The sequence below is a fragment of the Haemorhous mexicanus genome, chromosome 22, assembly GCF_027477595.1.
Source record: "Haemorhous mexicanus isolate bHaeMex1 chromosome 22, bHaeMex1.pri, whole genome shotgun sequence".
Lineage (NCBI taxonomy): Eukaryota > Metazoa > Chordata > Aves > Passeriformes > Fringillidae > Haemorhous > Haemorhous mexicanus.
In genome coordinates this window covers 9715927-9998756 of record NC_082362.1, presented here as the reverse complement: position 1 = coordinate 9998756, position 282830 = coordinate 9715927, and the positions used below count along the sequence as shown (strand labels likewise).

The 282830-nt window shown below is 47.7% G+C and overlaps 10 protein-coding genes and 3 long non-coding RNA genes across 28 annotated transcripts; 3 read left to right on the top strand and 10 right to left on the bottom strand.

Moving 5' to 3' along the window:
* Positions 1-65795: 65795 nt before the first annotated feature.
* Positions 65796-72200, bottom strand: MRM1 (mitochondrial rRNA methyltransferase 1). Of its 5 annotated transcripts, none has more exons than XM_059865975.1 (5): positions 71475-72190; positions 70595-70688; positions 69968-70088; positions 66494-66613; positions 65796-66368 (listed from the first exon to the last, which is right to left on the bottom strand). In XM_059865975.1, exons 1-5 carry the CDS (start codon positions 72119-72121, stop codon positions 66319-66321), a joined length of 1032 nt encoding a protein of 343 aa, XP_059721958.1. In that variant the 5' UTR covers positions 72122-72190; the 3' UTR covers positions 65796-66318. The 5 variants fall into 5 exon arrangements, 4 of the variants coding, with proteins under 4 accessions (XP_059721958.1, XP_059721959.1, XP_059721961.1 ...); XR_009489174.1 differs by lacking the exon at positions 65796-66368 and adding an exon at positions 68391-68563 and having other exon boundaries at positions 71475-72197; XM_059865976.1 differs by lacking the exon at positions 66494-66613 and having other exon boundaries at positions 71475-72196.
* On the bottom strand, positions 71185-71411 carry LOC132337409 (uncharacterized). The gene is made up of 2 exons (XR_009489175.1): positions 71377-71411; positions 71185-71338 (listed from the first exon to the last, which is right to left on the bottom strand). It is a non-coding gene; the product is annotated as an uncharacterized LOC132337409 (long non-coding RNA).
* Positions 72201-73160: 960 nt separating the features above from the next.
* Positions 73161-98364, bottom strand: DHRS11 (dehydrogenase/reductase 11). Of its 3 annotated transcripts, none has more exons than XM_059866054.1 (7): positions 98218-98364; positions 87225-87434; positions 81483-81577; positions 79883-80012; positions 78193-78309; positions 77561-77626; positions 73161-75735 (listed from the first exon to the last, which is right to left on the bottom strand). In XM_059866054.1, the coding sequence occupies exons 1-7, from the start codon at positions 98347-98349 to the stop codon at positions 75694-75696; spliced, it is 792 nt and encodes a 263-aa protein (XP_059722037.1). In that variant the 5' UTR covers positions 98350-98364; the 3' UTR covers positions 73161-75693. The 3 variants fall into 3 exon arrangements, with proteins under 3 accessions (XP_059722037.1, XP_059722039.1, XP_059722038.1); XM_059866056.1 differs by having other exon boundaries at positions 78193-78285; XM_059866055.1 differs by having other exon boundaries at positions 87225-87431.
* A 790-nt stretch (positions 98365-99154) lies between these two features.
* GGNBP2 (gametogenetin binding protein 2) lies at positions 99155-116381 on the bottom strand. Of its 2 annotated transcripts, none has more exons than XM_059865762.1 (14): positions 116290-116381; positions 115437-115564; positions 111644-111724; positions 109712-109965; positions 108992-109090; positions 106391-106504; positions 104616-104825; positions 103473-103647; positions 102383-102577; positions 101734-101884; positions 101367-101492; positions 101134-101285; positions 100501-100749; positions 99155-99815 (listed from the first exon to the last, which is right to left on the bottom strand). In XM_059865762.1, the coding sequence occupies exons 2-14, from the start codon at positions 115527-115529 to the stop codon at positions 99612-99614; spliced, it is 2103 nt and encodes a 700-aa protein (XP_059721745.1). In that variant the 5' UTR covers positions 115530-115564; positions 116290-116381; the 3' UTR covers positions 99155-99611. The 2 variants fall into 2 exon arrangements, with proteins under 2 accessions (XP_059721745.1, XP_059721747.1); XM_059865764.1 differs by having other exon boundaries at positions 104622-104825.
* A 999-nt stretch (positions 116382-117380) lies between these two features.
* Positions 117381-122636, bottom strand: PIGW (phosphatidylinositol glycan anchor biosynthesis class W). 4 transcript variants are annotated; one of them, XM_059865641.1, is made up of 4 exons: positions 122477-122636; positions 121879-121965; positions 117930-121698; positions 117381-117632 (listed from the first exon to the last, which is right to left on the bottom strand). In XM_059865641.1, the coding sequence occupies exons 2-3, from the start codon at positions 121949-121951 to the stop codon at positions 120431-120433; spliced, it is 1341 nt and encodes a 446-aa protein (XP_059721624.1). In that variant the 5' UTR covers positions 121952-121965; positions 122477-122636; the 3' UTR covers positions 117381-117632; positions 117930-120430. The 4 variants fall into 4 exon arrangements, with proteins under 4 accessions (XP_059721624.1, XP_059721623.1, XP_059721622.1 ...); XM_059865640.1 differs by lacking the exon at positions 122477-122636 and adding an exon at positions 122280-122470; XM_059865639.1 differs by having other exon boundaries at positions 117930-121965; positions 122477-122634.
* A 68-nt stretch (positions 122637-122704) lies between these two features.
* On the top strand, positions 122705-140506 carry MYO19 (myosin XIX). The gene is made up of 25 exons (XM_059865636.1): positions 122705-122755; positions 123756-123845; positions 125397-125541; positions 125830-125978; positions 126212-126325; positions 127052-127184; positions 127401-127470; positions 127848-127950; positions 128163-128259; positions 128708-128784; positions 129146-129236; positions 130545-130716; positions 130913-130986; positions 131080-131201; positions 132843-132956; positions 133331-133507; positions 134351-134497; positions 134723-134830; positions 135381-135451; positions 135809-135918; positions 137666-137829; positions 138402-138531; positions 138686-138771; positions 139074-139358; positions 139755-140506. Exons 2-25 carry the CDS (start codon positions 123834-123836, stop codon positions 139881-139883), a joined length of 2880 nt encoding a protein of 959 aa, XP_059721619.1. The 5' UTR covers positions 122705-122755; positions 123756-123833; the 3' UTR covers positions 139884-140506.
* Positions 127529-128281, bottom strand: LOC132337261 (uncharacterized). Its single transcript, XR_009489119.1, has 2 exons — positions 128145-128281; positions 127529-127674 (listed from the first exon to the last, which is right to left on the bottom strand). It is a non-coding gene; the product is annotated as an uncharacterized LOC132337261 (long non-coding RNA).
* Positions 140507-140565: 59 nt separating the features above from the next.
* ZNHIT3 (zinc finger HIT-type containing 3) lies at positions 140566-142207 on the bottom strand. Its single transcript, XM_059865637.1, has 4 exons — positions 142100-142207; positions 141964-141995; positions 141747-141896; positions 140566-141014 (listed from the first exon to the last, which is right to left on the bottom strand). Exons 1-4 carry the CDS (start codon positions 142177-142179, stop codon positions 140821-140823), a joined length of 456 nt encoding a protein of 151 aa, XP_059721620.1. The 5' UTR covers positions 142180-142207; the 3' UTR covers positions 140566-140820.
* An 865-nt stretch (positions 142208-143072) lies between these two features.
* LOC132337439 (lysophosphatidic acid receptor 1-like) lies at positions 143073-144769 on the bottom strand. Its single transcript, XM_059866030.1, has one exon. It carries the CDS (start codon positions 144691-144693, stop codon positions 143725-143727), a length of 969 nt encoding a protein of 322 aa, XP_059722013.1. The 5' UTR covers positions 144694-144769; the 3' UTR covers positions 143073-143724.
* A 5766-nt stretch (positions 144770-150535) lies between these two features.
* Positions 150536-165752, top strand: CA4 (carbonic anhydrase 4). The gene is made up of 8 exons (XM_059866147.1): positions 150536-150671; positions 158885-158935; positions 159332-159502; positions 161330-161490; positions 161629-161721; positions 162011-162077; positions 162175-162338; positions 164141-165752. Exons 1-8 carry the CDS (start codon positions 150614-150616, stop codon positions 164327-164329), a joined length of 954 nt encoding a protein of 317 aa, XP_059722130.1. The 5' UTR covers positions 150536-150613; the 3' UTR covers positions 164330-165752.
* An 11025-nt stretch (positions 165753-176777) lies between these two features.
* On the bottom strand, positions 176778-240821 carry USP32 (ubiquitin specific peptidase 32). Of its 6 annotated transcripts, none has more exons than XM_059865595.1 (34): positions 240749-240821; positions 220549-220676; positions 216829-216934; positions 216205-216323; positions 213136-213295; positions 205800-205931; positions 204432-204539; positions 203563-203678; positions 202471-202533; positions 200869-200952; positions 198517-198578; positions 198304-198406; positions 196816-197008; positions 195508-195683; positions 194670-194810; positions 192833-192992; positions 190497-190651; positions 189400-189481; positions 188835-188909; positions 188191-188329; positions 187831-187936; positions 187253-187426; positions 186581-186755; positions 185817-185968; positions 185123-185279; positions 184722-184933; positions 184231-184415; positions 183789-183875; positions 182745-182865; positions 181889-182080; positions 181042-181333; positions 180209-180618; positions 179819-179911; positions 176778-179154 (listed from the first exon to the last, which is right to left on the bottom strand). In XM_059865595.1, exons 1-34 carry the CDS (start codon positions 240804-240806, stop codon positions 178981-178983), a joined length of 4890 nt encoding a protein of 1629 aa, XP_059721578.1. In that variant the 5' UTR covers positions 240807-240821; the 3' UTR covers positions 176778-178980. The 6 variants fall into 6 exon arrangements, with proteins under 6 accessions (XP_059721578.1, XP_059721577.1, XP_059721580.1 ...); XM_059865594.1 differs by lacking the exon at positions 240749-240821 and adding an exon at positions 239869-239990; XM_059865597.1 differs by lacking the exon at positions 240749-240821 and adding an exon at positions 239869-239990 and having other exon boundaries at positions 185123-185234.
* On the top strand, positions 240199-250113 carry LOC132337241 (uncharacterized). Its single transcript, XR_009489114.1, has 3 exons — positions 240199-240473; positions 246736-246865; positions 249915-250113. It is a non-coding gene; the product is annotated as an uncharacterized LOC132337241 (long non-coding RNA).
* A 12911-nt stretch (positions 250114-263024) lies between these two features.
* On the bottom strand, positions 263025-282391 carry APPBP2 (amyloid beta precursor protein binding protein 2). Its single transcript, XM_059866353.1, has 13 exons — positions 282227-282391; positions 273427-273515; positions 272579-272730; positions 271926-272049; positions 267702-267870; positions 266955-267044; positions 266445-266512; positions 266262-266367; positions 265843-265967; positions 265663-265748; positions 265142-265332; positions 264580-264745; positions 263025-264392 (listed from the first exon to the last, which is right to left on the bottom strand). The coding sequence occupies exons 1-13, from the start codon at positions 282365-282367 to the stop codon at positions 264139-264141; spliced, it is 1761 nt and encodes a 586-aa protein (XP_059722336.1). The 5' UTR covers positions 282368-282391; the 3' UTR covers positions 263025-264138.
* Between the last annotated feature and the right edge of the window lie 439 nt (positions 282392-282830).

The window sequence follows — 282830 nt, the reverse complement described above, 5'->3', positions numbered from 1 at the left end:
CTCCCCTGCCCTCAGTCTGCTCCACAAAGCTGTTGATGCTTTTCCAAGCACAGTCCTTCAGCCTCCAAGGCACAGCCACCTTTCCACCCTAATTTTAAATATTAAGATGTACAGCAGCATGTATGATTAACAGTTTGCTTTCACATCTTCTGAGCTCTAGCAGAAGCTGCAAAGAAGAGGATGTGTTTGGAGTCACCATGACCCAACACGAGCACCAGGAGCTCCAGCACAGCCCCCATCCACTGTGCCAGTCAATAAAGTAAATTATTGGGGTTTTTCTTATAGCAGAATCAGCCTGCTTTATTGTGTACATTAGGCAAGAGAGGGGAGCAAAGGGGGAGAAATATCCAGAGAATAATCTCCCTTTCAGGTGAGCAGCTGACCAGAAATCAGGCTCGAGGCCAGCACACAGTTGCCCTGAGCAGACAAGGCCCTCACTCACACTTTGAGCCTCTGGCCATCACATGAGAAGTGCTCAGTTTTGGGGCTGGCTGGAGGAAGGAGTGCACATAACCTTCTATGAGGACAGCTCATGCAAAGCATCACCTCCCTTCCCTCTGACAATCATGTTCATAATGGTTTTTCTCTGTTAAAACACAGACCTGAAACTTTCTTTTAAGAATAAACCTGAGTTTCACACTCAGCTCTAGATCTTTGAGTTAAACACTGCTTGGTCCTTCTATGAATACATGCAGTTAGAAGGTTGAAAATTAAGTATTCAGCACAAGCTCCTCAGCAAGTCTCTAGTAAACAAAGGGGAAGTTTAAGTTGGAATTATGCCACTTGGTTAATAACAAGCAGTTATGATGAGATGATTCAATAGCTTGGGTGAAATGAAGGTCCCAGAGATAGTATTGCCTCCATTTATTTACATACCTCGTGTTCACACACACACATGCACTGTTTGCTGATTATCTTGGAAAAGCAAAGGTTGAGATCCAAGCTTCTCCTGCTCTCCCTGCTGCAGTGTGAACACAGGCTTTGTAAATTGAGAGTACATCAACTAGCAAAGCACTCTGAGGCACCCAAGGGTGCTGGTGTTCTTATTTGGGGAGCAATTCCATGAAAAAGCGTCCCTGGAGCACAGCATCCTCTAACAGGGACATGCAGACAATTACAGGAGTCTCTGACAGAGCAGTTGACAGGTGTTTGCTGCCAGCATGAAGCTGAGTCTAACAGAAGTAATTAGCCACCAGCTTTTCAAATTTATATTCTCCTTCTGAAGCAACAAAACTGATTTATTTATTTTTAAGTTAGCCTGGTGAATGATGGCGATTTAGGAAAACTGATTGAAGGGGGTTTTGTACAGTCATACAATGTACAGCTTTCACTCTCTTTTCTCTCCCTGAGTGCAGCCCAAAAGAAAGAGATCTGGTGCAAGTTTTGGAGGTGAGAAGAAGCAAAATGTAGATGGTATTGAGAAAAGGTGATAAAGATAGTTCAGAGGAAAAGATGCATGCAGGGAATGAGGATGAAACTTCCAGTTCATGGCAAGAGGAGCTTGGCAGCTACAAACTCCTCCTGTTCACTCACAGCTCACTCACTCGTGCTGCCTCCAAGATGCTGAACAAAAACTTCTCAGCAAGGAGTGAATTTTCTTAAAATCCACCTGAGACTCCCCGTGAGTGAGGGGGCAATAACTGGGCCAGCAGACAGCACACCTGCAGATGAAGAATTCTGCTAGAAAAGGCATAGCTCTACTTTTATCACCTTTGAATTTAACCCAGGAATTACTGGATGTAGTCATTAAGACCGGCAATCTTACTTATAAGACATTTTTCAGAAAGACAAAATGACCTGCATGGACAACATAATTGCATTTTGGTTAGCATAAGTTAGCAATTTTGGTACAGACGCATTAAAAAGAAAATGGAGTTCTCTGCCCCTCAAAAAAAAAAGTAGATGTTGTTTAGAACTGCACTTTTACTAGGTAGGGGGGAGAAACTGGCTAAAATATTGAAATTTAAGGGAAAAAAATAATCATGGGTTTATGTTCCCGGGCTCCTGTGAATATTTTCAGCATATTTCACCATATCATTGCACGGTGGGCTCTGTTCCTGCTGCCAGAATGGATGTTCCATCATTTCTATAGTGGGCCTGTGTGACATTCATTAAGTGCAGCTACAAAGGGAGAGGGTTAAACACGCGGCCTCTTTTCTCTGATTTGGTCATACATCAGCAGGCGCTGCAGGTTAAACGCCCAGGATCCTGCAGCAGATGGATCGGGAGAGGCACGGAGGCAGATACTTCACCCCACACTACTTAACCCAGGGAAATGAGTCTCGGAGTCGGTGTCATGGTAAAATATGGAAGCTCACTCAGATAATGTGCAGTTGAAAATTTTTTTTCCCGAGCCTTTACAAGCGACTGCACGTTAAGATCCCGCACACCCCCTTCTGCAAACTGCCAGCTCCCTCCTCTACAGAGCCTATTTTTGAGTGTAATTTGTCTTTATTGACTATCAAATAAGAATTTCAACCCATAGTGCAATCAGTGGTAGAAGCCCCAAATATTTCTTCTTCACCTCTAGCTTCACCCCAAGACAAACTGCACATCTAGGTTTATTTTTCCTTACCCAAAAGTCCTTTTGAAATATTAGAGTGGACACTTACTTTAAAGATACCACCCCACTGTGCTTTATCTGAGTCTGAAGATCAGGTCACACACTTGCCTGTTTCAGGAGAGCTCTGGGAGCCCCCCCAGTGCCAAGTGCTGCACCAAGTGGGTTTCCTGCCCTGTCCCCTAAAAGCTGTGCACCTCATCTGAGACTCTTCTGCACTTCTGTCTCATTCCTGACTGCTGTACTTCCAGGTGTTGGTTTCTATTTCTAACTCTCAGTCATTTGTCAGCTAAAGGCAATGCACAGTGTTCAGCTGTGCAGTGTTTCAGTATTCTGGATTAGCTCAGATCCAGAATGTGTTGCTAAGAAGTTTTTCAAGAATGCAATTCCAGCACCTTTTGGGAAATGCACTATTTAAAGCCCTGTCACCAGGATGCTGCCATTGTGGCACGTTTGCAATGCATCTGCAAGGCAAGAGCCAAAAGATGTAACAGTCCTGCAGGTCACAGGTCTCATCTGAGTTTTTTCAGTAATGGCTGAAGTGATTTCATTCCTCTTTAAAACTGAATCAAAAGTTTTACTATCCCAGTTCACATACAGCGAGGAGGAACAGGGTAAGGGTAAAGACACAGTGCTGAGAGATCAAGAACAAAGCACTCCGTGCTGCCCGCCTTAGTTTACTCCATCCCCCACCCCCCAAAAAAGAGTAAAAGTCAGAATTCAACTAATCAATGCAAAGAGACACAGGTAACACTCCAAAGTGTTGGTACATGGGCACACCCGCACACAGGATCATAAGGCAGTGCCAATAATTCACATTCTGACATGGACAAACAACTATTGAGCTGTGACCACAGTCCTTACTTTCCCTTAATCCTAATTGAAAATCCAGAGCCCTGCAACATCTATTGTGTTTTTTAATATCTCAGAAATAATTGCTAATCAAAGCCTCATGCGGCGGGGCCGGTAGGAAGTGGATCCATGTCCTCAACACAAAATTTTCATGTGAGCTGGAGGAGTGGGAAGATGCAGGGACACCTAATTTCCACCTTACAATCCAGCTCCATCTGATGAAAAAGATTGCCCAGCAGTCAAAAATCAAAGTCACACTGTCCTGGGGAGAGCCGGAACGGTGACAGGTCCGAGCATGCCGGGAGAGCAGGCATGCAGGCAAGTGAAAATTTGGTCTCCACTAGGTGTGGAAAGTCAATGTTATTTGTTTTTAAAGTTATTTTAGCAAACATGTAGCTTTTGTTCTCTTATCAAGACTGATTGGACACAGGGGGGTTCCGCTATCTTATTAACCTTACCAAGTCTTTGCCATTTTATCTTATTTTTAAAAATTATTTCTGTTCATTAGTGCCAACTCCACCAGAAGAAATCCAGTTGGTTTCCCCCAGTCTGTGGTGGTTGCAGCAGTGCATGATTTGTTCCCTTCTGACAGAGGAAAGAAATCTATACAGAAAGAAAATAATTTAGCTGCAACTCTTTATCGCTAAAATATTTAACATCTAAAAGCATTTTTAAAGCTAACGCAGTACACACATAATTAACAGCTTGCCTCGCTAATTAGGTGACTCCTTGCTAATGAGGTAGCAATAAGCTGAGCAGCAGTCACAGAATGTGCAGACAAGGTCTTCCCAGGCAGTTTGCGACTTCTGTCAAAACAACCAGCAACACTTTTCCTTCCCAAAGAGCTTTTTCCTCCCCCGAAGCGGCCGCAGCCCGGGATGTGCTGAACGGGGCGCTAACAGCCCCAGGCTGGGGTGTCCCTGCCCCATCCCTGGCTCAGCGCCATCCCAACAACCGCGCTTCTCAGCCCGGGGAGCTCCCGGCTCCGGGGAGCTCTGCGGATCCGGGCAGCATCCCCAGGTGTGCCCGCAGAGGCTGGACCACATTTACAGCGCCTCTGCCATGCAGCCCTTGCCTCTCCCACAAGGACAGCTCCCAGCCAGCTTTTCTCCCAAAGGGAGGACAAAGCCTGGATGTTTAGGTGTCATCACACACTGGACAGTGCAGGACTCCAGTGGAACAGGACAGGTGACACATTGGAAGAGAAAGCTCAGGCACACACAAACCACAGCTTCTGGTCCCTCTCATGTTGGGGTTCAGCCTTACAAGCTGCTCCTTGATTCCAGATCCAGTGCATGGATGGGGGATGGAAGCAAGGGAGCTGTCCAGGAATCCTCTCCCAGCTCTGTTCAATCATTATTATCATTTAACTATACCACAGCAGCTCTGGTGCACAGAGGCACTCCAGGGAAAAGCAATGTTTATTGTCTGATCCAAATTGAAAACACAGAGATAAAGACCAGAAAAGATGCCTCCAAAGATCGACCTTTTCCATGCTCTTGCTGTCCAAGTGCCTCCCTGCCTTCCAGAAAGGTTCCTTCACACCCCTAGCACAACAGCTTGATCCTTCCCAGAGCCCAGCCCCTGTGGTGGTGGAGGGAGCCGTTACTGCATCGAGCAGGAGCTGCAGCTGCTCCGCTTAGAGGAGCAGTTCCAGAGAGCAGCAACAATTCTCATCAGCGCCTCAAAGCATCTCACACTCACAAGAGCTGAGCTCAAGTCAATATCCAGTCTCTTGGAAATAATTGTGTTGAATAGAGAGACAGCTGATGGCGACAGTTGGTTGTTTCTTAGTGAAACAGATCTGGGAAAATTCAGATAAACTTTGTGTCTGGGGTTTAAAATAAATGAAGGAAATAGATAGATGCAGGCCAGGACAGTAGGAGTGCAAGGGGGGGAAAGGCAACCACATGCTCTTCTCTCAGGGAGAGCAGGGTTCCTTGCTGCCACTGACAGCTGCAATTTTAACAAGCTTTGTAGCATTTAGCTCTCATACATATATTTTCCGGCCAAGGCTGCAAATCTTACATTGCTACTTAAGCTGAAGATAATTCCAGTACCAAAGTGATCTTGAAATAACATGTTTTAAGATAGAAATGCTGCCTCAACTGTCAAAGGTGCTGCTCACAGTAAAATTAGAGTGAGCAAGGGCAGGAGCTGGACCATTTGTGCCTTCTACTGCCAATAGCATGTTTGTGTCAAGGTAACTGATTTCCATGGAGTGCCCAATACAGAATCAATAAAATCAACCTTCAGTGGTGTTGAACTTTGCATTGTGTAACGACAATAGCTCAAATTGAATTTTAATTCTTTTAATTATAATGGAGCTCAGAGGCCACATCACGAGAGGATTTGGTTCATCAAGGAAAAAGAAGCCACAACAGCAGCTGGCAAAAGATGTCAACATTAGATATTTGCACAAGTGTACAGAGGCATTCTGGACTTTATCCTTGACAGAATAGCCAAAACCTGTCTCTTGGCTAAAAAGCAAGGCTACACTTTCTTTTCCAGGGGTTCTTCACAAGTAATAGCTGTTTTTATAAAGAAAAAAATATAAACCCTTAAACTCCATTTATACCATCCTTAAAAAAAAAAATAGACAAGGGCGGGAGGGAAGGAAAGGTTAAGGGATTAAACTTTGCAGATGCTTTGCACAGCCTGGCTAAAGCTCTGGAAAGACCATCTCAACCTTTGATCCCTTTGGGGAAAGAAGCAGTTATTTGAGCAGGCTTTTTAGGAACACATGCTGGGGACATCTGTGTCAGCAGACCCTAATCAAGGCAGACCCATAGCGCTGGAGCAATTTGTGTTCCAGGATTCAGACAAGAATATGAAATTCCTGATGGGATAACTAGCTACCTGTAGGGGCATGGATGAGTTTCCTGGATAGATTGTGAATGAGTGACAGTTTAATCCAGGTTTTTTCCATGTCTGTTTTTTACAGGGTTTTTTTTCCTTCTTTAAATCTAGGAGCCTTTAAAAGCGATAGATGTCCAGGGCATTACCCAGAAGTTCACCAGCTTCAGGAGGAAAATTACTGTTTTGTTCTCAGTATTTCCATCTCCCCCCTCTCCCAACTTGAAGTAACTTTAACAGAATTTCTCTATGTTTGCACATGAGTGGTCCAACACGGGGTTAGAAATAAGAAAGAAGAGCATGGGGTTAAAAAAAAGTTTAAAAAGCTCCACAGATGACCAAACACACCCTTAGTTTTCTTGCCCTTACTCCCCAAATTACCCACACAGCAAAAAAATGGGAGCGTGCAGTCCAGTTGTTTCAATAGCACAGACTAACACAGGCCTGTGGCACGAGGATAAATTTTGCCCTGAATTAACAAGAGCAAGAGTAACTGGAGTCTCAGAGAGCACTGTCAATATTTGCTCCACTTGTCATTGACAGAAAGCACAAATCCTGTGGCCAGAGCCTGAGCACATTTCCAAGCCCTGAGCCAAGCAGGCACTGCTCAGGGTGCTAATGAGATCAGCACCCTCAGAGACCTGCCCAGGACAGCCCCAGGGGTGGGACCTGCTGGGTGAGCAGGGCACAAAATCCCACTGCTGTCATGGGAAGTGCCATGACTAAAGTGACACCAAGCAGCAGCAGCATCTATTCTGTGTTAGAGGGAAATGCTTCATGAGGACAGGTATTCTCCTGAGAGCACCTCTGTGGTATGAGAAACATTTAGCATCTTGCTGGTTACAGCCTTACAGGAACCTTCATAAATTATCCTAAACCCTTGGTAGATTGTTTTTTACTTCCCCTTGACTCCTGCCTGAGACACTGGCACTGACAAGGAGTTCCCAGGCCCTGTGCTTCTGAAAGCAGTCATAGCATGCTGATGACATTTTCTGAGCTGTGTTTATTAGAGTATGCACTGCATTCTGAAAGGCTTTCCTTTCCTGGATGCACAGACAGCAGTATTTCCTTGGCACATTACTGAGCTTCTCCTTCCTCCCCCTCTAGCAGGAAATAACAGTGGGAAACTCTTCCAGCAGGATGCAATACCAGAGGCATGAGTTTAAGGTGGCCACAGTGATGAACAGGTGGCAGCCTGCTTCTCTGGCAGGGAAGTTCCTTCTGATTTACTAAACTCACACAGCAAACTCAATGAGCTGTGGCAACACTGCCAGCCCAGGCTGGGTCACCATTTCAGCTGCCCTCCTCAGCCTTTGCAGCAGGCTGGGATAGAAAAGAACCAGATTTCCTCGTGCATCCCCTCACACCCACACCTGGAACAAAGCTGAGCTGCTGCCTGCTCTGCTATCCCTGCATTTCTCAGGGCTGCAGGGGGCTGTCCCAGCCAGACGAGGCATCTGCAGTCTGGAGACCATCCCTGTGCAGAAACACCACTTGAACCCCGGATGAGCAGTCCCATTTCGTTAGAGCAATCCAGCTGCACCTAATTCAAACAGCAATGAGCTTGCTGTCTGCTTTCTTTCATTACTTCTTCCTGAATCCTTCTGCTCCACTCTACATCAAGGGGGGAGGGCAAAAAAAAATCATTTCTTTCCTCCAGAGCTAATTCCCATACACTGCAATGAGAGAAATGCAATGTTCTGAGCAATAAAAGCTGGAAAGTGGAATTATTTTCTGCACCATTCAGATGGAAATGAAGCCTAGCCTCAATTCTGCCACCCACCTGGAGCCATGGTATGATCCTATAGATCTTTGGATCAATACTGCATCATAGCTACAAAACTAGAAGAGGGAAAAAGAAGAGGCACAAAATCAAGGAGTGTAAATTTTAACTAAATTAGTTCAGTAAGAGTTCCCCCCTTCACTGCCACTCTTTGGAATAAAGTACAGCAGTCAGCTGGGGGACAGAGGGCGGCCAGAGCGTTTTGCTTCCGTCAAAGCCAGCTGGTGTTTAATTCTGAGAGCCATTATCCCTCACCCCAAATAAATGCACGAGATTATGTTGCATATTTTCTGTTTGGCTGTGTGTGGAGAGAACAAGAGAGCGCGATACACCCCGTATTATTTCTTAATGACTCACTAAATTGCAGCATCTCCGCGGGAGGAGTGGTTCGAGCCGCCTCCCTGGCTCCCATCCACCCAGGCACTTTGTTCCAGGCTACCAGATGAGTTTCTGCCCACACAGCAGAGAGATGAGGAACGACAGGGGGTTGTGTTTGTTTGCTTGTAATTTAGGGCTGCCTTACATCACAGCACGTAGCTGAACACGCCATCGGCAGGGAGAGAGGATGCTCAGAGGATGCTGTTTTCCCAACTGCCCGCTTCCCCGGCTCTCCAGGGACAGCTCATTTGTGCCTGAGGGACTGTTATTTCACGGGCTCCGGGACATGGGCTCCAGGGAAGCACTGCTTCCACAGAAACCACCTGAGTGATAAAAGGAGTCAAATCTTGTTCCATGGATTTATTTTGAAGTCAGAGGTATTCTATCTAGAAACTCCACCGTGTTCCTCTTCTCCAGAGGAGACTCCGGCTCCTACCCTAGAGCTGGCCCTGACACAGAGAGCACCCTGCTGCAGAGGGCACACATCCAGGCACATTTCCAGAGGCCAGAGGAGGAGGAACAAACCATCACAGCCATAAAACCCCTTCACTTTTTACCAGGCAGAAACACAAGAAGCCAAACACAGCCTGCTCTGGATGCAGGAACACCACACTGCTACAGCCACGTCCTCGCCCACCTCCGCCACATCCCAGCCCCACAGAAGAAAGCAGGAATGTCTTACCTCTCCTGGGAGATGAGCCACACGTGGGAGCCAAGGCAGCCCATCCCCAGGGTCTGGGCTGGTGCATCAAAGAACAAGTTGTAGGGGCCTGATGTTGTGTCCTAGCTCATATCTGGGACCAGTGTGGTGAACAGGGCTGTGTTTATCACCTTGCAAATCACTGATGTCCTTCAACAGCAGTGCAGTTCTTCTCTGCAGGTTGCTTCCTTCTTTTTCTTGTTTAGTCAGGAGTTTTACAAGACCTGATCCTTTCCTCAAGTCCCAGGTCCTGAAGTCCACTGAATTCAACTGCCTTTTGCCTTAAAAAACACAAAGAAGTCCTTAATCTTCCTACTTGATGGGAAATGAGATGAGATAAAGATCCCTGACATCCACACTGCACTCCAAAAGAGCCCACAAGTTGGTTTTTTTTGCTCTCAGTAATTCCTGAGTTATTCCATGGCTGTGAATGCCCAAAATTACTAACAGTGTAACACTGAGCCCAAATCCTTCACAGCTGCACCCAGGCTGTTCCTGCAGTGATCAGCCCTGACCCTCAGTGGGACACTCACAGGCAGATCCCTGTCCAAAACACAACAAAGTTCATTCTCCTGGATTTCCTTCCAGGTTCCCAATCCAGGGCAATGTTTATAACCCTGGGTTTATTTCTGTGGTGTCCCCAAACACTTCAGCTAATAGAGATGAACCTTTTGGTACCAGTTTATCGTTTCTCCTTTGTGCCAGTATTTAATGCCTTCTTTCATCCACTTCAGTAATGAATCATCTGGTTTTGCATGATTAGGGTTATGAGCAGTTTGGTTCTTGTACAGTGGAACATTAGGGCAGGAGAGAGATGCCCATAGGACAGAGATAAGGATTCATAAAAGGGAGACTGGGCTGATTCAAGAGAAATGAGAAATGCATTTAAAATTGCATTCGTGAAGAGCAACAGAATAAAAATACTTGATGAATATTTGAAGTGGCCAAATATTAGAAGTGTGTGTGTATATATATTCACAAAACCAAAGGCACTGGTTTTAATGTCCAGCCAATCTGTCATTTGCATCACTGCTGGGATATATCTGAGTTTATCTGAATTTAGGGGATGAGTCTGTGAGGTGATTCAGTTACCTGGCTTGACTGACAGAAAAACCCAGACACATCCACAGGTGTCTTGAACACTTCCTTGGGCACTCTGGTCCAAAGCTCTGCTGTGCTTTCCATGACAATCTTTCTCCTGATACCCAATCTAAGCCTCTCTGGTGCAAGTTCAGCCATTTCCTGTCACCCTCTCTCCTCTCTGGGAGGAAGAACTGAGCCCCCTCACCACAACCTCCTTTCAGGAAGTGCAAAGAGCTCAAAGGGCCTCCTAAAACCTCCTTTTCTCCAGGCTGAATCGCCCTGGCTCCTTCAGCCCTCCTCCTTGTGCTCCAGCCCCTCCACGAGGCTTCCTCCACCCACAGACAAGAGCAGCATCCTCATTACCAAAAGCATGTGAAGCTTCTGCCAGCTCAGAACATCTCACAAACACTTTTAATTAATTTTTCCAGCATGCAGGATGAGTAAACAGACTATTGTTGATGCTGTCAGCTGTCTGATATAAGTCCCAGACCTCTTTCAGTTTCACTCAGAAATACTTTGACCTCTGTCAAAAACTCATTGACAATAAGGTCTCTCCAAGTAAATGTTTGCAGCAGCAACAAAGGAGGAGGTAATAGTCTGCCTGCTCTGCATACAGGAGGCACAATACTGCCTCGGATTTTTATGGTAATTTCTTCAGATACAGTATCAAGCTTTGGCGACTTCTTAACTGCTGAATTACAGTCCTGTTTCTGCCAAGGAATCCTGAAATCTGGGTTCCAGGCAGAAAAACTCCTTTGGTAGATTTTGTACCGTGCAAAAACCCCAGATATTTTATTTATTTACGACCACTACGCACATAGGAAAGGGTGGCCAGCAGTCTGTGAAATTATTGTTTGCATCTAAATGTAGTTAGCACAGCTGAGGACTTAATACTTGGCTAATGCCTGCGATCCTTATTAACATAAATATTGTCCCAGTCAGGCGGGGTGGAAGTCATACACGAGATAAGATCTTGTCTGTTGCTGGTGATATGATCTCAACACTAGTCAATTAAAACTGCTGGAGTATTTTGTAATCATTGTCATATCAAATTACTGCACTGATGCATACGTTAACTAGGAAAAGTTATTACATTGCCACGTGGGGCGAGAGAAGGGCTGCAGGAATCCTGCAGTGCTGGTAGTTTATGGAGACATAAAAATTACAGTGGACAGTGTTACAGTTATTGCAAGGACCACTGTAATTGTATAATAATTCTGTTTACACTTGTCCATCCTATTTTTCTTGTAGAAAGTTATATATGAAATGATTCTATGGGACTGTTCAAGGGACTAAGATATAAACCTTTGGAGATTGTTTTTCCTCACTCTCTCCAATGGCACTTTACAATGTGCTCTCCTTTGCAGAGCCTGACTTTGGTAGTCAATATAACATATTCCTATAAGACTGTCAGTAGGATTGGTGGGGTAATTTGCAGAGGTTTTGTGGATCTGCAAATTGAGAATCAGCCCTTGGAGGATTAAGGTTTCAAATTTAATTTTACGCTAATTCTAGGCATTTTTTTAAAAAACAACAAGCTTGGCTTTACTGCCTCATATACAAGGTTATTTACTTCTCCTTGGGCAGTTTTTATGGTTTGGGGAGGATCCCAAGCTAATGTAACACTGCCCTGACTGCTCAGAGCTGCAGCAGCGAGGCCCTGGCTGACAATTCCACCGTGGAGTTCACCTGGAGCAAAACCAGCCCCTGGTGTGGAGGTGCTGAGGCCCAATCCTGCTCCTCACTTGCAGGAGAACGTGAGAGCAGGCAGAAGGGGTGTGGGTCACATGGAATTATCCCCTCCAAAAAGATCTGCCATTCCTGTCAATCAATTCCTTGGTTTTCTCATGCCACTAGTACCAGTAGTTTATTAATTGGAATTATCTCCATGAAAACCCAGCTACTGTCAGGGCCCTGCTGGGAGAAACACTGCAAACACAAAGTTAGAGCAAGTTCTTGCCCCAAAAATCTCCACTCTGAAATCTCTGCGGTGTCAAGCACCATGACCATAAGCAGTACAGAGAATATTGTTTTCTGAAATAAATTGCAGATTGTTATTTTATTTAAGAGGAGGAAAAAAAAATAAATTGGACAGCACTTGTAGAAACAAGCAAGGTTTCACCTAGTGATAAAGGTAGTTATGCTCCAGTAATGAGGAGAAAGGGAACTTGCTATCAAGAATTAATGAGATCACAAAGAACAGGCAGGGGAAGTGAACGTTTTTAAAATGTCCCTGCTGAACACCAGGAATAATAGAGTGAGAAAAAATGGAGTAGATCCCTGTGGTAAAAACTATTAGAGGCGGCGAATTATAAAACTATTAACCAGAATGTAACTCCCAATTAAAAGATGATTTAACACTGGAATCTGATGGATGAATTTTGATTAAATGGAGAACTATTAGGAGCCCTGGGAAATGGACTTCTCCTGCCAGTTCTAAAAGTTAAAAGGCAGTTTGATATAAAAATTTATAAATTAAGGTTAATTACTTTAAATAACATGGCTGGAAGCAATAAAAAGAAATTTATAATATTCTCTGGAGTTTTAGGAAAATAATATAGATATCCGCACCTCTCAATGGAAAATCGAATTAGCATCCCCAAGTACAGGTTGACAAAGACAAAGGCAAAATAAACTGGCTGACAAAGAGGCTGAAGGACTCCTGGCCTTTGGTCTGCCAGGAAACTGTGTCCAGTGCCACAGTGACTCCGTTCCCAGGATTTTTTGTGAGGTGGAAATGCTCTTCTTCCCGTCAGCCTCTGAACCCCGAGCTGAGCAGGCTGCAAATCAAAGGATGGATGCTGGAGACGTCCACAGGGGCAGGCTGATCCTCCTGCCCTTGAAGAAAGGTTTGGCTCTAGGAGCTGGCAGGGAAAAGTGGATATCAGGTAACCAGATCTGGGCTAGCAGTGGGAGGCAGTAGCCTAAAGCAAGGTCAAAGAGTGCTTCTCTTCAGGGCTCATCGTTGTTACTTACCAGCCTTTAAATACTGAGAGGAGGGAGCCAGGCTAGGTGAGAACGGGCTGGTCCCAGGAGCTGGTGTGGGTTATTCAGAAATGTGGGGCTGGAGTTTGAGCCCTGCCCAGCTCCCAGAGACCCCCAGGGTCTGCCCCAGCTCTCCACTGAAGGACAGGGAGCTCAGCTGCAGGGGGGTTATGTTACATTACAGCTGTTCTTGTGCAACATCCTTTAATGTAGAGAGAGTGTTTGGATAAGGGACTTAGTTCAGCTGGAATCTCCTTTATCCTTTCAAGTGGATCCCATGGAGGAGGTGGGGACTGAGGAGGAAAAGCATGTGCCCATGTCACTCCACATTAACTGCCTGGGCTGGATCGTTCCCTGGGGAAATGCAGCAGAAGGCAGCAGAAGAGGAGAAGGCTTCTCCTGTAACAGCCTCCTGGGGCTTTTACACACCCGTTGCCAAAGGGGGTCATGGACAAGGCAGAAAGCCTGAAAGGTTTCCACAGATCCCAAGGGATCCCCTGAAAACTGGAATACAGAGCTATTCTTCACTAATGGAAATGTCCCCTTGTCCCCTGCTCTGCTCTGACCCAGCTGTCAGGGATGTTCCTCTGAGCATTGCAGCCAGGACAAGAGAGCCCTCCCCAAATCCCCAGAGGTCAGGTCACACCAGCTTCCCTCAGCCAGGATGCTGAGGAAGCTCCCTGCTCCTTTCCAGCGTCCACACCCTGTGTCCATGAAGATTCCCGCAGGAAGTGTGCAGTGTGCTGCTCCTGGCTCACTGCCTACCCAAAGGAAGGGGCGGATCTCTGCAGGCTGACCTGGGAGTCTGGAGCAGACCCCCACGAGCTGTGCCCCTCTCTCCATCAGCACCCAGCCCTGAGGAAGCCGAGCTGGAGGAAGCATCTCTGCACCCCATGTTCTGCTGGCCATCCAAAGGGATGTGTGCCCTGCCTGCTCAGAGCCTGGCTCCTCTCTGTGCCTTCTGAGTGGCTGTGTGCCCACCAAACTGTGGCTGTGTGCCCACCAAACTGTCCCTTCCCCAGCTCTGCTCTCCCTCTGCCCAGTGTACCTGAGTTCCTCCATTTACAAACACACTGTTCCAGGCTCCTCCTGTCACCTTCCTCCCCCAGTGCCCCCCCAGAAGTAATTTTGTGCCCATCCACTTGGATCTGAACCCAGAATACCCTCCCCAACACAACACAGCCCACCGCGCTCTCTGAGTCACCACTGTTCCACACCATGATCAGAAACCTCGCTGCCGAGTGAGCAATTTTTTCTATTTTTGGTTCCTTTGAGTGTTGACCCTTGAAATTTCCAGCTCCTCCCCACCCCCTTGCCCACTCCCAGCCTCAGAGTCACCCCGTGCCCCCCGTTCTTTGTCTTGCAGGCTGGCCTGCCCCAGCCAGGGTAGTGCAGAGCTGCTCCTTTAAGGCTCAGTGCCTGTAAGTGATTACTCTTGGCTATCACTTTTTCTATATCAGACATGTCATGGTGAAGAATCTTCAACCTTGACTCTTACAGCTGCCCTAATTATAGGACATATTTTTGGTGCTGTGTCTTTATTCCTCTCCGTGCTGGCACTCTGACCCCGGTGCTTCCTCCGTCGCGCTTGTGTTAACAAGGTTGTCCATTCTCCAGTTTCCTCACTCTGATTTGTAACTGGAAATTACCATATCTGGCTTTCACTCACTGACAACCGTCACTTTAAATAGGCCTTTTAAAGTTAATACCATGTCCATTCTAAAGTGGAGTATTACTTTTCAGTGATGTTAAATGAGCAATTTAAGGAGCTATAGGCTTTTCTTATAAGAAAAATTAAATTTTATCTGCCACTTAATTTATGTACAGGGCTAACCCTAAACAAATCTGTCATAAGCTGCTGCCATCTCTAAAAAAAAAAAAATAATACAAGAATAACTCTAGTTAATGGTAGTAAAATACCAAAGAAATATATGGATTATTCATAAAAACACATCTAGCTCACACTTTTTAGAGCCTCAGGTACATGGTGCAGCAGGCATATACTCCTTTTTGAGTCTCATCCAATAGATTTAGAGGATCCACGGCCAACAGGGACAATGTGGCTGGGAAATGTTTGATCCGTCATATCAGTAAACAAAACCATTCCCATTGTCTCAGGGAAGGATATTTAGACTAAGAAATATTTTTGCTGGGATGAATGGATTCCAGCTCATGCTGGAGAGGGCTTTGTCCCATTCCTTCAGCTCCACAGATGATCTGTGCAGAACCTGACCAGCTTTTTGTCAAAAAAGACTTCACAGCCTGCTGGAAGGAAGGGGATAATGACTCCCTGCTGGAGCCAGGGGAGCAGGAGCTCCGTGGTTATCCCTCACCCTGCCATGCCATGCTCCCTGCCCACACTCTCCCGAGCAATGCCAGGTACCCCAGCTCTTCTGAAAGTCTCTGTTTCCACCCCTCTGCCTTCCAGCTCTGCCTGAAATCTCCCACTTCTCACTGCACTGTGAGAGAAACTTCCCTCCTGTTTGGCAAACGATTTGGGAGCAAACCTCCCTTCCTGGAGAGAACCCCTCTCTCCGGGCAGCTCAAGCAGCTCCAAGCTGCCTGAGATTTCTGTGTTCATGTGGGATCAACATGCTGGGCCTGATGTTTTTCCCTTGGCTTCTGAAAGGTCAGAATGGCAGTATATTGAATCTCTAAACACACTGATCACACAGCTCTGCTAGCTCACTAGAATCCATTAATATCCAAGATACTGGGAGCAAAAGGGAAAAAACCTTCCTCCATGAACTTAAATCAATTAGCTGGGACTAAAAAATGTAGATTCTTGTGGAGGAATAAAAAATGGAAAACACCAGGCCTCATTATCCTGTCCCTGAAGTGCCAGAGGGTAAAATTATCTTTCATGATGATGTTCTGCATTGATTAGTCAAACATGTAGGAAATCATATTAAAGATTTGACACCTGATGTGGGATCAGAAGAGCTGTGTGCTCCAACAGCACATGCAAATGTTATGGTATGTGCTTTGGCCAAAGGAAAGGAAGACAAGAGTGTGAAAAAAGAAAACTTGGAAAATTCCCTGTGGAAGAATCTCATAGATTTTAATGCTCTGTTCAAGAAAAAAAAAAAAATCTCCTTGCATAGAAAGTCCTTCAAGAAGGTGTATAATAATTTCCAGATCACTTCCTCTCTGCTGATTCCTAATTATCCTGTGGAGCCCTGTACCACAGAAGCTGACTGGATGCACTGAGCTTCAGCAGGAAGGGTAAATTCCAGCCAGCTGTATGCAAAAATCAGGCACTCTCAAAGAGACACACTAGCAACGTTTGCTGCAGATTCACTAAAATGCCCTGAAAAGGGAGATGGAAATCTAGAGGTGGATTGAACAGACAAACCTCACTCAACTGCAGAGAAGGCACAGTGCCTTGCACCACCTGGGACATCAGGAAGGGGGAAAACCACAACTTTCAGCTCTTTTACTGTCACTACCATGGTGAGTGACCTTGGCTGACTCCAGACCACAGACACAGCTACAGGGATCTGCTGCTTAATATTGGAGCCTTGCAAAGCACAGCCTGCCCAGAGTGGCTTTTCCAATGGCTGGTGAGGATCAAATGTGCATCTCCATGATCAAAATGCTGCCTGCCTTCAAAACCAGAAGAACCATTACAGGAAAACATTGTATAAAATCATTATAGGCCTATGCTCTTATCAGACACCCCTAATCAGCAGCTCTGGGATCTTCCAGCACTTCAGGGCTCATTTCTATGCCAGTGTTAAGTCAATTCCATGGCATGGATAACCTAAATTATTTGGCAGATTAGGTTGCAGGAAGCATAGCAAACATTACTCAGAGCATTTTTAAAACTGCTGTACAAAGTGCACTACAGTGATAAAATAGAGCAATGCCTAATTAATATGCACAAAAAAGCCCCATAGTTAAGCAGTTTTAACCCCTTCCTCACCATGATTCTTAAGGAGGATGTGAACAGAACACACCCAACCATGGAAGGTCTGTGCTGCCCTCAGCAAGGTTCTCACCCATGCATTCCCAGTTCTCCCTGTTGTTCCATCAAAATGGATTTATTTTCTTCCCTGGCTTTCCTTCCCTCTCATCCTCTGTGTTTACACCCAGCAGTGACCACCACAATCCCCTGTGCTGACGTGGGGCACGGGGCAGAGCAGATTTCAGGATGCTTTATGAGCCCACACAGCTGTATTCAGACTGGAATATTTGAACTCCAAACCAAGCAATTGAACTCACATACAAATTGCTGCTGACAGTGTAACTAAATAAAAGACCTACTTTTCTAATCCCTGAGGCCAGTACAAGAAACCGTGGTGAAGAAATGGGTATTTTTCATCCATCTGGCTGCAGTGGCCACCATTAAATTTGAACATAAAGCTCAAAAGAGCCATGTAGTGTCACCAAAAATCCTGGAGTGGACTGTCAGATGGTAATAAATCACTTGGAAATGACCTTACTGGTGAATCATAAACTGATTTCAGAGCAAAATTTTTAAGAAAAGTCACTGAGTTCTTGGGGGGGGGGAGGAAAGTTTTGAATTTTCCATTTTCTCCACTCTTTTCTCTCAGTCAAGAGCACCCCACCCCATCCCACCAACAAATTAATCAGCTTTGAGTTCCCAGTTTAAAATTTCCAGGGGAACATCAGCCTGGCATGTCCTGTTGAAACCCCTGATTCCTGATGATGTTTGTGTCACCCTGGAGCCAGGGGTGACCTAACAGCGTGAGAAAAGCAGGTGAAATCTACAGAAGATCATTTTATGGCCCAAAGTTACAGAGAACCACTGACAAGAAGCCAATACAGCTGATGCACTTGCCTGGACTATGTAGACAAATGGACCACACAATATAGTCCCACTGGCAGCTCGGTGAGTAGTGAGGTAGCAGGAGGCAAGAGCAGTATCCATATATTCACAGGTATCTCTAATGTACACAAAAATATATAATCAGCATCAGCAGTCTTCATTAGAGTGCAACCAAGAATTATGGAGATCCTAACCTTGCAAGCCAAATAAATTATTGCCAGGGGATTATTATGTATTCTAACAATATCTAATGTACCTCTTTGTCTCTCATAAATTACAGGGCATCCTCTGGCTCCTAGAACACTCTCTGTCTCATGCACAGCCACTACAGAGCCTTTTTTTGCCCCTAAACACACACAATAGGATCTCTAATCAGCATGGGCTCGGATAGGGATTTTAATAGGCGAGAAAAACGTAATCACATGTTCAGTGGCCTGGTGTAACTGTTTCAATACCAAAGCAAATGGGCACAATTGGAATGTGCTGCTAAAGGGGAAGATCATTTGGAATGTGTGTGTGTGTCAGTGTCCTCGTTGGCATTAGCAATTTTGTACAGATTGTCTCCACAAAGTGTCTCCACGCCGTGCAGGCTGCAGTGGAGTCTCCACAATTGACTTTCTGCCTTTCAGTCAAAAATTGCCAAAAACACCTGCTCTACATTGACTTCTCCAACGTGCACTCAACAGTGATTCATCAAACTCAGCTCACTCCAGCACCCACATGAAAAATATCCCTTGCATTTTGACACCTTCCACTCACAACCAATTGCAGATGACACCTGGCAAAGCCCCGGTGCTGTGTGTGCATCAGCACAGGCTAAACTTGCCCTCAGGTGATCTCAGAATTAGCAGAACTCCATGCATTTGTCCTTCTTTGATGAGCACTTTGTCCTCATCCAGGCACTGGAATTGGCTGTCTATTGTTTTCCAGCAGATTTATCCAGACATTGGATACCCACTCCAAGGCTGTGATAAACCAAAAGGCACCACAGAGGAAGAAAGCTCTGTACCCCAGAACCAGCTCTTTCATTGTCCATTTCTGCTGGGAGAGACATGAAAAATGTTTGGTTTTGCACTGCATTCAAATTGCAAACAGGGCCAAAATTACTTTTAAACATCCGATTCCATTTACAAGACCACAAGGACAATTGTTTTGCATTATTCTCTCAGTCCCTTGTGCTTCAGGTTCCTTTTACCACTCAAACTGTCACATATTCACACATTCACATCCACCTTTAATATGAAAAGTCCAAGAAGGATATTGTGTACAATCCTTCCTGGGCTGCATCTTTAATATATATTAACAAGGTGACGGATGCCCTGAGCAGACTGGTCAGGGAAAGAAAACGAAGGCAAGAAATATTCTCAGGGTGTTATTGATTAACTGTTTTTCAGAACAGAGGGAATCATTTTTAACTGGTTTAAACTATGATGGACTCAAGTGGAAAATGCAAGCAGAGTTAGCAAGGAGTATAATTGACTGGGCATGGAACTAAGTAACCTCTCAGCACGCTGGAAGTGGTGGAGCGAGGGGGGTTACAGCTGGGGCTGCTCAGAACCCTGGAGCCCTTTCTTCCCAAAGTGAACTCTGCCAGCAGCCACAGACGACGACAACAAGTAAAGGGAGGGGAAAAAAAAGGAAGGGGAGAAAAAAAAAGGGTCCAGCCACTCAGTTACATGATCTAAATTCTAATCAAACATCATTTAAAGCATGTTTTATTTCAGCCTCTGGAGAGATAGTCCCTCCTGACTCCTCACCATGGCAACCGGTGTCTCATTTCAGAAGTGTCATGCCACATTATCATCTTGCCGGCTCACACACTCCTGCCTGACAAGTTCTCTCTGCCCCTTGTGACAACCGTTCCAGGCTTATGCTGTTTATTTTTGGTGTCAGGCTGGCCCTGGCAGATTGAAAGGCAACCTCAACCCCTTGAACAACAAGCACCACACCCCACTTGGCGATAAGAGATGATTTGAGAAGATATTTGCTTACATGTGTATAAGCAATTTGCCGCACGGCGCGGCCCCGTGTGCCTGCGCGAGCGCTAGCACGGCCGCGGGCGTGCAAAGGGGAAGGCGACGGACGAGCAGGAGGCTGCCTGAGAAAGAAAACAATTCACTTCAGATCCCAGGTAGCAGCTCTCATCATCACATCCTGGGATTTACACGGAGCAACACGAAACACGGGCCAAAGAGGCGTCCCAGGGATGGTCTCGTACGAGGCAGGGATGCAAAGCCAGACATTGTCTCTGCAAAACGCCCTCGCTGCGTCACCACGGAGCGCGGAGAGCGACCCGCCAAAGGCACTGCACGGAGGACTGGGACAAAACCTGCTAGGAATTGCCAAAGGAGCATCCTAGAGACACACTCTGGGCCTGATTCATCTCTGCCTAGCACAACTCTCTGAACCTCTGCAGCGATTTGTCTGAGCTCTCCTGGCAGAGACGGCCAGGCTGTGACTCCTACCTACAGAGCTGCTGGGAAAGGCTAATTCCAAACGATGGTTCCTAAGACAGCACTGGACAGTGACCCTGGTAACAGTGGCCACACCAGGGCCACAGGGAGGACATCAAGAGCAGGGCTCATAATGACCTCTAGTGTTTGGGGCAAAGCTGGGATCAGCCATGCCTCAGGAGTTGTTCTCACCTCTTCAAAGCTGGGGAGGAAGGAGCCCACGATGGAAATGAACATGGAGAAGGCCAGAGGAGGAATGGTCTGAAGCGTGGCACAGCACTGCAAAACAAGGTGGAACAGTGTTTAAAAAATAGCTGTAAGAGTTTCCAAACTGAGACAGCCCAAAGCAGAGATTCTCCAGCACACACACGTCATCAGGGATTTCAGCAAGCAGCACACACAGTTTGTGAGCAGCATCTTGCCTCTGCCAAAGTCTGTAATGTTCACCCAGCACGTAACCCAAAGAGGAATGGCAGCTAGAGCAGGGGATAAAAATTCTCATGAAAAAGTGAGACATGCTGGGATCAAATAACTCTACTCAACAGTTGTGCTTTTAATTTAATTTCCAGGCACATGTCCTATGTGCTGCTCTGGTTTTAGGAAAGAGAACCAAGTGTGGTTTACCATGAAGTTTATGTGGGTCACAACATAAAACTTGACCCAGTTATCTCAGAGAAAGAATCACAGACTGGGCAAAATCACACAATTAACTCAGAGGCAATCTTTGATCAAATAAAGACCTAATTGCAAATCAGCTTTCATTAAAAACAAATAAACAAAGCAACATGTTCATTTAATTTTTAATCCATTTTCTGGTAACTGTACCAGTGAAACACAGAGACTTACAAAAGCAAGGGATCTGTAAACAAAACAGGATCATCCCAAGATACACTAGTGGCATTTTACAGAGTTTGGAAGAGTAGAGCTTGTAGATTTTTAAAATCATAAAAGGAGAATTAACATTGATTATGGAGCAGCAATGAAATGCCAGAGTTGCATGTTCCATAAAAAGCTATAAAACTAGTAAATGCTACAGGAGGATTCTCCAGACAAGAGAAAAGGAAAACAAGGGGAATATTCCACGATATCCTGGCTTGGAAGGGACCCACAAGCATTGCCAAGTTCAACTCCTCACCCTGCTGAGGACCACTCCAAAAAAACCAGGGTGCAAAAAGAGGATACCATCACGTCCTTGATGTTTGTTTCTAGTAAATTTCTTGTTTATTTCTTGCCTTCCCACACAGGGACTAAACAAGAAATACTGTGGGCCACTGAATATGGGAATTAGAGTGAGAGAAATCCCTTCTCTAGCCTGCTCTGTGCATGGCTGTAGCTGTTTTTAAATCATAGTGTACACAGCATGGCAGATACCGACAGAGACAGAGACTGGCTTTTCCAGGAAATAGGGCTTTCCAGCTTTATCCTTCCAGAGCAGTGTTTAAAATAAATAAATAAATAAATAAATAAATAAATAAAACCTTGGACCAACATCACTGGTGAAAAATACAAAATGAAAATACGAGTGTTGCTGCTAGGGACTCTCCTCGGTTCCAAATTCCAGGTTTACAGCAAGGCTATAATTTTGCAAACTAGTAAGATGAAGTTGGTGGCCAAAGAAGGTGGTGGGGAGAACGGCAATAGAGCCTGAGCTGTGGGGAGAGGAGGAAGGAAAATGCTGATATTTACTTACTGCAGATGCAGTGCCTATAAAACCTTCCCCGGCGGCAGCAGCCCGAGGTGCCAGGCAGACAGCGACAGCAGCACGCTTGGATGAAGTTGTGCATTGTTTTGTGAGAGCAGCAGCACCGAGATTAATAACAACCACTGCATTTTTGGTGCAAGTTACAGGAACATCCAAGGCCGATGGTGCTGGGCCTGGCATGGTGAATGTGGCACTTGTGCCGCTGCTACCTGAGTGTCACCCTGGGCTGTTTGTTGGTTTTTTCCCTAAAGGGAATGACTTTCTGGGGTGCTGCCTGACCAGCACCACATGTGGCTGTTCCTGGCAGACAAAGGAACTCTCCCTCACCAATAAAACCTCCCCGTGAGTGGGCAAGGGGCACTTGTGGAGACGCGTTTAGTGCGGGACTCTGCCTGGCAAAACCCCCGGGGATTGCTGAGGAGAACACCCGCTGTACATCACAAACTCCTCGCGGGGATCAGACCCTGGAGATGTCCCGCACCTTTCGGGTGTGCGGGAAGCGGGAGGTCAAAGCCTCGCCGTCCGGGACCTCGCGCGTTAATTGCTGTTTGTGTTTGTTTAATGAGGTGTGGAGCAGCCTCTAGTGGCGGCCGGCGGCCACTTCGGCTCAGCCAGCATGGCGGGCGCTCGGCTGAGGGGATGGCGGCCGCTCTGCTCGGGGACCTTCACCTTCCCCTCCTGCCCACCGAGCCGCCACTCTCCCGCCTTCCTGCCACCCCCTCAGACCCATCGCCTTCCCCACAAGATCCATCACCTTCCTCACAGCGCCATCACCTTCCCCTCAGACACATCACCTTCCCACAGAGCCTCCACCTTCCCCTCAGACCCATCACCTTCCCAGAGACCCTCCACTTTCCCACCTTCATCTTCCCCACAGACCCACCACCTCCCTCACAGACCCACCTTCATCTTTCCCACAGACCCACCACCTTCCCCACACACCCGTTCCCTTCCCACCTTTCTCACAGACTCTCCACTTTTCCTCCTTCTCCACATCCCTGCTTTCCCCACAGACCCTCCATCTTTCCGCCTTCCCCACAGACACACGGCCTTCCCCACACACTTGTTCCCTTCCCGCCGTTCCCACAGACTCTTCACTTTCCCGCCTTCCTCATTTTCACACCTTCTCCATAGATCCATTATCTTCCCACCCTCACCACAGACCTTCCACATTCCCATCTTCCCCATGAACTCATCACCTTCTTACCTTCCCCACAGACTCTGCACTTTCCCGCCTTCCCCGCCATCTTCCCGTCCTCCTCCCCGCACTGCAAAGTCCAACACACCACATCTCCTGGTGGCTCTTCGACGTGCACTTACCTACTTCTGTAATGCTTGGAGTTTATTTCGTTAAGGGGGTATGTGTGTGTCAGAAATCTCTCATGGAAACTTGTTGCAGAAACACAGAAACTTGCCTGTGCGGTGTTTGCGTTGAACTCCTGCTCGCTGCTTCCCCACCCAAGCCTCAGACCCTGGCTGGGTTTGTTCCCTTCCTCTTGTCCTTGTGTTTCCCTCAGTTAAGTTCACCTCAATATTCACTTTGTCCTGAAGTTCTCTGGCATCACACTTTCTCCAGGCACAAGCAAATGCATCCTTACTCGGTGGCAAGAACCCATCAGCCACTTCCATGTCCCTCACCCATCACTTTTACTCCAAATTACACTTTCCCACTGTTATATCCAACCTTTCCTGCCACAGCAGAAGTTATATCTTCTGGCTTTTCCCTGGCCTGTGATTTGCATTAATTCCTCAGAAAGCTGCTGTCAGTTTTGTTCTCCCTTTATTGGCACGGATCCCAATTTTTTAAAATCCTTGATGGTTTTCCTTAATTAAGCTCATAATTTCTCTTAAGTATTTCTCCATTGGAACTCCAGATTAAAACACACTTTGGCATCCTGGCCATGCAAGGCACCTTCTTCTGAGCCACCAGCTTTCCTTTCTGGAAAGCTTCCTTGGACTTGACACTTGTAGGATTTCTCCATTACTGGTCTTCAAAGAGGTTCTCATTTCCCTCAACAGATTTTTCATATGTTTTGCTGACTTGGCTCAAAATCCTGAAGGGGGTTTGACATGGACCACATGCTTTCAGGGTCTTTTAACACTCTTAATTTCTCCGTCACCTCTGCCCAGTTTCCTTCAATATTTCTTCTTTATGCAAAAGGATATTTATCTTTTCACTTTGGCATCTGCCCTGCCACCTGCCTTTGTGAACATGAAGGCAAAACTGTCAGGGTCTTTTTTTTTATGTTCTTTTCCTTACACAATGTCTATCAATAACTCTCAGCAGCTTTTAGAGTCTTCCCAGTGCTGATCTATTATTCCTTTGGCCCATGCTACATTTCTTATTATTTATTATAACCATTTTCACCATTTTCCCTTCATTTCCCATGACGGCTCATCTCGTCACTTCTTTTGCTCCTTGCTTCATTCTGAATTTGCAGTTCCAGGACCACAGGTTGGCAATCCTTGCTCCTCCTAGCAGGCAGGTCTGCAGATCTCCCAGGCAGGCAACCAGCCATGCTAGATGGGAGAATTCAAAGGCAAAATTCAGGCAGTTTTGGTTCCACACATATATGGCACATGAGAGGGAAGGCAGCAAAGACCTTGTGCAGAGTGGGAAACACAGAATCACAGAATGGTTTGGTTTGGAAGGGATCTTAAAGCCCATCTCATCCCACCCCCTGCCATGGCACTATTCTTCCACTATCCCAGAGTGCTCCAAGCCCTGTCCAGCCTGGCCTTGGACACTTCCAGGGATCCAGGGGCAGCCACAGCTGCTCTGGGCCATTTTATACCAAGTGCATATATCACATAGATAACACCATACATTGCCTCTTGGAAACTTACTCTTGTATATTTCCCCTTTCCTTCTATTTTATTCTGATTTTCTTCCAACTTGCCGCTTCTTTTTCCCTCAAGAAAAATTTCTCAGTTCCCTTTCCTGAAACTCAGTTTATTTTGTGTGATAGCAGTCACTGACTGTGGTTGCTACCTCTAGTCAGCATAAAGTACCAGCCAGAATGAAACCATAACTGTGAGTTTTAGTTTAAATTCGATGTACACTGTAAGGGTTCTAAAAATCTGTGAACCTCTGTAACTAATGCTCCCATCCCTCTCAGCAGAGCTACACAAGGCAAAGGTTTGCCTCTGTGAATTTGCAATTAGATACCAAGAGTATAAATCACTTCTTTTCCCAAGAAGCAAATTGCCCTAGCCTATGTAAACAAAATCCCTCACCAAAGGCTATTTCAGATTTTTTTTCTACCTGCAACTTTCAGTGAAATCTTCTTTGGAAACCCTCTTTTTTTTTTTTTTTCCTCCCCCTGTTATCCTCAGCTGAATTTCCTTGCAGCTTATCTCTAGTTTTTAATAGCTGTGACCACCTTAACTCCTACAAAAGTAAGTGCTGAAAAGCCACAGCCCTGAGGGTCAAATAGAAATGTTCTTTATTTATAGGGAGCACATTTAACTGTCACACAGTTCCTGCCCATTTTTTGTGTCACCATTATTAATAGTTTTCTCCAGCCACCCTTGCCTCTGTATGTGCTTGGCGTTTGAGGATGAGCAGCACCACCTTGGACACTTTGTGGGACAAGGAAACCAATAAAAAGACATTCATGAAAATGACCATACCCAGGGAGATAAAATATCATTATGTGAAATGGATTTGCTGGCAGTCCTCACCAAATTCACCACCTATTAAATTATAGAAACCATTATTCCTTTATAGAAGAAAGTCTGAAACTTTCCCTCAAAGATATGTTTTATTGTTTTAAGTGGGGCTTGAACGCATTTTTTTTCCTTGTGATAAATTCCCACACATGAATTTTCCTAGCAATACAACAGGTCCTTGTCTTACTAATAATTCTATTGATCAAACAGGGCAGCACTTCCCTTTTCTGCCAGCACAGTGCACTCCCAGGAATACTTTCTGCAGGTGTCCCACGGGAAGCCTTGCTGCCAATTCCCAGCGGATGCTGGCACAGACACACATCCAGGAGGTGAACGTGGAGGGGAAACACGAGAAAGGCTGATCCCCTTTGATCACCAAGCATGGAAAAACTGGATGCACCTCTGCAAACAATATTTTTTCCTCCCCCCCCCACCCCTTCCTTTTAAAACTTTGAAACACCTGCAGTGGGAAACAAAAGGTTAATTAAAAAGAACCCCAGTCTTTGCACTAAACTGATTGCTGGGACTCCTGCCAGCCTGGGAAGGTTAAAGAGCTCAAGCATGCGTGGGCTGCAGGGGGAATGGCTAAAATTTACAGCCAGCTCCCTGGAAAGTCACAGTTCAGCTGTTCTCCCGGAGCAGGTGCTCATGGGAGCGGGCCTGTCCCTTTCAAAGCGTGAAGATTGATGAAGCCTTCGCTCTCACCAACTGTAAATATACAACCAGCCTTGTCAGAGCAGGTTTGTAACATCACTTGCTGACAGCAAGAAATTTTTTTTAACCTCCTAAACACACACACACGCCTACCCCACACAGGCTCACATGCACGCACAAAAGTACTAAAAAAAGGGATTTTCCCAGGAAACAGATGAAAGACAATAAATAAAATGGTGGGAAAGGCACTTTGGTTTTCCCTGTTCAGAGAAGCAATAGATAGAGGACATATGTGGGGTGATTTCATCCCGTCCTTCAGAAAACAGGCAACATCTTCCTCAAACTGCACAGTTTGTGGGCAAGTGTTGTGAGGCAGCTCTGGAACTTCTGGAGAGCTGAAATCAGTGGGGTCATGATGGAGGACAAGCAATCACAGAGATGATATAGCCCAAATCACCATTTTACTCTGCCCAGGTGCCTGCAGGATGGGGTACAGAAAGGAATTACCTATTCCTTACAGATAGGAATTATTCCTTACAGATAGACATTCCTCATTCCCGATTAAGTTCTGCACACTCGTGCTTAGACTGGGATTTTCCAGGAGGGGAGTCCCACACAGAAAGAGCACAGCAAGCCCATGATGCAGAGGGTTCTCAGCCCTGGGGTCTCCCTTTCTGCTCTTACCATCATGCAGATAATGCAAACACTCCTCTCCTATAATTAGTGGTTTCATTCCCTGAAGGCGCCACGGCAGAGGCGAGTCCTCAGAGAGCGTTTTCACCCAGAGAAGATTGTCCTTCCTGATTAGCTTGGGATGGGTGTTCTGTGCCTGGATAATTGGGTAAAGGGCTGAACAACACCCTGCAGGCACAGCTGCCTCCCAGGACTGAGGGGAGATGTGATGTGTGAGGGAGTAATCCACAGCAGAGACAGACCAGCAGGACAGAGGCTGCTGCTTCTTCAGAGAGGAAATTATTTCCACTAATAACTTTGAAGAGTTGCAGACAAATCCAGCAGGAAAGAATAGTATTGGCAAGGCCTCCCTAAAGCCTCTGGAAACCAGACAGACTGAATTCACTCCTGACTTCAGTGACTGAATTCCTTGGATGATTGGAAGCAGAATTAATATTCCAGTATGAGTTTCTTTACTGTACCACTCCAGGCTTCATTTTTAGCATTGCAGTCGGTTTAACTAAAAAAATTCCTCAGCATCCTTTACTCAATTCTTTCCCAAGGAAATTCCATCTGTGTTACCGATTCTCAAAGGCAAAATGTCAGGGTAATAGAAAACCTTCAGCCTAATTTCTTAAATTTCTTAGGTTTGATATTTCCAGTGCAGTGTGGAGGGATTAAATTGGTGATTTTAGAAAACGTCAATACATTTCAAACACCCCAAAATTTTACTGTGGAAAATAATCAGGTTTTGCTTGGTGGAGTTTTGGGGTTTGGTTTTGCTTCACTGCTTTGTTTTACTACTTTCTCCTGCTTATTTTTAATAGATTAGTAAAGACTGCCCTGTAGGCAAAACCTGGCCTTGGATAATTTCCTGAAATTTCCAAAAGCCCTTTGATTATCTCAATCTACAAGGGGAACAAATTTCCCCACACTCAACAAAGCCCCAGCAGTCCTCACTTGCACACAGACTTGTCCAGCACAAAATTCATTTGCATTTCCTCCAAGACACTTCCAGGATGAACACACCTACGACAAAATCACGCAGCGGAGTGTTTGCAAACTGTCACACTCTCCCTTCTGCTCTCCCTTCTCTCCAGCTCCTTGACTGACGTGGCTGTTTGAATTGCTAACACTCAGTGATGAGGACTGTCACTGTCACCTCGGCTGTGTTTACCCAGTGCTGGTCACAGCGGGGTTCCCTCCCCAGCACAGCGCCTCACACCATGGCACATGCTAATAAAGAGGAAGAGAAAAAAGGTACTTCCCTCTTTGCAGCAGCAGCAATGTAACAGCCCTGATGAATAGGCCAGCCACTGGGAATGCTTCCAGAAGCTGTAAGGAGAAAAAGAAGTAATTTATTGCGAGTGCTACAAATACATCATATACCTGTGAATACAGGTGACCATCACTTGCTCAAACAGCTGGCGCTGTCCTTGGAGGGAAAGGCCTGAAGGTCTCTCTCTACCACAGCGAGCAGCCAACAGCAAAGTCCTCCTGAGCTTCAGGAAGAGCAGGCGTTGATGTGTGCGTGCCTTACGCTCCTTGGCAGGCCTGAAAAGCCTGAAATATGATTACATTTCCTCAGTAAAATTACATTTGGGTCTTCCCTGAGATCCAAAATGGTTAAAGCAATTTTTCCATCAGCTTCGTTATTACCCTTCAGACAGCATTGGCACTCACCTCCAGTTTTATTTTGCTTATCCCTTCATTAAACTCTGCCTGCTGATGTTTCAAATCCATGGTCATTTACCTGCTCTGGCCCATCTCTCTCAGCTCCAGATCTCCTTGTCTCCCTCTGGAGGGGGGCAGTGAGGGAAGGGGGGCACCCACCCCCTTCACACATGTCTGAAACCCCCCATCCCACCAGGGCTGCTCCACAGGGTCCCTGCTCTTCTTCACACCTCTGAGATGGAGCTGTCATTACCTGCTCCAGCCTGGACCTGGCTGCCCCACTCTCAGAGCTCCTCTGAGTTTCCAAGGGGTTTTCAGCCAGCCACATTCCCAGGAGCCTAAATTAATCAAGCTTTTTAAAACCCTACTAAGGACTGCTCCAGTTTTCATCCACTAAGGATCAGAACAAACAATTTGCTGGTTTTTACTCCCTTTTGCCAAAAAGTTGCAAGGAGACCAGCCTTGTCTCCCATCCCCCTCACCCTGTAGCTCCCTGTTCAGAAGTGGCTCAGGAAAGAGGAGGAAAATGAACCCAAATCACTGCTCAGCTCCTGTTCTCCCAGCCTGCCCATCCCACCCAGTGAAACACACGGCATTAAAACTTCTGCAGCTGAGAGGATCTGATTATTTTTATGGAAATTTGCTCCAAGTTCAGAAGTGGATCAATGACAATTTCTTGAGCTGGCTCCATTTTGAGTACCAGAATTGACTTTTGGAGAAGCTGCTTGATTTCCCAGCTTCCCCCCACCAGAAAAGAGATTATTGCATAGGCATGTGATGTAATTCAGCTCCAAATAGGGTCTGGGCCTATTAGACCCCAATATAAAACTCACCCAGGCTCCAAGGAAAACAGCAGAGCTCCCTTCTATTCCCCTCCTTGTCACTCTCAGGCCAGACAGAGATGGGAGTGAATCCACCTGCTAATATTCCATACAGCACACAGATATAAATGGCAGCTCAGGACGTGGCACAGGAGAGACTCATTTTGGGCAATTTAGTTCAACTGCTCCTTTTCCGAGTTCCCCAGCTTGCCCTGTTTCTATTACCCAGCCGTGCCACTTCTCTGCTGCTTTTATCTTGTCTTGCTGTCTGCCTGTCTCTCTGCTCATTCTTTCTTTTTCCATTTGAAACTACTTTTCTTCAACTTCTATTTCTTTTGCTGGAGTACAAATCCCTCTGTTTTCCTCTCACCCATCACCTGCCAGGTCTCTGCATCTTCTTGTGACCACATGGGCAGCAACTCACCAACTTTTTGGCACTGACCCCCTCCCCAGCAGGACCAAGTGACTGTCACAAACACAGCCCTTTTATTGCTTCATTTAACACCTAAAAATCATCCTGGGGGCACCAGAGGTAACAAAGATTGAAGCTCTCAATGCAAATTCCTGGCTCCAGGTTAGCACAGTGCAGGGCTTTCTGCAAGGCCTCCATAAAGAGGCTTTTAATTTGGCACTAATAGGGAGGTTATTGTATGTTAAATAAATACTAATTGATTATTTAATATATATGCATTGAGGGTTAACTGCTATGTAATGAGCTCCTCTCCATTAGCAGGGCTGCTGAACATCAATTAATATGGGTTTTATAATCAATTGATATTTAACATGCCCTGTTTAGACTTAATGGGCCAGCATTTCCAAAGTGGACAATGCCAAGAGTTGTTTCTTTTAAAAATTAAGAAATATTTGTCAGAAGATTTACAACAGGGTGAGAAGTTATGAATCTACTGAAAGCTCAGCGAGTCAGCTCTGCAGAACTGGATGCAGCAGGGTCAGTCTGTCCAGCCCTGAGAGCTGCACAGAGCAGAAACCTCTGGAAATGGGAGAGGGAAGGCACAATCCCTTAACTTCTGTGGAACCTGGACTTGTTTTTCTACAGAGGATTTCCCAGAAAGTGCTCTGGCCCATTTCAAAGCTTTATACCATGGCATGAGCTGGGCCTGGCCCCCCTGTGATCTCAGCTTTGCTGTCCAGTTGCACTGACACACCCTGGAAATGGGATGTGCAATCCCCCTTTTGGAAACCACTGCAAGATGAACATGAGGGAGAAGGCTTCCAAGGATGACCTGGGGATTTAGACACTCAGCTTCCATTTATTTTAATAAGCATCATGTCTCTAAGTGTCCCAACTGCCTTTTAAAGCATCTCATGGCAAAGACTTTTTTTCCCCTCTGCCTCTCCTTCCCAAGCACACACAGATAAATCATGTGCAAGCTGTTTGTGGTATACACCCGGGAGAAAACAAAGAAGATTCTAATGAAAAGAGTGATCATAATGCATTTACAGCCATTATCTAACACTATTTCTTACTCAATCTCCTTACTGGCAGCTTTCACACAGCTTCACGATACAGCAGAGTTTAGCTTAGCTTGCCAAAAATTCAGGCTGGAAGAGAACATTCAAGGAAGTACATTAGACACAGAAGCCTCAGTTCCCACCTGAGAGCATCTTTTTCAGGTTTGTTCTCTCTGGTCCCCAGCTAGAGCCCAGCACCCCAGCAGCTAAATGCTCCCTGTAAATATTACAGTATTCCTCATCAGCAGGGCTGGGGCTTGAGCAGCACCCAGGCAGGGTCAGGATGCAGATAATAAAGATTGGGAAAAGAACAAAGAGGAGCATGTGGCCAGATCAGGGTTTGAAGTCTACAGGCTGATTTATGTCATCTGAGGATCTGGCCCAGTTAGATCTAATTTTAACATCCTTGACAAATTCCCTTTAACGGCAAACTGTCGAAAGGGAATCTTCTCTCCGCCCCTGGTCCTTCCATCTCCTGGAGCTGTTCCCTGTGACAACACTGGTCTCCAGCAGTAATTGGCAGTATCATTCTATTATCACTTGTTCTTAAGGCCTGAGGATTTCGTCCCTTGCAATTTTCCTGCTGTACAAATTCCTGTCTATTAGTCCAAGACACGTGCATGTTGGTGCATTTATTCCCTGCGTGCGCCTGAGGATGCAGACAGGACTGAAACCCAAAAGGGCCCTTGTCTTACCAAAAATTAAAGGAAGCAAGAGAGCTAATCACTGATGACACATCACTGGGGGTTGCAGGAGGAGGTACCTCTGGTGTCTCCAGCAAAACAGTGACAATTCTGCTTAGAAGCATTTAAAATGGATGATGATCCTAATGAACTTAATAGCATCACTATCCAAGGACAGCATCAAGTCATTGCCATCCTGCATTTTGCAGAAATAGCTTCCCTTTAAACAGTGTGCCCCTGCTTTGAACAGTAATGGTTTTTAAAAGTGTCTTAGCACACAAAGGCAAAATCTTTTTTGAAACAGGGTGGAATTGGTTGGTGATTATCACTGAAAAGCTGGCAGCCACCAGCTAACCTTCTAACAATGAAATATGGGAATTTACCTTCATGCTTCAGTGCTTGCTATTCAGCTGTCTACCAGGGTCTAAATCAATGATTCTACACCCTCCACTCAAGGTTTCTCTTTCAAATGCTGCAGATATGACCTTAAGTTCATCATCTAAACAATGCAGTTCACGTTTAATTTCATTAATCTAAGATCTTCCATAAAATTGCAATATGGCACCATACCTTTCAAGTACCTTCATTAAAATCCATGTTATTTCTAAATCCTATGCATATCTATGAGGTCATACGGTGTTTTATTAAAATGGATTTTGAAAGGCTCAGCTCTTTTATCACCAATTGTCATAAGGTAGTTTACAATAAAAAAAAATTTAAAACCCAAAATCCTTCCAATCTCTTAGGCAATGAGCAGATTTGAACATTTCTGCAAATTACTGCCTAATTTTTTAGCCTTTTTTCCAAGGATTTGGAGAGGGGAAAAAAGGAAATTATTGAAGACTCCTTGTTTGTGTATTTTCTGCTGTTTACTATGTCTACTGCACCACCCTCTTGATACAAGCACGTGGGGAGGCAGCCTGGGGAGTGCAGAGGTCCCAAGGATGCTGCTCTGAGACATTTCACAACTCAAACTGTAAATTCAGTCCCTGCCCACACACTGAGGTGAGCCAGCAAAGTGGTCCTGCCTTCCCTCCCTCCACCTGGAGCATCCCAGACTCTGCCAGGCTGGGTGGGAACAGCTCAGGGATACAGGAAACAATCCCAACTTCCCAGGCTTGCTGCACTTCTGGTTTTCAGCAGTAAATTCTGCAAGTGTGGAGCCTACCAAAGCCACAGGAAAACTCTGTGTGCATGGGCTCTGTTTAGACCTCACACATGAAACAATTGCAAGTGAGGCTGAGTTGGAGCAACCATTGCTCCCTCCTTAGTTAAACCTGAGTTCAGCACTCACCCTATTGAGCTCTTCTAGAAAAACCCACCCCTCCTGCTAATGCCAAACAAAAATCTGGCAAAATCTAATGCAAACGTTGGAGCACTGGGATTCTTCACCAAGATAAGGAGCACATCAATGACAACATCTGTCCAGAGATAATGTTCCATCTCTTAAGCAAAATATTAAGCACCCTGAAGAGATAAAGCTGTCCAGTGGTTCTGCTCTCACCCTCTGCACTGCTCTGCCAAGCCTTCAGACAGAGGTGCTGCTGTTGGGGTGTCATTTGAGACAAACCTTCCCCAGGAAATATTGCAGGATGACTTCACCCGATACCAGAATCAGCCAGACAGAAACTTTCCACCAGTTCTGGGTATTAGAAAGCTCCTTGTGCTGAGCGCTCAGAGAGCCCTTCCTCTGCTCCAGCGCCCCGAGCGCCAGGTAACAGAGTTTTAATCACGTACCCTGATTACGTATTCATGAGTCATGCATATGCATTAAGCTATTTTACATAGTTACACCCTTAGCAGAAGTCCTAATATGGTTCTTTAGGGTGGGTTTTCCCGCCCGGTGTCCTTTTTAGGTCCGGTGTCCTTGTTCCTCACCCCCTGCTTTTCAGTGAGCACAATATCATCATTATTGTGCACAGCTCCTGCTTTGCCAGCCTTGCAGAGCCGGGCTGGCCTCCTGCTTGCGTTTTGCATGGCTTCTGTTGGCCTGACTTCCATCCTTTATCTGTTTCTGCAAGGCTGTGCTGTTCTCCTGCCCTTATCAGAGTCAGACGCTGCTCTGTTCTGTCCTTATCACTCCCAGGGAGCCATCCCCGGCTGCAGAGCCACGCTCACGGTGTAACATTACTCTGAAGAAGCAATTACAGCGAGCAGAGCCAGGAACTAAAGACAGGTCACCTAAATGAACTGAGGGAAAAGTACATGAGAAAACAAGAAAATGTCTTCATCACTTTTCAGGCTTCAAATTGGAAAAACAGGGATCAATACAGCAGAACTTCATTTAATGGTGTGAAAAACAATCCACCCCAAGACAGGCAGGAATCACTTATTGCAAAACAAACAGGCCAATTAGGGCTGGGCAGGGCACTGTGGGACACCAGCACTGGGGCCATTCCTGCAGCCCTGGCTGCTGACAGTGCCCACAAGGGATGGAGACACCAGGGAGAGCTGCTCCGAGGCCTCAAAGCAAAATATCCCCCAAAACAGGCAGTGTGGCTGCATTTTGTTGATTTTCTCCCCTCATTTTTACATCCATGCTGCTTCCCACTCAGTTTGGTGATGGCTGAAACACTGAGCAGCTCTGGCTGATGCAAGCACTGACACCTGGACTGGGAGATGGGAGCAGAGCTTCTCCCTGATACCCAGTCCAAACCCCTGTCTGTGTGAAGCCATTCCCTCCTGTCCTCTCACTCCAGGCTCTTGTAAAGCCTCTCTCCATCTTTTTTGTCAGCTCCTTCAGGTGCTGAAAAGTCACCATTAGGTCACCCTGAAGCATTGATGGCTTTAAAACCTCTGGTGTCAGAGTCCAGAGCCCTCAGTCCACTCCTGCAGAGACTGTTTCTGCACTGGCAAGTTTTCCTCCTCTTTGGAGAAGCAGCAGCTCTGCTCTCAGGATACCTGAACACAGACATCTGCCACGGGAGCATTTTATTGCTTTTCCTGTCATTGCCACTGCCAGGCCCTGGAGCAGATTAAACAGATTAATAGAAATGATGTAGAGGGAGTGTAAAACCCACCAGGCTCCACCGTGGGCCAAGTGAAACGGGGAAAGGAGGGAGGAGCTGACATTTGCAGGAGTAACCTCATGTTATTAAAACAAATTTGGCATGAGGGGAAAATATGTTTGCTTTGCACTTCCTAATGGCTACAGGAGCATATTCAAAATCAGATATTTGTAAGGCACTAAGTTAGTGGGCTTTCAGTGTTTTCTCCTTCCCTTTGTCAGTCAAACATGGTCCCTGAGTTGCTGTGTCACAGGGCTGCTGCTTTTGAAGTACACGAGAATGCAGAGTGGACATCAGCTCTAAATCTTAAAATCTAACTGGGAATTTATATTTGTCTTCAGGAAAATAATCAGCCCCAAAACTCTGGATGCATTTCCAGAAAACTGCCACACACTGCAATTTTTCTCTCTTTTTTCCCCTTTCTGACGAAACATTGGTTGTATTTTCTCCTTTTATTTATTGGAGTGCTAAATGGATTATTTCAGCAATAAATCAGGCCCTTTCATTACACTTTTAAGGTGTTGTCACTGTTATGAAGTACAGTGTGCCATCAAAATTAAGCTCAGATTGCATTACCACCTATTTTATAGGTAGAGAATTACTTGATGGATTTTTTTTCCAGCAGTCTAAGCACTTTGTGTCCTCCCTTCCAAGCCCAACTGTCTCCCTAGTTCCACAGGCATTTTCCTTCACAAGCTTTGAAATTCTCATGCACATTCTCTCCCAAACACCTTAGGTTTAAAGCAGAGGGATGATATTTCTTTTAGGCCAGACTATCCATGTAAAGCACAGGGAAGTCAGGGGTGGGAAGGACCTGTCTGAGCCCCCACTAAAAACCTGGAGCAAAGCAGCTCTTCTGTGAAACCCTCCAGCTGGAAGGAGCTGCTCCATTAGAACCACTGGAATCTGCGATTCAAGTTTTACAAAAGGTGTGCTGAATGGCACCTTTATGATATTATATTTAATATATAGGATGTAACTGCTGTCAGACATAAAGAAAGGGATCCCTGAAGCACCCAGGATGCTGCTCCATGGCCACGTTGTGCTGGGAACAGGCTGAGCTGCACAGGCCAGAGCAGGTGGGCAGGATTTTGGGTCACACAGGTTAAATTCACACCACTGACCCCAGCCCCCTTCCCCCACTGCTGCCATCCAGCTGGGGGCACTTCAGAGAAGAATTTCCTCCAAAGTTTCAAAGCAAGAAACTTTTCAGCATTCCTCCTCCATGCCTTGCCTTTAAATTGACACTAACATTTTTGCCAGGAGGTTTAGAATCCAGAATGTCCCAAAAGAAATTAATAAAGAATGTCTCACCTGAAAATTATACAACCCTCTCCAACCTCCACTGTGCCCGTTCCTTCTGCACCCCCCTGACGTACACTGGGAGCAATCCAAAGAAATTAGTGACATTACCCTCTGGTAGCCTGGTGACACTTATGTTCCAATCTTCAGAAAAGTGACTGCAAATCTGCCTGGTGCTGCAGAAGTAATTTTAGAAAACTAGCTGCTGCACATTATGGGCGATACTTTGTGAGCTGTGTGTGTCAGTGACCCACTGCTGCATCCTCTGGCAGAGCTGCAGAGCACTTCATCCATCTTCCCTTTCTGGCAAGACAAAATCTTATGTATTATTTAAACCTTCCCCTTTTTTTCTCCCCCTTCCTCTGGTTGTCCAGCTCAGGGCCAATGTCCTGCAGCTCTGTGCAGGGCCTGGGGTCAGGGAGCTGGCTCTGAGCTCCCTCTGAGTGAGGTGTTGTGGCTTTGCAGGCTGCAGAACTTGGCACCTGCCAGGAAAAAGAGCAATAATTTCCTTTTAGTGCTTCAGGCTGACTCTCCCCAAGTGCCAGAGGATGACGTGAGTGCTGGGAGGAGGTGGGGAAGGGCCGGGCACCAAAAATCCCAACTACTCCCAACTCCAAAGTTTTCTTCTTCATTAAAGGCAGAGCGGAGGACCAAGCTGCTCAAGGAGTTAAATGTATTAAGCAATTTACAATTAATATAGAACTCATTCCAGAGATATCTACTAGAGAGTACAACAGGGCAATTAACCCACTAATACACTAGGCTATTACATCGCTATGTCTCTTATTTTAGCCTGAGGTGATTTGAAACGCATTGGATTAAAGGATATTACAGGAGATAGCATGAAAAATAGCTTAATGTAATGAGCCATCCCGTGATGTCTGCTATTAAAGATGATTTGCAGTTGAAAACTACAACATACAGTAGTTCAGCCATTTAGAAACATGAGTGTATTTAACCCTTTTCTGGCCTGTGCGTCCCTTACTCGAGTCGGTGCAAGAGTTTCTCCCTCTCCTCCCCCTCACTTCAAATGCCTTTATCTGAGGATTATCAAATGCACCTTATTAAAGTACAATAGTATCTTTGGGAGATTGGTGCCTGAGGTTGATAGAAAACCAGTAATCTGCTAATAACTTTTAAAAATAGATCCCCGAGAGAGTAAATAGGCTATTGGGCTGGAGACACGTCCCCGAAATGGGAACTTGTAACAAATTTCTCTGCTAGCCTTAGGCCTGTCATATCAGTTCCAAACGGTGACCCAGGCACAACTGGGAAACAAAAGCACCTTATCTTAAAATCTATAACTGCACAGAAGCAGCAGCACCCAGGGAGGGGAGGGCGAGCAGCTGGAAAAGTTCCTGCCTCTGGAGCAGCCCTGCCATGGAGTCTGCTGGCTTCAGTTCCCAGGAAAAATCACAGTGCTGGGAAAGCAGTTTCCACCTGGACAGTGTGCATTTCTCTTCCTCTCATTTCTGTGCCTTCCTCTCCGACTGGAATCGAGGGGAAATCATTGAATTTGTGCTGTCAGGCGTGATGGGTTTTGTCTGTGAGACAGGTGAGGCTCTGCATACCCCAGGCACAGGCTCTCTCTCTAACAACCCCATTTACACAGAAATAGAGGTGAACAAAACTGGCACTTATTTTCCCACCAGAAAAAAGGAAGGGTTGTTTCCACATCTTTCCTGTGAAAAAGTTTTTCTTCTGCAAACAAGAAAGAAAAAAATTCCTATGCACCCCATTAAAGACATCCCAGGGGGACCTGGGGAAGAACTGTACATATAAAAATATTATGAAAAGATTAATTTTCTGGGCAGATTTGCAGTGAGGCATTACAAAGCTGGGTTATCTCACCTGCCTCAACAGAAACAATCCTGCAGGCACTTCTCACCTTCCCTACCTGCAATCTCCTTCCCCATCCCATTTTGCCACAAGGCCCTGCAGATCTGTGGCAAATATTGCATCTCCCCTTTTTCTTTTGCGATGTCCTCCAGCCTTCTCAGAGCAGCACTTTCTCCCTGAAACCCAAATAAAAGCACTTGGTTGTAAAAAATAGTATTTTTTAGAAGGATCAAGTGAGGATTTTCACATTTACATAAAAACAATTAGCAGTGCAAAACAGCCTGAAGTGATTACACCTCTCTTGGAGAAAGCACTGAGGTGCTCTTCACACAAGGGATAACTGCAGGGGATGGGTGCTATCAATCCTGCTCCTTCTCTAGAAAAACATGTGAAGAATGGGGAAAAGAAGGGGAAAACAAAAATAAACAAACGAACCAACAAAAAGCACTTTCAGGCTGAGATTCTCCTGGACCTGAGCTGACACATTGCTGCACCAAAATGCAAAGAGAAGACAAGAAAAGAATCCATTCCCCAGCTGACCTCCCTCTGTATCCAACATTTTAAGCAGAGGGTGGTGCTTCCCACAAACCTTTCTGCAGGGGGAGGCGGTGCTGGGGCCCTCTTCTAATCAAAGAACTTGTCACTGTCACTTTGGTGTCAGCAGGTGCCAGGAGCAGCACCCAGCCCCGGTGCCTGTGCAGCTCCTTAGGAGCGCTGGCTGCCACCCCCCCGCTCCCAGGTGCCACACAAACCTGTCATTTCTCCTTCCCATCCCGGGCAGGGAGTGATGTGGGGGAAAGGGAGAGGATGACCAGGCCGTTCTGACCTTTTCTCCTTCAATTTGGCTGCCGTGCTGGGCGAGGAGGAGGTGACAATCACACTGCGTGGAACCGACAGACTCATCTGGGTGTCACGGGCTGACGGCGGCAGTGGCAGTGTCACCCGGCACGGGGACACCGTGTCACTCTGGTGGGAGCAGCTCTGAGCCTTCCCACTGCACCCCACTCCTGGCCAGGGCAGGATTATTTAATTGTCAGCACGTTCATCTAAAGTCTTGCTGCTCTGTGTGTTGGGATCGGTGTTTGCTGGCAGAGCTCCTCCTGGAGGGGTAAAACTGAGATCTCTGCACCACTTTGTAACTCAAACTGAGGATCTGAGATGGGGAAACTGAGGCACAGGCAGCTGATGGAGATCTCCCAGTGCCATGCCCTGCTCCCTCCAAGGCTGCCACGGGATGGACAGTGGACACCCAGGGACAACCCCTGCTCTGCAATGCCCACCCTGTGCCACCCCCAGAGCTACTCCAGCTGTGCCCACCCCACAGAGGGAAGAGGAGAGGTGGCAGTGACCCCACAGAGCTGTCCCCAGCTCCTCCTGGTTCCTCCTGGAGGGGAGCAGGGCCCAGAGCACTCAGCCACTTCCACAAAGGGCCAGCCCAAGGCACTGCCAGCATGGTGATCAGCAGAGCAATTAATTAGTACAAATTCCAGCAGTAAAAATGGCCAGACAGGAGCATTCAGAGCCAGGACTGGCATCTCTTCCCCAGAGCTTCCAAACTCTTCTCTGCCTCCAGGGCAGGGTCCTGGGATGCCCCTCAGTACCCTTGGTGTGTCTGATGCTGAGCACAGATTTTGGCCCCAGGAGCCCAGGGGGCTGAGCCTGCTGCAGGCAGAGCTCTGGAGCTGCCCTGGCACAGCTCAGCCCTGGCACCACAAACCCACCAGGCCTGCCCAAAGCCTCTGCTCTGCCCTTGGATGGGCACTGGCAGTTCCCATCCCAGCAGGCAGCTCCTCCAGCTGGCAAACACACCAGGGTTTGGGAAGGGATGGTGACCAGAGCCACCACATCACAGGGGATTTTTACATTTTCCAAGTCTCCAAGTATCAAACCCCAGCTGGACACACAACAAAGAGCAGCCATGGCATCCCTGGAGCTCCAGGTGAGAGATGCAGGACTGAATACTCCTGGCTGGCATGAGGCAAACCAGCTGACTGGAGAAGTGCAGGAAGGCAAAGGAGGAGAGGGGAGAGGAGTGAGGGAGGAGGTTTTGTACAGAGAACTCCCTTTTTGGAGGGATGTTAGTTGGTAACAGCAAGAGCAGGGATTTTTGCACTCCTATAAATCATTATTACTGGATGTCCCTGAGGGGATGAGAAGAATGAATCAGTTACACACACACACACACAGTGCCAAACTTTTAGATGGAGGAAGAAAAAAAGAGAAAGAAGAGATGGGAAAAAAGAGAAAAGGGGAGAGGAGAGAGGGGAAAAAGGGGGGACATAAAAAGGAAAATAAAATATTAAAGATGGTGAGAAAAAGGTCAGAAAAAAGAGGAAATAGGGAAAACAGAAGAGGAAAATAGAAATAAGAGAGATAAAGAAGAGAAAAAAGTGAAAGAGAAGGAGACAAAGGCAGGAAAAAAAGGGAGGAAAAGGGAGAGAGAACAAAAGCCAAAGGAGAAGGAGGAAAAGAACGGGAAGAATGAGAAGAAGGGAATGAATGAACTTTGGAATAAATCTATAATTCCTTTCACTTATATCATGAATTGAACATTAAAAAAAAAAAAAAAGGGGAAAAAAAAAAAAAAAAAAGGAAAGGAGGAAGGGAAAATATTCCGCCTAGCATGCAGATTATCATTTGAAAAGATTCTGTTGCCATGTTTTTGTCCCTGGGTGATGAAAATGAAATTGTCTGATGTGTGCGCCGTGTTAGATTTACCTTTGCAGGGTTCACCCACAATCAGTAGAGAGGGGTCATGCCACAATATGTCATCTCACAGCTCCATCACACCAACTCCAATTTATACGAGGAGGTATTATGCATTTCAAAGGAACCCCCTGCGCGTGGCTCTTGTTACTGATCTATATCACAGCTCAGCTGAGGGAAGATTAGTTCTGCTGCAAGGGCAGCCAGACTTATTTGTTTATGATTATATTCTCCTTAAAGACGCACCATTCCTTTTTTTTTTTTTTATGTCTAATTTAAAGTGTGCATTAAAGGGGCTGGGGAGGGGGTGGGATGTAAAAGGTGAGAGAATTCTGCACTCTCCCACAAGGAAACCTAATAGTCTTAGTCTCCCATGCATCCTGCTCATTAAAAAAAAAAAAAAAATCTCCATTTAAATGCAAATTTGAGTTTTAGCTGGGGACTCCCCCAAAAGCTTCTCTCGGAAGCACCAGGGAAATAGGATTCAGAACCTAAAATGGCTGACAGCAGTGGAACGCCGGTGGAAAACGCTTCCCATCATCCGAATCCCCTGGTCCTCCTGGCCGCCGGTGCCCCCGGGCGCTGCTCGGGCAGGGCTGGGCCAGCAGCGCTGCCATCGCCCTCCCGTTCCACCTGGGCCAAACGCCACCGAAACGCCCGATGTCAGCCTGGCAACTCCGGCTCGCTGCCGCTTCCATCAGCTCTTTCCAACTCCGGCTCGCTGCCGCTTCCATCAGCGCCTTCCCCCCGAGCCGCCGGGGCCGTCCCCGGGAAAGGCTTGCGAGGATGTGCGCGGCTGCTCCCTCCCTCATCCCCAGCGTGCCTCGGATTTGGGGGCACCCAGGATGTCACCGAGAAGCTGGCACTGACTCCATCTGTCCCCGGGCTCGGCGGGAGCCCTGTAACCCTGCTGGCATTAAAAAATCAGCGAATTCCAGGAAGTTTTTCCCCATTTGTTTGTGGTGGGGAAAGATGCAGAGGGAAAGGATGGTGGTACCCACGTGCCTGCCTGCTCTGGGGGGATGCCCAAAGCTGCCAGGCACCCCTGGAAGAAAAATAACGACAAAAACAGAACCAGGGTTTTCTAAACCAAATGAAAAAGGGGTGTGGGATGAGAGAGGTGTCCTTTCTCAGAGTGGGAGGGTGTTTTCCTCCCCAGCAGGGTTTGTGCTGAGCTCTGGTGCACAGACATTTGTGCTGCTCATTGCTGCTTCCACTCCCCTGCCCCGACTGAGGAATTGCTGGTCATGATACACAGGCCCAGTCCCAGCCAGGAAATAAATGGGGACAGCAGGAGCAGAGACACCGAGCAGCTGCTCTGCCCCCATCTCTCAGCACCTCCAGCCCTGGGGATGAGCAGATCCTCTGGGATTCTCCAGGAGCAGAGATGGGCTCACACCTCCAGCTTTTCTCAGTGTTTTGCCAAAGAATTTTGCAAAATTGATACAGAATCAGAACCACTGGCTTCCAATTCTCATCAGCCTTGTCCAGCAGAAGTGGGAGGATGGCAGTGACCCATCTCCCTTTGCAGTGCTGGTGGCACACAGGGACAACACACAAACAGGTAATGGAGGTAGAAGAAAATGAGCGTGTTAATTAGGGCTGAATTAGCTCATATTCCATTGGAAATGTGTCCTGTATTTGTGTGGCATTTCTCCTGACCCCAGGTGTAAACACCTGGTGGGACAGGGTGGCTGTGGTACCCACAGGGATCCCACCCCACAATGCTGCTGGTCCTGCAGCAGGTCCCTCTCACCCTCAGGGTCTGATCCTGCTGAGGAACACCCTGGAAAAGCTCTGGCACCACCAAACCCCTCTGCACTGCCACAAACAGCCACGCTGGGCAAGGAGCTCCCAGCTGCTGCAAGTGTTAAATATTTCCTGCCTGAGTGCAAAATCCTCACAGTGCAGCTCCTGGAGCCTCTTCCTGTGCCAGATCCTGGCAGAGAAGGAGAACCCGAGATGCCAAGGGCCTGGCACTGCCATGGCATCACCTCCCACCAGCCAGGTCAGGAACTGAGAGCCTGGGGCAGGCAACCAGGTGCCCATCCCTGGTTTTCCAGCAGCTCCTCCTGGGAAAGGAGCCAACCTTCCCTCTCCCTGCCATTTCCTCCCTTGTTCTTCGTAAAAACCACACTCATTTCACTACTTTGAAAGCACATAATATGATGGGTGAAAACAATTAAATGAAATAGACTGGTAATACCCATGGGAAAACATTTTTAGATATGATATTACAATCTTGTTTCAAAATTGGATTTTGCCAAGAGGAAATACAGTTTATTATAAAACACATTTTCTTTTAATTTAATTATATAATCTTTGGCTTCAGAGAAGGGATGCTTAAATCAGACCCATTTAATTTTCAAGTGTATTCACCCATCACCTAGGGCAAATTGGTTTAAATTAGTAGGTGACTATATAAGTTCTAGATATGTGTCAGACAAAAATTTATCTGCAAACTCCATATAAAAGACTATCTACCCCAGCAGCACAGCAGCAGAAATCACCTGGGATGAGCACACGAGCACCTGAAGAGCAGCATTTGCTCTGATTTCAATGACACCCACTACAAAACCCCATCCAGGATTATTTTTTATCTTTGTTAATGTTTTGCCAGGCCAGTCCATCACCCTGCACGCCTGCAGCGTGCCAATAAAACCTGATGGCCTGCAGTTAGGTTCCACCAGGTGCATTAAATTCCCATAAGGAGAGCAGGTCCTGCTGAGTCTCCCAGGGCCCTTCCCTGGCAGAGATTGCACTTCCAGCCTAATGACAGCCCTGGCTTGTTCCAGCTGCCCTGCCTGGGCTCTGCTCCATCCCTCACCCAGCCCAGAACTGGCCCAGATCCCCTCCCATCCCACTCCTCCTGCTCGCCCAGGCCCAGCTTGAGCTGGTTTGGAAGTGGTTTCAGAGCAAAGCCCTCCAAACCCAGCAGCTCCCCAGGGTTTGCTGCTGCTCAGGAGGATCACCCTGAAAGGCAAGAGAGGAAATCCCTCAGCCAAGGGGAAATGCTGCAGTGCAGGCAGGGCTGGGCAGAAATTCCACACTGATGGTAAATAATCACCTGTGGGCTGTGGAAGGTGCTGGGCAGGGAACCAAACTCCAGCCGTGCTGCCTGGGGGAGGATGAGCTGCCAGCACAGCCCCAGCACCAGCCCAGCTCATCCCCCATCCCTGTGCTTTGGGGCTGCTCCACAGGGGGATCACCCTCCAGAACCCATCCCTGTGCTCTGGGGCTGCTCCCATGGGGGATCACCCTCCAGAACCCATCCCCCCATCCCTGTGCTCTGGGGCTGCTCCACAGGGGGATCACCCTCCAGAATCCATCCCTGTGCTCTGGGGCTGCTCCACAGGGGGATCACCCTCCAGAATCCATCCCTGTGCTCTGGGGCTGCTCCCACAGGGGGATCACCCTCCAGAATCCATCCCTGTGCTCTGGGGCTGCTCCCACAGGGGGATCACCCTCCAGAATCCATCCCTGTGCTTTGGGGCTGCTCCACAGGGGGATCACCCTCCAGAATCCATCCCTGTGCTTTGGGGCTGCTCCACAGGGGGATCACCCTCCAGAATCCATCCCTGTGCTTTGGGGCTGCTCCACAGGGGGATCACCCTCCAGAATCCATCCCTGTGCTTTGGGGCTGCTCCACAGGGGGATCACCCTCCAGAATCCATCCCTGTGCTTTGGGGCTGCTCCACAGGGGGATCACCCTCCAGAACCCATCCCTGTGCTTTGGGGCTGCTCCCACAGGGGGATCACCCTCCAGAACCCATCCCTGTGCTCTGGGGCTGCTCCACAGGGGGATCACCCTCCAGAATCCATCCCCCATCCCTGTGCTTTGGGGCTGCTCCACAGGGGGATCACCCTCCAGAATTCTCCAGCAGTCCCTCTCCAGGTCCAGCAGAGCCCCCAGCCAGGCTCATCCCCATCAGCCACCCAACATATCCCCAGGTCTGTGCCCTCCCTGTGACAGCATCAGGCACAGTGACCTCACCTCAAACAAACCACAAAAAGCAGAGTTTCTGCCCTTGCACCTGGGCCAGGAGCTCAGCCAGCAGCAGAAGGCAGAAAATGAAAGCAATACCAAAACTGAGTTTAGTTGGTAAATTCTCTCAGGGCTGTTTTAACAAACAACAACAAAATCTACGTGACAATTCTGATGCCAGGCAGTGAGCCTGTGAAAGCCAAAGCCAGTGAAGGCTCCTGCTGCCACAGCACATTTATAAAAATAAAAATATAAATATAAATATATACAGGCACCAGTGTGGGGAAATTCTGGACAGGTGAGTTGAAAGTGTTGGCAAATTCTTACTAAACTCCACCAAAACGTTATTTGCCAAAATAGTTAATTTAAACCACAGTCAGAAACCCAGAATTCCAGGCAGCATCTCCACCCTTCATTCCATGGACTGCAAGTCTGGTGAGGAGCTGCTGGAGCACTGGGGGCTGCCCAGGGCAGTGGAGGAGTCCCCATTCCCAGGGGGGTTTAAAGGGTAGATGTGGCACCTGGGACGTGGTTCAATGTGGGGGGAATGGTTGGATTTAATGGTTTTAAACATTTTCCAACCTAAATGATTCTGGATTTTTCATGCAGGTGTAGTGGTGAACGTGGGGGTGGTGCTGGGTTGATGGTTGGATGTGATGATCTCAAAGGTCTTTCCCAACCTTCACAATTCCATGATTCTATGGGTATTCCCTGAGTAAATAGGAATATTTCAACAGGTGTTGGACACCCTCTTCCTTCTGGCTCTTTGATGCTCTCCCCCTTGGCCACCCAGTTTGGGGAGGTGCCCAATGCCTCCTTCAGGACCAAACCCCAACCCCACCTGGCCCTGCCAGCCCCAGAGTGCAGATGCACTCCAAGTGGGATGCAAACATATGATCTCAGCCATGTCTGGCAAATAAACATTACAAGGGGCTGTTTCAAATCTTTGTAGTAGCAAATCTCAGCACTTAACTAGTAATGCAATAAGTCCTATCAAGAGCAGGCTGAAAGGTGGAATAAATTTCCTGGAGAACAATGAGGGTGATGTATGCATATGACCAAGGCACAATAAAACTGTAGAATGGGAGGAAAAAAATGCATACAGTCAATACAATAAAATCAGCACAAATATAGGTTGTGTAAGCAAATAAATCTAACAATCCTAATATTTTACAGCACGCTCACACGCAGAACATTTTTCCCCCCCTCCCCAGAAATCTTAGGGTGAAAAAAAAAAAAAAAAATTAGACTGTTTTGCATCTGAGTGTATTGTAAAGGCACCAGCGGCTGTCTGCACAAATTACCATTCATCTAGGCGTTGTTGTGGAAATTTTCAAGGGATTTGCAGTAATTATATGACAAAATGCTTGCAAATCTCACTCATTGCTGAATAGAAACACACGGGTCAAAGATTGAACACTCTCAGCTTGGTAATTTGTAAATGTCAATCAGACGGGGGCCACGGGAGGCACACAGGCGTAAGCACTGAAAGGCACAGCGACGCCGTGGCAACCAGAAAAAGCCTTTTCAATCCACATTATAAAAGGCACGGGATAGTTTTACTTTCCAGCTTTTTTTTTTCCTCCCCTCCCTTCTCTCTCTTTTTTTTTTTTTTTTTAAACAAACTGATCACCTTGCGCCCAGAGGAGGAGGAGGAAAAGGGGGGAGGAGGGAGGTAAAGAAAGGAAGGAAAAACAGTTTAAATAAAACTGGTGAGATTAAATTAACTGATACATACATTCGCAGAGGTAGATCGTTTGCTCTGTAATAAATATGGACTGCTATCTCCCCTCCTCGCAGACAGCAAGGAAAGCAAAATAAAATTAAAAGATATAACAATAAAAATTATAAATGCATTGCGGGCCCGCAGACCAAGAGCCTGTAATGAAGCTGCTGCGAGGTGGGAAGCTCCTTATCTCTGGGGATCATAAACAGGGAGAGGCAGCAGGTGAGGGGGCCCAAATCCCCCTCCCAAACTGCAGGGACACGGGGAAAAGTCAACCCCGTCCTTTCCCCTCCTCCCGAGAGTGGAACTCGGGATGAAATCGGCCCCAGCAGCACAGGAGGGGCAGTCCCGGCCTCTCCCTCTCCCGGGGATGCACCAAAGGCAGATTTGCCTCTGGGGAGGGAGAAGCATCTCCTCCTGTCCTCAGGGGCTGGTCCTGACACAAGGACAGCCCCGGCTCGGGGGTTCAGGAACTGGGGGGTTTGGGTGTAAGATTTAGTGCCATGCAAGATTTGGGAACTGGGGGATTTGGGTGTAAGATTTAGGGCAATGTAACATTTGGGAATTGGGGGATTTGGGTGTAAGATTTAGTGCCATGCAAGATTTGGGAATTGGGGAATTTGGGTGTAAGATTTAGTGCCATGCAACATTTGGGAATTGGGGAGTTCAGGAATTGGGGGATTTGGGTGTAAGATTTAGTGCAATGCAACGTTTGGGAATTGGGGAATTTGGGTGTAAGATTTAGTGCAATGCAACTTTTGGGAATTGGGGGATTGGGTGTAAGATTTACTGCAATGCAACATTTGGGAATTAGGGAATTTGGGTGTAAGATTTAGTGCCATGCAACATTTGGGAATTGGGGAGTTCAGGAATTGGGGAATTTGGGTGTAAGATTTAGTGCCATGCAACATTTGGGAATTGGGGAATTTGGGTGTAAGATTTAGTGCCATGCAACTTTTGGGAACTGGGGGATTTGGGTGTAAAATTTAGTGCCATGCAACGTTTGGGAATTGGGGAATTCAGGAATTGGGGGATTTGGGTGTAAGATTTACTGCAATGCAAGATTTGGGAATTGGGGGATTTGGGAATTGGGGGATTCAGGAATTGGGGGATTTGGGTGTAAGATTTGGTGCAATGCAACATTTGGGAATTGGGGAATTTGGGTGTAAGATTTGGTGCAATGCAATGTTTGGGAATTGGGGAATTCAGGAGTTTGGGATTTTGGGAATTCCTGTGCCACCTGCCCTCGAGGGCACACAGCTTTTCTACCCCTTGCCCTCTATTTCAGTACCAGCCAAAAAGACATTTTTGTTTAAATCCAGACACGTTTGGGGTCCCTGAGGTTGCTTCCCTTTGCTTTGTTGGGTTTTTTATCACAGAAGATGCTGCTGGTTTTGTCTCTCTCAGATATTCCAGCTCCAGGAGCCCCATGGCAGCAGAGCTGCCACCATCCCAAAGAGCCCCTGAGCCCTTCCCAGGGGTGTCCCAAACTTTCCCCTTCCCCTCCTCCCCCTGCTGTGACACCAGGACCAGCCCAGGCTCCTCATCACCCCCAATTTGGGTAAATTCAGCAAATTTTGGGCGAGTTCCAGGCACACAAGGAAGCACCCCAGGCAGGAAGGTGCAGAGAGGATTTTCCATGTGCCCACAGCAAGGGGACATCCTGGGCTGGGGAGGATGTGACACCAAGACCCCTGAGAGCCCCCAAAACACTGAAATGGGGCTTTGGTACAGGAACAGAAAGGTGACAGCAAACAAAGCACAAGGCTGGTGCAGAAATGGGAGAAACCCCAGGGAATCTGTCAGTGCCAGGGCCAGGCTGCTGGAATTCAGCTCTCACCCCCCTCTCCATCCTTTCCCTCCATCCCAGCTTCACCTCACACTGTCTGAGCTCAGCCTGGAGCTGCTTCCTCGTTCCAGGGGGGTTTTGAGAATCCCAGACTGGTCTGGGTTTGGAGGGACCTTAAAACTCATGGCCAGGAGCACCTTGCACAGGTGACCCAGAGCTCCCTCAGCCTGGGCTCCAGGCTCTCATGGCACTGGCAATGCCACCAGCCCCACCCTCCACGGGATTTAATGAATCTGAGAAAAATGATGAAGTACCATAAAGCCACAGGTCTCATAAAAAGTATAATAAAATTGAGAAAAGCTATTAAGTTATAAATACAACCAATACATGCAGCATCACTCAGATGGCAGAAACTGGCCATAAAATAAAGTCATTTTAAGCCATTATTCCACAAGTTACCAAGTGTCTTAATTCAGCAGTCAAATGTCCCTTTATGGCAGCCAGTCCCATTGTCTGTACAAAGCTTTACAGCTTCCACCTTCCTGGACAGCTAAAAATGCTCCTGCCCTTATAGGAAATGTAGGACAAAGGATTTAGGGCCAGATTCCCAGGGAGAAGCTGTGCAGATCACTTGGTGATTTCTCCTATTTAACCAACTCCCAAAACACCTGGCAGAGGCAGAAAAAACCTTTGGAGCTATGGCAGGATACAGCAGAAAGAGGGAGACAGGGAAATAGAGGGACTCCTGCAGCCAAAATCCTGGTTTTTACAGAAATCAGTGGTGAGATTTCAATTCTGAGTCGTGGTGCTGCAGCATCAGGCTCCAAGTAAATACTTCTTCTTTTAAGTTTTTCTAAACACACCTAGTGTCCATTGAAAACCAAGTAAGAGTTGTATTCATTTCTTAAAAATAGATAATATATAAAAATAAATAAAAATGTAAATATATGCACCAAGGATTTACAGTGCAGGTGTATTTAATTTTCCTCCCTCAATTTAAATCTTTGCTTGTCACCCTCCCAACTGCTGTAGAACAATTTCCTCTCTTTATTTCCTCTAAGGGTCCTGTACATTATGAATATTCATTGAGATAATTAAGCACCCTGTTCACAGCTTGTTGTGTTTACTGTTTGTGCAATAAAACCCAAACAGGTTAATGATGATCTTTAATGTGGGAATTTAATATTATTTCACCTCTGTATCTGTGAAAAGTTTAACTTCCCCTTTAAGCCCCATCAATTTAGGGAAAATAAGTAACCACCATAAAAAGCCACTGCAGGCTCAGAGGTACAAACTCCTGGGGTTCTGTCTGCTGAATTTCCCATTTTGGTTCAGCCCCTCTGAGGTGTGGGCTTTTATTTTTGTCAGAATTATTCACATTATTCACAGTGATTTCAGTGCAGCGGGTCAGTGGAAAGCACAAACACCTTTGGGATGCAGCAGCCATTGGGAAAATACATTTATCAGGGATCCTGGTGGGGAGAAGTGGAATCTGTGGGTGCAGAGGCCAGGGCAGCACCCACAGGAGCCACCCAAGGCAGGGCTGGCACTCACTAATTAACCCCTAATCAGCCCCATTAGCTGTGCAGAGCAGGAGCCAGGGCCCTGCAGCCAGAGCAGCACAAATCAGGGGGGTTTATGAGGATTACTCACATTAATTTCATCCTTTATAGGCAATAAACCTCGGCTGGTTCATTAGTGGCCACTGCTCAGTTTGGAGGAGTTTGTCAGGGTGCAGGGGAGGGCAGGAGGGGAGCAGGGCTGGGGCCAGCTGGGCACAGGGACATGGCCAGCACAGCCCTGGCACTGTGCTGGTGGCCCCCTCGCTGCTCACAGCCTCCTACACCCCCCAGAAATTGTTTGATACTTTTAGGAAGGGAGTGCTGGCCTGGGTAATCCTCTCCTTTCAGCCCAGAGATGCCACTGCTCCCTGAGGGTCTGCACCATGGCCACCCCACAGCCAAGACAAACCTCATTGCATTTACCCTCAGCTGGTGCAGCCCAAGCAGGCAGGAAGAGCAGGCACTGTTAGACCAGACAGAAATTACAGAGCAAAAGATCCAGCTGCAAAAATGATACAAAAGGGGCCAAGGTGGGAAATAAAATAGAGAGGGGAGAGCCCTGCCCAGGACTGAGCAGCACCAGCCTGGCTGGAGCCTCTCCCTTGCACACTGGAGAAATGTTATCCTCAGAACTAGCTGAAGCTTTATTTAATGCAATAAAAGCTCATTTTGGATGGGAATCATGAAGGAGATGAGTGCTAGGAAATGCCAGGTGATGCACAGCTCAGCCCCCTGAACCAGGGAGCTCCCAAACACCTGCAGAGCTCCAGGGGGCTGATGCCTCTCTGCCAGAGATAAACAATTAAGAAAATGTCTAATTTAGCCCTGAAATTAACAGGGGGCTCAGTATTTACACCAGCTAAGCAGCTCTTCCTCCACTGTTCCTTCAGGTTTTCACACAGTTCTTTGCCTTTTTCAAACCACTGCAAGGAAATGAGAAACTGAAGCCAAAGCAAGCCCAGAGCAGGAGAAAAGCAGAGGTGTTGCCTCCCTCACAGGGCTCTACAAGGCATCTCCTATTAATAGAATTTTAATAAAGTGGAGGAATTCAGGGCAAGGAGAGCAGCTGGAGCCGGGGTCTCAGAGGTATCCCTCCAGTAAAATGGCTTTTGGCAGGAAAGAAGAGGAGGAAAAAAAAGGGGAAAGGCAGTGGAACAAAATCAGGGGAGCAGAGCCCACCCCTGGCAGCACCAAACCTGGAATTCCCTTCAGGAGGCTCCGAGCTGAGGGCAGGAAATCAAGTGCAGGAATTAATCTGCATTTCAGGTATTTATAACCCTCAGCAATCCCCACCTGGAGCCTGGGGGGAGTGAGGTTCCCAGGGAAAACTGCCCACTCTGGTGACTGGGAGCAGCTAAGCTTCCTCAGGAGCTCTCAGGGATGGATCCAGGCACCAATCCCTTTAGCAATCATTTGTTTCTCTGCAGTTTTATTTAACTTTGCAGTGGTTCCAGCACACACACCCCCAGCAGCAGCCAGGGCAGATCTTCACAAGTTCCCTGGAATATTTCTCTCTGTATAATACACAGAATATTTCTCCATCTGTGAAACTCACTAACCCCACTTCCAGCAGGAAGCAGGGAAAGGGAGGAAAATGGAGTCAACCAGCTCCACGTGGAGCTGCATTTTGGGGCAGTTTGGGCTGGAATTGGGGTGTTTGGGGCTGCTGGAACATCTCCTCCCACCCAGCTCTGGGTGGGCTCCAAGCAGAAATTCAGAGATCCAGAATTTGGGGGTGAAAAGGAGGAGAAGCCCCACCAGGAAGGCAGCTCCCCCGTGCCATGAGAATGCCAAATCTGCTGTTTGTCCTTCTGAGGGGCTGCTCCCACTAAATGAGTGAGGAAAAGCTGGGGTGGGGCTGGGTGACAGGGACCAGGGCTGCTTGCAAGGACGGTGACACCAGGGCTGTGCCATCCCCTGGGTTCTCTGCCCCTTCCCTGTCTGCTCACAGGGCTCCAAAAGGAGAAACTCCCAGCACCATTCCCAAACTCTGCACCAATGCCAGGTGTTGGTTCTGTGAGTTCCCATTTTGGGAATAAAGCATTCTCTATGTGGCAAATAATGGCATCTACTTACAAACAGCTGTTGCTGCACAAATAAAAACAGTTCTAAAAGGAAGAAATCCAGTATAAAATCAAATTACTTTTTTCATTTAGCAGTTGAGCTGCAATCAGGAAGAACAATCCATTTCAGGCAGTAACACTTTTCTGCTTTTAAACACCAGCCAGCAGTGTCACTGTCACCCACCCCCAAAAAATAACCCTGCAATGACCCGAGGAGGCATTTCCTCATTTCCTCAGCACTGGGGTGTGCCAGGACTGCCCTGCTCCCCGTGCCCCTCTCAGAGGGATGTGATGTGCCAGGGATGTGCCAGGGATGTGCCAGGGATGTGCCAGGGGTGTGCCAGGGATGTGCCAGGGATGTGCCAGGGGTGTGCCAGGACAGCCCTGCTCCCTGTGCCCCTCTCAGAGGGATGTGATGTGCCAGGGATGTGCCAGGGATGTGCCAGGGGTGTGCCAGGGGTGTGCCAGGGGTGTGCCAGGGGTGTGCCAGGACTGCCCTGCTCCCCGTGCCCCTCTCAGAGGGATGTGATGTGCCAGGGGTGTGCCAGGGGTGTGCCAGGGGTGTGCCAGGACTGCCCTGCTCCCCGTGCCCCTCTCAGAGGGATGTGATGTGCCAGGGATGTGCCAGGGGTGTGCCAGGGGTGTGCCAGGACTGCCCTGCTCCCCGTGCCCCTCTCAGAGGGATGTGATGTGCCAGGGATGTGCCAGGGGTGTGCCAGGGGTGTGCCAGGACTGCCCTGCTCCCCGTGCCCCTCTCAGAGGGATGTGATGTGCCAGGGGTGTGCCAGGGATGTGCCAGGGGTGTGCCAGGACAGCCCTGCTCCCCGTGCCCCTCTCAGAGGGATGTGATGTGCCAGGGATGTGCCAGGGATGTGCCAGGGATGTGCCAGGGGTGTGCCAGGGATGCGCCAGGGGTGTGCCAGGGGTGTGCCAGGGATGTGCCAGGGATGTGCCAGGGGTCTGCCAGGACTGCCCTGCTCCCCGTGCCCCTCTCAGAGGGATGTGATGTGCCAGGGATGTGCCAGGGGTGTGCCAGGACTGCCCTGCTCCCCGTGCCCCATCCCTGCCCGCAGAGATGGGCACAGCTGGGCCATTTTGGACTCTCCAAACTCCTGGGGCTCCCCCAGCCCAGCATCCCAGAGCTGCTGCCACCCCTGCCCAGGGATGGACACTCCCTGCCCGCCCCCCACAGCCACAAACCCCCAAAGCAAAGCGACTTTCCCCCCCTGCTCCCCACTCCAACCCTGCCACCCCCTGCCCTTGGCACTCAGCCTTTCCCCTCCTGCTTCTCCCATCATTTTGTCCTTCCAGGAGCAGCCCCTTCCACGGATCCACCCCCCATGCCCAATATCAGAGCTCCATCTAGCGCTGCTCAGCCCCTCCAGGGCCAGGGGGAAGGAGGGGGGAAAAGGGAAAAAAAAAAAAATTAAATATATTAAAGGTGTTAATAAGCGACTTATTTAAACGGAGTATCACATATTGAACATTAATCACCTTGCAGTAAAAGTGTAATTAAGGAGTCACTCTGCCTTCTGGGGAAGGCTCGCTTGGAAGCCGAGAGAAAATGGTCTCTTTATTAACACAAATTATTTTATTTGGCTAAAGGTAATAATTCTAAGTGAGGTCAACGGGCCCCGCGCACACGGCAGCGATGCCGGGCCCGGCCAGCGTTTCCATGGCGACTGAGCCAAGTTCATCCTCCGCGGTAATGGCTTTGCTCTCCCACCTCCGCCGGGATTGCTCCTGGGCAAAAGCACAGCCCGGGCTCCCCCAGGGGCTGCATCCTCCGGGAGAGCCCCCCGAGCCCTCCTGGGGCTTTGGGGACACCTGTGGAGGGTGCTGCCACTGTCCCCCGCCATGGCACGGAGCTCCAGGAGCAGGAGCAGCGTTTGGGATTGGCTCCTGGTGGGTTTGGGACATCTGTGGGACAGTGGTGAGGTGGCTCTGGGGGCTGTAAAACCCCAGCCCCACACGGCCAGGCTGGGGGGATTTTCCCCCATCACCTTCCCCCGGGGCTTTGCGTGGCTTCACCTCTCCAGGAGAGCTGCCCACGCTGCAAAGCCGCCAGGAAAGCCGCCCAGGGATGGAGTTTCCTGCCCAGAACCCTGCTGGCTTTAGCTCCGTGCCCTCAGCATCCTCACGGCACCGAAACTCCAGAGCCGTTCCCTGCCAGCGCTTCCAGGGGGAGCCAGCAGCAAATGTAAAAACCTCCGAGGTCACCAAACCAAACTCCAGCACTGGTGGGAACCAGGGGGGGCTGGGCTGCGGCCCCCTTGGTCCCAGGCTGTGCTGGGAGAGCTGGGGTGTTACTGTGGCTGCCAGGGAGGATGGGCTGAGCTCAGCAGGGATTTCTCTGCCTCCCGAGCCTCGTCCCCGTTCACAGGCAGCCTTGGATGGGGAGTACAGCGGGAGCACCTCACTGCCATTCCCACCTTTCAGTGCAGAACGACACGAGTGGAAATCTGGGAGGCACCGGGGCTGGCCGTGGATGCTCCTCCTGCTCCTCCTCCTCCTCCTCCTCCTCCTCCTCTCTCTGCTCTCCCAGGCTCCGTGGGGACAATTCCACCGCCCAAATGTGCTCTGATCCTCCTGCAGAAATAAACCCAACACCCCCCATGGTCCCACATCCCTCCTGGCCAGGGCTGCTGCCACAAACAGCCTGTCCCCAACTGCTGGCCAGGCCCACGGAACTTATTAACACCTAGTCAAGATTAATCAAGCAGGGAAAGCTAAAGCAGGGCCCTAATTAGTTGCTGATGATAACTGTATTTGTCATCCTCTCCCCAATTAGTCTACTGTACGTTTTGGAGTTTAATTGCACCTTGTTCTTCATTTAAATGTCATCATGTGCATATATTCTCCTCCTTCTTTAGCAAATTTGAGAAAAATTTGACATTAAATATAGATTATCTTTAGATTTTCATAATTAACACAACTGAACTGCCATGAGCCCAAATACATCTCCTCTGCCATAAATCTGGCCTCTCTTGGGTGGGTGCTCCAGGGGCTGTGGGTGTGGGATGCCCCCCTGGCACTGGGGGCATGTGTGGGTGGCACTGGTGGCCAAGCCCATGGCCTCGAGGTCCCCCTCAGAGGGAAGGGATGGAGCAGTCTTTGGGATTTTCTCTCTCTGGGGTTTCTTTTCCTGCTTGTCACAGCTGATAACGTTTGGGAGTGTGCTGAGCAGGCCCTGGGTCAGATGGAGCCCGGGGAAGGACGAGGGTGAGGAGACTGTCCCTTGTCCCCCAGCCCAGGGACAGCCCTGCCCAGGCAGCCCCTGAGCCCTCCCCTGCCTCAGCAGGGCCAGCACAGGGAGCTGTGGCTGTCCCCAGGTCCCTCCCTGAGCAGGGCCAGCACAGGGAGCTGTGGCTGTCCCCAGGTCCCTGGGAGCTCTGGCTGTCCCCATGTCCCTACCCGAGCAGGGCCAGCACAGGGACTTGTGGCTGTCCCCAGGGCCAGGGAGCTCTGGCTGTCCCCATGTCCCTGGGAGCTCTGGCTGTCCCCATGTCCCTGGGAGCTCTGGCTGACCCCATGTCCCTCCCTGAGCAGAGCCAGCACAGGGAGCTGTGGCTGTCCCCAGGTCCCTGGGAGCTCTGGCTGTCCCCATGTCCCTCCCTGAGCAGGGCCAGCTCAGGGAGCTGTGGCTGTCCCCAGGCCCAGGGAGCTGTGGCTGTCCCCAGGCCCTCCCCAGTGCCCCTGATCCAGATGAGCAGATATTCAATATATTCAATATATGGATGGACAAGGGAGAGCTGCAGGGAGTGACCTGTGCCTCTGCATCCAGCGCCTTTAACCCTTCAGCTGCTGCCCACAGCCCACACAGGACCCTGTGCCACCCAGCAGAGCTGTCCCCAGAGCTGGGGACACCCAGCCACCTCAGCCCCTGCCACCCTGGCTGCCAGGGAAGCTCGGGGGCAGCAAACCCTGGGGAATGGTCGATCCTGAGCCATTCCCTGCTGTCACCAGGGGGCCTGGAGCTCCTCTCCTGACTCACCTGATGCTGCCCAGCCCCAGCCAGGCCCTGCTGTGCCCCCTGAGCCCCCAGCCCAGCCAGGGCCAGACTCATTCTGAGCCAGACTCATTCTGCACAGCCCCCCTGTGCTCCTGCTGGCCAGGGCCAGAGCTGGCACCAGCAGCAGCCCCCCTGCCCACCCTCCTGAGCACCCAGCCAGCTGATGTGGCCGACAGCTCTGCCCACAGCAGGGCTGGCACTGAAAACACCCGAGGAGGGGAAGGGGAAAAGCAGTGCAGGAGCTGCACAGTCCTACCTGTCCCTCAGGAGGAGGCTCAGCACACAGAGCAGCCCCAGCACCCATAAAGAGCCAGGACAGCCCCTCTGCTCTCCTCTGCTCCAGGGTGTCCAGCACAGAAATGCAGCACTCACTCCCCGGGAGGAGCTGCTGCTGTGTGAGGTGGAGAGAAAGGAAAAGTGGAGGGAAAAATTTAAAAAAAAAAGAAAAAAAATCAAGGAGTAGTCAAAAAGTGTATTAGAAGCAAATTTGGAGGGAAATCAATGGCATGTAATTAGGTTTGATTTTTTCTGCCTGCTCTGTGTGCTGGGGTGGTGTGGGGTCCCCCTGTGAGCACGGGGATTAGCACAGAACAGGTCCTGGAGCACCAGCCCGTGGCCACCACGGTGTGACAGCTCCATCCCTGCAGGCAGGGCAGCAACGTGGAAACACAGGCAGGGGAACCAGCCAGGCATTTGCTTCTGCAGTGTCCTACCTGCTGCCCCTGCCCAGGCACAACCCACCCTGGCAGGGCAGGGACTGTCCCCAGAGCTTCTCCTCCTTCCACGGGGGACCCAGACAAGCCCTGCCTGGTGGGAATGTCCCTAAACCTGAGGAAGGGACTCCCCTGTGCCCACGGCAGGGATGCTCCTCCCTCCCTGCATCACCCAACATGGGTGGTGGGCAGTGGGGAGAGAGGAGAGAGAGCTCTTGTCCCAGCCCACCCTGCCCTGCACCTGCCTGCAAATCCTGGCCTTGCTTCTCCTGCCCTGGACGGAGAGATCCACCAGGTGCTGGGAAAGCAGAGCCCAGCCCTGCCCACAGGGATGCTCCAGGGACACTCCTGGGGAAAACACAGCCAAAGCTGAGGCAGGAGTGGACAAAGCCACGCCGATGGTGAACTCAGCCCTTCCCACAGCCAGCAGTGGGAGCAAAAGCTGCTTTTATGTTCTTTGATGTTGTTACTGCACCTGTTTCCTGAGGAGCCTTCCCACAGCTGGAGAGTCCAGCTCCACGTCCCAGTTTCCAGCCAAGCTTGGGAACAGGCCCAGTCTGAAAGGAAAGAGGGAGGGAAGCACTCAGGGGTCTGTAGGGCCCCGTGGGAGCATTCACAGGCACACACAGAGCTTTGGGTGCCTCAGATTTAAAACAGATTTCTTTACAAACAGATTTCTTTATAAACAGATTTCTTTATAAACAGATTTCTTTATAAACAGATTTCTTTATATGTTCATCCCTCCCTGCAGTTTCCCCTGTTGAGTTTCCAGCCGTCTCTCCTTGCCTTCCAAAGTTGTTTGGGCTTTTTTTTTTTCCCCTTTAACCTTGAAAATTAACCTAAAACACAGGGTGCTGTACACATGACTTGCTCAGATAAATTGCATCCTTAATTATGAGCACCCTGGGCTCCGCTGTGCTCCAGGCCACGCTGCCCCAGCGGACACCCCCTCCTGATGAGTGGTTATTGAACACGGGAACAACAATCAACACTAATTAAATACTCAGCTGTTGAGAGGAGACAATGTTTATCAAAAGCTGCGAGAGGAGGGGAGCCCATCCTCTGTTTGCTATAATTAGTTGGCCACGCTCCCCAGGCGCTCTCGGAAATCGAACTCGGCTTTGTTCACATCTGCCTGGCACGGGCACACAGAGGCCAGCGTGGCCCTGTCCCCGTGTGTCCCCCCAGGGTGACAGCCCACCCTCCTCAGCCCCTGGCTGGGATGTTCCAGGGGAGCCCTGCTGCCTGCAGGGATGCCAGGCTGGGCACTCCGAGGGATGTGGGAGCACGGGGTGCCTGTCCCCTGAGCCAGACCCTGGGCACAGGAGCTGCTGGGGTTCAGAGAGGGGGACAGGGAAGGGAGAGGGCACAGGGGGCCCACACAGTGCCTGCACCCCATCAAACGGAGCCCCTGGGCAGCAGGAGCGTGGTTTGAATGCAAATTTGTACCTTTTTAGTGCTTTCTTTCCTGGAATCCTGCAGTGGTTCCCAGCCAGGGAAGGGCAGGACAGGGCTGCTCATTTCCTCTGTCGTTACCAGCCTAAGGACCTACTCAGCAGCAGAGGACAGGAGTTAAAATTGCCCTGAAGGAGGGGAGTCAGGGGATTACTGGGGGCTGGGGTGGGAATGCTGGAGCCTGGTTCAGCTCCTGACAAGCAAACTCCAGTTCCAGCTTGTCCATGCATGAAGAACAGGAAGAAAACCCCTCTCCACCCCACTCTGTGTTCCAACATTCATCCAAGCACCCTGAAGGTCCCTGTCCTGTCCACCCACAGCCACATTCCCTTCCTGTGCTGCTGGGGGACACACGAGCCTTGTGCTAAAACCTTCATTATTCTTTTGGTGAAAAATGTTTCCTAAGACCCAACCCATCCCTTCCCCAGCTTGAGACGGTGTCCTCTCCTGGAATTGATCCAGACTGCCTCCCCAGGAGCCAGAGAAGGCCTGGAAGCCTCTGCTGAGGATGGCTGGGGAGGGGTGACACCAGGACAGGGCCAGAAGCTGCTGCTGCTGTTGATGCCCTTCCCAGGCCAGCTGTGGCCTCAGCACTCCAGGTTAAATAGCCAGGCTCAGAAATAGAGCACTGCCCTCACCCTCCCATCTACCATAAATACCTACAACATTTCTGGTAGCAAACAATCTCCAAGACTCATTTCTTGGAGCAGCAGCAGATGGTCAAGAGCATTCCCTGAAATTGAATATTGTAATGAATTTAGGATCGAGAAAATTTACATAATAATCTGGTTTAGATTCTGATAGGGAGGAAACCTACATAGAAACTGCTTCTTTTCAGCTATTTGAATTAAAGTACAAATCTCCAAGTATTTTAATTATAAACAAACTTTTTGCTCTTCTGGATCCTTGGAAGAAATTGAAAAATTAACTACCCAGGGAGGTGAAGGCCACACATCAGGGTCAGTTCAGGTTTGCCTCCCATGACCCAGGGGCTGCAGGGGGAGGTTTGGGAGCCTGGAGTGCCAGAGGGGCTCAGATTGGGCTGATCCTGCTGATCCCTCCTCAGACTGCACCACCCCAGCCCAGCAACCTTGGAGCTGCTCAGGGAAGTCAGAAACTCCTGGACTGGGGGGGTGAGAGCCTTGGCTGGGGTGGGGTTGGAGGGGTTGGAGGGGTTGGAGGGGTTCTGGGTGCGCCCCCACAGCCTGGGGTGGGATGGGAGATGGGGAGGAGGAGGAGGAGGATGGGGGAGGAGGATGATGGGGGAGGAGGATGATGGGGGAGGAGGATGATGGGGGAGGAGGATGATGGGGAGGAGGAGGAGGATGGGGAGGAGGAGGAGGATGGGGAGGAGGAGGAGGATGGGGAGGAGGAGGAGGATGGGGAGGAGGAGGAGGATGGGGAGGAGGAGGAGGATGGGGAGGAGGAGGAGGATGGGGAGGAGGAGGAGGATGATGGGGAGGATGATGGGGAGGAGGAGGATGATGGGGAGGAGGATGGGGAGGAGGAGGAGGATGATGGGGAGGATGATGGGGAGGAGGATGATGGGGGAGGAGGATGATGGGGGAGGAGGATGATGGGGGAGGAGGATGATGGGGAGGAGGAGGAGGATGGGGAGGAGGAGGAGGATGGGGAGGAGGAGGAGGATGGGGAGGAGGAGGAGGATGGGGAGGAGGAGGAGGATGGGGAGGAGGAGGAGGATGGGGAGGAGGAGGAGGATGATGGGGAGGATGATGGGGAGGAGGAGGATGATGGGGAGGAGGATGGGGAGGAGGAGGAGGATGATGGGGAGGATGATGGGGAGGAGGATGATGGGGGAGGAGGATGATGGGGGAGGAGGATGATGGGGGAGGAGGATGATGGGGGAGGAGGATGGGGAGGATGATGGGGAGGATGATGGGGAGGATGATGGGGAGGATGACGGGGAGGAGGATGATGGGGAGGAGGAGGATAGGGAGGAGGAGGATGGGGAGGAGGAGGATGGGGGTGATGCCTCCCAGGGAATCAGCCATTCCCAGACCCCAGGGAAGGACCCAGGATCCCAGCTCAGGCCCGTGCTGGGTGCACACACCCTGCTCAGGGCACACACGGTGCCACAAGGCCCAGGGTGGGGCTGGGCACTCCCTGTTGGGGTCATCTCAGCCTCACCCCTGGCACAGCCCCGTGCCAATCCCATTCCCAGGACAGCAGCAGTGGCTCAGCCAGGGCTCCCTCCATCCTCATCCTCCCTCTGGACCACAGGAGGATTCCCCTTCCCAGCCTGGTGCCAGGAGATACAGAGAGCCCTTTCCTCTTAGAAAAGCAAATATTTAGTCTAGATAAAACCCCCCTGAGCGTTTTCCCCAGGTAATACTGGTAACTAAAATAATCACATTCACTTTGCTGGTTTAATTTTATATTTCCATTCCTACCTTATCTTTTTTCTGCAAGCATCATTAAACCACACCATAACAAAAATACATGAACTGTTATTCTTTCCAGAGAAGCCATAAACCACCTCAAAGCTTTTCAAGTTTATTCTTATCTCGTACATCTTCCTCTGGTTGGGTTTTTTTTTTTCCCCCTCATGCATTTCAGAAAGGTAGTTTTCCCTAATGTTAAGAATAGTTGCATTGAAAATGAGATGCTGCCTCTGAAAAGCCCCTCTGGAGGATTAAATAAGTAAAATATAGCCAGAAAATAAACTGGAACCTCATTAAAATAATTTTGCAAGGAGAAATCCTGCTCTACAATAGGTTTTCAATATCACTTAGAAAATTCTTCGAGTCATATATATATGTTCTTAATTCAGGACCTTCCATTAAAAAAGGCATTACAGAGGGAAGGGAAAGGCCATTTAGCACCCTTGTTTATATCAAAATGCATATTAGGCACAGATGCAATCTCCAGCAGAAGGCTGGGATGGGCTGTGCCTGGCTGGGAGGTGCCAGTGAGGGCTGGCAAAGCTGGGAGGCAGCACCAACCCCTCCTTATCCTGCCAGGGGATTCAGCCCCCCCTGCATCCCCCTTTTCTTTACCTGTCCCCCTTCCTGGCCTCCCTGGGCTCTCAGGTGCCCACCCCGAGGTGGGTTTGTGGCACCACCCTGCTCCATCCTCAGCAGGCAGGGATGAGGCTGGGCCAGAGCTTGGAGCAGGGATGGAAAGTGCCCAGTTCACCCCAAAATGCTGCCCTGGGGTGGAGCTGGGGTGCCAGGAATGATCCTGAGGGAAGAGGGTGACTGTCCCTGCTGTGACTCCTGCCAGGAGTCCCAAAGCTTGCCACAAGTGTGCCCTGGCTGGGGACAGGGGGCACCCAGGGGGTGGGCACAGCCCTGCCCAGCTCCTAACTCAGGTTTAGGTTCCCATCAGTTCCCAGCACTTTGTTACAGTTTTAAAGTGTAAAACTGCTGATCGTGGGAGAGGCACCACTGCTGCTCTGCTCAAAGGGCCGAGGAGCCACCACTGACCTGGCAGGGAACATTCCTGAGGAGGCTGGTGGGGCTCCTGGAGCTCTCCAGATCAGAGCCGAGGTTAAATCATGGCAATTGCCCAGCTGGGAACAGTTCTGGCTGTCCTGCTTAACAAGAAGGGAAAATACAGGTGACCCACAGAGGCACCCCCAGTGTACTGAGAAATATTTAATCTCCAAAGGCTCCAAAAATCATCATCAGTGCAATTACTGCTCCCTGCCCACTGAAAAGATGAGAACTTGAAGCTTCCATCATGTTGAGTTGGGCCTTGGCACAGCTGTAATAATTAGAGGGTCATTAGATTATTATTATTATTTCTAACCTATATATATTAGATTATTAATAGCTGCCATTTAGATGGGATATTGGGAAGAAATCCTCCCCTGTGAGGGTGGGCAGCCCTGGCACAGGTGCCCAGAGCAGCTGGGGCTGCCCTGCATCCCTGGCAGTGCCCAAGGCCAGGCTGGAGCTGCCTGGCACTGTGGGAGGTGGAATGAGGATCTCTGAGGTCCCTTCCCAACCCAAACCATTCCAGGATTATTTAGGGGGGATAACCCTGAGGCTGAGGCCCAAGGAGGTTGAAGGATCCTGCAGGAACTGCTCTGCACTGACCACCAGATCCCACACAGCAGCTGGGCAGGCAGTTTTGTAGAGAATAAATATCACACTCCAATTTCATGGTAACTTAGGAGGGTTTACTGGCAAATACCATGGCTTTTACATGGTTCTACCAATTACTGAGCAATTACATGTAACCTAGATCTGGAGGACACACGGCAGCCTTGGAATGTATTCCTCTCCCCTAGAAAAGAAGAAGGCAGTTAATAGAAAACACTCTTTCTTTTTTTATTATTTTAAACTATAAACCCCTCCACAATATTCCTGGGTGACATTATTAAAACTCCACGTCGATATCAAACCCAAAGCAAAGGCTGCCATCCCATTAACACATCACCTGGGGGATGATCGATAAGAATTTACTTTAAACTGCACCATATGTTGCTCCCCACAAAGTTTTATTATTCAGATTCATCAGTTTGTACCTCAACCCCCGTGCAATTAAATCCCATTTAGCAGCACTGACCTTCTGAGTTGAACCCGTCATTCCTGCAGCTGGTTTGGGGTTTTAACAGCACTTTTAAATGAGGAAAATGTAAAATATCTGTGAATTAACGGCGGGGTGGGGGCAGCCTTCCACGGGGCAATCCCTCCCGTGCACAGCTCCCGTGCTGGAGCAGGGAGGGAATAAAATAGAGGGAAAAACCCCCCAAAGAGTGCCAGCCCATTTCCCGGTGTTGTAGCGTGTTTGTAAACATCGTTAATCACGGATTAGCAGATGGTGATGTTAATTGCACCTGTGGAAGTAACAAGACCTCGAGGTTGATTACATTTACAAACCGGGAGCGGGGCTGTGCCTTCCGGAGGTGCCCCGTGGGCAGCAATCCCAGCTCCAGCAGCACTTCCAGCTCCAGCAGCAATCCCAGCTCCAGCAGCAATCCCAGCTCCAGCATTAATTCCAGCTCCAGCATCAATCCCAGCTCCAGCAGCAATCCCAACTCCAGCAGCAATCCCAGCTCCAGCAGCATTCCCATCTTCAGCATCAATTCCAGCTCCAGCATCAATTCCATCTTCAGCAGCATTCCCATCTTCAGCAGCAATCCCAGCTCCTGCAGCATTCCCAATCCCAGCTCCAGCTCCTGCAGCATTCCCAGCCCCAGCAGCATTCCCAGCCCCAGCCCGAGCAGCATTCCCATCTTCAGCACCAATCCCAGCCCCAGCAGCATTCCCAGCTCCAGCTCCTGCAGCATTCCCATCTCCAGCAGCATTCCCAGTCCCAGCAGCATTCCCATTCCCAGCTCCAGCTCCTGCAGCATTCCCAGCCCCAGCAGCCCCCCAGGCTGCTCCCTTCCCCTGCCACCAGCCTGGTCTCTGCAGAGGGAAAGGTGTCCCCTGTCCCGGAGCCATTCCAGCCTCCAAAACATCACTGGGACCCAGCTGCCAGTTGGGTGGGATGGGATTTCTCCAGCTGGACTGGGTGGAATGGGATTTCTCCAGTTGGATTGGGTGGAATGGGATTTCTCCAGTTGGATTGGGTGGAATGGGATTTCTCCAGTTGGACTGGGTGGAATGGGATTTCTCCAGCTGGACTGGGTGGAATGGGATTTCTGCAGTGGTGGGGATACCCTGGGCACAAAAGGGAAATGTGGGGCAGGGGCTGAGCTGCTCTCCCAGCTGGAGCTCCCCAGGGTGGATTTTGGGAGATGGGAAATTGGTGTTTTCCCCTGGCTGAAGGCAAGGCAGTGCTGGTGCTGAACTCATCTTGTGAATCAAGGAGGACAAATATTTTGCCACTGTGCTTAGAGACACTTTGATTATTGAGAAATTATCCTGGAAGGGCAATTAGTAAATTTTAAAATCAATTTGGTAAATAAGCCTCTGAAAGGAATCCATGACAAGCAGCAGGGAGGGAAGAATTGACTTTCAAATTACACACACACACTTTATTCATATCTAAATATCAAAGAGACTCTATGTACAAACAGAAGTAATCAGGAAACGTGTTTTGATCTTGCTGATGTACACAAAAAATGACAATTAATGTCCCCCTTTATGATATAAAGCTGGGAGTTTTTTACAGTTACATTACAGGGACGATTATAGTCAAGCTTAGGGCTAAAAATAATGAAAGACTATAAAAACTACATTTTAACATTTAAAAATATCCAGGAAATTAACTGGAGAAGCAGGCAACGATCCAATTAATGGATTGCATTTATTAGATCAGGGGCAAATGGCACAGCACAAAGCTCCAGCACCAAAGGTGGGGGAGTGCAGAGGTCCCCACGCTCCTCAGAGCCTCAGGATGGGGCTGGGGCAGGAGGACAAAGCACCAGCTGTACCAAAAGTCACTGCAGGTGGATCCCAGTGGGGAAAAACAGGGCTACAACTTACCAGAGAGGGAAATGGGATCCCAGGGAACAGCAGAGCCATCCAGAGTGGGATTCAGTGCCCTCACAAGCAGCAGAGTCCAAGTTATGGACTCAAATCCTAAAATTCAAGCTCAAGCAACTCCCAAAAAGCCTTGTCTGATGCTCCAGGGCCAAAGCAAGGTGCTCCAAGGATACAGGAGTGGGGAACTCACAGGGGAGTGGAGATGGCTGCAGGACTGATGGCCAAGCAGGAGCTTCTCCTCCCACTCCAGTGGACACAGAGGCTCCAAAGCTTTTTGGGAGCCTTCCAGAAGCAAAGGAGCTGCTGCAGGGCTCCTCAGCTGCCTCCTCCTTCGAGGGGCTGAGCAGATGGGCAAGCACAGCCTGACAGAGCCCAGCTTTCCCAGGCACACAAAGCCAGGAGGTGCCTCCCCACGGCTGAGACAAACTCAAAACAATGGAAACAAAAAGGGAGAAGCAGCAGTTCCTACGAGATGGGAGATAAATGGACTTAGCTGTAGGAGAAGGATGAAGAAATGGCTTTACCCTGATCCCTGCTGCTCCAGAGGAAGGATTCAGTGAGGCAATGCTGAATCCTGGAATCTTTCCTCTGGAAAATGAGCAAACCTGAGCCACGGGCACCCTCTGCTGGGGCACCCCGGGCTGCTGAGCTGCTCCACAGGGCTGCCAGAGCCCTCTGGGCCTGCAGCCTTTTCCTCTCAGCTTTGAACCAGAAAAAAGGGCAAATTCAGCTCCCAAAATGCACCAGCTCTCAGTCAGGGTTCTCCAGCTGCCTGGATTTGGGTCACACAGCCCTGCTTGTATGATGGGGTCACTTCAGAGGGATTTGGGATTTGTCCTTTTCCAGGACACAGCTCAGGGGACGTGTCCCCACCCCAGGCACCCTCCTCCCCATCACAGCCACAGAAGGGAGCCCTGGACACCTTTCAGGAGCTCCATGCCCTGTCCCACGTCCCAGGCACCTGGAGTGTCCCCAGTGCCACCAGGGACACACGGGGAACACCCCACACCCACAGACCAGGGCTCACAGACTTCATTTAGCTCAAAGGAAAGTCCTAATTAGTCACTGAGAGTGATTTACTTATTCATTTGGAAGTGGGGAGGGGGCAGACTGAACGGAACTGTTTGAAATTATCCCTAAAGGGCACTGTAAATTAAGTGTTAATGAGGAATCCTATGCAAAGGGCCATGGTAGCTAAATAAAATAATTAAGGTGCTAAGTGATAACATTCTTTTGGCTCTCAATAATTTAGCCAGCCTGGTTTTTCAAGCAGGATAGCTGCAAATGAAGCCACCCCAGTGCCACCAGCAGGACAGTGGTCCTGGGGCACCTCAGCCTTCAGTAGGATCAGCCCAGCTTGGAAAGGAAACGAGCTCTAGATCCCTCTTCCCACCTGAAGGACTAATTGCACTCTGGATTTATATGACACAAAGTGGATTAATTTGAGTCTACAACCAATCTTTACAAAAGCTTTATTTCCACAGGCTCCATTTTCCCCCCGCTCCAGATGTTTGCCAGCCCTTGGCAGGGCTGCACACCTGGTTTACAACCAAATAAAAAAAAAGAAGAAAGAAAAAAAGAAAAACCAGCTCCAGTGGTTCCCAGGCACAGCTGGCACTCAGCAGCTGCTGCCCAGGGGAGGGCACAGGGCACTTTCACCCCCAGTTGAAGTGATGCACAAAGTCCCCAGTGCACAAGAGCTAGCAGCCATCCCTGGGTGTTCTCCTGCCAAAACTGGCTGCTCCCAGGCCTGCCTGCCTTCCCACAGCTGCTCCTCCAGGTGTTACCTACAACAGCAGGGCTCTGCCTTTGGTGCTAAGTCAGGGATCTGGTGGCTTCTGCAGCAGCCAAAGTGCAGCTCAGGTCTCTGGGGCTCTCCCTGCAAGTCACAGTGATGGTGGAGACCTGGGAAGAGCATTTCCATATCCACACTGAGCAGCCTCCTCCAGCACATAAAGAGGATTTCAATCTCCCTGCCTCCGTTTCTGGCTGCAGATGGAGTGCAGGAGGATACCTGTAGAAAAGATAAATAAAGATCAAGGGATTTATTTTTTTTTTTAGCACAAGGACCGTTCAGTGGGCCTGGATGTTTGATTGTTGCATGCAGAGGCTGGGGCTGGTGCCCAGAACTGCTCTCACCTGCAGCCACGGAGACGTTGAGGGAGTCGAGGCCGGGGTGCAGCGCCCTGCCGGGGGGGATGGCCAGCATCTGCTGGCACTGCAGCTGGCTCTCCAGGGAAAGGCCCTCCCCCTCACTGCCTGCAGGACAGACACGCTGCTCAGCTCCCTTCCCCTCCTCAGAGCAGTTCTTGCTGCTGCTCTGTCCCTGTGGCACTCTCTCCCCGAGCTCAGCCACCTCACCAGCTCCCACACAGAACTGATCCCCAGAGGGGGGCCTGGCACCTTCCTCCCTGCCCTCCCTGCCCTCCCTGGATCTGCTCCCCAGCACCTGAAGAGGTTCTGAGGACTATCCATGCAACACAGCTGCACAGAGACCCCACAGGGAGCAGCCACTGTGCCAGCAGAGAGCTCCCCGTGGGCACAGGCTGCTGGCACGGGGACAAGGCAGCCAAGGGGCCAGAGGCCAGCTCTGCTGCAGCAAATCCCACATCCCTACTGCCAGTGACAGCTCCAGCCTTCCCAGCACACACACACACCCCCCACGGGCTGGGTGCAACTTGTGCATGCAGACAGTTTAACCAGAGGCTTCAATTGATTAGTTGTTAAACCAGGCAGCAGCCCTGATATGTTTGGGCTGATACACTGGTGAAGCAGAGTTGAAATCTATCCCAGGTCATTAGTAGTTGTTTGACTCACACTGTCACAAAGGGAAATGGAAAGGGAGAGGCTTTAAACAATGCTGTGTGCAGACAGGTGAAAATGCAGAGGGCCCTGGACCTCCCAGCCCGCCTGGCTCCCCAAAGAATTCTTTATTCTTGTTATTTAGAGCAGCACAGGCAGCTCCGGGGCTGCAAGGATGGCCAGCTCATCCCAAACACCTCTGGCAAACAGGCCCAGCATGTGGCACCCCTCCAACCACCCCTGCCCTGGCCTGGCTGAGCCCCACAGCCGTGTGGGATGGCACTGCCAGGGCAGCCTGATCCCTCTGACCTCACAGGGATGGAAGGGCCATCAGTCCCAGGTGGGCTTTTTCCCTCATGTTTTACTGGGCTGCACTTTGGGTAAGAAGAGGATGCTCTGGGTAATGCATCCTGCATCACCTTCCCAGATGAAATCAGTCACGGCCAAAGCCTCTGGCTGGGGTCAGTGAGCCCTCAGAAACCCCTAACCCCATCCTGACCAATCTTTCCCTGCTGCTGTGAGCCAGCAGGGCACACAGGGCCTGGGGACTCATCCAAGGTCACAGGGTGACACCAGCAATCAAAGCCAGGCCTCCCGTGGCCCTGCCTGTCTCCTCACCACTGCTCCAGGGATGCTCAGGAAACCCAGAAACAGCATCCTGGAAAGGTTTTACACCTTACTGTGCCTCCTGAGCCTCCCAACCCACACTCCCACAGGACTCCCCAGCTGGGACAGCAGCAATGGCTCCTGCAGAAATCCTCTCCTGCTCCTGATAAGGTCTTACAATTCCCAATAAAGGCACCAATTTTGCCTCCAGCTTTTACAAAGCTTTTTATGGCCCTGGCTGCTTAAAATAATTAGGAGAGATAAATTCAGGGCAAAAAGACTTGCACAGTGTGACACAAGGGAGGGAGTATTGACTGAATCAGATTAAATCCTCGTTTAGACTGGTGAACAAAACACTTCCCACTTCAGATCTTTAACTTCCACCTCTCAGCTTCGTCCCTCACTGACAGAGCTCAAAGACCAGAGCTTGGAGAAATGACAAAACACACTTCCTGCCCCATTTACAATTAACACCACTCACAATTGCAGTTCCCAGTGCAGGAAATTCAGATCCAGCAGCAGAAAAATATGCAAAATGAGCATCTCCATAAAACCACCAGCTCTGTGAGGAGCCTTAAACCCCGAGCTAAAGACTGAAGAAGAACAAATTCTAAGAAGAACAAATTACCCAGAAACTCTTCAGCCATCTAAGTGCTCCCAATCTGTTCCTGTGTGCACCAGGCTCCCAGTCTGAGCTGTCTGTCGCCTCCAGCAATGACTCCAGTGCAGACAACATTAAGCTGGACTGTCCAAATCACTCTCTGCCAAGCCAGCGAGGATGCCAGGAGGGGGAACTGCAGCCTGCAAATGCTTAACTTACAAGACAATCTGTGTGGTGCCAGGGAGCTCAATCCCAGGCTGAATTATCTCTGCTGCTCCCTGCAGCTGCAGGAATGCTCCATATTCACATCCAGGACGTTTCTCCCAACAAGCCCAGCATCAGGCGACCGTAATGTTCAATTTTCTTTTCAGCCAAGAGTTAGTGCTCAGCAGAGAGTTGAAATCATTACTGCTGCAAGGTCCGGGAGCTCTCCTCATGCATCTACCAATCAGCCTCCAATCTCCCCTGACAAAAGGATATTTGGACTTTTTCCTGGAGAAATCTCTCATAACTCAAGGTAACGACACTGCTGCCGCTCCAGCCCCTGCCTCTCCCCGGCTGCTGTCGCCGTTTGTGGGATGCATTTCTTTGTGGGCAATCAGCAGAGCTGCCAGCCTCCCTGCTCCCCCTGGAATACAGCTCCACACATCTTGCAGAGATGCCAGATTTGCAGCGTTGTCTTGTCAGTGTTTGCAGGAGTTCAATAAACATTTTAATTAAAGGAATATCCTCCGAGCCAAGCCAGCCCCAGCACGGGGCAGGATGACAGCCCCTCCCTGGCTCGTGGCCAGCAGGGCTCTACTTCCAAGTGTAAAAGCTCCAGCCAGCTCCTGTGCCAGGTGACAGGGAGTGGGGGACGTGGCACGGCCACACACAGGTGTCTGGAGCTGCATTCCTGGGGGAATTTCTTTCTCCAGCTGCCACAGAGCTGCTACTCCCCTTCCCTTCACCTTCTGGGAGGCTGCACAAGTCCAAACTGTGCCTACAAGAGGTGAGAGAGAGGGCAGAATTCCCTGCAGGAATTGCCCAGTTCATGCTCAGGGAAGTGGCAGGCACTGCTCCAACAGGGAGGAGATTCCTCTGCTCCTGCTCCACAGGCAGCACCTCCTGCCCTCTCCCAGGTGTGCCCTGACTGCTCTCAGGGGTGACTGCAAAGCCCAGCTTTGTGCCCAGACCATGCCCAGCAACAGCCCCTGGTTCTTCCCAGACCAGACATTCCTGGTTTTTAAGGGGAAATGTGGCACAGCTCTCCCTGAGCAGCTCTGTGCAGGAAGAGCAAACACCTCCAGGGCTCTCCCTCAGCTTGGGGCTCACCACCACAGAAAATCCACACCTGGGGCTCCAGCACAGATCACAACAGAGAACACAAAGCAAACACCACCCTGTGACTGCCCTGGCACCAAAACTGCCCCCAGACCCTCCACAGCTGCTGAACTCTGAGTGCACCCACAAACTGTTCCTGCTGGGAGCCCCCCCCGTTCCTCCCAGTCCCTGCTTCATCCACAGCCACACCATTCCATCATTCCCCCTCAGCTTTTCTCTTCCAGACCTGGAACAAGCCCTGGAGTGAAGCATCCCCCACCCAGCTCTGCAAATGGCAGTACCTATCACTACAATAAGGGGTTTGTCCCACCGGAACTCCGAGCAGCTGATGACAGGAACACCCTCCACATCCTCAGGCCTGCTGGCTGTTCCCACCACTTCCCAGCCTTCTGCCCTCTTAGCCTAGAAAAGGAAAGAAATCAAGAATTGCCAAATACTCAAGCTTAGAATACAAGCACTCTATTTTTTACATTTTCAGTTAAGCTGCCTAGGGGTTTTTTTTCTGGCATGCCTTACATTTTTACCTGCAAAGAGCTCCCTCTCACACCTCACTGCACAGGGAAAAAAAGATTCCCAGCAGCTCCCCCCATCCCTGGTTCCTCCTCCACTCCCTGCTCCAAAGGCTGCCCAATGCTGCCATCGTGTGCCTGGGCCCTGGGATGCTGCTCTGCCACACATCCCGAGGAGAAGGGACACAAAGCCCGGCCTCCCCAGAGCTGCAGGATTATCCTGGTACCTCCAGCTCCCAGAAAAAACAGCCACCCTCCCCCCCTGCCTGATGGAATGGGGCTGGGGTTGTCCCAAATAACTCAGGGCTCCCCCTGTGCCTCCCCTGCCTGTCATACCTGCAGTGTTTGAGTTTTCTTGAAAAAAGGAAAAAAAAAAACCCCTCAAGTGGCTCAGTGTACCTTCAGAAAGCCCTGCAGATCATCTGTGCTGTACACATCAAAGACCTCCATGGCTCCAGCGCTGGCTTTGCTCACTGTGGGAGTCAAGGGGCAGCTGCAAGGGGAAAAGAATGGACAAGTGTCACACGAGAGAAGTGCAGGTGGATTTTTAGATCCCACTCACTACATGGGTGTGTTTTCCTATGGAGAACAGGACGGCTCAGGAATTAACCCAGGAAACAGGTCACAGGCAGGACAACAAAAAAAGGGTTAAACAAGGAGAGTCCAGGCAGAGCCTGGAATCCCACATCCCACAGCCTGCCTGCCGAGCAGCAACATCCCAAATCCTGCTCTAGAGATCAGCCCCAGAAATCTCCCTAAACAACAGCTGAGTGAGGCAGCCTGGAAACGTGTCTGGGAGGAAAGGGGGGCTGGAGGAGCCTGCACCTGTTTCTGTGGCTCACACCTGCTTGTTTCTGTGGCTCGTTACCTGTTGCTGTGGCTCATACCTGTTTGTGTGTCTGTATCTCATTACCTGTTTCTGTGTCTCATAACCTGTTTCTTTGCCTCGTACCTGTTTCTGTGGGCCATACCTGTTTGTTTCTGTGGCCCGTACCTGTTTGTTTCTGTGGCCCGTACCTGTTTGTGTGCCTCTCTGTGTCTCATTACCTGTTTCTGTGGCTCGTTACCTGTTTCTTTGTCTCATACCTGTTTCTGTGGCTCGTACCTGTTTCTGTGGCTCGTACCTGTTTCTGTGGCCCGTACCTGTTCCTGTGTCTCATACCTGTTTCTGTGGCTCGTACCTGTTTCTGTGTCTCGTTACCTGTTTCTGTGTCTCATTACCTGTTTCTGTGTCTCGTTACATGTTTCTTTGTCTCATACCTGTTTCTGTGGCTCGTACCTGTTGCTGTGGGTCGCCACCACTCTGTCCACCCCCAGGAAGTACGCGGAGCGCAGCAGGGCCCCCAGGTTCATGGGATCCTGGATGTGCTCCAGCACCAGCCACAGCAGCTGCCGGCCCCCGCTCTCTCCATCGCCCGGCCGCGGCTCCTCAGCGTCCCGCAGGCTCCTGAAGGGCAGCGGGGCCGCCTCCAGACACACTCCCTGGTGGGGCCGGCCCCGGCACAGCGTGTCCAGCGCCCGGCCCGGGACGTGCAGCACCGGCACCCCGCGGGCCGCGGCCTGCAGGGCGAGCTCGGCCCTCAGGGGCCGCCCGGGGCCGCCGCGCTGCTCCTTCAGGAACAGCCGGAACAGCGCCCTGCGCGCCCGGGCCAGCGCCAGCCTGCACGGGGCCACCCCGAACAGGATTTCCGAGCCTTTGGTTCTCTCCAGGGCCGGCGCCTTTCGCTCCGGCCCCTTCCCCTTGCCGGCCCGGGGCGGGTCCTGCTGTGCCCGCCACAGCTCCCGCCCGGTGCGCGACCCCGGCCCGGCCCCCGGGCTCTGCGGGAGGGACGCGGGGGGATCGCGGCCTCGGGGCGCTCCTTGCTCGGCCCCGCGGCTGGAGCGGAAGCGGAGCCCGGCCCGGCACAGCCGCAGGGCCCGCTCCATGGCGTGGGGGGAAACGGCCGGGGATCCCGGCGGGGCACCGGAGCCGCGGGCACACGCACGGAGCCGCGGGCACGCGCGCGGGCCCCGCTCCCGTTCCGGCGGCACCGGCACGCCTCGCGCGGCAGCGCCCCCTGGCGGCCGGCGGGGACACCGGGAGCGGAGCATCCCGGAGCCCCCGGACAGAGCCCGGGAACGGGAACGGGGAACCCCAGCGACCCCGGACAGACACCGGGAACGGGGAACCCCAGTGACCCCGGACAGACACCGGGAACGGGAACGGGGAACCCCAGTGACCCCGGGTACCGGGAACGGGGAACCCCAGTGACCCCGGACAGGCACCGGGAACGGGGAACCCCAGTGACCCCGGACAGGCACCGGGAACGGGAAACCCCAGTGATCCCGGATAGGCACCGGGAACGGGGAACCCCAGTCACCCCGGGTACCGGGAACGGGAGCGGAGCATCCCGGAGCCTCCGGACAGAGCCTGGGAACGGGAACGGGGAACCCCAGTGACCCCAGACAGACACCGAGAACGGGAACGGAGCATCCCAGAGCCCCCGGACAGACACCGGGAACGGGAACGGGGAACCCCAGTGATCCCGGACAGACACCGGAAACGGGGAACCCCAGTGAGCCCGGGTACCGGGAACGGGGAACCCCAGTGAGCCCGGGTACCGGGAACGGGGAACCCCAGTGACCCTGGACAGACCCCAGGCACCGGGAATGGGAAGCTCCAATGACCCCGGACACAGCCCAGGAACAGGGAACCGCAGTGACCCCGGGTACCGGGAAGAGCCCAGGAATGGAGCATCCCAGAGCTGCCCCCGGAGAGACCCCCACAGGTCACCCCAGACCCCCACAGGTCACCCCCAACACAACCGGATCCTGTCCAGCTCTGGAAAGAAATTCTGTTTTTCCCCATAAAGACCCCAAAGAGAAGGATTCTGTTTGGATCGTTCCCCAAACTAACTCTGGGTGTGAACAGCCAAAAGGCTGTTCAGTTTTAACACAAAAATAACAAAACACACCCCAGACGAGCCACAGTGTGCCTCTCCTTTTATTCTTTATTTTACAGTTCACAATAGAAAGCTACAGATAAATTACACAGGTCACTGATCCTGGCGTTTGAGGGGTTTCACTGCCTCGGAGTGGGGTCCCATCTCGTCCCAGGAAGGTGGCAGGAGGTGCCACCAAGGCCACCTGAGGAGCCCTCCTTATGGGGGAGGTTAACAGGCAGCAGGGATGATCCCCTAAAACCACACTTCAAATGGAAAAATATACTGCACATCATCTCGAGGTGATTTTAGAGACTTACAAGTGTTCTTGGGGGAAAAAAATAACAAAACGAACAGCTTGTAGGGCTGCAGGGCTGCCAGGTTGTGTTTGCAGGGAGCAACTACCCGGACAAACCCTTTGTCAAGGTTCTGCACCTTAAACAATTCTCCCCAAATCCTCCTTTTACAGCACAGGGAGATGTATTGGCCCTCCTCAGCCACACATTTCAACATCTGTGAACTCTGCACACAGCTGCTGCCACAATTCCACGTTTCACCACTGCTGCCCACATCCCTGCTCAGAAGTTCCTAATTTCTCAATTTTTTTTCTTTTTTTTTTTTTTTGGCCTCTTTAGTCATTCAACCACCTTCTCCTAAAGGTGGCACACACTGCCCAGGGCACCTGCTGGGAACCCACACAAAGGCACCACCTTGGCATCCTGGAGCAGGGCAGTGCAAGGCTTCCCAAGGGACAGGGATTTCAATAAATTAAAAAGCCAAATCCAGGTGCACTCGTCAGTAAAAACTGGTGAATGGAGAGAATGGACAGAATACACCATGTGTTAAAAAAGGGGGGAAAAGGGGGCAAATGGCCTTTTGTTTTTGCCATCGTGAAAGGAACATTTTGCCAGTTTTCTCCTTGCATCCTCCTCCAGCTGCTCACCTTTGGCACAAGGAATTCTAGGTATCACAAGGTTTAATTCATAATAATACTTCAATATCCACACTCAGCACTTACACAGCGCCTGTCAAAGTGCTTTACAAAAGCTTGTGAGTCCTCACAACACCCCTGTGAGGTAGGTGAGTGTTATCCCCATTCTCCAGACGGGGAAACTGAGGCAGAGAGGTAGAGTGACTTGCCCAAGGCTGGACAGGGAGCTGAACTCGTGTCTTGCTGGCCCAGCTCTGCTCTCCCTCGTGCAGGGGTAACACAGGTGAACTCCCAGGGCTCTCCTGGTGTAAGCCAAACAATCCAACCCCGATTTCCCGGGCTCTCTGTCCTCTCTCTGACCATCCCTGACCTTCTGGAGCCCAGCAGGAGCTGGACAGGGTCTGCAATCTTAAGGCAACGTGCCCAAGAGCTCCGTGCAGAGCCGGGCACACACAGACCTCCCTGCAGAGGGTCTCCAGACAACTCCAGCTCTGCTTTGGGGCCAACTCTCTTCTCCCTCAACTCAGAGTAAACCCAGAGCCAAACACTGGGGCTGCACCAGCACGAGGTCTCAGCCAGACCCTTCCCCTGCTGCTTTCTGTGGCCAAAATGCCCCTGCAAATCCCTCCAAATCCAGACACCTTCGGCACGGCTCGTTCCTCTCTCTCTCTCTCTCTCCCTCTCTCTCTCTCAGAGTTTGTGTCTCTACACAAAAATAAACTTCCACCATTGCCAGCTCCTCAGCACCAGCATTTCAACAGCACCAGAGCAATCCACATTTCCAGAAAAGTGTCAATGCATGCAAACATCACACACAGAACATCGAGAGTGCTGGGAGATGATACCAAGGATAGAGGTGGTCACAAGACAGCACACGTTTAGTTTTTATTAAAAATACCAAACAACTCACTCTTACTGCAACTATGCCACTTAGATTATCATCCTAACCTGCACAGGGACAGGTGCTTTTCCTCCAACTATTTACCTACCTAGAAAAAAAAGAGAAATATCAAGCACACACATTTATACTTCCTCAAACTTGGCAGGCATGAGTCATGTGAAGGGGAAAGGAGGGCTGTACACTGGGGTTAGGGCAGTGGAGCACAAGAGAAATGGAAAATATCACATGCATCACCAGCAGCAGTAATCAACCTGATGAAAATAAACTCAGAATATTAGATGGATTCATTCCCTGAAAATCTCAAACCCTAAGCACACTGAAGCTGGCAAACATCTTGTGCCACTTCACCTAGGTCCACACACAGCATCAGCAACTAAGATCAAACAAACCTCGAAAAGAAAGCAAAATGAAGAATAAACCAGCCTGGAGACAAACAATCTTCCACAAACCACTTCCCTGCATTATTTCCAAACACATTTTTACTCTTTAGCAGTTTCAGAAAGGAGTGGGGGAGAAAGAGACCCACTACAAGTTTGTGGCTCTTTTTTTTTTTTTCCAAACTGGCTCAGCACCAGCACCAGCTCAGAGAGAGGGAGAGAAAAATAATTCTTCAAACATGATCCTTGGTACTTGATTAAAACGCTGCCAGCCAGCTGAGGGAAGCCTGGGCTGCCAGAGGGCTCCAGGTGGAGTGGGCACGGTGCTGCTCATGGTGCTCCTCATCCTCCTCATCCTCCTCATCCTGCTACGAGATCTGCTCCGTGGGCCTCATCTGTATATCCCCAATCTGCAAGAGACCAGCAGATGTGGGATGGAACAGGAATCCTGCACTGGAGCCCTGCACTGGAATCTGGAATCCTGCACTGGAATCTGGAATCCTGCACTGGAATCCTGCACTGGAATCTGGAATCCTGCACTGGAATCCTGCACTGGAACCCTGGAATCCTGCACTGGAACCCTGCACTGGAATCTGGAATCCTGCACTGGAGCCCTGCACTGGAATCTGGAATCCTGCACTGGAGCCCTGCCCTGGAATCCTGGAATCCTGCACTGGAATCTGGAATCCTGCACTGGAGCCCTGCACTGGAATCTGGAATCCTGCACTGGAATCCTGCACTGGAATCTGGAATCCTGCACTGGAATCCTGCACTGGAATCTGGAATCCTGCACTGGAATCTGGAATCCTGCACTGGAATCCTGCACTGGAGCCCTGCACTGGAATCTGGAATCCTGCCCTGGAATCCTGCACTGGAATCTGGAATCCTGCACTGGAATCCTGCACTGGAATCTGGAATCCTGCACTGGAATCCTGGAATCCTGCACTGGAATCCTGGACTGGAATCTGGAACCCTGCACTGGAACCCTGCCCTGGAACCCTGGAGCCCTGCACTGGAATCTGGAATCCTGCACTGGAATTGGGAATCCTGCCCTGGAATCCTGCACTGGAATCTGGAATCCTGCCCTGGGCACTCCTCTGCTGCACCAGGCTGTGACCAGGCTGACCTGAGCTGGGAGGAGAGCAGAGGTGAAGGGACCTGCTCTGCCTTTAGCAGGCAGCAGAAGCTCAGACAGACACAGGGAAGGTGCAGGATGAAGCTGGTTACAGAGCCCAGGGCGCAAGGCTGCAGTTTGGTCTGGCTCACAGAGCTGCCACAGGCAGGGCTTTTGATCTTTTTAAGCCAAGAAAAAAAAGCCAGCTGTCCCCAGGGGTGCAGTGTCAGGGGACACGTCCTGCCCAGGGAGCAGAGTCCACCCCAGACTCTGAGGAAGCTCTCGTGACCAAAGTCTGCTCCTGCTCCTCCAGCCTCCAGCCCAAAGCTGGCCAATATTCCTGCTCCTCAGGAGGAGAGTCCCTGGCAGCTCACATGGGGGGAACAGTCCAGCACATCACTTGGCAACTGGCAGAAGCCAAGGCTCTCAGCAAAGCTCAGATGGCAGCACCCAAAGGGCAGTGTGGCCTGTCCCTCTCTCCCCCTGCCCTGCACAGTCCTGTTCTGGAATCGTGGAGCACAGAATGTCCCAGCTTGGAAAGGACCCACAATGATCATCCAGTCCAGCTCCTGGCACTGCACAGACCCCCCCAAATCCCACCCTGAGAGCATTGTCCAAACCCTCCTGGAGCTCTGGCAGCCTTGGGAACGTGCCCATTCCCTGGGGAGCCTGGGCAGTGCCCCAGCACCCTCTGGGGGAAGAATCAGAGCCAGCTCAGCTTTGCTGGATGCACAGGGATGTGAAAAGCCCCAGCAGAGCCATCCCTGAGCCATCCCACACCCTGAGCAGGGCCAGAGCCCCAGCAGTGCCATCCCAGAGCCATCCCACACCCTGAGCAGGGCCAGAGCCCCAGCAGTGCCATCCCAGAGCCATCCCACACCCTGAGCAGGGCCAGAGCCCCAGCAGAGCTATCCCAGAGCCATCCCACACCCTGAGCAGAGCCAGAGCCCTGGCAGTGCCATCCCACACCCTGAGCAGGGCCATCCCAGAGCTGTGTAAGTGTAAACAAACGTGATCCCTGCTAATCCCCAGCACAGGCTCCCTAAGCTCCCAGCTGATCCAGCAGCAGATCAGCCAGGCCAGGGCAGCCCTGAGCCCCCCCAGCCCCAGCCCCAGCCTACCTGGACATGAGGAGGGGCACTGAGGACATAGATGACAGCATTGGCCATGTCTTCAGCCTTGAGACACTGCAAGGACAGCAAAGGGGCTCTCGGTCAAAGGGCACCCCCAAAGCTCCCCAGGAGATCCCTGCCCTCCTGCCCATCCTTGATGAGGTCTGGCAGTGTCACTGGGGCATGTCCAGGAGGTGCAAGCAAGCAGGAAATACCCAGGGCACTGGGAATGTAACAAAGGATGTGTCTGGTGCTGATAATCTGCTGTGGATAATCCCACTGCTGGCACAGGGATTCTGCCAGGTCAGGCAGTGCCATCCTGGTCAGGAATTCCTGCAGAACACTTCTCCTTGTGCAGGCACTCTGCTTGTCCCACCTCCTCTGCAATGAAGAAGTCACAGCCTGCAGAATGGCAAAGCTGACTGACACTTATTTACAGAAGCATCAAAACAAAAGGAAAAATAGGAGCTGGAAACTGAACCCAAATGAAAACCTACACAGCGTGTAAATACCAGAGGAAAATCTGAGGTTTGAGGGCTGAGATTGGAGGGCACTGGGCACTCTCTGGAACCACTGGCCAGGAGAAATGTTCAATCACAACCAGAGCCACTTCCCTCTGCTTCCACCCCTCCAGCTCCTACCCGAATGCTCTCATAGGTGGCAGCAGCTCTCTCAGGGTCGTTATCATGGAGTTTAAAAGCAAATCCTGTTTCCACCAGTCCTGGAGATATACACTGGGAAAAAAAGCAGAGCACATCCTAATAGGATTTGTAATTCCTCTTCAGTAAAAAAGAACTTTAAAACATAGATTTTGTTTTTCTGTTATTCTCCTTTCCCACCCATTTTTAAGGGACCAGTTGAAGTGAGCAGGCCTTACTGATTGTTGTGGCAGGTACCTCTGGTGGGCACTTCCCTCCTCACAGCCCAGAGGGACAGAGAAGCAAAGGAAACCATGGAAAAGCTCTGACTGAGCACCCACAGCCCAGCTGAGTGCCTCCTTCTGTTGATGGGACCCCTCCAACAAGCAACTGCCCACTCTGTGCACCCCAAAAATCCCTTCCCAGACCTTCCATGCCCCAACCTGCCTGGAACAGTTCCCTACAGGATCTCCTGACCATTCCCAGGGTGCTGAGCCCCATTTTTACATCCCCTTGGCTGTCCCCCATGGCTGGCACAGGGCAGGAGCCCTGGCACTCAGAATGGCTCAGATGTGGGTCCTGGCCTTGTGCAGCTCCTGATCCTGCCTGGGACTGTTCCCCCAGGATCTCCTGGGCATTCCCAGGGTGCTGAGCCCCATTTTTACATCCCCTTGGCTGTTCCCCACAGGGCAGAGCTGTTCCCTGTGGCTGGCACAGGGCAGGGAGAACAAGAGCCCTGGCACTCAGAATGGCTCAGATGTGGGTCCTGGCCACGCACAGCTCCTGATCCTGCCTGGAACAGTTCCCTACAGGATTTCCTGACCATTCCCAGGGTGCTGAGCCCCATTTTTACATCCCCTTGGCTGTTCCCCATGGCTGGCACAGGGCAGGAGCCCTGGCACTCAGAATGGCTCAGATGTGGCTCCTGGCCTTGTGCAGCTCCTGATCCTGCCTGGAACAGTTCCCTACAGGATTTCCTGACCATTCCCAGGGTGCTGAGCCCCATTTTTACATCCCCTTGGCTGTTCCCCACAGGGCAGAACTGTTCCCTGTGGCTGGCACAGGGCAGGGAGAACAGGAGCCCTGGCACTCCCCGTGGCTCAGATGTGGGTCCTGGCCTTGTGCAGCTCCTGATCCTGCCTGGGACAGTTCCCCCAGGATCTCCTGAGCATTCCCAGGGTGCTGAGCCCCATTTTTACATCCCCTTGGCTGTTCCCCATGGCTGGCACAGGGAGGGGCCCTGGCACTCACCATGGCTCAGATGTGGGTCCTGGCCTTGTGCAGCTCCTGATCCTGCCTGGGACAGTTCCCCCAGGATCTCCTGAGCATTCCCAGGGTGCTGAGCCCCATTTTTACATCCCCTTGGCTGTTCCCCATGGCTGGCACAGGGAGGGGCCCTGGCACTCACCATGGCTCAGATGTGGGTCCTGGCCTTGTGCAGCTCCTGATCCTGCCTGGGACTGTTCCCCCAGGATCTCCTGAGCATTCCCAGGGTGCTGAGCCCCATTTTTGGATGCCCTTGGCTGTTCCCCACGGGGAGGGGCCCTGGCACTCACCGTGGCTCGGATGTGGGTCCTGGCCACGCACAGCTCCTGATCCTGCCTGGGACAGTTCCCCCAGGATCTCCTGTGTGCTGAGCCCCATTTTTGGATGCCCTTGGCTGCTCCCCACGGGGAGGGGCCCTGGCACTCACCGTGGCTCGGATGTGGGTCCTGGCCTCGCGCAGCTCCTGCCGCAGCCCCTCGGTCAGCGCCGTCACCGCGTACTTGGTGGCACTGTAGAAATGCACCACGGACTGGGGCACCACGCTGTGCCCGTTCATGCTGGGGACAGAGCACAGGGGACACTGCTGGCAGCTGGGAGGGACCCTGGGGCACTCAGGGCACCACAATAAACCCCTGGGGGCTGGCACGGGGCTGCAGCGGGGGAAGGCACCGCCTCTGACACAGCCAGACCTCCCTGAGCAGCTCCAGAAACCAAACGTCAGCCCTGCCCCACCAGCAGGGCTTGGCATCACCCTTTTCTCCCTGGTTTGGGGCATCCTTATCTCCCTGGTTTGGGGCATCCCTTTCTCCCTGGTTTGGGGCATCCTTTTCTCCCTGGATTGGGGCATCACTTTCTCCCTGGTTTGGGGCATCACTTTCTCCCTGGTTTGGGGCATCCTTATCTCCCTGGTTTGGGGCATCCTTTTCTCCCTGGATTGGGGCAAGCCTTTCTCCCTGGTTTGGGGCAAGCCTTTCTCCCTGGTTTGGGGCAAGCCTTTCTCCCTGGTTTGGGGCATCCTTATCTCCCTGGTTTGAGATATCCTTATCTCCTTCTTTTGGGGCATCCCTTTCTCCCTGGTTTGGTCTTCCTCCCTTTAGACCAGCAAAGACTAAGATTGAAGCATCAACCCCCACAATCCTCAGGAAATCCCATCAGCACCACAGAAAGCTTGAAGCTCCAGTGCTGAACCCCTTGTTGTAAGGCAGGGAGGAGGAGGCACCCCCAGGCTGACCCCAAACCCTCTGTTCACCTGTTGATGTTAATGATGTGCCCCCAGGCTGACCCCAGCCCCTTTTTTCACCTGTTGATGTTAATGATGTGCCCCCAGGCTGACCCCAGCCCCCTTTTTTCACCTGTTGATGTTAATGATGTGCCCCCAGGCTGACCCCAGCCCCCTTTTTTCACCTGTTGATGTTAATGATGTGCCCCCAGGCTGACCCCAGCCCCCTTTTTTCACCTGTTGATGTTAATGATGTGCCCCCCAGGCTGACCCCAGCCCCCTTTTTTCACCTGTTGATGTTAATGATGTGCCCCCCAGGCTGACCCCAAACCCCTTTTTTCACCTGTTGATGTTAATGATGTGCCCCCAAGCTGACCCCAGCCCCCTTTTTTCACCTGTTGATGTTAATGATGTGCCCCCAAGCTGACCCCAGCCCCTTTTTTCACCTGTTGATGTTAATGATGTGCCCCCAGGCTGACCCCAGCCCCCTTTTTTCACCTGTTGATGTTAATGATGTGCCCCCAGGCTGACCCCAGCCCCCTTTTTTCACCTGTTGATGTTAATGATGTGCCCCCAGGCTGACCCCAGCCCCCTTTTTTCACCTGTTGATGTTAATGATGTGCCCCCAAGCTGACCCCAGCCCCTTTTTTCACCTGTTGATGTTAATGATGTGCCCCCAGGCTGACCCCAGCCCCCTTTTTTCACCTGTTGATGTTAATGATGTGCCCCCAGGCTGACCCCAGCCCCTTTTTTCACCTGTTGATGTTAATGATGTGCCCCCAGGCTGACCCCAGCCCCCTTTTTTCACCTGTTGATGTTAATGATGTGCCCATCGTCGATGTTTCTCTCCTTCATGGACTGATAGGCCTCCCTCGTGCAGATGCTCACGGCCATCACATTGACCTGGGGGGAGAAGAGAAGAACAAATGAAGGCCAGCAGCCCTGCCTGGCATCCCTTGTGTGCCCAAAATCTGGGATATCAGCTCCAGCCCCTGTCCCGGGGCAATTCCCAGGAAAACCCAGAGAGGGAATGGCTCATCCTCACACCCCACAGCTGAGCTGGGGGCTGCAGCCACGGGGGCAGGGGGTGCACAGACACCCAGAGGGAGCAGAAATAAAAGGAATGGGTTGTTCTAGGGGCAGGGGTGAGGGTGAAGCCCAAGGAAGGGAGAGCAAAGCCCTCCTGCAGGCAGGAGCCCCCGGTTCACTGAGCACTCCGGGGTTTGGGCAGCTGGCAGGGCACTCACAGCAGGTAATTAGGTCAGCTGTTAATGAGGAAATCCCCAGATCCCGCCTGTCAGAGCGCCAGCAGCTCACAGGAGGCACCAGAAGAGCTCCCAGCACAGGAAGCAAAGCTCACTTGGTGCCACGGGGAAGCCCAGAGTGGGCAACTCAGCCTGGGGCTGTGGGAGCCACCGACCTGTCACTGTCACTGTCCCTGCCTGCTGACATTGCCCCAGCCCCAAGTGGCAATTTCCCAGCCCTGCAGGACCCAGAGCATTCCAGGCTCCTGCTCTTTGCACCAGCACTGCCCTGGCTGGGGTCAGTGCCAGGTCCTGCCACCTCCACAAGCATTAGTGCACAGCACTCCAGCCTGTCCTGAGCACAGACACAGAGCCAAAGATGAGGAAATTCTCCCAGCTGGAATACAGAGGGCCCAGGGGTGCTGCAGCACTGCTGAGCAGCAATCCCAGCAGCAGTGCAAGCTGCTCAGGGGGCTCAGATCTGGAAGGGGTTTTGCTGAAGGCCTCCAGAAAGGATGTGAGCATCCCCTGGGTGACAGCATGTCACTTTGCCAGCTAAATGAGCAGCCCAGAAGGGTCTGAACACACTGCAGAGGGTGCAACCTCCAGGAAGAAGTGATTTTCTGATGAATCAGAAGGCAGTGGAGCAACAGGAACGAGACCACAAGGACAGCAAGGGATGGAGATGGGAGAGGGCTGGGGATCACCCCTGGGAAAATAAAGAACAAGAATGGGGCAGAATAACTGGGACTGGCTGGGACAAAAGGACAGGCAGGAGAGGTTTGTAAGGGATGGAGCTGGGAGAGGCAATCACTGAGCAGCACAAAGAGGAGCAGGGTCAGATCTTTGTCACTGCTTTTGTCTGGTCCTTATTCCCCACTCACTGCCAGAGGCCATCCCTGAGGGGCTTGGCTTAGAGATAAACAGAGATAAAGAGGGCTTTAATCTGACCCTGGGAGCAGCCAGGCAGCAGCAGAGGAGCCACCACCCCCAGCTCAGTGCCCTTTGGTCAGGCAGAGGCACTGCTGGGCTCCTCACCATCACACCCGGGGCTGCAGAGATAAATCTTTAACTTGGGAATCCACCTGGGCTGTGCCAGGAAGAAAAGGAGCAGAGGAGGCAGCACAAGGGCCCCTCAGCACTGGGGTGGAGCCCAGAGCAGGCAGGGCACAGGCAGGAGTCACCCTGCAGCCTGGCCCTGGGCTTTGGGACACGGATCTGGGCTGCTGCAAAAGCAGCTGGTGTCAAACCCTCCATGATCTCATTTCAAAAGGTGCAACAGGCACCGAGGAACCCAGGAGGAAAAGGAGCAAGGCTGTGTGACCCCGGGGCTGTTGTTACAAACACACTCCAGACATTTTCCTGCCTCCTCCCTGCTTCAGGGAGAAAAGGCTCCGAGGTGCCAGCACCCCTGGGCCCACAGCACAGCTCTGTGACAGCCACCACGGGGCCACCTTGCCCAGCAATCACCCAGCCCCAGCTGCCAGCTCAGAGAACACAAAAGATGCTGCTCCTAGCTCAGCATTTCCCTGTCCCAGGGCATCCCAAGGGGTGCCCCAGCTCCAGAGCACACATGGAAGCACAGCTCGCAGCAGACACATCCCTGCACAGATGGCTGGGAAAAGCAAGAACAGAGCCTGGCTGGTCAGTGAACAATGCAAGGATCAAACCCACTCCCTGTCTGGAGGAGTCAGAGGAGGTGTGCTGCAGCCCTCGGCGCCCTGAGCAGGGAACATGGGAAGTTCAGCTGGAATTCCTGGCTGGAAAGGTCAGTGGGTAAGAAGTGAAGGAGCTGCTGCAGCCCCGGAGGCTCAGAGTGTGCACAGCAGCTCCTCCTGCACATCAGGACTTTGCTCCAGCCTCAGAAAGCAGGGAGAAAATGGGGGAAGCTGGGAACTGAGGGAGGACGGGCTCAGAACCTGTCTGAGGTGACACCTTCCCTCCTGCACCCACAGCAGGTCTTGGCAGGGCTCCTACAGCAGCACACCCCTCACTCCAAACTGCTGGGGAGAAGCAGCTCCCACCCTGGGAATAAATCCCAGACAAAAAAGGACCAGAACACTAGAAAATGAGAGGAAAAAGCAAATTATAACATGGTTTTGACTGTTAGATGGATAGCAAGAAGGAGGATACTGAGAGGGGAATCTGGAAGGACGCAGAGCCTCGAAGCTCATAAAAAATGCATGGAAGCAAAAATCAATTTACCAAAAAGGAGAGAAAAAAAATTTTAAAAAAGCCTTTAATTTAAGGCCCTAATGCCTCCTGAATCGATGGCCTGATGGCTGTTGGGAAACTTTTCCCATGCTGCAGCCCAGAGGATGGGAAAACCCACACACCAGGAACTCTCCCACAGCACCTGGCAGCCCTGCAGGGAAGCTGGGGAGGAAGGCTCAGCTGGCTCCCTGCTGCCACTCAGCTCTGCAGGCCCAGCGGCCCTGGAAGTGCTGGCAGCCCTCCCTGGGAGGGACAGGGGCCTGGCCAGGGCTGCTCTGGGGCTGGGGGGCTCTGGAGGGGGGGCTGGCCCTGCAGAGCCCCCAGCCCTGCCACGGCGCCTGGACACAGGGACACGGCCAGGGGACACGGCCAGGGGACACGGCCAGGGGACATTGCTAGGGGGGACACTGCCGGGGGGGACATTGCTAGGGGACACTGCCAGGGGGGACACTGCCAGGGGACACTGCCAGGGGGCACTGCCAGGGGGGACATTGCTGGGGGGGACATTGCTAGGGGGACATTGCTAGGGGGGACATTGCTAGGGGACACTGCCAGGGGACACTGCCAAGGGGACACTGCCAGGGGACACTGCCAGGGGACACTGCCAGGGGGGACATTGCTAGGGGACACTGCCAGGGGACACTGCCAGGGGACACTGCCATGCAGCCACAAAGCAGGGGCACAGAACAAAGGCAGAACTCCACTGAGCTGTCCCTGGCCCCAGCAGCAGCATGGGAAGCACAGCCCAGCCCTGTCAGGTGCCCAGGCCAGGCTGGGTGAGGCTCTGGGCTCTGGAGCCCCCCAGGGCTTTGCCTTCCTGCTGGAGGCTTGTGCCATTAGCACAGAAATCAGGAGCCAGGCCAGCAGCTGCTGCTGCATGGGGAGAGGGAAATATCCAAGCTGGGCTGGCTCAGGCTGCTCCAGCAGCACTTCTGCCAGGCACTGAGAGCAGAGACAGCCACACAGAGCATCCCTGGGAATAAAACATCTCCCCAGGCTGCTTTCCTGACACTGCCCTTGTGGGGTCACCACCCTGCCTCTGCTCCCCCCATCCCATCCCATCCCACTGATTCCATCCCATCCCATCCCATCTCATCCCATCGATCCCATCCCATCCCATCCCACCCCATCCCACCCCATCCCACCCCATCCCACCCCATCCCATCCCATCCCACCCCATCCCACCCCATCCCACCCCATCCCACCCCATCCCATTGATCCCATCCCACCCCATCCCATCTCATCCCATCGATCCCATCCCATCCCATCCCATTGATCCCATCCCACCCCATCCCATCTCATCCCATCGATCCCATCCCATCCCATCCCATTGATCCCATCCCATCCCATCCCATCCCATTGATCCCATCCCATCCCATCCCATCCCATCCCATCCCATCCCATTGATCCCATCCCACCCCATCCCATCTCATCCCATCGATCCCATCCCATCCCATCCCATTGATCCCATCCCATCCCATCCCATCCCATTGATCCCATCCCATCCCATCCCATCCCATCCCATCCCATTGATCCCATCCCACCCCATCCCATCTCATCCCATCGATCCCATCCCATCCCATCCCATCCCATCCCATCCCATCCCATCCCACCCCACCCCATCCCATCCCATCCCATTGATCCCATCCCATCCCATCCCATTGATTCCATCCCATCCCCACAAGCAGGGGGACCCCAAACTTTGAGCCACTGTGAACACCAACCCTGGAGTGTCCCACCCCACTCCAAAATCTTCCTCCCCAAAAGTGGTGGAAGGGAATATGGACTGGGGGAGCTGGGAAAAGCCACGAGTCCCCCCAGGCCTGCCCAGCTGACAGAGCAGCACGAGGGACAGGCAGCACCCCTGAGGGACCCCCACACCACACAGCCCCAGGGACCAGGACAGGCAGTCTCCAAGGCCCAGGTGACCCCCAGGGCCTGGCAGTGCCCTGCTGGACAGCTCAGCTCAGCTCAGCTCAGCTCAGCTCAGCTCCACTTCAGTGCATTTTCTACAAAGCCTCCATGGCAACGGGGCTGGGAGCTGCAGTGACCCGGGCTGGGAGCCCACAAAAGCCTCCCTGGGCACACAAAGCTGGGCTCAGCTGGCCTTGGCTGCAGCCACAGCAGCCAGCAGGCCGGCCAGGATCCTAACAAGAACTTAATTAGGCAGGATATGGCAGCTGCTGGCCCGGCAGCAGGAGCCTGAGGTCTCAGTGTGCTTCTCTTTCACACAGAGCACAGGAACAGCCAGGGGAGCTGACACCTCCCAGCTGACTCCAGGCTGGACACTGGTCCTGAGCCTTCAAGCACCTCAGACATCTCCTTGCCTTCACCAGGACAAGCTCCCAGAGCTGCTGGAGGTGCCACCAGGGTTGCTCCCAGCCCTGAGTTCCACTCCTGCTCCTGCGAGGAAAACTTTCCGTGCACAAGGGAAGGTGGCACAGGAGGGGGACTCACACCAAAATCCAGCACCTCACAGGCCACAGACATTGCAAGGACACCCAAACCACCCTGAGGTCCCACAGCCCACTGCTCTGTGCAGAAAAGGGCCCCCACATAATGACAAAAAAAGGAGAAGCCACAGAAGATGCCCAGCAGCACTCAGGGCAGGAGGACCCAGGGAGAGCTGTCAATGGGATGGGCCATGTGCACACCTCCCATTTCTGCACATGAAATACTCTCATTCACATCCAGCCCTAACCAGATTAGGGGCAGAAAATCAAGCTGTAAAGACAAAAAGCATTACAGCTTTTTAAGCCAAAAAGAATCTGCCCATTTCTACAAACCACTGCCACCACTAACAGGATTAGCTGCACACCCCTGTGCCTGGCATTCCATTTCCTGCTTTATTGAGGGGAAAAAAAAGAAAAAAAAAAGAAAAAGGGAGGCTCTTCACCCTTCAGAAAGCCAGTGAGCTAAAGGAAAATTGCTGCTGTGACTCCATCCTCCAAGGTGAGGGCTCAGGATGTCCTTCCCCTCCCCAAGCAGCACAACTGGGCTCTGTCAGAGCAGGCTGGGGAGCAGATCCTCAGCTCTGGAACGAGGAGCTGGTGGCCAGAAGAGACAGAAAAGTGGCCCAGGGATATACTCACATCTATCATGGTCCTCCAGCCCTCTGTCCTCCCCGAGAGCAGGGGCTCGGGCCGGGCCAGCCCCGCGTTGTTGATGCAGACATCCACCCCCTGGTGCAGGGTCTTGATGGCAGAGAACATGGACAGGATCTCCTCCTCGTTGGACAGGTCACACTTGTAGGGGATCAGCGTGCCCGGGTAGCCAGCACTCTGGCACTCAGCTGCCAGCTTCTAGGAGACAGAGGCAGCAGGGAAAACACAGCCATCAGAGGGGGGAAACAGCCAGGAGGAAGGGGGAAAACAGGCAGCAGAGAGGGGGAAATACAGCCAGCAGAGAGGGGGAAAACAGGCAGCAGAGAGGGGGAAATACAGCCAGCAGAGAGGGGGAAATACAGCCAGCAGAGAGGGGGAAATACAGCCAGCAGAGAGGGGGAAATACAGCCAGCAGAGAGGGGGAAAATACAGCCAGGAGAAAGGGTAAATAGAGCCAGCAGAGAGGGGGAAACAGCCAGGAGGAAGGGGAAAATACAGCCAGAAGGAAGGGGAAAATACAGCCAGCAGAGAGGGGGAAATACAGCCAGCAGAGAGGGGGAAAACAACCAGCAGAGAGGGGGAAAACAACCAGCAGAGAGGGGGAAAAAATAGCCATCAGGAAGGAGAAAAACAGCCACAAGGAAGGGTAAAATACAGCCAGCAGGAAGGGGGAAAAACAGGCAGAAGGAGGGGGAAAATACAGCCAGCAGGATGGGAAAATAGAGCCAGCAGGAAGGATGGAAATACAGTCAGCAGGAAGAGGGAAAAACAACCAGCAGGAAAAAGAGCCAGCAGGAAGAGGGAAAACCAGCCAGCAGGAAGGATGGAAGGAGCCATCAGCCCCTCTCCCCACAGAGCAGCTTATCCAGGCCCTTCCTGAAAAGCACAGCTCAGGGCTCACACAGGGCAAAGCAGGCACTGGGGAGGGATCACTGTGATGCTGATTAAGAAAAAGGAGATATCAATATCCAGGAGAAGCTGAGAGTTCCAGCCTCTCAGTTCTTGGATTTGAGGACACGCTCAGAGCCCATCCAGCACCCTGGGCAGTCCTGCTCAAGGTGAGCAGTGCTGGCAAAACACAAATCAAAAAGAGAAATCAAAAATAGAAATCAAAAATAGAAATCAAAAATAGAAATCAAAAACAGAAATCAAAGACACAAATCAAAAATAGAAATCAAAGACAGAAATCAAAAATAGAAATCAAAAATAGAAATCAAAAATAGAAATCAGAAGTACAAATCAAAAACACAAATCAAAGACAGAAATCAAAAACACAAACCAAAAATAGAAATCAGTGCTGCCCTGGCACCAGGCTGCCACCCTGGCAAGGGACAATGCCTCGTTAGCCATGGCCAGGGATGACTCCCAACAGCCCAGCCTTTTGTCAGGCTGGGTGATGCACAGCCAAGGAGGGCCAGGAGCTGCTGCCAGCTGCCAGCACATCCCCGAGGGTGCCCTTTACCCCTGACACTAATGAGAAGCAGCATCTCCTCCCCGATGTGTCACACAGTGACAGTGACAGTGACAGCTCCCAGCGCCAGGCAGGAGCCACATGATGTCTGGCTCCTGAGGGGAGATGGACTCTGGCTACAAATGCCCACCAAATCCCTGGGACACAGCCCTGCTCCTGCCACCACGGGCAGCTCCCAGCTCCTCCTGCACCCCAGCACTGCAGCTCCCAGCCCTTCAGGAAAGGAGGAGCCAGGGCAGGAATGCCCTGGAAGTGATGGCAGGCAGCTCCGAGCTCCTGCCCAGCCCTCCCTGCACCCCAAACACGTTCACCTGAACCATTCTGGGGCTGTCTGGTAAATGATTTTCAGCCTTTCCCAGCAGCTGAGCTCACAGAGCTGGACCAAAGCCCTGAGCAGGGAGTGCAGCTTTGCTGCTTTACCTTCCCCAAACCCCAGCAGCTTTCATGGCCCACAAGCCAGAACCAGCCCAGGGCTGAGCTGTGGTGCAGGAGCTGCTCTCCTGCCTGGCTGCCAGCTCAGGGGAGGCCCTGCAGAACACAGGAATGATTATTATTGCTCTCACAGCACCAGGCAGGGAGGGCAGGGATGTGCTGAGTGGAGCTGGAATCGATTCCTGCCAGCAGCATCCCCAGGGAGCCCTGCTGGGCTGGCTGACAGCATCCCTGCCTGAACAAAGGTGCCCCTGGCACTGAATCCCAGTCTCTGGGCCCTCCTGGGGCTGCCTGCACCTGGCCATGCAGGTAACCTCGTTGGTGATGTGCTGACAGGAGTGGGAGAATACATTCAGTATGTTCCTTTCCACCACTGGAGCACACGCTTGGAAAAGCAGTGGAGGGGAGGGGAAATCTGCAAGAGCAGCATTTAGGGAACTCACAGCAGTAGGAAGGGCTGCTGGAAGGTTCTGAACTGCTCCAGGGATGGAGCCTTGCTCCTGAAAAATACAGGAGGGAAAAAGGGGCGAAAGGACCATGAACTGGTGAGAATCAAGCAATGCCAAAGATGTCCTGAAATGAGAAACACGAGCCCAGGGGGTTGGGAGGAATCTCCCAGAGCAGGAGCCGTGCCAGGAGAGCTGGCTGGAGGGAACAGGGGCCACCAACATGGGCAGGAAAGGACAGAGATGCTCCCTGACAGCCCAGAGGGACACAGGGCTGTGCCTCACTGCTGTCTCCATGTCCAGCTGCCAGTTCCACCTTTCCCTGCTCAGGGCAGACCCAGGTGAAGGAGCAGAGGGATCAAGGGCTGTGGTTTGCTCTGGGATGAGCCTGCTGGAGCAGGGAGGTTGTAGCACACGTGGTCCCTCCAAGCTGAGCATTCTGGCTGGGGCTGCCCCTCCTCTGCTCCCAGGCAGCCTCCAGCCACACCAGGAGAAAGGATTTTCACCCTGGGAGAAAAGCTCCTCTCCACAAGTGACCAGGGAAATCAAATCTCTCTCAAAACCTTTCTTTCCCTGTCTGGTGTCTGGCTGCCTCCAGCACGGATCCTTTCATCTCTCAGGCTGCACTTGTGCTGACAAATTCTCTTTGAAAAAGGAGTGCTGAACACTGCTGACACCCAGGCAGGGCTGGATTGTGCTCCAGCCATCTCCAGATAAAGAGCCATCACAGGCTCTTCAAAGAAATATCAACTGCAGGCAAGTTTGCAAGAGACTTTTGAAAAGCAACTCTGAGCTACTCTGGAGCTTTTTTCCTTCAGAGCATCCATTAAGTCACCCCAGAGATGCTCATCCCACTTTGAGCTCACCACATGCACGAGGAGGAAAGAAAAGAGGGGGAAAAGCTGGTTTTCCAGATTCCATCAACAATTTGAGAGTGACCAGGTGGTGCAACAGCAACACGGAGCAGGCCAGTGCAAGTCCAGCAGGTGGGGATGGAAATCTGAAATAGGAATTGTTTGGGCTGGAAGGGACCTTAAAGATCATTCAGCTCCCACCCCTGCCATGGGCAGGGACACCTTCCACTGCCCCAGGCTGCTCCAAAGCCTGGGACACTTCCAGCACCTCTGCAGCACAGCATTTATCCCTGGATGCCTGGAAAGGGACAGCCAGGGGCTGCCCAGCCTGAAAGGCTGCCTCTCCTTTATGGGATGGGTTTGCTGTGCTCAGAGAGCTCCAGTTCTGCCCTGAAAGGGTTAATGCTCTTTGTGCATCTGGGGCACTGCACCCACAGTCAGCCCTGGTGAAATGGTTCCACAGAAGCAATTGATATAAAAATGTTCAGGGGCTCTACAGAGGGGGCAGGAAGGAAGAAGTCAAGTGGGGCTTTCTTTGGCAAAGCCCCCACCAACCTCGGGCACATTCAGCTCAGGGAGAGGAAAGGCAGAAGAAGCCACTGGGTGATTTTTAATCTACCCTGCCATTCACCACAGTGTCCTACTGACTGAGCTCCTGCCTGAACACAGAGCTGCACCAGAAACCGACTGGGAAAGCACCAAAACCACCCCAATTACTTCTGCTATCCGAAGGAAATGAAGGAGAAAAACTGCAACAAACAGCACCACAGCTGAGAGAGAAAACTGGGGCTTACAAACCTTCCATTCCACTGACTGGCACTGAAGCTGCTTTTAATTAAGATTTAATAACAGCATAATAGAGATGTACAGTGACCAAAGCACCAGGCTGAGGTTTGTTTGTTTGTTTGTTTATTTCCACAGTGCTCTGTGGCCACGAGTGAGATTCACAGCTGTGTCCCCACTGTCCCGTGGAGAGAATCACACTCTGAGCTCTGGGTACCTTTTGGTCCACATGATCCAAGCATAAATATCACTCCAAATTTCCTCCCAGGCTCCTGCTAAGCTGGGTCTGGCTGAGCCAGAGCTGGGAGCTGTGCTCTCTCTGCTCCCTGCACCCTCCCAGCAGTTAAACATCCCAGGAGATGTTTTTCCTGAGCTCACACACTTTCCATTTCCACTGTCACACAGAGCCAAAGGCCCTGGAGGTCCCTGCCACCTTCGGGCACTCCCCCAGCCCCTCCTCACTCACCTCCAGGCACTTGGAGTTTGTCACTCCTTGCTGCAGGCTGGCGTGGGGGAGGAGGTGACACTGCTGTCACCGTGACAGCTCATTAGAGCAATATCCCAGCCTTCCTCTGAGCCCAGCCTGCCCTAAACCCAGCCCTGCAGAGCCCAGCCTGCCCTAAACCCAGCCCTGCAGAGCCCAGCCTGCCCTAAACCCAGCCCTGCAGAGCCTGCCTGCCCTAAACCCAGCCCTGCAGAGCTCAGCCTGCCCTAAACCCAGCCCTGCAGAGCTCAGCCTCCCTAAACCCAGCCCTGCAGAGCTCAGCCTCCCTAAACCCAGCCCTGAGCCCTACCTGCCCTAAACCCAGCCCTGCAGAGCCCAACCTGCCCTAAACCCAGCCCTGCAGAGCCTGCCCTGAGCTCAGCCTGCCCTAAACCCAGCCCTGCAGAGCTCAGCCTGCCCTAAACCCAGCCCTGCAGAGCTCAGCCTCCCTAAACCCAGCCCTGCAGAGCCTGTCTGCCCTAAACCCAGCCCTGCAGAGCCCAGCCTGCCCTAAACCCAGCCCTGCAGAGCCCAGCCTGCCCTAAACCCAGCCCTGCAGAGCTCAGCCTGCCCTAAACCCAGCCCTGCAGAGCCCTACCTGCCCTAAACCCAGCCCTGCAGAGCCCTGCCTGTCCTAAACCCAGCCCTGCAGAGCCTGCCCTGAGCTCAGCCTGCCCTAAACCCAGCCCTGCAGAGCCCAGCCTGCCCTAAACCCAGCCCTGCAGAGCCCAGCCTGCCCTAAACCCAGCCCTGCAGAGCTCAGCCTGCCCTAAACCCAGCCCTGCAGAGCCCAGTCTGCCCTAAACCCAGCCCTGCAGAGCTCAGCCTCCCTAAACCCAGCCCTGCAGAGCCCTACCTGCCCTAAACCCAGCCCTGCAGAGCCCTGCCTGCCCTAAACCCAGCCCTGCAGAGCCCTACCTGCCCTAAACCCAGCCCTGCAGAGCCCTACCTGCCCTAAACCCAGCCCTGCAGAGCCCTGCCTGTCCTAAACCCAGCCCTGCAGAGCCTGCCCTGAGCTCAGCCTGCCCTAAACCCAGCCCTGCAGAGCCCAGCCTGCCCTAAACCCAGCCCTGCAGAGCCCAGCCTGCCCTAAACCCAGCCCTGCAGAGCCTGCCCTGAGCCCTGCCTGCCCTAAACCCAGCCCTGCAGAGCCTGCCCTGAGCTCAGCCTGCCCAGGACAGGCTCAGGCTCCCCTGCTTCCCTTCCCTTCCCTCCTCCAGCAGTGCCTGGGGCTGAAGGATTCCAGGATTCTGTGAACCGTGGCTGGGATGCTCTGGCATCACCGGGGTCACTGCTGGGACTGGGATCAGTGCTGGGACTGGGATCAGTGTCAGGATTGGGATCACTGCTGGGACTGGGATCACTGCTGGGACTGGGATCAGTGCTGGGACTGGGATCAGTGCTGGGACTGGGATCAGTGCTGGGACTGGGATCAGTGCTGGTACTGGGATCACTGCTGGGACTGGGATCAGTGCTGGGACTGGGATCAGTGCTGGGACTGGGATCAGTGTCAGGATTGGGATCAGTGCTGGGACTGGGATCAGTGCTGGGACTGGGATCAGTGTCAGGATTGGGATCACTGCTGGTACTGGGATCACTGCTGGGACTGGGATCAGTGCTGGGACTGGGATCAGTGCTGGGACTGGGATCAGTGTCAGGATTGGGATCAGTGCTGGGACTGGGATCAGTGCTGGGACTGGGATCACTGCTGGGACTGGGATCAGTGTCAGGATTGGGATCACTGCTGGGACTGGGATCACTGCTGGGACTGGGATTAGTGCCAGGATTGGGATCAGTGTTAGTGGGAGCCCTGCCCCGGGCACTCACATCTGCAGCTGCTGCCACCCAACATCTGCAGCCAGGCCAGCCTAATCCCAGCTAAGCTCAGGCTGAGCCCCAGGGCCTGGCAGGGACAGGAATGTGGCACTTCACAGAGCCAGGGTGGCACAAACCCACCTGGAATTGCTGTCAGCCAGGAAATCCCCCTGGCACTGCCCACCAGGACCCGGGAGAGAGGGAGGAACTCCACGTGGGCACAGCCACTGCTTTCTGCAGAGTTTGGGCTGCTCCAGGAAAAACACCACTGCATCTTCTTCACAGCACTGGGGCAGCTCTCTTCACACCTCCCTGCCCTGGGCACTCTCCTCAAACCCCAAACCAGCCAGAAATTCCCCTCTGGGTCCAGCTCTGCTCCTGCACAGCCCTCCCACCTTCCCAGGACAGCTGCCAGTTTTACAGGGGAAACTGAGGCACGGCACAGCCACCTGCCCTTCCTGGCAGCACACAGCCCCAGCCCAGCTCCAAAACCCCAGGAAAAGATCAGTTATTATTTATTTCTGGGGCTCTGAGCGTGGCATTGCTGCTCCACTGCAAACCCCAGGGACAGAAGGGCAGCAGAGAAGGGGGCTTGCTGCAAAGTCACATTCTTACAGCACATTTTGGGGGAGAAAGAGGAGCAATCCAACCTGGTGGAAACCCCCTGAGTTTCAAGGCTGAGGGAATCCAGGAGGACAGAGATGGATTTGTTCCCCCCACTCTGACAGCAATTATGGGATGTCTGCTGTTTATCAGGGCAGGATCTGGTCAGGGACAAGTGGCAATAAAAGCCCTTCAGAGGCCTTGAGCCCCCCATCCCCAAACACAGAACAATCCCTGCAGGACCCAAGGAGACTCTGAAGGTCACCCAGACTCCACAGGCACCGTGCCTCGGGATGATCCTGCTCAGGATGGGGGAACCTGTGGGAACAGCCCAGGAAACCCATCCCAGCTGCTGGGCAGAGGGACAGACCCACCAGGGACAGACAAAAGGCCAAAGTGGAACCAGGTGACCTGGAAACCATCAACTGATCTGCCTGCAGGGAATTAAACACCACACTCAGCAACCAGCTGCTAATTACCCTGTTAATTACCCTCCTAGGAGCAGCCACGGGGTCCAGAGCCTCCCTTGCACCTGAGGGTTCGTGGAAGTGACCAGGGAGCCCAAAAATGGATGCTCAGATCCCACGAGGAAGACTCAGCTCCTTCCTCCTCCTCCCAAGAGCCTCCTCAGAGCCCGGGCTGCTCCAAGCTGCAATCAATTGCTCAGCTTATCAAAGGCTGTTTCCTGAGCCAGATCTAACCTTGACAAAGCAGGCCTGGTTATAAATGTCACCTTTGATCAATACCTGTCACAAATGCATTGGAATTAACTGGTTAAACCTTGTATCTTAAGTCACATTTATTGCTTCCTGCACGGCTCTGCTCTCAGCACGCCAGCAAAGACAGGGGAGAAATGGATTTCCTTTGGAGCAGGGCATCCATGGTGTCCCTGGGCACACCAGAGCAAGGCAACCAAGCTGCTGGAGGATTTCCAGTGGCCTGGAGCAGGTGGGAGTGTCCCACCTGGAGCATGTCCCTCCCTGCAGCTCCAGGGCTCTGGCACCATGGATGGAGGGAGAGCACCTGCCAGCACTCCTGCCATTCTCTAGAAACAGAAAATTTTAATTTTAATTGTAAAAAAGCATAGTACCAGCATCACTGTAAACCCCTTGGAAACAGCTCCCTGTCTCCTGCCTTCCTGTGCTCCCAGAGAAAAACTGCAGAGTCCCTCTGAGCCAGGAAAACCCTCCCAAGTCTTCCCCACCCTGGGGAAAAACCCTGCAAAATAAAACCCACATATCTCACTGAATAAAAGACCAGAGAGGGCTTTGCCAGCTGGGAGGGCAGGAACATTTTGTCCCATGCATGTGCAAATTCTCCCCTTTTTTGTGCTGCTGCAAGGAGCCAGGCACCAAACACAAACTCCTGGAAAACACGAGGAGGAGCCGGGGGAAGCTGAGGAGCACCCGAGTGGCTGTGGCTGTAAATCTCAGCGAGTCTCTGCACCCTGGAGACCCCAGCAGCAGCAAGAGGGTCCCTGGGAGGGTGATAATCTCCCAAAGAGCATTTTCCCCCCCAAAAAAACTGCTAGAAACACTTGGCTGCCTCCTGAGAGCTCCTGGCTTGGAACGCGTGGCGGTGTCTGGAGAGCAGCAAAGGCTCTCTGAGCACACGCCAAGAAGTCCTTGACAGCTGTTAGTACCTCCAGGCTCTGCATTTAAAACAAGCCTTCAACCTGAATTACCTCCTGGCATGCAGAAGGGCAATACAGCCAGTTTAATTATATTTTTTTCCTCGATGTCTGACCGTTTAAGCTCCTGTTTGATGACCCCCATGAAGAGTCTGCAGCAGCAGCAGGAGTGGGAGCACGGGGCTGCTCTGGAGCAGGGAGGGAAATGGCCAGTGAAGCCACTGGAAGGAAAAAAAAAGAGATCCTTCTGCAGTTTTGGGTTTTTTCTGTGAGCCATTAACGTTTTTATTTCAAAAGGCAAATAGAGAGCACTGGAGTTGTGACAGGGGTTTAATGCCAAACACGCAACTTTGCAAATCCTCCGTTATCTTGCCTCAAGCCCTTATCTGATTTTCCAAGAGATTAAGAAATCTTGACATAGCATTTATTGCCCCAGCTAAATCCCCACCAGACAACCTGCTCTTTCAGTCAGCTGGAGGTTACAAAACCACCTTACACAAGGTTCCAGCATTTCACCTTAAAACCAGTGACCTTCCTGAACTCTGATGAAATGGGATGTTGTGCTACAGAGCGAGCTCTGCATTCCAGGTTTTACACCCTGCTGTTTGCCCTCTGTCCATGTTAAGCTTCCCTGGGATAGTGGAAGGTGTCCCTGCCCATGGGGGTTGGAATGGGATGGTTTATAAGGTCCCTTCCAACCCAAACCCTTTGGGATGCCATAATTCTGATAACTATGGCTGTGATGCTCTGGCATCACCAAACCCTCAGCTCCTTCACATTCCCCTTCCCTCTCCCTCCATCACTGTGCTCCAGCCCTCAGAGCATCCCTCAAATCCCCCCAAATCCAATCCCCAGCTCAACACGTCCAAGTCTGGGTATCTTCCTGGTTTATTTTAAATTTTTTTAAAGGAAAAGCCTCAAGGTGAGTCTCCTGGAGGACAGCTCCATGAACAGCCCTGCTCTGAAGCAGAACTGGGTACAAAGTTCCCACAGCATCCCCGGCAGCCAGGAGGTGACAGAGCTGTTCCCACAGTGACCCTGGATCCCCCCACGCTCCAGCACCGCTGGGATTTTCTTCCTCGTTAAGGAAACATGCTCGACAGTAAATAAACCCAGAATAGCAGCGGAGCAAAACACAGTCCAGACACCCAGCAAAACAAATGACAGCCCTGCAGACACACTCGGGTCCCAGCGAGGGGACAAACATCAGCTGCTGGGGGAACACGTGTGTGACACAGCACAGGGCGCCGGGGAGCAGCCCGGCACATCTGCAAACCCGATCAATCAATCAATCAATCAATCATCAATACAGGAGTGATCGCCCAGGTGCACATCCAAATCAAAACACAAAGCCTCACAGCACTGTTTTTAAAGCTGCATTTTGGCCAGGAAAGGAAGAAAACACAAGCTGCATTGATTTCTTTCCCAAATGAAAAGACTCCAGAACAAGATCCAAGATAAGGGCGCTACTGGAAACAGCAATATTGGAAATAACTTTCTGGAGGGGAATGGGAAGCAGCAGCATCCTTTGCAGCATCCTTTGCCAGCACCCCGAGGCTGCAGCACATCCAGCGCCGGCAGCTGCCCAAGGAAAGCCTTTGGAGAGCTCAGCCCTCCCTCAAACCGCGGCACCAAAACGCTGCAAGTCCAAACCAGCAGCGGCCCCAAAGGACGGCGCAGCGAGTCCCGCTTAGAGGTGCTCTCTGCTCTCTGCAAGCGGAGCCTCTGTGATAGGCAGGGAAAAAAGGGAAAAGTTTGGCTTTTCCCGAGCATTTCTTTAGCAACGCCACCGATGTCGAGCCTTGGTTTCCATGAATTTTGGACCATTTATCCCCCGCGCAGTCAGCTGTGCACAGCCCTTATCACCTTGGCCAGGGAAACACAACCCTGGATATTGCACGGGTCTCCTTTAGCTCCAAACAGCCAGGATGGCAATATTTAAAATGACTAAAACTTATTTCCTCCCTCAGAGGAAACTTCCTAAATGGCAAATAAGCCCCTGCGAGGCACAGCTGACCGACGCACAACAAGGATCCCGAGAAAACACTTCTTTTGAGCATCTTTATTCTCAAGGCAGCGCCATCAGGTTCTGACGGGGCTGTGGAGATGCTCCTGGCAGGACCGAAGCCTGTTCGAACACCAACTCCCAGGCACGCCCTGCCTCCCGAGCGCCCGCAGCCCCATCCCGCTCCCGGCGAGGGAGATGCTATTTTTAACCTCGATAAGAAGCGGCTCAAAAAAAAAAAACAAAAAAAACCAAAAAAAAAAACAACAAAACCCCAAAACCGACCCCGCTCCTCGCTCGGGCACCTTCCCCCCCGCTCCAGGGGCTCGGTGGCCAGGAGCGGCCGGGGCCGGGCATCCCCCGGGCGGTGTCAGCGCCCGGCCGGGCCGGGAGCGGCCCCGCTCCGCCGCGGCCTCGTGGGGAGGCGGCCCCCGCCCCGCCGCCGGTACCGCCGGTACCTCGATCTTGTCGACGCTGCGGGCGCATCCCACCACCTTCATGCCGTGCTGCACCAGCGCCCGCGCCACGGCCGCGCCGATGCCCACGGAGGCGCCGGTGACCAGCGCGACGCGGCCGGACCAGCGCTCCATGGCCCCGGCCCGGCCCCGCCGCCGCCGCCGCGCACAAAGCGCCGCCCGCCCGCCGGCCACGCCCCACGGCCACGCCCCAGGGACACGCCCAGGACACGCCCAGGACACGCCCCTGGCAGCCGGGGACACGGCACGCCCATGGGGACACGCCCTGGGTTTGAGGGGCTCAGCCCCAGAGGGAGCGGGGTTGGGGGGTTTTGTTCCCCAGCATGGGAAGCCACGGGGGGATGCGCGGAGCAGGATCCAGCAGCCAAGCAGGGTTTGGAGGGGGAGGAAATGGGTGTGGAGAGAGCAGAGGGTGAGCAGAACGGGGAAGGGGTGTTGTCCCCCTCCCCAGGGCTAAGGATGCTCAAATAATTCCCAGAAATGGATTAATTGGAACAGAAGAGGCAGAAGGACAGGTATTGAATTGATGAAAGAAACAGGTGGGATTAAATAATGCCCCCAAAACGGCCTAAGCTGCACCCTCCAACCCCAACCCCCTCTCCAAAACATGCTGCCCTTGGGCAGAGCCCTCAGGCCAGGATTTCCAGCTCCTGGCCATCCCTTATCCCAGCTCCTGGAAGCAGAACAGGCACCTGATGCCCAGCAGTGCCAGGTTGGGACCGTGCCACTGACAGAGCTGGGCCCTCACGGTCCCTGCTGGGCTGGCAGCAACTCCACATCCCCAAACCATCCTGGAGGAACAGAGCCTGGTTTTCAAGGATCTGTCCTTTCCCAGACCAGCTTTCCTCACCTTACCCCCACCTCCACCCACCTGAGGCGCAGGAACCGAGCACTCCAAGTACAAACATAGACACTCACCTTTACTATGCATATTAATAAATATTCTTTATTTAAATTTTTGCACATTGCGCTTTAACATATTACATCCAAAACATTTTGCAAATGGATGTCTACTTTGTAAAATCTTATATTCAGCTCCTTGTCATTCTGTACAGAATTATAGGTACAACATTACTTTGCCACTAGTTTGCTTTTTGTAAGTCTCACAGGAAGAGAAACATTGAATGAAAAGAGATGGCTTAAATTAGAAGAGAGGCTTGCACAGCTACTCAACTAAAGATACAAGCCTGGAGAAAGAACAAAATTAAGGAAATCACCTCCACCAGCCTCCCCCTGAAAAAAAAAAAAACAAGAAAAAAAAAAAAGAATCACATTAATTTAAGATAAAATTTTGCCGTAAGTCACTAAATTAAGTTTGGAAGGAGAAGGCGCAGTAGTCATCTCGAGTTTCAGTGACAGACAGAGTTGGATTGGGTTCAGTTGGCTCCAGCTGTTGCCAGCCAGCTGTTGCAGACGGGCCCCTTGTGGTCGTTGAGGCGACAGTACTTGTTGAACTTCTCCTTCAGGTGCTGCCGGTACTGCTCCCGGTTGCTGTAGAAAGACTTGTTGTTTGCCATGAACGACTGGATTTCATCCTGGGAGATGAACAGTTCCTCATCAGAAGTGCACTCTGACTCATCCTGCAATGAGAAGGGGCATGTCAGAGCTCCAGCACTGCCCTCCTGTGCAGCACATCTGACCCCAGCCCAAAGCCCAGCTGGCTGATCAGACACCCTGCTCACACAGGGCTCTGCTGGTTTGGGCTGAGAAGCAGCCAATTCAGTCATTAAATGGATCCAAATCTGCTTCAGTCTTAGCACATTCCCATGGGAAGAAGATGGATTTTATTAGAGGGTTTTGGGAAAAAGGTGGGGAAAGAAAAGGGAAAAAAAGGAGGGCGGTGAGAGAGAAAACTAAGGGGAGGGAAGATGAAAAGAAAGGAAAGAAAAGGAAAAAGCAGGGAAAGAGAGTGAAGTATCTAAGTAAATGGAAGGAGAAGGAAAGGAAAGGAGAGAGAAGAAAGCTGCCCAAGGAGCCTGCAGTGGGAAGCCACATTTGAGGCCTGAAGGCAGCAATAATGCCCACTTCACGTTACGGAGTAACGCAACCCGTGACAATGAGCACTTGCAACACAAGTTCTGTCACCACATTCCAGCGACCATTTCTCCTCCTCTGCAAAGCATTCAGTTATAAACTTCTCAGGGAACATGCACAGGGAACTGAACTGAACACTGGGACTCAACTCCTCACTGGGAGTTGAGTTCTCAGCCCCGATGATATAAGCGAGATGCTACAACCCAAAACTCCAATGCAGGGGTTACTTACAAGGAGTTCCACTAAGCTTTTGGCACCTTTTCCAGTATCAGGGACAAGTGACATTTCTGTAGGTTCTGCAAACTGTGACACATTTTTCATATGCTCAAACCAAGGCAACTGCTGGCCGCTTTTGTCTGCGCTACAGCAGCTCTCAGCGTGTGTGTCTTTGGTCTTGTCGCGGTGAAACTCTGTGTGCGTGAGATTTCCTGAGCTCTCTCTGCTACCTGCATCTGCCAGACAGCTCCCAAGTTTCTGGATCTGGAATGGAAAAGAGCCTGCAATCAACTGCCAGCAGTGTTTCACGTGGAATATTCGAGTTTGAGACGGAAGCAGAGGGAAAAGAGGAAGGTTCAAAGGTGAGCGAGGGTAGATATTTACACTTAAACTTGTGCCTGGGGAGCTGGGGGGTGGCACATTCACTGAGAGTGAGCAAAAGCGCACATGCTTAGGAACACAGAACAGACTCCACCACAACCTACTCTAGAGGAAGGACCTCAATTCCAAAACTTGGGATGACAAGGGAACGGGAGATCCCTGCTGTCTCATTTTCAGCATAAGTCTCAATGGGAATTTAAAATCCTGCTGTAACTACTTTGAAAAGTAAGCACTTAGAGAAGCATCTGGCAGAGCCATGTTCCTTACGTGGTCATTCTCACACTTCAAAGCTTTACTTTTCTTTTTCTTCTTTTTGTTTTTGCCTTTTGTGTTACTCTCCTCTGCATTAGCCCAGCACTCCACACAGCTGTCTCCATCCTCCTCCTTGTCGTCACAGCGATGGACGCAGGCATCGTCCCCTGCAAAACACAGCAGAGCTTCTTTTGAGATGCTGCAGCTCTGGGGATATCAAAGCATCATTATCTTCTTCCCAAACCTACCATTTTCATCATGGTTGCAGATGCCCTCAGTGCAGGCCACGTCCGAGCCCTCCCGGGACCCCGTTTCGCTGCCCTCCATGCTCGAGGAATAGCCACAGTCGCTGCCAGTACAGTGTGGAGATAAACCTGAGACAGAGGCCAAAATTACTGCCATCTGTAGGAACTGCTGCACATTCTTTACTTATGCCTCTAACAAGAGAGAATTCAGAGAACCCCAAACAGGTTTGGGTTGAAGTGTCCTTAAAAACCCCCTCATTCCACCTCTCCCTGCCAGGGGCAGGGACTCCTTTTTAAAAACAGGCAACCACTGGTCACCCCTAAATGGCAAATGCTTTTTAAAACTGAAAAATACTGACATTTAACATACCTTTCTTGATTTTAGGTGAGCCTAATAGGGTACCACTACTAGGACAAGTGCAAGAAGTGCTTTCATTAGTAACAATTACTTCTACACAGTTGTTGGCTTCTTCGGTGCTACCACAGGCTTTGCAGCTGCTTTCCGTGAAGTTTGAGTTCTCCTTCAAACAGAAACAAAAAACATTGCAGCAGCTCAGCCAGCACTTTTGTAAAGGATACTCCTGCCATGAGAAGAACCAGCTGACACTGACTGATAACAGCATTGCTTAGAACTCTTCATGAGTACAACACAACTAAACAAACCCCAACCAATTTACCTTGACCCACAGTCACAGCCTGTTAAGGCCAGCCAAGAGGTCCTGAATAATAATTGCACCTAAAGATTCCCCCTCTCCAAAAATCCAGTGGTAATTGTCTGCAAGCAGCATTTGAATCCCCAGGTTCTGAGTGACTGGCATTCCCTGAACCTCTGATTTATGATTTTAAAGAACCCCACAAGCTGAGGAGTCCCAGGTAATTACTTTACAAAGACTCTGCTCATCTGAAAGAGCATAAAATTCCACCAGGGACCAAAATACAACAAAATCCCTCACGAATTCTACCATGGAACAGTGAGCTGATGGATGAAGCCCCAAAAAGCCCCAGCTACTCATGTTTACCTTTGCCTGATTGATTTCCTTCTCTTCTGCTGCCTGCAGAGGAGCAGGGATCTCACACACACATTTATTTTTCCTTCTGTTCTTCCGCTTTTGGCGTTTCTTCTCTTGTTTGAGCTCTCTCACTCTCTCTTCTTCTGAAAACTCTTCACAGAGCTGCTCCAATCGACTAATGCCCTGCACTTTTTCCACAGCCATCTGTTTACAAGAGGTTAGATCCAGTTACAGAAGTCATCACAGTTCAAGCTTTTTCATTTATAAAGCAGGAGGAGGAAAACAACCACGAATGAAATCCCAGCAAGCACCACTATTGACCACAGGAGAAAAATGCCCACCAAGATGCAGCCACTTGGTTTAGATTGCTGGAAACTCATGTGTGGGGGAGCTCTGGCTTGCACCTAGGGCCCAGATTGACATTTCTCAGTGAAGAGCTGCAGATTTTAATGCATTGTTGGATCTGTGATCTCTGATCCTGTGGGAGTAAAAAAACTCCAAGAACTGACCAGCTCAAGGTTCCACTATGATCTTTCCCAAACTGATTTTTCTCCTCCTTCTCTGGTGTTTTAGAGGTTTTTAGAGAGAACAGTTATTATGACTGAATGATGAACATAAAAAAGATGTCCATGTCATATAGACTGGTAATTAATATTAAGTATTGGTATATGTTAAAGGAGTTCTGTCTGCAGCTCAGGATCCCACAGGATCAGAGTGCATTTGGAACAAGCTGAACACAAAAATTTGCAACCACTTTTGTAATTCAAAACCACATCCTCTATTTTTACTCATAAACTGTTGTAGCCTGAGCTACTTTAAATGCAATCAGGTAGAAAACCAGAATTAATAACACAGAAGGTTCAGTGTACTGGAATGGGCAGCTTGAAAGTAAAAGCAAGCCTCAATCTTTTCTATTCCAGTTTATTCCACATGGGAACACACTCCAGTAGTGCTGTGCATGGATGTCACACAACTCCACAAGGTGACTGCAACACCCTTGACACTCCTTCCAGCCCAGTGCTGAAAAGCAGAAAATGAATTACAGCGACAACAGGCCCAGCACCTCAGACACGAGTTGGACAAAACTGGATGTTTTTACCTCAAAGCTCTTGCGCAAAGCATCAACCCCCAGGTAAAAGAGCATCTGCCACGTCTGCTCCTCAGCCCGCAGCTTCTGCCAGATCCGGTGCAACCTCTCGTAGAGGTGGATGCCCAGGCAGGTGAGAACCTCCTCCTGGGCTATGTCTATTGTCTTGGCGTGCCTCTCTCTCCGTCTGGGGGAAGGGGAACCAAAGCATTGTTAGAGCAGCTAGAAGCCAACCGAGGGATCAAAGCAGGGCTGACGTGTTCTCTGGAGGTACAGCTGCAGCTGTGTTTGCAGGAGCAGCCTGGCAGGGCTCTGCTGTGCTGCATGCAGATGCAAAATAGAAAGGAACAGGTCAAAGCCACCACTGTGAAGCAGCACTGTGCCTTCTCACTAGGCCACCTCTGGCTTCAGGTGCCATATCCTGCTCTTCCTAGGAGGGACCAAGAATTTAAATGCCAGAGATGCATTCTTTTGTGTCCTAAAATTTGCTGGAGTTCACAGCAATTATTTCACCATCAGTTATCTCAAGCTGAATAAACACACAGGGAATTTTGTACATTACTTACCGTGCAGAGTAAAAACATTTCAGCATCAATCTGTTCATTATCCACCTATCATCTATCAATCTGGTCAATCTGTTTAGGTAAAACTACTATGAAAGGATCTGCCTTCCTCATAAAACAGTTATGACTGAGCTTTAAAGGTACTGAGGTTGGACCTAGATGATCTTTAATGTCACTTCCAACTCACTCTATGATTCTCCAATACTGAGCTCAGAACTTTTCACTGGATGGTTTGAAGATGCTTTAAAAAAGGCTCAGAAATACACAAATGGCAACAAAACTAACTTGAATAGTTGGCATTTGGCAAAACTCAACCAAGGCTCTCTTTCTATTTCGCATATTTGAACACCTCAGTGGACAAGCAGGCAGCTCTAGGGAGTGAACAACCAACTGGAAGACACTTGGTCACTCCTTCCTTCCAAAGCACAGCCAAAACCTTCGAAGCGCTCTCTCCGAGCCTACACCACTACAAATATCCACAACCACGAGTTCATCACACAGCAAAGAGGCAAAAAGCCACTTTGGGCAAAGACATTGGAGAGTCAAATAAAGAAGCAAAGCGCTAGATAGCCCACTCTAGCCAATTACATACTCATACCCTCCTGCGAACTCGGGCTCGGCCCGGCCCAAGAGGTGCGCGATGAAGTCGGTCTCGCAGCACACGTGGATGTGGCGCTCGTGGGGGCAGCAGCGCAGCCCCTCGTACAGGGCAGCACAGTAGCCCTTCTCCTTGCTGCAGTCCAGCTCCCCAATCAGGATGTTGTAGGCACGCAGCACTTTGTTCTTGCAGTCGGTGCAAAATCTGGGGGAAAAGGACGGGATCAGGCTCGGCTCGCCCAAGCGCGCTGGGTGCGCGGTGATGCGTCTGAGCTGGGCTGTGGGAGGGCTGTGCTGCTTCAGAAATGGAATTATTAGAGCATTCTTAGAATAGTAACTAGTGTAGTACTTTCTGGCTATGATCCACCTAAACTGGCCATGAATTACCCCATCTATTCTACATTACTAACCTGGATATCAAACTCCTGTCCTCCGACCCATGGAGCGGAGCCCACCCCGCGAATCCTTGATTTGAAGAAATTCCCACACAGAATTCAACTCAGAGATCAGAAATCTCAGCAGTGAGCAAGTACTGCAAACCAGGGCAAAATCCCTCTCTCAAGGAACACATACCACATCACCTTCTAGCAATTCTTTCAAGTGTACTCAAGTGAGTGATAAGAAACAAGGCAAAGGATCCTCTGGTGCCTGCTGTACACGAGTGATCCTTGTTTCCACTACAAACATATTTTGAATTATTAGATTGCTGTGCTGATGGCCAAACGAGGGTTATTTATAACACAACGTACCCATTTTAAACATGTGACAGCTCATGTGTGACAGGAGAATACTTATAATTAAAATACAAGCAAATTAAGCTCATTCTGTGTCATAAGAGGAGTAACCTTCAAGAGGCTACCAGATCTCTTGCTGGATGACTCTAAAAATGCAAGTCAGACAAGCTGCTCACATTTCAGCTCAAAGCTGGCTCCCCATGCCAGCTCTGGATGGTGTTTTTCCCTTTCCTGGTGTCTCCAGCCATTTGACAGCATTAAATCAAACATATTTTGCTGTTAGACCTATGATACCTGTCTGCTTTCTGTGGTGGAAGGAGAGAAAACAGCAGTATTATTGCAGGTTAGCACCAGGAAGGCAGCCAAGGCAGTGTTTAATGTCACAGGAGATTAAAGTTATTTTGTTTCCAAAGTGTTATTTCCACAGCACCGCCACCCCCGCGCCCATCTGTGCCCCCACAGTTGATATCAGAACCTTGAGACTGCTGGAAATTAAAACTTTTCAATCAGCACGGCAGGTCCTGTGCACATGCAACTATAATTTAATGGTTTACTTCTGCCCTGCAAGAGAGATTTAACAGCACCAGGCACAAACAAGTGGTTTAAGACAGTGCTTTAAAGGCAACACCAAGCCTAAAATCTGCTTGCACTAGTGCAGCTCACGGGATTCTGAAATGGCACACATTCCCTGAAAGCCTAAAAACAGGCAGAGTCCAAGAGCAGTGAAAGAGTGCATGAGAACACACAGTTTTTAAACATTTTACTAGGATTAAATCATCATTTAATCCTAGTAAAAAAAAAAAAAAAAAAAAGACAAGCAGCTATGAGTCTCCACATCTTCCCTTTCATTAAACACAAAGAATATTCCACCATTTGTCTCATATTTCCATTTGTCTCATCAGCCACATGGCAAAGTCTTCCAGCACCACCAAGCTGAGACCTCCAGTTCCACAAGAAGCAGCCCTCAGCATCTGGAACACTCTGGCCTCACAAGCCCTGTGTTCCCCCAGGAAGGTGCTGAGCCCCCCTCACACACCTGTGTTTCCTTAGGTAGGTTTCCAAGGTTTCTAGGAGGCAGCTGGAGTCGATCAGAACCACTTCATCCCTGCACTCCTGGGACATCAGCTCCCACACATCCATCCAGCAACCCCTGCAAGGAAATGACACCAAACTCTTCCTCATCCTGCTGGGGGGCAGCAAAGAAGCCCAGCAGAGCCTCATTCTTTACCTGACTGCTCCCTGGGAAGGTCCATAGCAGAAAATGATGCTACACTTGTTCTCTTTCCTCTTCCTGTCTTCTCTACTTTTCTTAACTGCTCTTAATTTCTTTGAACTGAGTCTGCTACTGCTCCTTTCACTGTCACATAGTATTACCAAACATTTTTCAGACCTATAACATATATATTATCAGCTAGTTATTCTTCCTAAACAAATCCTTTGGAAAATGCTGCTCTGTTCCTTAATTTTATTTGAATTCTTTATAGGTTAAGCCTTAATATCTATGAAAGTTTGGGTCAGAACTGAGATGCAAATTTTGCTGTCCAGGTTTATAACCAAGACTCAACATGACTTTCTAATGTTACAGCTGCAAACCAGTTGTGATTTTCAGAATATTACTTTAAATATAAACAAATACAAGTTTTAATATTTGTCAGATGAAGACAATTTGGTAAAATAACAAAAGAAAAAAGCAAAACAAAAAAACCCAAACAACTTTCACCATAAAACATCCTACCTCAAATTTCAAAAATTGGTTAGAATATCAAAACAACTTTACAACTCCCCTTTGGATGTGCTAAAAGTGACAAAAAAAATGGACTTGAAATAACAAGTCATGGTTACTTACAGGCTTGTGTACACTTGACACTTTGTCAGAATGGTCATTTCTGTCTCATGGACACAACAGAGCAGGACAATGGGAATCAGCAGCCCTGACTCCTAATTAGAGGAGCTCTGTGTGCCATCTCCCAGTTTGCCAGGTCATAGGGCTTGCACGTAGCAGAGTTTCAAATGCTCCTGAGCTCCAAACAGAGCTGAGGAGCCAAAAGCCAGGCACAGACTGAGGACATCAAGTAACCCTCGAGTGGCATTAGCTGCTTACATAACTCCTCTAATTAAACACACAGCTCCAGCTCAAAGCCTTTCTTGTGTGGAGCAAATGCCCACAGATGCAACTCATCTGAAGGAGTTTCTTGTGAAGATGTGGAGCAGGAGCTCTGTGCTGGTAAATGAGGTTTGCTCTGTGACAGCTGGGTGCCTCCACAGCCCAGCCAGAGCCTGTGTCCACTGCAGGCAGATTTATCTGAATTTATATCAATGCTGATACTCTCTGGGTTTTAGCTCAGGAGGGGAGGGCAAGTCCTGCTTCTTTAGCAAACTGCTCTGCTTGCCCACAGGCCATGTTCTCTGATAACCCCAAGGTTTTACCTGCAGAGTAGAAAATATTGCTCTTCCTCATATTCCCTATGAACCTGCCAACATCCAAAGGGGGCTTATTCCAGCATGAACTGGGGAAATAAAAGCAGCATTTTCCTCTCTATTCATTCAGCTTCAGAATTGCTCTACCTTGCCCAAGTGCTAACTGCAGGTTCCACAGCATCTGCTCTCACACAGAAAAGATTAAGCTTACTAAATATAAAAAAAAAAAACCCCAAAACCCACTTTCATGATGCTAGGAATTTGCTTTATTTAAAAAAGAAATACATATATCTACACCCCTATACTCTCAGGATCTTGTGCAATACAAGCTTTAAATTAATTTTGTGAAAGGCCTGTAACCAAAATATAATAGAAGATAATGGTTAGTTCCCAGTATCCTCAAGCAGCACAAGCAAAAATCAAGTGTCAAATTCCACATGCCTGGTATCCCAGGGGATTTTACTAAACCCAAAGAGACTCCAATCTGCATAGAAAAATACATGTCCTGTAACTGGAAACCATGAGCAAGCTTTCACAGGTTGGAGGCTTGAGTAGAACACAGCTGAGTAAAAAGGTCCAGACAATCCAATTAAGCCCAAGAGACTAATTTATTGGTCATCATATTAAAAAAAAAAAAAATAAAAGGAGCCACCCCACAAACAAGAAACCTCCCCAAAATCCACAATAGATGTCCAGGGAGTGTTTTTCTGCTTAGCCAGCTGGAATAAATAATTTCAACTTCAAGACAGAGGCATATATGCATATTGTTCAGTGGTGTATTCAAAACATGCTGTCACTTTTGAGAAAATACATTTTATGGGGTTCCAGTTTTAACCCTGCATCCAACCACAATAAAGCCCTTGGTTAACAGTTGTGCAAGGCATTTTTAATAATCCCAAGCAAAATGATGTATATTTATTTAGCATGCACCCTTTGACCTCAATGTGAGAAAATCTGCTGAGCAACCATTTTGGTCTAGAGCACAGAAACCAGTTTGTCTTTCTAACAGCACTGTTTATATCACAGTGCAGAAGCCATCCATGCCCAAAACTCCTGGTGCTCCTCTTCCTCTCCCCAACAACTACTCAGATCTGCTACAATCCAACTGCTACTCTGGCAAGCAGATCAGAGCATAAAAATTGATCTCAATGCTTAAAAATAGTCTCAATACTTTGCTTCCTTAAAATATTTCAATTGTGCATGTTAAACACAGACTTACCCCAAAGGTTTTGGTTTGTGTGTGTCCAGGGAGTGTAGCTGACACCTCTTGTTCTTCTTACTTTTGGGAATTGCATCAATCATGTCATTCAGTTTGGACCTATGGGGGGAAAAAAAAAAGTGAGGAACTTTGTATTCTGAAAACCACTGGATCAGGTTACACTGCCTCACTCTCCCCATCCCAATCTCAGCTCTGCACTAACCTTCCCTACTTTTCCTGCTAACTGGAGCAGGAAGAACAAGCTGAGGCCAACTGGAAGGCCAAGACACACTGTGCTGAGCACTCACTGTTTGCTCTGCTGACAGCTCAGCAACTAATGGCACTGGGCTATTTATTGTGCTCACCAAGCCCAGAAGGTTTCACTTTCTCAGTGTTACCTTTCTACCCAAGTGCAGCAAACTTTGGTGGAAAAAATTAACACTTGTATTCTATTTTTTTACATGCCAGCTAGTGAGGCAAACACTCCTCTTCCAGAGACCACAAAAACCCCGCAGTGCCTGCATCAGATTAAGGACCAAACATTAAATATTGGCATCTTCCAGCTGCAATCGTGGCACTGCAACTGGTGCTACCAAAGATTAGGTTTGCTTTTCCCCCAGTTTAGGCAACAAGCAGCTGTAATTATGGATGTTGAAGAGGAGAATGTGCTGTGACACCTCAGCATCACCAGGAAGGCGACGCAGAGAGCGGGGATGGCGGGAGCAGCTCGCAGACACTGACCCATGCACGTAGAAGAGCGTGTAAAGCTTCTTGGCATCAGTCATGCAGCTGCGGGTGACTGAGAGCACCCCCTTGGGCCCCACGGTGAGGGGCTCCAGGGCAGGGTTCCCTGACTCCACCAGCTGGGAGAAGAGGCGCTCCACGCTGCGCCGGCAGCCCACGCACGGCACCAGCTGCGACAGCGCGCTCAGCACCTCCCGCGACGTCACCATCATGGCAATGTTCAGGTCCTGCTGCTTCAGCATGCTGTGTCTCTGCAAAAAAACCACACCACAAAAATCAAATCATTCAAGGTTTATTCTCTGGCTTTTTCTCCTCTTTGCTGCCTCCTTTCACCGCAAATTCTGCTTCAGAATAACCGTCCCAAGAATGGGATGGTCCCACAGTAACCATCCCGTCCCACTTGGGAAATTCTTTGTCTCCACCTCAGCACAGATGTCGTAGAAAAGGTCTCACACACACACCAACTGCAAGTTTTCATCCTCTACTCACACTCGTTTTGTCTTTGGCACATGGAAAGGAAATTCACAAAAGCTCGTTGGCGTTTATGGAAATCTCATTTACAACCAGCTCGTTCTGCTCCGACCATGACAATTTAGCAGTATTTTTCCTGGAAGGCTAAAAGCCATTTCCCGTTACAATCCCACTAGCTGGAATTAAAGAAAGCACACATTACGACTCAGGGTGAAGCCTTTGACTTCAGCAGTGAACATCCAACGTGTGCTATGAATAGAACATTAATGAGAACACCTTCTAATACTGCTCACATCAATAAACAATTGTAGATGTGTCTCCTGGCCCCTGTGTCAAACACACCCAGGCACACATCCTCACAAAAAGCACATACCCTTCTAGCCCTCACTGCTGAATTATTGCCTTGGCTTTCAGCAGCACTGGAGTGCCACCAGCAGAGCTGTGCTGAGCAGGGAGTCCCTTCCTCACACCCCAACACACAAACCCACACTTGAGTTGCATCTGCACTGGCAATGTCACACCACCAGAGAATTAATTCTCTGTTTTATTGTCACATAACACCACTCCGACACTCCCCAGGCACAAAGGACTTGCCACAATTTCTGGGGAAAGGAAGAAGACCACACAATACAGCAGAACTCCCATCCACTGAAAAGAGAAAGTGCTCTCAGCTCCTGCTATGCAGTATGGAGAGCAGAGGTACCACCAGGTAACACAGAAGGTTTGTGCTCCTAGAGGAAGGCCCATTAAATCAAGCCAAGCACTATCACTCTGCAATAACCCTGCTTCCTGTAATTAATTGCAGGAGCCACAGCAAAGCAGGAATGAGCTATTTTCACAACCCAGCTGCACTTGGCATGCAGCACATGTCTGCACTGCTGCTGTCAGCCCTGAGAGAGGCAACCCTGCAACTGCAGAGCAGCAACCTCTGCCCTCCTGGACATCAAGTGGCACCACTCTGCAGCTGCTACAGGTGTCCCAGTGCTGCAGCTATTTGCCAGAATTTGGCAGGTCTGTTTCCAGGATTAAAGTTTCTGGGGTACCACAAAACCAATTCTCACTACCTATTTCTACAAAATCTACAAACTGGCACACAAATTCTACCCTGGTATGGGCACTAATCATAAGAACCCAACCACGAGCAATCCACACTTCCACTTGAAAGGGTGGTTCAAAACTGCCCAGAAAAATAAAAATCAGGATGTATTTAGAAGCTGTAGCTCCCACTGTGAGTTCTGAGCTCTCAGCCATGCAGCAATTGCCTCCTGACAAGACAACGTGCAGTAACTGCTGAGGAATCCAGAGCACAACTGAGCCCAGTGCACTTTGGTACCAAGGTGTGATTGCTCCCAGGTGCTGACGTGTCTGAGGCATTCCAGGAGTCACAACCTCCTGGAGAAGCAAAAAACACAAACCCGAGGAAAGCAAAAATCCCACTTCTCAGGAAACATGATTTACCTGGATGAACTGTTTCAACTGTGTGCTGTTATTCTGATGTCCATCGAGGTTCAGCACATTATCAGGAAATTCCATCACCATCTACACAAGAGAGGAAAAACAATTTAAAGAGGAGCTTTCAGACAAAACAAACAAACGAAAAAAAAGCCAAACAGAGCATTAGTTGTTTTACTTTCTTGGGGGAAATAAGACTGAAATTATGTTAAAGGCTCATTCTTTTCACATAATTACTGGAGCTTGGGAAAGGATAAAAGTAACTGTTTCAGATAGTGAATGTCTCAGCGAAGCAATAAATGCTTCATTAATATAATGTTCTAGAGGCAGTTTATAAATGACAACTCTTAAATAGCTGTTAGAAAGCAAAAGTTGCTAAATGGACCATCAGTGTTTATATCATCATCTACATGACTTGAGACCCTGCCTCAGTTTAAAAAAAAAACCAAAAATACTTCAACACACTGAGAACCAAACGGACCCAACAGCTTCACTCAATTTATAAAGCTCTGAGGAAACAGTCACAACAGTTTAATGACAGAGTCGACTCCTCCAAAGGCTAATTTCAAACCATATTAACCCAACAAGGTACTCCAAGGCATAGTTTGCTTTGTGTGATTGCAGCTGCAGCTCTCAAGAGCCTCAAAGCAAAATGTTAAGCCTACAGAACAATGCGATTACTTGTAAGTAATTAATAACATTTCTTATCAAATTACTGAGAAACAAAGAGGGCAATTTCTTGGGAGGAGGCAAAAATCAGGAAAGTAACTTTCAGTCAAAAATCCAACTATGCAACCACTAATAAAATGAAAGCAACTAGAAAAATGTGTAAAGCCTGGCTGAGTTATCTTCTCTGTCCAAACAGAGAATTTGTCAATATAAATACTGAAAGTTCACTTTAAAATCTGAAAGGCAAAATAACAACCTTGGTTAATAACCCCAATGCAAATGAGCACCAAATAAAACTGTCTGATTCACCCCTTCTCCTCCTTCCACCTCCCCACAGCTGTCTAGGGAAGGCAGAATTCCCTGCTGCCTGCCTGATTACCAACACTACCTCCAGAGCACTCACACACTCACTTCTCCAGGCACTGAGCAGCACTCCAAAATAAACAGCATTTCTCTGAGAGCAAGGCACTGTTTTGCTGTCCCGTGTGCCCCAATCTGAGCGCTGGCACAGCTGCCTCATCTCCAATCCTAACCCCAGCCAATCCTAACCCCAGCTCCCTCACCCCTGAGCCATCCACAGCAGTTTCTGCTGCAGATCTGCAGGTTCCCTCCATCACTGATGTGGTGTTTCTGTGGGCCAGGAGCCACAAGCAAGAGTAAAAGCTCTATCTGCTAATAACAGAGACAAGAGATAAATCTGCCTATTTCTCCCCCCTCACCTTCATCTCCCACTATCAGACAACACCCTGAGGTACTCTGTTCAACAGAGCAAAAGAATCAAAGACTAAATTAATTCATGTGTCTGATGAGATTTTATTAAGTGGTTAAACATCAACCACCATCACACCCTGAACTGGAAGGGAAAAAAAAAATCCTGTAATACCACATCAAATGGAATGTCTTCTAGAAACCATAAAAGCTGCTTAAGAAATGAAAAGGGTTCAATACTGAAACCTCCTTTAATTTCTGGCTGAGCCAGGAGGAACAGGGAAGTGAGGTGGTGAAGAATCCACCCAGGGCAGCAGCATCTCCCTGCACCTGAGCTGCTTCCTGGGCTACTACCAGGACACGTTCCAGATGAGGAGCACATGGGCCATCCACTCCTAATTTGCAATCACTAATCACTGATTCCACATTTAAGGCACAGATTAACTCCTTCAGCTGACTGGTCCCACTATTTTTAAAATTTGAGTTTTCAAAGAGGTAACAGAAGCCAGTCACTATCAATAACCACCATTAGTTTTTAAAGATAGTGCTGCAGATGTAAAATTCTGTTTCAAAGACAGCTGCATGTCTTGTAATAGCTCTCATTAAGTATTTAAAAAATAAATTATAGATGACAGACAAGGAAGCTCAGAGTTCATTCACTTGCTGCTGCAGAATTTTTTTAATAAAAGCCTCCAGAAACCACCTAAAAATCCAAATACTTTGTAACAACAGTAACAGAATGGTAAAAAAAAAAAAAAAATGGACAGAAAGTAAGATTTCTTCATGGTGAGGATGACTTGCACTTGCATAAATGCCTTTTCTCCAGATGGATATAAAACTGATTTACAGCTAGAGGATCCTTTCAATCATGAGGATGGTGTAAAAAGCAGAAGGGCAGCAACAACACAGTGCAATTACACAAAGTTTGGGCCTGGTATTAAATTCTGGGACTAAACCACAAATGGCATTTTAGGTTTGCTGAAGTCATCCACCTGGTAGAGCTGAATTTTCACTCTCAGCCTATTACACACAACAAAAATACACAAGAGCATGGCAAGTTCACATGACACAAACTAATGGGTCATTTTTATAAGGAGTCCAGGAAGGATTAAAAAAAATTTTTAAAAAAGAGAGAGAGAGAAATCCAAGAGCTTAAAACCACATGGAAAATTTATGGGCAAAAGAACTTTCAAGATGTGGCCAAGACACCAAAAAACTCAAAGTTGCACTATTCCTGCACAGTGCTGGGTTTTCCAGGTCATCAGCCCCCTAGGAGAGGCAGATCCTGCTTTGGACAGCTTGAGGGGAAACTCTGCCTCATACCTGAACACAGCTAACCAGACACAAGCCAAAACCAGGGATTATATTTGGTAAATTAATAATATGCCACCATTCACATTGATCAAAACTAAAACACAGCAATAGGACTTCCTTCAAATGCTGCAAAACCAGATGGAGCCTGTCTGAGGACATTCAACACTTCTGGGTTGGAATGGACCTTGAAGATCATCCAGTTCCACCCCCCTGCCATGAGCAGGGACACCTTCCTCAGCTGATAAAACTCAGGGATTCTTCCATCCTAAACATTAGATTAGGAATTTAAATCACTTAAACTTCACATCACTTAAAGTAACAACAGCTACTCTTCCACTATCGTGAGAAATCAAATATGTATCATTAAGATACCAAACTACGCTAAGTGCAATATTATTTTCAACGCATTTTTCCTGCTTTAAGAATTAAAACAAAGAGAAGCTGGCTAGTTAGAGAATTTTCTTCCATTTGCTCCGTGTTCTCCTCCAATGCAATTTTTGTGTTCTCCTACAATGCAATTTTGGAACCTTCCTCTAAACTCACGAGGAGGAGGACCAGAGCTGCATTTAGTTGATTTTTCCACTGAATCTTCTGGAAACGGCCAAACCACGTTTTCCAACTCCCAGCACCACCCTGAAATGGGAACTCTCCGATTTGTTACATTTCTGCAGACTCGATAAGCCTGACTTCACGCCAAAGCTCTCGGAAACGCCTTTAGCCTTTTCTTGCCCGCCTGAGAGCAGAACAATCAGCCGGTTTTAAGCCGGGTTTAACGTTAACATGGCTCCCTTCCTTCCCAGCAGAAAAATGGCTTTGCTCCACCCTTGAGCACCGAGCCACGCTCGTGGCTCCGGCACAACTTGTGCACAGGCCCCGGCACGGTGAGAACTCCCTCATTACGCGGTTCGCCCGCTTTCAGAGCCGGCCATCAGATAAAAAAAGTTGCCACATTCAGCTCTGTTAACCCCAAGTGTTGCAAAGTCCCAAAGATTAACGCTGCGGGAGCCCGAGGAGGAGCCAGCGAGGCCCGGCGAGGAGGAAAGGCCCGGCCTGGGAATTGCAACACGCGGGAAGCGCGGGCACAGCGGGACGGGCGGCGGGGACTCACCGTGAGGGTGTCATCGATGTAGAGGGGGATCTGCCTCTTCTCGAAGGGGAACTCCTCCTCGCCGTCCCGGCACACCGCCACCAGCCGCGCCATCGCTGCTGCTGCTGCCGCTTCCTCCCCGCTCCAGCCTGCGGGCGGCCCCGGCCGGAGGTAAACACCCGCCGCGCTTCCCCGCCACACTTTCACCAGCAGCCGGCACCCAGCCTGCGCTCCCCATCGCCTGATTCACCACGCCGAGCCCGGCCCACCCAGCCCGCCGGGAGGGACCCGCGCGGGCCGGCAACGGGCCGGGAATGCGGCAGCACACGGGGCGGGCGGCGAGCGGGCACGGCGCGGGGGGAGCGCGGGCAGAGCCGCGGGGCCACGGAGAGCCCCGGGGAGAGGGGGAGGTGGAGACCCGAGCGGGGAGACGGAGCCCCGGGCGGGGATGGAGATGGAGGGTTGGGAGAGGAGATGGAGCCCGCGGGGGAAAATGGAGCCGCCACGGGGAGATGGAGCCGCCACCCCCCGCCCGCCACCGGCCCAGCGCGGCCGCCGGGACCCGCCCAGTCCGGCGCGGCTCTGCGGCTCCTCCGCCGCCCCCGGCCCGCGCGGGGGGAGCCGCCGCCTGCCCGGCGCTGCCCCGGGCGCCCCGCGGAGCGACCCCAGCGCCCGCCCCGCCGCCTCCCCGCGGGCTGCAGCCCGGCTGCTCCGGCAGACCCACCCCTTCCTCCCGTTGCTGCGCGGCCTCGCCCGGCTCCCCACGCGGGGCTGCGCTGGCGGGGAGCCGCCCGGCGCGGCGGGGGAAGCCTCACGCTGCCGCCCCTACCCTCGCCCCTCCGGGAGCGCTGCCCCGCGGCCGGCGGGCCCTTACCGGCTGCTGGCGGCGCTGGGCGGCCCGGGCGCTGTGACAGGCGGGCGGCACCGCGGGTCCCGGAGCCGCCTCCTCCCTGCCCGCCCCGGGGCCGCCCCGCCCCGTTCTCGCGAGAGCCGCGGGCACCGCCCGGGCCCGCCCCGGGCACCGGCCTGGCCTCGAGGCCACGGGGCGCTGCGGCCGCTCCGGGCCGCCGGGAGGGACGCGGGGCTCTGCCCGGGGGCGTCGGGAACGGCTCCCGGCGGTGCCAGGAACGGCCCCCGGGCCGGCGGTTGGGCCGGGAGCGGGTGCCGGCCCCGGAGCGTTGGGGGTTACAACGAGCGGGGCCGGGCCGGGCGTTACCGCGGGTGCGAACGGCCCCGCCGGGAGCGCGGGCTGATAAAACCGCGCCGAGCGCAACGCTCTGAGGCACGGCCAGGGCGGGATTTGGGGTGTCCTGTGCAGGGATAAGCGCTGGATTCGGTGTCCTTGGGGCTCGCTAAATCTCCTCCGCCTCAGACGCTGCCCCGGCATCAAACGCGGCTCAGCCCTCGGTGCGCTGGTGCCGAGCCAGGCAGGGCAGGATTTAACAGCTCTGCTTGGCGCCTGCAGCACCCCCGTGCAGCCAGCCCGAAATCCTGTGGCTGCCTACATTAAGCAGCCCCAAAAAAAAAAAAAAAAAATTACAAAAACAACAACGAACCCAAAGTCTTTCTTGAACTACTGAATAATACAGCTGACCTGTTCATTCTTGTTGTGTATGGATATAGGTAGTAAAGCCCTCGCAAGGAAATGCAGGGGAGGTAATAAAGGAGCAGGATTCTTGTGTCTGCATAAAAGGGACGTTCAGTGGAGGAGCTCGTTTACTCGGGCTCCTCGTGCAGCAGCTGTAACGGGAACAGCAGTAGTGTGTTCACGGTTTTCTGCAGCAGGAAAGCTGGGGGTTTGTTACCAGGGAGAGTTCCTCACACCAGAGCACTCTGACCACGATGAATTTAGGTCTTGTCAGGGATATGCTTTCCTGTGTCACTCCTCCCTCCCACACCAACAGCAGCATTGTCCCAGGTTCTGTATTGGAGTGCACATTGATACAAAAAGCACCAGTAATACCATTTTTATTCGTGGATTTTTAATGTTTTTTTAAGTCGCTGGAACACGTGGCTTGTTTTGTTATCTCCAAGGCGGTGGAAAGGCAGCCAGCCCCTTCCTGTGCTCATTTGCATGGGCCTCTTTGCCTGGAAGAAATACCTGTTCTCTGGGACAGTGTGGCTTTGAAATAGGATACTGCCTGGAATCTTCGGGGTAACTTCTGACTTCAAAAGAGACACCACTGCAGCCGGGAGAGGAGGCATGCTGGAGTGATCCTTAAAAATAATGAGATGCGTTAAGGAGTTAGTGATGTTTCATAAAAAGTTAAGGATAAATGTAATCAGCTCCACTCTCCCACCATATCCCAGCATTTTTCTACCCTGCAGCCCTACAGAAAGGTCGTTTGGTGGAATTGTGGCAGCAAAGGCAAAATAATTTCTGTTTTCCTCTGCTTTACTATTGCTGAAGTAGGTGACACATGGTTGAACCATCAGTCCCCCTACTTGAAACGTCTTAAACTTTTGCTCATTCTGTAACAACTAAATAAAAGTTTCTGATTTTAAAAATTATACCTTTAATCTGTACAGAGGGTTCTGTGTCTAGAACTGCCCAGAGTGAAGTGAATGCAGAGTTCCTGTTCCTTCAGCTGTGGAGCTGTGTGGAGAGCAGCAGTGTCCAGGTGTTCACTTTCCATATCTTTTCCAACCCAAACAGAGCTGTTTGCTCCTCCTGTGATCAGAGGATGCTCGCTTGCACCTCTGGGCTCCTTCAGAGGCCTGGGCAATTCTCCTGTGTTCACAGGCTGAGCACTCAGCATTCAGAACTGCACCAGTGGCTTCAGGGCAGAGCTCACTGCGTTTGTTATCCACAACAGGCAATGAGAATTGTCTCTCATTAATTCACTGGTGAACAGCCCGCAGGATCCCAGAATCATTTAGGTTGGAAAAGACCTCTGAGACCATCAAGCCAAACCTTTGATCCACACTTTGTGAACCAGCCCAGAGCACTGAGTGCCACATCCAGTCATTCCTTGGGCACCTTCCAGTGCCTGACCACACTTCCCATGGAGAAATTCCTCCCGATGTCCAACCTGGACCTCCCCTGGTGCAGCTTGAGGCCATGTCCTCTGCTTGTGTCACTTGCTGCCTGGGAGAAGAGACCAAAGCCACCTGGCTGCAACCTCAAACTTATTCCTCAGGCCAGGAGAAGTCTCAGGATGAGAAGCTGGCCTTGGTGAGAGGGCTGCTCTCACTCAGGTGCACACCATCCCTGGGCTGGCTGTTGTGCCAGCCACAGCTGCAGCCCTGAACTGGCAGCACCAGCCCGTGTGGAGCTCGCCCACCAGGCCTCCCACGTCCTCCCTGCTCCAGCCAGTGCAGCTGGCACCTGGATGCCCTGTGCTTGTCCAGACACAGCTCTGCCTGTCACACCCAACCTGTTCTGAATCACACCACAGGCTTGTGCTCACAGGCAGAACTCGCTGCAGGTCCCGGGCTTTAAACATTTCAAAAATAAATATCCATGAGTAATTTTGCATAAATGAGTAGTGCCAGTTGGTTCATGAGGAAGACCTTTCTTCCCTAGGCAAGTCTAGGAAGTGTTTTAAAATAAACACATCCACCAGTTACCAGAAAACTCTGCTATAAACTGACAACTGTTTCTAAGAGGTTGTTGCCAGTTCTTGCATCTGGCCCCAGGATAATACAGGTTGCTTTTCTTTCATTCTCAAGACTACATGGCTTTCAGTTGGAAGCAAACAAGCATGAACTCAGCGTGGTCACAGCCTGCAATCCTCAGACTTCACCCTTCTGCTGGCCAGGGGCTTGGAGAACTTGATAAATTTATGACTCTTCCTCAGCATGTCTATCTTAAGGAATCTGATTTGGAGGCTTATTCTGCAAAGGTTTGATGATTCATCACTTGTGATAGACAAGGAGAAATATGAAATATGGCCCACATGTATTGCTGTAACTCCACTGACACTGGACATCTATCATCAACTACCAATGGTATTTACTCCTAAAGTATTTATATCCCATTATTGAATTCCTCACAGTCTTTAAGTGTATTTCTCTTCCCAACGACTTGATGAGGTCAGGAAGAACTGTCACAGTCAGGAAAGGGAACACAGAGGGTGTTCTGCTCTGGCCTGCAAGGAAGACTGACAAACTGAGCAGTTCCCCTCTCAAGCCATCGCCAGAACCCTGACCCAGTGCACTGCACTTCTTTCCATCTGCAGCCTGTTTGTTTGCTAATAAAAATTGATACCAAATGTCCCCCCTTGGAGACATCTCAGCTGGCAAAATACAGTATTCAATGTGCTGGTCTGCAGGCTGGAGCTGAATTCATTTGCTATCTTTGTGTTTTCTTACAAAGTGTTGCTCTTATTATCTGCACCACAACCTCCAACAACTGCTTTATGAATTCATCTGCAGTTGAGTTTATCCTTCAGAGCATCACACTTTATCTCAGGTCTTCATTTATATTCATCAGTGGGGACGGAAGTAAAATTTAGCTTTAATTCAAAGGCTAATTTAGGTTTCAGTATATGATTAACATTCCACAATTACTACCATCAAAGTCAAGCATACGCATAAGTCTCTGCAGGACTGGGGCCAAAACATTTTCAAGTATCCACTTATTCAATACATTTTATATAAAGAATTATTCTTATCTATTATTTATGCAAGGGCCTTAACTAGGTAAATCTTGACACAGCTAGGCCTCTCTCTCCATATAATTACTCCTCATCTTACTTTTCATCTGGTTTCTGCTCTACCTTGTTATCTAATTCCTTGGGTATGAGCACAGTTCACTAACTGTAAATACAATTTACTCTCAGGAGCAGCAGGAATATTCAGCAATCTCCAAACCTAAGTTTTCGGGCTAATGTGCAACAACTCCCAACAGGTAAGATCATCAACTGTATAATTTGGTAAAATGAACCATTAAAGAGTAATCAACACTAAATAATAAAAAGCTCTGCTAAATTATAAATTATTGCAACACATCCAGGAAAAATGCTTATTTTTCCATTCAATACCATCATTCAACAGCAAACCAAGTTTTGGAATCACCAAAACTTTAATACTATATTTCTGGCATGTAATATATACATAATTAAACAGTTAAAAAACATGTACAAGTGCAGTATGCATAATGCAAAGGCAGCCTTGCTGTGCATTGTGTCTATCAGGATGTTCACAGCACCAGTCATAACATTCGCTAGCAGGAAAAACAGTAATTGATTTTTGTTAATAGCACTAATCAGGCATAGCTGTGACGGCTTGTCCTGCCTTCCCAGCGGCACAGCCTCCTTTCCTTGCTTTTTCCTGGAATCAGGGGGCTGCACAACCTTCCAGGAGCAGGGCACGCTGGACCCCTTGACCAGCAGCTTTGTGAACACCAGGATGAGGTCAGTGAGCACAAAGGAGCCCAGCAGCAGCAGGCAGTGGGTGAGCACCCAGGTGCAGAAGGGCAGGTTGGCCACGCGGCGGGACACGGGCTCCGTGCACGCCTGGCACAGCTGCAGCAGCACCGACAGCACCAGCACGGCCAGGGCCAGCCCCCCGAGGGCTTCCAGCCAGCCCCTCACCGAGCTCCTGCTCTGCAGCAGCCACAGCCCCACCTGCACGCTCGCCAGGTAGATGGCCAGGTAGCCAAAGAGGGAGAAGAGCCCTTCCCGGTTGGCATTGAGGAAGCCGAGCCGGGAGCCCCTGCCGTCGCTCCCGTGCAGGATGAACATCTTCAGAGAGGTCGTGCTGAGGAGGAACTGGTAAAGCACAGCCACAGCTAGAGCCACAAGCCAAGCCTTATGTTTGGGGAATATGGCTAAAAGCAGAGAGGCTGCAAGTCTCACCATAGCCAAGGTAAAGAAGAAGTTCCAGTGCACGCCGTACTCCGAGGTGTGCTCGTGGTACTCGATGGATTTGACGCTCAGCAGCCGCCCAGCGCCAAGGGCAATCAGCGGCCACACCGAAAACACCTGCCTGGCCAGACTGGAGAACCTGGGCTGTGTCCTGTGAGGCTTCTGCCGAACCTCAGGGCAAACGAGAGCATTTCCAAAGATGAAGGCTCCCACCCCCAAATCCATGGCTCCGGTGCCGTAGGTCTCGGCCTTGGCGTATCGCCGGGGGTACTGCGGGAAATCCACGGCCAAAATGCTGATGGACGTCAGCACGTTGATGTAAACACGGAACACAGTTATTGCTGGAATGCACTCGGGGTCCAAGCGTGCCTTCTGGAATTCTTTTACAATTTGCCCAAAGGGCACTCTGGCCTCCCGTTTTGTCTGGCTGTATATTTTGGAAAATATTCCGGCACAGAAGGCAGCAAGGATAACTGGTATGAAAAAGATGATTGGAGACAAGACAGTGCAGGAGAACACGAGAGGAGACACCAGCACCAGGAAGTCCAGCAGCAGGCTGTACTTCCTTGAGCTTACAGGTTTTCCATGGTGCAGGTAGTACAGGATCAGGAGGAGCCCTCTGCAGAGCAGGCACAGTGGAAGCAGGGACAAACCTGCAGAAATTTCCAGCAAACTCGTTCCGTTCAGGTTGCTGACAAAGGCTTCTTTCAGCTGCTTTTGGGACATTCTTCTTCCTTCCTCTGAAAACACAATATGTGAACTTGAGGTAGCTTTGTAAAACGGGTCTCCGAACTCCTTAAAAATGAATCAGTTCATTAAAACATCATTGATTTCAGAAGTTACTGAGTTGCTTTCCAATTTAAAGAACACAGAGCAGCACTGGAGCTGGCCTGGGAAGCCAAGGACAGGCACAGGCTTGAGGAACCTCCAGCATTTTACATCCTGCTGAGTTCCAGCAAGAAGCTTCCTACATTTCTGAGAGAGATCTCTAAAACATCAAACACTCCACCGACTATTCACATGGTTAATAATCTTACTGCTCTGAAGAACATACTTTGCCATATCCTCTGTGGTCCAAATGGCACAGATACGTGTAACAACGTGATCCTACAGAACTTTGTGCTGTCTGGTCAGTACCACCAGCAGCTGCAGCCCCCAGGAGCCTTTTCACAGCAGGAGAACCCTGTGGGATGGAAAAAGCGTGAATTAATCAGGGGTTCTGCTCCGCGGCGGGGCGGAGCGGGCGCTTACCGGGAGCGGACGGCGCTGAGGGGCCGGAGCCGGCGGGGCCCGCGGCCGGGCCGGGCCGGGGCCGTGAGGGCGGGACGGGCGGCCGCGGGCGAAGCGGGGCCGGGGGAAAAGCCGGGCCCGGCTAAAGCGGGGCCGGGGTGGAGCCGGGCTCAGTAAAGCCGGGCCGCGTTCCCCGCCCGCACTTTCGCCGTTTCCGCAGCGCCCGAGCCCCTCCCCGGTTCCGCCTCCCCGGCCCGCCCGCCCCGCTCCGCTCCCGCTCCGGCCCCGCTGCCGCCCGCGGTAAGTCCCGAGCCCAGTCCCGAGCCCGCGCTGCCCTCCCGTCCTGGCCGCAGGCCCGGCCCGCCTCAGCCCCGGCACCGCGCGGCCCTCAGGGGGCACCGCGCCCGCCGCCCCCGAGCTGCCCCGGCCCGCCCGGGTCCCCGCATGTCCCCGGTGTGTCCTCTGTGTCCCCCGCGTGTCCTCCGTGTCCGCCGGGATCTGCCGGCACAAAAGGCTCTGCAGGGCTGGATCTGGCAGGGGTGTGGGGATGGGAGCGCGCCCCGGACTCCGAACTGACTCCAAGCGGTGTTTTCATGCCGGGTTAGGAAGGAAATTAGGGATGGAATAGGAATAACAATGGAAGAGGAAGAGGAACTGAATAGGAATGGAGTGGAAATAGAATAGAATAGAATTAGAGTATAATAGAACAAAGTTAGAATAGAATTAGAATGGAATAGAATAGGATTAGAATAGAAAAGGAATGGAAGTAATGGCAGCCTCAGCTGCAGGAAGGACAGAATTCCTCCTGGCGGTGTGACTGGAACCTCAGCGTTTATCACAGAAATTCAAAGGGCCTGACTCACCTTGGGTTGGCTCCCAGAGATTTTCAGAGGAAACGGGAAGGGGACAGCACAAACTTCTCCAAGTCACTCCCCTTCCCAAAGCTCTGACTTGTCTGGCACTGTCAGATCCTCAGATCTGCCCTGTTTCTCCAAACAGGAAGAATTTAACAAGTAGTTGCGGTTTCTTGCCAATAAAACTTGCTTTATTAATGAAAAGCAAAGCATTTTATTCCTGATGGAAGGGAAGATACACAATTCCTTCCAAAAAAGCTTTATTTGCAGGGCAGCAGCACATGACCATGGCTCTGGGTAGGATTTCCAGCTCCCATGTTACCTGTGCTCCACTGGGATCAGTAATTCTGTCTGAAGTCTTTGGGATTTGCTTGTGGAACCCACTGGAGAATAACATGCCCAGAGTTATTTTTATCTAAATTCCTTTTTTATTTTCTTTATTTAAGCATTCTCCAGTGTGATTTGAATGAAGTACCCTAAAGTAAAGGCCCTCTCCAGTGTTCCCATCCACAGGTCTGGACAAGATGCCAAAGCAGGTAAAAAGAAAAGCAGGAATTGTGTGTGCTAATTAAATGTTACTGCCAGGAGAGAATTCTTGGCTTATTTCCATGCAGTCAAGGTTAGGTAACTACTAATGAATATTCACCCCTGCTTCATGAATTGACTGGACCTATTTACTGTGGGTTTGAGCTGAATTAGGGACACCAGCAGTGATTTTTGTGGTGCCCTGGGCTCTAACAGGGCAGGTGTTGCAGGCAGCAAGCACATCCTAAGGGTGTTTGTTCAGGAAGCTGAATGGACACGAGAGGTGGGATTTATTGGCAAATATTCTTTTACTTTTGGCTGAGCAGGACAGCAGAACCAAGCCCTTCCTCAGGCCTTGCAGTCTCACAGTGGGTTTGACTTGCCTGGTGTGACACAGGGGCACGGGGAGAAAGGGGAGTGGGCAGGAACTCCTCAGTCCCTGCAGGGTTTCCTAATTGTGGTGTCTGTTCTCTGACAGCAGCAAGCTGCTTAATGCTCATTCAGAGGAGAATAACAGAAAGCACTTGGATGGCAGGGCTTTACTGCATTGCTAAGCTTTTTTTTTTTCCCTTACTGTGTAAAATTCTGTATCGCTGGAAATGAAGTATTTGTGCTGTCTGCAAAAGATAAAAATGCTCCTAAATGAGTAGCTTTTTTTTTTTTTTTTTTTTTTTAGGAACATGCTAAGTGGGGTTTGCAGTGCATTTCCCCTATATTAACGAGCTCAGCTCACACAGTGGGAATGCTGCTGACTAAATTTAGCATTTTCTGTATAAACAAGGTGATGCTATCCATGGGTTAGCTTGTGGTACAGGTGGAGAACTTTCTGTCAAAGAGAAGGAGGTAACAAGAGGAGTGTACAGAATGCAGAAATCAAGACTGGCATCTTTTCCATTCTACATTTTCTCTTCTAGCCTCTCCTTTCCCCAGCAATGGCAAACAGGTCCTGGAATCTCTCTTCTGGCTGGTTTTCCATTACATACAACAAGTGTGTCCTTCCAAATAATGTTTTCAAGGACATGGGAGCCCAGAGGCTGAGATTTGAATATTTTAAGTGATTCAAAGGGGACAAAACTTCAGCTAAGGCAGGGCAGCTCCTCTCCCAGCACCATTCCTGTGCCCTGGCTGTGATGTGTGCACTCTGCAGCTTTCACCCTGAGAAGGAGAGTGTCTGCTAGGAAAGCTGCATTTGTTTTAGCCTGCAGGGGCTCCCAGCTGTACCTGCAGCCAGCCCTTGCTGCCTCCCTGAGCCCAGGGCACTGCTTGGACTGAATGCATGACATGCAGGGGCTTAGAAAGGAGCCAGCTGCAAGAGCATGGGGTGTGTGTGTGTGTGCAGAGCTGCAGTGTGAGCCCAAGGCCACGTTCTCTGAGTGCCTTTGCTCACAGCCAGAACCCTTTTCTAACATCAGAGCAGGAGGAGTAGCTCTCACATCCCTGGGTCTGGCTCCTGCTGAGACTGAAATTCAGTGACATGGAAGCAGCAGAAGAGCTGGAGCAGGGGATGAGGTGAAAGTCCAGCTCTTCACCTTTCCCTGGTGCTGATCTGACATCCCCTCCAGGAAAATGGCCAAAGGGAAGATTCTCTCATCCAGAATGACCTCAGTGAAGCATTTGAAGAAGAAGTTAGAGCCTTCCTCGGTGATGAAGAGAAACTGCATCTTTTTGATGACCTCACCAAGGTGAACCCGGTGACAACCAGGACAGGTGAGCAGCCAGGGAGGGTCTGCTGAGGGATCCCTTGCCCTGCTGGCCACTGGCAGCTCCTGCTCTCACTGCTTTAACACCATCAGCACAGGAGTTGTGTATATTGCGCCTGCAGCATGTATACAGTCATGTGTATTGCACCTGCAGTCATGTGTATTGCACCTGCAGCACTCTCTTGGTCACCTCATTCTCTGTTAAACCTGATAGGTGACACGCCTGAGACTCTTGTTACCAACAGGCACAGCAAGGGTCAAACACACTTTGCTGACTGAAGGTGTTGCTTTTCAGTTCTGAAATGTCTTCAAGCAAGATACAGAGTCAACCTGTTCTATACAAATGCTGGCTGCAGCCTGGTGGCTTTAAATCCTTTCCAGCCTTTCTCCTGCCTCTACTCACCTGAGCTCATGAGGGAGTACCACGTTGCACTTTGTCCTCAGGTAACCCTTGTGTTTGAGATCACCATCCTTCTGCAGAGCCCAGGTGTCAAACTGCTCCAAATTTATCTGAGCAAAATACTCCCACAGGATAAACCCCATTTCTTGTGAAATATCAGTTCTGTTAAAAGAGCAGTGCTGTTTTCAGGTGAATGTGAGATGACCCTTGCTATCCATTGCTGTTGAGCTCTGTGGTTACTGTATTCTTAAATATGAATATTCTCTTTCACTGCCAGGATTTGAAACCTCACATCTTTGCGGTGGCTGAACAAACCTACAGGAATGTCCAAAAGCAGATGGACCCTGTGAACCAGTCCATCATTGTGAGTGGAGAAAGTGGTGCTGGGAAGGTGAGGAAATGTTCTTCTGTGACATTGCTCTCAAGTTTTGAGCTCTGCCAGTGATTTGTAGTGCAGAGTAGTGCAGTGAATGAGCAAAGATGAATTAAAACCCCTCTGACACAGCACGTAGCCAATCTGCCCAGCACGACTCTCTTGAAATGTGTGTGAAGCATTAAGTGATTGCTGCAGTTAAACACACTCTGCTTAATATAGCAGCTCTTCAGGTGACATCTGTCATTTCTGGAGGGCTGGCTTTGAATCATTCAGCAGGAATTGCACCTGAGTTCATGCCTCAGCCTGGTCTGTCAGGGAGTCAGCAAACTCTCTGTACAGACTTAGAGCAGGGGATTCAGCTCCTGCCCTGGCCCTCCTGTGATGGTCCATCCCTGCTAGGACAATGCTGAGGGTATTTTAAAGCCCAAGAACAAGATGCTTTGCTGAATGGCAATGACTCAAAATCCACTCCCATTCATTCCATCCCAAGGCAGTAGCTGTTCATTCTGGCTGAGCCTCCGGATGGTGACACCTCGATGGAGCACTCCCACTGCAGCAGCACTGAAATGTGTGTCTGTGGCACAGAGTTCCCACTGAACCAGAGCTCCAAACCTGACACAGTTCCTCTCTTTAGCCTCCCCTCCACCTGCACACTGTGTTTCCAGAAGGCAGCAGTGCTCCACTGCCCTAACTGATAACATGTTAAAGACTAAGAGCTACTGTCACACCTCTCCCTTGCAGACCTGGACCTCTCGCTGCCTTATGAAGTTCTATGCCTCTGTTGCTGCCTCAGTTATCTCCCCAGAAGGCAACGAAACTGTGGAAAGGATAGAGAAGAGAGTGCTGGATTCCAACCCTGTCATGGAGGCATTTGGTAAATGTGGCTTTTTTAACAACAAACTAAAGTAAATGGCCACTGTGGGAATTTCCTTAGCTTAAACTCGTGAGGGAACAATCTCTTGGTCCTCTCCTTACAAACAAACTCTTCAAACACTGGAGCTGTTTACAGAGCACCCTAAATACCTGTATGTGCTGCCTGGCAGAGTGGGACCACTCTGACTGTCTGTGTCTGCCACTGGCAATTTCACAGGGAACGCCTGCACCCTGCGGAACAACAACAGCAGCAGGTTTGGGAAATACATCCAGCTCCAGCTAGACAGGTAAGAATGACTGGGTTAAACCTTACCTCTTGTCTTGGACCTTTAAATCTTCATCATCTTGTTCCTTTAAAGATTATCTCTGAAATCTGCCATAGAATATTGTATGTCTTTAGAGCATATTTTGGTTTGCTGGCAGCTTAAACTGTTATTATTTTCCTTTTTGGGTTTTTTTTCTTCCCCTGCAAGCTTTCACCCTTAAGGTCTCTAAAAGAGAGCAATGGAAAAACAGAGATGTAGTGAAGAACTCTGAATAAAATAAGAACAAAACTGAAGGTGAACTGCAAAGCATTCACAGTCAGTTGGTCTCAGAACACACAACCCCTCTTGGATTCTGTGAAGAGGTTTTGTTGAAATCTTTGCTCTTTCTCCCTCTCTAGATTCCATCATCTGACTGGTGCTTCCATCCAGACTTTCCTTCTGGAGAAAACAAGAGTTGCCTATCAGGCTCCTAATGAAAGAAACTTCCATATTTTTTATCAGGTTTGCCTACAGTTAATTTTGCTGGGTATTTCTGACACACAGCAGGGGTGGAATCACCAGATTTAGCACAGTTGCAACTTTTAATAATTACCAGTTTCCCTGTCTCCCAGGCTTCCAAATTAAATCATCCTCCCAGTATGTTATTCTTCACTGTCTGGGAGCTGTAAACACCAAGAGCAGAATTCAATTTTTACCTTGTTTTCTGTCTCCAGATCACAAAAGGTGCTACTGCAGAGGAGAGGCTGGAGTGGAACCTTCCAGAAGGAGCTGAGTACCGCTGGCTGCCAAACTCTGAAAGAAACTTAGATGGTAAAGATTAGCTTCACTAACTAATTAATCAATCCATTAATAATGGCTGGAACTTTAAAGGGAGGCAGGCAGAAATACATCCTGGTCCATCCCTGCTCAGCCAGCAGCAGATGTTTTGCAAAGCCACCTGCATTAATGGGGCTCTTTCTAAGTTTCACTTGGCACTATTAAGTCTTAAAGCTTAAAATCAGTCACCTGGCTTAAACCAGCTGGTTCTGGCCTGGCAAATTTGCATTTTTGTGGCTTTGTTTAAAAACTCTCTTGTCATTGCACATGCTTCACTTGACAGAAAATGCAGTGGGTTGGTTCTGCAGTTGGTGTGTGGGATTTATCCAAACAGCTTCCCTGCTCTGCACTGACCATTCCAGCTGGATTGGATGTGCTGAGATGTTCTGCTTGCCCCTGTTTGTGTGCTTGGCTTTTTCAAGAGCACTGTTTGGCTTTTCAGAGGACTGCTTCGAGGTGACCAGAGGGGCAATGTTCCACCTGGGCATCGGCCGTGCCACGCAGAGCAATATTTTCAAGGTCAGCCACCCAGCAGGGACAGCAGGAGGCTGCTGAGGGTGTTGGGAATGTGTTCCCAGGGTGGGATTGCTGCTGGGATAAATCCCTGTCACTGGGCAGAGCTGCTGCTCCTCCCTGGAGAGCCCTCAGCCCCACGTCAGGCTGCACAGCCAAAGGTTGGAGCTGAGCTACAAGCGTGCACCCCTGAGTTTCAGTTTGCCTTCAGGAACTGCAGCATTAGGGAAGCACACGGAGCTTTGGGGTCTGTTTGCTGCCTTCTGTGCAGGAATGTGCAGGAGCTGGCCTGTCCCAGGCTAAAGGAAGCTCAGGGGAGCCTGCCTTGGGGGGAGCTGTCCTGAAAAACTCCCTGATTGCATTGCAGGTGTTATCAGGCCTTCTGCACCTCGGGAATGTTCAGTTCTGCAATCCACTGGATGAATCTCAGCCTTGTGAGCTGGAAGACAAAACCAAAGGTGAGGCAACAACCACGCCATGCTCCAGAGCCTTGTTAGTTCAGTGCAGATGCCCAAGGGAAAGGATTAGAGAAAGGAAAGAATGCAGAGAATTCTTTCCTTTATTTAGTTAGTTAATTTAGATTTACTTACTATATTTATTTCATTATTAACATTTCTTAAAGTTTATTAAATCTACCAAATTTTCACTTGAGTAATTTTAACTATTATTACTTTTCATTATTAATTCCTTTTAACTACTGATAAGTCTAATGACTTTATTAATACCTTAATTTTGAAAATTAATAAATTTGTTTAAACTGTATTGAATTTATTGCATTTTAAATTATTAAACCAAATTTGTTTAATTTAAATTAAATTAATTTCTTCATTTAATTCAGAAAGAATTCCTTATTAAAGAAAATAATTTTAACAATAATTCTCCTGCTGATAGGAGACATCAAAGCCGTGAGCAACCCAAAATTTAGGTGTGTTTGTGAACAAACAAAAAGCTAATGCTCCCCTGCCTGAGAGATAATATCCTTCCCTGCCAGGTCAGGGCAACTGCAGCACTAGGCAGTGATTTCAGGAGGATTATTGGCAGAACTGTGGCTCTTGTTTGTAATCTTACTCTGCCATCCCAGGGCTGGCAGAAATCTGACCCAGAGGGAGAGCAGAGCTTTTCACAGGAAAGCTTGGAAGTTTTCATGATAAAGACCAACAAATCTGTTAAATTGCAGCAGAAGTAGAGGTTGTTCTGCCTGTCTTCAGGAGGCTTGTGGATCTGGATTTCCTTCAGACATAAAACTGCCCTGAATAGTGAAGGTTCCTGCTACAATTTCACATGCTCTGAACTCAAACTACTTAATTTTCAAATAATTTTGAGTGCAGCTCAGCGGAGGAAGATCTTAAATGCTTTGTCAGCAAATACTCATTCTTCCACCCTTCCTTTCTATCCCCAAATCCCTGCTTTTTCCTGGTCATGACTGTTGGATTTGTCTGTTGGGAGTTTGAGGTCCCTGCTCAAAAAAGGTGAAAAGGGAACAAAGACACACCTAGAGAGAAAATCAACTTCAGTGTGGCAAACTTCAGCTTTTTCTGGTATTCATTTTTAAGAGAGGACCCAGAATTCTAGGGGCACTCTGCATCCAAATTAAGAGTCTGGTTTTGCAAAACTTAATCCCAAGTTTGGGTAGAAAGATCCAAAATCCACATTTAATTTGGGGAGCTGATGGAAGTGGCATTTTCCCACACAATCTCTAGACCTTCCTTACCTTCAGAGGTATGAACACACCAGGTAACCTTGCACTGTTTGTTCTCCTGAACAAGAGTTTGTGAAGACCACGGGGGAGCTGCTCCAGATTCCCATTGAGGAACTCCTGGAATCTTTAAGGATTCGAACAATCACTGCTGGAAAACAGCAGCAGGTGTTCAAGAAGCCATGCTCCAGAGCTGAGTGTGAGACCAGGAGGGACTGCCTGGCCAAAGTCATCTATGCCAGGTAAGGATGGCCTCACCCAGGTGACCTTTGGGAGGGAATGGGGAGGCCAGAGGGATTTACTTGCTGCTGCTTTGTGGCAGCACATCAGAAATTCCTCTTCCTTCCAAGTGACACTGATGGAAGCAGCAGTAAAAGAAACAATTCTGATTACTGCAAGCAAGCAGCTTCCAGCTAATCCCACTGTTGCTGTCTGCAGGTTGTTTGAGTGGCTGGTTTTGGTCATAAATGAAAACATCTACACAGATCCCTCAGTGTGGACCAGCTTCATAGGTATGGATTTCCCACCCTGCTTTAACTCAGGGGCCAGCAGCCCTCCAGGCTGCTCCTCAACTAAAGCTCCCTGTCCTCCCACATTGCTTCCAGGTTTGTTGGATGTTTATGGGTTTGAAGCCTTCCCTGAGAACAACTTGGAGCAGCTCTGCATTAATTATGCCAATGAGAAACTGCAGCAGCACTTCGTAGCTCACTACCTGAAGGCACAGCAGGTAATGCCCCAAACTGAAAATCAAATCTTCAAAATCTGGTTTCAAACAGCATCTTTTTGTCACTTTAATTGCATTGCTGTGCCCATGGTCAGATGGATCCCTCAGTCAGTAATGTCACAGAAAGCAGTGGGAGGGAGCAGTGCCTTGGCAAAGAGGGGAGTGTGGGGCAGGTGGAAGGACACAGCTTTGTCTCCTGGGGACTGGAAATCTGTTCCCAGCCCCACTGGATCTCTGCCTGTCACACTGCTTGCTTCTCCTCAAAGAGCTGAACACTTGAGACTAAATTCTTGGGGTAAGTGCAGCCTGAATTGAGATTCTCTTGGAAGTTTCTGTTTGCAGCCATGAAGCATGAAGTCCTTAAAGAGTGGAGCTTCCAGGCTGAGCTTGCTGTGAAGGCAGAGCCCACCAGGCCCCTGGCACCCACACCTGAGCACGTGGGACCTGTGGAGCACAGCACCCTGTGCCCAGCCATGGGGCACAGCTCCCTGAGCCCTGCCATGCTGGTGCCTTTAAAACAAGCCCCAGTGTGCTCCAGCTGTTATCCTTGAGTAAGGAGGGACACAAATGCTGTTGTTTCACAGCAGAGAAGGTTTTTTGCACTGTGCAGTCCCTCGCTGGTCACACACTGCTAATTCCAGCTCTCATCTGAGTGCCCTGCAAGGTGCAGAGTCCCTGCCAGGGCTGCTGCTCTGCCCCTCCCCACTGCAGATCCATTACCAAAATGCTCTTTGCCATTAACTGGAATCAGGGAAATTATTTTCTTTATGGCAGCAGCGTGCTGGCACCTCCTGCCTCACAGCAGGCTTTTGTCAATTTATTCAGGAGTTAAGTACTACTTTGACTGCCATTTGTGCTTTGCTATTGCCAGGCTGCTTTCCCTGCCTGCCCTGGTCAGCATGCCAGGGGTTAATGGTCAGGGAAGATGGAAAGCAAGTCCAGGCACACAATTGCTTTGCTTGAAATGGCTCCGTGACCTCTGTTTATAGCACCCCTCCCACTCACTGCCTGCCCTCTTACCTCTGGATCTGGCTGTCCCCCAAACCACTTAAATGCCATTAGTGGCTGTGCTGAGCAAGCTTTTGGCAGGAGGCTTTTCAAATAACTGCCCAGAGCTTGAGCTTGTTAAACACTGCTGACAGTTTGTCCTGTAATTCAGCATAAATATTGTACCAATTATTCCAACCAGTATCCCCCTGCACTTCCTTTCAGATCAGGCTTTGCTTTAAATGGAGCTCAGGCAGTAAAGCCTGGCACACAAAGGTTGGGCTGGGGCTGTGTCCCATTCCAAGGAAGGAGTTCTGCTTGTTCCTTGTCCTTCAGGGAAAATCTCAGCACAGCCAGGAGAGGCTTTGTGTGACTGTGGCCTTTGTTTGCTCTCTAAAGCAGCCTTGCAGCTCACTCTGATAAATCCAGGGGGTTCCCAAATCCTCAGATAAATTGTTCCAGCAGGTTCTGATCCACACCCAAAAGCTACCTGGGGTAGGATATCCTCATGTGGGTTGTTTTTTCTCAAGCCTGGTGTTGACCTGGAGCTGAGCTGGGATTAACTCCTCAAACAGGACCTGGATCAGCTGCCCAAGGCACAGAGCTCTGAGCTCTGGTGCCCTCTGCTGCAGAATAACCCCTTCCCTCTTCCTTCAGGAAGAATATGCAGCTGAGGGCCTGCAGTGGTCATTCATAAACTACCAGGACAACCAGAACTGCCTTGACCTGATAGAGGGAAATCCTCTCAGCATTTTTTCCTTGCTGAATGAGGTAAGTGTGATCCAAACCCTTCACTTTTGGGCCCAGGTTCCTGCCTTTGTCCCACACCACCAAAGAAAACACAAAGAGTAAATGAATAGAAAACCTGTCAGCTATAAAATTTCTGCAGGGTTCAGTTTCACAGAATCATGCCACTGCTTCCTCCTGTTCTGAGCTGTCTTTTTCCCTGTGATCCTGGATGTTCTGATTCAAATATGAAGCCTCAATTACTTCTTTTCCCCTCTTCCTCCCCAATATTTCAGGCCTTGCATATTCAAAGCAGCTCTAAAGGTAAAATTGCTACAATTTGACTGTTAAATGTTGTAGCTTTTAGAGTCAGTTCTTTGGGCCAAACAAGGGATGCTGCAGTTGTGTGTCCTTTGCAGGAGTGTCGCCTGAACAGAGCCTCCAACACTGACCTGTTCCAGACCAGGATTGAGAAAGCCTTGTCCAGCAATCAGTGCTTAAGTCGAGATAAGTTCAGTAAGAAGCCCAACTTTATCATTTCACATTATGCTGGCAAAGTCTGCTATCAGCTGGCAGCAATGGTGGAGAAAAACAAGGTAGGTGTTTGCAGAAAGAGCTGTTTAAAAAAATCTGAAAAGGATCCTACAGACCTAAAGTGGTTTAAACAAATACATTCAGTGCTGGGTACTGGACATACCTTGCTGCAAATGAATCCTTCAGGCCATGTGAAACTGGGTGATGTCCTTGGTGTGATCCTCTGAACCCCCACTGGCACAAGCAGATGCTTTGTTACACCTTGGAGCTGGGGTTGAAGTGAACCATCACCAAATCAGGGCTTCTTCCATTCCTGGGGGATCCAGAATTGTTAATGGCATTTTTATAACTGCAAATACAGCACTTAATTCCCAAAACAATTCTGATAAATTTAGGAGAAACAAGAGCTGGGCTTAACTGCTGAAAGTGCTCAAAGTACTCAAATTTTGGCCATCAGGGAATAAGTGAAATGTGAAATAATCTGCAGAGAGCAGGGTCCCTTCTCAGCTCTGACATCCCCAGCAATTATGGCAAGTGCTGTTATTTATTTAGCAATAAAACTCCATCTCTTAATTCAAAGGAATATTTGTAATGCCTGCTGCAGTTTGTTCTTCAGGGATTAAACCACCCTGAGAGCTGGAGCTCACTTGGGCTGTGTAACAAGAGCAGTGATGGGAGCAGTTGTACATTTGCCTGGATTTGCTGAATGTTCAGCCAAACATTGTTTTCTGTTCCTAAAGCTGACTGTGAATGAATGCACATCATCAGATTTGAAACTGCAGCTGTGGTCACATCAAATCTGGCATCAGAAATACTGTTCTATCTCTAGATGTGCAATTCTTAGTTATTGTCAGAGGTGCAGGTACTGACAGGTCCAGGTACTGACAGGTCATGTCTGTTTGCAGGATGCTGTTCCACCAGAGCTGATCCACGTTTTGCAGAACTCAAAGGATCCTTTGCTTCAAAAATTATTTCCTGTGACAGAAAAGAACCAAAATAGCACCAAAACCCAGAACAGAGCAGCTGTTGTTACAGTGGTGTCCAAGTTCAAGGTACATCCTATTCAGGTTTCTGCTGTAATTTTGGAAACTTTCTGGATTTACCATGAACAGTTTGATGAAATGCATCCACAGAGTGGATATTGTGCTCAGGCTGTCCTGCAGAGGTGCTCTAACACTGAGTCTGTAAAGCCATCCCTGCCCAGAGCAGCTTCCTGGGGTGGATGGGAGATCCCTGAGGAGGAGGAGCCCTGCTGAGCCCTGTGTTTGTTCCTGCAGAGCTCCCTGGAGCACCTGATGGAGATTTTGAGCAGAACCACCCCCCATTACATCCGCTGCATCAAGCCCAACGCTGACTGCAAGGCCATGACTTTCAGGAGAGAAGAGGTAACTGTCCAGAGCCTTTCCCCAGGGCTTTGCACTGGCTGGCTTAGGACCCTGAGTCTCTTGCACAGCACATTTTGGAACAGCTCTTTCTCCTCTGAGATGAGCACCCTTCCAGAGTCACTGAGGTGCTTGTCCAAACCAGCTCCCAAGCACAGCAGCTCTTCCAGCTGCACCTTGTTTGTGGCTGGGGTGATGTGGGGTGCTGCCCTCCCAGCCCTTCCAACTGCAGCCCTGGGCACACAGACACCTTCAAAACAAAGCTGTGCTCACTCCTGCACTCCAGGAAGCTGAGAAGCTTTGGGAGCAGAGCAGCAGATGCTAAAGCTGTAACTAGAGAACCTCATCTGATGGGCAATGAGGCTTTAAACACCCATGGAATCTGCTGAGCCTGGAAATACCACCACTGAGCCTGGAAATACCACCACTGAGCCTGGAAATACCACCACTGGCTTTCCACACCCTGCTGGCTGGGGATGCCCAGGACAGGGCACACAAGGAGCAGCTTCCACAAAAGGCAGCTTTGCCTAAACCATCTCAATTTCTGCCTCAGGTTCTCAGCCAGCTCCAGGCCTGTGGAATAGTGGAAGCCATCACCATCAGTGCAGCAGGTTTCCCTGTCAGGTAAGTCCAGCCTCTTCAGCATTTCTAATCCATTTCTATAGCAATTAGTGGCATTTAGTTATTCAGAAGAGCTTATAAAGCAGGAAACCCAAATATTTTGCACCATTAGCATATCCAAGCACAATTCCTGCCCTGGCTTTGCTACTGTTGCTGGGAAATCTGAATTTCTTCACAAGTTCTGTACTTTCTGGCCTGTCTGACCATTCAGGCATCACTCTGTTTGCATCCCAAGCACTGGATCCACAAAGCCATTCAGGAATTTTCCCTCCTCAGAGGATGAGTTATTTACCATTCAGCAAAAAGGATCAGTTATTTACAGTAATGGCTCTTGCCTGGAATTCACATTTTGTCTCTCAGGATCCCTTTCCAAAGTTTCACTGAGCGCTATGAGCTGCTGAGGAAATCCTGGGGCTCCAGCAAAAAAAGAGTGTGGGATAAAAGCAACTCTCATCCTGCTGAGAAAAAAGGTAAGTTTCTTCAGGTAATCCCTCTGCCATCAAGTAAAATTGTCACTGCAGCCATTTGGCCTCACACAGATCAGGTAATGACTGTATTCACCACTATCCTCAAAATATTTCTTTAACCTATCACCAACCTCTGTTTCTAATTTGCTTAACACTTAAAATCTTACCCCTCACTGCTGGTTTTCTGTGCTCCTCCTGGGTGGAACAATCAGTTTCAGAGGTGTCTGGGGTTCCCCTCACCCAGTAGAATTTGATTTAGAGTTGATTCTTTAGTAGACTTGAAAGCCACTTACCTTTTGCTTTATTTTCCTTCTCCTTCCTTTCTCTCCCCCTCCTGTTTCCTTGATGAATCACTGACCTTCCAGCTTACCTGGACTCTGCTGCTTCTTCCACCTTTTGCAAACTTCTCTTTTTCTAAGCAAGAGTGAGGATGGACTTTACCAAACACAATCCAGCCCACAGGTAATGCCTTTGCTGTGAGCTGCTGAAAGGAGGAGCTCATCAGGTGGTTACATTTAATATTAAACGTTATTGCAGCTCCTTTCTGTGCCCCAAATGATTCCCCTCTTCAGCCACTGGGTCAGTTCAAGGAGCAGCAGCTGTGGGAAGCAGGACCAGCCTGTTCAGATGAGTAAAACTGGTGGAAATCTGTTCACCCTGTGGAAATGGGGTGAAGTAAGGAAGTGCAGGCTGGAAAATTACTTACACAGTGGATCTTTCCCCCTCAATTACAAACCCATTAACTGCAAAGCCTCTTTGTGATGGGTTTTTAGTCCTTTTTATCTTGAGGGGGTAATAAGCTGCAAACAAAGCAAAACAATTGCCCAAACACAGGGATAAGCTTTTGGTTCCCTTATCAGCCCAGCCCCGTGAACACCATCAGAGCCACCAGATGTCTTCCTGTAAGCAAGAATTGCTTCTGTTTGTTTTCAGGACCTTAAAATGCTCTCATCTCCTTAGAAATATTTATAGCAGAAAAGCAAACAGTATCCAGGATGGAATGATGCAAAACCCATCCAGCCCTGTGCACGCAGGAGCTCCTGCAACAATCTCTTGTTCCAGGTCTGAATTAAATCTGTCTCTATTTCCAAAGAGATTCATCTGGCTGACCTGTTTGTAATGTAAAAAATCGTGCACTGTGTCCCAGAAATGGCTTTAATAACCTGTAATTGCTGCCATAAATTCCTGCTCAGTCCAGGACCCCGTAGCTGCTCCCAGTGCCCTGTGACAGCTGTGCAATTGTGTAGAATTTGCTTCCCCTTCCTGCACTTTTCAGTACATTAAGGCTACAATTCCCTGCCTTTTGTTCTTTGCTCCCACAGCTTTGAGGTTTGAGTATTTAATGTGATTTTCTTAGCACTGAGCTGCTCAGTCTGTTCTTAATGGCATTGCTGCTGCTTTCTCCTGCTTCCATGTGGGATGCTTGGAATGGGAGAACACCTGAGCCTCCCTGGATCTGCCCCAAATGACAGTTTTACCTGTGGAGAGCAGAGGTGATGACAGATGAGAAGGCAGCACCCAGCCACAGCCCAGTTTAAACACCCCACACTGGTTTGCTGCTTGCTGGCACCTGCTGCAATCTGTGCTCTCCCATTTTAGCCTTAAACACAGCAGCATCAAATGCTCTCAGCCATCCCCTCTTGCTGCAGGTGCTTCCCCTCCAAGTGGCCAAGAAATCTCAGTGCAAAGACAACATCCTGGCCCCATTTCCAAATTTTATGGTGCCTTCTCCTCAATGTTTCACTTCCAGGTCAGACTCCAGCCATGGGTGATGACAAAGCACCACGTGCTGCTGTTCTGGAGATCCTCCAGGATGCTCTCAGGGGACAAAGCCCTGCTCAGGCAGCAGGGAATGGAGCAGGAATCCCCTCAGTCTTCTGTGGCAAAACCAAAGTGTTCCTGGCCAATTCCCTGGTAAGTGCTGTTCCTTGGCTGATGCCTCTGGAGTGCTCCTGCCTCAGGGCCATTCTGGCACAGAGAGAGGCAAAACTCCTGCCAAGCCAGTGGGACCAGAACTGGGCATTTTCCATCCAATTATTAAACTCCATCAAGCACCCATCAGAATCCAGCTCTGCAAAGCACTTTGTGTAATGGCCTCTGTGTTGGACAAGGAGCTGCCCTTGGGTCAGAATTCCAGTAAAGATGGCAGCTTTCCTCAGCTCCACACAACAGATTTGGCTGGGGAAGAGAGGAAGGAGTCAAAGGCACTTCTGCCAAGCTTGCTGCCTTGAAGCAGCCCCTTCAGTGGAGCTGGGTATGAACCTGCTGCTGCTGGGACTCTGGGAGGCTCCACTTTCCTCCCCAAGAACTTCCATTTTCATTTCCATGTTACCTCACAAACGAAGTGAGGACACTTCCAAGCCTCATGCAGCAGTCACAGGACACTGGAATGAGGCTGTGGTCCCCTGGCAAACACCAGGAGGCTGTAAAAGAGGGAAGAGCTGTGAGCACAATTCCTAACTCCAGGCTCCTGTTCCCCACTGCAGCTAGAGCTCCTGGAAGCCAGGAGAGCAGAGGTGTTAAATGAGAAGGCATTTTGCATCCAGTGCTGCTGGAGAAGATTTAAAGAGAAGAAAACAGCAAAGGAGAAACGCTCTGCAACTCTCATCCAAGCAGGTGACTTGTGGGGTGGGGCTGAAATAACAGAGCAAGGGACATTGCCAGCCACTCTGGGGGATTACAGTGGCACAGGTGGCTAAGTGCCATCTCCCAGTGTGTGCAGGGGCTGCTGAGATTCTGTGCACTCAGGTTTCTCTCATCCCATCCCCAGCTATTCGTTCCTGGCTGGCCAAGAGTCGCTTCCAGAGGCTGCGCAGGGCTGCCCGTGCCATCCAGCGGGGCTGGAGGAGGTGGAAGGTGAGTCTGGGGGACAGGACAGCACTGAAAGGAGCCTGAGGCTTCTTGGGGTCTGAGAAACAGTAATAACTCTGAGAACTACAAACCCAGTGCTCCAGAAAACTCTTCTCCAGCTGAAGAGCGGATGCCAGTCCTGTAGAGCTGCTTCTGGCTCATCCTGCGGAATAAACTCATTCCTTACCTGCCTGGAAACTGGGGGGTGCTGTCCTTCCATACTCCCCCTTTACAGACTCAGCTCTGCAGTCCTGAGTAGTGCCCAGGACATCTGAGAACGTGGCTGTTGCTGTTGTTGTGTCTTTCAGGCAAAAGCGGCCGCGCTGGCAGCAGCGGAGCTGGACGAGGGGGAAGGAGAGGAGCTGCCAGCCCCTGGAGCTGCCCTGGCCAAAGCTCCCTGCTCTCTGGGCACAGGGTGGCCCCTGCAGGCAGCTGTGCAGTTCTGGCCCCTGGGGCTGGTGCTGGCTGCAGCCCCTGGCAGTGCCACGGGGCCACGGCGGGCACTGGTGCTGCTGGGCTGCCTCAGGGGGCTGCAGGAGGGCCCCAAGGGACACCTGGGCTGTGGCATCACCTCCATCAGAGCCCTCCCACAGGTACCCACCCCTCCCTCCTGTCTGCAGCTTGGGAACAGGCTGGGGTAGCATCTCCCACTGGCTGGCACTGCCTTCTCTCAGAAACTGCACTTAGAAATCACCCTCGGGTCTGGGGGGGAACATTTTTGTGTTTGCATCGAGTTCTGTGTGCAGGAACTGCCACAGCTGCAGCAGACGGTGCCAGGGCCAGTGCTGGGCACTCCAACCTCCAGAGGCTGAGCTGATCTCAGTCCAGTTCAGTGCTGGCATTTCTCTAGTGACCATTTCTCTTCAGTCCGTTTGTGGGGACTCCTCTGGAGGAGTTCCTCTGTCTGTGGTTCATGCACTCCAGAGCTAAATGTGAGTAACAAAATCAGCTGCACATCTGGCTGAACTCTTCTCCTCTTGTCCCTGCAGGGCCCTGTCAGGTTCCACTGCAGGAGGTCCCCCCTGCACTTTGCCAACGTCAGCCCCCACACAGAGGCGTTTTCCATCACGGGACTCAACCAGATCCTGCTGGACAGACAGGAACTCCTGCCCACATAGCTTGGCCTCCAGGGGGGCTCTCTGCAAGCTGCTGCTTCCAAATCACTCAGTGTCCACTTCTGCTGCTACCTCAGAGCTTCCACAGCGCTGCCTTGTACGTACAACGTGAGGGAGAGGGACACACCTCCTAATGCACATTATAATAACCTTGTAATAACATTAAATTACATTTACTGGGGGGGGGGGCAGCTCCTGCTCCCCCCCACCTTACAGGAAATAGCAACACTATGGGAACAAATCAATTCCAACAGATCAGGTGCTTGAAGCAATGAATACTTGAACTGAACTGCCTGCAGCAGGCAGAGTGAGCAAAATAATGCCAATAAATATTCCTGATTCCTGCAACCATCCTGACTGAGCACGAGTGTCCCCAGGGGGGTGAGGAGCAGCCAGCTGCAGCACCAGGGCAGATGTCTCAGGGAAAAGCAAGGCTGGGCTCTTGCTTTTATCTACAGAACCAAAATCTGTGAGCTCTCACAGCTGCCAGGTGTGTGCAGAGCTCCCCAGACAGCACCACCCTGCCCAGGGGTGCTCTGAACCCTCCCTTCGTTGCTCATGGATCTTGAAAATGTTCAGCTGCTCTGTGTATGTCATTTAAAATAAACTGCTCAATGCCTTCTCAAGGTGTCTGACCCTTCCCAACAACCTTCAGTGAACAAAAACATTTCAGAGTGCTCGTGGATTAAAATCAACCCAGATATATTTAATATTGTCACTGTGAAGCAGCATTTCCTGTGGCTGCCCAAGAATCCCACAGAGTACCAAGTTCAACCCCCAGGATGTAAAAAAGAAAGTCCCAGCACAGCCCTGCCCCTGTTTGTCAGCTCCAGCCTGAACTCAGAGCTCTGACATCCACGGGCACACAGGAGAGTGCACACAAACCTCACCACATAAAAATCTCAGTGACAAATCAAACAAGCCCCACTCCCCCAGCAGCTCACTCGGGGAGGACGTTCTCCTTCTCCTCGGGAGGCTCCACGATGCCCAGGCAGCAGTCGGCGAACTCCAGGAACAGCGGCTCCTGCATCAGCCGCCGCAGGAGGGAGCTTTTGTCCCGAGCCTGCTCCAGGGCCAGCAGCAGCTGCCGCAGGTGGGGGTTCCGCAGCAGATCCCGCAGCTCCGCCGACTCTCCTGGAGCAGGGAGGGAAAAAATCAGAGCTACAGCTGTGCCTGGGGCCAGCAAACCTTCCCGGGGACAGAGCAACTGTCAGGGAAACTCACAGAGCTCTCAGGGAAAGCTCAGCTCCCTGGAAAATCCAGGCACTGGTGTTAAAGTGTGAGAGGTTTAAGAGAAGGGAAAAGAGCGAGAGAAATTAGGACAATAAGAATTTGGACACTCAAAGTTAGGACAATAAAAAGCAAAGAATTACAGACCTCCCACTCTGCCCCAAAGCACCCCTTGCTAACAAAGGATTACCCCTTAAATGCAGTAGCCTGTTGCATATTCATAGATCTCAGACATGATTCAAACATTCCTTTCAAACCAGGGGGTTTCTGCTTAATTTCAGCTTCCCCCCCCGCGTCATCCTGCAAATCAATTTTCTTGGTTCCTCAAAGTCTGAGCTTTCCTGATAAGGAGGCAATAATTCTTCTCTTGGGATTATGGTATCTGTTTGTTGTTATCTCCATATCCAGAGAGGATAATGTGAAGAGATTCTTGATCATCTTTTCCATTCTTTGGGCTAGTTACAAAAAGTATCTCACATCTCATAGTCTCTATTTTAATATTGTGCTATAGCTTAAAAACTCGATTTACCACACTCCTTCAAGGAGATTAACACAAAAGGAGATTAGCACAGCATAACTTTCCCACATACCGCATCCAGGATTTATTTCAATATTTGCCAAGAGCAGATTTGTTACCCAGGAGCTGCAGTTTCTGCGGCGGGACGCGGTCCTGCTCCTCCTCCTCGCCCAGGATGTCCTCCGGGGCCCCGGGGCTGCCTGCGGGGGCAGGGGGGGATCCCTGCCCGGTCGCCTCCTTCTCCCGCCGGGCACCGGGCGCGCAGCGCTCTGCGGACAGAGCCGCGTTAGCCCCGGCTAGCCCCGATGAGACCCGGCCCTCCCGGCCCGCACTCACCGCGGTGGGTCCGGCAGCACGGCACGGAGCAGCTGTGGGGAGAACGGCGTGAGAAACGAGCCCGGTACCGCCGGCCGCACCCCCAGCCCGCGGTACCGCCGTACCCCCCGCTCCCCCCAGCCCGTCCCTCGCTCACTAAGCGGTTCCGCAGCGCGGACAGCGGTACCGGGCCGCGGCCCCCGCCCCGCACTCCGCGCACGGCCCCGGGGCCCTCATGGCCGCTCCTGCCGCTTCCGCTTCCGCTTCCGCCCACCGGCCAGGGCTGCCAATCGAGCGCCGCTAGCCAGGCGTGTTTAATCCATCGCCGAGCGCAGCCGTAGCCAGGGCGTTTTATCGAGCTATTTCTCTAAGTAGATAAATATAGAGGGAGATATGGACACAGATATGTAAAGAGATAGCGCTGTATATGGGGAAAGAAGGAGGAGTGGAGAGAGAAATGTATATATCGAGTTAGGGGTAGAGATATAGATATGGGCATTTATAAAATGTATAAACAGAAAAAAAATATTTTATATATATATATATATATATATATATATATATATAGGTGAAACTGCGTATTTTATTATTGGCTTTTCGCAAATATTAAAATGAATATTATTTGTGTTGTGTTAGAAAGTGATGCTGTATTAATTCTCTTAAGTAGTGTGTTAAATATAGTTTTAGGTTATAACAAAATGTTAAAATAGAAACTATGCTATGTAAGACACTTTTTTTAAGAAAGGACTCGCAGCGAGATAGCAGTCACAGGACCCCAAATCTTTCAGAGAAAGAGAATTTATTACTCCATTATCAGGAGAAATTAACTTCTTCTGCCTTGCTCAGCCCTGAAGAGCTGCCAGCATTCAGAGGAAGAAGCTGACCGTGCCCAGACAGAATCCTGGAATTTATGCATCATGTAGGAGGTGTATGAATATGCAACAAGCTATTGCTTTTAAGGGTTAATCCTCTGTTAACGTGGGGCCTTTTTCCTGCTTATTTTGCCCAGAACAAGGTACCCAGACTGTCCGCAACTCTTTGTTTCTATTGTCTCATATTGTCCTAAATCAAAATGTCCAAATCATTATTCCTCTAATTATATTGCTATTTTTATAACCATTTTATTGCTATTAAACTTTTGAAATCTTAGGAACAAGTGACTGGCATTTTTCACAGTTGCTTTTCGAGCAGTGAGTGCCGTCCCTGATCACAAACTCCGTGCTGCTGCTTCTCCCCTCTTCGCCCTCAGAGCCAGCCCAGAACAATATCCAGCACGAACAGGACACACTGCTGGGGACACAAACATCATCGTGTGAGAAATGGCTACTCACGTTCCACAGCTCAGGAAGGTTTATTAAACCTTATCAAAAATACAACGGGAGACTGAAGAAAGAAAAAAAGTTACGGTGCCGGGAGCAAAAGATGGCGCTGGGAACAAGAGATTTTTCCCCGCCATGTGCTTAGCCCCCTCACAATGGAGGTTTTTCCCTTTTTAACCCTTTAACCCCTCCCAAAGTTCTTTAACCCTTCCCAAAGTTCTTCTTCACTGTCCAGTGGTGGAAATCTCTTCCTCAGATCCTGCCTGGAGCTCAGTGCCACCCACAGTGACAAGCCAGCCCTCCCAGCTGTCCCTCGACAGCCGCGCGAGGGGGTACAAAAAAACCTCTGAACAAATTTTCTCAACCTATACACACAATATTTGTCAATTAATTGTGCGAGTCACCCACGGCATTGCTCATCTGTCACAGTACATCATCCTGGGGCAGCTGAGGGTGGGTTTGCTCAGACGTGGCCGACGGCGCAGGCCCTCACGCGCGAGGCCCAGAGGCCGCGCAGCGCCTTCAGCCGGGCGCCCAGCGCCCTCAGCCTCAGCGTGTAGAGCAGGGGGTTGCCCAGGCAGGTGATGGTGATCAGCATGGCCGTGCAGTTCCTGAAGATGTACACCCCCGGGTACAGCTCGCCGTGGCAGCGCTGGTTGGCCGCGTCGAAGATGACGCCGGCCAGGAAGGGCGCGTAGGACACCAGGGCCAGCAGCCAGATGGAGATGCTGGTCCTGGCCACCTGCGTCTCCGCCGACTTGTAGGTGCCCGTGGCTTGGCCGCACGCCTGCATCCTCAGCTTCCTCTTCCTCAGGATGATGATGATCCTCAGGTAGGTGAAGAGGGGCACGAGGAAGGCCGCGGCCACGTTGGGCATGGCGATGAAGACGAGGTAGTTGACGCAGAAGGGGCTGTAGAGCACCGAGACGTTGCTCTCCACGTGCAGGCAGTTCCAGCCCATCAGGGGCAGGCAGCCCAGGAAGAAGGCCAGGACCCAGTTGATGAAGACCACGGCGATGGAGTGGTTCCTGGCCACCCTGAACCTCGTCCTCATGCTCTCGGCCACGGCCAGGTAGCGCTCGATGCCGATGCTCACCAGGTTGTAGATGGTGGACAGGATGGAGGTGGTGTACAGGGAGTAGGGAGCCAGCATGTCCTGGGAGCCGAAGATGGTGATGTCGGGGTTGGTGATGAACAGCATGGAAATCCAGAAGCCAGAGAAGCTGGTGAAGAGGTCGGAGACGGCCAGGTTGCAGAAGAGGATGGAGATGGGCTTGTGCAGGTCCCTGGTGGCCAGGCGGGTGAAGATGGCGGTGCAGTTGAAGATGATGGAGACGACGTTGATGGTCAGCTGGGGAATGCCCAGGGCCAGCACCAAGTAGTGACTCCAGATCTTGGTGTGGTTGGCAGAGCAGTTTAGGAACCCATTCATGGTGGGAAATGCTCCTTTGGGCTGGCTCTGCTCATCCCGTTCTCCCCAGGAGCTCCCACCTCGATGCCCGGGCGTGGATCCACTCCTGACACGCAGCTCCTGCTGCCACATCATCATCCTCACGGGGGTTAAACTTTAACCAGGAGTGTTTTTAAATATTTGGGTTGCCAGCTGGGGGCTGCACCGATCCTGGGGAGTTGCTAGGATAGCCCAAACTGCAGAGCACATTTCCCACATGGATGAGCTGCTGGAAGCAACCTTTGACAAGAGAAAAAACCTGCTCAGGGCTCGGGGAGATGGGTGGTGACGCCTGCAGTTTAAAATTCTTCAGGGTTGTTCTCAAATGGAGTGAAGTGAATCCGGCTGTAACTCACCAATCAATTAGATCATAAAGGATTAGAGAGCCAGGAGAGGGGGAGCAGAGTTTTGTGGGTTTGGAGGGCTGAGGGGGATGAAATCAAACATCAGCTCTGTGTCTCCAGCCTGGACCCAAAAGCCCAGAAAATGCCTTCTCCCACTTAATCCTTCCATGATAACACAGCTAAAACAGCAAACATCACTACCATGCCTTTGCTACAGGATATTTTGTGTTTATTTCATGTGCCTTGGTCAGTAATAAACCAGTACCAACACCAGCGTAGCTTCTCTTTCTCCATCTTTTTAAACGGAAATGATTTTTGAGAACTTAGACTGAAAATACCTGAGAGTTGGGAGGAGAAAAAAGCTCTGGGGACACACATTCCATGCTCTCAGCAGAGGGCACTGCTGGAATAAAATACAGGGTGCAGAGGCAGCAGGGAGCTTCTAACCAGCTGAGCAGTCCAGGTGAGCAGGACAATTATCCAGGTAAATTATCCATTTATCCACGTTGTTTACTCTGATTCAATTTGTGTTTTATTGTTACCTTAACAAAGGATTCACCTTTGTTGGTCACAATTTTCTACCATGACCTTCCCAAGCAGCTCAGCTGAATTTATGGGCTCCCACATCCAGCACTGATCATTACAGCAGCAATTCCAGCCCCAGAGGTGGGACTCTGTGAACACTGATAGCTCTGCCAAAGTTAACATTTTGAGTTTAAAACGGGCATTTCTAGGGCTTTTTTTTTTCTACTGAGGTGTATGAAAGCATATTCAGTTTAATGTGCACCCAGCACCCACAATTTTTGTGTACCAGGAATATTTTATAATTAATTAATACATTTTTAAGGGCTGAGAATTGACCAATCAAGCCTGGGGCTGCATTAACACCCTATAAAATATTCCTCTCCCAGTGTCCCAGATAAAACTCCCTTTGTAATCCCAGCCCTGGCAGCCACACCTCGGGTGTGAGGTTGCTGCTGAACAAGGGCCCCACTATTTCTGCCACCCCTGAGCCAGCCCAGCAAATCCTTTCCCTCCCAGCAGAAGTGGCAGCACAGCCCAGGTGGGCACAGGACACCTGTGATGAGCACAACATCCACAGAGCAGAACGGTTTTGAAAATACCCCTGTGGCTAAAAATAACTTCTCTGTGAATTTGGGCTCCAAAGGGCTCCAGGTATTCCTGAAAATGCTGCTTGAAGTTGCTCTAATTTGAAAATTTGGTGCTCGAGCACAAAATGCTAAACGTTGTGAGATCAGAATGTAATTAAAGTCATATCAAGGGGTATAAATAGCTCTCCACAAAAGATTTGTAATCTGATTTCCCTAATAAAATTGCATACAAATTAGCATCATGTTGCTGGATTAAGGGAGACAATAGTGTGGAAGCTGCTTTTTTAGTGGGCTTTAACACACAGAAACCCCCAGGTTTGTACATCCCAGCCCTCTGTGATGCAGCTGGGGCTCCCAAAACCAGGTGAAAAACACTTTAAATTTAAATCCCAACCTCTTCATGGAACAACCTCAATCCAAGGGCGTTTTTCTACTCCGGTATTCCAGGAACTGTGCAGCATTCCCTGTGCTCACCTCACCATACCCTGGTGAGGAACTGTTATCTGCAGCCTGTAAATGGGGAAAGAACGATCCCACTGTTTGTCAAAGGTGACACAGCGTTCCAGGGAACTCAGTCTAATCTCCAGGATCTCGGGCTGACACCTCAAACACTGACTGCACCTTGCTGTGGGCAGCCCTAGATTTACATTTACCCAGATTTCACCTCCTCTGACACTTTTTGTTTAGTTTTGTGGCTGCTTTTCTTTGAGTTCTGTGATTGTATTGTCTTTATCTGAATGCCCAATTTATTTTGATGCATGTGTAAGGAACGGCCTCATTTTGTGGAATTATCTGTTGATGGTGCCTGTGGGGAAGACAATAACCACTGACCACCTGGAGAGGCTTCAGGCTGGATTTTTAGTGATGGTTCAAGTGTGGAGAATCCAAGTTCACCCAGCTGAGCTCCCAGCCTCAGAATTGCCCCCAGCTGCAGCTCTCAGCCTCCAGCAGGACCCACAGGGGCTCAGAAGGAAAGACCCCAGCTCGGACACACCAAAATTGATGCCAAAACAGGGAATTCATCCAGGAGCTGAGCCCAGCCCTGCCCAGGAGCCCTTGAACAGCTCCCACCCTTGCCCTGGGCACTGCAGCCCCGTGTGCTCTGAGCTGGAACTGGAACTGTGCCTGGAACTCCAGGGAAAAACTGCATCCTTGTGATGAAACAGGAGTGCCACAGCTCAGGGAGGAGAAGAGGGAAAAAGTGCATCCTTGTGATGAAACAGGAGTGCCACAGCTCAGGGAGGAGAAGAGGGAAAAAGTGCATCCTTGTGATGGAACAGGAGTGCCACAGCTCAGGGAGGAGAAGAGGGAAAAACTGCATCCTTGTGATGGAACAGGAGTGCCACAGCTCAGGGAGGAGAAGAGGGAAAAACTGCATCCTTGTGATGGAACAGGAGTGCCACAGCTCAGGGAGGAGAAGAGATGCAGCACAAGGCACAGGCCATGTGCACACAGGACAATCCAAGAAGGATGAGGGGTTCCAGTGCCCTCCTTTCTGCCCTGTCACAGTCTCCATTCCTCACACCAGATCCTGGGGATTGGGATGGTTCTGCTTTCTCCCCGTTGTCCCTGCTCTCAGCTCTGCACTGTCACCACGCTGCAGACACCAAACCTGGGCCAAAAATTGCCAAGAGGCCTGAGCAGCTCAGCAGGACCATTCCATGAATCCCAGTTTCAGTGCCATGGCCCTCAGCAGAGCTGTGGAATCTCACTGTCCCTCTGCCCTGCTCTCCATGGGCATCACGAGGCCTGCAAGGAAGAAACAGTCAGGAAAGGGAGTGATACAAACAAGGAGCCTATTTATCCAATTTATGTTTCAATGAATGCAGATTAAAGCCTTCCTTTCTGGAGAGGGAGACACAAACGGGGTGTGTGATCTCTGTCCAAGATTTTTTGGAGCTGTTTTGAAAACACAGAGCTCTGCTCCTCCCCCCTCCAGCCTCTCTCTTGGAGGAATTTTTGCCTCCCAGGTTCGGAGTGATGGGAGACAAACACCTGGAACCAGGTGTGTGGCAAGCAAAGCCTCTCCAGGACCAGCTGGGTGTGAGGGAGGCAGAACACATCCCATCCCATCCCATCCCATCCCATCCCATCCCATCCCATCCCATCCCATCCCATCCCATCCCATCCCTGCTGCCAGAGTCCCACCTTGTGCTGGGACAGTATTCCCAGGACAGAGCAGGCCCATGTCTGCACAGGGAAGATGAAGCTGAGATGTTTCTGCTTCACCCAGAGCTCAGAAATTCCACATTTCCTCTTCAGGGGTGTGGGAACTCTCAGGAATAAAACCACAGCAGGCAGCCAAATGAAGAGCACTCTGTGTTTTCTCCCCCTGGGATTCCCAATCACCCACTGCTAATCCTGGAACCCACCTGGGTTTGAAATCCCTTGGAAGTGCTTCCCTGTCCCCTGCAGCTCATCTCTGACCAGGGTTTGGCCTCCAGCCAGTCTCCCCCTCTCAGCCCTTGCTGCTGGGGCTCTCCAGGCCACAAAATAAGTGCAGTTTTTACTGGATTTGATATTCCCAGCTGTCCTTCCCTTTCCTGTAGCTGCCAGGAAAAACCAGCCTGGAATTCAGAGAACTGCTTAACTTTGTGTCATCTCCTCTGACCAAGGTGCTCTCACATCTTCAGGCTCAGTATCCAAAAATCCTTGTGTAAAATGCTCCCAGTTCCCAATGGCATCCTGGCATCCAGGTTTGGTTTTGAAAAGGAATCAGAACTACCCTGAAGTGCAGCAAGGCCATCAAGAGCTGATATCCAAGCACCTGTCAGGGGAGTTTCCTGAGGAAAAAAAATATTAAAATGAGGAGATCAAATGATGCCAGCCCTGCTTATTTAGATGACAGGCTTTAGGAGGAAAGGGAATGCCTTTGTCTGAGCGTGCCTTCACTTTTGAGCTCAAATGAAGCCTTAATTAACGTGACTGCAGTGCAGTTTATCACCACTTTGATAATGACAGGCTGGAAGGCTTAGAAACAAAGAGGAAAAAAACCCCAAAAGAACAAAACAAACAAACAAAAGAAAAAAAAAAAAAAGAAAGAAAAAAACCTAGTAAATAAATAAATCAAGGATCCTGATTTTCACGACCAGAATTTCTAACCCTCAGCTTTTCAGTCTTGAACAGAGGACTTCAAGGAAATAGAGCAGGAAAACCCTCCCGAGGTGTTGGTTCAGCTCCCCGGTGAGGAGCAGCCAGGGGGGAATTGTCTCTGGGATGCCCTTGGAGCTGCAGAGCTGCTCTGCGTGCTCAGCATCCCCCTGGCCCCGCAGGGACCTGGGGGGGACCAAACGCCACCAAGCCCTCATTGTTCTCCCCTGCAGGAATTATTTACCTCATCCCCATGTGCGGGGCGGGGAAGCCCTCCCCGGCAGATCTGCACTGTGGGAATGTTATTTCCAGCGGTTTTATCAATAAAGGAGCTGCTCCGGGCGTGCCTGCAGCCCCTGAGACCCCTCTGGGGGAGCAGCAGGGCAGGGAGAGATGTCTCAGCTCCTTTTTGTGGAATGCAGCCTCTGCTGGATGACTCTGCAAGCTCAGCTCGGCTGGGATAGCATCCCTTCACTCTGCCCATCCCTCACGGGCATCCTGCTCTTCCTCCCAGCCCAGCTCTGCACCCCCAGGCACATTTGGGGAGGGAGTTTGCTTCATTTGTATTCCTCAGCCCAGCCCCAGAAGTCCCAAAGGTGATGCTGTGTCTGCAATAAAGCTGTGTCACTTTTCTTTGTTGAATGTAAAGTCTGAGTTGCCACTGAATCATGTTTAATTAAATAAAAAAAAAAAATTAGATGGGAAAACAAAGGGGACCGAAACAAAAAATCTGTGTATTTATCATTCTACAGTAGCAGAAGCAGAAAGTTGAGAAAAAGGATTATTTTAAAAATGTATTGTTGCTTAATTACCTACGTAAGGTGTTGGATGTCACCTAATTAACATTTCCTGTTGCTGCACATGGAATTCCCATTTTCCAGCCCCACAAATCAACTCCAATCCTGTTTGCAGAGCTGTGGGGTAGAAGTGAGGGGGAGTTGGGGTTTTATTTGTCTCCCTGGGGTTTTTTTTAAGGGAAACATTAACACACGTATTAATTGAATGTCATGAGGCTGCCAGGAGAAAAACTCCCAGTAAATAAAAATGCAGCATTTTGCTCGGGCTGCTGAACCTGTGCAGGTTGCAAAACCTCAGTTATTCACTGGAGGCTCCTCTCTCAGTGCCAGAAAACCTCACTCCTTTGCCATCCACTTTGGAGAATGAATAAATTCAGGCAAATCAGGAGCAGGGCAAATCTGGAGAAATTACAAAGGGGAGGAGTTCACCTTCCTGCTATGGCTTTCAGGTCTGTCCTGGACTACTTACTCCAGTATAAAACTGAGAGCAGAAATATGATCACATCCTGAGGAGTCCAATCAATTCTGGTTTCAACACTGAGCCTATTTAAACTAGAGAATGGAATTGCTGCTCCTTGCTGTGCTCTGCCTGCACATTCTCAAGACAGAGGCAGTAGGTAAGTCCTTCCCTGCTCTTTCTAACCCCACTTTAAGGTTACTCTTATTTCTGATTTGTTTCTGACTAGCAGGACATGCAGTGCAGGCTCTCTGATTCTTCTCTCTGGGAAATGAAGGATGATTGATTTATTTATCTCTCTGCCTTTTATGACTTGTGTTAAAATATCAAGGACAGGCTTTTCTCATGAATGAATGAGTGCTTTGGGGGTTTCTTTTCACCTTTAGAGATTCTATCTGCCTTCCTCCTCCAAGAAAAATCAATGAGCTTTGACTTGATCTCTGAATTTTATTATGTACGTGCATTTAAAATATCAAACCCTAATTTCTTTATCTTTAAAACCCCTTTAAACTTGACAGAATTTGCTTGTTTGAAATTTCTACTCCCTTTGCTTTGCTATGTATGATCCAAGATGAAATTCTGCTGAGGGAGAAAGAACAATATGTCTTTGCTGCATCAGCCCCATCTATTTTTGCTCCCTGGGCACTATAAGTACACTGAGCACTTAGGATGGCTCAATTAAATAGTGATCTATAATTAGTATTGAAAAATGCACCAGGTATTTTCCCCCTGCTTCTGTTTAATCAGCAACACTGAATAAATCCCTTTTCCTATGCAAATACCAGCACGGAGCCTCCTCGAAATGAAACAGCAGCTTTTAAAAGTGCCGAAGGATCCATTGTTTGCACTGAAATAGAGCAGAGTGCAGCCAGGAGAGAAGGGACCCGGCACTGCCGGGGGAAGTGCTGCCCTGAGACCTGCCGAAGGGAGATGGTGCTAAAGCAGATCAAGGTTCAGAGCTGCCCAAAAACTCCTGAAGGCTTTCCCTGCCTTTATTTCATTTCCCTGCCTTTATTTCATTTCCCTGCCTTCATTTCCCTGCCTTTATTTCATTTCCCTGCCTTCATTTCCCTGCCTTTATTTCATTTCCCTGCCTTTATTTCCCTGCCTTTATTTCCCTGCCTTTATTTCCCTATCCCTCAGCACCTGGCTTTGCCTGGTTCTCAGCTGACATTCCAAACCCTTCCCTCTGCTCAGCCTCTGCTGCCGGGGCTGCCACACCTGGGGCAGGTAAACGCAGACAGACACAAAAAGCTTTTGCTTTTCCGAAGTCTGCCCCTGTTTGCTTCTGAGTGATTCTGGCTATCAACACCGTGCTCCATTTACTGCCCCATTAGGGGCTTTATTGGGCAAACCAAACACAGTCTAGAAAACACTTGTGACTTGATTAGATTGGTGTCAATAATTAGGGTTTACCTCTCTGTCAGAAGGAAGCAACACCGGGAATACATTAATGATAATTTGTAGGTGTTTTTTGCCCCCCCCTGGTTATTTGCATCTTTTCCCTTGAGTGTGGACCAAATTACACAGTCATCAATACACAAGAAACTCCCTCTCTGCTCCTTCTTCTCCAAACTTTCCTCAGGAAGCAGCTCCACAGGACACAATTTAGTCAAGAAACTCCACTTTTGAGAACCAGCTGAAATTCCTTCTTGTTGTATTCCTTCCTGTTATCTATAATTTTATTTAATGAACAAACCTTTCCTTCCTGTCTTGGCACTTGTCAGAACCAGCCTGGCTGTGATCAGCTCATTGAGCCCAGCTCCACCTGGGCAGCTGATAACTCAGCACACTGAAGCAGTCAGATGACTGATTGCTAATCTGCAATTGCTGCCAGCCTTGTCTGAGCAGCAGAGCACCTGTGGTTCCAGATCACTCTCAGCAGTCCTCAGAGGGCTTTCTGAGGAAGGAAGGGGCATTATCCCTGCTGTAGGAGAGGGAAACTGAGGCACGCCAGTGCAGGCACCTGCCCAGGGATGAAACCATCATCCCCCAGCCCCTCATCCTCTGCCTCATCCAGGTCTCAGTGTGTTCCATTTACAGCTGATCCCCCTCAGGTTTCTTGTCTGGTTCCTTTGAGAGCTCAGGGACCCTCTGCTGCTCTTTTGGGGGAAAAGAGAGACAAAGTGCCTGCAATTTCCAGCAGGAATGCTCCAAACCTTGTGAGAGTGAGGGACATCCATCCATCCATCCATCCATCCATCCATCCATCCATCCATCCATCCATCCATCCATCCATCCATCCATCCCTCCAGCAGCTCTGGGGTGGGGTTACAGCAAAGTCACTGAAAATTAATTTTCTTCAGGGGGAATGGAATGAACCCCAGCACGTTTTAACCTTTTGCTTTATCACAGAGCAGGACTCAGCCATGAGGAGACAAATCTCCCACAGTCCATGCTCTGCTGCTCCCAAAGATTGATGCCTGATAGGACATTCCTCTAATTTAGATGAGATTAGATCCCTCCAATTTTCTCTATTTCTGCTCACATGCTTTTACCAGTCACAAACATTAAATTTACATAACCATGCGGACATTGGCATCAATTCTCACTCTGGGGTTTCCTCGGGGCCATTTAGGTACAAAATACCCCTGAGAGCTCCATCAGCAGCTTAAAAAAATAAGAAAGATGCTGTGATTTCTTCCCTTTCCAGTTCTAATGGTGTGGACTGCACACAGATTTATGGTTGGGCTCCAAATCCATTTTAGGGCTGGCAAAGTTGGGATGCTGGCACACTTGGACACACTCTGGGGTGAAAAGTTGCATTTTCAGCTGATTAAAGAAAGGATAATAAATGCAATGTCAGACCTGGAACGCAGAGAAAAGGCAGTGAGCCACAGGAATTATGGAATGACCCATCTGAGGGGTTTAGGTCACCTCTGGAGTCTCCATCAGGTCGGAATCCAAGCTGCCCCTTCCCCAGGGATGAGGATGACTCTGCTCAGTTTTATCCATGATTTCCCCACTGATCCTCCTGGCTCTTCCTCTGGGATGCTGGGAGCAGAAAAACCTTTGGCACTTTGAAAAAACCAGCAGGAACCTTGAGGTCTCCTAGAAAAGCTGCAAAGTCCAGAGTCTGTCTCTGTGCAGGCTCTTTTCCCTGCTTGTGGCGTTGCAGGAGATGCTTTGCTGTGTTACAGCATCTATCCAGTGGCCTCTTATTAGATTTTTAATCATATTTTTAGCCACAGGATCAGCCATCAAAAGCTCAGCACAAAAGGCTGCAAAAGGCCAGCACAGCTACCAAGTGATTTGTTTGAATTAAATTTTAAAAGTGCTTTAAAATAAATAATTCTGAATTGCATTTTTATCACAGAAAGCAAGGCAAAACCTCTCACAGGAGGAAATCACCTTAGCCCTGGATACTCATTTTTTGTCACAGCCCTGCCTTTGATACAGGACATTTCTGATTGCACATTATCTGCAGCAGAGTACCACAGGTCACAGCTGAAAACCTTCCCCTGCTCTCTGACACAGAGGAAGTCCTTTGCAGATGTTAATAGGGCACATCCAGAGCCCCTGAGTCCCTTTGGATTTTCCCTGCAGTTTGTGTCTGTTCCAAAGGCCTCATCCAGCCTGTGATTTATGTGTGCAAATGATAAACATCAGATGTGCTGCCTTGCAAGGCTTCACCACCAGAGTAAAGCTGATTTTCAGGGCTAACTCCCCATCATCTCCTGCAGTATCCCTGCATAAAGGTGTGTGTCCCTGGGGAAAATCAAATTAAGGTTAAAAGTGAAGAGCAGTGAATGGCCAGGAATGCTTGCAGAGCCACACAAATCTCGAGGTGAACTTTTGGAGCAGGTTTTGTCTGTCAAAGGGGTGACTGGGGCTTCCTGAGGATGTGCAACGCTTCAGGAGGTATAAATATTCTCATGCCTATATGCTCAGCAATCCCATTAATTAGAAAGACAGGCTTAAATAACAATTGCTTTTGTTTTGTCTTTTGCACTAAAAATAGAAAGTTTCACAAAGCCAGCTAAAAATAGGAGGAGCCCAACACAAGCCAAACCTAAAAATAAACCCCATGCAAACCCAGCTTTTGCCATTTTGGTGGAAAAGGATGCAGAGGTGAGAGCAGATTTTGGGGATGGGTTTGAGGATGAGGACAGCAGAGCAGGGAGAGCTCTGGGATGGGCACTGGGAGCAGCAGGAGAACAGGGAATGGCCAGGCAGGATGGCTGCAAGGGGGACAGGAGGCTAAAGGGACAAACAGGACTCAGGTGAAAGAGAGAAAGGATTTGAATTAAAAATCAACACAGAACATTTCCAGTGTCCTGGGCAAAAAGGTCATTCACACTCCCAGATGCTCAATATCGTGAATAAAACCAGCAAAAATAATAATAAAACCCGCAAAAATAATAATAAAAACTGCAATAATAATAATAAAAATGGCAAGATAGAAGCTGAATAAACCACAGGCAGGGTATCAGAGGCAGGAATTGAGGCAGTTTGGTGGTTTAGTGACTCCTGAGTGCACAGGTTAAATGGCATTTCCAGCACACCAAGCTGCTCCAAGTAGGGCAGCAAGCAGTGCACAGTGGGACAGAGCAGATTTGGGAACTTTAATGGAATTCAGACAATCTGAGCGTGGTCCAAAGAGCCGAAGGGTCTTTTCCCAGATCTCACAATAGCACCTTGGCAGGGCTGCTCCAGCCTGGCCCCTGGCCAGCTGCACCTCCTGCCTCCCTGGGCAGCAGAGGGAGGTCTCAACTGCAGCAATATTTTATTTATTTTTTTTGCCTCGAGTTCCAAATGAGGCTTGATAGCTAAAACAATTGAAAACGTTTGCAATAGAATGAAAACAATACGTAATTTGTATTGTTTTTTGGGCCAGCCCCGTGCCAAGAAGCAGCTTTGGCAGGAAGCAGTTGTAAATTCCAGGAGGGACAGGCAGAGATAAGTGGGACTGCTCAGGTGCCAAGAGAGACTCCCTAAATTTAACTGTGCTGAACTCCGTGGAGGAAGAGCCAGCCCTGTCCAGCCCTACTCTAAATTAAACCAAATAAAGTCAAGGTGACACCTGTGGGATGCTCCAGAACCACTGAAATCAAGGATAAATCCATAATAAAATGGAGGAGAAATATATCATTGATAATACAGGTGTGCATATAGATATTATCTATATATTTTTATAACTGTATATCACAGCAGTGATTTCAGCACCTCAACCACAAAAACAAACCAAAAAGCCCTCCCTAAAACACTGAAACTCCACTTTCTGCTGTTTTCCCAGCAATAAAATGAGCTACAGGAAAGAGTGTGGGAGGTTTGATTGGAAGAGCAGAGCAGGGGGGATCTGAGGGGTCCCATAAAAAAGGGGGTTCAGAGGGAGATTTTGAAGAGGGGACAGTGGGAAGGTGAAGGGCAGCCTTGTCAGAGGGGACAAAAGATGAATGGAGCCAGGACAGGAATTCCAGATGAAGAGGGAACTGTTTGTATGCTGTAAACACCAGGGAGGGAAGAGAATTGTTTAGGGTGGTTCGGTGATATTTCTAGGAGTGATGGGATGCAGATAAGGAAGTGGAAAATGTAAGCTATTAAATAGGAAACATTTCCTGACACCGTGGGCTAATGCACTGAGGAAAAGTCTTCCAAGGGAAGTGGCAGGAGCCTCTGGACAATTACAAGTGGCCTGGACAACGTGCCTGAGGGCATAATCCTGCCTAGAACCAGGGAGAGCTGGGGGATGTGACAAGGATATTCCCTTCTTGCTCTGGAAAGCAAGCCCCAAAGCTCAGGGGAAGAAAGAGCCATTGTGATGCACAGTTCCTATGGGGAGGGAGGCTCACATCCCACTCAGATCACATCCAAATGCAAATTTTCCTCCTCAAGGACTCTGTGGTTCCTCCTGAGCAGCACCCACACAAAGGCTCCTGTTCCTCAATGTTCCACTGCTGCCAATCAAAAAACAAAAAACCAAAAAAACCAGCCCTAAATCACACTAAACATGAATCCACTGTTTGCTCAGGCATTCTCCTGTGTTTAATTAGCTCGTTCTTGAAGGTCTAACAGTTTCAAGGACACTTTTGTTATGAAGTGCTGGATTTATGTGCTGTTCTACTTCACTGATATTATCCAACCACAAGTGTGGTAAGGACTTGGTAGAAAACACAATCCTCACCTTGTTCAGAGACATTGGGAATTGGTGGAAAGATGCAAAAATCAGATATAATTATTAAACCTCCTGAGTGCTGGATGTGAGACAGCTGTAGCCGCTGAGGGCTGGATTTTCAAAATTAAATTTTATTTTATTCAACTTTTTCTCCCCATCATTTTGATGCCCAGGCTGTGCTCAAGAGTCAGTTTACTGAGAGGTGATTGAAACCCACAAGTTTATGGGACACAGCTTCCCAGACACTGTTCAGGGGTGAAAACTCAGTGATTTCTGTGTTTGAGAAGGGACAGAACCCATTTCCATCCCCCTGGCACACAGACCCTGGCTCAGGACCAGCACCAGCACAATCTGGGGATAACTCCCCTTCCCCCTGTGGCTCTGCTTGAATTTGGTGGTTCCACAAAGGTTTAAAATCTCCAGAGCCTTGAACCTCTGCCCTGGCTCCCAGCTGTGCTCAGACCGCCTGGAAAATCGGATTTTCAGCGCAGAAATGCTTTGATGTCCAGGCCATGCTCCCACTCCATTGTGAAACCTCCTGGAACTGCCCAGCCTGGAGCTCTCACCTTCCCCCTCTGCCTTCCATCCCAAAGGTTTGGCAGTAAATCCTTCCAGGTTATTCCTGCTGGTGTTTTCACACCTGAAGGTTCCTTCGTGTGCAAATTGCCAAGAGACTCCCAGTGCCAGGCTGGGATTGTCAAAAGTTCACAGCGACCCCAGGGCAGCTGCCAGAACCACCCCTGGAGTCTCTGATCCGTGTGAAAAGCCACGTGGAGGCAGTGTGGAGGGCAGCTCAGCTGATCTCTGCACTAAATTCAAATTAAGCATTTTAATTAATTGATCAAAATATCGATTAAGGCGCTCGGTGACACCCTGTGCTTGGAACTTCTGCACTTTCCCTGTGGGGATGAGGACGAGCTCGGTGCCACTGTCCTGGAAAGATAAAAGAATACAACAGTCAGTGCTTTTTTTATCTTTCCAGAAAAGTGAAGGGGTTTTTTTTTTGTGTGTGTGTGTGAGTGAGTGTGTGTTAAAAATCTGCCAAAAGGATAAAACCTCGTCAAACCCAGTTTTTGGGCAACAACATAGAAATCCCTGCAGTTCTTACCACACAGAAAAAGCAAAGTTTGCTTTTCATCCCAGTCTTGCTAAACTGCAAAGTGAGGCCACATTGTTTGTAGCCTTCAGCAGAAATTTCGTTTTTGTGAAAGAAAAAGCGAAAGTATCATTTTTTAAAGGTTGTATTAATTGCCATGAGGTCTCTCTGTGTCACAGCTGCCCAGGTTCTACAACAATTCTCTGCTTAGAACTTCTAAATCCTTAATAGATGGATGCATTGTTATGCCACTGATATCAAGATAAAGGTGTTAAAAGCCTTCCAGCAGGTGTGTTATAAATTACAAATTAAGGTAATTACCAGTCAAGTGACAGGGCTCCTCCATAATTATCCCTAAAATTGATTAGCCATTTATTAAAATGTCTATAATTTACTGATCACAAGCAAACAGAAGGTATGATATTAATCATCATTATAAGAGGGTTTGGATTGTTATGGATTGAAGTTAAATAGCCAAAGAGAACTACCCCTGTCAAAGTCAATTTAAAGTTTAAAATAAATAAAGAGTCACTGAAGCAACTTGGGATAAACAGAACAATCCTACTGTCCTAACTAGATAAACACATAAAGTTAAATCAGCTCTTGCCCTCTGAATTTTGTATTTCTTTTGACAATGAAAAAGTAAAATTCAGATGTTCTGCTGAAGAATTTTGCATCCATCCCTGTGGGATGGATCCAGCTGAGTTAGACCAAAGATCCTCCAGGTCCTGCAGGAAGTGGGATCCTTCATTTCTCAGAATTCCCCAGGTAACCTTCAAAGGAATTCCTGGAACAGGCTGAGATAAATCCTCTTGCATAAGTGAATTTACAAGTCTGTGAGAGGCTGGCAAGTGCAGAGCTGATAAAAGGAAATTTACTTTAACACCGCATATATTCAAATGTGGAACTTTTGCCTCAAGAAGTCGAGGAAGCCAAGGTTTGAAAATCAAATTCTTTAGGATTGCAGCTCATTCAGAACTCTGATGTCCTAAAGATTCCTGCCAGCACAGGTTTTGGGGGGATATTAATGGCTATAAAGTGGTTTATGAGAGATCAGCAGGAGATCTACAGAGGGCAGAGCTGCCAATCCGTTTCCCTGCTGCTTTTTGGGGGCATAATTTGTACAGATTTTAATTCACCTGTTTTATTTATTGTTTTTTAGTGGGCCACTGGTGCTACCGGTCGCAGAAGTGTGAGCTGCCACAGTGTGAAGGTACTGCCAAGCAATTTCTTTTTCCAATCACACTGGTGATTCTTCTGCTTTGCAAAGGGGCTGCTGAGAGAAATAATGCAAGAAATTCACAGCCCTCAGCTTTTAATGCCTCGTGGTCACATTGCTGGTGACCCTGTCAGTGCCAAACAGGGCATTTTGAAGCTCTCGGTGTTTGTGGTGACTGCTCATTTTGTGTTGCCCAAGGCTAATGTAGAAATGTACAAGTAAATGTAAAAATGTAAATACACAACTGTAAAAATCAAATACACAAATGTAAGAATCACCCCAGAAGTTGGGGTGGTGCCTCAAATGCCCGTTTTGGTTGGGTGGTTTGGCTTCCTTGAGGATTTGCTGTCTATAGGGAAAAAAATAAACATTTTCTTCATCCCTGAGCAGGTCCTGCCCAATGGCATCAGATAAACAAGGATTGCAGAGGGGACAAGCAGTCCCCTGTCAACATTGTCACCCGAAATGTGGTGTATGAGAAGAGCCTCAAGCCCCTGAGTTTTGAAGGCTACGACGCGAAGGGCTCTGCCCAGTGGAACCTGGAAAACAACGGGCACACAGGCAAGTACTGCCCAGCCTGCTCCTGGGGATGGACTGGGCTTTCCCTGGCTCCTGCCAGGTAGGCACAGATGGGATCCCACCCCTCTTGCTTCAGAAGTGAAGCTCCCAGAACGCTTTTGGCATCAATATTTCCTTGGGAGGTTTGTGGGAATGATGAAGGTTTGGGGTTGTGGATGCAGTTCTTGAACATCTCAGCAGGAGTTTCTGTGCAGGAGCAGAGCTGGAGGTGCCACAGGAGCTCTAAAGCAAAACCCTCCAACCCAAACAGAGTCCAGGGCTGGGGGCAGGTGGGCAGGACAACAATTTGGGCAGAATTTTCTCATTTTCTGCTGAAACCACTTCATTCCTGGGCTGGCCCTTTCCAACTCTCGCCTCTGCACAAAGAATTCTGCTGGAGAAAAGCCTGATGTGGGAAAGTCATTCCCAGTGCTGTGTGCTATTAGTTCTTCAAATAATGAGCTATATTCTTCTCAGATTCAGAGCTGTTTTCTCTGCACACAGAAGTTATCTGATGTTGATCAGCTACTTAGTGAATCAGTAAACCTTGAATCAATTAACAGTAATTTAGACCTGTTCCACTTCCTCCACCTTCCTTCACAATGCTGAGGATGCTGCTCCAAAAAATTATGTTCAATTACTTCGACTTTAAAAATAAACCTGTAGCCTATTTTTTTTTTTTTTTAAGTTACATGTAGGTGTTTTTAAAGTCTTGGATGGGTTGTTTTAACTGCCAGATCCTCAAAGCAGAAAACAGCAAGTAGCAAATATTTCCTGATTTAAAAGGAAAAGGTGGGAAGACAGCTGGGGGATTTTAACAGCCAGAAATTCTCATGTGGTGGCAGACCACAAGAAAAAAGAATGTTTTGACTTTTCATTAATATATGGATTAATGACTTTCCCACTTCAGGGTGATACTCCAGAATGTCCAATTACAGTCCCTTTAACATCAAAATTAATATTTATAAGGATTGCTCCTCATCTTCCCCAGCCATGCATAAGGATTAGGGGTTTAATCTGGGCTTTTAAAATCTCTTCCTTTTGAGGTCAACCAATTCCTGTGCTAAATGAGGAGGTTATTGCTTAAATTACAGCTGCAATTAGAGGCTGCAGGTGAGATTAGACCCTCATTATTTTCCATGATGGGCACATAGCAAAGGTCGCTGTCTCAAAGGTCTTAAGCTAAATAAACAAAGCCCACAAAGACATCTGACTCATCCATTTACGGATTAAAAAGCAAAGGAACTAAATGACTCATGCACTCTCCAAGCTCATTTGGAATTCAGAACAGAAATTTCTGGGGCTGCAATCCAGAATTTTCCTATGCAAAGAGAAGTGCTGTGCTTAACGTGGGGGTTGCAAAAAGCAAAACTTTAAAGTATATCTCAAATACACATGATTTAGGCTTAAATTGCAGCACTACTCTAAATTAAAACAGATTATCTTTAAACCCTGCCCAAAGGAAATGTTACAGTGCAGAAAACAGGAGGTTAAAATGATGGTTAAAACCCAAGCAAACTGGGATCAAATTTACTTTGATAGAGGTTTCTTTTTTTTAGGAAAAAAAATGAAGGAATATGGGGTCTTCTGAGAGGTATAAGAATCTCTGACTCCAGAGGTCGTAATAGTTACAATTAATCTCAAATTAAACTCAGCCATGATTTTGTAAGAGTTCAGTTTCTGCAGAGCAGAATTTCTGGAACACTTGCTCTGAAAAGCCAAGTGAGAACCTGAAAATAAATTTGAATCTCAAGAACATCTCTGCTCTCACACACTGTTAATGTAGGACCTGCTCTTCTCCTTTAAAACAATTCATGCTTTTTTCCCCAGTTAAAGTAGCACTGGACACATCCCCTAAAATCGGAGGAGGAGGCCTGGAGAGAAAATACAAGGCAGTAGAATTCCATTTTCACTGGGGAGTCCTGAGTGAGCAACAAATTGTGAGTCCTGGCTCAGAGCACAGCATAGATGGAGAGAAATACCCCATGGAGGTAGGTGGGACTGTGGGTGGAGCATGGGTTTCACTCCAGAACTCTGGAATTCTGAGATCCTGCTCCGAAAAACTCTTGGCTAGTTCCCCAAGGGAGGTCTGAGGGTGGAAATCATTGTCCTTGGCTGTTGTGTTCCAGCTTCATATCGTCCACATAAGAGAAGATGCTTCAGATATGACAGAAGCCAAGAAAACTCCAGATGGTTTGGCTGTGTTGGCCTTCTTTGTAAAGGTAGGCAGGGAAATTTCCAACTGCCCCTCTCAAATCTCAGCCAGCAGCTTGGCCGAGGGATTGTTTATGTCAGTAGTTTATGATTATGTCAATATTGCAGTAGCCCAAGATTTACTCTCCCTATCTTCTGCAGGCATTCTGCCAGCACTGAGTTAGTTCCTCTCCCCTTTCTTACATCCTGCTTGCTGTTATTTCTTTTTGTGGCCCTTTTCTGTTTTATTCACCACTGATTAAAAGCAACCACTTGTAGAGAAATACACAATGTGGAATTAAAATATTTCCTTTTCAGGTTGACAAAGAAGAAAATAAAAACTATGCAACTCTATTGAGTGAATTAAAGAATATTAGATACAAAGGTAAGGGATTTCACAAGCTGTGTGGGGTGAGGATAAATGTGGGCAAAACCTTCAGCCACAAGCACTACAAGGGATTTTCCCCTGATGGTATTTCCAGGGCAATCAGCAAAGGTGGATCCTTTGCCACTGAGCTCTCTCCTCCCACCTGAGGAAGACCTTGAGAGGTACTTTCGCTATCAGGGGTCCCTCACCACACCTGACTGCTACCAGGGTGTCATCTGGACCATCTTTGAGACGCCAGTCCAGCTCAGCCTGCTCCAGGTGGGTGGCAGAGGCACAGCCTGGAGGTTCTGTGCCATGTCCCTGGGCTGCCTGCCCGCAGGGTGACACCTCAGTGCCTTATCCCTGGCACCTGGGCAGGGTGACACCTCAGTGCCTTATCCCTGGCACCTGGGCTGGGTGACACCTCAGTGCCTTATCCCTGGCACCTGGGCAGGGTGACACCTCAGTGCCTTATCCCTGGCACCCAGACAGGGTGACACCTCAGTGCCTTATCCCTGGTACCTGGGCAGGGTGACACCTCAGTGCCTTATCCCTGGCACCTGGGCAGGGTGACACCTCAGTGCCTTATCCCTGGCACCTGGGCAGGGTGACACCTCAGTGCCTTATCCCTGGCACCTGGGCTGGGTGACACCTCAGTGCCTTATCCCTGGCACCTGGGCAGGGTGACACCTCAGTGCCTTATCCCTGGCACCCAGACAGGGTGACACCTCAGTGCCTTATCCCTGGTACCTGGGCAGGGTGACACCTCAGTGCCTTATCCCTGGCACCTGGGCAGGGTGACACCTCAGTGCCTTATCCCTGGCACCTGGGCAGGGTGACACCTCAGTGCCTTATCCCTGGTACCCGGGCAGGGTGACACCTCAGTGCCTTATGCCTGGCACCTGGGCAGGGTGACACCTCAGTGCCTTATCCCTGGTACCTGGGCAGGGTGACACCTCAGTGCCTTATCCCTGGCACCTGGGCAGGGTGACACCTCAGTGCCTTATCCCTGGTACCCGGGCAGGGTGACACCTCAGTGCCTTATCCCTGGCACCTGGGCAGGGTGACACCTCAGTGCCTTATGCCTGGCACCTGGGCAGGGTGACACCTCAGTGCCTTATCCCTGGCACCCGGGCAGGGTGACACCTCAGTGCCTTATCCCTGGCACGCGGGCTGGGTGACACCTCAGTGCCTTATCCCTGGCACCTGGGCTGGGTGGCACCTCAGTGCCTTGTTCTCCACACACCCTCACTTGGCAGCAGCCTGAAGGTGCTCCCCGCTGCCAGCTGATTGACCCTGTTAAATCATCTCTCAGAAAATGGCAGGAAAGGGGCAGGAAGGGGAAATGACGGTGTGAGGAGAGAGCCAAGAACCCCCCCAAGCTCAGGGCTTCGTCAGCAGCACTTCCACTGCTGCACCCGCTCACTCCCCCGCTCCACAGCTTTCCTCCCGTTGTCAGGGCAGCAGAACACAGTCATTCCAAACCCAGACCTTGGGCCCATCAGCATCAAACAGCCCATTTTTGACCTGCAGGCAGGAAGAGGAGATGGAGTTATGAGTGCTTGGGAAACACAGGTTGTGCAGAAATCACACAGCCTGGCCCAGAGCCAGTTCAGCTCCTCACTCACAGTATGCCCTGTGTGCTGTCACAGTGCCCCCAGCATAGCCCAGGGCCACTCAGAGCAGCCAGGAACCTGACCAAGGACAGAATTCCTGCTGTTCCTGCCTCGTGTCAGCCAGGAACCTGACCAAGGACAGAATTCCTGCTGTTCCTGCCTCGTGTCACCCTGACGTGGGGGCCAGGGCTGGGGCTGCGTGAGTCAGGAGCTCTGGAGGAGCCAGTCCTGGGGCTGCACAGAGCATTTGGCTCCCACTCACGGGAAGTGCCCGTGATTGCCAAGGTTGGAAGGAGCCATCACTCAGTGACCTCTCCTGTGGCCTCTGCCACGGCCTTTCCTGTGAGGTTCAAGGCACCCATTAAACCATCAGGTTCAAAACCAGAGTGAGGCAGCAGGGGTTGGGCTGGCAACACAACTGCCAGAGTTGTTAAAGCAGAATTAACAAGCCGTTGTGTTTTGCAGCTGTCCCAGTTCGCAGCTCTGCACTTTGATGGGAAGAACTCCACTCCCATGCTGGAGAATTTCCGGCCAGCGCAGCCCCTGAACGGGCGCGAGGTGCTCTGGTCGGGTGCCAGCGTCGCCCTGCCCAGGGCACAGCTGCTGCTGCTGGCCCTGGCTCTGACCTGCACCCTCAGCTCTCTGTCCCACTGAGCCTTTCCCACCTCGCTCGACGTCCTGGGCCTTAATTTCTTGTTATTTTTACTATTCTTTGTCTCAGCCTCTCATGAATTGTGTCCCAACACAGAATAGCCTTGTCCTCCTCCAGGCATTAACCAAGGGCTTCTGTGCTGCTCTGGTGAAACCCAAACCACCAAAACTCAAAGGAACTGGGAGATAAAGCAATGAAAATTCAATTTTAAAAGCCAATAGACTCAGAGAAAGCTTAGTCTGGATTATCCTGTAATTTTAAGCCAGCACTGGAAGGAGCTGCACAGAGAACCTCAGAGAGGAATTTGTTCTTAAGTGCCTGTGAAGGGTTGGTTTGGAGCACGTTTACATTCAACACTGCAAATCTGGCAGTGAAATGTGGAGTAATTCCTACAACCCCACACTGTCCTACCTGAAGGTACAACACAGAGCAAAAATCAAATGCTCACACTCAAGAGCAGCACCTGGATCATCCCCTCCAGGGAAGGGCACTCACCCAACACACAAATCCCCCTCCTTCCTTCCGAATCTCTCAGTTAATTTCAGATAAGGACTCTGGATCCTTCCACCCCATCTCCTGCTGGGGCTATCAGGTTCCTCTGTTATTTATTCATCCCTCTCTGGGATGCCATGGCCAATGTGATGTGCTGGGGAGCAGCAGGAGGCTCATCCCCACAGACCAGAGGCACATCTGTGGAAATTCCCTCTCTTTGGAGGGCTGCTTCTGAAGCAGGAGACTCTGATCATCCTTTGTAGTTGTTACTTGCCTAATAAAATAGGACAGCTCAAGAAATGGCTCTTTCTTACATATAAATATATATATATATTTCTTTTATAAATATAATTTTTTTGTAGTAGCATACCTGCAATATTCACACATGGTCAAGATTCATAGTTTTTTCCAAGAAGATTGTGGTTTGAACCAGTTCCTTCAGATCTTACCCAATTACTTAGAGAAAATACATTGGGAAATGGGGTTTCCTTGTATTATTCTAGTTCTCCCTCTGAAGAGGGACATAAGATTTCTCTTTGGCTAGTGCCATATAACAGGTTACAGCTTCTTTTAGGATTTTAGATTTTGGCCACACCAAAATAGGATTTCATATCAGCAGATGTGTATTTTTTTCCTTTAAGGGCAATGTTTGCAGAGATGACTTTATATATTTTCAGGAAAATCCTGGCAGTGAGAGCAACCACAGCTCACCAAAAGCAGGGAAATTATTTTCATATTAATCAATCAGTGAAGCTTTAAAAAAAAAAAAAAAAAAACAAAACAAAAAAAAAACAACAAAAAACCCACATGTGAAAGCAAATGAACATATTAAAGTTTAAAGGAAAGATTAATACTTTAACTGAGTTTTTATGTAACTGAAAATCCTTGCAGGAGCAAACAGAAATGAAATATTAAAGGTGAAAAACAAACTTATATTTGAATTGTTCTGAGTTTTTATTTCTTTTGTCCTTGCTGAAGGGGAATCCACAAACCCTTTCAGAAGAGGAAAGTGACTTTCCCCCCTCCTGTTTTCTTCACAATATTTAGGGTTGGGTTTAGGGCTGGGTTTGCAGTTCTGGGGCAGGGGCAGGGATGTGCAGTGCCTCGGGATGTTTCCAGTGTCAGCAGAGTCGGGGGCTCTGTTTCACAGGCTGTTCTCTGCACTCAGCAGATTCCTGAGTCTGGCACCTTGCCCAGGTGTGCAGAGCCGGTGCCCAACCCCACCCAGCCCCCGGGACAGGGAGCTCCTGCTTTAACAGCAGTGATGGGAACACTCCTTGGGATACCTGAGAAATGCCTTTTGCACTGGCCAAGGTATGCAAGGGCCACCATCCCTCTCCTGCAGGTTATTTCCTCAATTCTCATTTAATAGGCGGCTCTCTGAGGGCTGACTGGAATAAACCCTGCAGGCTCTGGCTCAGCAGTCATTTATTGCTAATAATAAATGAGAAATCACAGGGCACAGCCTCGATGTAACAGATTAAAACAGAACTACAAGGAAGAAAAAATTCTGTTGAAAAGAGGGTGAGTCTCCTCTAAGAGCTCTTCAGCACCAACCCCAGTGTGAATAAAATCTCCCTGGACAGGGATCAGTGTTTTTACTGAGTGGCTCAGGGCTGTGGCAGTAAGGGAAAGGGAAATTCTCCATCTGCTCCTGTCACAGGGATTGACCAGTCTGTGCTCTGCCCGAGGCCCCTCTTGGCACCCAGGCTCTGCTCTGGGGCAGGAGGTGACAAGGACAGGACCAGGGATAATGCAGGGAATAAACAAAAACCCCAGCAAAAGCTATTCCCAGGAAAAGCCAGGAAGGCTTTGAGTGGGAAATCTGATTTGCTTTGTGAGGATGGTTATGGAAAAGCAATCTGCTGTTCCACAGGTAACCTGAGGTGCTGGTTTTCAGGAATTTTGTCTCGGCCACGTTTGGCATGAAATTCTTTTATTGTGAAGACACCAGGAAATGACAGTCACTCCTGAAGGACAAATAGCCAAGGCATGATACAGGAAAGGGTGGGGGGAGGAACAGAAGCATTTGGAAGGATCCAGCAAGAACATTATTTTCCCATGTCCATTGGGGTTAGCACAGAACTGCACTGATCCATTTCACATATGTGACATGGAGCCAGAGCTGATGGCTGTGGGGCTGAAAGCTGCAGTCCCAGGGAAAATGAAACAACACTGGCAATTAAAATTGGGGTTAAAACAAACAAAACAAACAAGGGATTGTACAACCCATCCACAAGCAATCCTTTCCCAGCTCTGGGCTGCACCTTGGTTTGAGAGCAGCTCCAGAGGTGTGAGAGGTGAAGGCACTGCTCCTTCCCAGCCATCAGAGGGGCAGGGGGTGACAGCAGGGGCAGGCACAAAAAAAATCCTAATACAATGTGTTTTCAGCAAACCATTTTTCTCAGGAAGCACAGAGAGACAAGGAAACCAAATCATTACTCACTAGAAATGTATTTACATTATGCACAAAGAATTCTGACAAATTTGGCAACTCCACTTAGAGTCAGCTCCTCCTGTGACAAAACACCAGCTCAAAATGAACTTGTCTGGACAAAATTAGTTTTCTGTGACTGCTGGGAGAGAAGGACAAAGGTTTTTCCTTCATCCTTTGCTTCCTTGCCAGCCAGATGTGGATTCCACAGGGAAAACAGCACTTGCCAGCACCCTCCCCATTAAAAAGATGCCACACAGCAAATCGACATAAAAAATCCATTCATCCACCTGTAGTCAAAAAAAAAAAAAAAAAAAAAGGGAAAAAAGGGGAAAAAAAGCATACAGAGAGGGTGGTTTTAGAGTTAAGAAGTGTGGAGTTTAATAAATACCAGGTCTAACATCAACCCCCTCTGCTCCAGGGACAGGGATCCCACTGCACAGGAGCAACACCCCAAAATCACAGCTGGACTCGATGATCTTAAAGGTCTCTTCCAGCCTAAATGGTTCTATTATTCCATAAATGATTCCATGAAAAATCATTACTCTTGGAGATGAAAGGCTCTTTTTGATAGAGTTAAAAGTGGACTTGGTGATTTTTTTCCATGAAGCACTAAAATGAGATGGGATTTAAAAACTCTGCAATGACAGAAAAACAAATTACCTGGGAACTGAGGTGGCTGTGGAAAATGCTCTGTGTGGGAGAAATTCAAATGTAAATTGGATTTTTAAAAAAAGGAAATATAGGATTTACTGGTAAATTATGTGTACCTGTGGAAAAGGCAATGAAACCCCAGCTGGAGGCACAGCAGAGCCACAGTGACCCCAGCCAGGACACTTTTCCTTCCTGATCTCCTCCAAACTCCTCCTGAACAGACACAGCTCCTTCAAGACAACTGCTGAGAATGGGAACATGCAGTTTTCATTACAAGGTTTAAATGCATTTCCTAAAAATAACCTGCTGTATGGGGCTTTCAGTATCAGAAATAACTCCATATACACCACTAAAAGCTGATTATAATTAGTCACACAAGTAAAATTATGAGTGTAATTAACTACAGCAATTAATTGAAATGCCTTTGGCACATTATTTCCCTTCTTGCAGTTGAATGCAATTTGCATTTAAAGCTATATCATAAAGGGTATAAGATGGTAATCAATTTGGGTTATTTTATTATCTTTTACCTGTTAATATCTTTTGAAGCAATTTAGACTTCCAGAACTCAAATACAATTTGATATAAAAGAAAACCCAAACACTATTTTAATGACTTTTGTTTCCCCATAATCCACTCCAAGCCACCTAAACTTTTCCCTGCCCTTCCTTTTTATTGCTTCACAAAAATACATTGGTTTCCATCGAGTGGAATCACCTTTAGAGTGTCACCACCCTTCCCCTCCCCACCAGGGCTGCTCCTTGTTCCAAGCACTGAGAGTTCTTGATGGATGAGTTTGCAGATTGGGGGTGGTTATGAAGAATTTATGAGAGAGAAAGAAAGGCAGAGAACTTTTACATTTTGCTGATTGTGCTGATGTCGAGATTAAACTCCAAATAAATCATAGACAATCCCTATCAAGAGTGCAGTATCTTCGTAAGCCTCCAGTCACTGGAGTTTGTGGTACACAAAGCTCTCAGCTTTACACAAAATGCTTTTCTTACAGGCAGTAAAATACAATGGCTCATGTCCTGGAGCCCAGCAGCCACTGGGAAACACAAGAATAATCCTGGTGGGGCAGCAGTGACCTCCCTGAGGAAAACAAAAGGAGTTTATGTCTTAAAGGAGAAGGATAAAGACAAAAAAAAAAAAAAATCAGCTGTGGAGGTGCTGAAGTTTCTCTGTGAAGCTGAGACCCTCTGGGACTGCTGATGCCCCTCGTTCCCTTCCTGCCAAACACATCTGAGGAGAGGAGGATTCACCTCTCATTTCCACCTCCTCAGGGAATTCCAGGGCTCCAAACCCTTGGTACACTCCAGACATTTTGGGGAGGATTCACCTCTCATTTCCATCTCCTCAGGGAATTCCAGAGCTCCAAACCCTTGGTACACTCCAGACATTTTGGGGAGGATTCACCTCTCATTTCCATCTCCTCAAGGAATTCCAGGGCTCCAAACCCTTGGTACAGCTCAGACATTTTGGGGAGGATTCACCTCTCATTTCCCCCTCCTCAGGGAATTCCAGAGCTCCAAACCCTTGGTACACTCCAGACATTTTGGGGAGGATTCACCTCTCATTTCCTCCTTCTCAGGGAATTCCAGGGCTCCCAACCCTTGGTACAGCTCAGACATTTTGGGGAGGATTCACCTCTCATTTCCACCTCCTCAGGGAATTCCAGGGCTCCAAACCCTTGGTACAGCTCAGACATTTTGGGGAGGATTCACCTCTCATTTCCACCTCCTCAGGGAATTCCAGGGCTCCCAACCCTTGGTACAGCTCAGACATTTTGGGGAGGATTCACCTCTCATTTCCACCTCCTCAGGGAATTCCAGGGCTCCAACCCTTGGTACAGCTCAGACATTTTGGGGAGGATTCACCTCTCATTTCCACCTCCTCAAGGAATTCCAGAGCTCCAAACCCTTGGTACACTCCAGACATTTTGGGGAGGATTCACCTCTCATTTCCTCCTCCTCAGGGAATTCCAGGGCTCTCAACCCTTGGTACAGCTCAGACATTTTGGGGAGGATTCACCTCTCATTTCCACCTCCTCAGGGAATTCCAGGGCTCCAACCCTTGGTACAGCTCAGACATTTTGGGGAGGATTCACCTCTCATTTCCACCTCCTCAAGGAATTCCAGAGCTCCAAACCCTTGGTACACTCCAGACATTTTGGGGAGGATTCACCTCTCATTTCCTCCTCCTCAGGGAATTCCAGGGCTCTCAACCCTTGGTACAGCTCAGACATTTTGGGCACTGGGAGCTGGGACAGTCCCAGCAACGTGGAGAGAGCTCAGCCCACAGAATGAGCAGAAAAATTGCCAAGGCTCCATTTCCTCCAAGGCTTTTATAACCCTTTTTTTAAACATTTTTTTTTTTTTTTTGATTGGCAGGAACACGGTGTCTTATCGAGCACTGCAAAAGGGCTCCGGGGTCACCTCAGCCTCTGGGCCGGGCTCCTGCTGTCCCTTTGTTCATGTGGCACTGCCAGGCCATAAACGGGATGTTGGGGTTTATGATCCCACAGATAGGAGCGCACATGTGACAGAACTCGATGGATTTATTCTAGAAAAAAAGGGCATTAGAGCTCTTAAAGCACAAACACTCCGATCACCCTTTAAAATCCGGTGCGATTCCCGCGGCAGCCGCGGGGCTGTTTCGGGGCTGTGGCGGGGAAGGCCCGGGGGGAGCGCGGGCAGTGCACGGGCCGCGATTTCCAAATGCCTGAGGTAAAAAGTTTCCAAATGCCTCCGGTAAAGTTTCCAAATGCCTCAGGTAAAGTTCATCAAACACCAAAATCCTGCCTGCGGGCTACTGAGCAGAGCTCGGCAAGGATTCAGCCTCGGGCAGAGGTGAAAGCACAGGAGGAGTTCCCTCATGGGCACAGGGGTTCAGCACCCCTCACAGAGCTTGGTTCATTTCCTGCAGAAAACCAGCAAGATTTATAAAATGAAATTCATTTCCTCTCCTCCCATCCCTTGCTCCTTTTTCCCCTATTGTTTAAAGAAGAATCCCCACCAATGACTGCAAAATCTCAGCTGCTCATAGGAGCAAACCAGGGATGCAGCACAGGCTGGAATGCACAGCCAGGGAAAAACCAGGCACAGGAGGGAACTGCAAAGATTAGGTGGAAACAGCAAAATTCTGAAAGGAAAATTCAATTAGGGCCCTACCAACAGAAATAAAATCCCTGACAGGGCACAGCACAACGCAGAAATTACAGATAATACAATGACCAGCCCACAGCACACTGGGATTTTGGTGTTCCAGATATTTGGGGAATCCTTAGCAGTAAAATTGCGGGGAAGTTTTTGTACAGCTTACAAGGGATTGTCAGCATCAGTCAGCTGAGCTCCAGCAGGGAAGTGATTGTGCCGAAGGCAGCTGAGAGGGGTTGAAGGGCTGGGAATGGTGCAGGTTGGTGTCCAGCTGACAGGACAGCACAGCCAGCCAAAATAAATCTGGCCCCTCTCTGCAAGCAGTCTTCCTCAAATGCCTTCCTTTGGAGTAATTTTTTATTTTAGGCAAAATACACAAACAAAAGAAAATAGTGTCAGTTTTACTATTGTACACATGAATCAAAAATATCCACTATAATCATCACCAAAATAAATTATTGTCCCGGACTGGAATGGTGGGAAACTGCAGTTTTCCTTTCATTCAAGTGGAGGACATTTTATGGAAAGATATTCCTCAGGGATAACTTACATTTCCATGGGTTTGAGTAAGAGTTATCAGGCATTTATTCATATTGTGGCTGTGCATATTAAATTTAGTACTGTGGGAAACAGAAAAAGAGCCTGACGAGGATCTTAAATTTTTATGCAAGAGAAATGAAGGATGACACTTCAGAAGGGGCAGAAGCACCTTAAAACTGCAGCTTTCCATGAAAATGAAATCGCAGATAAAATATATTTTGATATTTGGGTGACTATATTTTGATATTTGGGTGCACCCTTGTTCTTTAGGCAGGTAACTCCATGCAGCATTTCCCCAGTAAAGCACTTTCCAGCTGCATTTTTAAGACATAGAACCCGGCTAAGAGAACCCTTCCCTGTCCCCCTTTTCTCTCTTTTATTTTTTTTTTTTCTTTAAAGCACAGAGCAAAAGAAGTTTTGTTTAACGGGCTGGAGCAATCAGAGGGATCAGAGCTCAGGTTGCGGACGTGTCAGCTTTTCCACCACTGATCCTGTTCCCCTCAGCCATCCTGCATTTATTTTTAAAAGGTCATTAAGCGAGACACAAAAGGTGAAGTGCAACGTTACAGATTTATAACCTGGCTGGGCTCTGCCTGGAACACAGAGCTCAGGTACAGGAGGAGTCTCTTTGTGCTCTGCAACATCAAAGCCCAGCAGCCAAAGGCAGGGGAAGATATTCAGAAGGGAAATTCACATCTGTGTTCTATCCCCCACCTCCCTTAAGTCATCCCTTAGTGTATTTTATTTGAACTCTACCCTTCCTCACACTCAGCTTGGCTTTTGCTGTGTGGCAGCACCTGCCACTCTCATGGAAGAAAACCTCAAATTATAGCCAGAGGTTTGGGCCCAGTTAAATCAGTTAAACAAGAGATTTTGTGCCAAAAGCTGATCATTCTTCAGGTCACTCTTAATTCTTACTACTTAAGCTGCAGTTAGAGCAGCCAGATCTCTGGATTACGTTAAAATCCAAAGTTAATGTCTTTTTTAACTGAGCCACTATCTGAACACACACACTGAAAACAATCACCGTCCCTCTTATAATTCATTCATAATGACTTAAAGAAAAAAAAAAAATAAAAAGGAATTGGAAGGAAAGGTAAGAAGTTTAAACAGCCAGTGTGACATCCTTGCTCACATCTCGTGGCCAAGCTGCTCCTCTGATATGCTGCCAACTCTTTATCAAAAAGCTTCCACTCCAACTCTCTTTGTTACCAGTTAAATGCTGGGGCTGCCTGTGCTCAAAGAGTCTGTGGGCCCAGAGATTTATTCCCTGGCGTGTGTCTCTTAAACAGGGACATTTATATAATCAAACCTGCAGATAAAAAGGCACAGCCACATGGCAAGCAAACTTTCCCAACGTGTTAGCTCCTGAGCAAGGTCCCAGACATGAGTATGTGCTCACAGCCAGTGTGCAGCACCAGGGCCTTCCTGGGTGGAATCCTTCCCTGCCCTTCAAGGAGAGTTTGGGTACAACAGGAATGGCTTTGATTTAAAGGGGTTTTTATTCCATATCAGAAAGAAAGCACCACGGAACAAAAATTCATCCACATTTCTGTTCTGCTTGCTGGGGGCTCTCAGCACAAATCTCCAGCACTGAGCTGTGGTTGAAATCATCCCTGCATGAACTGCTGAGCTCAGAGCTCCAACTGCAGCCAGCTCAGCCTGATCTCTGCAATTCCCTGGGGCTGGTTTGAGCTGGGGGGGCTGGAGCTGTGCCCCAGCTGTGTCCTGACAGTGCTCAGCTGAGGGACATCAGCACAGCCCACACGTAATGGCTCTGCTCCTGCTGAGTATTCCTAAATATCTGAGTCTGCCTCACACTGGGGTACGTTCATCCTGCCCCATTGCTGAGCCACTCCTCCCCTCTCTTGGAATGCCAGGATGGTTTGGGTTGGAAGGGACATGAAACATCTTCATCCCACCCCTGCCATGGCAGGGACACATTCCACCATCCCAGGCTGCTCCCAGCCCCATCCAACCGGGCCTTGGGCACTGCCAGGGATCCAGGGGCAGCCACGGCTGCTCTGGACAAGCCCCTGATGTCCTCTGCCCTCCCCAGGCACCAGGGGACAGCTGTCACCTTGTCACCCGAGCCCGGGAGGAGGGATCTGCCTCACAATGTCCGGGCTGAGCTCTGTAATCACCCTGTTCCTTGCATTGTCTCCCTACTCCAAACATCACAGTACAAACACCATTTGTAAGGGTTTTGATTTGCCAGTGCTGGTGTTGGATCCTTTTTCTGGCCCTGCAGCAGCAGCAGCAGCAGCTTCCCTTTGTTTTCTCCAGCTCCCAACCAACACCCACGCTCCAGCTTTCCTGCATCTTCTCCTTGGGAGACCAAGGATTATCTATAAGACACATAAATATTTTCCCCAGAAAAATGCTGTGTTGGGTGAAGGCACAATTTCATTGCATGCTAAACATACAGGAGATTTAACCTATATCACATTTCAGCAAACTTTAAACCAGATTACCCAGAGATGCAGCAATTCCTGGACAAACTTCTGTGGGATGTAAAGACTGAGCCAAACCTGCTGCCTCAAACCTTTTCATTGACTCCAAACATAGACTATAATCCACCACCTATTTGTTGGTTTAGTTCCTTTCTTCAACCTCAGTTTGACCAAAACCTCTCAAATTCATGGTGTAAAGACAATGTAACTTGCAAAGTACTTTGAGGGAATAAGAAGCTGGGGAAGAGTCAAAAAATACTTGGGATTTAATAGCTCAATGCAAAATAATACCTTGGTCAGGGCCCCAGGAGATCCCTGTGCTTCCCCTGTTCAGGATCAGGGAAAACCAGAGGATTTTAACCTCACACAGAGCTGAGAAACAACACTGAGAACGTTCACAGCTGTTTAGAGACACTATTTCCAAAATCCAAAAGAAGTCATCACACACCACAGCTCTCCCAGCCACTTCATTTGGACTTTGCACCCAATAAAAACCTAACTGTGAAAAAAATTTCACCAGCACTGAGATAAAAAATATCAGAGTACAGAGAGTGCTGCATGGCCAGCTCTCACAAACACTCTGACAAAGGCTCTGAAGCATCTGCTGCTGTTTATTTTTTTTGCAGGGAAGGGAAGAGCATGAACTCTGACCACCCAAAGCAGCTTGTGACCCACCTGGGGACATCTCTGTGTTCTCATCACGAGTTCTAAATGCACTGGTAAAAGTTGGGTGAGGTTCAGTCTTCAGGTGTGTCTGAAATGACCCAAAATATAAATAAAACCTGTATTTTGTCACAAGATTTCCTCATTGGTTTTCTATGCTCACAACTCCCAGCGAAATTTAATTTCTATCAAATCTAGAAGCATCCTTAATCTATTTTCTCCTTTGTGACTCATTTTGCTGAAGGGACCTTATCAAACATTGCTTTTCATTTTCACAAACAGGAAATCTTTTACACACGATCGAGGAAGCCAGAGGCTTGTCCCAAACAAAAGGCACAATCTCCCCAGCTCCTGACAGGTTTTTATTTTCCTGAAACGATAAATCAGCAAGCATGGATGACTGCATTTTACTCACTTCTTGCTTCAATTTACTGGACCTGAGGGAAAAAGGGTAACAAAAGGGATAATTAATATCATTAATATCTACGTGGATGCTCCGGGCCCCGGGCCAGCGGCTGTGCCTGGAGCCCAGCACGTTCTCAGGACATGATCACAGATAAATCTGGGATATTTTGATATTTAGATACAGGGAAAAGCAGGGATAGAGCCTCCTGTGCCAGCCCAGGGGAGGACAGGGAGCAGGGCTGGAGCAGCAGCTCCAGAACAGATCCAGCACTTGGATCAGGATGGAAAATGCCTTTGGATTTGGGATTCAGGGAAGGGAAGGGACAGTGGTCACTCCTGTGGGCAGCAGGGCCCTGCAGGGTTGGTGCATCCATCCCCTCTCTGGAGGGAACAAGAGGGTTTGGCACAAGAGGTGCTGGCCATGCTGTGTCCTTCCCCTCCCTCCCAGGAGAAGCACCAAAAGCCACCCCAGGTTTGCAGAAGTCTGGCTGACCCACCCCAAAACCAGGACAGGTGCTTCCAGCACTCCACACACTCAAAGGGAGCAGGGAAACCCCAGCAGAGCCCATTTCCCACTGCTCCCACCTCACAAAAGGGGCTCTGCTCACTTCTGAGCCCTCCTGTGAGACCTGCACAGTTCTGATCTGGGAAGTCAGAGGGATTCAGCAGCAGCACATGGCTGCAGGCTGGGCAGGGATGTGACACCTTCATCTCTTCCATGCCCCCTGCTGCACTGAATCAATAAAAGCTTTACCACTGACAGCAGCAGGTATGAACATCCTCAGTAATCAGTTTTTCATCCTTTTCAATTCCCCTTTCAATACCACAAAGCAACAGAGGGAAATTCATGACAGGAACTCCTTTATACTGAAATGAAATTTCCAACCTTGAAAATGCCCAAGTGACCCCAGTGAGGCCTGGGGTGACCACACCCAGTAAGAATGACCAGTGCTCCGAGAGTTATCACCAGGAAAGTGTCACCACCCAGTGCTGCACCAACCCTCCCATCGCAGCCACAGATGGCTTCGCTTCCAGAGACACTCTGGGGATGCTGCTGCGTGCTAATCCTTGGATAAATACCCACCGAGCATCTTCAGGGGCTGTAAAAAAAGAACAATGGTTCATTTCCAGCTAAAGAACCCAGGTGATGCGTGCTCCTGACATCAGCTCTCTGCAGACTTTGGTCTGGTTGCCAACTCAACCAGATCCACTTCCTGCTTGGGGAATAGCAGGGCTGGGAGTGCAGCAGGGCTCTCCCACCCTGCCTGCCCAGGGGAAGTGTCCAGCACTGCCTGCAGTCCCAGCTCCGTGGGCAAACAGCCCTGGCTGCAGCAGGGACACCTCAGGCACCAGGACTGCACGTCAGGTACCTGCAGATCCTGTCCAAAGACACCAGAGCAAAGCCTTCCTGTACCTGAGGGATCACTTCACTGCTGACACGGATTGTTTTCAAGTAATAAGTGTTATTATCATCAACAAAATACCCAACTTACCTTTTGTAAACAATGAAGAAGCTGCAAAGAATTGCTGGATGCACGCCCATGCTTCAGCTTTTGGATTGACAAAGGCATTTAAGCTCCATAGAAGCAGCACAGACACTTCAAAGCAGGAAAACAGTTATTAAAAATTATCTGACAAGAAGTGACACTTCATCTGCATCCACAGTATTTAATTTGTTTGAATAATATAGTTACAGATAAACAGGTTCACTCCATATACAATTACCAATACCTTTGTTTTAATACAGCTCATATTCCAGTACATCAACACTATTTTATTTACAAGGCATTTATGTACATTAACATCTTTCTAAAGTCAGTGCATTGTCAATAAGTTTTATACAATAATTTACAAAGTGAATGTAGTTAATAGTTAACTTAATAAATTTACTACTAATTCTTGAATTAATTTAATTTAAAAAATTAATTACAACCAATGTAACAAACACAGAAGATCAAATAACATTAGTAGATTGTGCTACCTGCTTAAATAAAACATTTTAAAGTAAATCAGTTGAAAATCTTTCACTTTTCATGGAGTTTGAGGAGGGAGGAGTAGACAAGTGGGTCTTGAAAAAGCTTCTAACCTAGAAATTCACTAGTCATGTTTGCTTTTCTTTAGGCTCAATGTTCAGACCACTTTAAAGATAAAAGACCATAGAGGATAAGGAGCAACACCTGACAGGTAAGACAAGACTCATTTTGGAACAGATCTGCTGTCCCCAAAGAGGCACAACCTCCAAAGGCTGGCAGGGCTCTGCCTGGGCAGACAGCCCAACCAGCTGATATCATTTCTTCAATGGATAAAGCCCAGATCCTCCTGGAAATGATAAACTGCTGAAGGTTTGGCATTCTTGTCAAACACCCCAAAATGAGTCCAAACATTAATGGCAGAGAACCACGTGAGTAACAGTTTTGTTAGTGAAGGTACGAAAATCTAGAGAACTGGGAAGATGATGTACGACAAAATCAATAAGCTGCTTAAGCTCAGCTGAAGAACAAAAGGCCAAAAGAGTGAAAATTTTTATCTTCATTCAGATATGCAAACAATTTAACACTGAAAATGTTTAAAGAAATGCCTGCTCAAAAAAAACAACCCTCTTTTTTTCCAGTCTCTGCTAAGAGTCAGTCACACTTCCCTTCATGCAAGAAGCCCCTTGAATTACAGAGCATGTTGCAAGGGCATGGAAAGCAAGTCTGGTTTAATTGCAAGTATTTGCATAACCTGGTGTAACAAACAAACAAACAAAAGATAATTTGAAAAGGCAATCAAATTCTGAAAACAAGAAACTGAGTTAGAAAACCAGTAAAAAAAAACCTCCATCCATGAATGCTACGACAGCTACCTGACAGCCACAGCTTCCTCCTTGGAAATACACAGTGGATACTCACAGCCATTCGCTCCAGAGCCCTTACAACAACAACAACAACAACAACAACAAAACCAAACAAACGGTGGGTTTCAATTGAATGCATTTTCAAAAGTGCAAATTTCAAAAGCAACACCAGTCATGAAACATAAGCTCAAGCATCTCTCCTTCCAAAAGCTGGGAACGTTCTGTGCAATGTGCACATTTTAAGACACCGTGAGTGTAATCACAACTACTCTCTCCAACCTGAAGTTTCTTCTTGAGGCAGCTCAAAAAAGTTTGAGCCAGCACTCTTCAGGCAGAAAAGCCATTCCTGAAACATGTTGATCTGCACAGCCAACACGTGGAGAAAACACAAGTATAATAAACCATTCAAGTGTAGAAATGAATCTCTTCTCAAATGATGATTTGGTTGTGCTCCCAACATACAGAAAGAAAGCAACTGACACACATTAGTGGTGGCAAAACTGGAAACTTCTCTTCCCCATGGCAATACTTTGTTTCCATTTGCACACTTTTCCTTCTCTTGCCTTCCCTGTTTTGCCAATAAAATGCAATAAAACTGCAGGAAAAAGGAGGTAGCAATATCATGTTGTCCAAAGACAACACTAGAAATTGTTTTTCCCCATTACCTTAAACCTAACGAGAGCCTCGGGGGGTGTTAGAACAGTTGGTAAACTCTACACTACTCTGTTTAGCTCTTATTTGGATGTTTAATTTAGCTCTTATTTGGTCCTAGTTGGCTTTTCTCAAACCATTGGATTTAAAGGCCAGTGGCAGTCTCAGATGTCCAACATCAGAAACATTTCGAGCATGTAGTGAGAAAACAGAACAAAACAATACTACTGGATATTAACTGCTTAACCAGGGGCTCTTTTTGTGCTTTCAGCTCACAGGGGACAATGACAACCACAAGCTGCTCTCTGTCTCAGTCACGGCCTCCCCGGGGCACATCCCAGGGTTTCTCCCTCAGCCCGTGGAGCTCAGCTCACTGCAGCACACAGTACTTCTTGTAGTCAGACTCGAAGTCCTCGTCCATGCTGCTCGTGTCTGCCATCTTCTTGCCATCGATCTTGGGCAGGAACTGGGCATAGTCCACCCCCTGCTGCTCGTAGAACAGAATGTAGGCAGAGTCCGTGTCGATCTCGTCCGGGTGCAACTCCTGACAGAGGGAAAACAGCCAGAAAAACCCCCTGGGATCACTGCTGCACTTCAAACACACCCTGCTGCCCCAAAAAGGGTATTTTTAACTGGGTGCAACATAAGGAATCCCATGTGCTGTCTCCCCTCTTTGTTATCTCGCTCCATGAATTACTTGGGAACTCTGACAATTTTATAGTGATGAATGCAAATACTTAGAAGTGTCAGAGCTGAGTTATTCACCAATTGAATACAAACTGCTGCCATCATGGAAATGTATTCCTGGCTTTCCAATCTTAGTCATTTTTCCATCTTTGTACAAAATAAGCATCTTCCCTTAACTGTGGGAGCAGCTGATGAACAGATGTTACCTTGGAAAAAACCTCACATACAATTTCAGTTAATAATTTTAATATTTAGCTAGTGCAGCTTTGGAGATGCTCCTGATTTCAAGCAGCAGCTCTCCACAAATGTTTGAGTTAGTGGAAGGTGTCCTTGCCCATGGCAGAGGGGTGGAATGGGATGAACTTTAAGGTTCCTTCCAATCCAAACCATTCTGTGATTCTAAAATTGCTTTAGCTAGAATTTCGGATTCTAAATTTCTTCAGCTCTGGGTAACCAAGGCAAAAATTATTTGAAATAATTAGAATAACGATGTGAAATAATGAGGAAAAGAAGTGCTTTACCTTGCAGCTGCTGTCATTGTAGCAGTACCACTTGTTGTTCGGGTTTTTGGCATAAGTGACGTAATGACCCCCGCCCATAATTCCTGAATGGCACTGAGGAAAATGAAGGAGAAAAGAAATCCTGGATCAAACATGCAGTAAATGATTCCCAAGGTCATTATCTGTGAGTGAGCCATCATGACAATCCAGACAGCTGGAGCTGACTAACTTTACACACACAAGCAGAACGAATCAGCAGACACATGATTCATCCCCAGTTTTACAGCGAATTTATGGCGCTGACTTCTGCCCTCCTTCCCTACAGATCCCTGTGCTGGCACAAACCCAACAAAGACCTTTGGTTAAGCAGTGTGCCAAGGAGGCACTGGTGGCAGAGGAGCAGCCACCTACCGAGATTGCATATAGGTTGTAGATGGGGTTCACCCAGACGTCGTCTCTGTCTCTTTGGTCGTCGGCGGTGTCGTCCTCGCTGTGGTTCTCACCCTGCCCATTGCTGAGCAAGCTCTGCTCCCACAGGTACCCGTTGGCCAGAGCCCCCTCGCCGTCCTGCCCGGGGTACAGCTCGCTCTGGCTGCCCCCCAGAGCCTGTCCTTTAGTCAGGGCATCCCCCTGCTCGTGCTCAGCACCGTTCTCCCTGTTTGCAGCCAGGTTTTCCTTGCTGCTGGACAGTTTGTTTTTCCCCAGCTGGGGCAGCCGCAGGCGCCCTTTGCCTCTCCCCAAAGTCCTTGGGCTGCTGTTGGGGCTGCTGTTTTTACTTGAGGGGCAGCTGGTTCCACTTTTCCTCCCCAAGGATGGAGATGCTAGGACAGAAAGCACAGAGATTACTAAGATGAGTACAAACATGTCTAGTTTTCTTTTTAAAGTGATTTTTTTGAATAACCAAACATTACCAAACATTGTTTCACTGCAGCTCATGAGTAATATATAGAAATAAAACCCCATCTTTGTGCACACCCATCCATGCACCTAAAAACTGAAATTTCATTCTTTTATGCAGAAGCACATGCCTCACTAATTCCAGCCCACTTACCCAAGTACCAGTATTTGTTGCCACTGAGCAACTTCTTACATTTTCTTTCACTTTTTATGCTAAAGCTTCACTAAGGAACATTTCCAAGAGTAGTGCTTTGGCAAAAAAAACCCCAAACATTAAAATTTTGTACATAACATTTTTCCCTTCCAACCACCAGCACAGAGTGGAATTTTCCCCAATCATTCCCCACCTTTGACATTATTGAGGACAGAAGTGTTTAGGGAGGATGGACTCCTGTTCAGCGTGTCCCCTTCTCCTGCGGTGCCAGTGATCTGCACATCTGCCTTCCTGCTGTCCCCTTGGCCAGGCCGTGCTTCAGGAAGGCTCTCAACCTGCAGGGTGAGCTGCTTCCTTTGGAAATGACTTGGATCCCTTTGTACCAAAAAGGCACTTGGGTCAAAGTTTTCTCTGGGAAATTTAACAATTTTCTGGGATTTTATCCAGCGGCCGTTAACGAACTGAAATCTTTTCAGGTGAATGATCTAAGGGGAAAATGGCAGAGAAAATTATTAAAGGGAGGCAGTGACATTCCAGTGAGTAATTTTAGTGTTCAAAGAGAGCTTTTCCCAAAACATGCACATTTCATTCTAAGCTAGTAAAAATCATGCTCTGTGTGACAATTTGGATTTTGGGGTCGAGCTGGTAAAATATGAAACTAATATTTTCATGTGGAAATGGTGGCAAAGGTTGCATTAATTCAGTGATCAGCACTGTCTGTTTTGAATAAGCTACCAAATGTGAAAAATAAGAACTGCAGGTGTCCCACAAGCAGACAGGAGATCTTGTCACCATCTGAGCATGAGCTGTGTCAGAGCAGCTGACACTGAGCACAAACCACCACCATTTCCTGCAAGGCAGCAGTTAAAAACATTCTAAAGGATTTGAGGTTTGCTTTATTTGCCTGCAAACTCAGTCAGTGCCCCACCTGAGAGCGTGAACAAAGCAAATCATCTTATTCAGAGCAAGGCAACTTGGTAGATTTGGGAACAACGTGGTTTGGGTTTGCTGCTGAGGAGGAAAACGACACAAGATCCTACCAAAATAGGGGGAAGTCTCCAGAGATCCAGTTTTTTGGTGGCCAGACAGTGGGTCTTGCACTTGGAGCAGTAGTACATCTCATCCTCCCCCAGCTCCTCCTCGCTGGTGAAGGCTCTCAGGCAGCTGTCCAGGTTGATGGGCTCTGCCTGGGCCCGGCGGCTTTGTTCAACACTTTCATGTTCTTCCACGATCTGAAGGGAGAGAAAACTGTCTCTGACTTGGAAATGTAACACACGCTGCTCAGAGGAGGGCTCTCCTCACACTATCACCAATACCCTTGCTGGGTTGTTCAGAATTAAAGATAAAAATGAGATGCATTAAGATTTAGCAGGAATTTCATTTCAGCTATGAAGAGGCAGATAAAAATAATTCACTGTTCTTATACTTGGGCTCTGCTTATAAATTATCCATAAAGCACAACTTTATAGATAAAACTTACAAATTGGAACAGTTATTCCACATTTACCCAGCTACCTTCAGATGTGTTCTGTTGGCTTAACAAGGAAATCGGTTTACTCACATGCATAACTGTTTATAGTTATAGAAAATTTATCAAATTAAGATATTTTCTAATGTATTATGTAATATATTATTATATATCTTGACTAGCTTAAAAGCAATTCACAGCAGACAGCAAAAGCACTGCTGTGGTTCTGTAAAAGCTTCCCTTCCACACCATTAGCCCACATAAGAGCTCTAACATCAAGCCATCGATTTATCCAGAACACACTGCCCCACGACTGCTGCCTTGGGTTGAACAGGAAGGGACAAAGGCAGCACCACATAACTCAGAAGGCTGCAGGGGTTTGTTTCAGAGGTGCTAGCAAAGAACAAAGGGTTCCTGCTGGGATTTACCCGTTCCTGGGAGGTCTGGTAGCGCAGGTGCAGCGCCGTGGGGTCCCAGTCCACAGCAATGTAGGCATTGCCCACACAGGCCCTGTCCTCTGAGCACTCAATCTTACAGCCACGGCAGAACCTGAAGCACAAACGTTGGGTGTGGTCAGTGCAGGCTCCAAACACTTCTACACTTGCTCAGTTCTGCTCCTGTTTTGGCTCCTCTGCACCCTCCAAGCTCCAGGCCTCGCCTTCAGTGGGAGACATTTTTGTGCAGCGGTGCTCGGGGTTATTTGTGTTTTTAATGCAAAACTTTACCAGAGTGGGAAAGGGAAGCAGCAGGGTGAGCTCCACCATCTGCCTGCACATGATCCACTGGAAGATGTCCCTGCCCCTGGAAGGGTTGGAGTGGGATGATCTTTAAGGTCCCTTCCATTCCATTATGATCCAGTGCTGACCAAACCCAGCTACAACCCCAAAAACTCCACTACTCTGTCTCCACAAGTTATTTTCACCAGGATATCTAATTCTAAGAGCTATAAAACACTTTTAAAAAAAATTAGTTTGTGGCCTGAATACCTTCCAGCAAAGGTCTGGAATTTTCCTTAGCAAGGCTTTTTTAGGGGAAATTCCAAGCATCCTTCCAGGGTGAGTTTCCCACTGCCCATTTTAGATCTTACTCTTCAAATGGCAAGGAACTCACAGCGGTAGATGAATTACATCTAAAAATTTGAGTTTGTGTGAATCCCCCCAAACCATGCAAGTCTGTGGACATCCAAGGCTGCATACAGACACAGAATATTGCAAGGGGTTAACAGGTTTTGGATCATCTCATTTCTGTCTCCTAATTTAAAGTTTCTGTGGCAGCAGAACTTTCAGCTCTACAAGTCATAAAAGCTGTGCTGCAGAGCAAGTCTGCCTGGAGAGAGTTCTGGTGAAATTACATTCCAGTTCTTATTGTTTGATATTACCTCTGAAGTCTGAAATGTAGCACAGACCCATTACCATAAATTACCTTTCTGCTGGAGTGATTCCCTGCTGTAAATGGAAAAAAGGACAATTTACCTGTACCATGGACACCAAGCACAAGAATTCCCATCCTTCTGAACTACCCTGAGGGTGAAGGGGTACTGATACCCCATGCTGTCATCACTGCAACAGAGGAGAACACAACATCAAACAGCAGCACTCTCACTGCAATTACCTCCCTTCACTGTCCTTCTTATGATTACTTAAAGAAAACCCTCAAAATTATAATTTTGGTTACAATTTACTATTAAAAGCTGCTTTTCCATGGCTTAAATTCATCAGATATAAATAATCATCAATCACTGCATAAGAACGAAGCCAACATTTAAGTGCAGCTACATTTAACTGTACTAAAAAGAATTTAATTTTAATTACTGCCATTATTGTGAGAAACCAAATGAGCACAATTTTAAATCTTGCAAGCAAGTGTAAGGCACTGTACTGGAACTCAGATGCAAGGCTGAGGTGCCCAACTCACCAGTCCTGTGCATGGTTACTGGCTTCCTGAGGAGGGAGGGGGCTGGCCAGCCTGGAAACCTGGATCCACACAGCATCATAGAGGTCCCTTTTCCGTGTGTGAACTGTGCAGGGAACAATCAATGGCATTCCAAAGAGACTGGGCCTGTTCTTCTGAGATGAGAGAAAATACAGCTCTGTCCTCATCTGTGGGAGCAAAGGGAGGAGTCAGATGTGAAGGTGCAATAACTCACAGTGCAACAATCACCTGGATTGCTGGCCTTGTGACTTATTTCAGACCTTGGCAATTAAAATTAATCAACAATTGTATTAAAATTAATTCTAATATTAAATACTGGACATTTGGATCACTGACTTGAAAACTGTTTCTATTTTATGACATGATGGCGAGGCCATCTGACCACACCACACATAAATGTGTATCATTATCATGTGGACATTAAAAAAAATCTGCTTTTTTCAAATTTCTCCCAAGCATGCAAGGCCACTGACCATTTTCCTGTGCACTGCAATGATGTAGCCTGTGCAGGGGCTGTCACACAGCGAGGGCACGTGGCCGTTGAGGGTCCAGCTGGGCGGGCTGCGCTCGGTCCCACATGGCACCACAGTGTTGGGCATCCCATTGGGAATGAGGCTTGGCTTGGGGATGTCCCCGTTCATCAGGATGGTGGGGGCTCCGTTGGCTGATGGCCCAGTGGAGGTCTCTGCAGGCAGACAAATCAATTTTCAATCATCCACAGCTGATCAGGGATTTTATCCCCTCCGTTCCGTGTGCACGCCGAGCACAACCCTCCCGTGTCCTTTCTGTAATCCTCACTTAATGAGAAACTTAGTCCTGAGCTTCTCAACAGTGTGCAGCTCAAAAGAGCAGGAAGAGCAGAGTTTTGTCTCACCTGTCTGCACAGGGCTGGATGCTGAGGTGGGGGAGCCTGGGATGGGGATCTCAAACGCACACAGGAAGCCGCTGACGGACAGCCGGACCTTCTGGTTGTCCTGGGGGAAGTTCTTCAGGAGAGAGGGAAAGCTGCTCAGGCACTTGGACACCTTCATCTGGGACCAAAATGTCTTCTGTTCTTCTGCAAGCTGCATTTATCAGCTCCTCCCTCCCTCCCTCCCATCTGCCTCCTTGCACCTTTCCAGGAGAATAAAGGAGCCCAAGCCCTCTGCAGGAGTTCTCAGTGGTTCTCTAAACCCAGAGCATCTCATTTTCAGCACTTCTAATCTACAGCAAAAAAATCCCCCTGGAAATACCCACACACTCTAAGCCACTCATTACTTCTGGTCCCGATGTCTTGACAGTGTTTAAACTCATCACAGCACCTTAACTTGACATTTATTACCTCAAGATCATTTCCCCCCCGAAAAATATCATTAGCAATCAATTTTAATCTATTTACAGCAAGCCCAATTGCTGTTTAAGAATGAAATAAAAGTTCATCTAGAGACATAACTAAGCTGATTTTTTCCCATACTTTTAATTAAATTATTTCACAGCTCTTGTAAGCAAAGTTTAAATGTTAAAAATAAAGAAGGAACAAAAACACCCACAACATGTTGCAGCAATAATTAATCTTTTTTTCTTTTTACCTTTATATTGGAGCTGTGCACCTCTGCAAGCAGAATCTGCTCTGGTTTGAGGCCACAGAGTTCACTGAGCTGTTTTTTCAAGCCTGTGTACTTCTCATCCATGTTCAATCTCAGCCCATATCGAACAGGAGTGGTTCCATCTAATTTAATTACTGTAAAGGGGAAAGGAAACACCCTGGTCAGCAACCCAGGCAGGTTTTAATGACAATAACACATTACAGCTCTCCACTTATTGGAAAATATTTTTTCCCCCAACTTGAACAAATGATTTATTTCATTTTCCCAGTCAATTTTTAAGGTCTGCAGGCAATGTCACAATGTCAGAAAATCTCTTGCTGCATAGGCAGTAAAAAATGGTTTCCAAATTTGTTTCACTTTTTTATCATCTTTCCTTTTGCCCCTTTTCCAGCAATCCACAGCTCCTTCAGAGCACAGTTCATCACCCATAGTGTATTTCCCCCCAGCTCCTGTTTTTCCTCTGGGCAGATTTAGGACAACCTCCACAAGAGAGGGAAGTTCTCCAAATTCCCATTTAAAAAAGATTTTATATGAAATCCTTCAATCAAGACTAAAAATGGGCCATCCTTTTCTGCTTATAAAGGTTTTCTCTTGGTTTAATTGTGTTCCAATGAAAATTCTTGCACTCTTATATTAAAATTACTGTATTATTCTAAACAAATAGTAACAGAAGCATAATTTGATGTCTTATAGCAGCTCCACTTATACAGATTTTATTTGAGGAATGGCACACTTCCACCACTCACCTGTAATTTCTAGGTGCATGTAGCTGTCCATTGGCAAAGGCAAGGATAAAAAATTAAAAGGGTCAAACCTAACACTTATATGCCCACAAGTTTTACATTTCACTTGTGACTTCAGCTGCCCATGAAATAAATCTACAACAATGGATCTGTTTCTTCTCAGGTGGTTTTCCCAGGCCTGAAATGAAGCACAAAAAAATATAATACCAAGTTAGAAACTGGACACTACTTCATTGGTCTCCAAAGTTTCATTGGCCTATGGGAGTCAAAGTATTTCCACAAAAGTTATTTCCTAATTTCTAATACATAGGAACTATTTAGTCACAGTAAAGTTCTCAACACAAGTAAAGTTCTCCACACAATAATCAAGGTATGACACAATTTAAGATTTCTGAGGGGATCATCAGGCATCTTGAAACATTTTGATACTTCCTAATTCTGAGTTGTTCAAAATTGTTGTCAAGTATCATCTTCATAATTTAATTACAACAATTAAAATTAATTTTCAGCTCAAAGGTGAAATTATCTCTGTGAAACACAGCTTGACAAGATCCAAAAGGTGCTACAGTGCCAAAATATTGCCACAGGCAGCCTCATCAACAATTTCTCAGCCAAGTACTGTGAGGAAGAGAAAAAGCACACCCAGACCCCCAAAGGCCAGGACTGCAGCCCTACCTCTGCTGCCACCTCCCAGTCTGGCCGGCCATCACTGTCCTTCAGCTCCACATATGGCTTATCATGAACTCTGTTCAAGTCCTCGTGGAGCCCATCCAGGAGAAAAGCCAGAAGCTCCTGAGAGTCTTGCTGTTGGAAGCCATTAAATCTTGGAGCATATTTTGCTATTGTCCACTTAAAAAAAAAAAAAACAAACAGCAGAAACTTATTTAATATCATGTAAAAACATAAAAATACATCAAAATATTGTAGATGAGACATGTCAACGAACACAAATTGAACTGCCAAGAGCTGAGGGGAGCCCATTTGCTTTCAGAACAAAAGCTCATTTACAGGCAAATGCATCACCTTTTGTACCTAAAAAGGGCTACAAAAGCCACTTCTCATGGCACAACTTGTGTCATACCACATAACTCCTCTGGCCTTTAACCACAAATTCCACCAGGCCTGATAACACTGGCTCCTCCTAGGGAAAACTCTGAGTCTCCAAACTGCTACAACACAGGTACACCAGGAGGAAGTGCACTGCATCTCTGCTTTTCCAAGCAATCCCTGTTTTCCACGCCAGGATAACTCACCCTCAGCTTTAAGGGGGCTATGTTCTTCTGGGTGCCACTCCACAGCTCCTGCACCAAATCCCCATAGCACTTGGCCATGTGTCCTTTCATTCCTATGGGATTTGTCCTAGAAACCACAAAGGAGTTAATACCAGATTCAAATGTAACCACAGCTCAAGGCTGGAGCTAAGGAAGCAGAAAAGCTTCCTGCTCCCAGCAACAAGAGGTTGTATTTCCATGCCTCTAAAGCAGTACCTGCTGCAGAGCTGGTAACACTGAATTTAAATCATCCCTTCCCACTGAATTTCAGCTTGCAGAAGCAGACAGCCCTGAATAAATGTTCCAGCACCCAAAGTGCCACTGCTGTCCCCCAGCAATCACCTGTTCAGCTCGTAGAGATGCCTCCCTGAGATGAAGTAACGGGTCAGGGGCTGCGTGTTGCTGACACACTGGATGCTGGAGTTCATGAAGCACGTGTTGCCCAGGTTGCTCAGGCCTGTAGCACCTTTCTCAGTAGGAACTGAGCAAAAAAAAAAAAAAGCCATCATTGTAGCAGTAGTGCAGAGGAGGAAATTCAGAATGTTGTAGCAGCATCTTCTCACAGTAAGCAGTTTAATGGAACCTGCTCCCAATTCTGACACTCCATGGATAGAGCAGATGTTTAAAATATCTGCTCTCTCAACTCTGCCTCACTGAAATTGAGCTATTTTCTTGATCTGATGCAGCACAGACAGCAGTGCAACCCACACAGAATGTTTACAGGTAATTATGGCACTGAAAACTCTGGATATGTTTGTTACAATCTTAATTATTCCTTGCTTTAACAAAATCCAAGGGAATAAACAAAAAAATCCCACCCTCCCACATTTCCAGCATTTAAATTCACACAAAGGCCAAGCAAAGCAGCATAAATGACCTCACCCCATGTTAACAGGACTTGTGTTTAAAAGGATTGTTTCAACATTTCAACTGTTTTCTTGGCTTTTTCTTCTCATCATAATCCAGTGACTCTGTGAGAGACTCACCTTTGTGTCTGTCTATTTTACTGCTGTTTGCTATAAAAGACATCTCTTCTGGCCAGCTCATGTCTTTGTTTCGAACTGGAAAAGGACATGAAAAGGGGCTTTTAAAAATTGTTACTTACTCCAGGGAGCTTACACAGCTGAAGAGGTTTAATTAAAATTTTCTAATATTTGGGATTAGAAATGTGCTTACTTCTAGCTATTATTTTTGCTAGTTTTCATTTCAATGTTTCTAATCATTATTGGAACTCATTCTAACACTGGCATCCCTCCAACCACACCAGAAACATCTTTAGGAAGCAGCCTTGGGATTGCTTTTGCTGTTGAATAGCAAATTTTTCAGTGCTTATACTAATTTTCAATAAAGATCCACCAGCTCTGAACAAATCAGTTCATGAGCCACCATTATTATTTTATGTTGTTGCAGACCAACAAAAGATCCAAATGTATTTCAAAACAGGGACAAAATACATACAAACTTTCCTGAATTAGCTCTGCCATCACCTCCCCACAGGTTCCCTCTGCAAACCCCTGTTTTTAGAAGAATAGTCCATTATCCTTTTTATACCTTCTATTACTAAATGCTGCTCATCTTGGATTTTAAGGTATTCCAGTCTGTGATCTTCATCATCCAGCAAAGTGAGATAGTTCTGCAGGAGAAGAAAAGACATCATAGAATTAAGAGTTGTACATGTACTGAGGATCCTCTGCACGAACTGAAAGGATCCTCTGCACTCTGAGGATCTTCTGCATGTACTGAAAGGATCCTCTGCACTCTGGGGATCCTCTAAAGGTACTGAAAGGATCCTCTGCATAAACTGAGGATCTTCTAAAGGTACTGAAAGGATCCTCTGCACTCTGAGGATCTTCTAAAGGTACTGAAAGGATCCTCTGCACTCTGAGAATCCTCTAAAGGTACTGAAAGGATCCTCTGCACTCTGAGGATCCTCTAAAGGTACTGAAAGGATCCTCTGCATAAACTGAGGATCCTCTAAAGGTACTGAAAGGATCCTCTGCACTCTGAGGATCCTCTACAGGTACTGAAAGGATCCTCTGCATGAACTGAAGATCCTCTAAAGGTACTGAAAGGATCCTCTGCATGAACTGAAGATCCTCTAAAGGTACTGAAAGGATCCTCTGCATGAACTGAAAGGATCCTCTGCACTCTGAGGATCTTCTGCATGCACTGAAAGGATTCTCTACATGCACTGAAAGGATTCTCTGCACTCTGAGGATCCTCTAAAGGTACTGAAAGGATCCTCTGCACTCTGAGGATCTTCTGCATGTACTGAAAGGATCCTCTGCACTCTGAGGATCTTCTGCATGTACTGAAAGGATCCTCTGCACTCTGAGGATCCTCTACATGCACTGAAAGGATCCTCTGCACTCTGAGGATCCTCTACATGCACTGAAAGGATCCTCTGCACTCTGAGGATCCTCTACATGCACTGAAAGGATGCTCTGCACTCTGAGGATCCTCTCACCTCCAACGCGAATTAAAGCACAAAAACCTCTGCAAAACAAACAGCAGGAGCCTTTAAGTGTAAAGGATCTTTATGGCCAGCCTCATTTCTCTGAGCACGTGCAGTTCATAGATTCTGGAGAGGAAGAAGCCCACCCAAGGGACAGCCTGAAGGCCAGGGGCAGGCCCAGGGGCAGGGTTACCTCGCTGTTGTAGAGCCAGAGGCGCATGTCCTCCTCCTTGATGCGCAGCCGCTGGGACAGGTACTCGTGGATCTCCTTGATGGTCTGCATGCGGCTGAAGCAGCCAGTGTAGGCCAGCACCCTCTTCAGAGGAGCATTTGGGGAGGGGACATTGCCTGCATTCACAGGGGACAGCAGGAAAAGAGACTGCATTTACCCAGATCAAGAATTATACACTGAATACTCTCTGCAAAAAGCGTTGTGCACTTGTAGTGCCTGTGCTTGTGAGCTAGGTGGAAAGGCAGCTGTTACTGACCCTTTGGGACAACAGATTTGCTGTCACAAAGCAGGTAAAATACCTCCCTTCTTAGCAAAACCTGTTAGAAAATTGCTTCTCTGAGATTCTCATAGGAAACAAAACAATTCAACGGAGTTTCACAAGTTTTCACAATTCTTTCTGTCTCTTAAAGACACGGTATGAGAGGTCAAAGGGAATTTTCAAAATAAAGGACTTGAAAATTTCATTAGGATTTCCTTTTGGAGAGAATGTTGTAGGTAAAATTTAAGGTACAAAAACCAGTTGGACTATTTTTGGGAGTAGCATGACTTTGCTTCAGCTCTTCTGTGGGGATGAATGCTGATCTGGGCACATGAAATCAGCCTGGCAGCTCGCAACAGAAATATTTGTAATAACTAAATTCCTTAAAAACCAAATTCCTCAAAACATTCTGTGAAGGCACCTGGGATTTCCACCAAAATTTCTCAACAAGCTCACACTTGCAACAACAAATTAATTGGTCGAGATTGTTGCTCTTTCTAATGGGAGCTCATCTTTAAATAAAAGATTTGCATTAGAATTGAGACTAACTTTAAAGAGGGGGGGTTTCTTTTTGAGCTTTTTTTGTTTACAATTCAGAAGTTCCCCATTGCTTACAAACATGAAAAGCTTTTATTATCCAGCCCAACCCAAACTGGGCAACTGCAATATTTAAGTAGCCTGAGAAGTGACACAATTCTATTTTCACTGTTAAAAGATTACAATAAAATAAACAGTACAAGATGAAAAGGTGCAGTATTACATTATCACATGCGATTTGACAAGAGAGTAAATGATACCTTATCAATCAGCAAAGCATCAATCTGGCTTCAGTGTACCAAGCAAAGTACTCAGGTTTTTTAAAAGAAAACAACATTTCCTGAGATTAGGGATCAGAGGATTAGTTGTAAGATTACAGCAAGAAAGCACATTTGAGAACTCCACAAGATTAATAACAGATTGGACAATCAAATTAGTGCAGTGCAAAGTAATTCCAAATCAAGATCAAATTTGGCACATGAGAAGATTCTGTTCATTGCAATTTGGGCATTTTAGGATGTCCAAACAAAGCAGTTTCCATTGGATTAGGTCAGGCAGGAAAGCTGAGCTTGGGCAGAGGCAGTTTGTGCAGCACAGCTCGATGGCACAGGCAGCTGCTGACTGCACAGAGGGCTGAGATCCTCCCAGAGCAGTGACAAACTGAGATCTGCACCAGGGCTCCACCCACACCTGACACTGGCAAGGCTGAAGGATTGAGTTGTCAGCAGTCAGGTGAGCCCATTTTTGGACAGGTTACTGTGGATGGAAATGTGTGTCCCAATGGGAGTGCAGGGCTTCCTCCCAGCCTCTTGTGCGAGGCAAACTGGGAACTGGGGACAAATCCTGCCACACCTCAGCTGAAATGTGAAGCCACAACCTAAAGATTGCTCTTGTACAATCTTTTGGTGAGCATTACCACCACAATAATGACAAATAGATTTTAGCTGGGTGTTTATACTTTGTATTTAATTGTCTTTTTAACTACATCAAATAATAGTCTTCATATTCCATTCACTTCATCGCTCTCTAAAGAGCATGAAATAATTTTGGGCATCAAAGCCCAGCTGCCCAAGTAACTCAGAAGCAGCTGGCTGAGCATGAATTGAATTTATGGTGCCACTGCACTATCAGAGAGGCACAGAGGCACCTACTCCATGGCTACAGCAATCACTCCCAAAACGGGAATGCCCAGCTCTGGCTCTCCTGATTGGTTCAGCTTCTGCAGTGCTCGTTTCTCACCCCCAACTCACCCATAAACATGGCAATCAACAGATTTCCCTGCAAATGCTCCCTGCTGCCTTTTCCCTCAAGGAGAGGGGCAGGGGAAGGCCCTGCAAGTGTTCCCTGGAGGAGAGGGCAGGGCAGCCCTGGATGCTCCCGAGCCGAGTGCGCCGCAGGGCGATCGAGCTGGAGCACAAGCACAGCACAGGAAGCTCCCCCAGCCTGGGCTGGCCCAGAAACTGCACAGGGGATGGTGGTTCTTGCTGCATTCTTAAGTTACCTCTGGGCAAATGCTGAGGGAACATTCTGAGGCTCATCATACCCATATTGACCCAGACGTTGGACTGCTGGGTGCGCGTGGCCGGCTGCTGCCGCAGGAACAGCAGGTACCGAGGGAACAGCTCCAGCTCTGGCACGTTGGTCTTGCTGTTCTTGATCACCTGCAGAACATGTGAGCAACATTTCAGAGACTCACCTTGCAAGTGTGGAGGGAATAGCAAAAGGAACAGGAGTGATTCGATCATTAAAAAGTGATTAAATTATTAAAAAGCCAAACTCTTTAATGAGGAGACAAAAAATTCGAACTTCTCGTGGGGTTTTAGGCAAATATCCCCAGGAATGACAATTTCCTGATTCCTAAGCACTTTTTGGAGCTTATTAGCTGCAGGTTGTCAAAAGCAAACACCTTATTTAGTGCAGCATCACTCTCTGCACCACACCATGGAAAGAATATTTTTATAACTCCTGGAATATATGTGAATCCACAATGAACCTCATTAATTCCACTCAGTGTATAATACTTCCACATGAAAGTTTCACAGCTGTTGAAAGAACTGACAAATGCAGGATAAGACATTTGGTTTGAACTCTGTGAACCACAGGATTGACTTAAAGCCCTCATATTGTACAAACAGGCTGCAACCAACTTTTGTTGCATTTTCTGCGTCGACAGGAAAAGCTGAAATTACCCCAAAACATATTTTGCAGCTTTTCATCCACCAATTCTACAAAGATTTTGCCACTTAGATCCGTCCAAATATACAACCAGAAATGGAAAGAATCTTCAGTCTTTTTGTGACCACGTGAAGCAGAAGAAAACAGCTCAAGCTGTGAGAAGGAACGTACCACACTCAAGTGCCACAGTATTCAACTCCAGCTACAACAAAAACAATGGTGATGACATTTTCTGAGGGGAAAAAAGCACATTACTTTGTGTATAAAGTGATGTGGCCTTTTCTGGATCATGAAAGGTGTTTGTTTCCATGGAGAATGTGTGGGAGGAGGTAAGAAGCCAGTGATTTTTCCCCGTAAAATAATTGTCTGCACTAGAGCCAAGAGACCAAATTGTCAAAAATATAGAGATAATCCTCTCCCATCTGTGACACTGAATGTTTGTGACATCAACCACCAAAAATCTATTGCTACCAGCACAAAAACCCCCTCATATCCTTTTTTAAGTGCATCTCCTACGAGGGACTACCTGACACAGAACAAAGCAACCACTCTGTGGAATAAATACGCTCAAGAGAAATTGAAGAAAAAGTTCCCAACATTTCCAAGAGAGCAGATTCCTGCAGCTCCAGCTCCCAGGTGTTCCTGAGCAGCCATTCTGACAGAGAAGAGTCCTGGCCTCTTCTCTTTCCTGGCCTCACCTATTGCCAGCTGCTTTGAGCTCTCCCCCAAACCCTGCACACGGTGTTTGTCATGCTGAACCTGAAGGAGCAATTGTTGCCTTCCCCCACTTGATGAAATTGTCAGAGAGAAGGAACAGGTTGTCAGAGCTGCAGGTGTCCCACTTTTCATCCTATAGCTTTTTAACTCTAGCTCAGCCTTCAAGATGGGAGTTTTGATGCCAAACCTTTTCAACTGACCTCAGGCTTAGTTTTGTGTGCTTCAGCAAACAGCAGCAGCTGGGCAGCACCTCTGCCCTGCTGCCAGAGCCCTGGGATTGTGCTACAAACCTCCTGCTAAACAGCACAATTTTCCATCCAGGGCCAGCCTGGAGGCTGCTTTTTCCCAGCTGGCTCTTCCAGACACAGGATGAAGTGGGAGATGACTGGAAGAGGTTACCTCTGGACAAATCTGCTTGTTAAAAAGTGTCTAAAATCACAACTCACCGGCCTGGGCAAGGACAGGTTTGCTCCATACCAGTGGTAAAGTGCTCTCCAAACTGGCTCTGGCACCATCACATAGTCCTTCCCTTCCACCAGCTGTGGGGATCTCTTCAACCTTCCACCCTCCATGGTTAATGATGCAGCCTTTAAAAAAAAAGGGGTTTTGTCACATCTCAAGGGGAGAAATGAGTACATGGCCACAATGATTTTAGTTCATGAACACTGAACACTCTTTAATTATTAAAAGGCTTCTAAGTAACAATTAGCAGCTGCTTTTCACACAGAGATGGTAGTTCAATGTAACAGTAATTAACGTTCAAGTCTCATTATTTACTGGTTCTCTAAAAGCTTGTGCAGTATAAAATTCATGTGTTTTGCTCTTGTGTCACCTACTCCAACAACTCTGGGTAGAAAATCCCATCTCTGCTCAGCACTGATGCTGCTGCTCTGTGTTTGATGTCCTGCACTCACACTGCACAAACCATCAGCTTTGTTTTACTGTATTGTTGTGCAGCAGGAATAAATTCATATTGAGATGGAAATGCTGAAGTGGTTGATTATCAAAGTATTTTACATTTCATGCTGCAAGCTGTCTTTTCAGAAATGCCTTTCCAACTGTAAGAATAGTTTGAATGTTTCTTTTCTCACAAAACACAAGAGTAGCTGTAGAAGCAGAAGACAATTTTTCCCTCTTAGAATAAGAGTAAGAAACCTCAATTTTGCTGTGTGACAGAGCAGCACTGATTCAGAATTAAGCTGAAAAAAACCAACAGAAAAAAGCTGTGATAAAAGAGAGCTAAAATATGCTTTTCCTCTGTTGCCATGCCTTGGGTGCCTTTACCTTGACTGGCTCCTGGGTGACCAGGGGCTGGTTATCAATAGCTCCTGGTTTCTGGGGGTTCAGCTGGAGCAGAGCATTCCCACTGGACCCCAGGAAACACTGGTTGTTATTGTCTGAAGTGTTGTGCTGCCTTGCAAAGCTCACCTCAGAGCCTGGGGTGCCAGGGTACAGAGTATCTGAGCACAAAGCAGGAGAAAAACCAGAAATGATTAGAAATAATTCACTTCCTGATCCCCTAAACCACAAAGGAATGAGTTACACTCTTGGATCCTTGTTTTAAAACATATCAAGTTTGCTGCCCTTCCTCCTGCAGTGAAACATGCAACTCCTCCACCTCCAGAGGGATAAATCTGGTGTCTCTCAGAAAGGGATTCATGATTCTATATTATATTTTATATATTTTACATCATGACTACACAATCACAGCTCTGAAACAGCCTAACCAGCTTTGCATGAGCAAATGGGGTGAGCATTTTGTTATCTGGATGTTTGAATATCAAACTCCTAAAAAACTCACATACAGAACTGAAGATAAATCCAATAATGCCTTGGTTTATTCTTCCCTGAAACCCAAATGGTTTTATTCTTATAGAAGCTACTTTGGTCATGCAGAACTAAATGGAAATTTCAATTAAAATAAAAATAAAATTAAAGATCCTTTGTCTCTCTACCCTTTGTGTCCCCCAATCCCTAAAACCAAAAACATCACAGTAATTTACCTAATTTCAACTGAAATTATTATTTTAAAATACCAGATGCAACCTTCAGCTGCCTTAGAAGAAAAAAAAATCTTCAATTCTCACAAGAACTCTTTGAAAATCAGGAGTAAAATCTCTTCTTTCACAAAGATGGCTCTCAGGATCTGCACAAACTCATTCAAATTTAAATCACATGCCCTGTAGAACTACAACTGTGCTTTGCCTCGTGGTTTTTTGCTGTTTCTTCCCCTTTCTGCTGTCATTGCATGGCAGAGTACAGGATCAATCAGCTTAAAACAACTTAATGTGAAAGTGGGGGAAAAAATCCACTTAGAAAATAAACCATAGGACAAAAAAATACCTTGAAAATAATTCTGGAAATGAATCCCAACATAACAGATGAACTGCTGTTAAACAAGACTTTGTGTTTGGCCACCACAGACTAAAAAATCCTAAAAAACCCTTTAAAAAATCCTAAAAAAATCCTAAAAAAGTCCTAACCCCCCTGCAATCCAAGGTGTGCTATGTCTCTGGCTGGAGGGGTCCATGCAGTGTGCAGTTTTCCCAAAAGCTGTTCCACATTAAACCTCCAAGGAAATAAGATGCTTACTGCTGCTGGTGGACTCTGAGGCTTCTGAGGCAGTGGAAATATTATCTGAAAACTTTTCTTCTGGAGCACTGGAGTCATTAAGACCTCCCATTTTGTCTTCTCCCTGTTCTGGGGTATTGGCTGCAGCAGCTACCAGGGGATTCTTACCTCCACTCAAGACAGATGAAGGCTCTATCACAACTGGGTTTGCATCCTAGGGGTGGGAAGGAACACAAAAGTTAATTATGAGCCAAGATCAAAGATGTGTCAGTCAAACCAGCCACCAAAAATTCACAGTTCTGTGACTGCTTTTGCATATCACAAGATTTGCTGATGGAAAAATGCCTTCTACATGTACAAACAAAAAATATCAGCAGAAATCAACTCCTAAAATTGTTAAAATAATCAAATAAACCATCCTGCACAGAGTCAGAATTCCAAAATTATTTTCCCTACCTAGATACATAAAAATGCACCTGGTTTTAAACAGCTGTAATTACAGGCTGTAAATATTTAGAGACTTGGAAGAAGTTCATATGGTTACATGAGAGCAACAAGCACAACAACAAAAACCACTTTTTCCCTCAGACCTGCAGCATTTCCCAGAAATTCTGGTGGTTTTTGATTTTTGCTTGAGCAGTGCAGTGAGTGCTGGCCTGGTGCCATCATGCAAAGGATGAGGGATGAAATCCTGAGCACATCTGAGCACTCACACCAGGGCAAGGATCCAAGTACCTGGCATTCCTGGCACTCCTACCCTCCTTTGGCCAATTCATTGTGCACCAAGAACGATGGTCTTTACCAGGTTATTAATGCACACACTGCAGTTTTCTGAGTACTTCCAGCTCTTGGTTTTTATAAAACAAATCAAGGACTTATATGATTACTTATGAGGGCATAAAAACTCTTTTGAGAGGTTTATTTCACTTGTTTAGCCTGCAAATAATATTTATCTCCAATTACATTTTATTAACTATTCTGTATTTTGTACAATTCAGTGGTGCTTTAGCTTAAATATTTTAATTAAAGGGTATTGAAGAGCACCCTGTATCTAAAAAGTTTTAGTAGGACTTCTTTGATTGGGTATTAGGCTATTTTTTGTCATTGCCTCTAAAGCAAATTATAGCAATCTCCTCCTTTGTCCAGAAAATTCAGAGTGTATTTGTGGCCCAAGCCAAGTCAAACCCAAAGTGGGCAGCTTTACTATCAGATGGATCAGAAAATGTGAAATAAATGCTCCTGTGAGCATGGTTTTTATTCAAAAATAATCTTAAGATGAAGGAATGATGAAAGAGAAGAGAATGTAATGAAATTACAGAGCAAAGCTCCCCACATAACAGTGATTCAGGAGAACAATTATTTTCCACCAAGAGACAGGAGATGCTCAATTCTGAGCATTATTGGTTCAGCAGTCATTTCCTCCACACTGATTTTTCCATGAACACATTCAGAAAGACAAGAAATCACTTCTTCAGTATAGATTATTATAATTATTATTATTTTACTTACATATTTGACATATTCTTTCCACTGGTGCCACCAGGGCATAGCAATGAGAAACCAGTTGTGCCCTGGCTGGAGGCCATACCTGCTCTCTCTTTCCAACCAGCCTCTGCACAGAGAGAATGGGAATTTTTAGCTCAAACAGGGAATTTCCAGATCTTTTGAAAATACTCAAAGGTGGATCTGAAATGCATTTAAGCTTCTGAGCAGAGCACACACCTAATAATCTGTCCTTCCTCCTCTGGGGTGGCAGGTCGCAGTCCCAGAACGATGTGACACACCTGGAAAAAAAGAAATTCTTATTAACAGGCAAATAAAAGCAAACAAACAACTCAGATGAGACTTTTCATCATTTTATAATGGAGCAAGATTACTTAAAATTGAATAAATCACTGATGAAAAAGTCTTTTGAGCTGTGAGATTGCCACAGTTAAGAGAAAGGCACCAAGAATGTCAAATGCCCCCAGACAAATGGTGAGGTGAAGAGAACAGCAGTTCTCATCATTTTCAGGCTGTGGCAGATCCCAGGACTGCAGTGGATCAGACACACAAATTAGGAAGCCTGGGTGTGCTGGGGAGAGGGAATGAGGAACTGGGAGAGTGCAAGTGGTTGGAAGAGGATGAACTAAAAGTTAAAAAGGAATTGAAAGGGAAGAAAGGGGGAATGAGTGGTTCTAGATGGCATTGAAAGGGAAACAAGAAGTGGAGAGGCTGAGGGAGAACTTCAAAGCAGAGCAACCAAGCCAAAGCCCAGCCAGAAGCACTCTGCAAAGTGCAGGGCACTTGGGATCCAGCTCCATTCTCTGGATGGTTGCTGCTCCTTTTCTTTCTCTTTTTTAAATTCAGTTTGGAACTGAACTCCAAGGAAAGGCCCCATCTCTGGGCAGCTGCCTGGCCTGGCAGGGGTTTCATTCCCAGTACAAACCAGTGCCAGGTGGCTCCTACTTCACCCCTTTCCCAGTAGAGCTGGACAGGAGAGGAGGGAGGGCTCCCCAGGGAGCTGCCAGGGAGCAGGGGCAGCTCTGGACCCTCCCAGATGGTTTTGCTGCTCCCCCCATGATTTACAGCCTTCTCCCTATGTCTCTTTTGAGGCCATCCATTTGTATCTCAGCTGGAGATTTCTAATCACTGCTAAGATGTCTTATTTAAATTTATATTACAGTGAGAGAGACCATCTCACATTCTGAATGAAACAAAGGCCATCAGCCAGGGGGTAGCAACAGATTTTCCAGCACACCCAACACAGCTGGGCCTGGTGTTTCTTTTTAAATTTGTGTAGCTAAAATGAGATTCTTCTGATAAACCAAGCCCTCTGCAAAAAAAACCCATTTGTTGACAAGCTTTCCACTCAGAATATCTGGCTTTTCTGTCTGCAGATGAGGCACATGACACCTCAAATAAATGCCCAGATAAATCAATGGCAGACTCTGCCCTGTGCTTTACGTGATAAAGTTATCAAAAAAAAAAAAAAATTGAAATTAAAATCTAAAATGAAAACACAGCAGCTATGCCAGGAGGAGAAAAACATTGTAAATGAGACTTCCAATGAGCAATGTGCAACATTGGTGATGTGCAATCAGCATTAGGACAGATTTATTACATCTTCATTCATTCTTTGTCAAGATTGCAGGGATATTTGTTAGTTCATCAATATTTAGTTATGAGGGGATATTTGATGCCAGACAGGCCAAAAGTAAAGACAGCCCTTCTGGAGAAGGTTGCAACTTCAGCAAACTTGATGTAATTAGAGATAAAATGAATTTGAAGAACTTTCTGGTGTTATTCTTTCCAGCTGTGGTGTAGCTGGTGGCCTCAGGATGCTCTCATTCAGTCACCCTGAAGCTCTTTGGAAAGTATCATTCAAAATGCAATTTATGAAGTAGTCACAGGCCAATTAGGATTATTATTATTATTATAATTCAAACTCCAAGGATCAACCTCAAAGGAAAACAGGTAAGGAACAAACTGCAGTGGATGAAAATACTCTTTAGGGTTATTTTCTGCACAAAGTGAGCCAGAGCTAAAATGTGGCTTTCAAGGATTTAGAGAAATCCAATTCAAGCTCAATTAAAACCCAATTCAGCACACACTTAATCCTCAGCTTCTGCAAGAGAACAGTGGTAGGAAATTCCAGCTTTCCAGGACTGCTTCATTAAGGAAGCAATGAGAGGCACCTTAGAGGGCCTTAACAGAAAATGTACAGGGAAACTGGCTGAAAAATGAAAAAGGAAAGAATCAGAGATTTTTTTTCTCATTCCCTGGGTTACTTTCTTGGCAAAGATTTGCCACAAAAATCATTTCAAGCACAGCCTTTGTCTAATGGAAAACATAATTGCTGATGCACTGGAAATTTCATTTTCTGAGCAGGTTCTGTTGAGCAGATGAGGCTTTGGGCATTCCATGCTCTGCAAGAACAACAAGCAAAGAGAATCATCCTGCCCAGGCAGCCCAGAGCTGCAGAGCCACATCCCCTCCTGTGCACACACATGCTGATGCTGCACTTCGTGGCCGTGCAGAAAGCTCAGCAGTTAATTACTGTAAATTACAACCTTGGATTTCCCCTGAACACACCTGAAAAAGCAGATTTAAAAATTCATTGGCAAGAGCACTCTTCACACTCCATATCTGGTAGTCCTCCAGAGTGAGGTGTCCGAGCTGTGAGGGAGGAGAAGGGAAGGAAAAACCATCAAAACATGAACCTGGTTCTGGGAAAATGCTCATTACCTGTCTCATACAAAGCAGGACAAATCCAGGGAATTGATAAAAATTGGCACCTACCACTATTTAAATAAAATTTGATCCAGTAAAAGAAAAAAATTCCAGTTCTATGATAACACAGGGAGCCTAGAGAACTGAGCAGCTCAGAGTGCAGGGGTGAGCAGTGCCCAGGGTGGAACCTCTCCATCACTCCCATCCCTGCACCCCTCACACCCCCACATCCTCCTCTGAGGGAGGAAAAACCAGTCTGGGTCACCAGGCCCCTGAGATCTCAGCTAGCAACACAAATCCCACGAATTCCTCATCCCCTGCCAAGTCCCAGAGGTGTGACACTGACCATGGCAGGGATCTCTGATCCACTGAAGGGATCAGGCTGAGTTTTTTCTCTGGCAATATAATTCAGAGCCAGTTTTACAGCACTGGCAGGTGCTCTGCCTCTCCTTCAGACCATTTTCTCCAGAGTTAACCCAGGTCAAAGCTAAACATGAAAAGAGGTTAAATAATTTATGTAATTACTGCACCATCAGCTCTTTCCAGCACTACACTGATGATGCCACTAAAAAAATCCTCTGAAGACTGAAGTCTTCTTTTTTAACTCTTTGTGCAATCAGGACTGCTGTACACTTGCTTATCAACTGCCCTTTCTTTCCAGAAACCAAACAATAAAAACCTCAAAGGATGAAACAGAGAGAAGCCACAATTTCCACTGCTTTGGCAATTAAAGAATTACAATGAAGTATTTGCCCACCACTTTGCTGAAGTACAAGCAGGCAAGACAACTATTCACACACATAATTAAGCATTTCTAGACATTCTTTATAGTTTTTCATAAATTATTTATAATTTCCAGACACTCTTCCCAATTAGTGAAGCAAAGGATGAAATAATGGAAGCAACTTCAACAATATTTTTTGTGGCTATCTCCAAATCTCCTATTTCCAGAGAGCAAGGAGGAGAATTACAGAAAATTACAGATTTACACCCAGCTACATTTAAAGCACAATATAAACTACCAGGACTTTCTGCTGTGTCATGACAGATGCTTCCACAGGAGGATAAAGTGTCTTGACACAGCATAAAATATGAGATAAACTTCTGCACTCTCTCTCAGGGTCAATTTTATCAGGAAACAAAGAACAGTTTCCCCAGGACAGAAGTCCAGCATCAGATTTAAAACATGTTAGTTCTGCACAGCAGAGCCTTGCAAACAGTGCAGGCTTCCAATTAACTTCACCTGGTTATTTTGGGTTTAGCTTCATAGATTAAAATGGCTTATAAAATCCAAGCACATCCTTTCTTTCACAGAACAGCCTGGTAAATCTTAATGGAAAACTGACATTCCTTGAAAAAGAGTCTTTTATTGACACATCTCTGCTCTAAAGAAAGCATTTAGTTATAAATAAACTGAATATACTGGGGTAGAAAAATGCCAAGGGAAGAAGAGCAAATTCCTACCTTGGTGTTATCATGCACATGTAAAATATCTTCCACGATTTCAGACAAACCCATGTCCAACTCCTTCAACAAAAGGATTAGAAATCAGAGTTAAAGTCTCCCAGCAGGATGTGCTCAGAATAAAAATAAAACAGTAAGAAATGCTGGAAACTCTCAGTAATTCAAACCAAGGGCTCCCAGATTAAAAATCTGTGCTTTTGTACCTTTCTTTATATGAAAGAGCACACATTATAGACAGAGCTTTGGGCAGGTCAGAACACACATTCAACCTTGGGATTTGGAGAGGTCAGAACACACATTCTAACCCAACCTTGGGATTTGGGCAGCTCAGAACACACATTCAACCAAACCTTGGGATTTGGAGAGGTCAGAACACACATTCAACCAAACCTTGGGATTTGGGCAGCTCAGAACACACATTCAACCAAACCTTGGGATTTGGAGAGGTCAGAACACACATTTAACCAAACCCTGGGATTTGGAGAGGTCAGAACACACATTCAACCAAACCTTGGGATTTGGGCAGCTCAGAACACACATTCTAACCCAACCTTGGGATTTGGAGAGCTCAGAACACACATTCAACCAAACCTTGGGATTTGGAGAGCTCAGAACACACATTCAACCAAACCTTGGGATTTGGAGAGGTCAGAACACACATTCAACCCAACCTTGGGATTTGGAGAGGTCAGAACATACATTTAACCAAACCTTGGGATTTGGAGAGCTCAGAACACACATTCAACCAAACCTTGGGATTTGGAGAGGTCAGAACATACATTTAACCAAACCTTGGGATTTGGAGAGCTCAGAACACACATTCAACCAAACCTTGGGATTTGGTGAGGTCAGAAGACACATTCAACCAAACCTTGGGATTTGGGCAGCTCAGAACACACATTCTAACCCAGCCTTGTGCTTGGGGCAGGTGACAGCTCTGCAAGGCAAGGGACAGCCCCCTGTCCCCCTCCCCAGCTGAGGGGCTCAGGGGAGCCTGTACCTCAGTGACCCCCACCCAAACAAGATGCACATTCCTCCTTTGGAAAGATGGCTCAGGAAACAGAAGGGAATCAAGCCCCAGGCAGCACTCACAGGTATTTTGTCTGTCCTGTTGTCTTTCCAGACCTCTAAAAGTGCCACCACCATGTCCTTGAGCTCGGTGCGAGACAAGACCCCATCGCGGTCCACGTCAAACACCTTGAAGCAAACTGGGGGAAAAGGGAAGGACTTGGCTGTCAGAAGCATTGCACAACTCTTGCTCTTTGTTCCTTGCAGCCCCTGAGCCTGCAGAGCAGCTGATGCAGTGCTGACAGCTCTGAAGGGGGATGCACGTGTGGAGGTGAGGAAATGGAACAGCTGTGTGTCACCAACTCAGATCCACAGCCCTGCAATGCTCTGGCTGCTGGGTTTGCTGATGGGACCATATGTGCATCCAGAAATTTCCAGGGAATTACAGCCTGGAAGTTGCAACAATGTGGTTTTGGAGAAGTAGGGAACAAAAAGTGTTTCAAAACACAGGAACCTTGCAGGGAGCCAGCTGGGAGCTGGGCAGTGAAAAGCCACAACATGCTGTTTACCACAAGACAATCAAATAGGACATTTGTTTTCTATTAGAGATAATGAGTAGCTAAGTGTTTGCACTTTCTATATTGAGATACACACTTCTGCCTCAAAATGCAGAATACTGAAAAAATAACTTCTGAAACGTAATTTTTCCTGGTTAGATAATTTACATGGAACTACTGATAAGCTGTAGAATACATGGAATTAGGTTTAATTAGCCTTTATAAAAGGAAAGCTTGATATTTAAAATTCCTCTTTTTATTTTTTTTTAACTTTTAAGGTCACTTTTCACAGACTTGTTCAGTGGGAAAAGCATCTTAAAAAGCGAAAACAACTAAACCTCATTGTTCAAACTGAAAAATTGCTCCCAAATTAACAGTTAAATTTTGCATACTTACACTTCTGTCTCTCTGCCAAGGGTCCCCTGCAACATGCTGAGAGCCCACAGGAAATTTCTTTAAAATCTATGTGATTGTCTCGGTTTTCATCAAAAGCATTAAACAAACCTGCAAACCACAAAAGCATCTCCTGTTACAGCACCTGAGAGAGCCACCTGCACCTCCACCAGGGCTTCATGGGCAAGGAGAAGTACAAACACTTGTCATTTATTCTCATTAAATGTAATAAAGGTAATTAAGCACTACTAAGGCCATTTAAAGGTGAATTAGATGTCTCAGGGATGGCTGATCCAGCCAGGGGTGGGGAGGGAATCAAGAATTCTGAGCAGCTGCCTGCTCCTCACACCCTGCTTGTAATGAGTGATTGAGAGTGGAGCTGGACCTGCATGGGCAGACCTTCCCACGTGCCTGGCAGCAATTCCTGTGCAAATCACTGAACTGCACTGCAAATTTGGCCCTGAATTAAGAGCTGCTGCTACCAGCCTTCAAAGCATTTAAGTGTTCAAATCATTCAGCATTATTTATCCCATAACTTTTCTTTTTTTTTTTTTTTTTTAGCAACAATGACTCTACAGAAGGCAAAGAATGACCAGAAACCATTCAAGTTTCCCCACAGCAGCTGTGCAAGTTTAAACCACTAAGTAGATAAAAGACACTGAGGAAAAAAAAGGATGTGGAGATACATCCCTACAGAACTGGACATAAATTCTGATTTTTTTACCATTGCAGATGACTTTCCCATTTGTTACTTACTGCTGCCACTTATCAGTAAAGCCAACTTTTTGGTAATAATAAAATTGTCACTCCAGGACTGCAGACCAGAACTGGAGTGCAGGTGGAATGTCCCTGAATGTCCCCATGCCATGCAGCAAATGGCAATGGGACAGCTCCAGTTATTACCAGAGTGGCTCCAACTGGACAGACCAGTTTGGTTGTCAGCACAAAGAACAACCGACAAATCTCCTGAGCCTCCTGAATGAAATCTTCCCTAATTTACTTTTTAGGGAGGAGTGTTTCATTGGCTGCATGATACAACAGCTGACTTGCACACTGAGGTGTCATTTCATAGATGAAACTCCCATTTGCCAGTTTAAAAATGCTCAGTTTTCTCTCCTTCAGGCCCAGCAGTTTGTTTTGTCTTTACAGAATCTTGAGAAAAAAATTTAAGCAACTACAGGGCAAGTTCTACATAAAATCTGAACTGATAACAATGCAACACCTCCTTCAGCATATCCCACATTTTCCCTTTTCCCATCTTCCAGAACTCAGTGCAGCTATTCTGTCCTTGAAGGGCATTTCAGAGCAGACACTCCCAAAGCCATCACAGCTGGCAGCCAGCAGAGGCTGCTCCCTGCTCTCCCTCCATACCTTCACTCAGGGATTGATGGATTGGGGGGGACACCAAGGGGGCAAAAGTCTCCAAGTCAAAGCGTCCAGTCCGTGACTGAGCCTTCAGCAGCCAGTAGCGCTTCTCCAGGTCGATGATGTCAGATTCCTCCACTGCAGAACACATCAAGAGAAACCAATAAATAAACCCAAATTGCTCTCCTCGGCCACAGAACCTTCTCACCCCCTCACCATCGAGGAGTTCACCAGCAATAGCATCATCACAAGTGTGTAGAAACCCAGAAATTAACTTTTCCCACTCTTAGAGCCTCTTCATTTTTCACCTGTTTCTGTCTGTGATTTGAACAGGCAGCTTGTATGTGCAGTGGTTTATTTTCCCAGGGTATTCAGTCTTAAAATCCTCAAAAAAGACGTGAAGTAGCATTAAAAAAAAACAAAACAACCCAGATCTTTTATGGAAAAGAATGATGCAGTACTTGGCTGCCCCTTAAAAAACTGCTATTTGAATTTTTTAACTTTTGTATACAGTAATAAGGCTAAATTTTCATGTGGCATTTAAATGTTGTATCTCAGCATTATTTTTTTTCCAAATATAAAATAGTTTGCTTAACTTTATTATTTATACTATAGAATTATTTATAGTTATTTAATTCCCAGTAAACACTGGGGAATGGCCACACAAACCTACAATGCAGAGGAACTTAAAAGGTAATTTAAAAAGGGGAAAAAAACCCCAAACCCAAGAAATAAAACAAGGTGCAAGGATGGATAAAAACAGCCAGAGGAAGAACTTGTGCTTTCCTTCAAAACATTCTATACAAATGCTCTCTTTATGCTTTATCCTTGAAATTATATATATAAATATATATAAAACAAGATTAAATTTCTGCCCAACAATACTTTTAACCTTTTTACATATGCAAGTGTGTCACAACAGTGCTTGAGGTCAGTGCCAATTAATTGGTTCTCAAATAGATCTGTAATGACAAAGCTGTCTATATTAAGAAGCACTACGTGTGATCTCATTCCCAGATGGTTCTGAGCCCTTAAATCCATGCCAGTTTTCTAATAGGTTTAACTTGAGCTATTTGGCCTGGTTTAGTCCACAGAAACAATAATAATCCTGTCAGGCTTAAGAACTGAAGGGCTCCACCTAAAAAGTTGTGTCAAATTGAAATTTTATTGATTTCTTTGCCCCTTTCTGTCATTAGTGGCAGTAATTTACTTAAAATAGTGACTTAGGTAACCTGCAGTGAGTATGGAGTGGTTGGAGGTGCCCAGCAGGAGCATCACATGATGCACCAAAACTTACACAACCCTTCCCTCAGCAGCAGAAAGAGTGGAGAAATCTGAATAAAGTGGCTGGACTTGGAGGGGTGGAAAGGGTTTGCATTTTCCTGTAAGGTGTTTCTAGACAGCCCAGCTGGAGAAGTGACATCAGTGACAAATGTCCCTTTCCTGAGTGACTTCAGAGCAGTGACAGAGGTGACAACCCCAGCCCTGCCTCCCCAGTTCCTCAGGGCTTCACTGCTGGCTCCTGGGCATGCACACAGGGAGAGAAGAGCTGATCCAGAAGAAAAACTCATTTCCTTTCTCCTCTCCCTCCTTCCTAGATGGACCAACCAACCCCCTGGTCTGTTTTACCACCCCCTGGCTCTTGGCTGGGCTGTAATCCCAGAGTGATTTGGGTTGGAAGGGACCTTTAAAGGTCACCCCCACCTCCTCCAGGGACACCTTCCACTGGATCAGGTTGCTCCATCCAACCTGGCCTGGGGTTCCCAGGGATGAGGAATCCACCACCTCATCACAAAAACTTTCTGCCTCACATCTACTCTGAGTTTAACCCCATTTCCCCATGTGCCATCACCCACTGGAAGTCTGCCCCAATACACGAGGAAGCAGCAATCCAAACTTATGAAGGAAGATTATTCCACTAGAAATCAAGAAAGAGGAAGAGAGGAATTATTTCTTTAAAGATCAGCACACAGAAATATCAGAGATGTGAGGAGAATCCCAGGGCTCTTCCCCTTCCCAAACAATGGGAGAGGGGAGCTTGTGCTGCCAGTTACAGGAATTCCACTTCCACATTACTGCTCTCATTAGCAAACACAAAAGATTATTTATGTTCTCTTGTGCATGACCATGTAAATCACTTTGCTTCCTTTTAATCCACCTCTGTAAGTAGGAAGAATAACAAATGTGTGAGCTGCACTTCATTCTTCAAGTGATGCAACACAGAATATTCAAAAGCCAGCAGGAAGCTCCAATTGTCCTCACTGAAGAGTAAATCTGCAGAACTCTTTCTCTGGCAGGTGCAATATTTATCTTTAGTAATTAAGAGCTGCAAGAATGTTAGATTTTGCCAGAGAGCCTCTCTCAAATACCTGCAGTAGGAGTTAGGTGTATTCTGATTTTTTTTTTTTGTACTTCACAGATGTTTCTACAGTGGTGACTCCATTGTTTTGTTATTTCAGCTCAGAAAAGAAAGATTATCACAAAGCATCTTGGCTGTGTTTGTGTTCACAGAAACTGACATCATGGTCACTCAAAGACAGAGAATTTTCAAATAATCACCTTTAAAAGAACAGCTGATAAGTGTTGGCACAAGTGTTACATTTTCATTCCAGCCCAAACGCACTGACTTTCTGCACAAGCACTTTAGAAAGTAAAACCATGCAGTAAATAACATTCTCAGCACTGATTAGCCTTCCACAAATCAGGTTAACCATGAGTAAAAATGTGACAAAAGAACATTTCTCATTGACAGCTACAACAAACTGCAGCATTCAGTGAATGAGGGGAGCAGCATTTCCTGGATTGCAGCACAGGGAGCTGCAGCTGAGCAGCAGCTGTTGCATAATTTGATTTCTCCAGACTAAGTTTTCACATAATCTTGTAAATCAGTCTCAGGATATGCAGTGCACCATCTACTCCTCCAGGAGTGCAAGCTCAAAGAAATCTCTGGCAGTTGATTCTGCACATAATCATATTTGTAACTGAAGTTCAGTGAAGCATGGGAAAGGCACACCACACTCCATACCCAAACACATCAGGGTGCATGACAAAACACCACATTCCACTGAGCTTTTGTACAGATAAAAGATTTTATCTGTTCAAAATACATACTTTTTCCTTAATGTCTGTTCAAATCACATCAAACTGTAAACTGGGCTTTAACTCAGATTACTGAGAAGGATGTATTTTATATACACAATATATTCCGAAACCTCAGGACACACAGGCTTTCTAGGCCAAGTAATGATTCATTTTGGTAATTAAATACATGATATGATTATCTGAGGTCACATGGACACGATGCACCTGAGAAATTTAAGCAGTTTACTACCACATGCTGATTTATGTCTCCCTCATCACTTGCCCATTAGAAATATGAAAAGCTTGCAGATCTGTACAGCTATGAATACTTTTTTTTGGTTCAGTTCTCTAAGAATTAGACCAATATAATCGGAGGGATAATAAGTACAACTGAAGCACACTCCTCTTCTTGTAAAGGAAGAACAAATAAACATTTTCAATCAAAATATCATCTAAAACTGTAAAATTACTAAAAATGAGTTAATTTAGAACGTTGATCAACAGGCAGGTGCATGGCAGTGATAAACAATAAACCCCCATGTTACATTTTAATGCCATTCCTCTAAAATATTCCATAGATACCAAGCCATGAATAATCTTCTACCTTAGAAAACAAAATTAAAAGCATGTTTTCATTTCAGCCACTGCTTATTACAATTCTTTCTAGGACCAGAATTCACCAAGCATTGCAGCACATGACACAAGTTCAATATTTACCCACCTATGGGTACAATCCTCTCTGGCTCACAGCAGCAGAAACATACCATATTCCCAACATTTTACCAGGACTTGGGCTGCTCCCTGCTCACCAGGACGTGCTCCAGGCAGCCCCCAGCCCCTGCTGCCAGGGAGGGAGCCCAGACTGACACCAAACACAGCTTCTCACTGAAAACTCTCCTTTGTGCCTTTCAAATTAACCCCCAGAAGACTCTGGGACTGAGAGCTGCTTTGCAAGACATAAAATAGCCTGGAACTAAGAGGATAACAAGTGGCAAAATACAGATTAAGTGACACCAAGGCTTTTACTTATTGGCCTGGGCTGCTGTCAGACTTTCATCTTTGTGCTCTTCCTGATTAAAAACAAACCCACAGGGAAGGGGAAGTTAAACCTCAGCCAAGAGAGGTCCCTGTGTGTGTCAGGCATGGCCACCCAGGTGCTCACACAGCAGAATCAGGGTGAGCAAGGCCTCAAGGTGGGAGCAGGGGGGTGTCAGGAGCTCCTCTCCCAGCACAGAATGGAACCAGCCCTCCAGAGTAGCTCCCACAGAGCCCAAATCTCCAGCACTGCCTCCCACAGGTGCCTCTTGTGGAGTGGGTGCCCAGTATTTAGCACCCAGCCTTTCCATGCCAGCAAAGGGAAGGGATCCCCTGACTGCACTTGGCTTTCAGGCTCCCATCTCATCCTCCCCCGGAGCTGACAATCCCAGCTTGGATTTTGGGCTGTTTCCAAAAGTGCCTCTCCCATTTCAGCCACCCTGCCTGCCTAGCCAGGGCTCCTCTCATCTTTACTGGACTAAACAGTGACAAATGCATATTCTAAAATGGAATTATTTGTACTGATTGCAGTCAAAACTGCCCTGGGAGGGTGAGAGCTCTCAGAAAGAACTGGGTGAATTTCTCTGACAACACTGGAGTCTCCTCCATTCAAAGGGGAATTTGGATGTTATCTAATCAGAACTCAGTGACACAAGAACTGGGTGACAAAGAAGCACAAATTAAACATTCTGTCAGCTCAAAACCAGCAACCTGATGAACAGAATTATTTTTCCCATGGAAAAGGGCTGGAAACCTGAGTGTCTAAGCCCATTGCATGACACTGAGTCACACCAAAATGACACATAGAAAAGGCAACCAGCACCTATGTTGCAGCAGAAAAAACATTTCCAGCTAAATGAAGGAAATCAGTGAGGTGTCCCCTGAGTCAGTGTGACAGAAATGTGGGATTTGCAGGCTCCACCACAGTGCTGTTCAATGTGATGGCTTCAAAAAAATCTATATTAAACGAATATAAATGCATATGATCATACAAGGGAACTGAGAAAATCCAAACTAGTGCTACTTGGTCACTCCTCAGGTATAAGACAAATCCAGACCCCTGAAACTGCTTATTTAGGAACAAAGGCCACTTATTTTGGCAGCTTTCAAATAAAATTATTCCTATTTCTGATTTAAGTGAAACGGAACAAAATTTGATTAAAAGCAGCAAGTGTGTGCAACTTCCTGTAACTTTAAAATTTCATTTCTAATTATGTGTTGAGAAATGTAATTAAAGTCATCTGCACACCAAAACAAATGCTATTTACAAATGAAAAATTAGTATTCCTTTGTTTCCCTGACAGCCTGGCTCATTAAGCAAATTTAAATGGAGCCACTGATGCCTTGCATGAAACGGGGGCTGTTCCTGAATCAAAGGGAGAAACTTGCCCTGCTTTTATCACTGCCATTTTTTATGGCTCTGACATATTTCCCCAGAAGTTGGATGGGAAGCAGAGTGTGAGGTAAGGCTGGGGAGGGGGTCTGGGGCTTGTGCCAGGAGATGCAGCAGGACTGAGAAATTCCTGACTGCACCAGGGAGTGGCACAAATTACTTTGCATTTTACAACAGAACAAAGTGGAAACCTTTCCCTCTCTCTCTCTGTATTGTGGTGTCTGCCTCAGTTTACCAAACATTATCTCACTTCCTGGTCCTTCCAAAGGCAACCATTCTCCCAGGAAAAACACTAAGAACAAGCCTCCAACAGCTCTCAGTGTTTTACACATTCAGCTGTGTTAAAAATAGTTCTGTACTGAATTCCTTACTCCTTGGAGTGACCTGATTAGGCTGAAATTACTTCCAAGTACTCAAGCACTTAGATTTTCCTTTGTTTTGCATCTGTTGGATGAGATTCCTACACTGTTGTAAATCACAAGGGAATTCAGTAAAATTTCATTTTATCTACAGGTCCAAACATAACTGTCACATGAACTTCCCAATTCTGTGGACAATAAGCACATCACCTCCATGTATTTCTGGAATTCACTGAAAAGCTCAATCCCAGCTCTGACATGATGGTACCAGTGACAGGGATATCAAAACCAGAACTGAGAACAACAATAAATATTAAATAAAATCTATTAAAACAGTAGCTGTTACATTTAAATTATTTTTTAAATTCCAAACCTGAGTTTCAGTATAAATAAACTTTCTGTGAAAAGCCCAGTAAAAACTGTTCAGAAAGTTTCCAATTCAAAGCATAAAAAAGAGCAGATCTCAGTTTGACACAGGTCAAGATCTTCCCCAGAGCTGAACTCCAGAGCACTCAGAGGGTTGGGGCTTTTTCACATTCCTCTTTCTCCACCTTGTCTCTGAGACCTCAGAATATTCTGTGGTTTTCTGTAACCTCAGTGTCTCCTTTTAACCTTTCATGTAATGCAAATAAATTACCTGTTCATAAACTCCAGACTTCATTATGCATTTTCATTTCAGATGGTCAGAAAAGAGTTTGAATGCCCATATTTAAAACCAAGAGGATAAGAAGGGTGTGTTGCTTTATTCAAGTAACTCACCCATGGGAGGATTAAATGCCCCACGGGCACCTGTGAGGAAAATCCACGAGAGCACATCAAAACCCCTGAGACCTCCACAACCAACTCCCTCGTGCCAGGGCTCCTCAGGGATGGAATGCATGCTTGCATTACACTGCTACATCAAGTGTCATTTATCAGCCTTTTGGTTTTGGATTTAATTTAAAAACCAGCTGTTCCTTCTTTTACATTAACACAGACATAAGGAGGCACTTCTTCTCTGGAGACAATTCCTGAGGATGCTTCTCTTTAGTTAATTCTACCACATGCCAGGAATATTATTTATTTTACTGGAGAAGCAAATTAAGAGGTAACACTTATTTTTGAAACAAATATTATTTTCTCAACTCTCTCAGTAGTTTTACAACCCACTATAAAGACCAAAAATAAACCCAGTATTACCAGCCAGCCACTTCAGAAGACACTTTTTTTTTTTTTTAGCTTGCTTGGTAGCAAACTTCTAGAGAAGTGTTGTAGCCTCAGCATTATTATCTCTTAAAAATAACAACCCAGTGTCCTTGCAACAACATTTTACATCCCAGCACAGGCAGCAGAGAACAGATGAGCTCAGAGAAGGAATTTCTCTCACTGAACCCAGCGTGGCGGAGCAGGGAAATTCAACGAGCAACAACTCTGCCTGTGAACTCTGGCAGGGCTTTTTTTCAAGATGTGCAGGACAAGAAGCACCTTTACTCACAGTGTGTGACTCCAGCCAGGGTCTGGTAGAAGGTGGGGGTGTCACTGTCATCAGTGAGGGTCACGTAGACCCCTCCTGAGAGCAGCCACCGCGAGAAGGTGAAAGCGTCTTTGTTGTGCAGCAGCCAAACCCTGAACTTCTCATAGTTCACCTTCTCACCCTGCAAGAAAAACCAGAAAATGGGAACTGTTTTTCTCACTGCCAGTAAACAGGAACCATCCAGCTGTATGAACAAAAAATTGGGACAATCTCCTAGAAAAATAAGTGCTAATGTAATTTTTCTGCTTGGAGCCATGCCTTTTTTTTTCCTTTCCTTTTGAAACAGCAATGGGAGGGAAATTAACTTTGAGTTCTCTCTGCATTTCAGCCACCTACTCAATGTGGCCTTTGGAAACTCATTTACTCTGAACCTCAGGTGAAAGGGATGAAAAGAAAAATGGTTACTTGCAATTCAGAAGAGCAGAGGTTATTTTGATGAATTTAAATGTATTATTATAGATACCAGCTCTGCTGCACCAAAAACCAGGTGCTATAAAATCACAAAATCATAAACATTCTGTTCTATCTGTGCAGGTATACAGACAACACAGAAAAATCAGATCTGGGAATAACTGATGCTGTGATTAATTACTGCAGGAACATGTGGACTTTTTTGCCTCTACTGACCAAAATCCACACTGGAGCATAAAAGTGAACATGACATTCTCAGGATCTCCTCACTGCCTGTCTCCTGGAGCTCCCTGCTCAGGAACACATAAAAACTAGACATTGACAGAATTCCAGTGCTGTTTAAACCATTTACTTGGATCCTTGCCAAGCTGTGCCCATGAAACCATAGGGATCAGCAGACTAATTTCTACAGGACCTACAAAACTACCTCAAATCAAAGCAAACCCATTATCAGTAGACAAACTCATTATATGGAGATTCTCATCTCCAGGGGAAATAAACAGGGGTCTGCAAAGTGGAAGAGGTTTCAAGTCATTGATTATTTAAACTCCCCTCATATCACAGACCATTAAACTTCACTGAATTACATCTCTACAGAATCCAGCAATTTGCATTTGGCCACGGACTATCTGCAACTGCCAAGTGCAGAAAATTGAAAATTCACTATATTCCCTTTGCCAGGCTGCTCCAATGGCTCATCACCAGCACTGCTGAAACATTTGCTTCCTATTCCCATTGCAGGGCTTGTTTCAGTTCCAGACACTCATTCTTTTCATGCCTCTGTTTCTAGACTGAAGAGTTTTATATTTTCATCCAACAAATCACAGACTGGTTTGGGTTGGAAGGGACATTAAAGCTCATCCAGTGCCACCCCTGCCATAGGCAGGGACACTTTCCACTGTCCCAGGGTGTCCCAATGTCCAGCCTGGCCTCGGGCACTGCCAGGGATCCAGGGGCAGCCACAGCTGCTCTGGGCACCTGTGCAAGGGCCTCCCCACCCTCACTTTGATTTCTTATTCTTCCATTTCTCCATCAGTTTGGATCAAGAGAAAAGAACATTTTCTCACTCTCTGTTCCACCCTTTCCCTCTACTTTTTGCACTGCTCTTTGTAAAGGCAGCAAGAGCTGGGTCATTAAAACTCCAATTTTCCCTGGAAGGACAGTGAAGAGGAACAGAAAAACTCTGGACAGGAGGAAGAAAGCATTTGAAGCAAGCAATGATGACAGCTGAATTATGGTGGAACCTGAGCAATGCAGTTATCACTGAATTTCCCCCCTGTATTTCAGAAACAAAAGGAAAACTCAGATATATTCTAAAGCTTCTATTTCTAGCTGAGTATATGCAATAATCCTGATGAGCAGAAGTGCCTATAAACATCATCCTTGAAATCAAAGGCATCCTCCAGAAGGCAGGCAGGAAGGCCCACAGCAGGAACATTAAACTTTCTCACTCTCCAGCAATGACCATGGATGATTAAGAGCCCAGTAAATCCTGCTGAGTGGGTTATTACACTATTTTCATTTTAAAACAAAAATCAATATGCAGCATTTTCTTGAACAGGAAAATGCTCTGAAGCCCAGATTGATACTCATCTTCCTGCAAGGCTTCATAAAGAATTTCTGGATTTCTTGGACAGTGTGCAATTAACTTGTAGGGTGCAATCCATCACAGCACACTGATGGGAAATTAGAAATAGGAAATGGCTCTGGGGGTCAGCTCCAGAAGCTGCAGGGCAGTGGACTCAGGATTTATGGTTGCAGCCAGGCCTCAGGAATGCAATCACTGCCTCCAAAGCCAACAGGACACCAGGGCCAGATCAGAGCCTGGCTCAGGCACTGCCCACAACCAGAGCTATCTCCAGCACAGAATAATAAAACCTGAAGTAATTAAGTAACCTGATAGCCACAATTAAAGCTTCCAGTCAATCTGGTCAATCCTTTTGCCAGGGGAATGTGCAATGATGTCTCCATTTTGCTGGTCAGAGTCATCTGATAACAAACCAAGCAAAAACCCTGAAAACTCACCAGGATCCCTGGAGTCAAACCATCATCTATGAATACAGGAAAGCACCAATGCCCTGCTGTAGAGGGGGACTTCAGCAAGCTCCAAAAAGATTACATCTCTCAAACAACTTAAAGCATAATTAAATGTTGTAGCTCCTGGCAGGAAAATGATACAAAAGCAATAATATAAAACTATTATTTTGAAGCAAGCACTGCTTTCAGGCATTTTTAAACCCAGGGTGCAGGTTTTCTTTCTTCTCAGCTCTGTGTTCTAGATTTCTTCCCTGACTGCAATAAAATGTTCACACTAATGACTAAGTTCCCAGCAGCAATATTAGTATTTAAATTCACCTGATGACATGATCCCCATTGGGAATTGATCTCTTTCCAAGGAGCACAGTGAATGCAGGAGCAGAGCATGCCTGCACTTACACACCAAACACTGTTCCCATCAATATAAATTACATGGAATACCACAGCACAAAACCCATGAGCTTTTACCCCATTTAGACAAGGCCAATTTGTTCCCATAGGTGCATGAGTAAGAAAAAGAAGCTGCTTCATGTAATCTTGACTTTTTTGTCACTGCAGCAGGAGGAAAGGTGCAGGACACACCTCAGAGAAGCATTTCTTGAGTGACTCTGGGACTTTCCCATCAACCACATGCAGCATCTTCTCCATCTCTTCACGGACAACATAACTCCCAGATTCATTAGAGAACAGGCTGAAAATATCTGGGGAAATAGAAATATGTGTAAACATCCCTGGCAGTGACATTTTTCAAATGCAAGGTCTATAACTGGCTGAGAATGTCAAAGGCTGTACAACAGCTAAAGGACTAAAACCTTGGGTTGATCCAAGTTCAATACAGGTCCACAAGGCTTAGGTCAAGACCTTCCTTTTCTTTTACCATTGTAATCAAAAGGAAAATGAAATTAACAGAGAAGACAAAACAACAGAAGTCAGTAGGCAGATGCTTTCTATTTTTTTGAAAAATATCAATGCCATTCTCCTTCCTCTGCCCACACACAGAGACCATCAGGCTTTCTGTAGGATCCCAACACTGACATTCATGGTGACTTGGCAAATATTTCATTTTGATGAATATAGAAAACAAAAGTGCAATTAATTTCCAAAAATACAGCTAAAAATGCTTCCAAAAATCCCATCCCCACTGTAAAATGGTCACATTTTACACTCACAGCCCACTGTCTCATTGTTACTAAGTTACATACTTACATTTAGTTTTCTCCTCCTCTCTGCCTCTTGTGAGTAGAACTAATCCAACGATCAAGTTATTGAAGTGCAGCCCTTTGGATATTCCTCCAAATGAACAGTAGATAACCTAGAAGAATGAAGTAGAGAAGTTAACCAGAACCAGGGCAAACAGAGATGCCAGAAGCAAAACCAGCAGCTTACACTGAGGCTCCATCTGATGTGGTTTTTAGGCTAATCACATTCAGCTAAAGACACTTCAATTATTAATTGTGTTACCCTTCTGTAGCTCTTCTGGTACTGAGCAGCCTTTATTTAGTGAAACACAGGTACAGGTCATCAACAGCAATATAGAAACTCCACATTAGAACCCTCCAGGGAAGACACTTCTCACTTGCTTGTGCTGGTGTTTCCCCAAATTTCTTCATCAGGGCTGAAATCTGCCCCAGGCTGGGCTCTGATAATCTCCAGGGCATCAAGGGGATGCAGCAGGAATCCCCAAGGCAGGCTGGCAGCAGAGAGGGGAACACCAGAGCCCTGTGAGTCACTGCAGCACCACAGGGTGCTTTCCACTACCAGCCAGGACTGGGAGTGCCCAAACCAAACCACTCCTGGGCCTGGCAAGGCCAGACCCGGCCAAGCCACCCAGTGCTGTGGTGGCAGGAAGGTGACAAGGGAACAGCTGACACAGAGTGGCTACACCAGATTTACTGCTGCTCCTGCAGCCTGGCTGCAGAGACCTCAGCAGTGCTGTGCCACCTGCAGAAACCCTCTCCTTGTCTGTCTGTCTGTCCACCCATCCCTCTGGACTACTAAAATCTGTCTGCAGGCACGGTCATGTCGATCCACGCACAGCGAGGTCTCACTGTCCCCAGAACACCCTGACCCTCACTCCCACCCCACCCTGAGACTCAGCACTGCCCAAACATTTCCACCTCCACAGGGCTCAGATCAGCCTCTTCTGCTGCTCAACTTTAATCCATGCACAAATGCTTGAAGGGCTGAATTATTAAAACTGAACTTGTGCTTTATTTGGACACAACAATTGTAGAGGCCTCAAGGCAGAGATTTGAATTCTACACTTTTTATGTCTAATCCTTCTGTCTTCAAGGCTACACTGCCCATGTGAGCAATTCACCTTCATATTCCACTGGAATAATTTTTTTTTTTTTTTTAAATATGCAGCTGAAACATCCACTCACTCCTGCTGAACTTTGTACATCTCAGCTGTCATACCAGATGAGCACCAAACATTACATTTATACTTTGTTTCAACACAACCCAAGGATTGCTCATGAGATAAACAGAGGAAAGAAATTTTATGGATAATGTCCAATGTATCAGTATTTAATATATGGAATTACAGCCACAGGAGCTGGCACTGCCTGGAGTTTAGCTGCTCAGTCATTCCTGGGAAGAGTTTATAAACACTTATAAAATAGTGTTTTAGTCATGTAACACATCATTTCTCCACATTTTTTCACGTTGGTGTGGCATTTGGAAAACTTCTAATAACATGCACCATCAAAATGTGATGCAATTTTGTGTCTTCCAAAATTACTTAATGCTGTTGCAGCTTTACTTAAACCAGCCCCACCCAGGCAGAATGACAGCAATCTGCATTTCAGAATGTAAAATTCACTATCATTCTAAGGCACAGAGTACTTTTTAAAATAAAATTTAAGCCTGACATGTTCTGTTTCATGGGCAACTGAGGAGCATAACAAGATTTAAAAACCAAAGCTGTGCTCATGCTTCCCACCACCTGAGCAGCTTTCCTGCAGTTTAACAACACAGACACATCTCTAAATTTCCTTTTATTAGTATCTTCAACCCCATTCTCCCAGGAGATCCTCCCAGAACATTACTGTCCTGAACACTTAAAAAATGTTTTGTGTACAGGACAATCACCCAAATTGTTGGATTTAAGTTCCACTGTTTCATGTCCAGTTTAAAACTCCTGTGGTTTTAATTTACCAAATTCCTGAAGGCCTCAGATATGCAAACCCATTCTTTACAGCATGTAGAGCACACAGCCCAGCTCCAAGGCTCCAAATGATCTGTTCTAGTGACTGAAAGGCTGAAAACTCAGGGCTTTTAGCTGCCTAATGACTTTGCCTGCCTCTCCTCATCTTGAAGCCAGGAATTACAAAGCATCCCCTGACTCAAATCCCAATTTTGGCCCCATTTACAGTTTCCAGGCTCACAGATTTGATACTGCACTGCCTGAGTATGAATGCTACAAGTACATCATAATTTGTACTCGAATTTTGAGATGAGTTCTGATGAGAAGCCATCAAAAACCAATTAGGAGTCTTCCATTAATTTTATTTCACCACCTGGATACCACGAACTGCTCTATAACCATCATGAGTGTTAAAAGAGAGAATCATCACCAAAATTGTGTCTTTAAGGACAGATTTTTTAAAAAAATAAATTAAAAACCAGGCAGCAGACATTGGACACCCCAGAATCTCTATTAGTGACCAAATCAGTAACTTAATCCTTAACACTGCCATGAAAGGGATATAAAGGTACAAGTTAACACAGAATATAAAATTCTCAGACATTTGAAACCCCAGAATCTCTATTTGTGACCAAATCAGTAATTTAATCCTTAACACTGACATGAAAGGGATATAAAGATACAAGTTAACACAGAATATAAAATTCTCAATATTTTATACTATTTCAAACCAATGTGAAAGATACTTTTTTTTTTTTTTTTAATCTTAGGGGTTACCAACTCTCAAACTCAAAAATTCATGCTGAAGACAGGCTTTAAGCTCTGGGCAAATCAGACCCCTCCCCTTCCACTGCAAATTCTCCTGCTAAGCCTTAAACACCCACATAAAAAGCCAACTGTTTACAGAAGTAAAGTAGTATCATCCTCTTTGCCAAAATTGAGGAAAAAAGGGGAGAAAAAGAATGGAGGAAAGATTAAGCTGAGGAAAAGGAACTCTGCCAGAGTGTAAAACCTTCAGCAATGCAACACTTCAGCACTCACATTATCTAAATAAAACTGGGGGACTTGCACCATCCTCTGAGGTCAACAGCTCTGAGGATGCCAAAAATAGAGGCTGTGACTAGGAATGACATGGAGCAAGAGATCATTTGAAAGGTCTGCCTAATCTTTGTCTCTGTACCAAGAATATTTTGATATCTTTCTCAAGAAAGGGCCAACTGTATAAAGGAAAACAACTTTTTATACATGCATATGTGTAGGATGGTATTGTTATTTTTTTAGATAGATATATGTTTATATCCATGTTGCAAATTTTGATTCTGGCTATTTTTCAGCTCATTCATACATCTGTTATGAACCAATTTATTTTTAAGAGCTTGTAAAGATTCATCTTTAGAAAACAAAGTAACAGCCAGTGGAATCTCAAAGAAACCAACAGCAAGTGCATCTCTGGAGTAAATAAAATCTGTTATTATGGTCTTGTTACAAATTCCCAGTCTTTTAATTGCCCAAATTTACATCTGGATATTTAGGATTACTTCAAAATCATCTACCAGGTATTCACAGGGTTGGGAGCACATCTCAGCCCAGCACCTCCCTGACCACCCAGGATCCCAGTCTGGAACACCACTGCCAGGCAGAGAAGGTGCACTGTGAAGCTGCATAAAAAATGGGAAACAATTCAATCAACTCCAGAAACATTTGTGTGTGCACAGCAGACCCAGCTGCCCACTGTCCCCTGCTTTTGGCTTCCCAGGAAAGCAGCAATTCCAGCTCACCTCAGCAACTTTGGGAGGGACCCCATCACCCAGAACTTCCCTGATGAAGCACTGCTGGGTCATGTAATAGGAGAGGCCACAAGTTCTCTTGAAAGCATCTTTGAGCCTCTTCAGTTCTATGTCTGTAACTGAGAACAGAGGAAAGAAAAAAACATTTGGTCAATGAAGATGTTACAAAGATAACAGCTGAAGGAATCTCAAAATCCTCACTCCTTACATTTACCTTCACAATAAAAAGACACCAAGAAATTAAATGCATGATTTCCCTTAAAGAGTGGGAAAATGAGATCTAATCATCTAATCTTGCTTGAAAAGAGACAAGGGAAGCAGACCTGTGGTTACCATCAATGGGAACAACAGCTCACTGCTAAGTTTTCTGACTACAATAGTGGATTGTAATTTGTTCTAAATTCAGCACCATTCTTGTCACACAAAGGAAAATGAGGCAGCTTTATGATCAATTTTGCATTGCATGTAAGCCAGGGAAATTATCTGCAACCAACAGTGGTGAATATTTTTAAGAGCAGCATCATTCAAGCAGTTTCCTCTATTAACCAGTCTGCCTTTCTGTATTAAAACAAATAAAATACTTTATCACCACAAGTTCACGAGACAGTGCAGTGAGGTGTGATTTAATAGGAATAAAATGTTGGACTACATGTAATTCTTCACCCAAGATCCCTTTGCACAGCCAAAATCTGCTTGCCAGCTACACCTGTTCAAACTTGTTCACAACTGCAAAGGTGGAAAATGTGATGACATCCCACTCATCCTGGCCTGGGAGCTCCCTGGAAAGCTGTGCTGCCTTCAGATTTTACAAGCACAAAGCAACTTTCTAAGAAAGTGTTTAAGAAGGGAAGGATCTGGTGGAACAAAACAAGCCCTCTGTCCAAAGCCAGGCTGCAGGGAATGGCACAGGACCCCCTGGAAGTTCCTGAGTGGTGCAGAAAAAGCAATTTACCATGCAGAAGCCCAGGGAAATGATGCTGCACACGGGAGCTGTGTCACTGTATTTATAGCAAAGCATTTTCCTTACCCTGCTATCACGAGCCAGACACAAACAACACTGCCATGGCCAAAGGCTTGTGGAGCTTTTTGTCAGCCAAAATAAAACAGAGCACTTGAGGGCTTAACCCAGCACTCAGTAAAACTTCTACTTGTCAGTTAATTCATTCATCAAAAGCAGAAATCAATCCTTAAAAGTAAATCACATTAAAACATTCCTCCCTCGTTTTAATCCGAGTCAACACGGAAACAGATGTTGGCTCCACTTAACAACTGTGTAAAAACAGAAATTGGGTTCCATTTCCTCTCAAATTATATTACAGATTCTGGGTATTTCTAACCATAAAGAAAAAAAAAAATCCAAGTATCTAAGAGAGAAACCTCAAGTGTGACCCACACAGCACCAGAGCTATCAATTAGCACAGTGGTGATTATCATGAGCACATCTCTTGTTTGACTGAAACGAGCCTGCTTTAATTACATGGCAGGAGAATGTTGCTCTCATGCTGTTACCTGGCTTAGAAGGTGTTTAAATTCCATTATTCCACAGTAACATCCCAAGCCAGGAGGAGATGAAGGGGGGTGCTTCACCTCCAGTCACCTTTAAGCACAACCAGGGACAACTCCCCACGTTCAGTGGGTGTTGGGATTGCTCAGGGATCATGGAAAGGGGAAGCTCCTGGATTTGTACTTTGGGCACAGCAAAGCAAACAGCCTGGATCCCAGACTAAACCCAACAACAGTTCTGGGATTGAATTATTCTCATTTTTTGCAGCTTTTATATGCCTGCTCATACACACATAGCTTTAACAAAAATAAACTCTGTGCTCTGGTTTCTTCTCCCTCTCTTAATTCTTTGATCTCCCCACCATTTCATCCAGCCTGCTTTGGGGTTATTTGGCAGAAGTTTCTATACAAACATTTGCTAAGCTGATGCTTACAGCACCCCTGACTGCCCAGTGTGCACTCCAGGCAGAGCTCAGGAGCAGGAAAATCCCATAGAAATGTCCCTCCCATAATCCAAGGGAGTGACTGGAGTGCCAGCCAAGGTGAGGAGAAGGTTGGCTACAAGGCTTGTCAAGCAATACTCCCAAGATCTTCAAAAAGAACTGCACCATCAGTCTATTTAACAGGGGTGATAAGTTGATACTGCCAGTCCGTGTAACATTTCAAAAGCAAATTATTATTGCCAGAGCCCACTCAGTATTATTGTTTGCATACAGAAACTACAAAAAAGGTCATGGAATAACAGGCAAGGTAATTGCTTCCATTCCTTCCCCAGGAGCCATTAAAATGACTGATGCTGCCCATTTAAAATCATCTGCAGAGCTTTGTAAAGATAAGTTCATTATACATTTAGATCCATGCACATGAAAGTACAACTGAAATGAGCAGAGTATAAATCAAAGATATTATCAATGTTTACTATGAGTCTGGAAGGCAAAATATTTGAATTCAAAATCCCAACACCAAAGCACCAATTATTCAACAGAGATAGAGCACGATGGCATTTGAGAGGAAATAAAACTAAGTCTTCAATTATTAAAGGAACATTTCTAGAAGCAATACATCTATTACTATAATAACTGTAATAATTTTAGAAATTAGAACACTCACATCCCCAGAAGCTGCCTTTTTTCTCTCAGTTCCACAAGCCCAACACACAGGAAGCACCACAGAACACAGAGGGGTTTTTCATCCTGCCTTTAGACACCAGCCTGTCTCCTACACTGTTTCCTCCACTGACTGAAGTCCTTTCATTAGGAATATTCACTTTTTCCAAAGGCACAGATTCCCCAAACACTTCCAGGAGCCAGTTGTCTACAAACACCTCTGAGAAGAGCATTCACAGGCTGCTGTCATTAGACACAGGAGACAGACACCACACTATGGGCTGCACCCTTGTTGGATTCACAGCCTGACAGGGGAAAACAGACCCTGACAACTTCCCAGGAGGAGTCTGTGGTAGTGAGCACAGCAAAAAGCATCTTCACATCCCACCTGCCACTAACAGGTGGCAAAACCTCAATATTATTGCAGGGAAAGTGACTCAAGTGGAGCTGCACATTTCATTCTTTGCACCTCCAGAGCACACCAGTGACCTTTTGACTGTGAGGTTGATTCAAGGTAACAAAAGCAAGTTTCAGTCCTTAGGTACTGTGTGACAATCCTTCAAAATCTACCTGCCCACTTCCAAAAAGCACCAGTGAAACCAAGTCCCACAGCCTGTCACCCATGGGAGCTTTGCTAACACAAAGCTCCTGTGCCACCTCAGCAGGAGGGTTGCCAGCAAAGCTGCAGACACTTGAGCAGGAGATTAGTGCTGCATCCAGCTCTCCAGGGAATATTCCAGCTCCAGTTTGTTTAATAAAGTTTAAATGAAACCACACAACCTCAGCTAAAAATGTCACCCGGCTCAAAGTAATTGTAACAAACCTTCAGCTCACCAACTGCTGAGGGTATTTTTAGTTTCCCAGCCTTACTTAAACTTCAGGCTGTTTATATGGATGTACTATTCCACTTTTTTTGTTTTCATTCCCATCTATCCAGGTCATGAAATGTGTAGTGCCTTCCAAACCTGGCCCCTGCTGGAAACCACCTCGTTCTGCTCTGCTTTCACACACCTGTCACCAAGTCATCCTGGGCTTTTCCTTTTGGACTAAAACTCTATCTGGAGCTCAGATGATGCAAGTCCAACCCTAGACTTAAACCTTGTTTTGCCACCCCAATAAAACTGCTCAAACCAAGCTGGAGGAAATCAACCCTTCCAGTGGAGCTCTGAACCTCTATGCACTTGAGACTTTTTTTTTTTCTCTTCCCACATCCTGTAGCTCTAATCCCACCCCCACCTTCTGGGAAGGTTCCAAAACACCCTGTGAGCAATGTAGGGTTTGGGGTACAGCACCACCTCTGTCCCCTCCAAAAATCACACTGAAAGGACAATTTTTGACAACAAAAACTGAGCAGCAAATACCTGGCTCAGCAAAAGCTGCTCTGCTGTTACCAGGCTGCTAGTGAAAATTATTAAGAGTCATCATAAAAATATAACTGCATGGCTAAATACAAGTAATATTGATATTTTTGCTTTTTCACATCCTGTTTTGGAAAAAAAAAAGGAGAAAATGGTGACATCAAAGCCAATTCCTCACTACACTGCATATTCTGTGACACTTCCTCAGAGGCCTCTGAATCTGAGCTAAGGTTTGCCAAAATTACCTCAATAAAGTGTTTTATTCAAATACCATAAGAAGGAACTTAGAATCTCCCTTAATTATACATATTTTTGATGATGTAACTATTGAACATAAGAAATAAAAAAACTGCCACACACTCTGCTTAAAGGTTAAAAGGAGTGGTTGGTCAGGTCTAGTGGAGTTATTACAGCTTAGAAAAAAATTATTATACACCTCACCTGTGATATATGCATCAAGAGCAATAAATGTATTTAAAATACATTTATTTTAAATGTATTTTAAAATTCCTGTTGTATTTAATAATTGTATTTAAAATTCCTATTTAGTATTTATTTGCAAAGTGAAACCAGCCACAAAAACACCTTTCCTTACCACACTTTTCCCCCAATCCTTCCAAATTAAAGCACACTGATGTCAAATGCTGAGAAACAGAGGCTGAGAGCCAAAACACAGCTTTCCACAGCAGCCACTTGTCTGATGGAGCAAAGGTGACAAATAAAAGCATTTGAACTCTCAGTAGTGCCTGAGACATGCAGGCAAGAGACACTTAACCTCCCCATGTCTTGTCTCAGCTCTGCAATGGATATAAATTCCAGCCTGCATCAGACAGATGTGTGATAAATGAGCTAAGATATTGTGGAAAAGCACTACAAGCTACTACTAAAAAGCTGATTTAATCAGTGAAAAGGGCAGAACTCCAAGTGTTTAACTGAGGGCAAAGTGGAATTAATCTGTCCTGGCTACTATAAACTGACCAATTAACATCAGGTAGAACTAATTGGACACAGAAACAGCTCCAGAATCACAAAAGCTCCCAGCAAACCATCACTGTCATTAGGAGGAGCAGCAGTAACCACAGCAAAAAGCTGATCTTTGTCCCAAAAGCCTGAAATACTTCATTAGACTATGTGAAAATAAAGGATTTATTGGTTCACAGGTTGCCAGCACAAAACCCAAAGCAGCCCAAGCAAGGGAGAAAACCACGACTTATCACAGTGCTGAAAGTCAAAACAGGAAAAAAAACATTGCATAAGCAGGAGGAGAAAGCACAGGATAAAAAGGTCAGTCAAGGTGAAGGGTCAAGAACCTTTCCAGCTCTTCTGACTGAAGCACTGGTGATTTCTCCCAGAAATGGAAGCATCAAAATGCCCCAATACTCTTCAAACACATCCCAAAATCTGAATTTCCAATGTCACTGCTGGGTGAAAAGCAGCTTGCTAAGTCAGTGCCTCAAAAAACAAAACCCCACCAGCCCTGCACATCACAAGTACACAAAGCAAGCAATAATTTGCCACCATCAGCATAACATTGCATTTATTCTTTACTAAAAATAACCAAATCTGAATTCTAATACAACTGACAACTTGCTCATCCTTCAGAAAGCAAGGAAAAAAGCACCTGTCTCAAGTTCTTCCTCACTTCCAGCTCAGGTTTTTTCATAATTCTAATATTTTGATTTTTAAGTGACAATTTTTGAGGTTCAATATCAAACTCACAGGGCATATAATTCTCTAACCAGACAATTATCTTCCCTGTAATCACTCGCTCAATATTTCCCTTAGGAATCTTCATCCTAGTTATACATGGAAATTTTATTACTTTTTTCATTAGTCTTTATTGTGACTTAATGGCTGTGGTTATGAAGTTGTCAAGAACCAAAGCAATTACTAAAAAGCTTCAAAGAGGTAAAATGTGCAAGTGAAAGTAAAGTGTGTTTGGGAACAACCCCAAATTGGAGGAACCAACTGCAAAATACAATTGAGATAAATGAACCAGCTATGACTAAAAAGTCAACCTCCACACCCACACTCTCTTGCTAAAAAAGAATCCATTTGGGAATATTTTGGGAGAAAACAGACTAAAAATTCCTGCCTTCCCTAATGGAAGAATGAACCCACTCCTAAGGAATGTTTCATGAGTGGAATATCAGAAATGGCACCACTCAGTTTTCACAGGGCACCTCCACAAAGGCTCCACACATTTACCAGTAACAGGAATTTAAGGATAACAACACCACGGTTTGGGGATTGGAAAACAAAAAGGAATTTCTCAATCCAGCTGTATTTTTTTTCCTCCCACCTATTCTTTGTTTCTGGTAGCAGTGGCTCACCCTGTGGATAAAGCTTTCCCTGCTTCTATCAGACCTTCCCCTAATGCATCTCAAAGGTTTAACATCTCCTGTGCAGGCAGTGCAAGGAGATTTACTCATTACAACAGGATTTGCCAATTTTCTGCAACACCAATACTTCGCATTTATGTGATGCTTTTAATCTTCAAAGAGCTTCCTCCTCACAGTTCCCATTCCCAAAAGCATGCCAGCATTCCCAGCCTGTTTTATCCTTCTCTATCTTCATCAGGGCACGTTGCTGTTTGGATTAACTCTCCCAGTAAGCCCAGTGTGGAGAGCAACTGGTACATAACAGCCAGAGAAATAACAATAATAATAATAATAATAACAGCAGTGAAATAATCCTCCCCCTATCTGAGCATGGAAATCTTATTGGCCATATTTTAGATCCTCAGGAATTAAAGGAGCTCCCTGGTCCATCCACATGAGCCATGGGATAAACCTGAAAGAACCTGAAAATTCACAAAACATTGCAGATCAGCAAAATCTATTTTACCATTTTTACAACTGCAAATTTAAGCACAATCAGCTGCAATATTATGTATTAGGGACAAATAGGGATTGATGTTATCAAGTAAAGATTTGGTAGACTCATTCTCCAGGAGCAATTCCTAGCCCTGGACCATCCCAGGATGTCACCTGTCCCACCCACAGGCTCCTGTCCTCTGCTGGCTGGGAAAGGGGCAAAAGGGGGACAAGTTTTAAATGGTTTTAAACAGAGCACACACCATCTTGAGCAGCAGCACTGAGAACCCTGAACTACCCTCCTGGAGAGAACAGGGACTAAAAATTAATCAGGAGTCTGGGATTCCCATCTTGCCCTGAGTTCCAATATTTGCTCTCCCTTTCCACTGCTGCTTTCCTCTCGTGCACCTTCAGAGCTGTGGTTTGTCCATGATTTCCCAGGTGAATGTTTTAGCTCTCAATCTTTGCAGCATTTAGAATTAATGTTTAGTCCTGTTTAGATTGGAAATTTAACTCTGCTTTTCTGAGCTGTCCCTTCATCAGTTTTCCTGGCAAACACACTGAAGGTTTGTGTTGTTTTAGGTGAGCAGAGCAGCTTCTGTCACAATTCAAAAAAGCTGCTTCTGCTTTATTACCACCATGAAAATGATCGAGACATTTATGCTTGTTAAGATTCACAAAATTACAATACAAAACTCATTTCCAAGAAATAAACACCCTGCTAAAATGAAAAGCAAGTGCCAACTATGTAAATGCAAACACCACATAAGGCCCGTGCTACAAAATAAATTGAAATATAACAAATATTTCATACCCTGTCTCCCAACAGTGCCAAAGATACTAAACACAGCTGTAATATGAATTGTTCTTTAAATAAAAAATTATAGTCTAAGCCTGAAAGTTAAACAGAAGCTACAACTTCTACACAGGAAGGCAGAGCTTCCCATCACCTTCAGTGAGGAGGAGAGGCAAGGAAGGAGCTCTAATTTGGGATTGCTGGCATAGTTTTGATCAAATATTCACTCCAGTGTTGGCCTCTGGCAGCTAAAAGAGCCAACTCTAGTAAAGCACAGTACTTACATAGTGTGACACGAAGAATAAAAGATTCAGCTCATATTTATGCATTGCTACATCTTAATTTCTGAAGTCAGAGGAAAAATATGACTCACTTGCAAGACAAGTGCTCTGGCACAAACACTCCACACGTGTGTATTCCTATGGCCAAGAAAGGCTCTCTGCTTCCAGCCTTCCCATTCCCAACTCTTGGGGACACATCTGTCTAAAACAGCACCTCAAACTCAGCTGTGAAGGGAATATTTCAGAGTCAGGTCCCAAATTGCTGTCTCCTGTCACACTGTTACAAACACATAATGACAAGCTTGATATACAACCCGTGAAAGGCTGAAAAACACCAGCACAATCACAAACACAGCCACTGGACTAGGGAGTGAAGAAATAAAATGAAAACCACCACGTGCTTAGTTCTGGGACCCCATTACATGGCTGGTAGAACACCAAGAGCTGAATCAGAGCTTTATTTTTTAACAGACAATTGCAAACAATTAGCATTACTATTTCCAAACTCCATCCCCACTGCTGCATCTCCTGTTAAGAGAATCCTCAATGAACATCCCAGGATTCATATTTAGGATTCATATTCATATTTCCAAACTCCATCCCCACTGCTGCATCTCCTGTTAAGAGAATCCTCAATGAACATCCCAGGATTCATATTTAGGATTATCCTGGAAGATGCCCTGCTAGTTTTACATTAGAGAGCTCCTCACTGCAGATATTCAGCATTAGCTGTACATTTCTCCTAAGGCATCCATGGGAAGGATGAAGCAGCACATTCAGAGCCACCCTGGAACAGCTGCATGGAAAGCAGCTCCAGTGGCACTGAGCAGCCTGGATGGGTGGGATGGCTCCAATTCCAGAGATTGCTCTGAACACCCTGCCCATTGTTCCACAGAAACAGAAAAGGTGTCAGAATGGCTTCTCACCAAAGAGCCCCAGTGCCCTGAAGAGAGGCAGCAGCTGGGATCTCTCTCTGAATCCCTGGAGAGACTCACAAGATATCCTCAAGGACATCACAGTCTCTATTAGCAGCAGTACATTTGCATAATAAATTATGAACATTTTATGATTCTATATTTATCAAATATTTTCTATTCTGCTTTTTAACCTCTCTCCCTGTAACACTGTGGCCTCTGCAGATATTTATCCTGTGTTCTGCACTGGAATTAAAACATGTTGTGGTTTCTTCCTCCTCTGCCCTATCAATGTTGCAATCTACTCACTATCTTAAAAATAACATTAGTTCTCACAACACATTTACACCACAATTCTTTAACCAGGGTGATCAGAGGACAACGCTGAATTGCAGGTAACAAAAAAAAGTGGGGAATTGGTTAATGGCAAAGAGATCAATTATAATTCTTTAGGCAAAGACAAATCACGTTGTTAGCTGCAGGATTGGAAAACAGGGACCAAAAAGTTCTGACATTACTGTTCCACTGATAACAAGCCTCCCTAAATCCTGCCACAACACAGACCAGGCTGCCCTGACTGCACCAGCTGCTGCTCATTCATCCCAAAGCACTCCTGTTTCAGCTGTACAAAGTGCAAATCCACTTTTTCAATTTTTAAACTGAAATCTGGGATTTAACTGTATCACATCACCAGGGAAAACGTGCTAGAAATCTTGACAAGACTAGGAAATTTCCAGAGTAAGATTTTGCTTCTGGATAACACCTAACAGCTAGAAACAGGGATTGAAAAGAAGTGCTTCTTCAGCCCAAAATACATTCATGATGCCACATTCAAGTTCATTTTTAGAACAAATTCAATCTGCAAAACTCAAGTTCTCATAATTACTATCCCAATACTTTCAGTTCTTTTTCCCCCACATCCACAGACTTATTCAATCTGGTACTTCCTGTTCTGTTTAGGGCTCTGTGTTTCTTTCACTTTTTTATTTCATTCAAGGTCTCAGAATTTTAAAAGAACAAATTTTGCAAACTAATGGAGTAAAATTAATCATCTGAAACAATTCCAGCATCTGAAGGGAGCTCACAAGGAAGCTGGAGAAGGACTCTTCATCAGGAACTGTGGTGGTAGCAATGGGTTCCAACTGGAAGAGGGCAAGCTCAAATCAGATAGAAATCCCTGTTAAAATATTTCAGCTCAGGAATCTGTCACAAACCCTGAGCACTGCCATTGTCACCAGATTTGAGATAAGGAACATCCATTCAAACACAAAAGAAACATAAGCATCCATTCTATATTAAACACTTAACATGAAATTAAACTGTGAGTGGATGACAACTGAAAGACCAGCTGACAAAATGAGAGACAGAATGTGAATAAAATCACAGGTTTTGAGGAAGAATTCCAAAGGGCTTGTAGTAGGTTTTCTTTCCAAAGGATGAAGCCTACATTTTTATACAGAATATAATTCTCATTTTGGCCCAATGACATTGCCTCTCACAGCTTGTGGGCCCAATTCAGACTCTAAACTAACTGAAACAGCTTCAAAGGATTTGGACATTTTTTTAAAAATCACCAAAATAAATGTTAGAGATTCCTTTTGCCTTTGTAGCTGCTGCTGGAAGCAGTGGCTGGCTCAGAGCAGCTGCCCCTGCCTGGCCCTGTGGCTGCAGAGCCTGAGCAGGAGGAAGTCAGAGCTCTTTGGAAGGTACAGACTGTCTCAGGGACTATTTAAAACCACTCCAAAAGTCAGAAGCACAGGGTCTGACAAAGCCAGATGTCCTTTCTGCCCATCCCAGCCTGCCCAGTGCTCCCACACGAGGGAGGGCTGGCCCTGCTGGTTTTTCAGGAGCATCCCTGTCCCAGGAACTGTGCTTGGCACAGAATCCTGGTGCTGGGCACAGGAACCTGGGCACATCATCAGCACCACCATTAATGCCTTGCATTGCCCCAAACACACCCTTGGGAAGCACAGGTTGCCTCAAAACCACATTTCCATGGGATGGGAGAGGCCTGTCCTGGATTGTGCCAGGTTCAAGGAGGATTGAAACACCCTGGAGATCAGGGCATGTCACTGCACCTGCCAGGTCACCCCACCTGTGACAGCTGAGCACAGGGGAGGCAATGATTCAGTGAGGAACCATTTCAGGGCTTGCACCAGTTCCACATTAAATAACATTTACATGGGAAATAAACCCTGGGCACTACAAACTGCCTGATTAGCCCTTGTCCAAACCTTTCTCAGCCTGCTCCTTTTATTCAACACCAAATAAAGGCCCTGCTGCAAATGTTACCTTATTTTTATGAGAAAAAATGTTTTTGTTAAACTTTTAGATGATTAAACCAAGAGTCTCACATCTCTAGGACTTCACACATACCAGTAATACACTAAAATAACTAAGGAATTTTCTTTAATTCTAATTAATCAATTAATAAACTACATAGAAAAATTCTGATTGATTATAGCTCTCATCAGTTTTTAAGCAGATTTGGTGAACTACTACAAAACCCACATGCAGACACATTTAGTGCCAAACCAAGATCTGAACTCAGTTTACAGCCATTAAAAATCAGAAATGCAGAAGAGATTGGACATCAGTTTAATAAAGCAGCATTTCAAAGTGATGCACTTCCCAAACAAGCCCCACCTGCAGGGACCATGTCAGCCCTGCTCAGCTGTAAATACAACCCCATAAAAACCCCCATTTCTCAGAGGTGTTCAAATTCATTATATAAAAAAAGAAATGAAAACTACTGTCAGACAGCTCAGCTGCAAACATTAAAGCCACACAGCCTATGAGATATGGAATCATCTCCAACAAAGGTAAGGTGTCCCTGGAGAAATCACAAAAGAAAATGTGCATTAGGATTTTGCCACCCTTTTTAGGCAAGCAGGGAATTTTATTCCAGTAAGTGCCAGCAATAATCCAGCATTCAAAGTTTGGTGAATTAGGCCCTTTCAAACTCTTAGGCAGAATCTACCTTAATGGATTTTTCTTCTACATTCATCTTTGCCCAAAGGCTTCATTGTCTCATTATGTAAATGACCTTTTCATATGAAAATTAAATGTTAAAGATGCTTTTTGTAGTTCTTCAATACTGCAAATATCACATGGACATTCACAATAATTCAGACTAAGTAAAACTTATAGAAAAAGCACCTGCTTCAAGGAATGGAACAAATTAAGAAATAACTTGGTTTTAAATGACTAAGAATTGAAAGTCTTAATTAGAATTAACCCACAAAACTTTCTTTTCTATACAGAAACTCAAACTAGGAAACCATCAGGCAAAGAGGAGCCCTGAAGGAGCCTTGAAGGAGGCCCTAAAAACCCCAGCTGGGCAGGTCTGGTTTACATCAGGCTTGGAAATAACCAAAGTCAGTGGACAGAAACAACTCTGCTGTCTGAAAATGCCACACTTGTCCTACCCCTCCTCCATCAGCTTTCTGTATGCTCACAGTATTTAGAACTTCTTCTTGGGCCAGAACAGAGCAGGATTATTTTCATAATAATTCATAACTAAGTCATGGAGATGTCAAGAGAGCTCTGGACTCATCAGACCTCCCATAGAGCAAATGATTTATAGCACTGTATGATTCACAACCTAACCAAGGATACACTCCATTTTCAGGAGATAGTGACACTTTTTGAATGACAGGTATTAGTAACATCTGGATTTTTAAATACAGAACAATCCTACCCAGTCCTACCTCAAAGCAGCAGTTGTACAATAACCCTAATTTAGAGAATTCAATAGACACTTCATGCCTCACCTCATCACATTACTTGGTGATGCTGTGTTCTTTTTCATTCTCCCAGGCTTGTCATCCCTTCTGAGGCCCATTTTTTGAATCTGATTTCATTTTCTTGAGTACTAAAGAGCTGAATGCCTTGCTTATTTTATGAAAGGAGACAGTGGGCTGAGTTCCCTAGAGCAGAGCAAAGGGGTGAGGGTTGTTTTACTCATTCCTGCCAGTGCCAGCAGCCAGAAAGCCTGAAACTGTTACAAGTCAAGTAAACAGGATCCAAAGTAGTCCCCTCTTATTTTTTTTTCTTTCACATTTCATTAGAGATGCTTCATCTCACACTGAACAACTTCCTAGTTTCTATTTTTGTCCTTTTGTTTTTTTTTCCTCTGTAGGACACTGTCAGGTAGATTTAGAACTTCATCAAAACAAGACTTCACAAAATTGAAGCTGAACAGAAATATTTTATAGAATCTATCAGGTTGGAAAGTATCTCAGGAGGTCACTTGGTTCACCCTTGTGCTTGAAACTGGGTCAAGGCTGAACTCAAACCAGCTTCCAGAGGGTTTTGTCCAGGCAGGGCTTGGAAATCTCTAAGGATGAAAGTTCACTTTCTCTGGGCATGCATATATTAAAAAAAACCCTGGTGTTACAGGAGGAAAAACCAGAAACTGATTAGACACTACAAAACAACTGATTCATTGATTAAAATCCAAGGAATAAAGCTCAGGTTTATGACCTGGGAGATACACAGGGATATAATCCATAATCCAAATAAATGTTTTGAGGACTCAGTTTCAGTCTACATCAAGATAAGAAAATGTATTACATACAGAATAGCCTGGTAGTGGTCTTTTCACTTATATCAAGATATTTAACACTCAAAATGAGGATTTGTCCAGCTTATCCTGTGACCTCCAGCCCCATGGCTGGAATGATATCTATTTAAACTCCCCTGGCAGCTTTCCTGCCTGCTTTGATTGGAGTCTCCAGTAACACGCTGACAGGACAAAACTGCAGCTAATATTGTGAGCCTGCTCCTATTTAGAGATATGATTCACCTGAGAGGTGAGAAACCAGAGGATTCCCAGCATTTACTGAATCATAATTCAACTTTTGGAGGGTTTTTTCCTGTAAGATCAACTTTTTTTCTTATTTATGAAACACCTATGCTCTTAAATCCTCTTTTCTCAGACTTGCATCACTCTCTGCACATTCAACACTTGTGCAATCACCAAGTTTCTGCTGTGCTTGGGAACCATCTAAGAATTACTAAAAACCTCCTAAAAGGATGCAATCAGCTCCCACAGAACCACAGCACTTGCAGCAGCCTAAGCAGGAGGCAATATTTGCCCCTAATTTGTAAGTTTTCAACTGGTATTTCATAAAGAGCCTCTAAAGACCACAAAAGGTACCTCAGGAAAGGAAATTTACCATTAGCTGACAAGTTCACTCCACCAATGTTCCTCATTTCCAAGAGGAAATAACCTGGGGAGTCCTAAGCAAGAGGCTGAAACCCCCTGAGTTCACTTCCCTCAACTTGGAACCTGAGGTAAAGGAGAAAGTGGTGGCTGCAGTTCAGCAGCTGAAGAATTACAGATGAAAACCCAGCTCTCTTCCAACAGATCAGCTGTAGGGAGGATTTGGGAGTGCTGGTGGGCGAGAGGCTGGACGTGCCCTGTGTCCTGGGCTGACCCCACAGCGTGGGCAGCAGGAAATGGGGGATTCTGCCCTCTCAGGTGGGATCCCACCTGCAGAGCTGCCCCCAGTCCCAAGGGGCAATCCAGAAGGAGCTGGAGCTGCTGAAGCCAGTCCAGAGGAAGCACCAGGATGATCAGAGGGGTGGAGCAGCTCTGCTGGGAGGAGAGGGTGAGGGAATTGGGGTGGTTCAGCCTGGAGAACAGAAGCTTTGGGGTGACCTAATTGCACCCCCCCAGTACCTGAAGGAGCTGAGAGGAAACACAAGGAGAGACCTTTCACAAGGGCCTGGAGTGCCAGGACAAGGGGAATGGCTTCACACTGACAGAGAGTGGATTAGACTGGATATTAGGAAGAAATTCCTCCCTGTGAGGGTGGTGAGGCCCTGGCACAGGTTGGAGCCACCTGGTCTCATGGAAGGTGTCCATGGCCAGGGGGAGGAACAAGATGATCTCTGAGGTCCCTTCCAACCCAAACCAGTCCATGATTCTAAGGAGCATCTTCTCATCAGTTCATGGAAGTTCCAGGAAATTCCCCCAGTCACTCCTGCCTTTGAAATACATGTTCAGCAGAGCCTGCTGAGGTGCCCTCCTAAAACAAGCACCACAACTGAATGCCAGAGTTGTGAAATAATTACTGCTCTGTGAATTTGAGCGGCCACTTGCAGCTCTGCAGCTTTATAAACAGGAAGTGTGAAGCTCTGCATTCATACCTGCTTTCATCATATGACAGAGCCCTGAAGCCATCAAATACTGGCTGACAGAACAAGCCTCACTGTAGAATCTAGACTGTCTCCACAGTGGATTCTATTCATTCTGACAGCTAAAAAAAAGGCTGAGAGACTTCTAGGCATTTTCAGCACATGCCTCTGAAACTCAAGGCTCAGAAAAGCACAGGTTTGTACCTTTAGAAAATAACATATCCCAAAGAACCTTCACCTCCCTATCATGGTCAAGCTCTGGTTTTCAGCTGTGAGAGAAAATAAAGCAGAACACTCTCCTACATGGAATATAGAAAGAAGAGAATAAACTACTAAAATGGTTCCCTGACTGTTTTTCCTAAAAAGATGGCTGGGATTTAGAAAGTTAATTTCATAATCTGGAGTAATAAAAAGCAGTTTTCCATGGGCTGAAGGGCTGAGTCCATGGATTTGTCACCAGGCTGAGATCGACAGCCTCAACTCGATGATGATATATTTGCACAAGTTTTCCATCATCCTCTTGTCAGATTTATGACATCTGTACGCTTGAGGATGTTAATGACCAGACACCAGATATATTTGCCTCGATTTAAATAAAACAAATGTGGCTATTTTTCAAATTCAATCAAGACACAAAAGGTCATTAGCAAGATTTATCCTCTGCCCATCACACATTAGTCATTACTGCACACACTCCCCAAGCTCCTTGTGGGTTAGAGATGGTTTTTGTTACTTTGGTGTTCTCCAGTTGGTGCCATCTCAGACACACAACCAGGGAAGAAAACTGCCTTTAAAAACCACCCTGCCACAAACTCTCCAGAGGCAAAATCTGTGGAATTGATACACCTGCAAGTTTTGCCTTGCTGTTAGCTGGCATTTTAACTGCATGTACATTTTCCAGCAACAGCACTACTTGTGTGCTTTCATTTTGCTCTTTTTCTCAGAGATCACTGAGCACAGGACCAAACACAATTAAATGGATTCATCAGCAGTCACTCATTTCTCCAAATTCTATGCTCACTGACCATGCTGATGTTGAGGCAGTTCCCCTTCTTCCATCCTGCATTCATGAAACAAAAATTTTACCTTGCTTTGAGCAGAAGGAAAACTCTGCCTTCCTCTCCGGCCCAAATTTGACAGATCCACGATTATGCACCAACATTTCTTTTAAGTGGTTCCCTGACTCAATATTTAGCATAGATAATTTAGCTTGAAATGGCCTGAGTTACACCTGCTCTAAGTAGCATTCACAGAAACTCTGACTACAGATTCTACAGTTTCATAATTCACAAGTACCTACATAAATTTATGCTCAGACTACAATTATCCTCTCAAAGTTACTGAAGCAGAACACATTAACAGCCACTGGAAAATGCAGTCCATAGGGATCTGAAATAAACTGGCCACCAATACCACTCTTCCCTAGAATTCTTATTAAAACATTCCATATACAACACAGGACAGTGCAGGAGCTAATACAATAGCGATAAAAGGTTCTTTTTTTTAAAATAAAGTTTTATCGGCCCAAAGACAGCCCTGTGAGGAATTGGGAGTCAAGACTGGCAGCAGGAGAGCTAAAAGATAAGGCAGACTTTAGAGCACCATCTCCCTGGCAAGGCCAGAGCACCCAGGCAGCCTGATGGACCCAGTGCTAGGAGAGGAGGGGGAAATCAGGGACAAACACTGGAAAATCCACCAAAACAAGACACTGGCTGACTTGCAGCACGTCCCTAAGCAGAAAATTGCTGCTGGAGCTTAAGTCTAAGAAAAAAGCAACAAGCTCAAGAGCCACAGTACCAGTTCATGCCACCACAAATTCAGTTTGATAAAATAACTGACAATTTTATGCTCAGTTTGGAACAAAGCACTTCTGACTTCACCTCTAATGACCTGCCCAAGGATTTCATCTCCTCACAAAGAATCCATCCTCAGAAGGAGGTCTGAGGGGTCAGGAATAGCTCTCCTCAGTTCTCATCTCATACCTCTTCCACAGCAACACCACTTTGTGCCTCTGGCTACTATAAATAAGATGACCACAATTGGCAAAATTCATAAAAAGAGATGTCTAAAATAGCATCCCTTGCTTTCCACTGCCAGGCTGCTGAGGCAGACACAGATCTCAGGGAGGCTGGTGACACTCCTGTGACCTGCACTGGTGGACACAGGACAACTTCACCCTGCCCATCCACAGCAGTGTCAGCTGCCTGTGCCAAGGAAAAAGAGGAAAATAAAACAGCAGGACTGTCTCTGTTCCAGGGTGGGAAAGGCCACCAGCACCAGGCCGCTCTGGCACTTTCATCTCCTCGAACAGAAGTTACATTTTAGCTACAGTTATTTATATTGTGAGCCTTTAACCACAACTCCCCTCACCTTCACAACCTTTGGTTACTACCAAAATGGAATTACAATAAATGAAACTGCTTAGAAGTCAGCCTTATTTTCTGAAGCTGACAGAAGCAGCATTTTTCCAGATATTCTGAACAACTGAAATTCAAATTGGTGACTCAAAAACACGATCATAGCATTCTGAATGATAACCACAAGTACAGGTAACCAGTACTGATTGCTCATAAAGAATTCCCAGCAGAAAAATCTGTACAAATACCACCTAATACAAAACTTTCTCACCATTTAAGAACCAGGAAACAGTGTTAGAGAAGGTGGATCTAACTGGAGATAAATATATTTGGCTTTCCTTTTTTAACATTTACGTTCATCCATTATCTCTGCTTGTGTCCACAGAAATGCCTCAAGTACCAGAAAGGTTCTGTGGAATAGGAATGGTCTAACAAACAATGTTTTGATAACTGGCCTGTTTTATACATACAGTGATTCACTGGTTAAGTAAACAACATAGTTATTTAGCAAAACATCAATTTATAACAGAGTGCCTAAAACAACCTTTCTGGTCTCCTACAGAAAAACAGTATTGAAGGTCTCATATAGAGAAGAAAAACATCCAAAAAAAATAACAAAGAAAAGTATTATATTCACTGCACACAAATAATTTCTTATTAAGAAGAAATCAATCTTGTGAAGCATCCAGATCAACTGCATTGATTCGGAAGCAACGTAAGAGTTTAAATCTAACTTTAAAATTCAAACCACTTGTTTTTTCTTATTTAGGAACTCTGGAATATACATTGTGACCAAATGACTGTATTCTCCACCAAACAGCTTATTTCAAACACTCTCTGATATATTTAACTTCACACCTCTACCAAGCTGCATTTATAACTCCAGCTCTTCTAAAAATACGTGCACCAGAGCTTTCAAAGACTTCCCATACTTTCACTAGCAGTGAAAATCCTTCAGGGCTGTTATGTTTAAAATCTGTAACTAGTGACTTTGAATCATACATTTGTTTCTCCTGCTTGACACTACGTTGCTCCATTTCCTATCTGACATGGCATCCCTCAGAGGCTCCACCAGAAAAAAAAAAAAGAAAATATTTAACAAAAACCCCATTTCACGTCAATTTGTTTCTTTTTCAGTTAACACCCAGTGGTTCCTCCCAGCTCTCCCTTATCACTCCTGACATGCCTCTCACATGCAAGCAGGAATAAAAAGGGCAGCCAGAGCCTGGCTCGAGTTTATGAATTTTATCAGGGCTTTAAATATCAAACAGGTGAGCTGCTTTACCTGCGCTGCATCACGTGAAGGCACAATAGGGCAACAACTACAAACACCTGTCCTCCCTGCAAACCATTTACTGCTGACAATTCCCGTCCCTCTTTGTCCTTGGACTTGGCTATCAGTTCCAGAGCCAGGGAGCTCCCAGGGTGTAGCTTGCCGTCGCCTTGGAGCCCTGCAGCTGCGAGCATTCCCCATTCAGCTTGTTTATGTTTTCCCTTCGCTAGTTGCTCTTTAAATCCTCCGGGAGGACCCTAAACCGGGCTAAAGCAGCGACATCGAGCCCGAGCCACGCACGCCACATCCATCTTGCCATGCGGAGCCGCAGATGCGTGATCCCCGAGCACGGGGAAGTAAACACGAGGAGCGGGAGGGACGGCGGAGCCGGGAGCCGTGTGACAGCCCTGTCACACCGGGATGGCAGCGCTGCCCGGTTTATGCCGGCCGGCCACAGGCGGAGGCCGGGCCGAGAGGCGGCGGGGAGGGGACGGCACCGGCGGCGGGGACCGGGCCCTGCCGGAGCCGCCTTAAAGAAGGGGAGAGAGATAAATAAATAAATAGATAAGATAAATAAATAAGCGCCGAGGTGGAGGGGCGAAGGCTGCGGGGAAGGAGCCCCCGAACGGCGCAAGTGCCTCCGCGCGGGGTCCGTCATGGAGGTGCCGCCTCACCGCCCGCTGGCGGGGGGCAGCGCGGGGCCCCCGCACCCCTCCCCGCCAACCTCCACCCACCCTCCCGTCCTCCCCGCCGCCTCCCTCACCCCTCCGCAGGGCCTCGTCGTAGCCGAGGAAGCCGATGCGGGACTCCTTGGCGCCCATGGTGCCGCTCAGTCCATGGCCGCGGCGGCGCCCGCCGGAGCCGCTACCGACGGGGGAGGGGGGGCGGGGCCGCCCGGGGGGGGCGGGGGGAGGAGGAGGCGGCGGCCGCGCGCCCGCCCCGCCGCCGCCGCCGCAGCCTCCATCGCGGGTCACGTGGGGCGCGCGCGCCGCGTCACGTGGGGCGCGGCGAGGCCGGGCCGGGGCTGTGATTGGCCAGCGCCGACCCCCCGCTCCCGCCACCCGCCCGCCCGGCGGCGCCGTCGCGCGTCCCCTCAGGGGCGGCTGAGGGGGAGCCGCAGCGGCAGTGGTCGGGGCTCTGCAGCGCTGCGGCCGCGCTGGTGCCTCCTCGGCTCCGGGTTTGCTCCGCGGCCGCAGAGGAAGGAGCTGTGACGAGGGACGACCTGGCTCTGCCCCGGCACAGTCGCTTCGGAAGGTGTCGCTTGCGAAAGCTGTCAGCGCTTCCCGTAGCGTGCACCGGCGAGAGGAGAAAGGCTGCGGTGCGATGGGGCCCCCGGCGGAACAGCCTCAGGCTGGCTCCTGTGGGAGGGTGAGAGTCGCAGCACCCTCAAAGTGCACAGGGAACGGCCCCTCAATCCCCTCGATCCTCACAGAGGATCAGCCCTCAGCCCCCTCAAACCTCACAGGGGATCAGCCCCTCAGCCCCCCAAAACCTCACAGGGATCATCCCCTCAATGCCGTCAAACCGCACAGGGAATCAGCTCCTCAACCCCCCAAAAAAATCGTAGGGGAGCAGCCTCTCAAACCTTACGGGATCAGCCCCCAAAACCTCTCAGGGGGAGCAGCCCCTCAGCCCCCTCAAACCTCTCAGGGCACGGTGGTTCTCCTCAAAAAGTCCTCTAAGTCTCAGGGCTGCAGGCATGGGGTGACAGTAGGAGGTTCCTGTTCCATTAAAATGTCTTTTCACTGTCTGAAACAGAAACACGGGCTGAATTGTAAAAGGATCAAAACCACCCCTGCCCTTTGCTGTTCTCCAGCATGTTTGCTTTTAGTATTCAGCCCAGGACTGACACAGAATGGGAGGATTTCCCAAATGGCTTTGTTACAACATTAAGCCTGGTAACCTACCCTGGGTCACTCCCGAGCAGAAAATAAGGAGTTTGAAAGAAAACACTGATTTCTAAGGGCAGCTTGTTCCAAGGATTGTTCCTGCCCTGAAACAAAGCCTGTGAAAACACCAGTTGCGAGTCATTCCCCGAGTTACTGTTTCTGCACGGAATGATCTTGCCACATCAGAGCTGCAGAAAGGTCAAGCTGGAGTTGCTTTCTTGCTGATGTAAGTTCATGCGTAGGTATTTTTATAGCAAACATTCCAAACAAATTTCATATCTGATATGCAAAGCCAGGAATGCTGCTTACAGAGACACAGGCTCCAAGGCCAAATTTCTCCTCGTGTAATCCAAGTGCAAACACACTACAAATGAAATAAGCTCCATAAAGCCTCCTTGTATCTTTTCTAAATTTTTTTTTATCTTAGATTTGTGCATAGCAAAAAACCATATAATTTTTTAAGCATAAAATCTGTCACAAAGGGACCTTTTACCTCTCTTATGAGGATGAGGGGGAGAACTTAAGTGATTTTTCAAAATATAAATTAAATTGGTGGAAATATACTTCAACCCGTCAGCCACTGATTACATATTTATCATTTATAGAGTAAAGGTAAATGTAAAATTAGCTGAGGAATAAGAGGATATAAGCTACCTTGATATATCTATGTTCTCTTATTCCTACCCTACCTTTACGTATCTCTTCTCAACGTAGTTCCTCACCAAGCAGCTTTCAGTTTAGATATACAAAAAAACCTCTTTAAAACATTCGAGAATGAATTCAACAAACATAGCAATGTGTCAATCAAAAGCCTAAGTTGGCAATACCAGAAACAGCTGGAGAAATCTGTTTTATCTTGTGATTAAGAGAAATATTCCATGGCATCCTTACAGCCATGCTCTGTTTGTGATGGATCCCTTTCTTAAACTATAAACTCTAGCTGAGCAGATGGGGTTTAATTCCTGACTTCTCTGTCGTGTTCCTGTGTGACCTTACGTCCAGTAATAACATTTTAATGTTTTGGTTTCTCCTCTGAATTACAAAGATAATGACCGAGTCCCATTTTGCCTGGAAGGAGCAGCACTGGGACACAGCCAGCCCCGAACTGGCAGAGCAGTTAGAGAAAGCAATTAGAGCAGGAAGCAGCTTCAGTGCTGGGGTAAGGCAGCTCCACACCAATTCCTGCTGGTTTTCAGGCCAATTTCTCCATGACTGTTTGTCCTCAGGCTCTTACTAGAGAGCAACAGCCAGCCCCTGGGCACCAAGGCTCACCAGAGACCTGACACGACACTGCCAGGCCTGTTTTGTCTGCACCCAGCAGTGAGGGACCCTGCCAGGACAGCTCTGACCTGATGCCTCTGCAGCCACCACAGTTTGCAAAGTTATTCAAATTTTATCTGTGATGCCAAGACAGAATCTCTACTTACAGTTCACACAAACCCCGCTCTCAGGCAGTATGGGGGGTTTAATGACAGTTAAGTCATGAAAAAAATGAATGACCAAAATTATAATTACAAATCAGATCCTGCCACCAGGCTATAGTCACAAACAGCTGAGTGGGTATTTGGTGCAAACGAGGAAGCAGAACCCTCTAGCGAGGAGTTCCTTCCACTGTGGGAAGGAAAAGGGATGGAGTGATGGTTCTTAATAATGGCTAGCACTTCCTATTAACCAAAAAACCCAACCCTCTTTCCAAAGAAAAGGTATGACACTTCAGGAAAAACCCAACTAAAGCAGCATCCCTCATGTCCCAGAGGTACAGACAGTGTCCAAGAACCAGCAGAATTTCGTTTGAAGAGCACTTCAAAATCATTTACTGGATCCATTGTACACACGGTGGTCTGCACCAAATTTAATCACAAAGATACTCTGGGTTGGAAAGCCAGGCTGGAGGCTCCCGATGGCAGTGTCTTTGTTCAGATTAAATTAAGCATGTTCTCAAAGGCACTGAAGCAAGAACCCAGAGATAAGGCTGTGTGTGCTAACCCTGGATTAGATCTGGCAGTAAGTTTTTACAGAAGCCTTATTGGAGAGCACAAGATTAGATGTTGCTGCTATTTAAATGCTGTGTCAAAGGTAAATCAAATGAAGATACAGTGAATTTAGACTTGCATTAGATGAATTGAGCTCCTCTCTTGTCACAGAGAAGTGCTACGTATGCAAATCGAACTGGGCACGTGTCCTTTGGATTGCTGGAATTTATTTAATTATTCGCTAATCAAAAACTAATTCACAAGCACTTAGCAAATATCTTTAAGTGTCTCTGCATCACTGACAAGGATCTGAGGCAAAGCAGGTATTTACTGCTGCACAGGAGCAGCAGGAGCCTGGCAGCACAGCAGCTGTCGGGCTCTGCGAGGCTGCTGCAGTCCAAGGCTAAGGAACAGGGGGAAATCCACGGCCTCCAGCTCAGGCCACAGCAGGCATCTGCAAGGAGAAGGCGTTTGGAGCTGCACTTGAGAGGCCTGAACTCAAAAGGGATGAGCCAAACAGCAGAAGAACTGCTGCAGTGGCTCAAAAACACTTCTGAGAAGAGCACTCTAAGGCCTTAGGATTTCCTGATTCATGTTCACTAAAACAGAAGCCAAAAATGCAGCTTTGTTGCTGGCCTCTAAATCTGTGCCTCTTGCCCCAATACCCATCTCCCCACCCTGGGATATTGTTATTTTTTTAAGGACTGTTCTTGGCACTGGAGAAACACAGGACAACTTTTACCCCTTCCTGCTTCAGACAGCCCTGACAGGAGTGTGGCAGAGCACATCCCAAATATTTGAGAAGAGTAGAAAGTGGGAGAGATCAGGATGCAAGAGGATTCAATTACATCTGTAGTGGTCAAAGCTAAATGGTTTCATATCTAATTACAGTGAACTGGTGAATGAGAAAAATACCCCGGATCATTATCTGCCAGTCTGATTCTGATGTTATCAGAGAGAGGAAATACAAAAGGCTTCCTCAAAGAACAACAGAACAATATTCAAATTGAAACTTCTATCACATCCCACATTTTCTAGGAAACAAGTGGCTTAGAGTGGTAGCAGAGGGTGACAGATTTATATGAACTCGGGGGAAATAAAAGGAACAGATTCTTACCAGGTCCCTCCTCTTGTTGTCATGTAGGCTGTACTCCCACACTATTGCCAGTATCAACTTTGTAGTGGAATACTGCAGGGGAAAATGAAAAATGTAATTTAAAAAAAGTATTTAAAAATGAAATTAAAGTCATCCCCCTTGTTGAAGGGACATGCTGATGAAGGCAGTGTTCACCAGGGCTGCAGTGTGGTGTAGCCAGGGGACTCTCAGAGTGAGATGATTGGAATTTTTTTCCTCATTTCCACTTTGAGGGCACTTCTCTTTTCTCACCTGCCCTAGAGATCCCCTCTTCCCAGTACTCTCATGACTCTTTGGAGCAGCTGCCCATCTCCACCCCCTGACACAGCTGCCCCTGTCCCAGCAGCCAGGCCCTTGCCCTGGCATCATCCCCTGCTGCTTCCCGGCAGCAGCAGACACCTCATCCCCTCCTTCTTCCTGGTGAGTTCCAAGCGGGGCGGGGACACGGGAGAGAACAGCTCGTCCCTCTGTCCCAGAGGGCTGAGCTCTGGTGACAGTTCAGTGTGGGGGTGACAGCACTGCTGCGCAGGCAAGAGTGACAGCCCTGCTCTGCACACCCACGCTTGCCAAACGCCAGACCTGTACATCAGGTTGTGGCAGATACAGGAACAGGGTTTGGATGGCACTGCCCAGGCTCCAGAAAAGGCAGCAAGGGAAGTGGGAGCATCCCTCAGACCTCATCTGACCTGTGGGCTACCTCTGTTTAATCCTGCCACCCCTTTATGAGAGAATTAATGAATGTTTCTACTGAGCCACTTGCCCCTGGATGTTTGTGTTCAGGGAGCCCGTGACAGCCCTGCTCAGAAGTGCTGCTCACATTACTGCTCAATCCATAATTTCACTCCTGTTATTAATAGTAGGATCTCCACAACCCAGGAAAGTGAGGCACGTCACACACGTTCACAGCTATTTTAAGGTTTGTGGGTAAGTGGTCCCCCACTTTTCCTGCAGTTGCCTTTGAAAGACAGAGAAGAAAACACCATAAGGCACCCTCCACTCTTGATATTCTCCTAAGCAAGGCTTCCCTGTGCGTGGAAGGGTGGCACGATCACACTTGAGGCCCACAAGGAACAGTGACAAACTCCTCTTTCCTGGCAGACTTTGCTGCTGCTCCTCCAACCCAGGAGTAACAAGGTGCCACAGCTAATGGCAGTCACCAGTTAAGTGTAATGCCTTGGATATTTATAAAAATATCACGTCCTTCCCGCTTTTCTATCAACCTGTTTGATTATGCCTTATACAGGGAAAGTGTGACAGAATTAATCAGCCTGCTGGAGTGCACACTAAGGGAACAGATGAGCTTTGGCAAGACTGTTGTTAGCACTGAAAAACTGTGACAAAAAAGAGGCAGACTGCAATCCAGACACGTGTCATTCAGAAAATGAGACATGCTATGATTTATCAACGTACCAACAATTGATGGGAATAGAGATCTCCCATTTCAAAGTGTTGTCTCTGTGTAGATTAAGAGTAGTATCTGTCATCAGGAAACAATGGGAGAAGAAATGTATTTGATAAAAGCAATTCTGTGCTCCCTTGTAGACAGAAACCACTGTGGTGTTGGAATGGAGGTAAAGGATTTCTCTGCAGTTCCATCCAGGGCAGTAAAAAACACCAGCGTTGTGACAAGAGGAAGAGCAAATAATTAATACCAGAAGATCAAATGAAAGGAGTGGCTTTGCAAGAAGTGACTAATGTTGACTCTGCTCTGGGAAGGCCCAGATTACCTCGTGGAAAGAGGAGTTTGTGTGGCCCCCAGAGCACAGCACACGGCGGGCAGGGACGCACCACGGGGCACCTCTCCCCTACAAAGAAAGGGCTGCTTTCTTCTCAGCTCAAAGGCTGCTGCTCACAGCGTCCCCAGCACTGCAGCAGTTTGATTGTTGTGTACAGAGAAAGCGACACCAAAGCATCAAACACGGACCTACTTGGGGAACATTTTGCCAGCAGCTGATACAGTGGGAAGCGCATCTCAAAACAGCAGGGCAGCAGAGCAAAACAAAAGCCACAGAGCCAGAACTGTTGTGTCATTTGGCACATCCTGGCACTTCCCTTAATTCTGCTTCAGGACTTGCAAGGGAAGGCCAAAGCTTCTTATTTGCTAATTAAGGTTTCACACGATTGAAACATTGAACAAAGGACATCCCCAAACAGAGAAACCTGCCAGCCTTCGTGCCCCTGCCAGCAGGCTGATGTCTCAGTTCAGTGCTCTCCCAACACAGAGTGAAAGAGCTCTGGACAATGGCATATCCAAATGTGCACACACACATTTTTATGCTGGCATGCACACATTACCTCTGGTCAGGTTCTAAAAGTTCCACCTCCCTGTTTTTGTTAAGGACTCCAGACACCCTACAGACAGGGGTGAAACACACATTAAAAGAGCAAACCTCTATTTTATGGTGTCAAATGGCTAATAATAGTAATTAAGGATCTTAAAGTCCTTTATCAAGAGGCATTATCTAAGATGGCATCATGCCTGTAATCAGAGTCAATGAAAAACTGTTTGATCAAGCCAAGAAGGCAACTAAAACAGTCTGATGAGTTGCCATCTGCTCAAGCCACCCCACCCCCTGAATCCAGCCGAGTTCCACTGCAGGACTGACAACCAGGTTGTATTTCTGTCATTTCAGCTGAACACTCGGGGCCTGTCGATGTGTTCCAGAGGGTTCCCAAACCCAGACGTGGCAGATCACTGCTGGACGTGTAGCTCTGACATTTTGCTTTGCCACTCTTGTGGATTGATTGTGCACATGCAGCAAGGTAAAGCATCAGGAGTTAATCAGAATTTTGCCTACCATATTAAGTATTTGCATGTATATTTATTTTATAAAACAAATGGTTAATCGATCCATAAAAGCCTTTGGTACTCACTCAGCCTCTGGGTAAAAGTCCAGGTACTCCCAGAAGAGCTTTTGACCCAGCAATTGTAATAAAATCTAGGCCTGGAGTATGGAGTAGACTCTTGAGCAGATTCTTAGCAATAGAAGACAAGCTCAGGGTGTTGATGAAGGTTGCCAAATTGTCACAGTTTGAAAAAGAAAATTGGTATATTCAAGGAAGGAGCAATTTGAAGTTCTTATAAAGCACTTGGACACCACAATGATGGGCAAGAGTTTCTTCACTCATTTTGCTTTCTCTTATCACTTCCCAGCTGTTTCTTCCACTTTCAGGTAGTTTCAATTTATCCTTCTATTTTTACCCACACAGTTCACTAACTGCCTTTGAGTTGAGATTCTTCTGGCTTTAGTGATGAGGTGCCAGCTGTGCATCCCTGCAAGCTGGTGCACGTACGACCTTGAAAATTTCTGGGAAGCCAATCAGGAGGTGCTTTCAAACAGTTTCCTATCTCCCAGAGAGCATCTCTCTGTTTTTAGCTTTAGATATATATCACATTATAACATCCAGAGCATTGTGCAAACATTACCCAGCTAATGCCTGCCCAAACCCCTCCCAGCCTGTACCCTGTTATTGCCTAAGTAACAGCTCCTCCATTCCACTGAAGCCAGCCCAGGGAGTTCTTTCTGCTTCCTTCTCTGCAGGAATATTAAACCAGAATGAGAATGAAGAGAGCTGTTAATTTTATGTCACGGCAAGGAAACTGAAGGTCTTCAGATCACACTTTCTCCTCAGTCTTTTAATTGCAAAATTATACTTCAAGATTTGACACAAGTTTCTCACCTCCCTGTTTTCAAGCTACTAGCAAGCAAAACCAGACAAAAATACTTCTTTTTCCTACTCTGCAGAGCCTGTTAATTTCAGATAGGTGAAATATTGCTAATTAGTAGCATATTCGAACAGAACTTGTGATTTTACAGAGAGCTATGTCAAACTAAACCAGATTAAGGGTCAGAATGTGCCAATCTTTTCATTGTTGTCACTTTGTGATTTATGTTCCCCCTCAATGTGTGCCCTCCCAGGTTCTTGGAGCCCTTGGCTAGCACTGCTCAGCTGCTCCACAGTTATTCCTCACACCAGATCCAGCAACGAGACATTCACAGCACGCTCTTCTCACATTTTCTCTAAACATTAGGTACAACAGCAGAAATAGAAATCGGAGATTTAGAAGCAAGAGACACAGGAATCTGGGTGGAAACAGATGACTAACAGAATTTTTGCTAAATAAAAACATGAAAAGGGGTAAAAAAAAGATTCCTGAGCAGATATAATGCCCTTTTTTTTTTTCTGGATAAGCACTAATCTAGGCTCTGGAACACTCCCACTTCTAGACATGATGCTTAGTAACATGTTTCTAATTTCAAATTAGATTTTAATGAAAATAACGGGAAATCTCCTTAAATAAGTTAGAATGAGACTTTCTGTGGTCTCCTCCAGGTCCCACACTTTTTACCTTTGCCATGAAACTAACTCCACAGTGCTTGACCAGCAGTGTGCCACGACTCTTCCCTGTCATCCCTACAGCCATCCACAGTGTCTTTCCTTCTGATTAAACTTCATCTTCCAAGATGGAAATTCATGCCCTGCCTCAGGATAACACCCTGCACAAGGGGATCTGAGTGTCTGGAGACCCCACGGGGAGTTACACAAGCAATAAATCCTCAAACCCCATTTTTTGGGCAGATTAATGCTCTCTAAGTTACTCCTGCCATAAGCTATAAAAAGCAGAATATGCACTTCTTTGCATTCCAGCATGTTGTGGGAGATCATAAAGGCACTTAATATATTATTTAAGCCATTTAAGCAAGATAGCACAACTGCTGTAATTAGCAACAGTTCTCCAAATCCCCACATGCCAGACAAAGGCTCACGTTCAGCATTTCCAGGCTGGTAGGAGGGAATCAGAACATCACAGAAATAAAATCCATGCTCTGCTTTTTTTTCCTCCTGCCAATCTCAGCAGAGCCTGTGCTTCACTACAGCTACTCCCCTGCACCACCATACAAGAGACCCAAAGCATAACGTAAAGAAGACTGCCCTTTTTTTGGGTTTATTTTAAGAATAACAGGCTACTCAAAGCTTTAAGAAAGAGAAATGAAGCCACTTCTCCTGACAGCTGCATTCTGCAGGCTGGAGGGGAACTTCCTTGCTTTTTCCTTTGAATAAAGCCAAAATACAATGAAAACCAAAATATTACTTCCTCTAGAGAATCCATGAACTGAAGTCAGTGTTAAGTGGGAACTCAGCAGCACTCCAAGCAGCAGCCACCCTTTGTGCATCCAGGGTCAGGCACAGGGCAGTGGGATGGGAGGCACAGGTATGAGAGGAGAGAGGCAGGATGAGCACGCAAAGGGCAGCAGTGGCAGCACAGAGACAAGACCTGAATGCTGCCACGAGCCTGAACTTCACTACCCCGGGGAACCCCAGGACACAAAAACCAAAAACAAACAAAGAACGTTGCTGGGACTGACACCAACATCTTCTAAAGGAGCAGGGAAAGGAGAAAGAGAACTGAGAGCCTCTGCCACCAAGGGAGGCTGTGAAATTGGGGGTGCCATGGCTCAGAGAGGGAGTTGCTGTCCCCTGCCCCATTCCCCAGGCAGCAGCAACAGGGAAATGTGTACCAGGCTCATCATTTTCCAGGCTTCTCTGATTCATTGGGGAGAGGAAGTGACCAAGGCTGGTATCACCTAGAGAGTTCTTATTTCATCATCCAAAAGATTAACAAAAGAAGTAAAATTATTTTCAGTACAAAGAGATACCTAACTTGTTACAGATTTGATTTTATAAGTAGCGCCTAAGGGATGGGCTCATTAACATCTCATTAATAATGCCTATTTTAATTTGCATAAACCCCTAAAGACTTACGAAGCACAATAAAAACAAAAGCCTCTAACTATCCTGTTTCTCACAGGCTGCAAGTTGAAGAAGTGTGGAGGAAGCTGATAATGCTCTTTCAGTTCCTGAGGACTTCAAGCAGCTATAAAAGTTATAGGACATTGGCAAACACCAACAATCAGCTCACAGACAGCTGGCTGAAAAGTTGAAGACAAACATCTAGAGAACTGAAATAGTTCAGGAACACCAGAAAATACAACTCTTGAGAAGGAGCACCAGAGGTTGGTCACTTATCCCTTTGGGCACCCTGGAGGGTTTGGCTGCCTGTGTTTCCCAGTCTGGGAACACTTGGAACACACCTGATTTTGCCAGAGGTGGATAAAAGAGATGCAGATGTTTTCTGGTTTCCCCACGCCTCTGGTCACCAATGACACTTGTGTTTAGACCACATTAATTGTAAACAAGTGGTTAAATGAGCAACTCCCTACAGGTACCAGAGAGGAACTGCTCTGGCAGTGCAGATGCCTCTAATGATGCCACACAGAAACAATAACTGGCCCAAATTCTCTTTCAGATCCCTTCCCTGACACAACATTTGGTAACTGGAGCCAATAGGCACCCAGCTGCAGGGAGAAGATCATCTTCATCACCCTCAAGCACCAGGAAAGGAATTTCCAGATGGAGTTAGCAAAGCCTCCACCCCTACAGTCCGAGCAGTGGCTGAGTATCATTAATCATTCCATCAAATGGAGCATTCACCAACCTCCTGGTAAGAACAGGTTGCTGGAAAACATTCCTCATTACAATTCCTATTTAGCATTGCACTGCAGTGCATCTGGCAACAGTGTTTGGGGTTGATGTTTAACTAAACCACATGTACAGGCAGTTGGTTTAAGTACAATGCAGAATACCTGTACATTTATCTGTGTTTATCAGTTCTCCTTCCTGTGACCTATCAGTACATAAATACCATATCAAATGCCTGCATGTATTATATACACCAGGTTCATCACATTGCACATGGTAATCATGGTCAATCTGCCCAAAGCAGCAAATAACAACCAGCAGCAGACACACAACATCTTCACAACTGCTTCCTTTTTGGCTCCATGCCTGCTCTGCACTGCAAGAGCTGCTGCACCAGAGGAGTTGGTTAATGTTTGCACTTGCACAGCTCCTGGAAGATGAAGGCACTCAAATAGAGAAATTAATATTCACAGGAGAGCTGTCAGGGGAAGAGTTTTCCCTAAGGTACACTGTTTCAGTACAGTGTGTTTGACTGGCACTTGGGCTCCTTTCCTTCATGGGGAGAAACAGGAGAGGCATAATCTGTTTGTACTCTGATTTTCCCCATCCAATTAGAACATCCTTTCAAAGCATTCCTGTTGTAGGCAGGCAGGATAATGTGATAGATTTCCAGAGATGTGTTCTGTCTTAGGACACCTTCCAGCAGGAGAGGCTTCCCAGGAGAAAGCAGTGTTGTTTCCCAGAGGAGGGGGAAGGACACAGCCACAGGCTTCTCTCATGCCTGATCTCACAGGAGTGGACCAGGTTGATGGACAACTTCTAAATACAGCAAGATCCTCAGATGAAGGCTGGCCAGAGAAGTCCATCTGTGCCTCCCACTTGCATATCCCTGGCTTTGGCTGAGCTCCAAATGCAGCCAGCACTGAAAGGGAGAACAAAGCCTTGGATTTGCAAGGGGAACTCAAGGCCCTCTCAGTCCTCTGCAGGGCAAAGTGTACACATGATAAGCCAGGAGAGCCGTTCCATGCTGCAGTCACATGCAATGTGGAAGCTATAATCTCACAAGGACACAGATATGGCCATGCAAATATGGGTTATGCCTGTGCTAACATCCAGCTTGTGTCCCTGGAGCTCCAAAATGGTTTAATCTGGCTGCTAATGCAGGTGAAAGCTTGTGCTGGAGAAGCTTCATTTCTGGCTCTGATCAGCCAGGAACGTGCTACCCTTTGGCACCTCGACTGGAGAGATGAGGACATAAGCTGGCTACTCCTTGGTGTCAGTCTTTGCAGGTGAGGAGGAGAGGAGCTGCCTGTCACAGCAGGGACAGGTGACATGACTGCAGGCAGCAGGCACAGAGAGAGGGTGGTTGGGAACAGGCATTGAGAAATCAACTGCATTTTCAACACCCCCTTCAACCAAACCACTTCTAACAGAGTCCTCACAACAACCAGGCTGAGACAGCACAGCTGCACTCACAGCTATCACCTCTGCTTCCCTCTGCAGAGCTTGTCTTGTGTAAAGCAACAGCTAACCCTGTAAAATCCTAGCCTGGGTTGAACAATTGTAATCTACCTCAGATGGGCCAAGCAAACCTCACTGCAAAGATAGCAAGAAATTCCCTTTGCATCTGCTCAGCACCTGCCTGTGTAAGGCTCCTGCATCCAGAGCTGACAGCAAAATTCAGACAAGGGGGAAGAAGAAAGCAGACACAGGAGGCAAAATGCCACAGGCATCTTAAGGGGGAGGGCTTGTCTTAATGGATTTTTGTCATTATTGAATCCAGCTATGGGTAAAAGCCAAACTTCCCTAAGACAGCCTGAGAACAAGAATCTGCCTTTGTTTCAAGACCCACCCATAGGTGCCTTCCCAAGGTGATTCCTGCTGTGGGCATTTGGCTCAGCAGGAGCTCAGCACCACCAGCTGCACGAGGAATTCCTGAGCAAGATCATCCCAACTTCTGCCAGGAGCAGCGCCGGGCCCTCAGCACAGCAGGGCCCCAGAGACCTCAGAGAGGGAGGGAGAGAGAGAGAGAGAGAGAGAGAGAGAGGGGCCTTTGTGCAGCCTGGGGATGACTGAGGGTGCCAGAAGCGACCTGGCACAGGAGCACAGCTGAGTCACAGCTGCAGCAATTGCACCAATTGTCCCAGGGACACAACAATTGCACTTGTCTGACTGGTCAGACCATGACAGCAGCACAGGGCAGTTCTCTCTGTGAAAGCATTTTGCCTGGAAGTAAACTTCCAAAACAAAATGCCTTTAACTCCAAGCCTTTCCAGGCTTCTCCCTGGCAAGGGCAGTTTACTGAGAGGTGCCATGCAGGAGAAAGAAATCTCACTGCTGTTGGCTTTCAGCATCACCTGTGAAGGAGATAACCCTGAATTCCCATTACACTGGGATGGAATTGAGGTGACATCTCCCTAAGAACACCCAAGGTGCAGCCCAAAGTCCCTCTTCCCCATCAGAGCAAAAGGTTTTTTTCCTCATCAGAATAGAAGTTTATTTTTGTGCAAAGGGTCTGTCAGTGGTTACACACCCAAGCCAGAGCTGGGGAGAAGAAGGAGAAGGAGGATGGAGTTTGTATTCACAGGCATAATCCACATCTTGCTTTCTGCTCTTTGGGGGGAATTTGTCTCTCTTCTTCTCAGGATGGACACAAAGCAACTGCCCAGTCTGTAAAAGCACATCAAGAACAAGCAAATGGATGAGAAAATGGGAAATTTAATCCCCAAAAGATGTTCCTGCTGTACTGATTTAAGGGGATGACCATACCCTGCAGCATCTGTGGCTTGATCTGTGTCAAAGGAGAAGCCTGTTACTGAGAAATCTGTTTATCAGCAGTACTTTCCCTGCTGCTCTGGGTAGCTCAGTGCTGTTTACAGTCTTTAGAGCTGTTTGCTCATCCCATGCTTCCAGTCAAGTTTTTATAGATCTGATCTACAGCTTTATCTGATTCTATAGAATTAAACTTTGAAACAGGCCACAAGATCAGCCTGGGTTTGCCAGCAGCAGTCTCTGTGCCTGAGCATCTCCTGCACAAGGGAAGGAAAGTACATCAAGTTCCTTGAGAACACAGACTCCAAAGGGTTAACTCAGAGCCAACCATAAACATATCTCCTGAGCAAAGGCTGGGTGTGCCAGGAAGTTCAAAGGTCTACAAGAAACATGGACTTTAGGGAGTTCATCAAAAAATAATTAGAATCAGATACACATGAAAAAAAAGTGTCAACTAAGGAACTGTTTTGAGGAAACCAGAAAACAGGGCCTGCTTTGTTGGGTTACTGGGACATTTGCCTGCTTCACCTTCCCGTTCAGAAGGGAGCTGTGGTCATTTGATAGCTGGCAGTGATAAGACCACAAAAAAGTGTGAGGCCACAGGTAAACAGCTCTCTCTTCTAGCTAGAGAGAAAGGAGAAGCCAGCCAGCTTTTGCTGTTAGTTCCTGGGGAAACAAAACCCTTTATTTCTTTCTAAAGCTCCAAGAAGATATTCCATCCAGGAGGGAATCAGACCTACTGTAAAGGAAAACCCAAACCCCAATTCCTGCTGGTAGCAGAGACACCCAAGATTAGAGGAGAGGCACTAAACTGCCAGCCCAGGGAGGCAGGTGGTGACAGATGCTCCTGCTCCCTGAAACTTGGGAGGGCTGCAGAGAGGAAATCCAGCTCCATTCCAGCACAGCCCTTCCTGCAGGCCTGGGACACAGCCTCAGCTAAGGACAAACCCCACTGCCCCCTCAAACAAGTATTAAAAAGCAAAAAATCCCCCAAACACCTTCCCAAACCTTTAGTCCCCTAAAAAGCCACCGGCAAACCCCACAGCTCCACATCTTCCCGTACAAGGAGGGAATAAAGGCCGGGCCAGGGGCTGGGTGTAGGATCAGCCCCGTGGGGACCCGGGGATGCTGAGGAGCATCCAGCGAGGCTCTGCTGGCCCGGGAGAGGCCAGCGGGGGCAGTGACAAACCCCGCCGTTATGTAACGGGTGACAAATGCCTTTTGTTATGCAAGACAAGTGGGAGAAAAATCAGCATTTTCGACTCCCTGCTCGAGCACAAACAACAGGCTACGGCTCCGGGGGGCACCGGCAGGCTCCGAGCAGCAGAAATAGAAGCCTTGGAAACGCCTCCTGATTCGGATGAGTCAACAGAAAAATACAGAATCAATATTTAATTTTAAGGGATTGAGGTTGTCAGCACAGTCATTGGATAATTTTGAGGGTTTTGTTAAGGAGAGAGGCCAGTGGGCAGCTATCCACCAGCCTTGCTCATCTGTCATCTAAAATGAGGGATCTACATCCCCTTTGCTCAGCGTTTGGGGTTCTGGGCTTTTTTAATTAAAAATTCAAATTGGTGTTAATATAATTTCGTAATAAAACTAATAAACCAAAAAGCCACACACATCTGGATTAAACTCTGGTCCCAGCTCTGTTTTTACACTCTGTGAAAATCCCAGCTCCAATTCTCAGCTTCGATCTAGAACAGAGAATCCTCTGCCCTCTCCTGGCTCCTGTACGAGGCTGAAAGCTGCAGAAATCAGCCTCGCCTCTCGCTCTGGGAAGGAAATCAGGCTCCTGGGCTCTCGGAGACCCTGAAAGCGTTTGGTTAAAAACCAAAATCCAAGCAGCGTGACCTCTGGCATCAGGAAGGTTCTTCATCCCCAGGGACTGCCCAAGGGATGCGCAGCTCTCCGTCCCACCCTGCTCAGCGCAGGGACCCAGCGCCACCCCCGCCTGCTCCCAGTGCCACACTGCGACAGTGACATCCAGTGGCAGCGCACTCCCATCCGCACCCCCCGCTGAAGGACAGCCACCGAGCAGCTCCCGCAGAGCCCGGAAAATGCCAATTCCCTGTTCCGGGAAAGGTCTGGGCTTGGAACGAGCGGGGAGGGCCCTGGGCAGAGCGGGCTGGGTGGCACCCAGGGAGCAGGGACAGCACTGCCACACGGCTGGCACTGGCAGCGGCACTGCCAGCACGGCATGGAGCCCCGCGTCCCCTGCAGGGACAAGCCCAGCACAAGGACGGGACCAGCCACCCCTCAGCTCATTATTGCTGCTGCCCCACAGGGCCGGGGTTAAGCAAGAGCCGTTGCCCAAGCATGAGTCAGCCTGTGGCGCTCGTTCACGTTAACACCTCTGAATGTGGGTTATGTTCCTTCTTTTTCGTTTCAGCAATTCTGCTCTCCTTCAGAAAAGCCGAGTTGGTTCCAGAACTCACAGGAAAGACTCTGAAGCAGCTTTAAGCCAGTTGTACCTTCAGGAACAGCCAGGTAAAAGAGACTGTCACCTCCAACTCCTGCAAGGTCACCACCCAGCGGGACAGGTGAGGCACTCACACAGCCACTGTCACAGAGCAGGGTGAACATTTTCCTGCTCAGGGACAGGTGAGGCACTCACACAGCCACTGTCACAGAGCAGGGTGAATATTTTCCTGCTCAGGGACAGGTGAGGCACTCACACAGCCACTGTCACAGAGCAGGGTGAACATTTTCCTGCTCAGGGAAAGGTGAGGCACTCACACAGCCACTGCCACAGAGCAGGGTGAATATTTTCCTGCTCAGGGACAGGTGAGGCACTCACACAGCCACTGTCACAGAGCAGGGTGAACATTTTCCTGCTCAGGGACAGGTGAGGCACTCACACAGCCACTGCCACTGAGCAGGGGGAACATTTTCCTGCTCAGGGACAGGTGAGGCACTCACACAGCCACTGCCACTGAGCAGGGTGAACATTTTCCTGCTCAGGGACAGGTGAGGCACTCACACAGCCACTGTCACAGAGCAGGGTGAACATTTTCCTGCTCAGGGACAGGTGAGGCACTCACACAACCACTGTCACACTGTCACTGAGCAGGGGGAACATTTTCCTGCTCACAGAGCCTTTACACCTGGAATTTGTACAGAAGGATGAGCAGGTGCAGATGTGATCAGAGCTAGAGGAGCTGGGCAGGTTGAGCTGCTGTCCCAGACACGGCAGCAGGGACAGCAGCAGCTGGAGGAGCTGCTCCAGCCGGGGAGGGAGTGAGGAATGAGCCATCGCTTTGTTGGCAGCTGCTGGTAATTAGGGTGTCCCTACCTTGCAATCTGGATGCTCCAGCATATTTGTGGTTTGCTCTGGGCCCACCCCAGCCCAGCCACACGTTTGTCTTCCCCAGCAAAAATGCAGCCCGACCTGTAGCAGGGGTGTTTGTGCCTCCCAGTCCCTGCACTGGTTACTCCAGCACCTGCACACCCCAAAGGTGGAATGAGACAGGGAGGGGAGAGGCAGCTGCTGACAGCACCGGCTCTGCCACAAACAGGTGCCACAGGCTGCCCGGGTAGGAGGGTCTGTCCCACATAAAGCGATTTTCAAGCTGCTAAAACACAGCCACATGTCCTGTGGGAGTTCTCATGCACTCAGAACCAGCTCGTTTCTCATCTCTTTTCTCCCCACTCTCTCTTTACCTCTGAAATGTCCGATCTGGTCTGTAACTGCTCAGAGGGAACTATTAAATATAAATAGGTTAACTAAAAGTCAAAACCCAAGAGCTGCCAGACTACGAGATCCGGGAGGCTGAGTAGGAGTCCCTCGGTGCCCTGCCGGCTGCGCGGCTCCGGGCCATCCTCCCCCGCCCGGCTGGGGAAACACCAGCCAGCCAATTCCTGCGGAGAGAAAAGCCCCAAATCGGAGCAATTGAAATGCAAGGAGCATCCCCTGGGGTTGGGATCGCTCCCTGCCCAGAGCCTGGGGCCGGGCCAGCAGAGCAGCCCGCAGTTCCTGCTGCTCCCCGTACTCCTGGTGCCAAGGTAGCTGGGGGAGGCAGCCACCCAGCCATCCCCCAGGGGACAGACTGGGCTCACCAGGATCAGTTCTGCCTTCCAGTTCCTTTGAGGGGTTTTTCAGGTTCCCAGACACCATCGGAGAGGTCAATGGAAATTAATCAGTACAGCATCCTCACCTGAACAAAAGCAGAGAATCCTGACTGTCTCCATGGTTTCCCAGAACCACAAAGTCCTGCAACACTTGCAGTGTCATAGCAACAAGCTCCAGCCCAGCCAAATGAAAATTCTGTTCTTTTAGACCATGGCATCTTATTTATGATGATCCTGGAGATCCCTGAGAGTTGTACATCAACACCAAGACTGGGTTAAGGCTCTGCAGGTACCAGACCTACCTTCAGTACATCATTCCTCTTGTACAAACCCCAATCGTGGTAGAGCAGCTTTTGGAGCTGCTCCTTTCCTTGCTGGGGCAGAAACTCCTCTTCCAGGGACTTGGCAGGGCTGGATCACCATTGGGCTTGATGATCCCAAAGGTTTTTTCCAACCTGAATGGTTCTGGCATTCTGAATGACTCTGGGCTTTGGGGTTGGCCACATTTGATTCATGGTTCAATCCAAGCTTTAAGGAAACATCAGAAATATCAATAATCTACCCCAGAAATCTTTCAGTCTGACCAGCAAAACCCCCAAAGATCCTTCACTCCCACATGCTGGAATGGGACAGCTGGGTGGGGGCTCAGTTACTGCCCTCACCTCTGAACCCAAGCAAGAAAAAACCCTCCCAGATTCCTTTGGGGCACCATTCTCAGAATCAGGACAACAGATTTCCTTTTTAAATGTGCATCCCACACCTGGCAGGGGCCTGGGATTCCTGGCTCTGCTGGCCCTGCCCGTGAGAGGCTGTGGGAGGATGTTGTGTCCCAGCCTGCCAGGGCAGCAGAGCAGACACCTGTGTGCTGCAGACCTGGATCTTGAGGAATTGTCCCTGGATAACAGGATAATGCCTCCAGCTAAAGGTGAACCCAGTGCAGGACTGCCTGTGGCTGCTTTAGGAAAATGCTGTCTGCCCTCAAAGTGTCACACTGGTTTAAGAGGGAACTGAGCAAGGCTGCTCAGGACTTGGATTATCCCACAATTTTTCCAGTAGGACTTGAGGTGACTTAGAAGTGACAGGAAAGCTCTCAAGGAAAACTGAGCTCTGCCAGAAATAAATTCAGTTTCCTGACCAGGTGACGTGGGCAAAGAAGAAAGATTTCACCTTCAGGGGTTCCTGCTCCAAGTAGGATCAGAAAATCTTTGGAATAAGCTACAGGATGCAATGTTACAGGGATTGCCTTTCCTGCTGCTGGACTTTAGAAGATGGCAGAGGCAGCTGGACTTGCTCTCCCCAAAAATCAGCAGAACAGCCTCATTCATACTTCAGTTTTCCCTTCACCTGGGCAGAAGTTTCAGGGTTGCTGCTGTTATTTCTTCCTTTACACCAGCAAACAGAATTATTTTGGAGTCTGCTGTTTTTGGCTTTTTCTTGGCAGTCTGGATCCAGCACTCCCCAGTTGTCCTTTCCCTGGGGAAGAATTGAGAAAGCTGCAGGAGCACACACAGACCCCCAGGGAAATCCATTTCCATCATGGAGTTCAGGCTGCAGGAGCAGAGCTGGCACTGCCTCGGCCCCGGGGACTCTGGGGTCACCCTCGTGAGCCTGGCCCTGGCCTCTCAGAGCCAGGGGAGTGTTCCAGGGCATTTTGCCTTTAAAAATGGAAATCTCAGCCCTGTGACACCAGGGGAGGCCTCTGCACAGCTGGGGAGCTGCAGGTCCCACAAACCTGATGGTTTAAAAATAAAAAGCCCAGAAATGCTGACTTTTCACCCACTCTGTGCTCAGGCAGCCACAGGGGATGCTGTGGTGCTGCCAGCACACACACACAGGAGAGAATTTGTGCTCCCATGGCTACTTTAGGGGGAAGAAAGCCACGAAGTAGGGAAGGATCTGGAAGGATCCACACCTTGCAAGTGTTCCCCCCTCCCCCTGTCCACATTGCAGAGGTACCAACAAGCCCCATGCACAAGGATTTACCCCGAGGGCAGGGATTCCAGGCAAGGGAGGCACTGAGGGAAGGAAGCTGTCACCAACTCACTGCAGGTACTCCAGGCTGCGGGAACACTCCATTTATTAGGTCAATATTTCATTTGAGCAATACAGTTACAGAATATCACAATGCTGGTTACAAACATAGGATGGCTCCGTGGGCACAAAGGGTGGCAGGAGAAGTGGGGTAGGAAACCTTCGTCCTGACACGACAGGGAGGGGGCTGCAAGGTCTGGTAATGAGCAAGATACTTTTATATAAATGAATGTGGCACTACAGGTGGAGATTCTGGTTTAGAGGTGGGTTTGTGTAATTAGTTCAATTTATACAGTTATACAGTTCAAGCAACATCTTTTTCTTTTTTTTTTTAATGCTATTAAATTAAAATCCCCTGTAGTTCAATAAAGTATAAAAATAGTACTGAACCTGGTAATATTCAATAAAATGTAGAATTCATTCACATCATTAAGTAGTAAAGAAATTGTAAAGTTGTAGTTACCATGGCAACATTGCTTCCCAGAAAGGAATATACAGAAAAGAAAAGTTACACATATGGTACCTGCGACGAGTACTTAGCGATCCAACACTGAACTTGTGCACCACAAACCAAGTTTCTAAATATCTCTATATATTTATATAGTATATATCTTTTTCATCTTAAAATTTACTTTTGAAAAGAAAAAAAAATGTGCACTTCAACAAACTCACTAAGGCCACTCATGCTATAGATACTGAGGATTGCAAGGAGTAGTGGAATACGAGACCCTAGAGCACACACTTCACACCACCCAGGGACACCTGTGTCACTGCCCAAAACGTTCCTGAGATTTAGGGGCAAAAGCATTCCCAGTGCTGCCAATTCTTTGTAGGTATTGGAGTTTATTTCTACAGAAAGGAAATTTTCCCCACTTCTCCCCAAAGCCCTCCCAGGGCCCGAGGCCAGGAGTGCCAAACACACCCCACCATGCAGAGGCAGCTGTGAACTGACACTGGCCAGGAATTTTCTTATGGGGGAACAAGGACTCCCAGATAAAATCAGGCTCTGCACAGCAGCAGAAGGAAGGATCTGCTGAAAGGTTGGTAGCAGCAGCACCTGCCCTGCCCAGCCCTTCCACATCACCCCAGGGAGGCTTTGCCAACAGCTTCCCCCGTTTGAGGCACGGTCAGTTTTCCCTCCTGTGCTCTCCCACACTCAGGACTGAAAAGGGAATGAACTTCAATGTGCATTTGGTACCATGAGAAGCAGCAATGGCACCTCGAGCAAACTCCCCCCTCATTGACCCAAACAGCCTCACACAAAGTAAAATGTTGAGCGTTTAACTTCAATAGTGAAAATAATTTAAGGTGACACCCGTGCTCAGCACTTGCACCCAGTGACTCTGGGGTGATTCCTTTACTCACCTTCGAGGAAAAGATGCATTTTACAGGACTGCCACTCCCAGGTCTGCCCTTTCACTGCCAGCACCACACAGCCCCTGCGTGGGCATGGTCTGTGTCTAGAAATGCCAACCATTCCTTCCTGGATTCCTGGATCTAGAAATGCCAACCATTCCTTCCTGGATTCCTGGATCTAGAAATGCCAACCATTCCTTCCTGGATTCCTGGATCTAGAAATGCCAACCATTCCACCTGCCAGGCCCCCGGCCCAGTACCAACCCAGTTGTGCATGGAAAACCTGCCCTGGGCAAGGGCAGGAGGGGAGAGAGGAGCCACGGAGTGCTGGAAAACCCCACAAGGAACAGAGGGCACTGCAGCCCCTGCTTCCAGCTCTGCCAGGGCAGAGTGGGGCAGGACTGGGCTCATGCTGCAGATCCACCCCAAGTCCTTTACCTGCCTCTGGCACCATCCCAGCAGCTTCCCACTCCTCAACAGCAGCAATCAAACTGTGAGAGCAGAGAGAGCAACAGGAACAGGAGCAGCACAGCACCCCAGACAGGCTCCAGGTGCCAACACAGAACCTTCCAACAGCTCCACCTTGGGAGACACGGAACCAAACCCCCACAGGGTCAGTTCTGTGCTGTCCCAGCCACAATGCAGGTCCTGAGACAGCAGAGCTGTCCCTGGCAGCTGCAGCATCATCCTGCCAACCCCCCATGCCCCAGCAGTGTCAGCAATCAGCCACAGCCACCCAGCTCCAGAAGGAACCTGCCCTGGCACCATGGAGCTGCAGGGGCAGCTCAGCCCCAGCCAGGCTTCCCTGCAGGCACAGGAGGAACACGCTGGAGCCCTCGTGGATCACCACAACAGCCCCTGGCCCAGTCCTCTGCCAAAGGGGTTCCCAGGGAGCCTTAGGACCCCCCTCCTGCCTGCCCAGGCACCACGCTGAGGCAGCTCTGGGGAAGGACAAGAGGAAGTCCCAGAGCTGGGACTGGGGCCACCAACAAACCAACTGCAGGCACGTGCAGCACGGCTCCTGCCCAGGCTGCCCACACCAGGAGCTGCCCTGACCTGAAGGCAAACCACGACCAGGGACACAACCAGGTGAGTCAAACCATGCTCCTCATCCCAAACCCACCTTTGGGGCTCCTTAGCCAAAAGCTGGAGACCCCAAGACTGGGAACACAGAATGGGTAAATGATCTCCAGCCCATGTCAGCGTAAACCCACGTAGCCAGCTGGGAGCTCCAACACTTCTGCAGTACAGAATCCCTCAGGTTCTTTAGGACAGCTTTAAACCACTTTCCTGCCCAAGTCCTGACACTGTTATGTACTTTGTTTAACTTTAAATACCTTTTAATAGGATTTAAGGACTCATAGGAACTTTATAACTTGTCAGTGCCATGGGCATTCAGGGAGAAGGTTTTGCCTTGTATAGCTGAATTTGTCTGTAGCTCCTACACAGTCATAAACAAAAACTGCTATAAATAAATCACATTTTAAATCCACACATAGCTAAGTTGGATTTTCACTGAGCAGCTGTTGCAGACACACTGCAGTTAAGTCCTAATACCACAGGGGGTTTTATGCAAATACTTCTTTTCACCTCAGTGAAGATATTCTAAGTATGCAATCATTAATCTGCATTCACTAATTATGTCATTGCATTTTAAAGTTGATATTACCCAGCTTTTCCCCCCAAAATTAAAACACTTGAAGGCACCAGAATATGAACTATTGGCCTGTAAAATTTCACTTCTTCGAAGAGCCATTAAGCTCCAAGTCATGTCCAAAACCTCTATTTCTTCCCTGAAGATCATCCAGCAGCTTTCCCTGCCACAAACCCCTTAAACCAACAAAAAACCAGACCCCGAGCAGAACATCCAGTCCCAGTCCCTTGGGAAGAGCTGGCCGAGCCCCAGCAGCAACTGGCCAAGGTACAAACCCTGAAAAGAGGGGGAGAGAAACCCCCAAACTGAGAGAACCCACAGAATCCCAGACCCAGGGCACAGCTGAGGTAACAGCAGCGAGTCGGTTCTAGCTTGTGTCACACAGACTTGCAAATATTACCCAACATTAGGAAATAAAACAAACCCCAAAACAACACCCAAACCCACACAGCCACGCAGCCCCCAACAGAAGAATTAAGACAAGCTAGTGAGAGAGGCATTCTCAGAGGGTCTGTACAGCTGAGCTCTGCTTCGTAAATTAACGTAAGGAATCGGTTTCTGGTTGTACTCTTGTTTAATGTAGAAATGAAGCATCACAAAAAAAAGACCTGTTGTGCTTTTTGGCATTTTCCACTGACCCCTGCGACCTGTACAGTAAGTTGTGTTCTCCAGAAACAGAAAATGGAACTGGACTGGAATACAAAACTCTTCACTGGTATGAACACGGTATGGCCTCTGTTAGCAGAGAAAGAGCCTGTGGGAGAGGGAAGGAGGAGTGGCTACAGCAGAGCAGAGCGGGTGGAGCTGTGGCACTGCCAGGAATCTCTGCAGAAGCTCACTGGGTACAGACAAACCATCAATTCACTTCCTAGCTCTGGATCTATCACATGGATATCGCTTGCACTGATCAGACACCTAAATGAGAGAGTTCTATGTCAAAGTGAATGCAGGGGCAGAACTATTAAATTAAAGCCACTGGTCCAAAAGCGGTTTCTAGCAGGCTGGTCCACCGTGGTGTCCTGGTCCTGCTCAGGGGAGCACTGGTGGTGGCACCGAGGACACTGCGCTTGCTGGTCTATGGGATCTGTACTGGTCCAGTTCAGGGCATCCACAACAGCACAGGTGGCACTCAACGAGCGGATGGTGCTCTCCAGAGTGGGTCTTTGCCACTTTTCTTGGTAAGGCAGCAGCCAAGGCCAGCACATCTCCCTTTGCTGGCTATTTACCATGAACTTTGCTACAATGATACAGCAGCAAGACCTTTCTCCTACAGCTCCTCAGAGTACAGCTTTTGTTCTCTGTGAATCAGCAGAAAGCTCTCGATGAAACCTTCCATCTGTAATAAGAATGCAACTCTTTTGAACTCAAACAGTTTTATTTAATGTTTTCTTGCAGACTTTCTGCAAAGTAGCTTCTTTTGAAAGAAGAGAGAGAGAAGGGGGTTTTTTGGGAATACCAAGTTAAAAATGTGAGCCGAACTAAACATGCCATACACATGCTGAGAGGAATTTAACACACATTCATCCGTATGGGCACTCTTCAGTAGACTGGACCAGTGTTTCAACGCAAATTCCAGCCCCCAGAGAACTACATGGTTTAGATTTCACAGTATGACTTTTCCCCCTGTAACCTGGGGGAAAAAACCTTAACTGGTTAATTGACCAAGTTCTTAGCTGCTCTGTCCCTCGAGGTTCTGAGACATCAGAAAAGACTGGACCACTTCTTCCGTGGACTGGGGGCTGGTGCTGACGTCCTCCAGCGCATCCGTGACCGAGAACTGCCGGTCCCGCAACCGGTTCCAATTGGCCAAAATGTTGTGGTACTCAAACACCTTCTCGTAATTGCCAATGGAATTGTACAGTTTAATGAGACCTCTGTAGTCGTATTCAAGTCCACTGTATCCTTCACCAAAAAGCTTCTTTCCTAGAGAAACCCAAGAGGAAAACCAAATTGAGAGGTAAGATCTCCACAGGCTGCATCTGAGTTATCAGGTTATTTTTACCAACAAAATTTGCCTACACTCTCCACTCATGTTCCAGCCACAGAATGTTGTCTACAGATTAACAGCCAAGTTATTTTCTAAAACCTTAAGTTTCCTGTAGTCACTTACCAATTGCTATGGATCTCAGATAAAGCTTTTCAGCATTTTCATACTGGTTCATGTCATAGTTGTAGAGGGAGGCGAGATGGCCCACGGAGAGGGCAACTTCATAATCCTCCTGCCCTAGGAGCTGCTCCTTGATCTGGATGGCCTTGATGTGCATTTCCTCTGCTTCCTGTCAGGGCCAGATCCACACAGGTCAGTCAGACACCACTCACCACCCCACAAAAAGAGGGGAAAGTTAGTTTAAATAAACTTAACTAAGTAGCAGCTCAAACAGTAGCAATTTGTAACAGCCAAAAAGCAACAAAGCCAAACATAAACAGAGTTCTCCAAATTCTTAAGTGAAGGGGAACCGCAGATTGCAGCACCAAGCTCTGTCACCCTCTGAGGCCATCATCCATCTCCATGGATTATTTTTGCACAAAGCTTTTGGGGTGAAAGATAAAGCACAAGTTTTCCAAGCACAGAACTACCAACTGAACTTGGGAATTGTGGACACTGAAACCCCTCATTTGTAGGGACAGATTTCAGCTGTTGTGCAGATTTCAGGTCAGGAGTAAAGTCTTACCTTGAACTTCCTCATGGACTGATACAGTCTGCCCAGGTTGCCGTAGTGTTTGGCTGTTTGCACGTTGAACTCCCCAAAGGCTTTTTTAGCCAACTGGAGCGAGGAGAGGTGCAGGTCATGAGCCTCCTGGAGCAGCCTCTGCTCTGTCTCCTTGTTGTGACAGTCTATGGCAATCTCCTCCAGGATGAGTGCTGGGGGCAGGAGACAGGATCTGTTACTGTGCCCACACCCAGCTCAGAGCCAGGGGACCCACCTGGGGACACAGCCCACCAGGCTTTGTGTCTGTCACCAACTGCTGGCACACTGCTGTGTCAAGTTCCCCACGCATTTTTATATTCTTTAATTTCAACCCCCCCACTCCAACTCATCTGGCTAAGGTTGGTTTTTTTTTTTGGTATTTTACGAGTGTGCTGTAGACACCAAGGACTACAAACACCTCCACTGAAAAAGAAAACTCAAGCTACATTGCCTGGGAGGGACCAGGATGTGCACATCCAAATGATTCAAACAAAGGTTACTACCTTTCACTCTCTTCGAGGAGGCCAAGAGGAGATGGTCTTCTGGGAGAATGTGAGTGATAATGCCAATAGCACGTTCAGCATGGAATCTGGGAGAGTTAAAATCAAAAATTAGAAATATTAATGCAACGAATAGCTTTCTTCATTTACAGCACTAACTGTGCTGCTGCGTGTTGTACTCACAGTGCATTGTCAAATTTCCCAGAGCTGTACTGGTGAACATATGAAGAATAAGCCAAGTCTTCATGAGCTGTAGCTACGTGGATGTTTTTACCTCCAAATACCGACTGCCGGATATCGAGCGCTGTCTGCAAGGGTTCCAAAACCAAAATTTCATCAGTTAACACAGGAAAAAAACCCCCAAATTCAGCTCTATGATGAATCTACTGGCTCTGAAATTCTCTACATATTTGAGACACTAGTTACATAAAAGACAGGAGTCAGAGGAAGACAAAGAAAGCAAAACCCCACAGCTGGCAGTGTTTGGGGCTTTTTAAAACACCACGACTGCAGTAATGAAACCAACTATTCTCTATCTCCATAAATTAACTACAACATCTGAGAGATGAAAACCATCAAGAGAAACAAGTCCTGCTGCCTACCTGATAGATGGCAACAGATTGGCAGATATTGTCTACGTTGAGCAAGTAAAATCCGTAGTCTAGTAGCGTGTCAGAGTATTTGGGGTGCTTGGCTCCAAAATGCTCCCTGCAAACACACTTCCATTACAAACTGAGGCCAGCTGAGTACAATTTTAGAAGGGTTTTTTCTGCAATGGCCCTTACCTGGCAAGGTACACGGCATGCTTTATGAGCTGCTCAGCCTTCTTGAACTCCCGTTTCACCACACAGGCCTGGGCAGGGGAAGGGAAGCACGTGAGCAGCTGTGCCCTCACAGCTCAGCCCCCCAGACACTGCCACACTTACTCCTGGTTTTCAGTCCAAAATACCATTGTGGCTATTCAAGGACTTTTTGGTTATTTAGGAAAAGGAGCACGGCATCAATAAACTTATTTTATGCTGCCTGACTGAAGGGATTGTGCTGTTCCTAGTCCAGACCAATGAGGGATCAGAGCCCTTCCAGGGAAGTCCACAGGTTGGCACAATGGTCCCCTGTGCAGCTCCAACTCCATTTCAGAAAGACACAAACAGAAACAAACTCCCCCACCCATTCTGAGACAAACACAAACAACAATCCTTAGGGCCCCTGAGGAGAATTCTGGAGGTAACAACCTCTCCTCAGCCATTCTTGGCAGTAATTTAGTACCCAAAGCGACGGGGGGATTTCAGATTCACCTTTGAGGCTTGTCGTAGCACATCCACCACTACTTTTACAGGCAGCCCAACTGTGATCTCCTTCATGGCTTCTATGCACCACTTATAGGCCTGTGGGACAGAGAGGCACCAACACAATGGAAGCTGGAACTTCACAACATTGGAACATTCAAATATTATCTGCCTCTAAAAAGCTGGTCATTTACATTCCAAAATTTAAAATACCCAGTTTGAGTGCCTATGTGTAATGAATTGTTATGTCTTAAAAGACAGACTTAAAAACCATTTTTAAGGTTAATAGTGAATATGTAAGTATTTCATATTAATCTAAGGTTTATATTATGATGACTTTTACAGACAGAACAAGGTATTTTATAATCTTTAAGCAATCTTCACAACTCCCAATGTGCAGGACAACACCCTGCCAGTGAACTTAGGGGTTAAAGGAAAACCAGTTTATGGAGTAGTTACACATCACACAGTGAAGTGAAGTACAAACCAGGTTCTGCTATTAATTTTCAATTACTAAAATAAGCTTTTATGGTATTTCATTTACAGGCGACCAACACATACAGACAAACTAACACCCGTATGCTCAGGTTGGTCCAAGTTCTGTGAAGAGCTCATAGACTGACACAGAACAATCCATGAAAACCAGAGTGGATAAACAAATGTGGCAGTGCCACCCAGGTGCCAGGGAGAGCAGAAGCAGGAGCAGTGAGGCACACCCAGGAGGTGCCAGTGCCAGGAGAGCCCCCAGGGCCTCACCTCGTCGTAGTGGCTCTTGGCGAAGAGCAGCGCGCAGAGCTCCCCGTAGAGCGCCGCCTTGTTGGCCTGCTGCCCGTGCTTGGCCAGCTTGTCCATGTAGGACTGTGCCAGCTTGAAGGTCTCCTCTCCCAGGTGGTACTTGCAGTTCCCGTTCCGAACGTGCAGCAACCTTGGGGGATGCACAGAGAGCTGCTGAGGGAGCTGCAGAAAGCTCTGCCTGCAGCAGCACCGGGGATCTCTCAGGGGACACTCACAGGGCTGGAGCTCTGCCAGCCCAGCACAGACCCTGCCTGGGTCTGTCACACACAGCTGGGCACAGGGCAGGAACTTCTCCTGCTGCAGATGCCACAGGATTTTACCTATGGATACAGATCTGCATTGAACCATTCTGGTGTGTTATTTTCCATAAAATCCATTCTTCTCAATACTGATGAGATTCCATTCCCAAAGCCCTGCCCTACACAGCCTGAAATCCCTCCCACCTCCTTCCCAAAGCGTGGAGCCTCAAGCAGCCACAGTAGGTACAACACAGCTCATTTTCCTGCATCCCTGCACTCTCCTCCCAACCCTGAGTAGCTCCAAGTGGGCATTTCTGTGCATTGGGGGAGGTCTTCATGTAAGCTGTAGCCACATTCATTCCACATGAGAACCAGCTCTACCAGGACAGACCATTTCATTGATCACAGCAACTCAGACATCCCCTGCTCTTCCCTCTCCTATCCTGCTGCTTTCCCATCTGAAGGACTGGCACCCAAACACAGCCAGTAACACCCAGTACTGCTGAAACCTCCTCCTGTTTCTCCAGAGAAGTAACAGTTCCAGCTTGTGGCACTTGTTACAAAGAAAACCAAAGAATTTGTGAGTTAGTGCAGGCTGATGCTCACTGGCTTTAACCAGGTGCATTTGGAATGGGTGTGTGTTGATATTCCAAGCCCCAAGGGCAGAGCTGGATTCCCAGCCAGGGCAGCTGCTCCTGCTCCATGGCAAACACCTGCCAGTGAGCAGACATGGAATTTTGGTGAATTAACCTCCACTGTCCCTGCTGGAAATGTGTCATTAGACAGTGAGTAACAGAGACTGAGCACACAGGCATGGCTTGGGAAATCAGGACAAGACAGCACAGGGAGAACTGCACAGAGGGAAGGGAAGCACCAAGTGAAGCTGCAGTGCAAAGAGGCTCAAACTCTGACTCTGTGGGTTAATGTGCAGGAACTGCATTTTAGTCCTGATATCCTACACTGGGCTAAAACTTCCAATCAATTGTTAAAGGGGAAGGAGTGAACAGTGAAATTTTTGCTCAATTTCTTTTCTAGGCCTGTTTCCTGTTTCCACTCATTCCAAATACAGATTTAAGCTACTGCAGCCATTCCTCCAGTGATACAGCTCAGCTCATCCTAAGAGCTGCCTGTCCAACACTCTCCCCTCTGTTTCCCACCCAAATGCATCACCAAACTCCAACAGTAACAAGAAAGGAAATAAAAGTTTCCATTTTCCTAAGCAGGGCCTGAAGGCAGGCACATGACAGATGTGGATTTGCTGCACAAAGAGAACATCAAAAGAAAAGCCCTTCAAAACCCTGCAAAAGCTACACAAATTCCAGCTCTCCAGTGGGAAACAGCACCATGGCTCAACAACAGACAGCAAAAAGCAACACCCACATTTTTCCTTAAATAAAGCCTCAGAACCAAACACGATGTACAAGTGCATTGTGTGCCTGGTCACAGGAACGTTCCAGCAACAAGAGACAGGAATTATAAAGAAACAAGAGAAGAATTAAGTAAACAGTTTTCCTAAAGAGAAAAAACCATTTTGCCAACACCATTCAGTTGGGAACTGCTCTGCAACATCAAAACCACGGAGCCCAAATCCCATGTAATGGAATAAGCCAGTGGGGACAGCACTGCAATTTAGATAAGCTCCTGGGGAAGATCATATCCAGTGTCTGGATGCTTCAGTGATAGCATCTAGAAACAAAGAAATCTCCCCAAAACCCAAGCTAAACCTAAGCCAATCCTCCAGGATAAGCAGAGTTTATGTGATCCAGTTCTGAGTAACAAAAAATCCTTTATTAATCCAAAGGAATCTTAGGAGATAAAGCCAAGAGGAAGAGAAAAGGCCTCAGGACGTTTATGCTAATGGCTCTGAACCTCCTTTGATGTTTGCAATAACAGCTTTTGGGGACTAACCTCCCCCAACAAACCCAGTCTCTCAGAGCCAACACAGCAGCTTAGCAAGTGTAAAACCACCAGAAGAAAACAATCCAAGAATCAGCCAAATGTGCAACAATGAAGTGGGAGAACCATGTACTTGTGTTATGCACTTGTACCTCTTTGTTTAACACAGAATAATGAGGGAAGGCAAACCAAAAGGAGCACCACACTCCCAGACAAGCAGGCTACAAGCTCAGAGAAACCTCACACCTTCCCAGCTTCTCCACAGAATTTACTACTGCCAGGACAAGGAAACACCAACTTGTGCTTAAATAACACAAAACTTCACACGTTCTTAAACTGTGTTCTATTAATTCTGCAACTCCCAGAGCTTTGACTTGCCAAAGAAAGTGTCATACTTTCAAAAGCTGGATTTGAATTTTGTTTCCTTAAAACTCCCCCCAGCTCCAGTGCAAGCCCAGTGTGAGAGCCTCCTGCAGTGGGATCAGGTGGTAACACCACCACTTGCTCTCGAGCTAAAAGGCAGTAAGCTGAGTCTAACAACTGCTCTGTGCCATACAAAGGTGTTCAGATTTTACAGATTCAGCCCTTCCCAAAGTGTTTGAGTTCTTGCAGGTTGATACAATTCCAAACCAGCCATGCTGAGGGTGTGGAAGATGCCAGAACATTTCCCACTGCCCCTGCTGCCCAGAGGGGTGATGTCCCAGCAGAGCTCCCCAGGAACAAGGGAAGTCTCTAAGAACAGAGCCAACACCCCAGGTCAGGAGGGCTCATTCTAACACAGGGTGCTTTCTTCCAGCACAGAATGAAAATCTCTTTCCACACTACTGTCCAGCAGAGACAGTTCCCTTTTTTCCCTCCCTTTCTTTCCCTTCTTTTCATTTCTATTTGGAGAAGGTGACAGTTATTTTTAAGCAACTTCTCCAGCTTGTCAAAGAGCCTGATGCAACGAGAAAACTTTTTTTAGATTAATTAGAAGGCAAAGGACCAAGCAGTAACCGAGGCTCTATGTCCATCACTCCCCAGTTCTAGGAAGCTGGATACATGTGCCCAGGCTCCTGGCATCATTTCTGGAATGCCAGCCAGCAGAACCAGGCAGAGCAGCGTTGCCATGGCCCTGGGGCTGGCACAGGACAGCAGCAGCTCTTGGCAAAGCCTCTTTACTCTTCGTGTTTGCCCAGCCATAAACAAGATGCAGGGCTTTTTTTGGAGCAGCTTTCCAAACAAGTTTTGCTCTAGATTCAGATAAATACAGCACATGCTTTGTTCTTTGTTAGAGCAGCTAAAAATAAAAAAAAAATCCTACTTTAACTCTGCCCTGCAGCCTCCAGGTGCCCATGGGCACTTCTGGAGTGGGCAAAAACAGCCTGGTCATGGTGAGAGCAACAAAACCCAGCCAGCTCCTGCCTGCAGCTCATCACACCTCCACACACAGGGGGAAGAGCAAGAGAGGCCTCTGTCAATGAAATGTGAACCTCTGCAGGCCCTGAGGAACAAGGCAGCTTCAAAACTCTAACAGCAAAAAAACCCCAACTTTTCTAAATATTTTCAGCTGTAGCCAGAGGTGCCCACAGGATTAGGACTCCCAGATCTTTACGCAGGCCCAGAGCTAAGCACTCAGCATGGAGCAAGAAAACTTGCTGGACCTGGAATCAGGAAAAGCAAGTTCTGCCTTTATTTCTGCTCAATGGTATCTATGTTGTTTGCATTAGGATTTGGCAAATTCTCTTTGCAGTGAATAGAACTTCAGCAAAGTCCAACTCAGAACATTCCTTCACGTGCAAAAATCCTTGGGAAACAAGAACTGCTGGACCACTTTTATTATCCAGCAGTGTTACCCATGAGAGATTACACATGACAGCAAAACTTTGGGGTTTTTAATCCATTGTACTGTGCTGCCAACTTAGAAGCTGAAAATCCAGGGATTAATGTAAAACAAGCACCTCCTGATCTTCAGCTCTAGCCAGGAAAGTGTTTTGGTGCAGCAGAACACTAAAGGAGCATCTGGAGCTGGAGGGCTCCAAGGTTTCCTGGGAATTCAAGGTGAGCTCACCTCACACAACACTCCACAGCACGGAACCAGTGAAGGATTTCATCGTGGAGGGTGCACAGCTGAAGGCAGGAAAGGAAAACCTTCTCAGCATCACTGTACCAGCCTGCATCTGACAGGAACCCCCCTGCAAAAAGCAGCAACAAACAGCAATTTGAAGAGCAAGACACATTTTCAAGAGAAAAAGGGTTTGCTCAGGTCTTGCAAGACGATCACTTATTTCATGGACCTGCTTCTACAGACAGAAATCCTGTCAAGGTCAAACCCTCCTGACCTGGAAAGGATGAAATATAAGAAGAGAATTCTCCTACAGCTGAAGGAAATCATGCTTTGGTTTAGGATGTTTTTTTGGTATTACAGAGTTTTCCTACAGATTTCTGTCAAAAAACCCCAGAACTTACCTACACTAAAATCATGCAAATTCCTCATCACATCTGCCAAGCAATTTTAACCCTAAAGAGTTTGAACTAAAAAGTCTATACATCCTTAGATATTAAAATCCAATATATTTCTTTTAAGACACCAAGTACCTTTCTAAAAATGCCATTCCAAAACACACAGTACTTTAAAAGGCCTATCTTTAACAGGAAAAAATTAATGCTACATTAAGTGAAACTTGCAAAAGAGAAAGCAAAGAGCCCATGAGCAGCAGTTACCTAAAACAAAGCCAATCTGGATTGCTTTTTCTTTCACAGCAGCATCTGACTCTGCAATGTAGGAGCACCGTCTGCTGAAGGAATAGGCCAGGACAGAAGCAACCTTGACTCCATGGTCCATCAGAGCCTGGAAACAGTGATGGAGCAGATGTCTGCAAGAAAGAGAAGCAGAGTTTGGTTACACACAAAGGTTTGAAAGCAGTCAGTTGGCTCTCATGAATTCCAAGGACAGAAATGAAGCCCAAGCCCCCCTCCAACCCAAAGCAGATCAGTGCAAGCCCTCCTGTGAGGCTGTAGCTGATGGATCCCAGGCGTTGGGTGATCCACACCAAGTTCTCTACAGGGACACCCTCCCTGGGAGCCAAACACAAGCTGCCCTCACAGGATCAAAACTGGAGAGAGCGTTTCCAGCTCAGGGCCACCAGGGAGGAGGCCCCAGACCGCCCATCCCTCCCCCAGCACTCCCCACAAACGAGCAGTGATGGCTCCATTAACACCACACACACCAGGGGCGGGACCAGCGGCTGAAGCCTCAAAGCTCATCCCGGTTACAGAGAACCTGATCTCAAACAGTCAAGGTCTGTAACTCCACAAATTGGAATATTTAATGACAGGAAAACTCTTCAAACTGGGGCAATCCTATCAGCTTCCCTCAGGATCTGCTGAATCAGCAGGAAACGGGTGTGTGACTGCTGCTGCCAGGGACTCCGGGCACGACCTCTGGTGTTGAGGAGCTGGGAGGGTTTGCACAGTTTGCTTTTTCTTGTTTGTGCCTTTTTTTAACATCTCTTCCTAGATGGAGAGATTGAGAGCTGAAATGAGAATTATTGATCTATTAAGATACTCACCTTTTATCTAAAGCTCGTAGCACCTTTGCAAAAACTTCTAGTTCACAAAATTCACTACCCAGCTGGCACAAGCGGCCCTGTTGGTAAAGCTGAAAAAAACAAAAAACAGGGAAATTTATCTTAATATGCAAGATTGAGCTTTTCTGGGAAACTCAACTTACTAGCAGAGACAACTTAGATGAAACCTAGACTTTAAAGCACCAAAATTCAGCAGGCTAACAAGTTCCTGTATCAGAAAATTTCACCTCAGGAGCACAATTGAATTGTTAAAAACTGGGCTATCAGAGAGCCATAGATGGTTTCAAGGTTTTTTTTTAATCTGTGGATGTATTTCCAGGTGTTTGTGCCCTGCAACACCAAAACACTGCCACATGTGAGCTGCAAATCCAAGAAAAAAGCAAGAAACTACTGAAGTCAGCAACAAATACAATTGATAGTTGTGATACCAACTGCTTTCAGAACATGTTTAAATAACACACAAGCTAGGATGCAGCAATGCAAATATGTCAGATAAAAATAAACCCAAAGCCACAAGTTCTGCAAGGGATCACTCACCAATGCCAGCACTACAGACAGGCACCTGCCCCTCCCCATTGACACCTGAGCTGCCACAGGTGACTCCCCCACCAGCAAGTGGGAAAACTGGAGCCTGTTCATGCATTTATCAAAAGCACTGGCTTGTTTTAAGCCCACAGTGATTTGTGCCTGCAGATAAGCAAATTTATCAGCTGAGCTGCTCACAACAAACCACAGACTGTTGTCCATGCAGTGCATGGTTAAGTTCTGCCACATCAGGCTATAAATGCCATGGATTCACCCAGGTACAAAGGGACTGTGCAAATAAACGTCAGAGAAATCCATTGGGAACGATTCATTCTCATTATCCTGAAGGCCCTGACCCACAGATGAGCACAGGAGGGTACAGGACCTAAGGAAGCAGCACTCCACACCTGCCACAGGCACCATCAGTGCTTAAATGAAAACATTCATATTCCTCCCAGTTTTAATAATGCCTTCAAATGCTTCCAGTGATAAGCATCTGGTGCCTGGTTCACCTTTTTCTCCACAAACACTGGGAGCTGATGAATTAATATTCCAAACACAGCACGTGAGAACATCTCCAGCCAGAAATTTAGTTCAAGTCAACTCTTATAAAGGCACACAACACTGACTCTAGAGCACAGCAAATTTATTATTTTAACAACACAACCTACAAAAAACACTTCAAAACCACTTTGACCTAATAATGTCAATTGCCAGAAATGAATGTTTTCCTCTTCGTTATCTATTTTGCTGAGGGAAAATAAAAAAAAAAAAAATATGGAAGTCTTTCAAAAACCAGAGCAAGTTTACATGCAAAGTTACTGCTGAGATAAAGCAGCGTGTCCCTGCACTTCAAAGGGATCAGAGCCCCTGCTGGAGCTGGATTCTCTCTGGCATTGAAGGAACAGGCAGGCTGCTGTATTTAAAAGCCACAGTCATGGTTAAATGTTCTCATTCCTTCAGCACAGCTGTCTCATAGCAAATGCTCTATAAAACCTAAAATGTACTTGCTGCAGTAAAAAACCCCAAAAAGCAGCTGTTTAAATTGCCTGGTATTCCATGCTCAAAGTGAAGGTGGGCATGCCATCAATAATTGATGAGATCGTTTCTGGAGGAAGCTTAGACACATCCCCAAAGCACTGTAGCAGGATTTAAGGCAACCAAAAACACCATCAGGTTTCACAGTGCTCAAGTACAGTATCATCACTCCCTCCCACCACCTCCCAGTACCAACCCAAAATCCCAGAGATTCCTGGTTTATCAAAAATTAACCACAGTAAGACTTTGAGAAATTTATATATTTATGAGGTTATATAAACACTTCTTGTAAGGAGAGAATCCCTCTTCCAAGAGATTCTGAGACTGCCAAGGAGTAAATGGCCTGGTGGGGTGGGAGGGAGGGGGAAGGTCCCACAGGACCCTCAGTTTTGGAACATCAAAAATTTCGGGCACATGTCAAGTTTGGCTCGGGCCCCAAAGTCCAAGCTGCAATTTTTCACTGCTCTGACTTGAAATACAACATCTTTGGGACTTTCACTATCCCTGTAACCCCTTCCCTCAACATACTGGCAAACATTTTGAGGAATTAACTCAGCTGGAAGCCTCTTGGAACTGTTGTGGCTGTTACAGCAATATTTTCAAACAAAATTTGACATGGAAATAGTGAGTATACATCAAACTGTGAAGTAATTCCAGGAGATCCAGTAACACTCATTGAGAAGTAGTTGGGAAGACTGAAGAAATGGTTCTCTGGTTAAAGCTCCAGAGAGACAGAGTTCCTGACCACAGCCTTGCTACATAACATGAAAACAAAACAAAACACTGATTCAAGAAAAACATGCCCTGACATGAACACAGAGCTTTGGACTTCTAAAGAACTATTCTGTTCTGAAGAGAGAAATGTCTTTCAGACACCAGCTTAACCTATTTGGAACCTACCAGGGATTTGTTTTTCTTTAACTATGGAAAAATGACTCAAAGCCTGCAAGGTGACTTCCAACTCCACCAGCTCACCCATGAGTTCTGGCACTGAGGACAGGTATAAATTTAATATACAGGTGGATGATTACAGCCATGCCCAATCCAGCTGTTGTGCACAGCTGTGAGAAACTCACCACAACCCTTCTTAGGAGCTAAGGCTGAATGTTGAATTGCATGTCCAGGTGGGTGTGTCACAAAAGCTGCACATTGTGGTGTCCCCAGCTGAACATATTAATGACATTAACTTGTAACTTCATTATTACTTCATCTTTCTATTAAAGTTCTTGTCTTTCTCCCTCTGGGTAGATTAAGCTAAAAAAACAAACAACCAAACTTTCTTTAAACATAATAAAAATATTTTAAAAAAAATTTTAAAGCAGATGGGGGTTAATTCCAGCCAGCTGTACAAGGATCCTCTAGAAAAGGAACTGAAGAAGACGCAACTTGAAAAATATGCTCCTGTTGCTCCAGTTTGGAAGAGGGTTGAAAAACATAGATATTTCAGTAAGAATTACAGAGGAGATCCAAGAAGCTCCCCAGGATGTTTTGTAATGCCTAATCATGTCTTGGAGTATCAGGCCAGACTGGGGAAGGACAGTGTGCTTAAGAGACAGCAGAATTTGGGAAAAAAGTTGGGCTGAAATCACCATCTTCCTTCCCCACTCAACAAAGAAGGAAAAGGTTTTCCTGAGTCAACAGTTCACTGAATCAATCTGTTGACAAAGACTCATTACCAAAAATAATCAGTTTGAAGTTTAGGTACATTCCATGCTTTTAAACCAATTTCCAAATAATCTACAAACCCTCTGGAGAAGCTTCTACTGGATATGGTTCAAGGCATTAAAAAAAAAAAAAAAATTCCAGCTCTCCTTGGAAAGCACAATGCCAGCTACCAGGCTGATCTGTACAAACCTCAATCAAGTAAATAACCAAGAAAAAACCCCACTGTTACTGAACTAGCATGAATTCAGAGACAGTTTCTAGATCCTAATGCTTGCACACCCCAAATGCTCCCACCTGCTCTGCTCTCTGGGCCACAGCAGCAGAGTTTGTGCTCCAGAAGGGAGACAAAGTCTGAGCCTCACACAGGTGTGATTCTCCTCAGGAACTGGGAAAACCCAGCCTGCTTGGAGCTCAATCAGCCCAGAGGAAATGAAGTGGAAATGGGAATTACTGTTCAGCAGGAGCTCAACACCTCTGGTCGTGATGTGACCTCATTATCTCAATTATGATGAGTTCTGGTGTCTCAGACTCAACAAGGTTTCTGAAAAGGTAAGGAAGATACCAGGATGAGGAAACATGCCCCATAGATAGAGGTTAAAAAAGGAAAAAAAAAAAAATAACGCAGTCTGAGTAGTACAAGTTAGAAGGCAAGAAGTTTCAAACCAGTAAAGATGTAACAAGGAAACACAGTTCAGTTCACATCTAAATTTAGACTGCAGAAATAAGGCATGTGTTAATAACTGGCAAAAACTCATGAGGTAATGATTCTTCACTGTGAGGCTTTAATTTGAAGAGGTGCTAGAAGGAGCTGATTGAAGCCCAGCAGTGCAGCCCTGCTGCACACTCTGCTCCTGCCAGGTGACAGAGAGGTTGTACATGTGTGAAGTCATCACTGTTTCCCACACACACATTCAATTCCTAACCCCAAAACCACAGCAGAAGCAGGGGAGCTCAGCCTCTGTGAGCTCACCCTGGGGGTCAGAGCAGAAGCCCCTCAGAAAGCTCTGGGATGCTCTGCCTCCCTCACACGCTGCGTTGTGACCTTGGCTGTACTTCCCCAGGCAGGGAAGCTCAAAACTGAAGCAGCAGCACAGCCACTCTTCATTTCAGGGGGAGTTCACCTTCTCCCTCTCATCAAACCCCCTGGAGACCAAAGCCTTGGGACAAGCTTGCTGTATTCTAATGGACAGGAATGGAGCTTGCAATGATTCTCCATCAGTAAACTCAAGCTCTGCTGCAATGCAGAGAACTGATGTTCTGCTGCTTGTTGTCAACAGTCAGCAAATTCCTGTTTGTTCATTTTCTTTAGTTCAAAGAATACCTAAATGTGACAGAAACCAAATTCATGTCATCTCCAACTGCTCCTGTGGTTAATGATCTCACCAGAAAATGTTCCAAGAACAAATTATTTTCAAGAAAAATCAATTGGAAGGAAAGAGAAACAAGCCAGAAAAGCCATTCCAAAAGGACAACGAGCATGGGATGAAACTCCTTGTTAACCAATCCAAGTCCAAGATGAGGCTGGCACTGGGCAACTGCAACAAATACCTGGGACAGAAACACTAAAGCAGCAAAGCACCTTGAGAATCAAAGTCATGAGATAATTATGCAAAATAAGAGTATGAAGCAGAGGCACAGGGGGAAAACATGAAATCTGTACAAGACACTGACTAGAGAGTTCAAAACCTGACTTCTGCCAACAACCTTGATTCTTTATAGGAACACCCTTTCTCAAAACATTATCCTCATCCCAACAAACTACAGAATATAATAAGTTGATTTTTTCAGAGATTTTGGTGTGGTTTTTTTTTTGGTTGGTTGGGTTCTATTGTTTTGGGTTTCCTGGGGTTTTTTTTTTTTGACTTGCAGTTTATTCCAGCTGTCACTACTTTTTAATACACAATTTTGGCATTTTGTTCATATGCTGAGTCTGGGTTATGTGACATCCAGAATATTTCTTTCTTTGACTTCTAAAACCTACACACCCTCTCTCTCATCCTCTCCCCCCCCAAAAAAAAAAAACCAAACCAAGAGAATCTAACTAGTTTAACTGGGAAAAAACCCAACCAGGATACACACAAACCTCGCAAACAACCAAAGGAAACAAAGTATTATATGGGTGCACATTTTTATTTTTCCCCCCCAGAGGCAGGTGTTACTTGTAACAACACTAGGCATTAAAACACAGGTGTCATTAATAAGACTTTTAAATATTTTGTAGCTCAAATGTAGGCTCAGAAATTTCCAGGACATCCTCACAAGCATCCTGCTCTGCCTCTTAATTTTCTAATGGTTGCAAGGAAAAGTCAAACAGTGCTTGGAAAAAGAGATATGCAGTGATAGATACCCTGCTGAAGCAGAGCAGGTTTGTTGTTTTACCACAATCATGATTATTTGATAGTGCCTTGTTTTAAGCTTTAGTCACTGCTTGAGAATGCTCCAGCAAGATAAATATGCTCAGTATGAGGAACCTGCCTGTTGCTGTCACCTTGCAGCAGAACCCACTCCTTACCAAAGCCACAAGAACATCCTGCAGCTATCCCAGAGCCATTCCCCACTCAGGTCCATAAGGCACATCCCAGGAGTTATCAATTCTAGAGGATGTTGAGGAAAAACAAATTGGATTTGTTAAGGAGTGAGAAATAAAGGCAGTAAGTTATGACAATAGAGCCAAACCCTGGACTAGAGGGTGTCCTGGGGAACAACACCAAGACACTGCTGGTATTTTTTTCCCTTTTAAATAGCAGCACATTGACTGTCTCTGCTGGGGTGTCTCACCTCCAGCTTCAGAATCGACCTAGACATGTTGGCAAATCTGGGCCAGCCTGGCAAATGTTAAGCATTAATACAAATAAATATGATGAAAACATTTTTGTACAGCTACAGACAATCACCATCCACAGATCAAAACAAAATCTGACTGGTATCACCTTTTATTTTTTTGCAAAAATCAGTGGCAGCTTCTCAAGCACCACAAACCATGACTAATACCTAGATAAAAAACTATTACTTACAAGTTATATGAAAGATTGAAAACATGTTTTATTCCTTTTACTCATCACAGACTGAAAGTAATACAGGATGCTAACAAACAACTGACACCCTCCAAAACAGCAGCAACAAACACTATGTAGTCAAACAAATATTTACAAGTCTTCTAGTCTTACTCCAGAGACTGTTAATAGCTTTGGAAATTCTGCCTTAAAGAACTCAGTGCTCAGGACGTATGGAATATGGCTCAGCATGATGAACTGGGATTTAATATCCACCTGATATTCAAAATAACTACCCAAGCCAAAACAGCACAAGCACCACACACACTGTCAGAGGGATGTGTCCCCAGCCCAACCTCATTCAGCCACCCCAAATGGCACTTCTGATGCTGCTGTGTCCAAACAGAGACCCAAGAACCAGTCACCAAGTGTCCTATAACTGCACAGAGAATCACAGGAGGGTTTGGGGGGGAAGGGACACTGAAGCAGCTCCATCCTGCCAAGGGCAGGGATGCCATTCTCTAGACCAGGTCACTGCAGGCTCCAGCCAAGCTGGTTGTCCTCCACAGAAAAGGTGACACTGAGGACGTGGAAGCCCAGCCCACTCTTGCAGCCACAGAACACTCACTGCAGGCATGGCCCAGTTTGGTTTATTCTGTGTGAGGACATCCCACAGATGAGGGTTGGTAAGAGGAATACCAGTGTCCTTTACACAGTTCAAAAACTGCTGGGAAAGCACAGAAATTACAGGAAAAGCAAGGGGGAAAAGCTTTAAATTGTCAGAGAACAGGTTTAGATTAGAAAAAGATGTCTGAGGTGGGTGAGGCCCTGGCACAGGGTGCCCAGAGCAGCTGTGGCTGCCCCTGCAACCCTGAAGTGTCCAAGGCCAGGCTGGAGAGGGCTTGGAGCACCTGGGACAGTGGAAGGTGTCCCTGCCATGGCAGGGGGTAGAATTAGACAGGCAGAAAGGTCCCCTCCAACCCAGACCAGGCTGTGATTCCAGGCAACTGCTGTCATTAAGAGCAACTGTACTGCCCCTAGAACACAAACACTGGTTTGGGGACAGGCACTTATCACCTTTATCATCATCTGCCCAGCAAGATGACAAACACAGGTACCCCCCAGCAGAAGAAACACGCTAGAGTCTCCTCAGAAATCAGATGTGCTGCTGGATCTTCTTCAGCATGGAATAACTCCAGGTGAACCTGATTCAAAGCAACCACTAAAGAGTGCTAATAAAAGCATAAAAAAATCAGTGATCTATTAAGCTCACCTACAGTTAAGTTTTTAAACAGCTGGGAATAACACATCCTTGCACATTTCTATCATCAGAAGGAGGTTTTGTTCCATGCTTTCAAAAACCACAGAGCACCATCCTCTCACCTGAATGAAAATGAGAATAGGCGATGCCAAAGAAGTTTATTTATCAATGGTCATACTTATTAACAGCTGAAAGTCACCCCCAAAACAGCCTTCCACATTGTCATTTTCATATCTCTAGCCTTTAGCTGATGTGTCAATCACATCATTATCTGTGAGCATGCTCATATGTCATAAAAGTGAGTTTCCATCCTTCTTAGCACCTAAGGCAGACATGAAATAACCAGGACACAGAAAATGTACATGTCTGTTTCAATGCCTGAAAAGCAATTTCCCTGTCCCCAGTAGATACTACTACTCTCCATGTATGCGATGGGTCATTACCCCTGGTTCATAAAGATTAGACTAAAGATTTACTTCATTTAAAAACACCTAAATTTTTAGAAATCTGCTGGCAGAGGAAAGGAGGGTTATTCCTCATCGTAGGTTTTTGGGTGTTTTTATAGACATTGTTTCTCTCCTGATGAATGCTCATTTCCAGCTGTTCCTGCACATGAATGAGATGCCTGTTTAGTGGACAATAAGAAATTAATGGACCATCTCAGTGCACCTTTTACACCAAATCCGTATATTCCAGGGGCAGCTGAACGAGGAACAGCCCTTTCACCATGGAATAATTTAATGCTAATAAAACTACAGCATTAAACAACTGTCAGTTATTTCCATCTGTCTCCTACCAGCTCATTTATACTCGACCACAGCAAACTGCTCCCTCAACCACTGACATCACCGTATCCAATTCATTACAACAAAAAAAAAAAAAAAAAAAAAAAAAAAAAAAAGGGGGAAAGGAAAAAAACATATTCCACAGCCAGCTTGGCTTCATCCTGCCCGCGCCGCCCCCCGATGGCGAGAGGCACCTTCCCCCCACGACCCCCAGGGCCAGGCCCCGTCTCGCGTCCCCCTCGGGGGCTCCCAGCCCCTCACCGCGGCCTCGGGGCGGCTCCCGGGGGCAGCCACAAGGCCCCGGCACGGCCGGAGCCGCCGCTCCTCCAGCCGCAGCTCGAGCGGCCCCACAGGCCCTGAGCCCCCGGCCCGTCCTTCGGGCCGTGCCTGGCACCGGAGAGACCCCTCAGCCCCGCGCCCCCCGCCAGGCCGGGCCCGGGCCGCCCCCCGGGCCGCTTCTCCTTCCACGTCCCGCAGGCCCGGCCGGGCCCGGCCCCGCTGGGCCGCCGCCGTACCTTATAGTACACGTCGAACTGGATGTTCTCGGGCAGCGAGCGGATGTCGCGGCGCCGCGCCCGCCCGTAGCTGTCCACGACAGCCGAGATGGCCGTGTTGTAGAGCGTCTCGGGCACCCACTCCAGCTCCACCGCCGCCATCTTGGCTGTGCGGAGCCGCCTTCCCCTCCCTCCCTCCCTCCGCCCCGCCGCCTCCCGCCTGCTCCGCCTCACGGGGCTCCCGCCGCCTGCCCGCTCCGCCTCGCGCCCCGCGGCTCCCGCGGCCCTGCCCGCTCCGCCTCGCGGGGCTCCCGCAGCCCTGCCCGCCTTACACCCAGCGGCTCCCGCAGCCCTGCCCGCTCCGCCTCACGGGGCTCCCGCAGCCCTGCCCGCCTCACACCCAGCGGCTCCCGCCGCCCTGCCCGCTCCGCCTCACGGGGCTCCCGCCGCCCTGCCCGCCTCACACCCAGCGGCTCCCGCAGCCCTGCCCGCTCCGCCTCACGGGGCTCCCGCAGCCCTGCCCGCCTTACACCCAGCGGCTCCCGCAGCCCTGCCCGCTCCGCCTCACGGGGCTCCCGCAGCCCTGCCCGCCTTACACCCAGCGGCTCCCGCAGCCCTGCCCGCT

Bases quoted from the DNA above. Each gene is read 5' to 3' on its own strand.
- MRM1 (XM_059865974.1), bottom strand. From the start codon at position 72,121: ATGGAGCGGGCCCTGCGGCTGTGCCGGGCCGGGCTCCGCTTCCGCTCC. The intron at 70,689-71,474 runs GTACGAGCCACA...TTCCCCTTGCAG, and splicing joins GTGGCGACCCACAGCAACAG to CTGCCCCTTGACTCCCACAG. The intron at 69,346-69,967 runs GTACTGCCATTT...CACCTCTTGTAG, and splicing joins ACCCCTTATTGTAGTGATAG to GCACAGTTTGGACTTGTGCA.
- DHRS11 (XM_059866054.1), bottom strand. From the start codon at position 98,349: ATGGAGCGCTGGTCCGGCCGCGTCGCGCTGGTCACCGGCGCCTCCGTG. The intron at 87,435-98,217 runs GTACCGGCGGTA...TCTGTCTCCTAG, and splicing joins GCAGCGTCGACAAGATCGAG to AAGCTGGCAGCTGAGTGCCA. The intron at 75,736-77,560 runs GTAGGCTGGGGC...GGTCTCTTGCAG, and splicing joins GTGCCCCTCCTCATGTCCAG to ATTGGGGATATACAGATGAG.
- GGNBP2 (XM_059865762.1), bottom strand. From the start codon at position 115,529: ATGGCGCGGCTGGTGGCGGTGTGCCGGGACGGCGAGGAGGAGTTCCCC. The intron at 106,505-108,991 runs GTAAGTCTGTGT...ATTTCCTTGCAG, and splicing joins CACAAACCAAAACCTTTGGG to GGGTTGCTGGATGGATGTGT. The intron at 102,578-103,472 runs GTAAAAACATCC...TCTTGTAAACAG, and splicing joins CTTTGCGCAAGAGCTTTGAG to ATGGCTGTGGAAAAAGTGCA.
- PIGW (XM_059865639.1), bottom strand. From the start codon at position 121,951: ATGTCCCAAAAGCAGCTGAAAGAAGCCTTTGTCAGCAACCTGAACGGA.
- MYO19 (XM_059865636.1), top strand. The intron at 125,542-125,829 runs GTGAGCAGCCAG...GTTGCTTTTCAG, and splicing joins CCCGGTGACAACCAGGACAG to TTCTGAAATGTCTTCAAGCA. The intron at 128,785-129,145 runs GTCAGCCACCCA...ATTGCATTGCAG, and splicing joins CGCAGAGCAATATTTTCAAG to GTGTTATCAGGCCTTCTGCA.
- ZNHIT3 (XM_059865637.1), bottom strand. From the start codon at position 142,179: ATGAGGGCCCCGGGGCCGTGCGCGGAGTGCGGGGCGGGGGCCGCGGCC. The intron at 141,996-142,099 runs GTGAGCGAGGGA...TTCTCCCCACAG, and splicing joins CCGCGCTGCGGAACCGCTTA to CTGCTCCGTGCCGTGCTGCC. The intron at 141,897-141,963 runs GTGAGTGCGGGC...CTCTGTCCGCAG, and splicing joins GTGCTGCCGGACCCACCGCG to AGCGCTGCGCGCCCGGTGCC.
- LOC132337439 (XM_059866030.1), bottom strand. From the start codon at position 144,693: ATGAATGGGTTCCTAAACTGCTCTGCCAACCACACCAAGATCTGGAGT.
- CA4 (XM_059866147.1), top strand. From the start codon at position 150,614: ATGGAATTGCTGCTCCTTGCTGTGCTCTGCCTGCACATTCTCAAGACA. The intron at 150,672-158,884 runs GTAAGTCCTTCC...ATTGTTTTTTAG, and splicing joins TCTCAAGACAGAGGCAGTAG to TGGGCCACTGGTGCTACCGG. The intron at 162,339-164,140 runs GTGGGTGGCAGA...TGTGTTTTGCAG, and splicing joins TCCAGCTCAGCCTGCTCCAG to CTGTCCCAGTTCGCAGCTCT.
- USP32 (XM_059865595.1), bottom strand. From the start codon at position 240,806: ATGCCTGCAGCCCTGAGACTTAGAGGACTTTTTGAGGAGAACCACCGT. The intron at 216,935-220,548 runs GTGAGCTGGAAT...TCATTCTTCTAG, and splicing joins TCCCTCCCAAAGTTGCTGAG to GTTATCTACTGTTCATTTGG. The intron at 213,296-216,204 runs GTGTGTCCTGCA...TTTTTCTTGCAG, and splicing joins TCAAGAAATGCTTCTCTGAG to GGTGAGAAGGTGAACTATGA.
- APPBP2 (XM_059866353.1), bottom strand. From the start codon at position 282,367: ATGGCGGCGGTGGAGCTGGAGTGGGTGCCCGAGACGCTCTACAACACG. The intron at 273,516-282,226 runs GTACGGCGGCGG...TGTTTTTTTCAG, and splicing joins AGTTCGACGTGTACTATAAG to CTTTACCAACAGGGCCGCTT. The intron at 265,333-265,662 runs GTAGTAACCTTT...TCCTGCCCCCAG, and splicing joins CTCCTCGAAGAGAGTGAAAG to CACTCATCCTGGAGGAGATT.